The 224,241-nt window shown below is 41.1% G+C and overlaps 1 protein-coding gene and 2 long non-coding RNA genes across 8 annotated transcripts; 2 read left to right on the forward strand and 1 right to left on the reverse strand.

Moving 5' to 3' along the window:
* Positions 1–95,468: 95,468 nt before the first annotated feature.
* Positions 95,469–100,643, reverse strand: LOC309702015. The gene is made up of 4 exons (XR_014275347.1): positions 100,517–100,643; positions 99,649–99,754; positions 98,069–98,138; positions 95,469–95,883 (listed from the first exon to the last, which is right to left on the reverse strand). It is a non-coding gene; the product is annotated as an uncharacterized lncRNA (long non-coding RNA).
* Positions 100,644–100,759: 116 nt separating this feature from the next.
* dnah2 (dynein, axonemal, heavy chain 2) lies at positions 100,760–165,800 on the forward strand. 5 transcript variants are annotated; one of them, XM_082526394.1, is made up of 88 exons: positions 100,760–101,256; positions 101,418–101,491; positions 101,613–101,777; positions 101,959–102,193; positions 102,951–103,061; positions 103,493–103,731; positions 103,955–104,146; positions 105,119–105,276; positions 107,296–107,383; positions 107,856–108,061; positions 108,444–108,573; positions 109,065–109,247; positions 109,368–109,576; positions 112,829–112,975; positions 113,349–113,505; positions 113,703–113,812; positions 113,925–114,054; positions 114,147–114,335; positions 114,455–114,599; positions 114,699–114,891; positions 114,987–115,187; positions 116,855–117,011; positions 117,455–117,629; positions 118,305–118,468; positions 118,561–118,722; positions 118,859–118,962; positions 119,417–119,573; positions 120,674–120,756; positions 121,334–121,514; positions 121,848–121,986; positions 122,293–122,510; positions 122,618–122,710; positions 122,829–122,954; positions 123,292–123,402; positions 123,612–123,806; positions 124,142–124,248; positions 126,079–126,268; positions 126,565–126,745; positions 128,070–128,197; positions 131,132–131,284; positions 133,944–134,069; positions 134,361–134,579; positions 135,831–135,948; positions 137,106–137,242; positions 138,009–138,146; positions 138,293–138,451; positions 138,577–138,729; positions 139,025–139,116; positions 139,189–139,384; positions 139,575–139,799; positions 139,959–140,063; positions 140,839–141,027; positions 141,307–141,392; positions 141,506–141,636; positions 142,467–142,616; positions 142,999–143,166; positions 143,384–143,544; positions 143,736–143,875; positions 144,461–144,593; positions 144,720–144,859; positions 145,150–145,360; positions 145,568–145,684; positions 145,871–146,012; positions 146,263–146,432; positions 146,744–146,860; positions 146,988–147,152; positions 147,297–147,419; positions 147,600–147,748; positions 147,927–147,993; positions 148,482–148,632; positions 148,920–149,068; positions 149,234–149,367; positions 149,873–150,017; positions 150,148–150,347; positions 150,613–150,739; positions 150,917–151,103; positions 151,343–151,491; positions 151,734–151,917; positions 152,025–152,215; positions 152,366–152,557; positions 153,019–153,203; positions 153,825–154,053; positions 154,987–155,138; positions 156,574–156,688; positions 163,752–163,928; positions 164,198–164,272; positions 165,143–165,293; positions 165,478–165,800. In XM_082526394.1, the coding sequence occupies exons 2-88, from the start codon at positions 101,459–101,461 to the stop codon at positions 165,630–165,632; spliced, it is 13,320 nt and encodes a 4,439-aa protein (XP_082382520.1). In that variant the 5' UTR covers positions 100,760–101,256; positions 101,418–101,458; the 3' UTR covers positions 165,633–165,800. The 5 variants fall into 5 exon arrangements, with proteins under 5 accessions (XP_082382520.1, XP_082382519.1, XP_082382521.1 ...); XM_082526393.1 differs by having other exon boundaries at positions 100,760–101,210; XM_082526395.1 differs by having other exon boundaries at positions 100,760–101,210; positions 131,177–131,284.
* Positions 165,801–172,125: 6,325 nt separating this feature from the next.
* LOC309702112 lies at positions 172,126–214,714 on the forward strand. Of its 2 annotated transcripts, XR_014275382.1 has the most exons (4): positions 172,127–172,170; positions 172,560–172,603; positions 199,827–199,874; positions 214,699–214,714. It is a non-coding gene; the product is annotated as an uncharacterized lncRNA (long non-coding RNA). The 2 variants fall into 2 exon arrangements; XR_014275381.1 differs by lacking the exons at positions 199,827–199,874; positions 214,699–214,714 and adding an exon at positions 195,383–196,439 and having other exon boundaries at positions 172,126–172,170.
* Positions 214,715–224,241: the final 9,527 nt, after the last annotated feature.

Consider the following 224,241-nt stretch of genomic DNA (forward strand, 5'->3'; position numbering starts at 1 on the left):
CCTTCTTGCCAAACACACATTGGAGGTCAAGTACCACATTTCTCAGACGCCATTCCACTCAAGGGCTTCTCTTTCTCTTTTTCCTTTGCCTTTCCTCGACTGCTTTTTTATGCCTTCTTTTCTTCTCTATCAGATGCAGACAGTAGGTACTCAATGCTTGGCCTCACACACGTCTGAGCCAGTGGTCATATATATATATATATATACATACTGGAAACACAACCTTCTCTCTTGCACACAAAATCACACAAAGGGCAATAGCAGGCTATCACTCACCCTCAAACACACGCACACACACATGCACACCCAGCCCTACCTCTGTGTCCTTTTTGCCCTGTCTGAAATGTATTGTTTAGGTAAATGAGTCTGTGCACCCAGCGGGGGAATCAGCATGAATAAGAACCTGAATGCATTACCCCATTACTCTTCCCTCTTTCTCACTGTCTCTCTGTCCCTCTCTCTTTCTCTCTCGCTCCTGCTCTTTCTGTCTGTGTGGCCTCTGCCTCACTCAGCACCCACAGTCCTTGAGAGCTCAAATTGACATTGGAGACCTGGTTATTAATATGTGGATAGTGGATGCTTGTGTATGTGTGTAAGGTTTTTGTGTGTGTGTGAGCGCATGCAGCGGAGAATGATAGAGTGCTCTTGTCATTTGTGTGCACTCAATGTTGTGTGATTTGTTTTGAGAGAAAGATGAAGATGTGTTTTGAATGTACATGTGTGCAACTCAGTGGGTGTGTGTGTGTGTGTGTGTGTGTGTGTGTGTGTGTGTGTGTGTGTGTGTGTGTGTGTGTGTGTGTGTGTGTGTGTGCCCCCATGCAGACAGATTCAGGCAGGCTCTCTAATTAGAGAGACAGAGTGGAGCACACTGACTCAGAACAGGAGGAGAGGGATAAAAGAAAGGTTGCTTTTTTTATACCCCTGCTGAAAGCATTACACAGTGTACGTGTATGTGTCCCGCTGCCTGTTAGTGCTCTTATGCACATGGCCTCGTGTGCATCTCTGCGTGGATTTCTACCCACCTGTGCAAAGTTCACCTTCTCACTTTTTCTTTGTTCCCATTTACTTTCACTGCCTCGCTGCCCGTTCATACGAGTACATGGATGCACGTGTGTTTCTGTGCACGTGTTTGTGTGTGCGTCCGCGCGCGCATTCGTCAGGTGTCACCCAGTGAGTCTGATCACCACAGAAAGCTGCCGCCACTGTTGGCATGGTGACTGCTGAAATGCTGTGAGACACTGCTGCCATGGTTTCCAGGCACGCCAAGCAGGGTGGAAAGAACCGGTGCTGCATCTCTACATTCGCTTCCTCTTTCTGTGTGTATGTGCATGCGTTTGAGGGAGTCCCCTTCCCTCATTACTGCCCTCATTGACTTCCATCTCACACGTCTCTTTGTTAGAGATGTGCCCTTAAAATGTGCAGAGAGACATGTTTCCCATCTTTCTGTGTATACTGTACATCTTTAGGCTTTAGGAGGTGCATACACGGCATAAAACTATCTTGGGTTGCAAGGTGTGTGTGTTTGTGGGCTTTTTTTATTGATTGGATCACAAAGCCATATCGTGCTCGGAGCCAGAGTTCTTTTTCGAGCCATATATTGGTTATGTAGCAAGAAATGTGCAACGCAGGAAGTGTTGAGTGCATTTGAGTAGACACAAGCCAAATTCAGTCTTTCTTCCCCCGTTAATACAGATCAATAAAGCTCTCTTTTAAGAAAAAAAAAATGTACTCAGTAACAGACCTAATTGTTTTAGCAAATCCAAAAGAAGTACTCAACCAAACATCCTGCTTATTTCCACGACTCCCACAGAAGTTTTTTTTTCTTTCTGTTTCAATTATTGTGCCACTTGTGGTTTTTACTCTAAACGAACTTGTTGTGTTGCTGTTCTTTCAACATGTACTGGACGTCGCTGTGGCAACAGTCTTGTCTGTGAGCCATGGTGTTTTTATGTTTGTTCATTTTGTCACAAAGAGTCGAGAATTGAAATGACAACTGTGAAACACAAGTGTCAGGGTGGCCACAAACAATAGACATTGTAAAACAAAGGAGCCGCTTGTGCTCGTGGGGTGGTGAGAGCCCCTGCCTGAAGCTATAGCAGCTGGCTTGAGGTTATCTGAGCATGCCCGCTACCCTGGTGCCTGATGAATGTGTGTGCCTCTCACTTTGTTCTTTGTCTCTCGCTCGCTCCCTTGGGTTCTCTTCCCATTTATTGCTCATATAATATGACTTTATACTCTGGCTTTAGCCCCATTCTTTAAATAATCAACTCAGCATGTGTATATTTCAGTTCATGCTGTACACTATTCACTTATAGAGCATCCATAATATTTTGTTATGCCTATTTTCACTCTATATTATTATTCAGGGGACTAGAGGAAGCTTTATAAGATTAAAAGTTCTTTTAAAAGACATTATTTTTCTGATACTGGCCCTTCATTCAAAGCCTCACTTCATCATCATCATCATCATCATCATCATCATACTGAAATAAGCCATTTTAGCCTTTAGTCTTTTTAAGCCCTCCCTGCAGTCACTCCTGCTCTGCCTGGATGAAGGATCCATCAGTAAAGTAAATGGCTGCTTTATACATAGGGAACAACCATTAAGGTACCAATTAGCCAACTTGTATTGTTAGTCGCACTTAAACATGTAAAAGCAGCTCTTGCTATAGTTGGTGTGGCATCATATACATCCAGTCTTAACATAAGTGAAGACCACTTCACTTATGTTAAAATTTCTTTCACATAATTTTATTTACAGATTATGTTTTGATACCTTACCATTGCCCTTTTGTGCTGCGTTAGCATTAGCCTAGCCAAAAGTTTCACACTGGGTGAAACTTTGTGAAGAAACATGTTGCCTGGCGACTGTTGTTGGTGCAAAAAGGAACGCTGTTGCTACAGTTAACTTCTTTAAGAAAGTCAATGTAACTTTTCTTTTCCAATAAAAAGTCTGTTTGGTCAACCTTCAAATCTGCCGAGCACTAAGGTGAGTACAGGATCAAACTTTCTGAGGCAGATGGTGCTTAGAGCACAGCTCTGTCTTTGACCATTTAAGGAAACACCTGCCAATCAATGTCAACAAGGACGACGAGCAGGAAGGGAACTGTTGAAGACTCACAGAAATCTATAGTCTGATCTTTGGGTAGATAGGGATGACTTGCATGTTATATATTCTGAACTCATTATTTTAAGTTTAGTCTGTGTTTAATCATGGCAAGAGTATACTGTAACACTTAATCATAACACCCATACATATAGCACCAAATCACAACAACAGCTGCCTCGAGGCACTTTAGAGTAAAGACCTGCAATAACACAGAGAAAACAGAGAAACCCCCAACAATCATTTAACCCCTTGAACAAGCGACAGTGGGAAGGAAAAACTCTCCTTCAACAGGAAGTAACCTCCGGCAGAACCAGGCTCATTTGCCACAACCACTTGGTGTGAGGGGAAGAAGACTTTCAAGTAATAGTTATTTTCTGTTAACAAGTCATCGAATTAACATTTTTACCACTGTTTTCCATAGTGTGACTATATCATAAGTACACAAAAATGTACTTAAATATTGAACATAATGATTGCTAAAAGTAAATTTCTTTTCCAATTCCAATGCAGATTTTTGCAACCCATTGGCAAGTGAAGCTCACTGACCAAAATTTGCAAAGCCTGGGAGACACAGCTACTTTGTGAAACTGTTCATTTGAGTGGGAATTGTTGAGTGTGAGCGAAGCAATCCTTTATAAAATGTCACTGCGCCCAATCCTGTACAAAATGTTTACGCAAATTACAAACACGCAGGCCGGGATAATCCCCTTCACGTGCTGTTAACTCCTGTGTAATCTGCCCGGCAAGCTGTCTCCTGTTCTAATATATGAACAGGACAATTGTGCTCTGAAGTGTTTCAGAAAGTTTGTGCAAGCTTGTGTGAAACACCAGGGTACACTGAGCTAAGGTTTTCTAGTCCTGTGTCTGGGACAGACATCTGTTTTTAATGTCCTTACCTCCATTTTCATCCTGCCATCCTTTCATAATTCGATTTCCTTTTTTTCCTTTCTTTTTTATATCCGCTGCCTTACATCAATCTCTGTCTGTCGCTCTTCATCTCCCCTTTTTCTTCATTCTTCCAGAACATTTTCCAAGGAAAGGATATCGGGGACCATCTGCTCACAAGATAAGACTTTGATAAGGTTACCTTGACTTGGAAAGCCACCACAGGCTTTTCTGATGTTTCCAGAAGTAATTTTTAACAAACAAAAAGACTAAAGCATAGAATTAACTGTGTGACATCAGCAGATTTGTGAACTTGTGGACTTTGTTTTAAACATGCTTATGTGGATTCAAGGCACATGAACAATAAATAATGCTTTATTTAAGCGACTGCATATTTAAGAAAAATCACTTTTGCACAAGTTGCTCTACAGGATCTTATGTTAGGATGTGTTTGATTTTTCACTCGGAGACAGCAGGACTGCAGGCTTTGCTCTATTTTGGCATAAAACACATTAGTACATAATATTCACTTCATGGACTCAGTAACGGATTTCAGAAAAAGACACAGACAGACAGATCTGAAAACAATCCTTCAGATCAAATGCGACCCTTGTTTAATCCGCTTTCACGCCCCCTTTGATTACCAACAAAGCCTCCTGATCACACACCGAAACCTCTTACCCCTGCAGAAAATCTCCAGATTATTAGATTTTTGGTCTCACACATACAATAGGATTATAAAAATGAGATGTGGTGGACTAGGAAGTAAAGATCACAGATCTTATCTTTTGCAAACTGATAAAAAAGAGAATTGTTGAAACAACTTAATTGTCAGCTAGTTACATGTTTTTAAAAAATTTACTTAAGATCAAACCAAGAGATTTAGGTTACATGCAACACACAATAACTTGTGTGCTTTCACTTAAATAAAAAAATAGCACGTTAGAGGAACAGGTTTTGATTTGAAGCTGGCAGAAACCCCCCAAAAAAACTACAACAGCAAATAGAAATACATTTTATTTTCCCTTTGGCCTTTTACTTCTTGAGATATCAAAATGTATATTGTCTTCAATGTATTGCTGTGTAACATTGTCACTGTGGGCAGCATGCCACGATGGGATTGTAAGTAACTTCACGATTCCCCAATTTTCATCTTTTCAAGGCCGAACTGAAAGTGACAAAACATAAAAATGTCAGGGAAAGTATTTAGAGAGCTGATGACAAAGATAACGGTGTAATCACAATGATGTTGGAGGGGAAGTCAATAGAGACGGCACTGCTGGTGTGAAGGGCAGCAAAACAGAATCTTAATGACACCTTAGACTGTAACTGGCACTGAGGCAAGTCAGACGAGCACTGAACATGACCGTCTCCATGTGATTATTGACAATAGTTTTATTTTTTTGCTTCCCATTCTGCTTCTAGATATTTGACATACTAACAATACCAGCTAAGACAAAAAAAAAGACACGTGACACAAACGAAAATGCATTTTTAAAGCTAAACGATTTTGTTAAGTGGGAAGGTAGTGAAGTGGTTAGCATTGTTGCCTCACAGCCAGAAGCTCCTGAGTTTGAATCTGCCAGTTTTTCATGGAGTTTGCACGTTCGTCCCAACCCTGCATGGGCTCTCCACAGGTAATCTGGCTTCCTCTGAGAGTCCAGAGGCATACATGTTGGGTTAATTGGTGATACTTAATTGGCCATCAGTATGAATGGATGTCTTAGTGTTATGCCTGGCTCAGACCAGCAACATGTCTAAGTCACAACAGCTGAGATAGAGTAGCTCCACTGTAACCCAGAAATGGATAAAAGGGAGAAGATGGATGTATATAGTGTTTTTCCTTTCGCCATAGACTTTCATATCCAATTTTTTCTATATTTTTTTGCCTGTAAAACCCTCATTCTTGCTTTACTAACTATTACCTCGAAACATGTGGTTTCACAACCTGTGAAACACAGGTAAGCTTCGAATTTTATTAGAGCAGCCCTAAAAAATAACCATTAATAGTACTAATAATAGCATATTTTAGGATTATTTTCTGGAATTATCTTCAAATGTTATATTTTCCTAACTTTTCTATTGATGACGGTACAGGATAGAATGAAAACGGGTTTAGTGACCAGTGTCGGTGATGTGTTGATGTTGCAGTGCGCTCACACAGAGGTTTCTCGTCAATAATAAGATTGTCGTTGCTGCGGCAGAAAGAAGATGAAGAGATCATGACATCCATTGCTGTGTCTTATAATGTGTCTGCTTATTTTTATTTGTTTTCTAAATACCCTCAAAAACATTAGCTAATGTAGCTTAAATCATTAGAGATTATTAGCTTAATGTAACCTTCTGATCCACTAGTCTGCTGGTATATCGCGGGTTGTCAGCCAGGAAGCTGATGTGCTTTATTATTTTAGTTTGTTAAAATTTTATTTTCCTGTTCTGGTCGAATTGGGCTTCAGTGTTTGTTTACGGTACATCTCCAGATCCAGGTGAGAGCAAGTCAAAATGATGTTACCTGTCCATGTCCAGCAGCAGTTTGAATATCGCTGTATACTGATACGGGTCAGTTTGTCTTAGATTCACTGTAGCATTTAAATTCACCAAAAATTATAAAGCTGTAGCAGTGTGTCGCCCTGTCGCCACGAAATGTATTCGTCACAAAGTAGTTGTTCGTGTATTTCATGGAGTCTTTGCGTGTGGACATTCTAAACAGAGCATTTTACACGATTCATACCACTCTGAACACGGCTGAACAGGATGGCTGATACTACTTTCATGTGACGGCTACAAATCTGTTCTCCATTCATGAAATTGTGGTACATGATGCTCTGAGTCTAATAAAGGGAGGGTTTGCATGAGTTCAAAAGCTTTAATATAAAGCAGCTCTATTACCAGTTTGCTTTCTGTACAGGTCCTTGAGGTGGCAGGGTGATTTTCCAGTGTCTGTACTGAATAATGCTACTTCAAGCGCTTGATGATTCGGTGGCTTGCCTCTATGTGTTTAAGAGACTGAAATAATGCTGTGTATCTTATCTGCTTTGCCACAAATAATTCTTTAACTTCTTTAATGACTGAGCCTTTGCCTCGGGTTTGATAACTAAAGATTGAAATCTCTGATTATTCACTCTAAATATATTCTCACACACTACAATAGGTCATCCAATTAATTAGGTTGCTTTTGAAGGTGACATTGCAATGTTTATCCAATTAAACTGAGGTTTGCAAATGTAAAACGGGTTGATTACATTTGGAAACAGCATATTCGGTTTATGTTAAGTACAAGGCTCTGCATGAAAGACATAATGATTTTAAGCAGAGTCCACCCAAGAGTTTGAACTCGTGCTGTGAAATATACAATATGAACTTGAACTTCTTTGTTCAGTAGAAAACTTCGAAGGTATTGCTAAATCTTTTGCCGTACCTATCTCCCTCATGGCTGAATGCCCCAGCCAAGGCAGGTTGTAATATCAGTATATAAGAGTGTGAAAAGAAATGCACAAAGGGAGCAAAAGAGATTCTGATGAAACAACAAATGTTTATGGACAGCTGTAAGAAAAGGAAGAAACTGGCAAGCAGATGTCTAACAGCGATACCTCTGAAAGTGTTTGTTGATACTCATTCAAGGTTTGGTAAATGGGATATAAGCTGTAAACTGTGCGGTGGAAATGAATCTTGGTGCGACTTTCCACTGGCGCTATTTAATGAAATCTAAAAGCCTAAATCAATAGTGTGATGGAAGAAGAAGGTTCCGATGAAAAGCTTTCAAACCTTCAACAGTTCGTGAAAGAAACACTCACAAAGAAAACAGGAAACCCAACACCCTCCCTCGGCTTCACATTTGTTCCCCGTGTTATCAACCTTTCTCACTTTCCACCAACACTCATTACCGTGCTGGTCTGTCTAACAGCAGCCAGAGATGAGTTTTTGAGTTGGAAAAAGGCCAAAAACACATCCACTCAACCTGCCCATTTCCTGTTTTTGCTTGGTCTTCCAACAGGATGGAGTGAAGATTTCCTAGGCTCATTTTTTGGACTCCCGTTGCATTGTCACTTCATTCATTCAGTCAATAAATTACTCTCTGGCTGGCCTGTCACTCAGTGTGCAGCTTTTTTTTTTTTTAGTTTGACAACAATAGTTAAAAATGGAAATAGCTATTATATTTAAAGATAATTTATCGGTGGCGTAGCCTTACTAGATATGGTAATGGGCAGATACAAGTAATAATGTAGATAAGGCAACATCAACAACAACAATAATAATAATAATACTGGTGTTTTTTCATTTATGTACACATGTACAACACATGTACAACACAGAAATCTCAAAATGTAAAGGATGGAACAAAAGAATGGAAATGGAAATTATCAACCTACATAGGGCTGAATTCAAAGACACCCCAACAATCAAAGTTAAAAAGATGTTGCAGTAGGCTAGTTCATTTTGCCAAAATTTCATTGCAACTTAAAATGGTACACAGTAGTTGGTATGACCCCCATGAGCATGCCTGACAGCGACACCCTGCTAATGAGATGACAAATGTGTCCTGAGGAATCTCCTCCCAGATCTGGACTATGGCATCACTGAGCTTCTGGAGTGTCAGAGGTGCAACCATCAGATGGACCCAAACCTAATCTCCCAGAGGTGTTCTACTGGATTTAGGTCAGGCGAGCATGGTGGCTAACATGGGGGGGGTTAAATATGGGGACCAGTCCTTCATCCTCCTGGAACTGCGTGCATTATCTTGCCACATGAGGAGGGGCATTGTTGAGGTCCAGGACAAACGCAGGTCTGATAGTAGGTGCAAAGATTTCATCCCGATACCTAATGGCAGCCAGGGTTCTGTTTCCTAGCCTGTAGAGGTCTGTGCATTTCTTTATGGATATCTCCAGACCATCACTTACCTACCCCCAAACCGCAGGGCTCCAGATTTGGTTTTCTATGGCAAATGCCAGTGAGTCTACATGGTGCCAGGTAGTGAGCACAGGGCCCACTAGAGGACGTCAGGCCACCCTCATGAAGTCTGTTTCTGATTGTCAGGGACATTCACACTAGTAGCCTGCTGGAGATCATTTTGTAACTCTGGAGGTGCTCATCCCATTACTCCTTGGACAAAGGAGCATATGCCTCTCCTACTGCTGGGCTAAGAACCTTCTATGGCCCTGTCCAGCTCTCCAGGACTAACTCCCTGTCCCTGGTATCTCCTCCATGTTCTTGAGAGTGCGACGGGAGACACAAACCTTCTGGCAATGGCATGTATTGATGTGTCATACTGGAGGAGCTGGACTACCTGTGTGTAGGGTTCAGGTATCACTTCATGCTACCACTAGTGAGACTGACTCTAGCCAAATGCAAAGCTAGTGAAAAAGAAACCCTGTTGTTAATTTCATTAGTAAAACTCCTCTGCTACTGAACTGACCAGATCAATATCCCTGTTTTAACTGACTTGATGCTGAACTCTGATTGAACCATGGCTTTGTAGCTAGCCATGGTTAGCATAATATAAACCTGTAGCGCATCATTATATAGCAGCTAGTCCAACTTCAGTAACCCTACAAACATCACTGCTGTTTAGTTTTCTATCTTCATTTATGTTGGAAGTGATAGCAGAGCTGTACGTTTTAATTTTTTCAGAAATCCCTCAGTCAGAACATGCTATATCATGTTTAGGTGGAAACTAGCAAGCTAACTCCCAGCTAACTTCTAACGCCGTTAAATTTGATACAGTCATAAAAAACATTTTTGTGGATGCCTGGATGTTAAACTTAATCAGTGCAACAACCAAAACCTACTTAAAGTATGAACACACACTAGTCTCACTTGTTTATGTTTTTCAATTTGTCGGGTGGATATACAGTACTGTATCAGACATTATTTCTTTTTTATTAACAATGTCAGTGTATTAAACACTTTCATTGTGACCCTCTCCTGTTCTGGAAATCCACTAAAGATTTTCACTGATTAGCTGCAAAACCTGCGACTACTGCGTATAATTAATTTTGAGCCGGCAGAAGCTACAGTAGCTTATAAGTATCATTTATAATAATTATAAAGTATAATCACCATCTACCACCCCTGCCTTTTTTTTTTGTATTCCATGTGCAAGGGATTAGCATGATTTTTAGTTAAATTAGAGGCTCCATCGGATGAAGTAAGTACGCCCAATAGCATTTTTATACATTTACTCTTGTCTGATACAAGCAAAAGGGTGAGAATGGCAATGAAGAAGAAGGATAATGATTAATCGCAGAACAATTTGGACATTTACAGGAAACACTTGGATTCAAAGCTTTTTTAAATATTTAATTTAAATATGACAAAGTCAATCACTGACTATGTTTATGTGTTACAATCTCAATTCCAAAAAAGTCAGGACTCTGTGTACTCACAATGGAACACAAGAAACATATCAAATGTTTAAACTGAGACATTTTATTATTTCATGAATAATATTAGCTTATTTATAATTAGATGGCAGCAACACATCTCAGGAAGGCTGGATTGGGGGCAACGAAAGACTGGAAAAGTAAGTGGCGCTAAAAAGAAACAGCTGGAGGAACATTTTGCAACTAATTGGGTTAATTTGCAACAGGCCAGTAATATTAACGGCTATAAAAAGAGCATCTTAGGGAGACAGAGATTCTCAGAAGCAAACATGCGCAGAGGATCACCAATCTGTGCCTACAAATTGTGGAAATAATTTAGAATAATGTCCCTCAGTGTGAAATTGTGAAGATTTCAAATAGCTCATCATCTACAGTACATCGTGAAAAGATTCAGTGAATTTGGAGAAATCTGTTTGTGCAAGGGACAAAAATGAATATTGCATGCCCGTATCGTCAGGCCATCAGGTGGCAATACATTAAAAACATGCAGGATTTTGTCATAGAAATCACTCCATGCGCTCGGGAAGATTTTCAGAAATCACTGTCTGTGAACACAATTCACTGTGGCATCCACAAACGCAGGTGAAAGCTCCACCATGCAAAGAAAAAGCCATATGAACATGATGCAGAAAGGCCAAAGCTCATTTAATGGACTGAAATAAAGTGAAAAAACTGTTCTTTACTCATATAAATCAACATTTCAAATTATTTTAGGGAAACATGGATGCCACATTCTCCGGACTAAAGAAGACTGCATCTCATAGACCAGCATGACGTCGTAGTTGAAGAGTCCAGGTGCAGAACTGTCCTGCCTACAGTCCAGACCTTTCGCCAATTGAAAACATTTTTGCTCATCATGAAAATAAACGTATGACAAAGTCCCTGGACTGTTAAACAGACAAGAACGGGGCAACGTTCCTCCCCCAAAAGGTCCAGCAGCTGGTACTGTGAATAAAATATGTGTTTATAAGATTCACTGCATTCTGTACATAGCGCCCCAACTTTTGGGGAATCGAGGCTATAAATGCTTTTTGTTTTTAAGTTGCTGGACAAACAGAAACAGATGTGTTGCTGATCCCTGATTTGTCTTCCCAGCCACCGGCTGGATCAATACTACGAGAGCACAGGCTTGTTAAGCCAGAGCCAGCCTGCTGATGTAGGTCAGTGACAAAGCATTGTCTCTTATTTAAGAACACCATGTGCTGTGAGGACACCTCACCACTGCACCACTCCTGCATCTGTTGCACTTCTCAGTAACAAGGCGTTGTCTTTATAATGGAAGTATGTGTTTAATGAACTCTGTCTGGATGCTATTTTTACCCCATACACAGTTCTGAATATGCACTGATTTCTAAAGTATATCTCGTTGAAATATCACAGCCTTAATGAAACATCCCCGCTTCTTTTATGTGAAGAGCTCAGGCAATCAGCAGATGAGATTGAGTTCTTCTGCACTGATAGAGATGCAATATCATCATATCAATCTGATGGATTCAATTAGAAATACCCTACTTGCTTTTTCATGTCAAAGCTAAAGACTTGAAGACTTTTTTTTTATTGATTTACATACTTTTTCAATAGATTTCTAACTACGTTTTTAACAGACACATTTCTACACTTTTATTCTCCCACACACAAAAGTCCCTGTCATTAAACTGATTCGGAACAGGAAATCATTATTGGAGCCTCAGCTGAACATAGATCAGCAGCTGATGTTGATCCATCTGTTTCACTGCTGCTCCTTTAAGCAATAAGTACTGGTCTGGGATCAGTGTTAGTGAGTCTGTTTGCATGTATGCATGATGATTACCGTAAATGCAGGATTGTCTGGGACCCGAGCAGGGGCAGGATTACTGCTGACTCACCAGGGAGCTCTTTCTCCTTCATACATGTGTGTGATTGAGTGTGTGCAAGAGAGTGTGTAGTAGTGTGCGTGCAGTTCTCAGCAAGCGCTGATGACGGTGCACATGCCTCCTAATCAGCACGTGTTTAACAAGATCCTGATTGTGTCTACACCTGAGCGTGAACACCTAGTTTGCTCCCTGGAAACTTCAGCAAAAATTACCACACACACACACACATACATATGCAATATGTCCTTCCCTAACTTTTGCAAAACTTTAGCCAAACAACAAGTCTGTCTATTGTGCACAGATACATTCTCATGCAAACAGAGACGCGGCACACAAATATACGAGGCCGAATGGTTTTCTTGCCCCGTTGCCATCGACTGGGAGAAAAGAAGTGCCAGAAAGAGAACACAGAGTTTTAACCAAGCAGCAGAGCAAACAATGGCAGATTAAGAACAAAGCAACGCAACTGCTCCGTGTTTCCTAGAATGTCGTATACAACAAGGTCACCATGTCGAGGCCACATTAACGTCATCCGTATTCAAAATCAGCTCTAAACCCAGTCTTTTGTTTTGGTCCCTTCATGCCTGCACGCACAAATACAAACTCTAAAATACACACAATCATCTTTGACTGGTTGCCAGGTGATGACAGGACAAGGGCATGGTTCACATTTACAAGAAATACCTGTTCAATGTGAGAGACTTTAGTCCCAGAACTAGCCTATTTCTGCACACTTTGGCCTGGTTTGGGAGCTCTCTGACTGCTCTTTGAGCTGCAACAGAACGGAGGTGGATTTGCCTCCCACAAGCCCATCATCTGTGCTTGCCTAGTATGACAGCCGTGCCGTGTATGTGTGTCTGTTTGTGCGCGCGTTGTGTGTCTGTGCACGTTGCTGTGTCTCATGAGCTGCATGGAGCAGGTTTTGATGAGAACAAACTGACATAGTGGCCCAGGAGTCCTGCATTTTTTTTTTCCACTCAAGCATTCTGCCTCTCTGCCTACCTCTTTGTTTGTCTCTCCTCAGGTACTCGCACAAGCAAACATAATGTGAATTGAGTGAGAAAAAAAAAGGCAAAGAAAATTAACACGACCATTAGCTGCCAGAGTTTTGCTGCTGCGTGATTGTTCTCTCTCGATGTGCAACAGTTACTCCAGGTATTCGAAGAGAAAAACTGGAAAGTGTATAATGGTTTTTAAGCAGGATGACATGAAATTAGAGCATGATGAGGTGCAATCTTAAAACCACCTCCTTTATATCTCTCATACATCCCTGGATTTTAGCTGATCGTTCCACTGCATCCCACTGACGCACGAGTGCAGACTGAGATCCGAGGTCAGTACCTCAGGCTCCTTTTCACGCTCCTTGAGCCGTTCCTGACCACGTGGTGCGACGGGGACCTCTGTCCTGCTGGCGGAGGCCGGCATCATGGTGTTTTTGGTCTGCCCCAACGTTTAGGTTGCTCATATATGTCACGGTGGCGCACACTTTTCCCACAAGTACCCTGCGTCGTAACAGGATCAGTGGTTTTGACTTCACCCACCGGTGGTTTTAATGTTGCAGATGATCGGTGTAGACTTTCAAACCGCTGCCAAGAATATGGTTTATACACAACATGCTGGGACAGCCTTAGTGGATGCCCACATACACTACACACAGACACACATTTCACCTGCATATTATACTCTTCCTGCTGCAATGCAAGCTGTCTCTATGGTTGAATGGGTGCATGATTTGAGGCCTGTCTTTGAAGTCCGCTGAGGCAGGGAACGGGAAGTGATGGATTTATGTTTCGTGACATGCTTTACTGGCACAGTGCCCTTCTCAGTCTGCCTGGCTCATCCCGGGTCTGCCCTGCAAATTCTAATCGTATTCATCCAAAGCTGACAACCTTGTATAATTCACCCTTTGCCTTCCTGATTTTGTTTCTCTTAATTCTTTTTTTATTGTTAGTCACTGTTTAAAGCCTTCTTTAAACTTCTCTAAGTCTCCTTGTATGTCTTCATCTCTCTCTCTGTCTCATACCCTTTGCTGCTCATCTGTGTCTCTTCCCCTTAGCTCCTGAGTAAGAAGCTACTTACCCTGTGCTCTCTGGAGGGGAGGCAGCTGTCTAAACAGGACAGCTATGATGCTGGCCTGTGTGCCCCCTGCTCCTTGATATAATCTCCTGGAAAAAACAAACTGTGTTCTTTCTTCAGCATTTCAGATGAAGAGTCTGTTTTTCTGCATAATGGTGTTAAAACACTTGTTGCACAGCCGATCCTTTATCAGTATGTTTAAGCTGTAGTAAGAGTTGTTCACACACTCTAACAGGCCATTTATCATGGTAATGAAAATAAAGCAGATTTAGACTATTTAGCTCTCCTAATTAAAGTGAGAGGACACATTAGTTGAAGCCTGGCTTTATTAATAGGTTGAGCAGGTTGTAGTCAGTCGGTTCAGGGCTCAAAAGTACCCTTCCAGGTTTTTCTGTCATTGTGAGCATTAAGTTCCCCTGGTACACAGCAATACAGCCTCTCTACCCCACCCAAGGAACTGGTGCTCTGAACTGGTGCTCAGCACATGCAATCCTCCCATTTAGTGGGGAAAACCCTAAAATCCAGGTACCAACCTAGATGCCATGACTAAACCCAACCCTGCTTGCTGAATTTTAAAAAGGGCGACATGACAATGACATTCATCTACTCACCAGGAAGCTGGTTCCACGACCTGTGCGGTGTGCTGAGGTGAGCCTCAATCTATCTATGCATATCTTAATGTCCTACACAGGCCCCTTCCCCAGAGGAGAGGTGAAAAATCCCCTACAGCAAGTTCAGACACTACAAGATTGGACTGAATCGTGTTAAATAATCAGGTCCAATCTTATCTTAAAGACCTCAAAGAACCACATCACCCAAATAGAGCACTTCATTCTCAGGCTGCTGAATTATTTGTGGTTCCTAGTGTTTCCAAAAGTAGAACGGGGGGCAGAGCCTTCAGCTTTCATCTCCAGCTCCAAAATTGGAAGACAAGGTCTGATTTTGCCTTATTAGACCCAACATATTGAAATAAGTCAATACCGATGTGTTGAAATCTAAAGTTGGCAGAAAAAAATCTCAGCATTCAGCGTTTTGGGTTTCTTTGACGTGTTGTCCATTGTTTCAGTTAGACCTCGCAGACTTCATCAGGCTGGACAAGTTCACAGCTAGTCTGTTACACAGGCGGCCAAAAAATAATGGATTCCTTCTGAAGGAATATTGCTAGTTTTATTCTTATGAAAGTAACAGGAAATATCCTGTTCAATGAGATTAAGAATTGACAGTTAACCTGAAGCAGCACTCGATTCAAGAAGAACCTCGTGTTCTCATGGGTTCATTTTATTTACAGTTACTTTGTTGATAGACCTGCTTTGAAGTCATCTATTATCAATGAAAAATTTGTGCTACCGACACTACAATGTATCATTTTATTCCATTTATTAAGAAAAAGAATATATAATTTATATGATTTATAAAAAGCTTTATGTTGCCAAATTAAGAAGCTTCTCGAAATTAAGCCTCATCATCTATTCTTCTGAGGCTGATGTGCATTTCATAATATGCTAATGTATAACAAGTATTTTGTGTCAATCAGTGAGACTGTGCAGCCAACCGCCTGAGCCAGAATTTAGAGCAGCAACAGGGCCGATTTAGTGGAAGTACAGCTGTGAGACAATGAGATGCAATCCAAAAAATCCATTTGAAAGTAAAACAGTAATGTATTTAAAAGGCTTGCAAGAACCACAGAAAAGGGGGTTTGCATTAATCCCATGCAGGATTTTACAGCTTTGCGTTTCATATTTTGTTTTCAATAATCAAAAGAATCATAACATTCATGTCACCGAGTATTCTAGCACGAAGGTGTGCTTAAATTTGCCTTATGTAGTACACTCCCACCCCACTGCAGGACGGGCACTTTTTCCACACAAGCCTCAATTTTTGTCACCCTGGAATGGCACTGTGAGGTAACACAGGTGCAAATGCTTAAAGAAAAAAAACACTTTTAAAAGCCATCCTGTTCTTGCCTCATACATCACACCTCACTGCAAAGTTTGAAAGTAGAGCCGACATTAATTGTTCCAAAGGATATGCCCAGAAATTCTGTAACAGAAACAAATTAGAGATGCTTTCATCCATGATCTTCTCTTTTGGTCGCCACCCAAACTGCGCTGCCAGAGGTGACAGTACCACGGGTAAACTGAGAGTTTCCCTATTCAGCCTCAGCTCCGCCTTTAGCTGAATATTCCTGCAAAAGAGTGACCTCATGCTGCAGCTCATTCTCACTTGTGAAAAAAATCCCCAAGGTACTTTTTCTTGTCCGATGCAAACCCCCCACCCCCGTGGTAACCAACCAACCACAATCCACTATGTATCTGCTGCTTCATATTCCCAGCCCTGATTTAAAAAGCCTTACAAATTCAGACTATATCGTGATTAAGCTGCAGTAATGCAGCGCCGAGGTCACAAACTGGACATGCTACGCTCCTCTGCCATGCATTAAAATCACAAACAGAACTGGTGACAAGACGGCCTTGGCAGAGCCCTGTTGCCACTGAGAATGTACTCGACCTACTGCTGAGGACACAGCTTTCCTTCCAGTTACACAAGGACCAGATGGCTTGGAGCGCAGCCCTAGAACTTCATACTTCCTCATCCACAAAATCCAGCCCGTGCTGCGTGGAAGGGTTGATTTAGTAGCGTGTCAGTTAAAACACCCTCTGCCTTAAATATCCAAATGAAACAAAAACTAATTTCAGCTGTTGATCATCTGTTGTCCGGATTTTCCCTCTAACCCCATCATTATCTCACAGACCAAAGAACGGTCTCCGAGACAAAAGGCACCAGTCGAACACATCAAATGTCCGTTTGAGGACCTGAAATTTTATTCTCCTGTCAGACTCTACAGCAGAACTGCCTTCACACACACATACGTATAAAGACACACACTTGCATTGACATGTATACAATTGTGCACACTTGCTTGACACCAGGAAAATGTGTGCCTAACGGCCCGCGGGGGAATCTGGCTGTGATCAAAAATGTATCAAAGGGGAGATGAAACTTGAAAAAGCAAACTTGAAAAGATCTGCTCATTTTGTACCTGATCATAAAAAAATTCTCTGGGTTTTTTGGGGACAATGTGGAGCTGTTGTTCACTAATAGCAGAGACTGGTTGGCATATTTCTCCATTTTTGTTCTTTTGTTTTGTACGCCAAAATGCTGCAATTGTTTAAAAGCCTATTAGCCTGCATTGCAAAGCATTATTAGTCATGCAAGCAGCTGTCAACTCTCTCTCTGCGGGTTCAGCTTGATGGCTGCAGGGTCTATCTTGTATGGGGAAAGCAGGCAGTTGCTGTAACCGCATTAGCTGCTGAACCCAAGCTGTGCTGTCATCTCCCTGTCTGTCTGCACCTCTAAATACAAACACAGGTGAACAAGCACCTTTAAACTCGAGCTAGCCGCACTCTACTGTTCTTACAGATGAACCAGGTTCTGTTCAAACAACAGGGAATGAAATTATGTCTGACTCTGCCCTAGTTTCTGTGCTCAGAAGCCGCTAATGGCTTATTAAACATTGCTTTGCTGACCTCTGCTGACCTGACACTATTCGATGGGATCACCAGGCCTTGTTCACTGCTGTGGAAACAATTATTATCAACCGTGGTAAGGTAAATTGATCCAGATCAGCAAGTGAGGCAAGCATTCCTGGAAGGAAAGGGTTCTTTACTTTCCTCTTTGACTGCAAAATGCTAAACAAAAAGGTAAATCTTCAGCGTCTGCATGCAACAACAGTTCAGCTGCAGCTTGTTTGCCCCCCTGAGATGGTCCTAAGAGCTGTCAGCTCTCCTTAAAATTCATTGCACCAGTAAAATACATATAAATACCTCCTCCCGCTGCTGAAACCGGAATGCTCAATAGAGTTAGACAGATTTCAGACACCACCTCTGTCACTGCATCTGCTTACTTTCTAACTGCCCCCGTTTCCGTGGCTGTCTGGTTGTTGGGGAAAAAGTCGCGTACTCATGTCTGCATTCCCATTAGCATACGCCTGAGCCTTTAAAAAAACACACACACACAGGTGATAACAAATAGATGTATAGCTCTGTATTAACACATGCAGAGCACACACACAGTGAATTATTTATGCGGTGGTGATACTACATTTTTCATCTTGGCTTTTCTCTCGTTTATCCATGCTGTGAAATGCATGTGGTGTATTCTGAAGTAGCAGTATGTGTGCAAGGGATGGATGGGGTGTGTTAACAATGCATGCATTTTTGTCTTGTTAGGTGATCCCTTCATTACATTGATGATTTTGTAAGTGACCGTGCAGGCACGTATTGCAGATGCATGGTTGTGTGCGTGCAGTTGCCTGTCTGTGTTTGTGCACCTCAGTTCAGACAAAGGCCCAGCCAGAGTCCATTGGCTGGGCGGGGAGCGCGTGCAGTGTAGTAATGAGGGCGTCATTAGTTTGGCTGGGAGGCTCCTCTGCTATTAGCTAATGGATTCTCAGCCATCTGCTCTGACAGGCTCCGCTGGTTACTCATTGCCACCTCGATCAGAGTATACTACAGGAGATGTCTTTCCTCTCTCTGTGTGGAGGCTCTATGAGTGGCTGATCCCCTCCTGCTGCGCGGTTCAACTCCTGTCAGTTTCTCTGGCTCACTGTCAAGGAATCGTCTGTCTGTCTCTGCAGTTGCTTTTGTGCCCCTGACAGCATCCGTATGACTTTTTTTACATTTTACCTTTTAACTCTTCAGTTTTCTATTCTACCCCCTTTTTTCTGGTTTTCTTGCCTGAAGATTAAATTCTCATTTCTTAAATCAAAGCAGAAGGTGAAGTAAAAAAGAGCCTTTTCATTCCCCTTAATCATTTGTCTAATTGATGTATTTATCTTCTGTTAAAGCAAATCTCCTGTCCATGCAGCCTCACTCAAGTTATCTCGATAGAGAGCAAGTGCGCTTGAAATATCTTTTATATTAAAGGCTGTGAAGACAGCTGTTTTCAGTTGACCAAGTCACTCAGTATGAAGTGCCTGAATAGTTCTCAAAATCATCACCAAAAAAAGGCGGTGAAAAAACAATTTAAAAGGCAAGATTTCTACCTTTGGAGGGCTGAAACAACAACTTGCTGGAAGAGACAATGTGTGACCTATCTTGTCGGCTTCACTGGGAGCTGACCTCTTTATTCCACTCAGGCTGGAACCAGAAATAGGTTGTGGGTCCATTGCTGGTGGGTCTCCACAGAACGCAAGCTGTAATAGATTTTAAACAGACTGGCTCCCAGGGCAAGAGAATAAAATCGCCACCTTTTGATCCTTTTGGAAAAATATGTATGAAAACCAGGTCTATTTACCTGATGTGTTCCACTTACGCTACTCTGCCATTCTCTCTCCCGCGCTGCTTGTGCTTTCAGTCAGTTGTCAAGTGGCTTTTATGAAAGTTTTTTAAAAGGCCAGAAAATATGAAATGCCAATCAGGTGAATTTGCATCAGATGGACTGCGCTGAATGAAGAAGCTTTTACCAAACTGAATGTCAAACTGAAAAATCTGTTATTAAAGCTCTTGTTTTTATTTTTACCGCTAGAGGGCAAACTCATTATGTCATCAAATGAAGACCTAATGACTTATTTTAGCATAGCAGCAAATCCAGCACTAATAGAACAGCAGAAATGCAAAGAGACTGCAATAGACTAGGTCTATGGCAGCGTAACTACGAGAGGATTCGGGGTCACCTGATCCAGCCTTACCTATATGCTTTATTAAAAAGAAACGCTTTAAGCCTAATCTTGAAAGTAGAAAGGGTGTCTGTCTCCCAAATCCAAATTGGGAGCTGGGTCCACAGAAGAGCTGAAGGCTCTGCCTCCCATTTTACTTCTAAATATCCCAGGAACCAAGCAAACCTGCCGTCTAAGAGCAAACTGCTCTCTCAGGGACTATGGTACTATGACGCCTTTAAGATATGGGGGGTGATTAGTCAAGACCTTATATGTGAGGAGAAAAACTTTAAATTTGATTCTAGATTTAACAGGGAGCCAATTAAGAGAAGCCAAAATGGGAGAAATATAGTTTCTCTCTCTCCAGTCCCTGTCAGGACTCTCACCGCAGCATTTTGGATGTTTCTCCTTGTAACGCTTGGAATCAGCAAAATTTACAAAAATGAGTTAATGTTTTATTCAGTTTGTGTTGACAGAGATCAGAGTAGGGGATTGCTTCCCCATAGAGTCTACAGGACCACAGATTTCACCCCCGTGTGACCAGAATACCAATAACCTAGTAATAACCTAGATGTAACACTCCACAGGTGGGTGCTAGCACAGAAGGAGCACAGAAAGAGTTTTGTTCTCACTTGTTGTCACAAGTCAAGGAGACTCGGGAGCAGCAATATCCAGGACTATGACCAAGATCTTGACCTTGAGAACAATTTGGTTAAAGACCCATTAGGCATGTAAAATTCAGTGAGCTGTAAATGCTATAAATGCTGGCTTCACTTTTAGACCCACAAGGATATCATGTCCATCCATTCACTGCCTATCCCCAAATAAATATTAAACATTCACTTTAGTTCTGGTTTAATTCTTGACCTCATACACTGTATTCCTGGTGTCTTTCATTTTCTTTGTTTTACTTTTGTTATTGGGGTTAACAAAGATAAAACACACTGTGATGATACTGATCACAACCAGTATCTGCCTCCAGTGAGACCACACTAATACATCTTTTCCTCTTTCTTTAAATAGCTAAGCTACGTAAAAATGGTTTGCCAAGCACCATCTTTACTGCGAATACCACGTCTCTGTGTTTGGCAACATTTATATATAATAAGTTTATATAAAGCATTTACCTCATAACACAGGGTGACCAATAAGATTGGATTATGCTTCTATCCCCACAATACCTGATCCAATAATGTTTGACAGTATTTGGACTTAATTCTTTTTAGTGATGCATTGCCCACCTACAGTGAATAGCTAGTGATCACATGACCTCCTATGTTAGAAGCTGTGACTCATCCAGAAAAGGCAAGCCATGAGCTAAACCAATAAGCTAAACCCTTTCACAGTAAAGACGCACATTTGTTGGTTTATTTATTTGTTTTCAACCAAAAATCGAATATCATTTGCACACATAAGCACAGTAATACCTTTACTATCACCTTTTGCCATATCATCATCACCTGTCAGTTGCATTGTACTGTATTATCTCATCTACCTCTTCTAAAAGCTCGCTTCAGCTCTTTCAGCAGAATACAGCCAAACCAGAGTCAAACAATTTTTTTACTCTTTAATAATATGCTTGTTTTGTAAAGCATTAAAAATGGAAAAAATAAAATATACGCTACATGGAAAAAGGTTAAAACGACATCGTGTAGGTGACATGGTTACATGATATGTGTAAATGATGTGTATTCACCGAGCTGAGCAGACTGGCCTCATCAGCTCAGCGCAAGTGTCCGTCTGTTTGACTAATAGTCTCTATTTGTTTTTATCTGCCGGTATTCCCAGTTCCCCCATGATCCTCCCTCTCTTTCTTTCCCTCTTACGCTGTCCATCCATTTCTCATTTACTATGAATATCACAACAGCCATCCCTGAGGGGCCCTTCCAAGAAATTACACATTATCACCCTTCGCTTTGACACAGACGTGTTGGAGCATTTATCACACCTATCAGGATGCATCATCAACATATGATCGCGTCCGCTGTCTCTTGGGGTGGGCGGGGCTGCAGCTCATCCAAAACGCACATACGTGTACACAACACAGGCTGCCAAACATCCAGATGTATCTGTCAACTTTATGACACTCTCTATCACTCACGCACACACGGGCATGTCCTACTGATGCCACAAATCTTTTCTTCCTCGTGGGTTTCTCTTCCTACCGGCTTAGCATGGCTCCCCTGGGCACAGTAGAACCCGATCCTGTTTAATTGAGTGTATCTCATCATTTGCAGCGGGGCCTCCCCTCGCTAATCAGTTTCAAGAGCTTCTTTTCTTACTACCACCTTCTGTGCCTAAGTGTTTGTGTTTTGAATAGATCTGGTGAGTGAAGTCAGGAGGATAAAAGCACCGATACCACTCATCTTTTTGACTCTGAATCTAAGAAAGTGTAAGTGAGAGAAAGAGGAGAATAATTGGCCCACCTTGACGGGCAATAAGTGACTGAACTTGAGATAAAAGTGTTGCTACAGTCAGGAAGAGGTGGAGGGCTTTTATTCCTTTTTAAAGAAAGAAAGTAAACACACAAAACTTTAACAGTTTTATGTTACACCGTTCCTGTGGGACGGGCAGAGAGTTAGCGCCTCTCTGATTACTGTTAAATAGCACGTTCCTGGTGCATCAAGCTATTTTCTGGGGAATATCATTTTTAGATGCAGAGGAACAGGAGATGGACAAATCCCCTTTGCTATTACTAAGGCTGGAAGTTCAAATGCAGCTTGAAATGCTGTTTAGATCATGTTAACCTGCCTCCAGCTGCTGCTGCCTCTGAAAGCCGCTTTGGAACCCACCTCCAGCCCATGTTCTCACTTCGTGACGCATCCAGTGCTGCAGTCAATGATGCCTGCTCTATTTTGTGCTGCTGGGTGTTGTTTCTGGTCTCCCAATTTCATGCTTCCACACATGAGCGTGAAACTATGGCGATGTCCCGAAACAAAGCCGTGTATTATTTGATGATCTACGCTTGGCTTTGTGTGTTTGTTTTGTTTGTACAGTAACATCTATTCTCACCACCTCTCACACCCATTAGTTAGCAGCATGTTCTTCTATATCTCTGGTTTAATGGTGGCTGCCAAACAGTGTCTAGGTGCGTTGCTGCCACCTTCTGATTGTAGCAGTGTACTGAAACTGGTAAAAACAAAAGACGGTATTGAGGGAAATAAATGCAAAAATCACTTGTTTTTTTAGGGGAAAATTTGTCCAAAATCAGTATCATCCATACTGTTGAATCAATTACATTTGGCCTTTGACTATGTTGCTACAAAAAAAAAGGGGTTTTCTTTTAACTTTTAATTAAGTTTCTCACAAAAAGCTGCATTCAGGTGCCGCTATAGCTCTCTTGGCTGAGAGAGGCCTAGGTTTCGTTCTGCCCTGGACCTTTTCCCGTGTGTCATTCGTCCTTGCTATCTTCCTGTCAACTCTTTTCCTATCAATAAAGCCTAAAATGCTACATATATATAAAAAAGAAACACTGAATCAACTGGCTTCTTGTTTTAAACACAAGCTACAACTATTAAGCTAGTTGATCAGTATTAGCTTATTGTTACAGTTAACCTTTATTTAATCACATAAAGACACCCTGGAAGAATTCACATGACATAAAACAGAATAGGAAATAGGAAGCAGACAAATATGATAACCACAGTTTACCTTAAGCTGCCTAGATGATGTCTGCCTGCTCAAGTTCATTAATTTTGCTAGGCTAAATCATTTCCCTCTCTCCCCGTGCCTGCAGCAGTGTGTTTGAAGTCTGACTTTAACACACACTATGTAGCATTATAAATGGACGGTGCCCAGTTAACTTCCCCAGCAGTGCTGTGTCCAACTCTTCTGTGGTGGAAATCCAGTTTTGCAGTCTGTGCCGCTTGGGAGACACAGAGCTGCCAGTAGTGCTTTTTCAATTGTATAATTGAATTTGCAGTTATTCAGCCCTAATAGGCTCAGGGCCCTTCATAGTCATATAGCCATTGTTTTATTTTAAATCCAGTGAAATACATCACCAGTGCTGTTCTTTCTGCCTGTACTACTTACATCTTTTGTCTCTTTCTGCCCCATTATGTCTCTTTTTCACCTCGCGTATATACTGCTTGTGATTTAGCTTTATCACCCCCAACCGGTAGCAGCAAATTGCTACCACACCCTAAACATGGTTCTGCTGGGGGTTTCTTCCTGTTGAAAAGGACGCTTTTCCTTCCCACTGTCACCAAGTGCTCGCTCATAGGGAATTGTCTGATTGTTGCAGTTTCTCTGTATGATTGTCTTTACCTTACAATATAAAGGTGACTGTATATTATATATATATATCTTTATATTGAATTGAATTGAATTTTATTGTGATGTTTTGTCTGTTTGCACTAACAGTGATCAGGTCACACACAGATGCATGCAACTGTGCTGCTGCCATGTTTTAAATGTATCTCGGATAAAATGCACACTGCTGTGGAAAGAATCAACACCGTCAGAAGCAAAGCAGGGACGACAGCGCTAATTGTTGTTGCTCACTGATGCTTTCTAGTGACAATATGTTTGTGATGGTGCGTCACACTGAACCGCACTGTTTGATGTCACCCCAGCTGGCTGCTGGTACTGATTCTAAGTGAGCACATACACTATGGTCTAACTCTCTCTATCCCTCCACGGCCACGATCGCTGTCTCCTCCTCCTCCTCTTCCTCCTCTCTTTCTTTGTAATTGTGTCACTCTCGCACCATCTCCATATGTCATACGTTATAAATAGGAAATGGGGTTCAGAAAGAGGGTAGATGGATAGAAAGGGAGAGAGATAACCTCCTTTTTCACGCGCACCCTCGTGGTTTTTTTGTATACATCTAGCACGCATGCAAAACCAAGTGCTCATTTCTCTAAGCATATTGCGTTTCACCTTCTTAACCCCCACCTCCGTCCCTTCTTATTCCTTCCTTTTATCTTTGAGCCTTTTATAGGTACTCTTTGCCCTTGGTTTGTCATTCCACACTTGAGAAGTGCATGGCTGTATCACATATGCATGATGCTCCCCGTGGTTCCTGCTGTGGTTCTGTATGCTTTCAGCTTTTTCTAGCGTCCCAGTGTGACTCAACCTCACATGTCTATTTGTGTCTTTCTCTGTCTCTGTATTTTACTCACTACATCTTGCTCTTAATAACTCTTCCTTGCTTCCTCAACATGTTGTGTTTTTTTTTCTTTTTGCCTTATTTTCTCTCTCGTTTTCTTTCCACTCCAGATTGTTCACTTCACATTTTCTCTCCTCGCTTCTTTGTCTGTCCCTTTTCTTTGCGCATTTTCACCCCTCCCCTCACTTTCTCCCCACTTCCACCTCCCCCCCGCACCCCCCCACACCCACCCCCCACCTCCTCCTCCCATGCCTGCCATCTCTTCTTTCATTTTCTGACTCAACACCTTGCTCTTTGCATGTCTATTTCTGGTCTCTATCTTCCTCTCCCCATGCCAGCATCACCTCCCCCTGGTTCTCATTATCTGTCTCCCTCTCTTCCTCTCTCTTGTCTCTGTCTCTGCTTAGATTCCTTCTATTCCCGAACCTGTCCCACCCACATGTGCATGTGTGCACGCGTGCACCCACACAGCCGTACACCTGCACGCACACTGATACACAGTTTTAGAGGAATTGCATCCTTAGGCAGGTCATTTTCTTTACCTCTGGAAACATGACAAACATGCTTGTTAAAAGAAGATCTAATGTCACGGCAAGACTTGTCAAGGATTGTCTCCCTTAAACACATTTTGGGGATATCAGTAGTTAGAGCTGCAAACATGATGCATAATAAATGAATTTACGCTCGCTTCTGGTGCTTTTGCCAACTGTAGGTATCACGTGATGCCCTCGCTTCAAATATTATCTACACTAATAACTTGAGACATAAAATAACAAGAACAGAAGGCAACCTGTCAATAACATAAAGCATCTGTTCCAGAAATGTCTTTTTCTCATTTGAACTTTTGTAGCAGATTGCAAAACAATTAATCAGTGATCTGAGAAATGACAATGTCTCATTATAAATCTAACTAAGCCATTAATGTTTTTTCCCTATCTTGCTGCCCTTGATTCTATTGAACCTTTTTTTTTCCTCACTGAATTCGTGTTTTCGTCACTAATGAGTCCAACTCAGTGCAACTCGCAGACAAAGCAGAGCAAATGTTCCTCAGACGAAGAAGGAGGCAAAGAAAACCCCAAAAACATTTTTTTTATATTATTGTAACTGTAACAGATACACTAGTCATCAATGGCGCAATCGCACCGCAACAAACATTTGTGGGAATGTATCTACACTTTTCGACTTTCCCCCTTCTCTCGGTTTGCACCGCTTTGTTTTTGCACGTCGTGCCTCTGCCCTCATTTTCTTTTCTTTTTCATCGCTTGAAGTAGAAGACGCACTCCCCCTGATATCCTCTCATAAAAAGGAACAGATGTTCATTGAAAAGCTACTGTGGAATTATAATTATAATACTTTTTTTTGTCATGCAAACCTTGGTGGCTGTCAAAAAAAGAAAAGGAAAAAATTTGTTTGATAGACTCCACCACCAATCAGCATTTGTATCATGCAGCTAAAGTCACAGATTCCACGTCACCTGTTAAAGGACTCTATTTTGTATTAATCCTCTGCCTCTCCGTGACACTTTTTCACCATGAGCAGATTTTGTCATGTGACATTTTCTGAGATTTTTGTAATTGAATATTTCCTTTTAAATCCATGACAGTGGGGTTTGGACAGCTGCACAGATTGTCTCAGCACGCAGAGGCACAGATGCAGAATCATGCTGCACAGTTACCTAAACAAACAAAGCCGTAGGAAAATGTTACTAGAAGCATGAATAGGAAGGCGTGAAAATGAGCGTAAAGAAAATAAAATTAAAAATAATTTGTGGCAGACACTTTACGCGCGCACACATATTTACCCAGCTGTTGTTGCACACATTCTCCAGATTCTTTCATTGTGTAATCAGCGCAGCTAAAATTACCATCCACTGTTCCTAAATGTCTTTGTTTTTCCCTGTGCGCACTTGGATAGCAGTTTGTTTTTGGCAGCAGACCATAATGTTGTCATTATTATTATCCTCTATTCAGGCAGGACACAGGCACACTGGTTCAGTAGCGCTTCCTTGTCAGGTTTCTAGACTGTGCTGGTAAAGCTTCTGTGAAAATGGATTGATTTGATCCAGGGCACAATACCATAACTGCAGTATGGTTTTTACACTGTGAAAGTTTACCATTCCACACACACACAAACACTGCTGCACATACGAAAAGATGGCGTTCATTTTTACGCTTTCTTAGATGCCTCTACGTGTGCTGAGCAGCCTCAGAGATAACAGGATTTTCAGTCAGTCCGTGCTGTGTGAAACAGCTGTGGTACAGTGGTAGCCCTTACTGAACATTTAGTTGTAGGAAATTAAATAAGCAGGTGCTTATATCAGCTGCAAGGAATTATGACCACAGTTACAACCAAAGCACAAATTAATAATACCTGCCCGCCTTCATGAATCTGATGCAATCAAAATAGCTGCAGCAGTCAGCTGCTTTCAGCAGAATAAGCTCGGAGAAACCCACTATACGCTATCTAACAGCCGTGCAGAGAGACGTAATTAGCATCTAGCTGGTGAATATAGTGGAGCAATTAGCAGATAAAGAGCTAAATATTTCCCCCAGCAGGGTGGCCGCCAAAATACAACTAAATCTGCTGGATGTGTTAACAGGAAACTGTTTGCTAACATTTTTCAATAAAAATGTAATGAAGTGGTCATGGCGTGTGCGAGTGGTCAATAGACAGAGTAAAATGTTAACTGATAGATAGCATCGTCTGTGTAAATATTCACAAACGGTTCGATTCTTCTTAAACAGAAATGTAAGCGTCAAATAATACCAAGTGAAAATGTATCTTATTCAGGATTATTTCCATTTGCAGTACTTTGTATGTGTTTTTATAGCTCTGTTCTTGGATCTTCCTACAATTACCATGCATAATTATATATATAAAACAGGGATTTGGCTGGCACTTAGATCAGCTGATCTGCTGTAATTGCTGCTAAGCTTGGCCTGGTTGCCTGAAGTAATGATACACTTAGGCCCATAAATATTTGGATCTACAATACTGTGCAAAACAGGAGCCACTCCCAGCGTTATAGTTTGCTGGGAAAATTGGAAATTGGAAAATATGCAAACATGCAAATACAGTACTGTGTATGTACAGTGTATTAGGTAAAAACATTTCCCCCCTGTTACCCTTCTTTAAGATTGGCTTTTGGATAGCCACGTGTCTGTTAGGCCGTTTCTGATGAGGCTACAGTGAACAGTAGATGGATTAACTGAAGGCCCAGGTGTCACTCTCAGGTCCTGTATCTGGTTTTGGCTAGATTAATTTTTCTATTGCTTGTGCACAGGACTCTCAGATATTGTTTATCTCCCATAAATAGTGTTTTTAAGGCCTGGCACTTCTTTGTTTATTCTCCACCTGTCCAGTTTCCAAAGATTTTTTGAGATCACACTACGCCCAATTCTGAACATGCCAACGTCAGGCTAAAGGCTCTTTGTGAACCACATTGCTGTGAAAGAAGTATTGTTTTATGCCTGTGTCATGTTTAATGTGTTATGTCTTCTATAAATGGGCATATACAAAAACTGTGTAAAGAAGACAAAAATTCCAGTAAAAAGCTCAAATATTTTTTAAACACTTTTGGCTTAAATCAGGTGGTTTAATAAAAGCATTACAATAATTGTTTGGGCCACATTTAGCTCATTTTTAGCTCTGGTCAGAATTTAATCAAACATGCATAAAGTGGTGTGCTTAAGCTCAAAGTTAATTTCGTTTAAGGCAATATTCTGGGAATCGTGATGGACTGGGATGCAGAACCAGATGAGTGTCTACAATCTTCAACATTCTGGTTATACAGTATGTAGTCAGCATTTTTATGATTAATCTGACAAACCAACATAATTTTAAATACAAGGATTATGTATAATGCTCGGATAAATCCTTTGCAGTCAGTTTCAGCCTAAAATTTAGAACCAATGAGAAATGTTTTTCTTCCCTTGAGCTGCTCGGCCAGGTGGTTTCTGCGGTCATCTTCAGCTGTTGCTTGTTGTGGGTCTTTCTGCCTCCAGGTCGTCTTCAGTAACTGAAAATCAGACTGAAGGAAACTCTGATGTACTCTTGTAAATCATGTGTTACTTTTCCAGTATGCTTTGGGTCATTATCCATTTGCACTGAAGATCTGTCTGATCTGAATCTGTGCAGAGTAGCCCTGTACACTCAGAAACCCTCCTGCTGTTTTATCGGCTTCTAGTGGCCCGCTGGTGGCAGTCGTGCAATAACACTTTCTCCATTATGTTTGACAGATAAAGCTGTATGCTTTGAATCCTCCTATCATTCTGGTACACGTTCATCATGTTTTCATCAGTCCAAAGTATTTTTGAGGTGCTTTTTGTTTTGTTTTCAGAACTGTGCAGGCTGTTTAGATGTTTTGTTCCTGTTCTTGAGTGTAACCAGCGGTTTGCACCTTGTTGTTAACTCTCGGCATCTCTTGATTATAGACTTTGCCAGTGACACATCTACCTCCTCAAGAGTGTTCTTCACTTGGTTAGACGGAACAGTCTTTGTTCTGAGAAAATACTTTTTAATGGTATGATTTAAAAAGTTGGTTAATGGAAAATTTATGGGTAAAACCTCCTCATCTGATAGCTCACATTAAGACATGTCATTCCACTAGACGAGTGTGGAGTAAAGACCTGTGTATCTTGGATAATTTATTTCCAAAAGTCTAACAGACAAGTTGCAGAAAAACAGAGCTAACGGCTAACATATTCACATCAATTTAGATTCAGCATTTAACCTATTGCATGTTTCTGGACTGTGGGAGGAACACAGAGAGAACCCACACCACCATGCATATTTAAAATTTGTTAAGGTAAAAGTATTTTAATGCCACAGGATAGTGTATAACCTCTGCAAAAGACTGCTTTAATACTCACCACAGAAAAAAACAAAACAAAACTAGCAGCAAGTTCTACTGCTCCACTTTTACAAATAAAAGCAAAAGCTGCTGACATTGCTCTGCAGTACACACAGTACTTCTTAAACTTGTCCTGTGCATCCCAGTGCTCGAGAAATGGAGCTGCACTTTAATGTTGCCATGGGAGATAGCGCTCTTTCTGCCTGTTGAGGAGAGCCGCATTCAAAAAGAATAAGTTCACATCTTGACCCACTGCGGGGAAGAAAGAGGTCAGAGCTGCAGTGAGTTAGACAGGAGAACAGGGTTCAAATATGGATTTGGTCACAGGGGTTTATTTGTGAGCGAGCGGTGCTGTGAGGAACGCAGACTGACAGAAGATCCACAGCTCCTCTGAAAAAAATTGAGAGATTTATGGAACGACGGAGAGAGACAGACGGATAGATTGAGACAGAAATGGCATGTTGGCTGAAATTGAAAATGGAGTATCTGCTGCAGTACTTTGAAAGAGCACACACATGCACGCCGTCACACAAACAGGTAGAGAGAGAGTGTGTGTGTGACAGATGTGTCCTGCTGCCCATCAGAGCTATCTGCCCCCTCCTGCTCTTTTTCTCTCTAAAACCGTGTCTCTGTTTAGCCCTCACACATCATTACCTGGAAACCCTGTTGCTTTCTCTTGACTCCTTTCTTTCTTAACAGCCTCTCTTCCTACCTAAACTCATCCCTCCCTACTGGACAGAGTGGAGGAGAGTTGCAGGAGGTTTGTGAGTCATACGCTTGTGTGCCTGACAGCCAGCTAGCTAGCTAGCTCAAGAAATTTTTCATCCTCTACCTCCTGCGTTTCCTTCCCATCCTCCCCTTCTGTCTCTGGTCTGTTGAGGTCCATTGCTGCTCACTGGAGATATCAGGACACACAGAAGAAGGCCAAATGCAACCCCCGCAACATCCCTCCACTCCTCTTCAATTTTCTCCCCTCTGCTCTCATTCCCCATCACCCACACACTCCTTTTGTATACACCTGAACATTTCCCTCTCCCTCTCATTTCTTTTTCATTAAGTCCCTGCCATCCTAAGTTTCCTCTTCGGGCCTTTGCCCAGATTCCTCAGCCAGCGCGGAGCTGGCACATTGTGCCATCCTACTGGGATGCTACTCACGAACGCATATTTTGCCATGGCCAAATATTCACTCCCACACCTACCCATAATCAGACGCACTCATAAGTACCTAAACCTGCTTTTTGTTTGTGTACTTTGCTCGTGTTTCATGTTCGTTTTTGTGTTTTTTGTGTTTTCTGTTGTTTTTATCGGGCATTCATCCTGTCTGCTCCACCTTTGGGACAGCTGCTCTAATCTCTCTGTTCCCTCTTGTTTCAGCTTGACTCTTTGAGCTGCTATCAGATTGGTTGCCATAGCCCATACTTTGGATCTGGCTGCTGTTGATGGTGTTTTCTCACTCTGAGGTATACGTTTTCACCGTGTTTGCTCCCTTTCCTTCTTTTGCTCCTGTAGCCTTGTGCCCACAGCGGCACCACACACACACAGACACACACTAAGTCTCGCATAGATCAATACCTGCTGAATAATAAGCTTCCGTCCACCTAAGAGCATGGATCTGTGCCAAACCCCCACTTCTGTTTAAATTTTAATAGATTCACAGCTACAAACAACTGGGTAATCCAGAATGCTTTAAATGTGAGTCCCCTTTTCTATTCCTTCATTTTTCCACTGTTTTCATCAGCTTTGTTTTAAATTCCTGCTAATTACAAACATTCATTCACATATACTCGTGCCAGTCAACCATGAGTAGCTATGTTCAGTAGTGTCCTATGAATATGGATCACTTCAGTGAATTTTAAATGTCTTATTAATTATACAGAACGGTTAAACAATGGACTTGCTTCTATCCATCCATTTCCTTCCACTTATCCAGTTTTGAGTTTTAGTTTTGGTTTCTTTTTGTGTTTCTTTGCTTTTCTATTAAAATCATACCCAATGTGTGGCTTGGCCCAAATTAGGTAACTACATATGTGTCACGGTTTGCACTGGCAGACCGTGTGGAGGAAGGAGGAGGACCCAAATGCAGACACTTGGAACGAAATTATAATTTAACAAAAGACGAGCTGTTTATTTGTGGCTGGGAAAAGGTACAAAACAAAAGGAAACTAAAGTGGAAAAAATGAAATGCTAAACACAAGCGACAAAGAACAAAACCTTGAACATGAAAAAACCTGGAAACATGACGACCTCACACTGATGAGGTCCCTAATCAGAGAAGTGGAAACACACGAGGAACACAGCTGACACAAATGAACATAATGCCACAAGGGAAGCAAAACTAAACACACTGAACATGAAAATACGAGGCTGTCAAAATAAAACGGGAATCATAACAGACTGGGGAGACGGAATGATACACAAGGAGAGGAACATGGAAAGAGATGAGGGGAACGAGGCACAGACATAACTAAAAATAAATACATAGAGGAAGAGAGACTTACACAGGAACGGAAAACGACACAAAACAAGGGAGCATGGATGAAAATGTAAATAAACAGACCTAAGACATACTATTTATAACAGTAGAACTTACCATTACTCTAATACATCATAAGGAAGCAGACACAAAATAAACTCAAAATGCTGGGTCGCAGACTGCTACATAACACCACTATGACCTTGGCCTGCAGAAAGATCAAACAGGTTACCTGCTACAGCACATGCAGTACTTGAGTCTATATGAGTCTGCACAGAGCAGTCAAATGTGGGCCTTCCACTCTCACAAAGTCACGTGTGCAAACACACACATACTTGTTAATCATCACTCTCAAGCAAGTGAAAACACACAATAGCTACTCTGCGCAGAGATACACAAAGCCATCGGTTTTTAACTCATCGATTCATCGTATTCATCCCCTTTATGCCACTTATTTCTTCCTTGCTTCCCTCTGTTCCATTCCCCCACCTCTAATTGCTCAGTCGATTCCTCTTCCTTCAAATTCATTCCCTTTCCTGGCTTCCATCTCTTATCACAGTGACTTGATATTTATTTCTGTGCTGTTTTTTGGGGTTTTTTTGCCCCGATCACCTGTTTGCCTCCGCCTGTTCCCAGCTGTGTTTGTGCATTGCAGTCCATCCACCGGGATGAGATATCTCTAACAGCTGGGACACAGCCACCAATCTATCTATAAATCAATCACACTGTCACCTGTTGGCACTTCTGTGTATTCATGAGCTTGTGTGTGCGCGCTTGTATTCATGGGCACGCCTTTCATTTGCCTCCATTTTTCCTCAGTATCTTCTTCCCCGTTCTTTTATTCACTTTTGACTCTGCTAGGGTTTGTGGAGTACTAGTCTTTGTATACCATCTGTTTTGTTGTCACGTCTTTCCTTATGTGAACATGCACACAGGTGCAACACTAGACGGATGAGTGTATAGGAATGAATGAAATGTATGTTCGACGTGTGTGATTAAAATATGCCTGTTTGAGTGCTTAACTGCTTCTCCGTTCAGCTACACTTGTTTACACCCTCCCACACCTTTATTTGCCAAAAGGCTCAATCCCAGAAGGCTTGTGACAGTTTTACTTGTCAAACGCGTGTTCTCATTTCCTCATCTCGGCGTCTGTCTGTCTCGTCCCTGTTTGTCACAGACAATTTGAAGTTACTGTGACTCGTCTTACTTCTGCCTCCTCAGTGGAGCAAAGTGGGAAGGCTGGTGGGGGAGGACTAACAAAGTAATAATTATCTAATAATAGCGATCTGATATAACATGCACAAAAAGGTTTATAGTATCTAAGACATTAGAGAGTGATGGTTCGGTCCGGTTCGGTTGGTAAAGTCACATGCTATATTATAGAAAAGTCCAGATAAATACTGTAAATAGTGCTCAAAATGTTAAGCTGAGGAAGGCTTTTGTCTATATTTACCTGATATTCTTTGTTGCATTCTAGTGCAATTGGACAAAACATAGATTTACAAAGTAACGTGCTAAAGTCTAACAAGTGCTCTAACTGTGATGTAACGTGTTTTATCAGGTCAGTTGCTTTTTCAAATAATCATTCAATTACTGGTAAATATTATACTGCTTTTCTCTGTCACTTTCATTGTGACAGAATTATACAATCACCAATTCTCAATGATTCAATCTCCCTCCGACTCCTTAGCAAATAGCAGCGCAGTCGAAACACAGAATCTATATAAAGATGGACATAGTCACTGTGCCATCACTCATTGGTTTCTGGAATATACATTTTGAACCCTCAAATTTGCATTTTGGCTCCTGCCTTGTTGGATTTTTGACTCAGAATATTAATATCTGCTGAGATGATGTAATATTAGAATCTTAAGCAAAGGCCTTGGGGCAGGCTGGGTAACGTGTTCTGTAAAAAGCAGCAGCAGCACAAACATTGTGAGGAAGTCAAGTTCAGAGAATCGAATTAGTAAAGGTGAGAGAAAGGTGAAGGCAAAGAATCCGGGTATGTCCTTAAATTTAAGAATTACGAGATCCAAATGGGTGAGTCATGAAAAAAAGTTACCCACTGTTCATTTGCTATGAAGGAGGAATCTGTCCATAGAAGCCAAAACAATGTTTTGCATTGTTGCTTTCTAATGCACTTTAGCTCCCCAGTTTAACATGTGCAAGACAAACAAACAAACCAGGAAGCTTCTTCGGGTGTGGTGTGATAGTCCTAATTTCTCCACCATTGTGCCACCGTTTTGGAACAAGTCTTAACCGGACATTAGAACTGCAGTCTTTTGCATTTCTGCAACAGCTTCATTTTCAAACCCCAGAGACTGCAGCATGAGTGGAATATATGCAATCCTATGGTTGCATCACTGAGCATGTTGAGGTCAGCGAAAATATTTATTTTGTGGAAGAATTTGCAGTATTTCGTGCCTGTCAGCTGCTGAGGAATTCTACTACATATTTGAAGAAATACTTCCACAACGTCCACAATGCTGGTAGTGAGGCCCAGTGAGGAGAAGAATGAGAGTGAGTACTACAGCTCTGAAACCACAACAGCTTTCTTGAGTGTTTGCAGTTGTATTGTGGAGGATATCCTACCAATATCAATGTTCTGTATAATGTGCTAAAGCCAATATATTAAGCATAAAATGTAGAGTAGGCTAAACAGCATTGGCGCAAGCTAAATGCAAAGAACTGGACCATTAAATGTTCCTACATGGCTTACTGGAAGGCTTGGCTAAGTAAAAAAGTCATTAATGATTATCTATATAAAACTAGACATAATGTAGCCCCTTGGTTACTGACATCCTGTTGTTAAGCTTCAAACTGAGCATGTTCGTTTTCACTATTTTAGCTGTTTGAATTCAGATGTCATGGAAAAGTTGACTGAGAGCCTGATGGATTGTCATGGAACTTGCTGACCACACAGTAAAGCAAATCTTAACATACTTTTGCCTCTATGGTGAGGCCCTATACTCATCACTATAAGCCATATAGAGCAAAGGAGTCAAAGTCTGCTTTCCTATACACTTTCATACAACTGGACCACACCTATGTAGTCGTTAGCAACGTTGACTCATAGCAAGAATGTCTGGGGTTTGAATCCACCATCCATGGATTCTCTCCGGTTCCTCCCACAGCCTAAAGCCATGCAGTTAGTGGGGTTAGAGAATTAGTTTAAAATTAGTCTAAATTGCCCATAGGTGTGAAGGTGAGTGCAAATGGTAGTTTGTCTGTCTGTGTTATCCCTGCGATAGACTGGTGATTTGTCCAGGGTGTATCCTACCTGTTGCCCACCACTCAGCAGCTGGGATTGGTTCCTGCGACACATAGTCCCCTACTGACCATTGCAAAGAAAACAGGTTTAAGGCACCTGATCCATATCCTGTCCATATTTTGCATCCTTAGCCAAAACAATGGTATAGTCATTGTTTATCGAAGGGACGATGACATGATATCATTTTACATTGTTTGAAACTGCTAACAATAACTGTGTTGAGCTATCATTGTGCTACTTTACTAAGTAGTGAAAATTTGAGAGTAAAAAAGATTTTTTTGAAATTTAAAGTGATGAACCAGCATAGCAAGAACATGACTCCAGAGTCTATAGACGTTGTTGACGTAGGGAACCACTACTTGGAGACTTTTGATGGAAATATTTAGGATGAGGGGGAGATTGGGAAGAGGATGATTGTATATCAGCCTGACAGGCAGAATGACAAAATAGCAACGAGTTCTGAACGTGGAACAGAGACTGATTGGCTCAGAGAAGGCAAAATGAAGATTACTGGATCAGAGCGATGATGACAGAATTGAGGATAAGGACAGTTTGACAGCGTGGGAAAGCAGAGGTGACAAAAAAAAGAGTAAAGCAGTATAACAACTCTGCTACACGAGGACAAAAAAACTCCCACAGTCATCAACAGAGATAAAATCTATAGAATGAACACATGACTAACATGAAAGTTTGTCAAAGAGCTTGTATAGGGACCAGAAACTCTTCTGTTCTACGTAGCGGCTAAAGGTTAGAGCCTAGAAGAGATCAAACTGAAGCCGGTTTGGTTTCTGTCTTGTAAATCTGACAAGGTGAAAGCACAAAGACAGGCCAGGATTAATGGTTTAAAACCAAAACAGAGCTTGATCCATTCTCCTGACAGTCTGGCTCACATTAGAAATGGAACAAACTGACAGCCAAACAAATCACCGCCGTGTTTGTGGGTTTTGCATGATTAAATGATGGAGAGTGTATTAAATCAAACTTAGCTTACTTCGCAGACTCACGTACTCCTTCTCAGTACAATAACAATTTCTCCGTGTGAGTGAGCTTTCATTGTTTAAAACGCAAATTAACTTCTTGTCAGCCACATGTGTAATACACCTGTGTTTACTCTAAAAGCGATCCCAGCTTCCCAGTTCAACAGCTGCTCTCATCTTTCCTCTGTGCACGCTTCTTCATATCAGCAACATAAACATTTGTCTTGCATTAAGGAGCAATTTGAAATGTTGCCTTCAGTTCATGACGTTATCACCCGAGAGTTTGCAAGTAAACACCGTAACACTGTTGCCACAGTTGCCTATAATGTAACCCTAACACTAACCCTTCTACTAACCTTTTATCCGCATTAGTTGTTTAGCCAAGATCATGAAGGATTTTCTTTTTCAGCATTGCAGATTGGTCATAAACGGAGTCGCTCATGTTTTCTTGATATTTTTCAGTAAAACAAAAAACAATATTTGTAAATCTTGTCCTTGCTTTTTTCCCTTCAGAGAGATTAGGGTTTTCATTTGATCCCTAAACTCTGTGATACATATAACCTCAGTGTCTGTATCCCCCTCAACCCCTTTATCTTTGGCGTCCTGCTGAATAACTCCCCTTTGACGCGTCTTATTTGGAAAGAACATAAACATCAAATATTTTTCATCTAGTTCCTTTTCTATTATTGTCAATCTTAAATCATCGCCTCCTTTCTGTAGTTAAAAACTTGGAGAAAAGTTAAAAACTTTTTGTGGTTGCTATACACAAAGAATGAAGAGATGGGTTTTTTCCCCCTCTATATTGTCATGCATTTCTTTGTTTCCATGCGTTGTGTCTTTGATTCCAGCGGTGGGTTAGTAGAAGCCTGCACTACTACAGAGGTTTGGTTGTACAACAAAGCCATATAAAAATCTCTTGAACTTCCCAGGTTTTACTTTTCTTTATTTACCTGGTGTTCTATTTTCACATCCTTTAAAATTTCCTTTTCAGTATTACTGCAGGTTTTATTTTTGTGGTGAAATACCACTGTGACACCGATAGTTAACTGTCTTAGGTACTCTGTCCTGTTAAGTGTTGGGAACCTTGAGTGTCCACTCAGTTGGTTCAAATAGGAACTTAAAAAGAGCCTAAAGTACTGAATTACCAGGAGGCTGTAGCATCAATAAAAGACAACAACAGTCAACATTATACAGTAGCAGCCAGATATTTGGATGCACAAAGGCTTCAGTTCCAAAAAGCCAATGCAGAACTATTAAACCTGCATAATTTATAATAGTCAGTAGGGTTCAACTCTTCAGATTGAAGAAAGAAGACTGATTTTAAAGAAGTCTATAAAGAAGTTATATACTGTTTACTTGATTTATGATCTGAAAATGTTAACTCAAGTCATATCACAAGTTTTAAGACAAAAGACAGAGACTGGTTGGTGACTGCCTAAAAACTTCTGCTGGTTAGGGGAATATGTGTAGTCCAGGAACCAGTTGAGTGGAGAGTGGTTCCTGGAGGTCGCTGGCCATTAATGGGTGAAATTCACCGCAAAGAGGGCACTGCACCAAAAACCTTGTGATTGTCATTGCTTTGGTCACTTGTTTTCAAGCATCCACTAACCAATCACCAGGAGATGGTGGATCTTGATAACATGTGACACAAACTAGACCAGTGGTCCCCAACCCCCAGGCCACAGACAGGTACCACTCCATGAGTCATTTGTTACCAGGCCGCAATAGTTGAGGCTTGGGTGTGAAATTTATGGTTTTCAGGGTTTTATGTGTGTTTGTTTTTTATCGTTTTTATTGTTAACTTGGTTTCCCTGGGTCTTTTCCCATGAGTTATGAATAAATCTTCTTTTTTCGGTACCAATACTGGTTTTATTTTGTTGTATTTATCCGTGACACCTTAAAGGCTGATCCGTGAAAATATTGTCAGACATAAACCGGTCCGTGACGCAAAAAAGGTTGGGGACCGCTGAACTAGACAACGTTTGCCTTCAAAGTAAACATTGTGCCTTACCCTGAAAACAACAACAGTCCTCATGTCCAGTTTGCATTACACGTTTCTCAGTGTCACCATCACTTAGCCCATAGAACAAAAAATAATTTCCCCCAGGGATCAATAAAGTATTCTGATTCTGATTCTGATTCTGATAGATGGGTGTGAGCCTACACAGCTATCTGCTAGCAACCAGTCCAGTCCCACAGAGGTTGTCAGCGCAGTACCCCATAACTCTTTCCAAACAATTTCATGTTGTGACTGCTCGCCACATCTGGCAATCACTCACACTGGGTGGGGAATACACACTTTTCTGGTGATTAACAATTGTTCTGTAGCCGTTTGTGACTGTAGACTAACTTGTCTGATTCAGGTTCCAAACACAAAGATGGAGACAGCTAATGAGCTGAATTCAAGGCTCAAAACAAGAGTAGTGATGTGTCTTACTGTTCTTTATCACATTTCTGAGATTGTTGATTGTCTCCCTCTTTTAATAACTTGGCATCATAGAGAGCAACCTGAGTTTGCTCATATCTACCACTAAAAAAGGACAAATTCTCACTCACCACGGTTGTAAGTACACGCAGAATAATATCCAACTTCCCCGCTGCTTATTTGTCCAACAAACTGAACATTGGCACCGAAATTAAAGTTTTTATCAAACATTAGTGAAAGTGTTTCAGGAGTACACTAATTTCCCGCACTATGTGGTCACAAAGAACAAAACCTGGTTTTCTTTTGAAGAGTTGTTGCCAAAGGGCTGGTTCTACTCTGAAAAGTAAGTAACCATCTGGCCCTGTGTACCTGACCTCAGGTGGTGGACACCTGCTGCCAGATTTGACACAAGCCTCCCCATTACAGTTTCGCTTGTATGCATTTGTGTGTCTGTGCAATGTATTTGGCATTGCATACAAAGTAGGAGGCTTTGTAGTCATGCAGACATGTGAAAATCACCATTTGTCATAAAAAAAAGTTGCTTTTGACAACTGTTTTCATCCAGTTAATGCAGTCCATAATGTTCAAGTTAATCAGTAACCCCAAGCTGATTTCATAGTCCTTACCTGTTAAAACGTTTGCTCCGTGTTGAGTTGTGAGTATTCAGTTTTTGTAACCCTTTTCACCCTAGCTTACCCTTTCCCTTTTTTTCTATTTCCAAGTACATCACTCCCCTTTCACTTCCCTTTTGCCCCTCATACTCGTGTCACTTCTCCCCTTATTTTCTCATTCCACTTTACCTCTCTTACTTCATTCTGTCATCCATGCTACTCGCTCATCCTTTCATCTGTCTGTCTCCATTCGGAGCCTTCATCCCTTATCTCTTCGGTCTTTCTCTCTGCTGTCACACTTTTATCCCTTCCCCTCTTATCCTTCCTGTCTCATCTCATCCCGCTTTGCACCTTTCATCCATTTCCCATTCTGTCACTTTAGTTACTTTACTGACTGTTTATCAGAGGCTGTTTTGACTAAACAGTGTACAAAATGTCACTTTCAAAAACCCAGAGCAACAGTTTCTTCAGTCAAAACCACATTGAGTTCCCACTGGTATGATAGCAGCTAATCATTAATATCTGCAGCACATCCAGCCCGTGACACCTCCCTGTTGTTGGGTCAGTTCCCAGTCCTGCTCACTGGACTGCTGAGTGCTGGTAAAATCTCGCTGGTCAAGGCTGTCCTGCAAAGTACCACACAGTCCAGACAGTCATCAAGATTCAGGGTGGTCTGTGTGCATGAAGTGTCTGTGTGGGTCTGTGTGTGTCGGGTCCACCATTCTTAAATTCCTGAAAGAGCCTGCCTTTTTGGAATAAGGACGTCTACGCGAGGACCAGTGTTTTGACTCTAAGGGCCCAATTTTTTAGTAGCAGTGCAATAACCAACACATGCAGAGCCCTCACTGTTTTAATTTCCTGACCTTGGAATTCACTTTGTGTATCTGTGTGATATTTCGGTGCCAGGTGCAGAGCGCACGGTGCACAGGTGGGAGGCTCATTTAAATGAGGCATCGCAAAGCAAGCGGTTGGTATTTAAATGGAAAATATGTCTTGGATTTCTGTGCTGAGAAAAGATGTTGTTATAAAAACTGGATTTGCAGATGCTTACACGAGGTAGGAAATGCACTCGGGGTGCCCATTGTGTTTTGATAAGAGAGACAGGATTGAAATAATACTCTGTCTTTATGGTTTATTATGGAGCTAAATCATTTTTATGGTCAAGGATGGCTCGAACATATTAAAGGAGAAATCCACTGATTTTTTTTCATATGGTGTACAGGTTGGCTTAGTGTATAGAGTACCACTCAGCTTGTGAAGAGTTGTACAATATATGGTTATATTGCTCTAGAGGAGCTCTTCAAAGGCAGAGGAAATAACCCTGATGATTTTCAGGTGGATGCTAAGATAGTTGAAAAAGAAAATCCATGTTTCAAACTGCTGTTGTAGTTAAAACAGTTTCGAGATCTTTACTGGCCCATAGATATACACTGCTGCAACTAGCTGCACAGCAGAGGGGGCAGTCCAAGTTAGCATCGCCTCCATTTGTCCCCAGCCAATAAATATACTTTTCAAAGGATGTGCCTTTCCATTTAATTTATTTATGGTGATTAAGCAAAGTCAGATAGTTCCAAAACTGAATAAGGTAAAAGGGTAGCACTCTTACAAAATGTTCAGGAAATGTTGACAAAGCTCATTTTCATCCTCTGTATTCTCTATATTAACAAACATGCCAAGTAAGCTGTATCAGCATGGACGAAGACCTTTTCCTGAAGTGCAAACTTTGGTTATTCAGCACTGGAATAACATCCATCCATCCATCCATCCATCCATCCATCATCCATCCATCATCCATCCATCATTCATCCATCCATCCATCCATCCATCCATCATCCATCCATCCATCCATCCATCCATCCATCCATCCATAATCCATCATCCATCCATCCATCATCCATCCATCCATCCATCCATCCATCCATCCATCCATCCATCCATCCATCATCCATCCATCATCCATCCATCCATCCATCCATCCATCATCCATCCATCCATCCATCCATCCATCCATCCATCCATAATCCATCATCCATCCATCCATCATCCATCCATCCATCCATCCATCCATCCATCCATCCATCCATCCATCCATCCATCCATCCATCATCCATCCATCATCCATCCATCCATCCATCCATCCATCTTCTTAACAAATTAACCATTCAGCATCACGGGGGGACTAAATGCTACCTAACACAGAGAGACAACCACATACTCACATAAACACCCATGGACAATTTCAAATTAACGTGACAGTCGTGTTTCTGGACTAGAGGAGGACACCAGAACATCTGGCAGAGCGGGAACATGCAAACCCCACATAGGAAAGCCCCAGCTGACCAGCAGATTTGAAGACATGACCTTCGCATTGCTGCAAGACAACAGTGTTGACCATAAATAAAACTTAAAGATTAACCCAAAAAAAGATAATTAAACAGGTTATATTATGAAACTGTCTAAATTTCTAGAGCCGAAGTCGGTGTAAAAACTAAACAAATACTTTTGATGATGAGGAAGAAACTCAAGGCTCAGATAAAGTAAAGACCACTATGTGCCCTGCAGCTGCAGCACTAAGTGGGGAAGAGCTCATCTGCCTAGCACACTGTGGGTTAGAGGTAGGGGCTGCGAGTGCAGGTGTGCTCCTGCAATGACTAGACACCTAACCTAGAATTTACTGATTATCATTGTCTCATTGTCTTTTTTAATGATTGTAATTAGACCATATCTTGTCTTGCTAACATAAAAATTTACATCTTTTACTGTTGAACCTGACTGCGATGATGGAGCACTGAGTAATGAATGGGTGTAACCAGTTTAATTTTTGTGTTTGTTTTGCACATGGCGATCTCTCCTGCAGCTTAGATAGAAGGAAGCCTCAAGGTGAAAATGAGCATCACAGGTTTAGTTGGACTAAGCTGATTTTACTGTGTCAGTGTGCTTGTTCTCTCCTCAGTCTTACTGTAGGTATCACCCTTCTTTGTAGTTAGGCTTGGGACTACTTAAGCTAAGGTTGACTAGTTGCTTGGTGTTAACCAGGAGAAATGTTTTAGCTTAGCTTTGCAAATACTAAAAATCACAATGCCCTTGACTTTTGTGTTGCTAGCAGGGCAGAATCGCAACTTAAAGCTCGAGTGTGTGAATTTCCTGATGTACTACTGCTCAAAGTTTCCAATAAGTCCAATAGAGAGGGCACACAGTCATTGACAAATGTGCAGTTAGCATTCACCCACATAAGCACAGGCTGGCAGTCATAATTCACCTGTCAGCTAATTATACCTTTGGACAGGCTGCCCTCTCTCGCACAGCGCGAGATGCAAGCCATGCAAAGGTGGATGAATACAGGTGTTGGATGCGCATCTGCCTCCATCCAACCACGTGACCCTTCTGAATAACTTCCATCTCAGCTTCACTACAATTAGACTAAAAATGATCCTTGCTGCAAGGTGCTGCAATTAGTCTTGTCAGTGCTGGACGGCTCTGATGAAGGGCTATTAGAGGGCCAAGGAAGATAGAGACATCCCCCCCACCACCACCAGCACACACACACCATCATCACCATCTTCAGCATCCGTTGCCATGGCCCCCAACACCCATCCTTCTTCCTCCAAATCCATCACCATTACCACCAAACTTTCCAAGGCAACTTCTCTGAGCAAGAGTCATTCTAACCTGGCAGCTCTCTCCCTGCCATTATTTATTCCTCTCTCCTCTGCATCTGTCTCATTTCCTGCCACAGATTCATATATATTTCGGGATAAGTGCTCTCCATGAATCTTACACCTGCTTTCGCTATCGCTCGCTCTCTCTCCCTTTTCCAGCTTTCTGTCTTCGATCCCCTCTCTTTCCTTCTGTTCATCCCTACGTCTATTCATCTTCCTTTCTCTAGTCTATGTAAGTGCTCCTCTCTCTCCCCCTCTCTCTCTTTCTTCCGCCCCCCCTCCCCCTCTCAGAGTCATGCTCCCATTTTAATAGCTCAATTTCTCTTATTCTCCCCTTATCTTCTCTAATTTGATGCATTTCACCTGGCTTGAATCATTTTGCCTGTATCCATCCATCTACTCCTTCCACTACTCTCACACCTATTTTAATACTCCAAAGCCTCTATTTGCCTCTGAAAATGAAAATATTGTGTGGTGTCTGTGAACTCTGAATCCCAAAATCCTTATTGTAATAGAAGATTATGGTATGGCATGATCTGGATTGTCTTTCTGTTAGCTCTGTAAAAAAAAAAAGAAGATAGATAGATAGATAGATAGATAGATAGATAGATAGATAGATAGATAGATAGATAGATAGATAGATAGATAGATAGATAGATAGATAGATAGATAGATAGATAGATAGATAGATAGATAGATAGATAGATAGATAGATAGATAGCAAAAAATACAAGTACTGATTTTAGAAGAGGGCGGATCGATACAAATATTGAGATCATCAATATCAACATTGGCATTGGTATCAAATAAAGCAGGATAGAATCGATACTTTGTTTCTGTCCTCTAAGTTCAGTATGTAGCCACTGAAATGTGTTATATTCGGGGGGTTTAACCTTCTGAAGGTTGACTGCCACATCTATTTTATTTATAGCCACCAGCACATTTAGACAATAGAAGCTAACCCAAAGTGCTTTAGAGACAGGCAGAGTTTTTTTTTTTATATTATGTCATTATTGTGGAAAACAAAAAGCACAGCGAGTCATGACCCACTGCTCTCCCCTACATAAACTGCCTGCACAAGTTAATAGTACCTGTATCAGTTTTGGCAATATTAGCCACGTATTTATTTGGTATCAGATCCACACCAAATATCTGTGGTATCCCAATTCTCTAACTAAATTTATAAAAGTGTGTCTTTGTCATTTTACGAATATAATTACTTGCAAACATTTTTAAATATATACTGAAATGTTTGGTAAATGCAAATTTTAGCATTGAATAACTCAGCTGTCAAGTGCATAAATTGAGGTCAATCAAATTATCACACAGTACATCCAGTTATAATAATCGCGGTTCCTTCGGTTGTCAGTTACGGGACAACACCGAGTCATCTTGTAAACACAGCCATGACAGAAAATGTGTGTTAATTGTTGACTTTTCTGACATCTCCTCAGGTTTTCTCTCACATTCTGCCTTTTTCAAAAAACCCTGAGAGTATTTTAATGAAATGCAGTTTTGGGTTTTTACCAGGTCATTCTATAACCCTCTCTTTCTTCATTCAAGCCATGCCCTAATGCATTTGTTAAATCGCTTAGATCGGTATTTATCCTCTTGAAAAGTCATCTTCGGGTTCAACTTTCAAACAGATGACCTCATATTATCTTCAAGAAAACTGCTGCAGTGCAGAATTCATAGTTGAATCAGTGCAATCCTCGCCGTCCCTGAGGCAATGATGAAACCGTAACATTTCTACCACCATTCTCCAGCAAACAAACTCTTGAGGTTCTTTTCTCAAAAAGCAGCGAGCGGTCTGTGCCAAATATGTGAATTGTTACTGTGACAACAGCTCTTTGATTCATCTATCCACAGCAAAGGATTAGACTAGTGCCTGTTTTAAATCTGCCTATTTACTTGCCCTCCAGCGCTGCTGATTGCACCTACTTCAGTATCATCAAATTACTCATCCAGACTTCACACGGACTGTGTGGGATTATCCAAACTCAAATTACCTTACACCTCAATCACCCAGAACCTCTGAGAGATAGGGCTTATGCCAAAACCTTTCTCATGGTGTTCATGCACAGCATTTGTACTGGTGTGATAAGCAATTTCCAGTTTTCAGTGCTTACTGAGTTCCACGTTGTTCGATGTCTTTCAGGAACACTTTAGTGTTGTTCTCCAGTCCAGTTTTGATGGGGCACAGCTGTCTTTGCACTGATCGTGTGAATTACATTAATGTTATATCATTTTATGTTTCATCCAGACACAAAGATACACATGCAGGGATTTCTTTATTTATTTAGTCGGACTTTTGTTGACACACTTCAATATTCTTTATGGACAGTGAAGATTTTCCATGCACTTTGACTCCAACAGGTGTTCTGCAAATCCTGCTCTTGGTTGTATTTGCTGAAGCCAGTCTTTGACAGACTGACAGCGATTTGAAATCTATATCTGACGCAGATGCTTCATCTTACAGTGGAATGATTTTGAAAATTAACTAATAATTTGAATCTTTTTAAACATCCATGACTTTTTTTTTTCCCTGAAGGGCTAAGAGAGCTCTTCAGATCTTTAGAGCATGATGACTGCTCACTCTTTACAGCAGATCAACTTGATGATGTCATAAAAAAAGCAATACTTACCTTGTCCAAGTCTCTGATCTGTATTCTTTTCTATTATAAATTTTAAAAGGTCTACAAAATGCCAGCTAAATGTAGGAAATTTTAAGACAAAATCAAATCTCTGCTTTTTCAAATGTGGGAAAAATCTCAAAATGACATCTGACACACACACAGGGATTATTAACATCATTATGAGGTTTTTTTTGTTTACTTTTTAAAAATCCCAATTCTTTCTCATTTCATATTCATCATCTCCCTGTGAACGGAGTGTTTTGTTTTTTCCGATTGTTTCACCTTGCCTGTGCATAAATTTCAACGAGTTTCAACGATCACAAAAAGTCGTATCTGTGGTTGGATTTTGTGAGACTCACCAATGAATAATTATGAATAATGAATAATGAAGAGTTTTAAAAAGTGCCACATGGCTGGCTAGTGATTAGAAATAAATATTGTAGGGGAAAAAATTGGCAACAAATATTTGTCTCAAATAAACTTAGTTGCAAAAAGTTTATGTGGTTTGAAGTTGCAGGGAAATGATAAATTTGGGGTAACTGTCCAATTTAGCTCTTCTGTTCACTCAGAACTGGTCAGATATTCTTTATGCACAAGTTAGCTCTCAGTCACACAGGCTTAAAGACTGGCTGACAACCCCTCGCAACCGCTGGTCACCATCTGGGAAAAATCTTTATTCCCGAATAAGTTGCAGAGCAAAGAAAGAGGTCTAAACTATTGCATCAAAATCCTCCTTGCAAGGGCTTTGTTTTCTAACAAATTGAAGCAGACACCTGAGGTTCTTAGTAGAGAACACTCCCACTTGTCTGCAACACTGAGACTGGGACTGAGACTTCACCTTCAAAGTAAAACTTTGACCTTTTGAAATGGGTTGTTTGCAGCTGAATGGCACAACTTTAACTTGAAATGACATTTTTGCTAAATGCTAAAACTTAATAAAAACAATGGTGGTTAAACTAGTTTCTGCAGCTGAATCAGTGATGTATAAATCTCATCATAAGCAGCTTTCTGCCAAATTGAACAATTTCCACCCTGAAGGATTCAGAACCAGGCTGCATCTGCTATTAAAATGCAACTTGCAGTTATTTTTAGACAATTGCTGGGCATGAAATGTTTAATAAAGAAGTTTCCTAGTCAAATTATGACCAAAGTAGATGCAGTTCTCCGCTTTCTGGTGCATCACATCATATTTTTTTGAACAGGTTGAGTAGCAGTAGTGTCACTCGTCATTTCTTCAGAGTTTCTCGAGTCCCAAATTTGAGACATTACTGTGGCTCCCTGTTGTGAAGCTCTTACTGGCTGGATCCCTGGAAGCCTACTCAAGTGGATGTTTCTAAAACTTGCCCTGTGGTCAGGGGGGTTAACATCTGCTGGCAGCAGCTGCTTGGTGAAATAATAAACAGCTCTATAACTAGCTGTTTCGCTCACTCCCTCTCTTTGTGTCTTCATCACTGCCCAGACCAATTGTCATCGCAGAGAGCCAAATAGAAAAGAGAACTGAAAAAAATCCTTGCGCCAGCAAGTGGGTCACACCGGCTGTGCTTTCAGGATGAACTTAAGCTACCAGCACCTGACCACTTTGGCTCCCAGCCAGTGTTGGATTGAAATTACTGGTGCAGCCGCCATGAATAGAGCCAAACGTTTGTCAAGGTGAAAGACTATTTTGATTCAGGCCACATAAGGTCTGCGACTATGGTTTGTGTAAGACTGAGGCAAGGTGTTTATTCTGCTGCTACCTTGATATGCTCTTTAGTAAGCTCCTTATTACACTGTATGTCTCTTGTCAAGAACTATTTATTTAGAAGAGTTTCTTTGCTCATAAAAAACTTTTATTTTCTTCGTATGTCTTACAAATCTAGCAATTAAAACTGTTTCCAGGTTGTGTACCAGTGCTGTTTAAAATCTGCCATCCGTGTAGATATGCATGTACCTTAATATTTGGTATGTATTCCTGCAGATATCCTTAAAGCCCCCCTGGTGGGTGAAGTATTCACTTCTCTGTTGCGTTACAGTCTCCGGAGTTGATGAAACTACCTTCCTAATTGAGGTTCTGCCGACTATCCTCTCTTGTCCTCTCGGTGGCACACACTCAATCCTCTGCCTCTCATTTTAATTTCCCACTTTTCCAATTAAGTCCTATTTGGCCTATTTTACTACAGCCATAATTTCTGACTGTCAGTAATTATTATACTGTGATTCATTACGCTGCACTTAGAGGGATGGCCTTGAAAGTTCTCCGGTTCAGTTTGATAAAGTATTGTATTGTGCGCTGCGGTTTCGTGTGACAAAGCACATGAAGATTTTGTACTGTGCGTCACTTAAAGGGATCATGTAATGCTCATTTTCGATATTACTACAGTTAATAGTCTAATAAATATTACATATTTAACAGACTCTTTCAGAGTAGCTTTAAATGATTCACTGTTCAAGATTATTCATATAATGCCTGACCCTGCAGTTCAACTGCTGCCTGAGAAGCTCTTTTATTTGTCAAGCATGCATACGAGTATGCGGGGGGTCAAACAAACTACTGAGTGAATCATTTTCAGTCGATGCAATGAATTTCCAGTAAAGTGCGGCGTTCCTAACATACTACGCAGTCCATATCATTGTACATATCCAGCATGATTTCTTTTTTATCCCACTGAGATGTGATATGTTTCCAAAGTGTTCCTTTATTTTATCTTAATTTTTCTGAGCAGTGTTTTCACTTAAAATTTAAATAAAACCCTTTTTTTCTACAAAACTCTGTTGTCACTCTCCACATTAGGTTCCAGCTCATGATCCAAGTTGCAGGAATATGTCAAAGAAAGCGTGGCGCTGATTAGCTGCAATTATTTTTATTATTTTGATTTTTTTTATCATTTGATAGCGGTGGGAGCAGCAGCTAAACGGCAGGCAGCCGCAGCTGTATGAAATGAGTAAAAATTGGGCAGTGACAACAGTGTCATTTTTTTTTCTCTTCCTTTGCTACAGCGTGATAAAAATACTTGTTATATTTTTCTTTCATCACATCGCCATTGCGCTTTCATGTCCTGAAAACTGCTCGCACAGTACGCAGGGTCTGTAATGCTGGTAATTGTGGTTGTCTGATTTAATTAGGAGAGGCTAATGTTCAGTTAAGCAGTGTCTTTGTTTTCTACACCCCTGTCCTTCTTCTGCTCTCATCCGCCTACTGTATCGCTGTCTCTCTCGTGCATTTCCCCATGGTTACACTCGGTAATGCCCTTGTACCTCCTGTCTGACATTTTATAATCCTCCATCACCCTTTGCCATCCGCCTTTCCATCTCGCCACACAGGAATTACCCTGATTATGATTATAGCTGTGATGATAATGATAACCACTGCAAAATTGCACTCTTTTGCTCACATCCAACACCCAGGAGATTATGATTGAAAGGCTGCCTGCAAAATGTTTCTCCCACCTCATCATTCTGCTCTCTGCAATCTCTCTTTGTTTCTTTCTTCCTTCTTTCTTTCTTGTTGTGTTTTATTTGGGTTTTTTTTTCTTTTCTTAGTTTCCTTCCTCTGTCCACTCACTGCCCACTCCCTTTCCAGCTCACCTTTTGTCTCTCTTCAGTCTTTTTCAATTTTCTGGCAGTCTTTCATCTCTGTTGTTGTGCTCCTTTCAACCTTTTCTGGTCCATCTTACCTCTGCCACTTGTCCCCAGCTCTCTCTCTCCCTCGCTCTCTCTCTTTCAGCCCTTATTTGTTCTCATCTCCCTCTCACTACCCCTCTGCTCTCCTGCCTGCATTTTCTTCTCCCACAAAGGACCAAGATAAATGTGCTTTTTAGCCAGATTGCATTCAGGAAATAATTATAGAGTTGCCTTGCTTCTTGAAAATGTGAAGTAGGCAACATGAAACAGCTCTGTTAGTGCCCTTTGTCTCCTTTAGCTTTATGTTCTTTCTTGTGCTTTTTGTATACATACATATACATATATATATATATATATATATGTATGTATGTACATCAAATTGACAGGCATATGCAATTTACAACATGTTGCAGAATGCGATCAGATGCAGGTTCTCCCCACATTCAAAGGTCTGATATCCACAGAGCCGCAATCAGCCCAAAGCTTTGCAGGTTTAAGGAGGAGAAATCTGTGGAAGACTGAAAACTGCATCGCACTGCCTCCCGCTTCTCTGAGGCGATCTACCTTTTTAACCTCAGTCATAGTGAAAACAAGCAAACACGAATGATGATGGGTTAGATCAAATTAAATTTGTAACAAGGAAGGTGCCTTAAAAATTGAGTCAGAGTAATTAGAGTAATCTTACAATTTGAGCTAAAAGTAATTCTGTCTGACATGTTTGATTTTTCAGCCCTGAACTTTAACAGAAAAATACCACTGATGATAGTATTTTTCAAAATAATTTTAGCTGCAGCCTGCCTGTGTCTACAAAGATACTGCTTTACACTTGTAGCATTACACTTTACATAATATTAACTTTGAATAATTACCCTTCTTTGCTTGCAATGTCACATTCAGCTGTAGCACTTCTCTTAAGTGTTACCATAACGTATTAAACTGAAAGAGAAAAAAAAATTTTCATTCTGAAAACACAAGCAAATAAAGCAAAGTTTTCTTTTATTTTGAAAGGAAAACCATGAATACCCACACACATACAAACACTAGGGGAACACAGGGAGGTAGGGCAGGACTACAGTAACAGAGCTATAACAGGACATGACAGAGAAATACAACGAGTTAAGGACACACAGCTGGGACTAATCGGGAAAACTAGACATGGATCAAAACTAAATACAATGCACACGACAGGAGACTACCAAAATAAAACAGGAGGAACTAAACAAAGGGAACATGAATGATGGAGACTTGGGAACACCGGGGAGGCAGGGTACACTGAAATGAGGAATATCGTAAACACAGCAGTAACTGGAACAGAGATACACTCAGAAGTCCAAAAACACAGAATGCTGGGCCTAAAACAAAGCAAAAAGTAGCAATGTGTCTGTCTTTTTATGCCCTTAAAACAATATTTATTGATAATTTCAATAATACAGGATACATTTAGTTTACCAGATACACACTTGGGTGTCTGAGCAATGACGAGTTTTGTCATTTTCTTTATTATTTTATTGGGCTTATTAGGTAAGTACAGTGACAGCCATGTCTGCACACAGTCTCTGCATTTTCAGATTCTCAAAAATAATTACACAAACTTAGATTGTTTGAAATGTAAGGACGTTTTTTTGGTTGGTTGGTTGGTTGGTTGGTTGGTTGGTTGGTTGGTTGGTTGGTTGGTTTTTGTAATACCCAGTCAGTCACAGGCTGAAGCTCGCTCTGTTGGGTTGTGATCAGCTGGATGATGTCAACCCAACAGAGCAGAATATCCCACGTTTGCAGTATGTTTTGAGTCATTGTCCATTTGAAGCACAACTGGATCAGTTGTTTAGAGTTGATTTGATATATTTCAGTTGCTATTACTACTCCATCTTTATAGAGGGTGAAGCTCATGTGTTGCTTAAAGCTCAGCTCCACGTGTAGTCCTTGTGTGGAGGCTACGGACTACAATATTCTCTCACTCTCTCTCAGTCCACCTGTCTCACTGCTCCTTCCACTCGCTTGTCCCTCCAGACTGGTGATACTGTCAGCTGAAAATCTCAGTATCAGTACTTTATCAGCAGCCCCTTTTATCACTACTTGTAATCTCCAACCTTCTCCTTATCATGTAGCAGTACGATAACGCAGGCATCGCGAAATCAGCACGATTCAATGGAGTATTTACATATAATAGTGTTGTCAAGCAGCATTGGGTATTCAGTTTTATGGCTGATTCACTGAATAATTCGTTTTATTGCATAGCTATTCGGTTTTATCCATAATCACACACTGCACCACTGACTTTATGTGCTATAATTAGTGTACTAATGTTAATTTGTGTTTTTATTTGTTTAATGGCCTATTAGTTAGATTTTAGGTTGCTTTTTTTCTCAGTATCCAAAATTCAGAATGAATGTGTGTTATCCTCTCTGTAGCTCTACTTCCTTGTATTCGAACGCCCAGTATGAACCGAGCGAGATGCAGACATTTGAAATTCCTCACCGCAGGCCTTACCATATTAATTGTACATTTACTGCTGCAATGGTTTTGTTTGTATTTCTTAGTTTACCTTTTTCCAAACCTTAAATGCTTCTCTGTCTGTGCCATCTATTTCACTGCCTGTTTGTCTGTTGCTGTGTCTCAAATTGCATATATGTGTCCTTTTACCGCTTTTACTGTTTGCATAAAAAGGTTCACACTGACAAATACAGTACCAGTATCAGTAGGATTATGCAGTGGTCCAAATACTGAGTGGCACTCTGTTCACTTCTTACTGGCAGTAACTGCCGTCTTGGTTATATGTAGGAGAAGGACTGGAGGCACCAAGCAGGGGGGATATTTTTTGATAAATACAAATGGTGATTCCAATATTTGCAAGATTCCATGTGTTGTAACAGTTTTCCTGTTTTGTCCCAGTGCTGTGTAACTGGCCACGCCTCACATCCCAGTGGCCCGACGGTCTTAATAACCTGTAACACTGACATCGCAAATCATCTTGTAAAGACTCAGTGATGCAGGTGGATGCCTCCCTAGTGACCTTGATAGTTGGCTACCCGACTGTAAGACCACTGTCAGTGTGCGCCTGCAGCACTGTGCTTCAGACAGTGTGGTCAGCAACAGCAGAGCCTCTCTGGGGACCACCCTCTCTCTCTTTATCTTTGGGTATTGCACAGAGACCTGCTACTTTCAGAAGTTTTCTGATGACTCGGCAGTAATAGGATGTGTCAGAGACGTGTTTTTTCCTCAATATCTGCTGTAAGATGTTCAGGATGTTTCTATGGCGCCTGGAGTTTGACTCTCATGTGCAACACTCTCACACCCTCTCCATGACGTGCTAGACAGTCACAGGATTATGATCAGCAAACGATTCCTTCCACCAGAGAACGCCGCAGTAAATCATTCCTACCCGTGGCCATCATACGTCACAATTCCTCCCCAGAACACGTGGACTATTTTCACATGCTACATCGTGTAGATTTTGGACATAGTATCATTTAACTTTGGAGTATTTGTTTTAAGACGTCGCACTTTGAAAGGAGCGCCTTATTTTTACTCGTTTTGAAGAACAGGCATTGCGTTTTTCATATTTATATTTTAATTGAGTTTCTGTAATGAAGCACTTTCCCCCGTGGGATTAATAAAGAAACCTGATTCTGATTCTCATTGTGAAATTCCCATTTCACTGTGCACAGACAGACGTGTTTCATGCTGGTGTTTTTGTCTTTCCTTGATTATCTTGTGTTTCAGTATTCCTGGTTTGATCTTATAATATTAGTACCTCTCCTTTCGTGGTATTTCTCTTTTTCTCTTTTTTTTTTCCTCGAGTTTACCCTTTTTGCATGTCTGCATGTCTTTCATTATTAAAGCTCTTCTTTTCCTGTTTCCTTTGCACATCCCTCTTTTGGTTTTCTGCATTTGTGTCCTCATTTCGATGAAATCATAAAAGCTGCATTTAAATACAGCACCGACTGTTATTTTCACAGAGGCTGAGAGCACCATCCTGTTATTAACTAGATGATAATCATTCTTTGTAAATGTCAGATTGTTTTGCAAGCTGCAGCACGAATATTTTCCATCCTCAAGTGTGTTCTTCTCACTCATTAGGATCTCAACCCATCAAATAGCATTTGCTGTGTTGTTTCGAAACCAGACAAATTGTTGAATAGGTGCTTGGCAAGCTGGACGAAGTTTTGCAGTCCCTCATATGGTAATTTTTTTCTAAACTGTTATAGCTTCTTAATGTATACTGTTTGAAAGTCGTTGATAGTCGTTTGGTTTTGGTAGGTACCGGGACGGCAGCGGTACTGCCTCCTGATTTGTCGTTGTTTGTGTCGAAGCGTAAAGCTGATATAATCTTCTTAGGCTCTTTTCATTTATGCTTATGGCGTGCCATTGATTGGATCTGCTTTACTCTCGTATATGCATACGTTCTTTTTTATCATTCCAGCTACGTGTTAATGTTGTGCAAATAAACTTCAGGCTGTACTTGGCAAGATCTTAATGCAAAAATAAACCTACTTTATCAGCCTAAATCAGAAACAAGGCTGCAGCAGAGAAGAACATCCTTTTCTCTAATTAAAATGCCCCGCTTTCACCCCGACTGCTAAAATGAAATTCTGCTGTCAGGTTTGTTTCCCTGCGTAGGTGGAGATGATTTTTGACTGGTGTACAAAGTAAAACACACAGCCTGAAAGTAATTCCCACGCAGTGACAACTGATCACACTCAGTAAACCTTATTGTACTGTGTACTTTCCTGATTACATGATTCAAGATTTGGGAGGTTTCTAAACTTGAATAATTCACTTATGTCTTGTAGACGTGCAAAGCCGGATATGTCATTTATCTGAAGGGGGTCGTGAATTTTGATAACGTGGATCAAGTTAGAGAAGCAAGGTTGAGATGAGCCTGTCTTTATTGTATGATCTGTAAATATTAGGGGTGCAACAATACTCGTATCGATATTGAACCGTTCGATACAGTGCTTTCGGTTCCGTATGCATATGTATCGAACAATACAAAATTTTTCATTTCTTTTATCAACTTTTCTTCTGACGATGCTGTCTGTGTTGAGCGCTCAGTGGATCTGCGTTCGACTACTCCGCCTAGGCTGCACTGTCGAGCGCAGATCCACTGAGCGCAGGGCAAGCTAGCAAGACAGAAGCTAAGCTCGTTGCAACATGGCAAATTGAGCCTCCCCCACCCGCATTCAGATCTGGCGTTTGGTATATCTTGGTTTTCATGTGAAGCATGACCCTGATGGTAAGCGCGTCATGGACAAAAGTAAAACAGTATGTCGGATGTGCGACGCAATGCTCAATTGGTGGGAACTAGTGCGTTAGCACAGTTAGCTTGTTAACGTGTTAACGCCGTCCAGCCCCACGCACGGGCGATCCGCGGTAACTCGTTAACGGAGATTTGCCGCGTTACGGCGTTAATGTAATTTTAACGAGATTAACGCTGACAGCACTAGTGGGAACACAACGAATATGACTGCACATTTACGCCGACATCAACCTAGTGCAAAGACAAGTGAAATCAGACAAAACAACAAGCACGCATGCTACAAACTTTACAGAGTCATTTAGACAGCGGTTAGCACATGATTCTCCTTATGGGGACTTGATATGTTTAACCCTTTAAGACCTACCATAGAACCAAGTCCGCCAGAGCTTATATTATATTTTTACATGCTGTGGAGCCATTTCTGGGAGCATTTCAAGTTGATATACATCAATACAACCATTATAGCCCAAATTTTAATAATATGTATGCATTTACCATTAAGTGCATAGTAATTACATACATTGCAAAAAAGTGCAATAAACTACAAAAAGTTTGAAAATCGTTTTTGTTTTTTTAACATATATTTCTAGTTAGAGAAATTTAGGAGGCTTATCCCTCAAAACTGTAAATACAAAAAAGTTGCACAAAATAGTTTCCCACCACAGGAAATTTATTTTGAGTGTCTTCATAGTTTTATTTTTGAAATACACCAATTTTTATATACTGCAGGAAAAACGAAAATAAATATTATAGTGCAAATTTGCAAAAAAACAGAATATGCATCAAAATAAACTTTTTTCAGCAATGCAATATGAGTCCTAAGCATCCCAGAAACGACACAGAAAGTCATAAAGTCAAACATAACTTTTAAAGACACAAGTATAGGCTCATAAGGCCCTGATGGTAAAAAACGACATTTCCACAAAATGACGTCTCGAGCAGGTCATGGCGGACATGCCATAGTTTGCGCTGATGGATGTAGGAAGTGTTACAAACAGCTGATCGGATTGGCAAAGCGTGTTTCTGGAATAAGATGTAAGTACAACTCCTCCGGTTTCATATGCAAAAATAATTATTGCGCTAGCTTACGTGGTTGCAGTGCTACCAGGATTTTAAAAAAGCGTGCCCGCTCCAACCGGCTTTAAGGGGTTAATTTGCTGCTGAGAATATAGCCCAGAAGAAGTGTATAGTATAGCTTTTATTTTGGAAAGAGCCATTTCTCTGTAATAACTCTCTTTTCCAAAGATGAGTGATTTCTCGATCAGATAGATTTTTTTTTATTATTTTGTTGTTTCAGCAACATTAAATTTAAAAACTGTACTTTTGAGTTAAAATATATATTTATAATTTTAATAAATGACAAATTAAAAAGGCATGAACATTTTTTTTTGTATCGAAAAAATAATGAACTGTGACACCAAAGTATCGAACCGAACCGTGAATTTTGTGTATCGTTGCACCCCTAGTAAATATGTATAAATTAGAATACTGTTTTATGGTTACTGTCATGTTTTTTACTTTTAGCTTATAGCACATTTAATCAAGAGAAATTGAAAGTGTTTCAAAGATAGATTTACATGCCAGGGCTCCAAAAATACCAGTTTCAAAATGCATGAAAAGCTGAAAGGTATGTTTTGTTGTGTTTTTAATAAGTATTGTGGGAAGTAAAGATCACAGTGATCTAGTGATCATCAAATTGTGTTCAGAATATGCCAAAATGATGACGATTCATCTCATAAATCATGACACTTCTTGGCCTTAGACATGCAGAGGATTGCTGTGATTGAAGAGAAGGAAGGATACCCTGTCTTTTCGTGCGTTTGTTCTCCTTCATGTTGAAAATAACACAGACTTTGCATTAAAACACAGCAACAAAAGGCTCCTCAGCAACTGTCAGTATGTTACGAGCTGGGTCTGAGAATGGTTGTACATGCATGCAGCGGATTATCCATGTTTTCATTGGTAGTTGTAGTTTTGTCGTTGATACATTATTTGGTACATTTATTGCAGTGATGGCCTCACAGACAGGATGATGGATTGGACGATGGACTGCGATTTAATAAGCGGTTGAAGTCGATCGATTGTAATATCTTAACTGACAGATTGATGAATACGGCAGGATGTGTATATGGATGTGTTTATGTGTGTTTGTGTCTCTGCGTGTAGGTGAAGTGAACTCACGTGTGATTTTTGTGCACGTAAAGACCTGCTGGAGAGAGACACATGGCTTAGTGCCCATGAGCTTGGTTTTCCTCCAAGATGCTGTATAACTCAACACTCATATACGCATGAACGTATTTGAAACACGGGCCTGTGTTTTCTTGTCTTTTCCCCCGGTACATGCATGGTGCAGCAGATTCCCCTGACACAACATCAATTCCACGCTGAACATTCAAGTCCAGTCAATCCAGTACATTACCAAAATCAATAGAAGAGGTCCTCATGTGCTCTGCTCTGATGTGTCTTCGCTGCATTTGCTGTTTTCCAGTTTTATGAATCAGGCCCAGTTTGAAACCCCTTTGAAAGCACACAGCATGCGGTGCAGCTAAAAGCCACCCTGTAGAGGAAAGAAAGAGGGCCTCTCAGCACCAAACTCTGCACACTGCTGTCAGTGTGCCACTTTACCACATGCTACCACGAATCAATACCTGTGCATTACTATAGAAACAACATGGATCAACACTCTCTTGATGGCTTTTGTGTACAGTGCATTTCTTTCTTTACCGCATAAATGGCCTTCCATTAATGCTGAAGGCATTCACTCAAACAGTAGAGAATCGCTGAACCGATTCTGAAGACTGCAGACAGTTCCGCTGATTAGGGCGAAATGGACGAATTGCAAAATTAATTAGGTTTTATTCCAGGCAACCTCTGAGAATTTTCAATGAGGAGACCAAGAACCAAGGAAAAGGGACCGAATTAAGCAAGATCGGATCAAACCTTGGGTTAGGTGTAGGCAACAGGTGGGTGATACAAACCACGGCTTTACGAAGCCGTTTTACTGACCCCATGCAAACCTAAAGTGAAACTTTCAAAAATATTATAAAGGGAAGCTGTCGTGCCTCAGACTGTGCTGGGGAAGTTTGTTTTGCACATAATTGCAGTGAATTATGTTGCCGTGACGCTCCGAACATTAAATATTAAGTGTCTCAGACTGTCGTCCTTATGTTGCTTATCTTCACTAAATGAAGCACTTTACATAGATGCCATTTGTCACAGTTATTTGCTGTCAGTTCATATTTAGCCCCCCTGCACAAGGTAGCTCCTGTCTGCACCTCTGTTCAAGCCTCTAATGTCAACAAAGATGAATTTTGAATGAGAGGAAAGACGTATTTCTCATGTATTAATCTTTATGAGATAATCACATTGTTTTTGTTTTCCTTTAATGTTTTTGTCATCCAGCAAACACTCCTGCTGTACACAAGCATGTGGCTTCCAATCTCATTCACAGTAGAGACCTACCTCACAGCAGCAGCAGAGACTACGGAAATGTTTAAGGTGCTGGCTGTCTAGCCCAAAGGCCCAAATATGTGTATATTTTTTCTGTAATCTAAAAGATCCCTGGAAGACCTGCTCGGAAGACAATGGACTCAATTTGCAGTTAATGACTTGTTCGTTTCTTCTGTGAAAAACACGATAAAGACATTTGGATTCAGGCATTCATTAACATTTTGATTAATTACCTCTACTTATCTGCCTTGGTACAGTTAGTTTCTCTCATCTTTTTCAGAGACCCACATGGAAAACAACTAGAAAACCTTACAGCTCGTATCTATGTTTAAGATATACAGAAATGTGAAAAACATAATGCACTCTTACTGCTTCAGTAGGAAACAAGGTGCTCAGTTAAGTCTCAGTTAACATATTAAATGTTAAAGTTCATGGCAATGCAGTTAGAGCGAGACTGAATAAGCATGGCTTGTTTGAAACGTTTCCAGCAGAAAGCTTCTTCTCTTTAGTAGGCTTGATTACTGTAACAGCATCTTTACAGGTCTACCTAAAAAATCAGTCAGACAACTACAGCTCATTCAGAACTCGATGCTCGAGTCCTCACTAAGACCAAAAAAGTGGACCACATCAGTCCAGCTCTGAGGTCTTTACACTGGCTGCCTGTCCGTCAGAGGATAGACTTTAAAGTTCTGATGCTGGCCTATAAAGCTCTGAATGGTTTAGGACCAAAATACATCAGTGACCTCCTGACCCAATATGAACCTTCCAGATCCCTCAGGTCATCTGGATCTGGTTTTTTATCAGTTCCCAGAGTCAGAACCAGACACGGAGAAGCTGCATTCAGCTTTTATGCTCCTTATATCTGGAACAAACTCCCAGAAAGCCTCAGATCAGCTCAAGAAGATTCACCTGTTCTCAGCTGCATTTGAATAAAGCACCAAATCCACACTTTTAAGCTTAAACTTCAAAACTTACATTTTAACTACTGAGTTTATCTGCTGTTCCCTTTTTTTAAAATCATGCTTTTTATTTGTTTTTGTTTTTTAATGTCTCTGTAAAGCACTTTGAATCACCTTCTTATTGAATTGTGCTATATAAATAAACTTGCCTTGCCTAAAAAGAACATGGCAGCACCTCCTAGGTTTGCAAATTTGCAAGTGAACAAATCCCAAGGTTTTCTGTAACAATGTCCTTTGGAGAGATAAGACCACAGTGGAGATGTTTGGCCAAAATACAGTTCCAGAAAACCAAACACAGCACATTAGCACAAACACCTCAAACCAACTGTCAAACCTGGTGATGGAGGGGTGATGATGTGGGCTTGAGTCATTGAGTCGAGCATGAACTCCTCTCTATAAGAAAGCATTCTAGAGTCAAGTGTGAGACCATCAGTCTGACAGCTAAAGTTTTGCCCAGACTGGGTCATGCAACAGTACAATGATCACGAGCGCACCAGAGTTCACAGAATCTACAACATAATGTCTGAAAACGAAAAAGCCAGTGTGTTTCGATGAACCAGAGCTGTCACAAACTAATGTCTGCAAACCTCAATCAACTGAAGCAACTTTGTAAAGAAGAATGGAACAAATACTCCACAACAATGTGTCCGACTCATTAAGTCACAGAAGGGCAATCTACAAGCTACTGAATGATGAGCTGTACTTAGCATTTAAAGGACTGAGCGTATTTAAGACCTGCTGAGTCACTGCCAACTTTAGCCTGTTGAGAGGTAACCTGTAAAACAAGTAAACATAGTGTTGTTTGAGAAAACAAAAAGGGCGGCACTATGAGAATAATTAATGTCATACACTTTATTTATCTCAGATTTGGAAAAATTATATTATAGTAATTTAAAAAGTAAATTAAACACAAACATGCATTAAAAAAGTAGAACGACTGATGAAATAAAATACAATGTGACAATAAAAATCACTCTATAAGATAAAAAATGAATTTGAAATTTAAAAATCAAAGTAAAATAGGAATTTAATTAAAATATATTAAGTAAAAGTGCATTTTTCAAAGTCAACAAAGCAAAAATAGCTCACTAATTATAGCAAAAGCAGCAGTGGCTCAGAATAACAGTGTAATAGTGCAGTGCAGCCTGTGTGTGTGTGTGTTGTAAGAGTGTTGTGTTGAAATAAAATGTTAAAGTTAGACAGCAGATGTGTTTCATTGCAGAGAATTCTTGCATGTATGAAAGGTTTTCTGAATCGGCGTGTTAGCGAATGAGCTCCGCAGCCGGTGCAGAAGGTGGTCAGCATGATCCGTGATGGATAACAGTGAGTTCTGTGACCTCCTCTCCACCACAGCTGCCACAGCTGTGTCTGGTTTGCAACCAATCACAGAGCCAGCGTTCCTGATCGGTTTAGTCACTCTGTCTCTGATGCTGCTCCCCCAGCAGACCACAGGAAAGTACACTGAACTCGCCACAGCTGATTGATAGCAAATCTTCATCATTTTCTGCAGACACTGAAGGATCCCAGCTTCCTTTGCAAACAGAGCCGGCTCATCCTCTTTGTGCAACACAGCCTCCGTATTGGTTTTGGTTCAGCCTGTTTCGATGTGGATGCCCAGGTACTTGAACCCCTTTTTAAACATCCTGCCCCAGCATAGACATATTTCTATAGCACATTTAAAACCAAAGTTCTTTACATTAAAATAAAACAGAATAAACAAATTATTTTAAAACATGGTGGCACACACATTCTCAGTGTTTACATTACACAACGCAACACTGATCAATCTTCCAGAAGTCGGCAGTTTCCAACTTGACAGAAAAAGGTTTGTCTTCAGCCCGGATTTCAAATAATAGCTTGTCTGAGGTCACCCAGGAGGTCATTCCAGAGTTGTAGTGCAAAAACAGCAAAGGGACGAGCTCCTTTTCAACAAGCTTTGACTGTGGGGTCATCGGGAGTGACTGAGAAGCAGACATTAACGATCTAAAGCAGCGGTCCTCAATCCTTTTTGCGCCACGGACCGGTTTATGTCCGACAATATTTTCACAGACCGGCCTTTAAGGTGTCGCGGATAAATACAACAAAATGAAACCAGTACCGGTACCAAAAAAAGAAGACGTATTCATAACAAACAGGAAAAGACCCAGGGAAACCGAGTAAACGATAAAAACGATTTAAAAAAATAACGATAAAACCCTGAAAACCATCAATTTCACACCCGTGCCGTTAACTCTTGCGGCCCGCTGCCAAGCAACTCATGGACCGATACCGGTCCGTGGCCCAGAGGTTGTGGAAGGCTGATCTAAAGGAGCATAGGGACGTTAAAAGCAAGCAGTGGCACATTACACTGGATTCTGTAATGCCAAGAGAGAAAGAGCACTGGAGTAGTGTGATCTCTCTTTTTTTTTTAATGAATTTTAAAAGCTATGATTGACTAACTTCAGTATATGTTTACAGTGGTCCAGTTTAGATGCAAGACCAGACTTTTTTGTTCTGAGCTGGAAGAAACTGCTCTTTAGCACTACATTTGTTTCTCTGTCAAATTAGTGTCAGAGCTTATCACAGTGTTGTTAATCTGTGTTTTAGTGAATGGCATTTTAAAAGCCCGGGTATGCTTCAGCCTCTCAGTTAGTAGTGGAGAGAGAAACAGTATGACCTTCTTTAACTGTAAAATCCAGTTGTTTTGTCTCCAAAATCCACTCATTGAGCCTTCTTATTTTTTCTGAGATTTAAAGGTAAACAAATAAAAAGATGCGTTAGGACAGAGAAGAAGCACACACAAAGAACAGGTTGCTGTAGCCACTCTCTTCCTCCTAAAGCTGATCACCGTCTCTCTGCTCTTTTTCACATTCAGACGCCGATGCTTCTCCCAGAGCACTCCACAATATCATCCACTAGCGCTCTGTACTCCTCCTCCTCCTCCACCTCGTGCACATTACTTATACATCCAACCGCTGCAGAATGGTCAGACTATTTCTGTAGGTGGCATGACCTGGAGTTGTACTGAAGGTCGGAGGTTCGCATGGTGAACAGGAACAAGTATTTGAAACAAACCTCGGTGGGAAATTCCTGTAAGTTTTGTGCTTCTTTTTCAAAAGGAAGATTTTTTTGTTTCCTGAACCTTCGACATAACTAATTTCTTCATTCGTTTTTCCTGACCTGGAACAGTGTTTATGGATCCAGGGCTTCAAGGTTGAACAGTTAATTCTAGTGCTGATTGCATGAGTGACTCTCCAAGTCTGAATTCTGATTTCTTGTAACCTCAGAACAGCGGGGTTGTCGCTTGGTAGCACGATTATTACTGGATTCAGTTTTGTGTTTCAATGAATGTTGACGGCCAGAGAGGGAAACCAGACAAATTCACAGTACGGGAACTTAGTTGTTACTCGTTTCAGACTGTCTGCTTTCTGAACGAATGGACGTCTTCTGCAACCACTTTGAATTTGTTTCATGTAGCCTTTATTTAAATGTAGCTGTTTATCCAGAAGGCCATGAATGAAAAAGAATTAAGCATGCTAAGAGCTAAAAATTAATAGAGACAGGTGTGACTCATCTTAATGCACCTAGCTACTTATTACTGGGTAAAACAGCTTGCTGTTTAGTATTATACATGGCATATGCTGCATTTTTTTCCCTCCTTTTAGCTCCATTAGATGAGCTCTGATGAGAGCCTATTGTTTTACTCCACTCCTCGCATGTCAGCCAATCGGTGAAGCTCTAGGCAGCTCTTGTCCCTCCTTAGTACCAGCTCCCAAGTTTTCAGTCTCTTGCTTCTACAGCTGAACAGAGCAGACGGACTAAAACTTCTGTTATCGGTAAGCTGGAGAAATTAACCTCTAACGAGTTAAAAAAATACGATCTAAACTGATATTTTTCACAAATTATGTATTTGCACTTGTTGTTGTCAAGGGCAGAGCGAAACCGGAAGGTTTACTGAGCTGTGGCTCCACGTAAATGCTGAGCATCCACTCGACGGCGGTAAGCTAAATGTGGCTAATCAGACACGTGTGTCTGTGAAGGTTCTCAGTCATCCAGGTCATCGTAGTCAAAGGAGCTTGCAAAGAAAAGCGTCTGGACTTCTTTAAGTTGCTTGAAGACGTTTCACCTCTCATCCGAGAAGCTTCTTCAGTTCTAAGGTCAAATGGTGGAGAGTCCCAGATATAAACCTAGTGGGAGTATCCCCCCACAGAGGGACAAAAGGACCCCCTGATGATCCTCTAATCGCCTGAGCCAAGGTGTGAAACTGGGTGTGGGTCCCAATCAGCCAGAGTTTCGGGTGTGTTCATTGTGAAACCTGGCCCCACCTTATCATGCGAATTCCTGAGGTCAGATGGCCCAGGATGTGAGTGGGCGTTAAGGCGTCTGGGGAGGGAACTCAAAACTGGATTATAGATGGCAGACAGTTGGTGTGGTAAACCACCGCCTCTGTTCAAAGATGGTCGCTCACAGTGGACATAGATGGCTTCTTTCACTCCTCTTTCAAACCATCTGTCCTCTCTGTCCAAAATGTGAACATTGGCATCCTCGAAAGAGTGTCCTTTATCCTTAAGATGCAGATGGACTGCTGAGTCTTGTCCTGTGGAGGTGGCTCTTCTGTGTTGTGCCATGCGCTTGTGAAGTGGCTGTTTGGTCTCTCCAATGTAGAGGTCTGGGCATTCCTCGCTGCACTGTACAGCATACATCACATTGTTAATGTGGTGTATGCTGTACATGGCAACCTCAACATCGAAGTTTACTGGAAGCCCACACACACAGACCAGTACCTCCTCTTTGACTCCCATCACCCTCTGGAACACAAACTTGGAGTAATTAGGACCCTACACCACCGGGCAGAACATGTTCCCTCTAAGCCTGAAGGAAAAAAGAAGGAACACACACATGTAAAGGAAGCACTCAAAACGTGCGGCTATCCTAAATGGGCGTTCTTAAAGTCAGCAAAGAGGCACAGAAAAGAAGACCAGACATCAGCGAGGGACGATAAGAAGGACAGACGCAACAACATTGTCATCCCCTATGTAGCCGGTGTATCAGAGAAACTCAGGAGAGTTTTCTCCAAGCATGACATCCTGGTGCATTTCAGACCCAGCAACACGCTCAGACAGAAACTGGTTCACCCGAAAGACAAAACGCCAAAACACAGACTTAACAATGTGGTGTATGCTGTACAGTGCAGCGAGGAATGCTCAGACCTCTACATTGGAGAGATCAAACAGCCACTTCACAAGCGCATGGCACAACATAGAAGAGACACCTCCACAGGACAAGACTCAGCAGTCCATCTGCATCTTAAGGATAAAGGACACTCTTTCGAGGATGCCAATGTTCACATTTTGGACAGAGAGGACAGATGGTTTGAAAGAGGAGTGAAAGAAGCCATCTATGTCCACTGTGAGCGACCATCTTTGAACAGAGGCGGTGGTTTACCACACCAACTGTCTGCCATCTATAATCCAGTTTTGAGTTCCCTCCCAAGACGCCTTAACGCCCACTCACATCCTGGGCCATCTGACCTCAGGAATTCACATGATAAGGTGGGGCCAGGTTTCACAATGAACACACCCGAAACTCTGGCTGATTGGGACCCACGCCCAGTTTCCCACCTTGGCTCAGGCGATTAGAGGATCATCAGGGGGTCCTTTTGTCCCTCTGTGGGGAGTTTCTGCCACTAGGTTTATATCTGGGACTCTCCACCATTTGACCTTAGAACTGAAGAAGCTTCTCGGATGAGAGGTGAAACGTCTTCAAGCAACTTAAAGAAGTCCAGACGCTTTTCTTTGCAAGCTCCTTTGACTACGATGACCTGGATGACTGAGAACCTTCACAGACATACTGCTAGTTAGATCATTAACTAAGTCATTAACATGTGAAAAGCTGTAAATGGTTAAAGCAGCTAAAAATAACTTTATGAGAGATAATTGTAAGCAGACTTTATCCTGCTTCCTGTTTAATTTTGATGTCAATCAGTTGTTTTACAATACTCAGTATTGAACACTTGGAGGTAATTTTTAGTGTATTTCCACTTGTACTAGTAGGCCTATGGTACAAGCGGGATTAAGCACGTCTATTTTAATACTCCTATTTGTGGACTGAGTCCTTGTGTTTACGTGTTATTGAAATTGATTATTTGCACTTTGTTCAATTTCCGATAAGCATTTGCATATTATTCCATTTCTTAAAAGGGGTAATATACTTCTTTATTTGTGATTAGATATATATGTACAGTGAGTTTATTTTGATGGATGTAATTAATGTTTACAATGAAAGTGAATTATATGGTGACTATAATTCCTGCATGTTTGCAACCTTGTAGATAATCTTTAATGTTACTGCAGGTTACAAATAATTGAACCTTGATACTGTGAAATTTTGGATATTGATACTTTGACCTTTGAAACTTGATATTTTAATGTTGTACAACATGACTGAACTGATGATGATTGAATTGACGATAGCTGATCTGAATAGTAGTTACTGCACTGTGACACTACTTTAGGTTAATTTGTGAGAGTTATCCTTAAAGGGCACGTGACATATATTTGGCCATTGTTTATAGGTCAGGTTTTTATATGGGACGAATCCAAAGACCAGGTCAGCGATTCCAGAACCCAGAGTGTTCCAGTGTTCACAGGATGGCGAGCCAACCCAAGATCCTAGGAGACGATGTACATATACACGCACACTCATTTGCACATTGATGGACTACAATCCTCTACTGTACAAGTAGTACGGTAGGACAGACAATCACACACACACTCCTTGTCGGACGAATTCTATTGGAATACACCTGTTTGTCACGGGCCCCACCGGTACCATTTGGACTTAAAAAAGACTAATTCTTTTACTTGTGCACAATTTTATTTAATTCTATTTTTTTTTTTGCTACTTTGGGGGAAATTATACTTGACATTCTGTTAAAACCTGTTGTGATACTGTGTTGGTTACAAATTTATTTTACAAGGCTTAACATCACTAAAGTATTTTTAAAAGCCACACAACTGTGTTTGTCTGGTTTCTCTGCCATTCGTGTACCAGAGGTCTAAGAGTCATTCTCAGTCTTCTGACACTAGCCCAAATTACTTATTACTTTGGTAATTATCCATTGGTACTTTATGTAACTCCACGTAAGTGCTACACAGAGTCTGCAAGAAACAACAATGTGGTGGAGAAAGTTGCTCAGCTACCTGACGGAGCGAGTCAGGAACAATCTGCACATCACTGTCCATGTGAACCCAGCGGGGGAGCCTGTCAGGTAGCTTCTGCTTCTTGCTGCAAACTACATCCGATATCAGCTGATGCACCGTATTTTCCTGTCTCCTCTTTTTAGCCTTCCCTCTCTCATCTTCTCTGTGTTGTTTCTTGTTTCACCAAGTTCTGACCTGTATCCCTCAATGAGTGCGTTAACACAGATGAATAACTCTACATGTGCAACGGCAATTAGAGCGGAAAATTTCATCTACTAATGTGTTTGGCTAGGTACTCACTGTGAACATACACCCGCTTTCAAGGCTTCGCCGCCACAGGTTTATGAGAAGGAGCTCTCTGTGATTCACACCGCAGTCCTTCTAGGCTGACGAGGGCACGGTGCTTAATGGCACACCTTCTCTGCAGCAGCTCTATTTGTGGGGGCAATTTAATCATCTAATAAAAACTTTCCTTGAAAGCAAACAACTCAGCTGCAGCCTTATTTATTTACTATGTAGTGCACTGTAAATGGAAAAGTAGTCAAACAAAGTTTTTTACAGACTGTAGGACAGGCAATATCAAAAATAGATGCAAAGTCACGAGACGAAAAGAGGATATAGATGCAGGATATAACAAAATAACGATAAAAAACGATAAAAACCCTGAAAACCATACATTTCACACCTGAGCCTCAACTCTCGTGCCCGGTACCAAATATTTATTTATTTATTTAGGACAGTGCATGTTAATGAACTTAAAGGTTAAAAAAAAAAAATTACATAAATGTAAACATGCCAGATTATAGCCAAAGGCTAATTTCCATCTGTTGTCCTTAAACATAAAAAAATAGACATAATAATTCATAAAAATTCATCATTCATTCATAATAAAACTCCATCACCAAACTTACACATACACACCATTCTGTTCCCAAATAAAACATTAAAACTATACAACTCATACATGTTCGCACACTTGATTTGTCCATAACCAGTTTTTAACCTTTGCCTTAAACAAATTGAGTGTAGAGCATTCTCTAATAAGTTGAGGAAGACTGTTCCACAGATGGCCACCCTTAACAGAGAGGACGTTCTGCCCAAATGCTGTCCGTCTGTGGGAGTATAAACAAGTCTCCTCGGATTGTAGCTCGAGTGGTCCTGTCTGAGCTTTCTTTATGCCTAATGAACTGCTTTAGTGGTGGTGGAGCAAGGGAGTGTAAGACTTTATATATTAAACACACTCTAAGTTTCACTAAGTTATTGAAGTTCAGTAATGACTCACGGACGGCCCGGAGGTTGGGGACCGCTGGCTTAGAGGGAAAAACTGCTCACAAATGCAAACACACACAAACACCTTTTAAAAAAATTTCTCTTTCAAGCTGTGAAAGGGTTGAACAGACTAAGGCACCACATGTCGTTCTAGTGTGTGTGTGTGTGTGTGTGTGTGTGTGTGTGTGTGTGTGTGTGTGTGTGAATTCAATTTGAATAAACCAAGCCATGGTTGCCTTTGTCAGCAGGGATGCACTACATTTATTTGTTTTCCATGTGATTATGTTTTTAAGTTAAAAGGCCTTGAGGTGCATAGCACAACAAAAAGATACACACAACAACATTCAGGAAAACATGACATGACATTTCAGAAATATTTTAAGAGAAAATATTCAGAATTAGGGCTTCAAAACTTTAGACTGTTAGGGCCTGATTCACTAGTCCCGGCACAAGCTGGGTTTTGGTACATAAGTACTGTCTGTATTTACAAAGAGAACGCAGAGGTGTGAACTGTTTTGTATCTGTTTCTGTTCTGTTTCTCAATGTGCAAATTACTGAGAGGAGAGTAATTAAATGTAATAACTCTTTGGACCCAACTTCCTGCTAACTGCTAATGGTTATATAGCTCCACCTCCAGAAACAGATATCTTATTTTTTGTGCTTTGTATTGAAATGAACTGAATGCATCTGTGCTTAGAAAACAGCACAACTTTCGCAATTCACCCATTTGCTCCATTTAATTAATCTGTCCGTTTTCAGATTTGGTCTGAGTTTTGATCACAGTTTAGAAGTTGTTGAATCACGAATGTGGATTTTTGTTTGTGTGCTGTTGCAATGATGGTTAATTCAATTGGTGCATTGATGTAGCTAATGTGGAACTAAACTGAACTAAGCTACGCACGGCTAGGTCCCATGACTGCACATGCAGGTCTTGGCAAGCATACTGAAGAACATTAACTTTTCCATAAAGTGTTGTGTTGTTGTGTTGTCTGTTTTGTTTCCATTTTTCTTGTTTTGATTGTTTTTTTATGTTTTGCACCCCAGGCCACCATGAGCACAGAGTTGCACAGTTTGGTCATTTGGAGCATCCTCGATGTAATTTTGCTCATGTGGACAGCTGCTGTAATAATAATGTAATAAATTCTGATGATGTTAAAATAAAGACTACATTTTAAGCACAGAAGGGTTCTTACATTCCTCAGACACAAGTAATTATTCCCCACAGTACCTTTCAGCTGATGCTCAATATTACCCTGAGGACAGTGGGTCGTGTCTCGCCATGAATCAGCGTGTTAATGCGAGATTGACGCTCGGTGTTGAGCAAATGAGGTCTCGCGAGCTAGGTGACGCTGTAGCAAAGACCCGAGGCTCACTGTAATTGAAAATGACAGGGTGGATGCGGTGGCAGAGATGGGCGGCCGCCTGCACGCACACGGGTGGAACACACGTGCGCACACATTTCCTTTTTCTTCGCTCTCTTACCTTCTGCTGTCACACACATTCACTCCCCTGTCTTTTCTAAATCACTCACACACACTCTCGTGGCCTGGTTGTAATTAGTGGCACAGGGTAGTGGTCACACATAATCCCGCTAATTGGGCTGGCAGGCGCCATTACCCAGAGCTAATCACCATTCTCTGGGTGACAAGGCATCCTGGCCTTCTGACCACTAGCTGCTAGCAGGATCCATATCACATTGCCAGAGCTCAGTGAGCTCTACTAAACCAATTAACCCAACAAACTCACTGACTCACTTTGTAGGTCTCAGGCAGACTTTGCCTTACCTTATTTAGTGACAGCCCATTTGGACTGGCTAATATAGCTTAAGGGCTGTCCTCCTGCAAGGACCCTTGAGCAAGACAATTTACTTCATCGTTATCTGTGCTGAACATAGAGCTATTCACTGGGCTAATGTGGGAATTGTTGCAAAATATAATGAAATTCATAAATGGGGGGTGCTTCCTCCAACTTACAGAGCTAGTCCACTTCACCACCAATGACTAGTTCTGTGAGAGGCCTAAAAGATGCCCTGCTGGTGCCCTAAGGTTTTACCAGCTGGTGGTTCTGGTACTTCTCCTTATCTTTCCTCTGACATGATGAATCCTTTAAGTGCCCTATGAAGTGAATCTGGCCCATCAGAGCCTTGAGGCTTGTCAGCCTGTGAGTGGGGCAGTCCTTGGATGGGAGGGAGAGGACTGCTGTCTGGAATTAAGGCAGTAACATGAACATGCCTGAATGGGAACAGAGAGAGAGGAGGGGTTTTTTTCTAGCTTTCCACACCAGGAGGCTTTCATTTTCGTGCCCATTAAACATGACCCGACTTTAATTGTATTTGCAAGCTCCTCGACCAGACCTCATTTTCAAATTAGGGTTTTGTAATTCTTTCCCACAATGCTTGATTTAGCATTGGCTGGCTGTAATATCAGAGCAGTAGCTTTCCATTTTTATTGTTCGCCTAATTTTGTTTGCACGATTTCATATTTTGTCTGTAGAAAGTACATTTAGGGAAAACCAGGCGTGGTCATTTGGAACGAGTTTTGGAACTTTCCATTTATTATTGCCCACGTTACCATCTCATTTACCTAAATTTGCATGTTTGTTGGACCACAGCACTGGTTAATCTGCAAAAGCAATTATATAAACACGCTGACATTTTAAATACCTTCTCCAGGAACAAAAGGCAGTACACAGCTGTTTCACACCTTAAGGTTCACACTCCCTTGCTTCCTACCAGAGTCCTCAAAGACACAAAAGACTCTTCCTGTGGAGTTGTCTGCTTCCCCCAACTTCCTTACTAGACCCCCAGCATTTGTCTTACTGTATGAGTGTGAGACATGTTAAAATCCAGTGGCACCAAGGTATCATACAATAAAATAATGTGATTAATGCATAAGTAAAAGAAATTCCTATACATGCCCCTTCCTGATTTCTTATGTTTTAACATGTTTGTTACACTTACATGTTTCCAATTTCAAATGTTAACACAGATGTTCAGAGTAAATACAGATTGTAGTTTTTCAAATGATGATTTCATTTAGTTTGGGGAAACAGCTCTCCAACTTTACCTCATGTAGAAAAAGTCATTTCCTTCTAAACCTAATAAGTGGTTTTGTCATCTAGCAAGAACTGCAGTCAAGCATTTGCAATAACTAATAAAAAAAAAGCACTTGGGACAATTGTGTTGGTGACAGCTTTTGTTATAATATCAATAATATTTCTATGAATATGGGATACTGTTACATGTTTGCATAGACTTTTGTGGAATATGGAGACACTCCTGGCATTATATGAGCAAAGTGAGACTCATTTTTTAGGGTTGGTGGAGATGAGTGTGAAGATCCAAACAATCCCTGTCAGTGATGGAGAAGCTTTGATGAAAATATTTGGTAAAAAGTTCACCAGCATGAAGGAAATGAAGTTTCAAACTTTCCTTAGGAGGAGCCCAGCACGCCTGCTTAAAGAATAGTAAGTGTGGCGATGTGGATGCTTGCAGCGACTGCTGTATAGAGGCCATCCTGCTACACATGAAACACATCAGAGTCATAATTGTTATTTTAGTCACGTGTTTGTTTATTATCCTTATTGTTTTATCTGGGACAGTTTGCAGACATCTCAGAGAGAGGAGACACCAGCATCTGAACAGAGACTCAAACCAGCAACCTGCAGCTCCCTGCTTGGCTGCTCCAGTTTTCTCCTCACTCATGTTGCCCACCAGTGATTTCTAGCTGCCCACCCACACAGCAGGCTAGAATATGCGCTGAGCCTCAGCACCCAATACTTGGACATGTTTTCTTTATTAAACAATGAACCAGACCCCAAAAAGTAAACAGCTGTTATTGCTAGGCAACGGGAGCAGCATTTGGAGATGCAGCACCTGACATTCCTGACCATGTGGGCGGAGCATGCATGAAATGGAATGTTTAGTAGAACTGTGCAACACAAGCACTTAGTTCCAGCATGTTTCATTGTATCCAGACACAGCTAGAGACACATCTACAGCAGCATCTCTGTGCAGGACAAACGACAGTTGACGAAGAAACATCGAAAACTTCACTTCACTCCTCTACAAAACGTTGGTTCCTTTGTTTAAAAGGCCAAAATGAATCAAGGGAGATCGAGAAGAGGATCGGCGAGTGCTTCACCTCACAATACAGTACAGCTGATTCATTTTAAATTTCAAATGATACAGGCTGAAAATGTCAAATTAAAAGAAGAGGCAGAAAAATCAAGAGGAGAAGCTAAAAATTCAAAGTTTGAAACTGAAGTAGTATTGCAGGAATTACAGGATGTGGGTCTCAAACTTAAAGGAGAGAAGATAAGAAAACAACAGGCAGAAAACGAGAATGAAAACATGAAGAAAGAACTGTTGCAAGCTCAAAAAGCATTGGAGGAAGAGAAAAGCACAGCACAAGAAGCCAAAAATAAATATCAAACTGCAAAGAAGGAGGCAGGAAATGTGATGCAGGAATTACAGGAGGTGCAGGAAGCTTTTGAAGAGGAAAAAAGCAAAATGCAGTTGGCAACACAAGACGCTGCAAATGTAATGGCTGAAGCTGAAACACTAAGGAAGGAATTACTGCATGTGAAGCAACAACTTGAAGAGGAAAAAAAATGTAAACACGAGACAGAAAATGAGATTGAAAATATGAAGAAAGAATTGTTGGAAGCTCAAAAAGTGTTGGAGGAAGAGAAAATTAAAATACAGGAAGCAAAGAAAGAAATGGAAGATACAAAGAGTTACACTCAAAACATGAAGGAGGAACTGATGAAAGTGCAAGAGGAACTTGCAGAAGGGAAAATTGAGTTGAAGGTATTCAAGAAAGAAACGACGGTGACCAAGAAAGGCTGCAAAGATGAACTTAAAGAAATACAAAAGCACAAAAAGGAAGCTAAAGAGCTCCTCAAACACAAAGGGAAACTGGCCAAACAGCAGCTGAAAGAAACATTTAAAGATGCCGAGGAGCAGCTCAACAAAACCTTAAAAGAGCTGAAGGCAAAAGAAAAGCAAGCCGAGGACAGGAGGGGATTCTGGAGCAGACTGCTGAGAAAGAACTGACCCAGCAGCATCTTCCTCCTTCCCCCTCTCTCAACCTTTCTTTCACAAAAATCCCCCCAAACTTTACTTGGGACGTTTGTTTGTTTTTTAAAAACTCTATTCTGAATGCATGTACTGACATACAAAAATAAAATTGCCATAACTTGACCTCATGTTGCCTGCTTCTTTTCTTGTGTGTCTGTGGATGTAAAACAGTAACACACTTTCTGCTCTGTGTGTTTTTAATTGCAAATAAATGCAATATGTTTTCATTTTAAAATGCAGTGCAAAAAACTTCTGCTTTAAATCTTTCTTTTTTTTTAGCAAAAAGCTTTTTTTTTTGCCTGTTGTGGAAGTTTTCCATTTAAATAAAGCCTGCAGACGAGCGGTGAGCGGTAGCTAACATTCTTTAATCAAAACACACAAAGAACAGACAAGCAAGCTTGATGAAGTCCCTGCATGACCGCGGGACAGACGGTCAGCAGAGTCTCCCTGAGCCTAGCATGGCTCTCAGTTAAATAGGGTTAACAAAACCTGTCCAGGTGGAAGGGATAATAAACTAATGATGACTTGATGAACTAACTAGACTACTTTATTTGCCCATCAATTTTCTTAACCACTTATCCAACCACAGTCAATTAACCCAATCCCAATTATTATATATGGCAAATGGCAGGATCCAAACTGGACAGGTCACCAGTCCATTACAGGGCTAAAGGCTAATTTAGCCATCCTTTAATTATCTCTGCACCGTATTGATTGGGAATTGTGGGGAAGTGATACAGTGATATGTACAGTGGTTCCTCGCTATAACGCAGTTCATTTTTTGCAGCCTCGCTGTTTCGCAGACTTTTTGGGGGGGGTGCAATTTTGCATTTTTGTTTGGGTTTTTTTTTTACAGCGCATTGTGTTCTGCATCCTAATTGGCTGTAGACCAGTCGATGAATCTCATGCCGTGTTTCCTGTACAGTACAGAATGCATTCAGCTTGTCAAATTAACATAAATCTTCGCTAGCAGAAGACGACAAACACAACAGTGTCGATGTCAAAGCACCCAAAAGGCAGAGAAAGATGCTAACCATCACAGAAAAATTGGACTTCTGGACATGCTAAAGGAAGGTAGAAGTTACCGTATTTTTCAGACCATAAAGCTCACCGGATTATAAGGCGCATTAAGTGAAACAAAACAGTCAGATAAGTCAAACTTTACTCAACTCATTCCTCTTTCTTCCTCCACTTCCGTACCATTGATTAATTAATGCTGAATTCTCTTGGAGCTGCTCTATTCCCATGTTCTGGACCCGAAAACGGGGTTTGATTTTTGGTTTCATTCTATAATACTGGACTTATTTTTCTACAAAGGTTTGAACTTTGAGAGTGTTTAAACAAGAGAGAAAAGTGTCAAAATGTTCATACACATCTTAGAAAAGTGAATAAAGTGTGTAGTGAGGGGTTTTACAGCCTTAAAACATCTAAAATAATTGTAAAAACTAAAGTTGGCTACTGATTTCACCTGTCGTGGGTTATTTTTAGAACTCCCGCGATAAACGAGGGAACACTGTACTATCAAACTGATCATATACTGATATTGTCACAATTTGAATCTCTATGAACTGATATCTGCCAACTTGCAGAGTCTAGGCAGGTTTTTGGTTACATTTTTGGTCTTGAACCAATCATGTTTGAAGGTTTATTTTCATTCAGGTAAATGGTCCATGTGGCAAGAAAAAGAACAAATTTGCAGATTTCTAATCTTGAGACCACTCTTATGATGATTTATCATTTTATTTCCTTCATAATGAATAAATACTTGTTACCAGGATGCCCAGAAACACCGGTCATGGTACTCGGGTACAGACTTGCCATGCTTACAGTGTACCCATCTTCTTCCGGCAGGATAAAGTAGCACATCACAAGGTTCAGATCATCTCAGACTGGTTTCCTGAACATGACAATGAGTTCACTGTACTCAAACAGCCTCCACAAAAGAGCACCTTTGTAATGTTGATGTGGATTACATTATAGATGTGAAGCTGACAAATCTTCAGCAACTGTGTGATGTTGTCATTTCAACATCGACCGAGATCTCTGAGGACCCTGTTGACTCTTTGCCATGAAAAATTAAGGCAGTTCTGAAGGCAAAAGCGGGTCACAATGCACATCCCTAATGTAGAGGGTGTACAGCCTCCTGCACTGGGTCTTGCTTTTCAACAGGCTTCTAAAAATCACAATAAATATATTGCAATGAGCAGACAGGAGAGGAAATGACTTGTTTCAGACTGAGCATTATTAGAGGGCTGTAGAAAGGGTAAGAATAAATAAAAACTCTTTTTTTTCGTAACTGTGAATCATGCAAAGTATATATAAGAGTATGATAATTAAAATGTGGAGCCTTTATTGTGAAATTGAAATGTGCCTAATAGGTTCCTTTAACTCTCATCCTTTATATTTATCAGGTTAAAATTTGGTTCATGGCCAAAGTCTTTCAAAGGCCATGATATTCTCATTGCTCAAAGCTGAAAATGTCCATTAGCAAATATTAGAATACGTGAACGTTACACACCAAAAAAACAGACCTACAGTATAAAATCTACTCAGTAAAACGTGTCTAACAAGATGCATTAATTTTCTATAGGTAAGCATTATCCGCATTTACACCTTAAAATCCTAAAAGCAAATTTAGTAACGTTTACATAACATCTGTCAGTACAATGCATAACTAGTTGCGACTTAAGTGAGTAATATACCTCTCGAAATTACTGGTGAGCAGTGATTCACTCTTAACAAAAATCAGTGAGTGACAGTTGCTGGATTCAAGGTCCAGTTTGCCAGGAATTGGACCACCAACTCAGCGCTCCCTTTGTGGCTCATGTGAAGTGAAAGGGTTACAGCTACAGCTCATTAGTGATAATTAGTATCACACTATACAGCGATCTAATGCGGGTACCTTCATTAGCACAGCTACACTCTACACTCATGATGTTCCCACGCACAAACCCACAGGACACCATAATAAAATCATTGTGGTCCATCAGCATTGACTAATATTACTAATTACAATGTTATACTAGTCATCGCTTGATAATAATAAGTGATATATTTGATTTTCTCACTGTTATTGTTGTAGACAAGTGGAAGTCCTCGGCAGGAAAATCATGTAAAGTCTCTAAAAGCCTGGCTTCACTTTTACCAGAAAAACAAGCCTCTGAAGTAAGAAGACTCAACGAACATCAAGCCCCTCGCCCCCAGCACCGCAATACAGCCCATCATCATCCTCCAGCGTGAAGAGTCCACCTGGGCGGAGGCCAAGAGCCAGCTGGGAAAGGAGCAGCAGCACACACAGGATGAAGGGATAGAGAAGGAGACAATTGACACGAGATATGTAGGAATACAGAGCCAAAGAAAACAGGTGACGCACTGGGCCCTGACGATGAGTGGAGTCCGATGAAGAGAAACCATTAGAATTGCTCAATTTTTGTTTATTTTGGCATCTAAAAGGTCATTTCTCTTATTTTCAGGCCAGTTTTTGTGTTTTTTGTTTTCTTTTGCCCTCTTAATTTGCATATATTTGGCCAAACTGTTAAATTGCTGCCATTTTTTTCTGAGAAACAAAAGGAGACACAAAAATGTCAACTGAGTTATTAACTACAAATTGTTTTGCCTTCATTGAACTCCTCTTCACTCAATTTGTTGGTACTGGGAGAAAGCTTCGGGAGTAGAAGGTAAAGTTGAGCTGTGGGATATTAATTCTGTTATCTTCACTGCAAAAAAAAATAGTCTCCCTAAATTCAGAGTTCATTTTAATCCAGTATTTTTCAGCCAAAAAGGAAAATAAATAAAAAGGTACTGTTATAGTTTGAGAATTACTGAGTACTAAATCTATAATTGTCCAACTAGATCTGACACGTTTGCCTCATGTTTTATTTATGCTTGACATCTAATGAGTCTAGAGCATTTTTATTCTTTGCTTCCTCCTTGCTCATGAATTGGAATCACATGTATTTTCATTTGATTACTTTTTTCCTATTTTTTTCACACCAGATGGAAATTTACTGTTGAAGATGTTAAGATTTAAATTCAAATATTCACAATAACATCAGCTCAAGCTTCTTTTTTAATTAGATAAGAAAAGAAAATCTGATTTGCCGAAAACAGTTTTCTCATGGGCTGTAAAGCATAATGAAGTTTGCCCGAGTGCGTGTGAAATGTCTCCCCTCTGACTCGCTGAGCTAAAGTTTCATCTTGATGATCGCAGTCCTGTAACAGTTTCGCTGCTGAAAAAACAGATACGATCGCATAAAACAGAAAGCAGTGGTGTGATTTGGAGGAGATCACAAAGAAGGTCGCAAAACAAGGAAATATTTATGGCTTTATGAGAAAAACCTCCATTAGGAAATTAATCAAACTGGTAGTTAGAAAAGAAAGTAGCACAGGAGAAAATTTTACTCCTGCCTTATCTGTGTGCCCTTCAATTTATTTCGCTGGGGAACTTCATCTGACAAGGACGATATGCTAATGCCTTAAGTTGATGGTGGAACATTCAGTCTGATCATATAAATATAAATATACAAATTCACATCCCTGATATAAATCTCCACATACCAAAGGTGCACTGTTGGATTTAGATCTGGAGACTATTGAGGTTGTTTGAACTCAGTGAAGTCATTGTCATGTTCAAGAAACCAGTTTGTCATGGGCCAGCGGCCCGAGGAAAATGAGATGGACACAAGCGCAGGATCCAAACTGGAAACGAGTCAGTGAGCGAACAAAAGATCATTTTCCCTCTAGAATACAGGGGTACAGCTGTGACTGTGGGGGGGTGGAGGCTGGGCCGGGGGGATACTATGAAGAAACCGGGGCACTGAAATGAGAGGAGAGCACAGTCAGAGTGGTCCAGCGGTAAATCAGCGAGTTCCCAAAGTCAAACCGAATTACCTCACTTGGTTACAGGTGAAGAGAAGCAAGAGGAGACGGGTGGAGCCCAAGGTCCAGGTGAGCTCGAGGCCGAGGCGCGGGGAGGCGGGCAGGTGAGTGACAAACAAATTGGCAATGGTTTACCAGCAGCAGGTGACCAAGGTCCAGGTAAGTGGGATGACTGAGGCGAGAACCCAACTCCAGGAGCCGACTATGAAAACAGGAAAAAAGGTCTTATATGCTGCTGGAATAATTGCCCACAGGTTGCCGGCCAGGGAGGAGCAACCAGTCTCCACCCAGAAGAGGAGGGCTGCTGCTGAATAACTGCAGTGTCCATGACACCGCTTGAGATGGCTTGAGCTTCATGACATGGAAGCAGCTGTCAGACGTTCAGTACACTGCTGTCATAAAGGGATGGACATGGGCAGAAACAACACTCAGGTAGGATGTTGTAGAGTGTCCCTGCTGAATTGATGAATCAATGCGTTCATGATGTTTATGCCAAAGTCTGACCCTACCATCCAAATGTGTCAGCAGATATCGAGAATCCGCAGACCGGACCACATGTTTCCAATCTGGTACTGTCCAATTTTGGTGAGCCCATGGAACTGTAGCCTTTCAAAGAAATAAAAACAATATGGTATACATAAAGTGCTTTACGATGTCTGCTGTTGTGAGCTGGAATCGGAGGTGAAAGCTGAATCAGAGGTATTTTTTGGTAACAATGTCTCCATTAAATCCATCCATTTTTCTTAACCATGCCATTAAGTTATCCAATTCAGGTTCAGTTCAACTGATATGAAAATGTGTTTTCCTGTTCAGTGTGAACAAGAAAAGTTTTGGGAGCACTGAAAGTGCTACAATATATGAAGTCTTCTCTTTTTAACTCCTGTCTATAGTTACATTTATCGATGATGGGCCTTCTTTATGACGGAGGTGATGGTGGGCCCTCACTTGAGGTCCTGGGTGATGGTGGTACCCAGGAAGCGGAATGAATCTACAGTGGTGTCGGTCAGGATGATGTAGGGGGAGTGGGGGCTGTGTGCTTCCTGAGGTCCACAATAATCTCCACTGTCTTCTGTGCATTCAGCACCAGCTGCAACAACCTGCAACAACCATCTGCTTCAACATCCAAGAGTTGTGCATTCAGAGATGTTCTTCTGCATACTTCTGCAGTGGTTGTTTGACTAACTGTTGCCTTCCTATCAGAAGCAGTCAGGTTGTTCACCTCTACTCTCTGAAATTAACAAAGCATTTTCACTTAGAAAACTGCCACTCGCCGGATAGTTTCTCTTTTTCAGACCATCACCTATGTAAACCCTAGAGATGGTCGTGCATCTTCCCCATTCTGATGCTAGGTTTAAACTTCAGCTATTTAGAAATTAAGTAATACTGAAGTATTAGTCAGTCAGCGAATCCTGGTAACTCAGATTTGATGTTTTACTGGTTTCTCCAGTAGAAATAGATTAGCCGAGGCATACATGATAAGAAACACTGTGATTGGGGAAATGACAAATTAATATGCAAGAGAGAAATAAATATATCACATCAACTGTAAGCTGACATAGCCTAATAAAGCATAAAAGCCAGCCAGAAAAATTACAGTGAAGGGCAATCTAAAAGCTAAACTATGAAAAGCAGGGTCGGAGAATAAAACACCCAAAGCACAAAGACATGAAAAGAGGCAAATGTGTCACCTTTTTAGCCACAGTCACAGCTGCCTTTGTTTATCCACTGTGATAGTGATCTTATCATTTTTACACCCTTATGATTTACTCGTTAATATTCAGAGCACACAGCAGCCCGCTGAGCACAACAAGGAGCAAAAAAAGTAAATTATGAGCATATTGTTAAAAAGGGCGTGAGCTGAAAACAGAACAATTAATGTTCTCTGTCCTTTAAAAGTAAATAGAAAGAGGGCAGAAACACGGGGGGAAATTGTTACTTATTACTATACATTCAGTGAGATAGGCCCCATACAGTCTGTGGGCCGGATGCAAGGATTCTCAGAGGTCTGTCATTTCATTCCTGGTTGCTAGTTGCAGACCAAGTTGACCCTCAGGGCACCAGAAAATGTCCCTGCGCTCCCAGTGGGCATGCTCTCTTTTTGCCATCCGTTCAGGTGCAGAAGTTAGACCTTTTCACATGTGCTCACCTTTACAGTTTTCCTCGCCAACCTAAAAGCAGTGAGGGACTAGGACAACCACAGCCTGTTCTCTGACACAATCTCCACTGAGTCAATGCATCTGCACACAAGGTGTCATTAAAGGTTTATTGACTGACATCAACTCCAGTTCAGTGAGCACACTCAAGCAAGACAGATTAAAATTAAACAAATACAGCATCCACTGTTGCTGCCTGGCTTTGTTTTCATTGCTTTTCTTGTTGAGAGTGTGACTTCCTGATGTCAATCAGTATCAGTAAAGCAAACAGGGGCATGGCCTCGCCGACATTAAATGCCAAGAAGTGCACAAATATTCTGTCACTCTGAGTGACGACGAGGCATGAAAAGAGGAGAGGAAGCAAAATATCTTAGTTTTCAGGCTTTAATATTAGGAGTCATCTGTCTTTGTGTGGAGGCATCACTGTTTAGCATGTGTCAGTGAACATGTCTGCCTCGTCGCATTGTTGTCTTTTTGCTGTAGCACAGCTGCAAAATGGAAATTTGCCTCCCTGTTCCCCAGTTGATGCTCTTATAACTCTTATATGCAGATGAGCGATGAAGACTGCAAATTTGCAAAGGCTGTATTATCATAGATTCCTGATATTTTTAAATGAAGGGGACTACAGTTCCCTTCTTCTCGCCTGCCCTTGTAAACACATCCACCTACTTTGTGTTACATTGCTGTCAGATGCAAATACTGCTTTCCTCGGATTCCTTGGATTATAGAACGACTCCATTTCTGCCACCTGTGGCTTCTGGTGGAAGTTTTCTGTTGGCCTCCAGTGCATCTGTAAACCTCACCACATGCTTATATGATTGCACTGAAAGGCATGTGTTGCATTTGATAAGTCCCAGCTTTTTTTGCAGTATAATCGAGGGAAGAGTATCGACTAGAAAGCCTGGAGCAACTCATATACGTCCACTAAAGAGTTTGCTTTGCCTTTTAAAAGCAGCTGATCTTCAACCATCAGCAGGCTGAGAAAGTAATCTACATTAAAAACACGTTGCCTAACATGACAGCACGACCCATATGCGGGCCTACATAATGGAATCCAGATTGTCTTAAACTGTTATCAGCTGAGAAGCGCATTGTGGATGGCTTTTTGTATCTGAAGGGATTTACTTTGACTGAATATCAGATAAGCTATAACTCATGGAAAGTCAGGCAAAGCAAGAAAGAAAGTTTGCAGGAGTTAAGATACCTTGCCTGTTTCCCTAAACTGCTGCAACTCCTCTTTGTGTTTTCCTCTGACTGAACTAAACCCTTTCTAATCTGAACACCTTTCCCTTGGATATCCTTCCCTCGGCTCTCAGCTGCATTTATAGGGAGCAGTTTATTTTAGAAATGTTCTGAATTCAATTAGAGAATCAATTTGACTCATTTCAAAAATCCCCTATAACAAATGGAAATCTGTAATTTCCAATTACTTTCTGTCACTTTCCTAAATTAGGCCTTTAAATAATTATCATATTTAGTGATCACTTGTGAGGAGAAATCCTTTCAGACTGAGTTGATTTGGGATGAGAGAGATGGCGTATGTAGATGTGGTCTGTTTTATATTTCTGTCAGCGGAGTGACTCCACACCACTGTAAGTCCCTCTAAGCGCTGAATCAGAGCGAGACGGCTGCAAAGGTCTACGTATCAAGATGGAAGAGTAAAGAGGCAGGGTAAAGAATAATAGGCGAGACAGCCACCTCACTTTTTTCCCCCATTGCATCACTCTTTTTTAAAATGTTCTTTGTCTCCACAGGACTTCTACTCTGTCCCATTTCTTTTCTCTGGTCAATTTCTTCCCAGTGTGTGCCACTCACAGTTTCTCCTCTTTGGTCTTTTTGACCTTTCTCACTCTTTTTGTGTATCTCTCTCATGCGCTCTTCGGGTCTTTGCCGAGCTTCATCGCTCCCGCCTCATTCGTTGCCACTTCACAGCGTGACATTTAGGGGACAATTGAATTGTGGTAGTTATAGATCGTGACTGCGACATTTTTGAGTGACTTTTTTTTTTCTTGTCGTCTGTTTGTTCTAAGCGACCGATAATCGATAACCCTTCCGGTGTCTTTGTTCACCAATATACCGTCTACCACTGTAAGAGAAGCAGCTGTTATAGCTCTCATTAGCTGCATTTAATCAGAAGATGTTGAAGAGACAATAAAAATATGTTGACCTAAATAAAAGTTAGTTGCTCTTGTTTCATTTTTCTACTACCATAAAGTATTTTTTTATATAAGCATATAATTTTGTTATGTATTCTCCCCAAACCTCTCAGAGCATAGTCATCCAATACAGTGCTGAAACTGAAATTTAATACCACAAAGATTATATGATTATCAGTGTTTTTTGTTGGGTTTTTTAGGTCGGGGAATTTGGGGTTTTGGTTCAAACCAAAAGCCACAAGCCATAAATGTCTTATCCAGAGTGAGAACACTTGGAGCCTAGGACAGAAACCGAGCACCAAATGGCAGAAAAAAAGACTTGGAACTTGCATGTCGAACATAGCAGTATCTATTACTAAAGAGTGTGATATTTCCTTCAGGAATTTTGAAATCTCAATCAAATTTGTCTTTTAGAGATAGCTGACACAACAAAAAAACATTAATGTTGATTTCTTTAGCTGTAGCCCTGCAGGGCCAAGTAATTGTCCCCAAACTAAACCTAATAACTGGTTTTGCCACTGTTGGCAGCAAGAACTGCAGCCAAACATTTGTCATAATTGGTAATGAGTCTTTCACATCACTGTGGAGGAATTTTGGCCAACAAAATTCCTCCACAGTGATGTGGAAGAATTTCAAAATAGTTTTATTGAAAATTGTTGTTTTATGCATGAACAGCCTGTTTGAGGTCATGTCAAAGCATCTTGGTAGGATTTGAGTCCGGATTTTTGTTATTGGGAATCATTCAGAGGTGGACTTTGCTGGTGTGGTTCAAATTATTTTCCTGCCTCATAATCCAAGTTCACTGAGTTTGGGGCACATACTGATGACTGGATGTCCATCAGGATTTCTGGTAGAGAGCAAAAGTTATAGGTCCATCACTTACAGCCAGTTATACAGGTCCTGAAGCAGCAGAGCAGGCCCAGACCATCATATTACCATCAACAGGTTAAGAAATAATCAGGGGGACAAATACTTTTTTAAGCCACTGCATGTGCAAATATGCCTACTCCATAATGGTTCAATCGCTTACTTGCTAAGGAAAGACAAAATGGCATGCATATAAAGAAAATCAGACGTAGTAGAGCTGCAGCTATAGGATTTACTGCGCTAATGCTAGTTAGCTAGCTTGGCTAACAAGCTAGATCTGCGACATCAAATGGGATGCTATTTCCAGCTAGTAATAAACAGACTTAAAACAAATTGCACATATCAGGAAAACTGAATAAGCAAATCCTTATAATATATATATTTACTGATGTAATAAACCAATTGAAAAGTACACAGCAAATCCAGCATGTCCAAATTAACACTGTCGGATTTGATTTCAACACTATTAAAGTGTCTATATGGGTCCACACCAGAGTGTTAATTTAACTCTTTTTGGAGAGTTGGTACGTTAACTCTGATTTAGTGTTAAACACCAAATCTGTTCAGGAGTTGATAATTTAACACTTGGTGTTAAGAGTTTATATATTAACTCTCAAAGAGTATTTTAGTTTAACTACGTAAGAGTTATCTTCTAATTCATTCTAAAAAGCGGGAAATTTACTGTTCTGAACTTCTAGAAATTTCTTTTGGAAATAAACATTTACTAAAAAGACGCAATGGTTTTTGAAAAACATTTATTCTGAACTGTGCACCACAATTTCAAAACATTTTCTGAAAGATGTAACAGTGTACATGTTCTCACTTTCATTAGAATTTTGTTTATCAAAAGGTCTGACATGGTAAATGCAAATAACAGCATTCTCATCACTTATTTCTTCAATACAATATGCATGTCCTTCATTCATCCCTTTGTGGAACTTCAACGCACTTCTGCTCTCCCCCATATTCCATCTTCACAAGCATATCCTGTGCGGAGATTGAATAAAAATTAGTTGACGCTAATTAATGGCACAAATAATCCAGTAAACAATTGCAGCACAGTAAAAAAAAAAAAAAGGAATCCTCTTTGAGCCATTACTTGTGTAAAGTATTTTCCCAAAAGACAAAGACACAGGCAACAGGTAATACTGAACTAAATGTAAAACCTCAACCTTTTTCATTTTTACCTAAACCGTGTGCACAAAACTCTGGAGGGATCTAAATGCTAACGTAGAACCCAGTCAGGACATCTGCTACTGCTGTTTGCTCGTTTTTGTTTTTTTTTTTATGGGCGATCGTTTTCAGGCTTCAAGTAGCACCATTATACCAACATTTCACATTCTAGACATTGTTTTAGGTGTATTTGACCAAAAGTTTGACTGAAAATTCACATGCAAGCTTTTTTCAGTGCTGTGGTATTTGCCCGCAAACAATACCTTTCAGCTAGCTAAAACAGAATATTATGCTATCAGCGAGCAACATGGCTAATGCCTTTCACACAGCTTTGTCTCAACTCCAAAGAGCCACAGAAGTAAAAGCTCATAATAATAATTGAAACAATGTTTGAAAGAATGACTTACCAAGCATGGCAAACAACTCAAATATGTAGAGCAAAATGTTCTGAAACGGCTTCACTTCAGCTTCGATTGGAGCCGTGCTGGGGGCGGAGTCTGTGAATTTACTCTGTTGGTGTCATAGCCCCTGTAGGAGTTCAGAGTTAAGAGGTCAAGAGTTAATGTTTCCATTGTAACACCTCCAGATTTGACAGAGAAACACTCCTTTTTAACACTCGATTTTAACTACTATCATTTTACACCTCAGAGTTACATTAAAAGAATGTGACTCTGCTTAGAGTAAAATTAACTCTACTTTTGCAAGAAGACTATTAACACCAAAACATTTAACACTTTTGAATTTGCTGTGTAGCAGCATGTTCTGTTGAGGTTTTGCACACATATGTCCGCTATTGATGTGATGTTAACTTATCCGCCAACAATCATCGTGGTTACCAGATAGTCCAGTAACCACCACTGGCGTATCACATCCATTATGACGGACAGCTACTGAGGTCAATATGCACATAATGTCATAAAGGAGCTGCTGCCTGGTGGCAACTGGAAAGAATACAGGTTTGTGTGCTATGATTGCTGGGTTTTATCTCTTTTCTCTGTATTCTACGGTCTTTACCTTACAATATAAAGCACCTTAAGGTCATTGTCATTTGGCGCTGTATAAATAAAATAAAACTGAATTCAATTGAGTTGAAGGAGCTGCTCTCTGGTGGCCACTAAGAATGCTGTTTTAAGTACTTTTACTTTGAGTTCAGATGTGAGTGGTCCCTGGAAGTCGATGACAGTCACATGGATTTGCTAAAGTCTCAGTCATGCGGGTCTACAGACCAGTCAGTGACCCCTGGAAAGCACCTGCCACTAGAGAAAAACATGTATTCCCCAACCAGTTGGCAAAAAACTGGTTGCTTGAAAAGAACTGCCTACCACCATCACCTTTCTGAGAAGCTTCAATGTTTTACACACGCCTACTAAGTAGTCTCTTACATAAACACATTTAATCCCCTTTAAAAATATCTATTAATGTCATTTTTATAAGGTAGAGGATTTGTAGCTCTAACTGAAAATGCTTGTTTTATTTAAGGGCCAATGGTAGCTCTGAAATTTGTCAGTTTGGAGAAAGGGGCCTTAATAATACTGATTATGTGATCTCAGATGACTTATGAATGTTTTTGATGTTTGTAATGATCAACTATATCGCATTATGTTTTTTGACTATTTGCTTTGGACATAAGTACGAGAGACTTTGGAAGGACAGGAAAAGATATAGTGGCAGTCAACAAAAGAGAGGCTGAACTGACAGAGCAGTCATTATGTAAGAAGTGAGAAGGAATAGGAGAAATAATGAGAGGGAGGAGGGAAAACAAAAGCAAATTAGTGGAAAACAGAAGGCAAGAAATGGCAAAGAGCCATAGCAGGAGGACTTACAGTAGGGAGACGAAAGAAAGGGTGGAGAAAGGTCCAGAGATGATGAGAGTGCAAATAGTTTAAAAGCTAAAAGCAGAGAATAAAAAGAAAGAAATATTGACACAAACTGAAAAATACATGTATTGTCTCTGACCCAGTATACAAACCAGGGATACAGCAAAGAAGGACTGTTTAACACAAAAGGTTATTGTAGAAGTGTAGTGTGGGGGTGGAGAGTTGTCTAGAGCAGAGACTAATTTCCACTGCACCAATGCTGACGGATGGACTAAAGGAACCTTATTTTACCCCATAAATTTTTTATTCCTAGATCCTCCAAACTATTAGCTGCTCCCCCTTTGTTCCTCTCCTCTGCCTCTCTACCTTTCTTTCACCTTACTTAACCTCCCCTAAGCTCTCTACTGGGACCAAACCTTTAAAATAACCGTGGCTTTGTTCTAAGTCAGCTTTTTCTTAAATTTACTGGAATCAGGCTGGAGCTTCCAGCCTGAATGATTAAACCCTAAACAGTACTAATAAACTACGCTCCATGTACACCACATGTACTGTTGCAGTACTACTGGATAATTGCCTAATTACAGTAGCCTTTAAATTTATGGGGGCAGTTATGATACTGTTTGTGTCTAATGCATTATTTAGCCGACTTCATTTACCTTTGTAAGGAGAAATTTTGTATACTGAATATCCTAAATTCAGTGCTCTGTACTGAGACAGACAATGCCCTCATGTACCCTTGATTTAGTAACAGTGGGCTATCTTTGTCAATGTCTGACATGATTTATAACTTAACTCTATATAGGGAAAGGGAGCCTGAAAAAAAAGAGAGTTTAAGTTATAAATGGTCAAGATATAACCTTAAAACTGTGTAGTATTGATTGGATTCTTTGATCTTAGAAACAATGTCTAATCTGCCAACATAGTTACATGTGAAGCGGTGGGAGTATATAAGTATTACTTCTTCCCACTGCTCTTTGAGCACCAGTTGTACTAGAAGACAATACAGGGAGTGCAGAATTATTAGGCAAATGAGTATTTTGTCCACATCATCCTCTTCATGCATGTTGTCTTACTCCAAGCTGTATAGGCTCGAAAGCTTACTACCAATTAAGCATATTAGGTGATGTGCATCTCTGTAATGAGAAGGGGTGTGGTCTAATGACATCAACACCCTATATCAGGTGTGCATAATTATTAGGCAACGTCCTTTCCTTTGGCAAAATGGGTCAAAAGATGGACTTGACAGGCTCAGAAAAGTCAAAAATAGTGAGATATCTTGCAGAGGGATGCAGCAGTCTCAAAATTGCAAAGCTTCTGAAGCGTGATCATCGAACAATCAAGCGTTTCATTCAAAATAGTCAACAGGGTCGCAAGAAGCGTGTGGAAAAACCAAGGCGCAAAATAACTGCCCATGAACTGAGAAAAGTCAAGCGTGCAGCTGCCAAGATGCCACTTGCCACCAGTTTGGCCATATTTCAGAGCTGCAACATCACTGGAGTGCCCAAAAGCACAAGGTGTGCAATACTCAGAGACATGGCCAAGGTAAGAAAGGCTGAAAGACGACCACCACTGAACAAGACACACAAGCTGAAACGTCAAGACTGGGCCAAGAAATATCTCAAGACTGGTTTTTCTAAGGTTTTATGGACTGATGAAATGAGAGTGAGTCTTGATGGGCCAGATGGATGGGCCCGTGGCTGGATTGGTAAAGGGCAGAGAGCTCCAGTCCGACTCAGACGCCAGCAAGGTGGAGGTGGAGTACTGGTTTGGGCTGGTATCATCAAAGATGAGCTTGTGGGGCCTTTTCGGGTTGAGGATGGAGTCAAGCTCAACTCCCAGTCCTACTGCCAGTTTCTGGAAGACACCTTCTTCAAGCAGTGGTACAGGAAGAAGTCTGCATCCTTCAAGAAAAACATGATTTTCATGCAGGACAGTGCTCCATCACACGCGTCCAAGTACTCCACAGCGTGGCTGGCAAGAAAGGGTATAAAAGAAGAAAAACTAATGACATGGCCTCCTTGTTCACCTGATCTGAACCCCATTGAGAACCTGTGGTCCATCATCAAATGTGAGATTTACATGGAGAGAAAACAGTACACCTCTTTGAACAGTGTCTGGGAGGCTGTGGTTGCTGCTGCACGCAATGTTGATGGTGAACAGATCAAAACACTGACAGAATCCATGGATGGCAGGCTTTTGAGTGTCCTTGCAAAGAAAGGTGGCTATATTGGTCGCTGATTTGTTTTTGTTCTGTTTTTGAATGTCAGAAATGTATATTTGTGAATGTGGAGATGTTATATTGGTTTCACTGGTAAAAATCAATAATTGAAATGGGTATATATTTGTTTTTTGTTAAGTTGCCTAATAATTCTGCACAGTAATAGTCACCTGCACACACAGATATCCCCCTAAAATAGCTAAAACTAAAACAAACTAAAAACTACTTCCAAAAACATTCAGCTTTGATATTAATGAGTTTTTTGGGTTCATTGAGAACATGGTTGTTGTTCAATAATAAAATTATTCCTCAAAAATACAACTTGCCTAATAATTCTGCACTCCCTGTATTTTCCTTTCTGTATATATGCTCTATCTTGTATATGTGTATGCATATGCTAAAATAAATGATCGATCAAGCAAGCAAGGATACAGTCTGAGTTTAGAGCTATGGTAAGCTTAATAGTATATATGCTTTTGGAAAAGGTACATTCCTGTTTAAGACATTGATTTCCCCTAAAAATAAAGATTTTTCATGAAACGGCCTCAGTACAGGGAATGCAGACTAACGAACAGCCATAATACTAAAACCCCTGATGGGTATGTAGCATCTGCAATCTTGGGGAAAAAAAAAAGAAGAAGAAGAAGAAAACACACCAAAAATTGTTTTTCATTAACCTGCTACCTACAATCAAGGGCAGCCTCTGCACCATAAAAAGGGAAATCAGAGCTGAAGTGGCAAAAAGTGCAGTTCCTCTCACAGAAAGCATAAAACATGGATGCTGCTTTACAGACAGAAAAATGAAGCAAATAGGGAAGTGCCTAAAAAGCTGCATTCTATTTGAAGACGGCCAGATGATGATAGCTGTGGCTGCAAAAAATGACTTTGGTCCTATGGCACTTTCCTGCTGAGTTTATGGGCTGAGTCACTCACTTTGGTCATAGTGAATAAAAAATTAAGTCTCTTTTACAAATTTTGGTTATACCGAGTTTCAAATTGTAAGATTAATTGTGGTATAAAACTGCACGCTCAGTGGCTAATGAGTTGTTATTGAGCTTATGGTTTCACAGTCAGACCTACCCCTTCTTGTCAAATTTTTTTTTTCCTTTTCCTTTTTGAACAAAGCAAGCAACCAACCGAGATGGCAACAATGGAAAACTTCATCTTGAGACTTCAGAACAGGACTTGTAAGCTCCAGTCACAGTCTTCTAGGCTTTATCCGCTACTTTGGGTCATTAAACTGAAGCTCTTTATCATGTGTTTGCTGTTGGTGCCTTTTTCTTTTAGACATTTTTAATAAATGGTCTGCCCAATATTTAGGATTACTGCATGTTATAGATCATCCTTGAAGTTTGTGCTTCAGTTCTGAAAGGTGTTTTATTGGTCCTTAGCACAAATCAAACGTACTGTTTGCCACCAGGCAAGGCAGACAACTGCTTGAGGCCACAGGTCAATGAGGAACCCATGTGGTCTGGCAAACTGCAGGAGTGTTTTTTTAGTTACAGTAAGAGAGACCCTACCACCCTCAGGGGGCCCCACATGACTGGTCACTCCGGATGCCAGTTGCGTGCATGATTCAGTTTAAACAAACCCAATAACAACAAGCTACTCAGAGAAACTAAAGAGCAGTTATCATTCTGGGAATGAAAAGGAAAGAAGAAAACAAAGAAGAGGAGAAAAAGCAAGATAGTGGTCAGTGAGGCAGAAAATAGCAGTTAAATATCATTTTAAATAACTACATGCTGCTAGTCTGGCATTAACTGTGTGGGGTGAGACACTTAAATGTTTACTTTACATTAGCTAGCTAACATTAGTTAGCTTAGCTAGCAGAGCAGCCTTGAGTCTCCAGCTCTACTGACTGTGACAGGAGGGACAATCTGATATCCCTGTATTAGTGTTCTTCCTGCATCTCAATAATAATTATTATTATCTCAAATAATAATGTTGGGCCAGGATCAATATTGCAACTGACCAGTAGTTGTCTGAGCATTTATTCAGCATTAACCAAGAAGGTAGCTACCACGTTTAAAAACTAGCAAAAGAGTTTTAAGGTTTGTCTTTTCCCTTTTCCCCCCACATTGCAAAGCTATGACATCAGTTTCAATGTTGGTCTTGGACCAGTGTTATTAAGTAAAAACACTAACACAGAGACATCAGATACACTGTGACATGACTGAATCAAGTGTGCAGTCTTTGGCCCAATATATGTGTCACAGCATTGGACCTGTACTACTATGCAGCTTGCTAATCAAGCTTGCTAGTGTTAGCTGAAAATTAAGCATATGAAATAACGCCTGGCCTCAAAAAACCAACACGGTACCATCGAAAACGCTTAAAGCAGAGCCTAACTAATGGGTGTCATCACAATGGCTACATCCATGTTTTATACTGTGTATTATGCAGACATGTAGTAGTCTATGCAGTGGCTTATTGTGATTCTTGTCCATTACTGAAGCTAGGTGTGTTTGTGTGCATCTTCAAGTACACGTGCAGTATTGTGTTTGAACTCAATAAGCTGCTCTTAAGCCTCCAGATGTGTGCCAACACAGATGACTCCAGCTTCTTCCTCAGCAGGAGGAAGACTTGTAAGAAAGAACACAACAAACACAGACATCTTGTCTTTGTTGTATTTGATTTGAGATAAGCCAACAGTCTTTCATTTTCAAAGGCTTGGAACACACTTAAAGCCCCAAAAGGCAGCCCACTGAAAAGTGGAAGTTAATGTTTCCCTCAAAGACGCCCCATTCAGTTGCACAGTCTCTTTCACAGCCGTTCAAAGATAGCATTCCCATGACTACCTTTATATCTGGTGAATTTCTCAATATGACTGAGACAAGCTTTGTACTCTATGATCCATGTGTTATTTGTTTGGTCTCGTCATTAAAAAAAAAATCATGGAACTGCTAAAATTGTTAGAAGCTTGATGAAGGCGTTCAGGTGGACGACCAGCCTCGGCAAAGTCTGTCCAACTTTTGCATTTTCATCCACTTCCTTCGAGCAACAACAATGAAACCTTCACTTTTCTGTGTGCTGTTGGAGTTTTTCATTTTAGCTCCATGCGAATACTCTCCTCCACTCGTATCAATAAAGTTGAAGTGAAGACAGGTGTGAGGGCGGATGTTTTTTTGTGAAAGCCCGCGTGTGCAATTTCGGTGTTTTCATCACATTTTTCCTGCCATACGCAGAAAAGTTTCAAGGTTTCGCTGAAACATGACGCCAAGGGTTGAGAACAACTGTACACTTTCTGTATTTGATTAAGAAAAACAGTCCCCTTCAGTGTGTGCTCTTGTGATGATCAATACTTGTCTTATCCTTTTTCTTTTTCTGACAGCTGAGGATCTGTTCATGGCGGCTTCGCTAAAGAGAGCAAGAGAGTGTGTGGGTTTGTGGATATCTGTCACTCAGCTTCCGTTGCTTTATTCTATCAGAGCGAATTAGATTCGACAAAGCCGAGTTCAATATTAACGTGATCACAGGAGGATTTTTTTTCTTTTCCCTTCAGCCTGGATTAGAATCTGGTGTTTATCTAGTCTACTTTAGATAATGATGTGGGCCCATGATTTGAGACTTGTATTAACTTAGCAAGTTTGACTAAAGTTTCTCCTTTATAAACATACGTTAAGACCCAACTTCCTCATCCTGTGCATTCACTCTCTCGTCACGTACTTTCTTGCTTGCACTTCTCTTCCTTTACATCTTGTTCGAAGACGCTCTTAACAGCTGATTTCGTAGCTCTAATAAGCTGTTGAAGGTGTTGACGGTGCGCTCCCAGTATCTGAACTGCATGTCCTTGTGCATCATCTTCTTCATTGTTAACAACCTCAGTGTTTTCTTTGTGGAGCTGCCTGCTCTCCACCGCTCTACAAGCTGTGAGTGTCAGCTGTTATCTCATCAATCCCCGTTGCTTCTTCTGTCTTGTTCTACACCATCACTCTATCCATGTGGTTGTCTCTCTTTTTCTCTCTGCTTATGGTTCAGGCTGTCCACCCACGCTCTCCACCGTAGCTGTCTTTTTTAGTTTTTTTGGTTTGACTTTTCAGGCTAAAATGTGTACCAGACACTGACGCAGTGCTAAAGTACTCTGTAGAGGTTTAGTTATTTGTTTTGCGCGTCACTTGTCTAGTTCACTTGGATTGAGGCGCACTTGAAAACACACGATTTTACAAAATACCATCAAAGGGTAACTGTCAGTTACACTTAGTTACATTGTGTTGGCTCATCCGTCCTCACTTTCGTTCTCTGTCTTTGTTGACTCTATTCTCCAGCGCTAGGACTGCTCTGATCTTTGTTGTGTCTCTTGGAGTGGACCCCATGGGCGCGCTGATGGAACTGGCTGAGGCCTTTTGACACGAGCAAGCACTTGAGTCTTTCCTCTGTGGGCCAGTGCCAGGCCTCAGTTGCCAGGAACATGATAGAAGAGGGCGTCAAGAACAGTACAGCACCATCATCTTTGCTCCATCTTCCTGCCTGCCTCTCTGTGATTTGTTTTGCTGCTTAATAGCATTTTTCTTCTTTCACAAGTGTTTTTTTTTTCTTTTTGGCTCAAGTGTCATCTGTGAATATTTGATTGATTTGGTTTGTTCAGATGAATCTTTCACTCCCAGTATCGACCCACTGTTTCCCAGCTCTCTCGTGCTCATCAGCATGATTTGCAGCTATTTATTATACCAGTGGAGACTTGACTGTCACTTTCTGTGGTTTGTTGCTTATCAGACACGCCTTTCTGTAACTAGGGAAATGTCACTGTCATACATCAAGCAATTTGTTTGTTTGGGGAAGTCGATCTTTATTGTCTTTCCTTTGATTCATTTTCATCCCTCCATATTTACCCCCCCCCCCCCCCCCCCCCTTTTGACTTAGATATATAACAGTTGGCCACCAGTAGTACATTTTAGTCTTTTTAGTCCAGTTTGATTTTCACCACATTGAATGCATGATGATCCATTGCCCTTAAAATGGCTGTGGCGTGTGCAAAAGAATATATGTGATATATGGAATATCGAGGACCAGACCTATTCTATCACCGAGCTAGTAAAGCTAGCACCTACAAAAGAAAACATTGCATAGCACAAAACCCACAAAAGAACCATCAGGACATCTGGTGGCCATGTACTTCTGAGACATGCTATGACATTTGAGCATAAAAAACTCTAAAATTACACCAAGTTCCTCTCGCTGTGCACCTAAGGATCCGATCTAATGTATATAGCAAATACAACAAACTGTGGTTTTTGTAATATGTATAAAACAAACTGTATATATTGTGCTAAATGCTAGCCTCAACCATGCAGCAGCACTTTCATTCTATATACCTGCACTTTCTGCATTTTATATTATTCCTGTGCACTTCTAGTTAGATCCTGACTCAACTTCATTGGCTTTGTGCCGATATTTTGCACAGTGACATCTAAGGCAGAGTTTCGGCCACACCAACAGAATTTTCCTTCACCACCCACCATACTTACCTGACTTTTGTCACATTTAAAGCAGATAAGCAGGTTTTTCTTTTATGGGAAACTTGATGCTCGCACTTTGTACTGTAACTGCAGTGTCCTCGGTTCATTTCCTACTAGGCCCCATTGTTGTATGCTTTAGCTCTGTTTTTCCTTTAATAGGGAAAAAGGGCAAGTCTGGACAGACAACAGAGTGTTTATATTGCTCTTAATAGCTATTGCCATGGTGTACTTGCATGCTTGTACCATCTAATTAGTATTTATGTTGGTAGGAGTCGAAGGTTTGGTGGAAAGAGATGGTATTATTTAGTTAAAATGAAGAACCTCTTTTTTTAAAAACTCATTCATCTAGTATGTTTATTAAACCTTGTTTCATCACCCGGAGCGCTTCACTATCGATGCAGAGCAACACACAGTTTTGGTTTATTCTCCAGTTGGAGGTATTGATTGTTAGAGGGTAAATGTATTGCGATGAGATTTATGTCTGATTTCAAATGTAGGCTATATATCATATCAGTGCTTGTATGAAACACCCTTAAAGGTTTTGATGTAGCCTAATAAAGATTCATTAGGGATCATTTTGGCAGAGGGTTTTTGTTTGATATCTATTGCTGTTGTTAATTTAATTCTTCCTTGAAGACGATGCAGAGATGAAAAGACAGAGCAGCGCATGCACTGTTCTGTTTATATCACTGTAATTTAACCACACATAAATAAAGCAAGGTCAACAATTGGTTGACCTCCGTGTCTGTCATAGATTTCTGAGCTAGACAAGCTCAAACATGACACATAAACTTCACATTTTACTTCATCTCTACCACCCAGACCAGCAAATTTGAAATGCCCAGATAACTTTAGGTTATTTGCTCATGCTGTGTTGCATTTGTCAGAACCAAAAAAGACAGCCCATAACCATAACAAAATGTACACAGAAGCATGAATACTTAAACTCAGAATGGTCCTAACAAAAGTATCTCCAGAGCAAAAAGTTTCTACCTGCCCCCTTAAGCGTGTGTAAACCAAAATAAATGAATATGACCCTCATATCATACTTTAAAAACAGCATCTTTCCTTAGAATAAGTTTGCACAGACTGGTTTGAAAAACAGTTCATGATAAAAAACTTTGCAACATGAAGGAAACTATGAGTTATTGCCACACGCAAGATGGAATGCCATGTAAACAGTAGATAAGCTAATGCTGAAACCCAGCGAATGATACAGTGGAGTAGTGATTTTAGTTGTGATGGTGATGACTCAATGGAATTAATGCACGGCTGATGTTTCCTTGTCAGTAATCTGCTCTAAAGCACAAATAAAGGCTTAACTCAAGCAGAAAGGTCATTTCATACCCTGTCAGAGTAAAGGCCAATTAGACTAATGGATAGTGACAATCTCACTCAGATACATGAGACTGAAGCCTTCTTATGGCCTTTGTTGAAATGTCTTTCTCACCACTTCTATATTTACCACTTTAGTCTACACTCTGCTGAAGAACTGTTTCGCTTGCCCTTGGCATGCTGTCTCGCATTTCGAAATCAGTCGCTTAGGATCCTCGTCTTGATGCCTCCCAGGTGAGTGAGAGTCTGCTCAGTCTGCACCTATGTGTGGAGAATCCCAGGGATCCACTGGACTATCTCATAGCAGAGGTCCCTAATAAGGTCTTGTCACAGATGACTGGAACGGACGTCTTCAATGACTTGAATCGAGAGCGGACTTAAAAGCAAGGATCACACAGCACTCACAGTAAAGGTCTGTAATCACAGTTTTGATCAATGAAGCAGGGGTCACACACAAGTAAACAGCAACAACAAAACAACAAAAGGAGCACGCAAAAGGCAGGGTCAAAGTCCCAGATCCAAAAATCAAACACAGACGCTTAGAGGGTACAGGCTGAAAACAGGATGCAGAAACAAAGGGGCAGAAGTAGAACCAAAATCAATTCAACAGATGAGTAATTTCAAAATAAAAGAGGAAGTGATTATTTACAATCAGTTTATTTACGATCCACGGGAGTCATGTGATGCTGTGATAAAGCAGCCCTACTTTAAGAGAGCCTGTGCCACACTGTTTATTCAATATGGGCAAAACGTTACCTGATGCTATAAAGTGTCTTCTCGAGGCAGTTAACAGAGCTCAAATGTGAAAACTAGAATTATGAACAGCACCTTTAACCTCAACCTACGCAATAATAAAGGTGCTACCATTTATTTCAAAGCACGCTGCTTTGCTTCAGATAAATTAAAGTACGTGTTTGGGTTCAGACGTAAAACCCATTTGTTTTTTTGAGGAAGGACACAGCTGCACTTGGAGCTGACAGAGGCCATTTCGTCTCCTTGCAGAAGCTCCTCACGGCCGCAGAGTGCCAGCACCACCAAGTGGCTCCTCGGAGCATTTCATCCTGGAAAATATAGACACAGCGGCACCCTGATCAACAGTGACAGGAACACTTAGTCCTTGCTTTTTTTTTTTGTCTTTTCTTTTTTTTCATTTAATCACTTACACAAATACACACAGGCACTCGTGTCCACTCGTTTCATGTCCAACATTTCTAACCAGCCACTCTCAGATGATTTAAGACTGGGTCCATTCTAGTGGCAGAGCAGATAAAATGCAATTTCTCATTTACAGAACTGCAGTCTGCAGTGTGTTTGCACTTGATCCAGCTGTCAAGATGTGATTAAAGCATTGAGTGTACTGCGCAGTTTTATCTGTAACATGCTAAGAATACCCAACAAGAGCGCGAATGTGGCAAATGATTATTAGTTTGCAGCTCAACACAGTTCAGTTTTATTTAGAAAAGCACCAAATCACAACAACAATCACCTAAAGGAGATTTATATCGTAAGATAAAGACGCTATAGAGAAAACCCTGACAATAAAACAACCCACTTTGAGTAAGCACTGGGCAACAGTGGGAAGGAAAAACTCCCTTGTAACAGGAAGAAACCTCCAACCCAACAGGACTCAGGGAAAGGCAGCCAACTGGTGTGACTGCATGAAAAAATAAAAGTTTTAATTACTTAGGATGTATTTGTTTAATAATTTTAGTATTCTACACGTTTTTGCAATGTACATTTTATTAAAAGAAATGGAATAATAAAAAGAACTGAAGATCCTTCAGATGAAAAGATGTTTTTATGGGGGTTTTTAATAGGTGTGATTTACTTTTGAGTTGCTCAATTTGCAGTGGATTTGCTTTTGCTTGGGTCTCAGTGTGTTGATAAGGGTTGCTTGCTGTTTTTTTCCTGGCAAGTCTTCCTGTGGGTGTGTGAGTGTTGTCAAGGCAGACAACATCGGTAATCTATTTGCGAACGCGTCTCTGAAAACAGCTAACAGAGCGGCACAGACCATCAGTCCTGTTGCTTCTTTAACATTTTTTTTTCATTATTCTTAAAAAAGCAAAAAATAAATCACTGTGCAATTTCAGAAGATCCAGATTAGACAGCGCGACAGCAAAATTTCCACTTTAAGTGGGGGTTATGATGACAGATTGTCAACTGAAACTGTGTTTGCGGGTCTTTTTTTTTCGTCTCCTGTGGAGCTGAAGAAAATGGCCAAAGGCTTAGCGGTGATGTCATGCAGTTTTCAAAAGTCCTTTCGCTGCATTTGTCAAACTTAGAGGTGATGTCATTCAGTTTGGAAGAGTCCTTTCACTGCATCTGTGAAACTCAGGAAGCACTACGGTGCCAGGCCCACACACACAAACATGCACAGTACACACATGCCAGCAACATCATCCTCTCAGCCTATATTTTTCAAGGCTACTGCTACTGCTTTTATGTCCTCATTCATTCTTTCCCAACATATAATTATCAATTTATGCCGCTTCTTCAGTTTCTCCCTGAAGTGTTTGTGTCAATAATATCGAAACAGCTGCTCTTTGGAGAATGAGCCTTGAATAAAACAAACAATTTTGGGTGGAAAAAGTCACGATGAAAGCTACATTTACAAGTAAATCTTTTGTTTTTTTACATTTTTAACATTAGCTACCTGATCAGTGTTTTATTACCAAATTCAGGCTGCTAATCAGTGTTTGTTATTCACATAAATAGAGTTATTCTTTAATACGATCTCCTCCTTGTATACTGTTCTGTGGGATTTTGATCTGCTGTGATTTCTTCTCCATTCAGCCAAACAAACAGCTGCCTGTCTTTGTACTGAATCACTGGTCTGTTATTAAAGGTATATTTATCCATCACTCTGCGTGGCTGCACAGATAGAAACTCATTGTTCCCATCATTCTCACTCACACACACACAGAGTGATGGATCTCTGGCTTCATTATCACTGGACCTCTCTTTACAGTGGGGAGAGAGAGTGCAGGGTGCCGTCAGCCCGGGTCAAGGGGCTGGAAAAGATTCTCACTATAAAGGGAGAGAGAGAGAGTGTGTGTGTGTGTGTGTGTGTGTGTGTGTGTGTGTGTGTGTGTGTGTGTGTGTGTGTGTGTGTGTGTGTGTGTGTGTTGACCGAGCAGGGGTTGGTCAGGGGAGTATGCGTTTAAATTCATGGGTCAGATTTTTTCCTGGCTACGCAAGTACAAGAAAGCATACATTCAGATGTGTGTTTGTTTGAGTTGCACCTACCTGTGTATACTTTTGAGTCCCTGTTCAGCGGAGCGCACCTCAACCCTCTGCGGCTGAACAAAGCCAGTGTCTGTGAACAAATCGCAGAGTAATAAGCAAAGTAAACCTTCCAAGGCCTGCTCACTTTCCTAAAAAGGCCCTGAGCTCATTGTACTACATGCGCATCGCTCTGCATGTATGTGTGCTGTCTTCACTGAAATACTGAATTGTTATCAAGGTTGCTGCTACCCAGTTGAGCTTCTCTATTAAACTGACCAATTGTAAGCTAGAAAACTCTTTTTTTCCCGTTATCATTTTTAAATTTCTTCATATCTGTGCTGCTCTGCACTCACGTCTTTTCTCATTTTTCAAACTAATGCTGTATATTTTCTGGCCTTATCTGATGTAAACAGCCCATCATAGACTCCGTGTCCTATTTATCCTCCCATCCCTCACTTCTCCAGCCCTCCTTGTCCTGGCAGCCTGTCATTAGATCTGAGCTCACAGACTCATGGCTTTAATTGTGGCCTGCCTCTCTGCGTCTCTGGCAATTTTCTAGCTGGGTTCTACACAAGGGTGTAGTGTGTGTGCGTGTTTAGTGTTCATATGACACATCCACTGTAGGTTCGGTCTGTATGGCAGGCATAGGGGCTTTCATCTGCCTAATCCACACGTATGCATTTGTTTCCATCTGTCAGCGACTCCCTACAACCTCAGTGAAGGCTGGACATTTATCCAGGGTTGGGCTGGCAGACATAATTGACCAGGGAAACAGGATCAGCTCTGTTACTGGTCATTTTTTATATATATGAGGCACAGAGGGATGCTTTCATTTGTTAATGGCTCGGGTTTAATATTACCTAGACACACCAGGGTCTGAAATTGTAAATGCATTAAGAATTTGAAGTTTTTTGAGTAGCACATTTCTATTCTGAGCAAGCCCCGAGTGGAAGTTAAGCAATTATCTGATGGTTAATACTGCAGCTCTTACATGTGTAAAATTTAGTGCATGTTGTAGCAGAAACTAGAAATAGCCCAGTAGTTATATTAAAATGCTGGCAGGCTAACCTGTGATGTCTACTGTTAGATTCTAGCACATAGGTAGGTGCTTGGGGGATTCTGGCCATGCCAAAAGTTCTAAGTAAGTTGCAGTTTCACATAAAGGGTAAAGTCAAGGGCAAGGAGAGTATTTACAAGCCTGATTGATTTGAGAACAAAAGTATTCAGCACACAACCAGCTGTGGTGCCCCTGAAGGGTAGCAGTATGAGTCATTTGTCCCCTGTATTGCCCAAAGTAAGTACAAGTTTGTATAACTGAAGAGCGTGAGCACATGGTTATTTCCTGGAAGAGGCGGTATTTACCAATGCAGACATGACAAATTCACAAAACTATCTGCATAAAAGCTTAATTCATTCATTTCTGGTCTGCACTAATTACATCTCTCCGTGACTTCATAGGCTCATGTTCGGATAGAAATGTGACAAATACCCAGGTTAGCACACGTGCAAACGATTCAGTTAATCAAGTTGAAGTAATTAATTTTATACAAAGAGGTCTTTTTCCCAAACTGAAGGAGGCAGTGACTGAAGGAGAAACTAACCTATTCAAACAAATGAATTCTAATGACGCTTCAGAGACAAGATGTTTGGAGTTGTTCATTCGGGTGAGAGACGAAGAGAAAGCCCAGACTTCCCCACTGGAAAGGACTGAAAGGGAGGAAAATAAAAACAAGAGAAGGGACCCTGAAGAAAGTAAGCTGGGAGGATGAATAATCCTGTAATGAGAGGAGTCTGAGTTCAAGGTTGTATTCAGATTTAAGGATTGTCGCCCTCAAAGACCAAACACAGGCTTCCTTTGCCTCATATCAGACAAAGCTTATTGTGACTGTGCACATACAGTCCATTGTTCAGTGGTGAAAGGTGTATGGGGCACATTCGACAGTATGTAGAATTTAAATGAAGTCAGGCTTATTCCAAATTTGAACTATTGTTCTTTACTGTGGACTTCATTAAGGTCTAAGTAAGTTTCAAATCTAAGAGAAAAAAATGAGTGTTTAACAATATACAAATACTAAACATTCTGCAGCTAATATGCCTTACATAAAGTGACGTTATTGTTAGAAATCTTTTTCACTTTTAAATCGTATATAATCTTCTTAATCTCACTATCGCTACAACATCAGTACACCTTCACCCATGTAAATTTTGTCACTTTTTTACTCTCTTATATTACACTACACAAGTTTTTAGTATGAGCAGATCACTTGGACTTTGTTCCTAAAAACAGAAATATTCTGTTAATCCGTGGAAAAGGTTTGTTTATTCATTTACTGGCTCATTCATTCATACTGGTTCATACTGGTTTGTCAATAAATTATGCATTCCAGAAATTTAACAGAATACCTAAGGCGAAACAATAAATAAATAAAATCTCATCTTCGGTCATTGAGTAGTTTATCTTTTACTTACTTCATTTATTCTTAAGGAGAAAATACAGTCAAAGTCCAGTATGTACATCTTCCTTCTCTGAACTTTTATTTTACAAAATCATGTTGTTGGTCGGATTTGACGCCATATTTTCCACCAACGAGGTAGAAAAACACATATTAGTAATTAAACGATTCAAGGTTTTATTTCATTTAGGCACAGAATTAATATGATTACCAACACCTGTGTGCACGTTTACTATATATAAACAATAAAGCTCTTGAATCTTGAATATATGAAAGCGCCCATGTGCACTGGCAATACGCTTCTGATCATACAGGATGTAGAAAAAATTACAAATTTTACAATTACAAAATAAATCTTCCAACAACCCCAGAAAAACGCATTTGTAGTTGTATATACTGTGGAAGGAAAAAACAAAAACAGTATTGCCAACAATATCGCTCACGTGTCTGCCGCGCTCAGCCCCAGTCCACGTGGGTTCCCCTGGCAACCAAAGGTTTCCAAGGTGACGAGCACACACATGGTTCACTGTAAAGGGACAGGAAGGACCAGATAGACGAACATTTGTGTAATTACCGATTTAAGTTCGGTCACAATGACCTCACGGAAATGTTTTGGTGTGTTTTTTTTACCGGGTTACAGCTGTCATGTCGGAGGGTTTAAATAGAAAGGTGAAGTAAATATTTTTGCTGCCGAAGACTTCTCTCCAAAGGTAACGACGTCGCTAAAACTTTACCAACTGCCTAAACTAGTATGTGGTAAGCTAGTCTGTAACACTCATGCTACAGTAACTTAATCATAATGGTTTACTAAACTATATACATGTGTGTGTGCGTGTGTGTGTGTTTTAAACTTGATGCTTCAATTCACTGCTGCACTGTAGCCTGTGTCGTATATTCGTGTCCTTAATCTTTCACAGCCATAGAGAAAGAACAGAAAGCTTGACGGAAAAAAGAAGAAATGGAAGAGGAATACTCTAAGGCTATTCGTCAGGTGACTGTGATTTAGAAATTCAACTTTTTCTTCCACCTTAACGAGTTGTGGCAATTATTAATCAACTTTTCCTCCCCACTCCTCTACACATACTCATCCTTTCATCTCACTATCATCTAAGTTGTTCATCGACTGTGTGGCTATTTCTGGTGTAACCGAAGAATCATGGACAGAGGAGAATGAGAAAGCTGTGGATCAGTTCATTGAAGACGCCTCTATCACAACCATGGTAGTCTACCTGGACACCAAGGTTGGACTTCGGGTGGAGTACTCGATGCCCTTACTGGTACAACACTCTTTCCTCTCAGCATTGTGTATGGTGATTTATTTCAGTTGATTTTACTGGTCTTGTAATGTTTGAGGGGAAAATATAAAAGTGCCTAATGTTTTGTTTGTTAATTCTGTCGCCCCCTTTTCCTTCTTTTTCTGTCTCTTTCACTACTGCATCTGAATATTTATCTTCATAGGGAGAGGTGGTAGGGCAGTTGTCCTATTTTGTCCGTGTGCCAGAAGCCATAATCACACTAGAAACGTTTGATACAGCCATACAGTTTGGCACAGTGCGAGGCAACCCCATCCAGAGGCTGCTTCAAGACATGACCTGTTTGCACGCCCCCCCAGTTGCCATTAGTGCCTACAGGGAGCAGAGCATCAAGGACAGCTATACCAAACACATGCACTTATATCTCGCCAGCCTTACAGGTGGGTAAATTTTTTTTTTTTTAAAAAGAAACAGGCATTTCACTCTTTCAACACTTAGTCTCACATTATACGGTTTATTTGACTTCTTTCAAGTTATTTAGCTTTGCTTTTCGCACTATGATTTGTCATTGAGACTCTTTAGGGCTCATTAAAGAAGAGTCTACACAGGCAGTTTTGTCAACTTCCTTTGAAGTATTTTTCCTCATCTTACTTAACAGAAGTAGTTCTGCTTCTACAAATATGTCCCCCCCACCCCTGCTTGTTTATGCTTCCAATCTGCAAATCCTTAATATAGGCAGTGAAAATCACACGTATCTTTTACTTCCGACTTTTTGCTGCTTTCCAGTTTGACTTTAGGCTTACATAGTATAATGTACGTTTGTACCAGTGCCTTGTACTCTTGATGATAAATACGGAAGGCAAGCTTAGCTTTTCTTGGATATGTCTCCCAATATTCCTGCAAAATCATTCAAGCTCAACCCCACTGGCTGGTGAGCATTGTTAAACAGAAGTGATTCAATCAAGCTCCCCTGTGACTGTGAATTGTCTATTTATAGTATGCATACAGTATTTCTTTAAATGGAGGGAAAGGTATTTTATGGGCCTCTGCGTGCAGATTGTGCTGTGTAACAGGACTATAGGTAGGAAGGATGAAAAGAATGGAACTTGTCAGATGACTTCAGTTGATGCCGTGAGTAGTTGATGGTCACATATGAGCATTACACATGTGGTGTAATTTTATTTTCTTTTTGAACAGATGATGTACATAGGAAGTTTGGGAACACTGTTCTCTACATCCCAATGGAAGGCCTGCAGTGCAGTGCTGAGGAGGCCAGCAAGGACAGGAAGCTGATACAGAGAATGGAAAGTAAGCTAGCGGCGCTATTTGTATGCATCTGCATGCAGCTGACAAGGGTTGCTTTTGGTTTCCATGTGTCTCTGAAGGGTATGGGTTAAAAGGCTCACACTTACAAATGTCTGTTCTCTGACTTTATACTGAAGACAACATTGAAACTGCACCATGAGCTTTCTGTCTCAGGCTCTCCAGTGATTTTATTTCATTCAAGGTCCATCTTACAAAATTTGCACCTGTTCATGTTTTTGGCTGCTTCTTTCTATTTCCATCATCTATGTTCAGAACTCTGTTGCATTCTCATATCCATGACATTTCTGTAGTCATGCTTAGTAGTTATAGCATAACACCACTAGTTTATGTCTACTTATTATGTGTCTTTTCTATATTGTTTGTTCCTACCTTAATTTCCTGTGTCCTCCATTCACATGTTCTACATGTTTTAGTTGTAATGATCCACTGGACTGATCAAATCAAGGAGCTACTAAATGCGCAAGACATTGTGAACATGAGAGACAGCTGTGGTCCACTGCGGGAGATATCCTTCTGGAAGACTCGCTCTACCCAGCTGTTGAACATCAGCCGGCAGCTACAGAAGCCAGGGGTCAAGCACATCCAGAACATCCTCCAGGTTGCAAAGTCTCTGTATGTACAGCGCTTCTGTCAGCTGGCCCATGAAATACAGGTAAATCTGCGCAAAGTCAGCTTATAATAAAGATTTAATCCAAATAATGTCAACATTTTATTTACAAAACAAATAGCATCATAAGCACAAAGTGTTGTGCTTCGTATGTTGCAGTCTAGCTGGAAGGCCTCAATATGTGAACGTGAAAACTTTGGTGAATGTGACTGAAATAATAGTAGTAATCATTCATTTCACCTTGACTTTGTGTGTGTGTTCTGCCCAGGATTGTTCTCTTCAGGCCCAGTCAAATCTGACCTTCTTGTCCATATTGAAGGAGCCTTGCGAAGAGCTTGAGCAGCTTAAACCAAGTCAAATTGCTTCCAAGTTTAAACACATTGTCAGTCTCATTCGAATCATCTGGATCAACTCCCCCCACTACAATACCAGTGAGAGGATCGTCAACTTCTTCCGCCAGGTACCTGAAATGTTAAACTCTCGCTAGATTTCAACATTAGACTTAAACCAGTGTCCTTTTCATGATACAGTTCATTTTATGGATTTTATTTTGACAGGTCAGTGCTCATTAACATAACACTTTCGGCTAATTTTTATCTATTATCTCTGGCTTGTACTGTGTAATATCCTAAATATCAAAATGAAAAACAGTGTTTATATAAAAGCTCTGGTACTTTCATTGTAGATTTGGTGGATTGTATCTAACTTGTCATACACTGTATATCAAATGTGGAGTGCTCATACTGGTTGTTTTTCATCATAGCTACAATAGAAGCTATATAAACTATATCAGCTTTATTTAAATAAACCTAAAACTGAAGTCCATCTGTGGGCCAAGAGAATCACTTGAAAGGCAGCTGACTGTGTTATACATTGTTCTGTTATTTACTTATCACATATTTTCATTTTGTGATAAAATGTTTTTCTAGGAGCACCTTTTTAAGCTGTATTATTTTCTGTTGTTGTGCCTTCTTTTTCTCACATGCTGGTGCTCATCATCATCACCATCATCATCATCAGAGAGACCATGAGCACCCGTTTTGAATATGTAGACATCAGAGTTCTGATATCTAGCAAGTCAATGGACCAAATAAAATATCTGATCATTTTCATTGCACGACTTATTTTTACATTTAAAATGACAGCTCCACAAGCAGAGGGATAAATTATAATAATTATAAAATTATTATGTTTTGAGTTAGCATGCTTGCATTACTTTTTTTTTTTTTTTTTTGCTCAGATTCACTTTGTCTGGTTAATATAATTCATATAATTTGTAAATCTTGAAGGCTGCAGGGTAATGACCTGTGACTGGGGTAATTTAACAAGTAGCACACGGGCGATGCTTTCTTTGTTCTCCTTATAATAAGTTAATAAGAGCAAGAAAAAGCTCAGCTGCCAAATACTTAAACTATATGTCCCTGTGTTGCAGATGACTAATGAGATCATCCGTCTGTGCTCTCAAAGGATCTGTCTGGACAGGATTTTTGAAGGCTACGTGTTATCTAGCAAACAAATCCTCAGCGACTGCATGCAGTGTTGCCTGATCTGGAAGGAAGTTTACCTCCGTGCCTCAAAAATTCATCACAAGTAGGAGAAATTTTACATGCATAGAAATACAAAACAGAGTTTTCTTGATTGTTTTAAATTCCTAAATATGTTGTATATAGTTAGTCTGAACTTGAACCTAAATTCATATTTAGGTTCATATTTACTTAAATAAGTTCAGCCATGTTGGTTACAGTGATCATCACCTCAGATCTTCTTGTATTTTGTTCTCAACCTTGAAATAAAAGCTGAATTCCAAAAAGCTGGAGGAACATTTTGTAGTTAATTAGGTTAACGGATAACAGTCAGTCAGTAAAGTGATTGAGTATCTTAGAGAGGCAGTTTGGTGGTCAGAGGTTCATTCATTCATTCATTCATTCATTCATTCATTTATTTGTTCATTTTCAGGCACAACAAATACCTATATTGAACATAAAATACACAAAGAACAAAAAAACTATCAAATGTGAAACAGTTTCAGAATAATGTTTCTCCAGGTCAAACTGCAAAGACTTGGAATATCTTGCCAACTACATAATATAATCAAAAGATTCAGAGGATGTGGAAAAAAACTCTGTGCACAAAGGACAAGGCTAAAAATCAATATTAAGCCTGTGTCTTTGGGCACTTGGGGATCTGCATTAAAGAAAACAAACAAACAAAAAAACAGCAACATGCATGTTTCTGTCATGAAAATCACTACATAGAATCAGGAATGCTTCCAGAAATGACTGCATGTAAACACAGTTAACCATGCCATCCACAAGTGCAGATTAAAGCTCTACCGTGCAAAGAAGAAGCCACATGTGAACATGATGCAGAAATGCCATCTTCTCTGGGCCAAAGCTCATTTAAGATGGACTGAGGCAAAGTGGAAAACTGTTCTGTGGTCAGACGAATCCAAATTTAAAATTCTTTTTGGAAAGACACCACATCCCCTGCACTAAAGAGGAGAGAGGTATCATCTGGTTATCAGTGCTCAGTTCAAAAGCCTGATGGTGCGTGGTGCCTATGGAATTGGTAGCTTGCACATCTGGAAAGGCACCATCAGTGCTGAAAGGAATACACAAGTTTTAGAGCAGCATACATGCTCCCATCCAGATGGTGTCTTTGTCAGGGAAGGCCTCGCATATTTCAGTAAGACAAACCACATCCTGCATCTATTACAACATCGTGGCTTCGCAGTAGAAGTTCAGACCTTTCACCAACCAAAACGTTTGGCGCATCTTGAAAGAAAAATATGACAAAGAAGAACAAAGAAGATGTAGAGCAGCTAGAATCCTCTATCGGACATGAATGTCCAGCAGCTGTTCTCCTCAGTTCACAGATGCTTACAGACTGTTGTTAAAAGAAGAGGGGAGCTACACAGTGGCAAACATGACCCCATCCGAACTTTTTAGACACGTGTTGCTATCAAATTCAAAATGAATGTTGTTCTTTAAATGAAACACATTCTCAGTTTAAACATCTGTTATTCTGTTCTATTGTGATTAAAATGTAGATTTTTGAGATGTACAAGACCTTGAATACTGTTTTATTTACATTTTACACAGTTTCCAGACTTTTTCCATGAGTCCGTGAGTCGTTTGGTACCGAGCCGCAAGAGTTGAGGCTCAGGTGTGAAGTTTATGGTTTTCAGGGTTGTTATCGTTTTTTAGCACTATTTTTTTAATGTTTTTATCATTTACTCAGATTCCCTGGTTATTTTCCTGTGTGTTATGAATAAATCTTCTTTTTTTTGGTACCAGTACTGGTTTTATGTTGTTGTATTCATCTACGACACCTTAAAGGCCGGACCGTGGTGCAAAAAATGTTGGGGACCACTGATATATACAGTGTACTTTTTCTTTTTAAAGATTTCACAATTGATAAACTTCACTCGTCCTATTTATAACCTCTAAAGATATATTATAAAATGAAAAACCATTTCATTTTTAGTGTTGCCCACCAACCTCCAGTCATCCAAGCCCATTTTCTGCCTTTTTTTCTGTTTCTCTTTGCTCTCTTTGCTCCGTTGTTCTAGCCTTTTCCTTTATCTTTATCCTTTTTCATTCACATCAGGTATTCCCGAAAAGGCTGGGTCCTGGACAAAACAACGTTTATCGTGGTGATTGAGTCGTATGTTCAGAGGCTCAGAGACCTAATTGAGGTAAATATTTTCTCTCGGTAGCACAGAACAAGTAACACTGCATACTGAATCACAATTATCAGGTTAACCATCATGAGCAAAGGAACAATACTAAAAAGACATGTTTCAAAAAAAGAAAGGAAAAAATGGCACCCACCTTGTGCTATCCTACTCTTTCAGTAGCTCTTCTGTAGACAGAACTCTTCTATAAAAGCAGCTTGGGCTCCTGTAAAATGGAGACTAATGACAAAACACCCAGAACAAAAACTGAAAAGAAATTTTGTTTCTATTTAAATACAATTTCTTAAACAGTATTATAGTGACAGTTTGTTCATTTGTGTGAGTAAGGTGGCCTTTATTGTTGACAACTTTATAGGTAGTCTTATGAGTCAGCAGGTGATCACCTCCAATATAATTTCAGAAAATCCCTTGTGTGGGATAGATATATATGTTGTTTGATATGAGATTATTAGCTTCTCTTGTCTGCTCACAGATATGTGACTGCCAGCATCAGTTTGCCCGCTGGGAGGATGGTCAGCAGAGGGCTCTGCCATGCTTAGGTGGTTGCAAGGGACCAGGGTTTACTGGCACCCTCCTGAAGAATGAAAGCGACTTCCATCGCAGCCTGGAAAAACTACGCTCTGTTGACAAGGGCATACTTGATGTCAAGGATACCACATGGTGCAATGAATTCAACAGGTTAAGCTTTGTTTGTTTTAAAATAATCAAATGAATGTGGAATATAATAGTTTGAAAGGGTTTTTTCATGTTTATAAAATATAATTGTTGTTTGTGGGGAGCCACGGGCAGTTAAATAAAGGGAGCACCAGAACCTATGCAACCCAAATGAGTGGTTTGGCAGAAGGTGAACAAATATAAAAGCTGTTTTTCTGATCTTACCTCTGGATGCTCATTATGTTAATACATCCCTACACGATTTTAACTTCTCCTCTACATTAATGCGTCTCTGCGGATATCAGTGTTAGTATGCGTGTCTACACTTCTGTTAGCATGCTTTTGCTAAATTCATTAAGTATTTTGGCTTGTAGACATGTTTTGGTGTGTGTATGCATGTGTACAGGTTTTGTGCGTTTGTAAAAGATCTGGAGATGAAGATTCAGGGCCTGATTGGTTCAGTGTTTACGACAGGGAACACAGTTGAGGAAGGAATTCGGCTCCTTGACGTCTTTACGCCTTTGTTCGCTCGCAAGGTACGCTTTCACAAAGACATTCACAGAAACAGTTACACAAGTTTTATCATTGGCTAAATTTGTATTAAACAATGTAACACATTTTCATTTGTTTTTAATTAAATGTTACAGGTTAATATCTGGTCCTGCGTTGCTAATTCTAATAAATCAACCCAGTATCATGGCAAAACCCTGCTGTGACTGCAACTTCTGCACATGTGTCCAAAGACACGATGGAGCAGCGTATTACACACTTTGCCATGATAACGGGGTGAATAAATTGCTGTGCTCAAGTTTGTGTGTTTGTTAGAGTAAAAGCGGTTGCACACATGGGTGAATAGTTTGCTTTTGTTGTACTAGAGACCTTCAGATTTGTTCCAATTACAGATTTCATTCAGTGCAATGATCAATCAAATGCTATTTTTCTGTTTTCATTACAGCTAAACTTTTCTCTTTGCCCTATTTTTTTCTGTTACCATCATAACATGTATCTTTGAATTCTTCCATCACAGTCCATTAAGCGCACTGTAGAAGAGAAGCTGGAGGAAACCTTCAATATCTTTTACAAAGAGCTTAAAATCGGAAACAAAGAGCTGAACCAGACCTCAATGTTTTACCCTGATCATATGCCCCGGAAAGCAGGCCAGGTCTACTGGGTGATGGCCCAAAGACATCAGTTAGAGAGATTCATGGAGGTGAGGCGTTTAGACAACAAGAAAGACCTTTGATTTTTAGTACACAATTATTGCTTTCTGCAATCACTAACCAACCTTACTTCCATCTCCTCTACTCTGTTTGCTTTCCTTTGCCTCCAGGTGCTTCAGAAGGCCCACTTAATACTGGATTCTCAGACCTGCAAGGAGTTACTTACCACCTGTGGTCAAACTATGCAAATTCTGGATGAGATTGTGAGGAAGAACTTCAGTGAATGGACTCAGAAGTTGGATGTGCAGTATCTCAAACGCCTGGAGCAGCCACTCATGGTGCGCTGCAAGGACAAGAAGCTGGACATCAACTTTGACAAGTGGGTCAAACAACACGAGCACACATGACTTAAACACAAGAGGTACAAAGCTTACATGCTAAACTCTGTGTAATAAACCTAGATGCACTATAACTGATGGTAAATACAGGGAGTGCAGAATTATTAGGCAAGTTGTATTTTTGAGGAATAATTTTATTATTGAACAACAACCATGTTCTCAATGAACCCAAAAAAACTCATTAATATCAAAGCTGAATGTTTTTGGAAGTAGTTTTTAGTTTGTTTTTAGTTTTAGCTATTTTAGGGGGATATCTGTGTGTGCAGGTGACTATTACTGTGCATAGTTATTAGGCAACTTAACAAAAAACAAACATATACCCATTTCAATTATTGATTTTTACCAGTGAAACCAATATAACATCTCCACATTCACAAATATACATTTCTGACATTCAAAAACAAAACAAAAACAAAACAGCGGCCAATATAGCCACCTTTCTTTGCAAGGACACTCAAAAGCCTGCCATCCATGGATTCTGTCAGTGTTTGGATCTGTTCACCATCAACATTGCGTGCAGCAGCAACCACAGCCTCCCAGACACTGTTCAGAGAGGTGTACTGTTTTCCCTCCTTGTAAATCTCACATTTGATGATGGACCACAGGTTCTCAATGGGGTTCAGATCAGGTGAACAAGGAGGCCATGTCATTAGTTTTTCTTCTTTTATACCCTTTCTTGCCAGCCACGCTGTGGAGTACTTGGACGCGTGTGATGGAGCATCGTCCTGCATGAAAATCATGTTTTTCTTGAAGGATGCAGACTTCTTCCTGTACCACTGCTTGAAGAAGGTGTCTTCCAGAAACTGGCAGTAGGACTGGGAGTTGAGCTTGACTCCATCCTCAACCCGAAAAGGCCCCACAAGCTCATCTTTGATGATACCAGCCCAAACCAGTACTCCACCTCCACCTTGCTGGCGTCTGAGTCGGACTGGAGCTCTCTGCCCTTTACCAATCCAGCCATGGGCCCATCCATCTGGCCCATCAAGACTCACTCTCATTTCATCAGTCCATAAAACCTTAGAAAAACCAGTCTTGAGATATTTCTTGGCCCAGTCTTGACGTTTCAGCTTGTGTGTCTTGTTCAGTGGTGGTCGTCTTTCAGCCTTTCTTACCTTGGCCATGTCTCTGAGTATTGCACACCTTGTGCTTTTGGGCACTCCAGTGATGTTGCAGCTCTGAAATATGGCCAAACTGGTGGCAAGTGGCATCTTGGCAGCTGCACGCTTGACTTTTCTCAGTTCATGGGCAGTTATTTTGCGCCTTGGTTTTTCCACACGCTTCTTGCGACCCTGTTGACTGTTTTGAATGAAACGCTTGATTGTTCGATGATCACGCTTCAGAAGCTTTGCAATTTTGAGACTGCTGCATCCCTCTGCAAGATATCTCACTATTTTTGACTTTTCTGAGCCTGTCAAGTCCTTCTTTTGACCCATTTTGCCAAAGGAAAGGACGTTGCCTAATAATTATGCACACCTGATATAGGGTGTTGATGTCATTAGACCACACCCCTTCTCATTACAGAGATGCACATCACCTAATATGCTTAATTGGTAGTAAGCTTTCGAGCCTATACAGCTTGGAGTAAGACAACATGCATGAAGAGGATGATGTGGACAAAATACTCATTTGCCTAATAATTCTGCACTCCCTGTACACTTTACTGTTAGGTGAATACACAAATGTGCTCTTACACAATAGATTCATGCAAAGACCAAACATTTGGGCATGAATACAAACACACAAATGTGTACATGTGCCGTTTTTATATAAATGTAGGGGAGACCGGGGATAGTTGTAACATTTTTGACATTTCTGTCTGTAACTCGGAGCTCTTTTAAGGTAGTGGATTCAAAATGTAATGCAAAGTATTTACATGTCTCGGCTATTAAATAGTGCAGCTATTTTCTCTGCAGCACAATTACGCATTTCTATGGTATGGTCTCAAACACAAAGAGTGAAATGTTAAAATTAACCCCATAGTCTGGGTTAGTTGTAACATATCCTGGGGTAAAATGTAACACAATGAAATAAGGATACTAACAAAACATTAACATGTAATCTTTGTTTATTCAACACATGAATGCACTTACATCCATTTATGTAGCTGTGTGTGTGTGTGACAGAATGCAGAAATCTAGCTTTTGAACATATTCCAACCCCCCAAAAAAGACAAATTATGGAATTTTCTGCAACTGAATATTTCATTAATTTTGGTTGGTCTTCCTTGAGTTTGGCCTCATTGGCTCAGTGGGCATTATAACCTACAACTCTTGCACCAATTTTGAACATAACAATGAAGCTGAAAAAATGTAGTTGTTCACCAGCATCGCAATTCCATTACTTTTTATCCTGGCTTACCTTGGTGTGGTTTGCAAAGTGCTTCAGAAAGATGAGGAAATCTGTTTCTTGCATCCATCCTGACTTATTTCCACTACCAATACTTCCTACTGGTCCATCTCTGACACAGAGGTCTACATAATGTATGTGTGGGAACACAAACAGTGGAGGAATTGTGTTGCCGATGGCATTAACCACATATACAAAAGCGACCAGTGAACCTCTCTCTGCTGATGTCGTTGCCCCAACTTGTTTAATATAAGTTAAAGTAATAGTGTGGTAAGTTGTAACATCTGCATTATTGTTACAACTAACCCAGACTGTTGCTGTTACAACTGACCCAGACTCCTATAGCCATGAACTAGCTAACATTACAGCCAACGGCTAAAACATTAGCACTAAAGACCTACACAGAATATATCCCCATAGACATACAAATAACATAATTTAAGTTTGATGAGTTTAACTGCAAAGCAGATAATGCTATTAGAAATTGAAATAAAGTAGAAAAACTTACTTTTTGGCGTACAAATTACTTTTTTTCGTGTTAAATTGTCTGTGTTTGACAAAATGTGCTGATTTTTCACATGTGATAGCAGAACTGAATTGGGCATGCACAGGATGAGTCACATCATTTGAAACTTAGCCCTGATTGGAGAAATTGGAAGTGTTACAACTGACCCACGTTACAACTATCCCCGGTCTCCCCTACTGCAGAAGTTATACTTGAAATGTTTCCAACAAGATAGCTGTTTACTGGAGGCAGTGTACTTAATGTTTTAGCTTAAAACAGTCATTAAAGTGTATAATTTCCCAGGGGTCTCCAGAGATTTACGTACAACTTTACATTTTAATGTACTTACTCTGTATTGTTATTTTGTATCTTTTTTGTCTAGCGACCTGTTGAATCTGTTCTCTGAGATCCAGTGCTGGGATCGACTAAAGTTTGAGATCCCCCAGAGTGTATCTGACATTTACCAGGACAGAGATGACCTCAGAGGCCTGAGGCAGCAAGTACTGCTGCTGGTCCGCGAGTATAACAGGTCTGACTTGGAACACTCGCTTGCAGCATTACACAGCATCACCATTCATCTGGAGAGCTTGACCAGTTTTTGTGTTGTGAACACGTCTTGTGAATTAACATCCTTGTAATTGTGAGCACTATAAGAAGATTATTAATCAGTGAGCTAAAGAAAATCACTTAAATTAAAGGTCCTGTGTGCTTACACTTTTATACAAAATGAAACGCGTGACACCAATACTGATCAACACTTGTAAGACTTTAAAATGGATTCATAATTTCGCACATTTACACACCTACAAGCACAGAGAAAGATGTACATGCTGTATTTGATAATCCTGCCTGTTCAGATATTATTCAGTCAGTAGAAAAACATATTTATCTGTGGGTCCCAGGATCACAGAAATGCTCTCTCCTGAGGAGTTGGGTCTTTTTCGGGAGAGAATACGTTTCATTGATAAGAAGATCCAGCCGGGTCTGACCAAACTCCTGTGGTTGTCTAAAGGAGCTTCTAACATCTTCATCCGTGACTGTCTCCTGCATGTTGACAAGGTTGTAAGATTGCAGTTCACCACTTACAGATATTTTTCTTTTGAGCCTCAGACTGGTGACAACAGTAACTAAACTAGCAACAATCACATTTTCCTTATCTGTAGCGTATTTTTTTGAACCTGTAATAAACCTCTGTGGATGAGTCTTACTTAGCAGCTTCACTTGTCTTCTTCCCTCTACTGTCCTCTTACTTTCAGCTCCATGTGATAATTGATAATTACAAAGTGTCCAGTCAGTCCATCTTCAAACACTGTCATCAGATTAGTGAAGCACTTCTGGTTAAACTGGATGGAAAAACTGTGTACAGGTAAGAACTGATTTAACAACTCATTTTCATTACATTACAAGTCTGTCTAATAAATACATAAAATAAATTCAATGTAAAGTATTATTTATTTAATTCAATTATTTTCATTTAGGAATCTGGAGTTTGAGGATGACCAGAAGGCTCACCTGCAGAACATTCTCCAAATACTTCGCTCAGCACACCAGGATATTGTCAATATCATGACCCGGATCTATGACATCTTGGCAGATGATGGACCTGAGGTATGTCCTCTGTTCATCTGCCATAATAATAATAATAATATTAGTTTCTATTGCAGTATTTTGTATGTTAAAATTGTGAAATGGTTTTTAAGGTCCAGGAGCACTGGGTGAACTACATAGAGAGGGTGGATCATATGATAGAAGAAGCTTTCAACAGTAACATCAAAAACTCCTTGAAGAAGCTATCCAGAGCGATCAACGGTGACAGCAAGACTACACCCAGCCCCCTGTTTAAAGTCCTCGTTACCCTCCACAGTGCAGCTCCACAAATGGCTCCAAAGGTACTAGATACCTGTTTTAATCCGGTTCAGTCATTGATATTGATTTGTTGACATTGTGAAGGGACATGTCCATATATGTTAACAGTTTAAAACATGAGTATGTGGGTCTCTTTTAACAGGTAGCGTTTTCCCCAACTCTCAGAAAGCTTGCTCAGGTTGTGAATGTTATGCCTCAGCTCATCAGTCTCATCTCAGAATTTAAACGACTCCAAGAACTTCTCTCCAACCAAGAGTCCCAGAAGGATCCCATACACATCATTATAGGTCAGAACATTTTTTTAAAACATAAAAATACAGTATGAACATATATGTCACCATGTCTGTAATTCTATCCTTTAACTCTGATGCTGTTTGATCCACCAGGGCAAGATGAGGGGATAAAAAAGATTCAGGCTGCAATTGCCTCAGGGATGACAGCCAATGCCAGCCAATTGCAATCTCATTTAAAAAACTGGGACAAATACAGGGACATCTGGGAGATGAATAAGGATTCCATTATACAACGCTACCAGAGACTTAACCTACCACTGTCTTCTTTTGATGCAGATATACAAAGGTACTGTGAAATATAATCTAAATATTTAACGTTGTTCTCTTGAGTCGTCCACAAAGTTTTTTTTCTGCAATATTTTATCACGTCTTGACTTCCAGGTACTCAGAGAAGGCCAGCAGTGTTCAACAAGAAGAGACGGTGCTTAACATCCAGTTTGTCATGCTGGACTGTTCACCGCTCAAGTCTTCCTTGGTGCAGCACTGTAATGAGTGGCAAACCAAGTTCACTCAGCTTCTCAGTGACATGGCCAGCATGCGCCTAAAAGAACTTCATGCCTCCCTGGAAGACAGTGCCAGCAGGTGGGAAATCAGTGAAATAACCTTATCGTACAGGGGGGTTTATGTCGCTGACTCTGGGACCTAGTAGATGAATTATATTCACTAGATTTCTTGTGAATATAATTAATCAAGAGTTAATGTTTGAGGACTCATTTCCTAGAAATTCCGTATGTTTTAAGGTCAATATTTAATGTTGTTTGAAGTGAAGAAGTCTTATAAAAGTTTACCAAAAATATCATTCTACTGAGAAAAAGACATCAGTTATATAAGTGTTATCAAAGAGGAGTTTGTGTGAGCTGTGCGCTATCCAGTACATGCTTTGATCATGAATTACGAATTGAATGTCAGCGCTTGTTTGCCTGAAGCCCTTAACAGCAACATCTACAGGTCAGCCCACGCAGTGCAGGCTGCTTTGCCCACACACACTTGCAATCTTGTGCACTTTTAGCAGAAAAATGTAATTGTATGCTACACTTAACCGGCATTTGATACAATCTTTTCCAAACTTAGCTTCGGAGCAGTCGGCAGCGCTAAGTGTATTTAATTAAGCAGAGACCTTGTGAAAGAATTGAAAATAATTTATCGAAGCACAGAGGTTGGGAAGTAACATGCAATTACAATCACATAACAAGCAGTTATTTTAGATGTTTGGATGCTGGGTAAAATATAAATAGAGCAAAATACAATGATTTTATTCACATTAAAACACAGAAAACAAGTTAATGTTTAAACTGAAAAAATATTCGCTTGTTTATAATTTAATGGCAGTAACACATCTGGGACACAGACTGTGTTGTAGCCCATCTTCTGTGAATAACAATCCATTTACAGCTATAAACTAAGTAGACCAGCTGCTGGACTAAGTAGACGAATGCTGTCCAATAGTATTGTAGCTGTTCAACAGTCGGTCTTCTTTATGTTTTTCGTTTGATGATGCATCAAATGTTTTCAATTGGTGAAAGGTCTGGACTGCAGACAGGCCACTTCTAAAACCAGACTCTTCTACTGTGAAGACATGCAGTTGTATTAGATGCAGTATACTGCTTAACATTGCTTTGCTGAAATAACCACTAGATGCATTTTTCTTTTGCCCATGTTCATTTCTGAGAAACTGTCTCTCTAAGATGCTCATTTTACACCCAGTAATGTCAGTGAGCTGCTGCCAATGAATCTAATTAGTTGCAAGATGTTCCTTTTGTTGCCTTATCCCATCTCAGTTTAAACATTTTATATGTTTTATCTGTTTTTAATGTATTAATGAGTATACAGTGTGGGTTTATGATAGCACAACATACACAACGTTCATGCTAGTGGGGTACAGTTATGCAAAACATCACATATGTCATTAATTTATTCTTAATAGGCTACCAAACTGTAGCCTAACGAGACTTTTAGTGGGTCTTATAGTCTGTTGTATTTGGGTTTTCAGGAGTGACATGACATTTCATCTGTCTCTTCTGTCCTCTGAACACTTGCAGTCTTAGTGGGCACTTAATTGACTGTTGACTTTTTACAAATCCTGCAAGTGTGACTATATCGTGCATATTAGGGCATGTTTTAGGGTACAGAACATGAAGATGAAGGGACGATCCAGTTAACATTGCCGAAATGAATGTTAATGAATGAATATAATAAAAAGCAAATCTGACTTTGTGTTGTATTTGTTTGTATGTACTATGTGTGCTTAGGCTGAAAAAATCTCCCCAGACGCTGACGGAGCTCAGTGAGAGCCAAAAGCTCTTGGAGACTCTCCAGAGCAATTTGGCCAAGACCGAAGCTCAGATTCCTGTCATCCATGAACAGTTTGCTATCCTCGGCAAATATGAAGTCCCAGTGGAACAAGATGTAGGTGCCTTGTTCATCCCTAAACAAACTGAAAAAGCACATGTTTTTGTGTATGTATTATATACAATCACATTGGATTTTCACATTGTCTTTGTATCGCTGTAAAGTCTATCCAGTTATCTCTCTCAGTTATTCCAAGAGTACTGCTGGTGTTGCTTATGAGCGACATGCCAAATAAAATGTCTTTCATATTGTTTTGATATTGACAGTAATTGTGCAGTTACACAGAGGGTGAAGTTTATCATTCATTGGCCTCAGATAGTATCAAAATATAGTTTACCAATCAAAACATATCTTTTCTAATCAAGGCCAAATTTATTTTGTATACCTTGAAGGTTTCTGAGTGTCTGCACACATATACACACTGTTGGAACATGTCATGAAGAAATGCATTCCCTCTAATCATGATTCAGTTCTGCTGACTGTGTTCGGTTTCTCTGCAGGTGCAGGAAATGCGTGATGTGCTGAATGAGGAGTGGGTGTGGTTCCAGCAGGTGTTGATCGACAGTGACATCATGCTGCAGAAACAAAAGGAAAAGTTTAAGAACAGCCTCCTCCTCTCGTACGAGGAGTTGAAGAAGAAGGTTGAGGCCACTGTGGAGGAGTTCAGTGCCACAGGTCACAGTCCCTCTCTCTATCTCCCTCATTTGCTCTTTCACATATTCAGATACTTTGTTTTCAAGTTTGTCATGATTTTGTGATTGCGCACCTTTCACTTGTTCTGTTTCTTTTTTTCTCATTAACGATCTAAATTAAGCCTCTTTTGGAACAATACCCAGTTTCTAATCTTTTCTTGACCCTGTATCTCTATGCTTTGTTACTCATAATACTTCATCTTTATAATGCACCTCACCTTTTCCACCTCTTCTGCCTTTTCCTGCTGCTTTTATGTCCAATATTATCTTTTTTTTCCTATTTAGAAGGTTTTACTTTTGTTTCACGTCCTATTTTCATTACTTCCACTCAAAGTCTTTGTGTGTTCAGTGGTTGGTGAATAGACTAATAGACCAATATTAAATCCTTTGTAAGCGCTCTAAAAAAGTGATAAAAGAAATGTTTCCACAGTTAGATAATATAAACAGAAATATTACATAAGACATACTACTTAGGACAACTTGGTAGAAACAGTATGACTTAATCTTTGCTCTTATTTTTTCAAGGCTTAGGTCAGTCTTAGTGTGTTTGGACAATGTTTGTTTCTTCATGTTTTTTTTCCAGTGCTAAACAGATGATTAATGTTTATGTGCCTTCATGAGTGCATACCTCACTACGTTTTTACATTTGCATATCCAGGTCCATTTAACAGTGCACTGAGCACTGACTTGGCCTTAAAACAAATAGCAGAGCATCGTAGCCAACTGGAGACTCTGAAACAGGAAGAAAGCACCATCCTCGATGGGCTGAGATTCTTCAAAATAGAACAAGCCCCCTCCAAAAGCATACGGACTCTGGAGAAGGTGTGGACCAGCACTAGGCTCAGAATGTTAACATAGCATTGGTGCAACACGGTAACATTTGATGACAATAAATTGTGCTTTGTGGTTTGTAGGACTTGGACCAACTGCAGCAGGTCTGGGATATCACAGAGGAATGGAACGGCAACTGGAATATCTGGAAGGCTGGCCAGTTTGGTACACTGCAGACAGAGAGCTTGGAGACTGCCGCACAGGACATGTTTAAAAAACTCCATAAACTCCAGAGAGATCTGAAGGTCAGTACTTCATTGAAGACAGTCTAGTGACTGCTAAATTTACAAAATTTGTTGCCAAATCACAAAATGCAGTACCTAACAATACTTGACATTTTCATCACACAGCTGTGAGGATGTGATCTCTGTCTGATTGCAGGATAAACAGTGGGATATTGTAGATTTCTCCAAGAACAAGATTGACCAGTTTAGGCAGGTCATCCCACTCATTGCTGATCTGAGGAACCCAGCCATAAGAGACAGGTACTGACTGAAAACAGGCTCTCTGTTGTCATTTCAGTATATGTTGGATGTGTTAAAATGAATGAAGCATCTGTGTGCCTAATGGGGTTGGTTTACAACTACAAATGAGCATCATTAAAAGATTAGAGAATTAAGACTGTGAGCAGTTTATTGCTTGTAGCTAAGTTGCTAGTGTCTCAAATCAAGAACTGCCACAAAGTGTTAGCTGACACTCCCCCTCTTTTACACTTTGTTTCTTTCTCTTCTTACAAACAGAAGATTTTCCTAGCTTTGTTTTTTAGATACAACAGACATGAGTTACATTACTGCATCACTATTACCACACTGTTTACACACTAAAAATTCACGAGTGCTTTTGAAATAAAGACCTGTGTGTTCTTGCAATTAGCCTTGCATATTTCTTCATCTGAGAAAAGTGGGACAAGAATAACTTAACTTAAAATGCGTCTTTCAGGCACTGGAAGCAGATCTCTGAGGAGCTGCAGTATTCTTTTGACCCAACCAGTGTTGAATTCACCCTGGAAAAGATCATATCTCTCGGCTTCAACATGTATGCTGGAAACATCTGCGAGATCTCTGGAGCCGCCACCAAGGAACTCTCCATAGAACAGGTGTTTTTTAATAAATATAGACAGGTGCTCAGTGGGAACTTTTGTGGCACTGTGAGTGAAAACGAGCCTGAAGGGAGCAATTGCTTGATGTGGTTTAGTCAGTATTACCCTATCAGAATCTGAAATTTAAATTCTCCATTAGGTTTCAGAAAGTGTTTCCTTCCAGGGGTTTTAAGAAGGAAATGTACTTTTTGTATTACTGATAAAATCTTTTCCCTTAATAGACATACAACACCAGAAAATTCAGAGTAAAATGAAGAAAAACTTAAGTCCAAAAAGTATCTGCCAAAAGAGATCTATGTGTGGGTCACACAATTCATCCAGCCATCCATTTTCTAGGTTATGGAGCCAGCACTCTAAGCCAAGACCTCCCTCTCGTCAGCCTCCTCCTTCGGCTCATTCGGGTGGGAGATTATATCTCCAGGCCTTCCGAAGTCAGCCTAGAGATTTAATCGCTCTAGCGAATGCGATGCCCAAACCACCTCAGTCGGTTATAGTAGCAGTAACAGAGTCGCAGCTATAATCTGAGTCCTTCCCAAATAGAAGAACTACTCACTTTATTGACAAGGGAGATCTCAGCCACCCTCTGGAGGGAGCTCATTTCTGCTGCTTGTATTTCCAACCTCGTTCTTTAATCCCTACCAAGAGCTCGTGGCTATGGGTGAGGGTAGGAACATAGATCGAACACACTCTTTCACACTCTTCACTACAACAGACTGCTACAGCATCCGCATTACAGCAAAAACAGCACCAATCTATCACTTTCCCCTCTCCACTCTCCAATCACTTATTCATAATACCTCCACTCAGGGCAGCACCTTGTCCCTGACCTGGCCTGGGCACTCCACTGTATCCCAGCTGAAACCAGCTCACACTCGGAGGTGCTAATTCTTATTCCCGCCACCTCAGACCCAGTGATAGGGAAAAGAATCTCTTGTAAGAGGTCACAAAAGAGCGATTGGAAAAGAAATTTTGTCATTATGCAAATGTAAAAGTTCTCCATCCCCAGTGAATTCATACACTAAAACTCAAAGCTAAGGTGAATTGTGCTCTGTTATTAATCGGGTCATATGACTGTCTTTTTATGTGTGACATTGAAGGGTCTGAAGGGTATCACCAAGACGTGGAAGGAAATGACCCTGGACATAGCACCTTACAAAGACGAAGGCCACTATCGACTGAGGTGAGAAAGTGAGCCTTGAAGGCACGGTTTAGAGAAGAAAAGAAAAAGACGTTTTCCATCAAACCTCAGTATTCATCATACCTTTATGTATTTGCATCACGGTCAGTTCAGTACAGCTCAGCACTGTCATGAGGTTAGGTTTTCATACTCTACACGCCTGTGTTACGTCTCTATATACTATAGAGCGTATATCCAATGGATCTGAGAGTAATGTGATTGTTTAAGAAGTTAGAATGAGCAGATGTGTCAGCGGGAATGTTTAAGCCATCCGCTGCATACAAACTGAGTCAGACCTCAGATCCAGTTTAATCAGCAGGCCTGAGCCATTGCTGCTGATTTTACCGTGCCGCTGATCCACACTGAACATGATGAAAGCAGGCAGAGGGGAAGATACACAGTGACACTAATTCAGCAGACTCTGTGCACGGTTAATGCAGAACAGGGCACCACAGCTGTGCAACAGTTTCACTGAAACATTGTTGCTGCGTGTAAACTAACAGAGTGAAGTAATATTAGTCTTACAATCCAATTTTAAGCAGTCGTCAGTGGTCATGGTTACCCTCCTCTTGTCTCCCAGGAGCACAGAAGAGGTTTTCCAGGCACTGGAGGACAACCAAGTTATTTTGTCCACAATGAAGGCATCTCGGTTTGTCAAAGCCTTTGAACAGGAGGTGGACCGCTGGGAGCGTCAGCTCTCCCATGTGCTGGAAGTCACTGACATGATCCTTAATGTGCAACGGCACTGGATTTATTTGGAGGTACAAGCAACCCAGGCAGAGTACTTCTAAAATATATATTTGGTTATTTTATTGTGTTTGAATACTAGTTATTTGACTTATACATGTATTATTTTTATGAATTATTTTGCGCATGCAACGGATGGAAGTTTCTTGTATTGATAACAATTTAGTTGCATGTTGTCATTCCTTTTCAGTCTTTATCCATCGCTGTCTTGTTTTGTTTTCTCATTTCAGTTTTCTTGCTGCTCCCTTTGAGCATTTCATTTTCTTTTCTTTTTCAGGATAGAATTGAGCTTTGTCTGTTCCTTAGTGTCTGTAACTATATATTTAAATGCTCTTTTATTCACCCAGAACATTTTCCAAGGAAAGGACATCCGGGAGCAGTTGCCTCATGAGTGCAAAGAATTTGAAGACATAAGTTCTAGTTGGAAAACCATTATGGGTTGTCTCCACAAGGATAAAAATGCCTTGCAGGGAACACACAAGCCTGGTATGACATGTTACTTTAAAGAATGTGCTCTTATTAAAACTGTAGCACACAGTGTCTTCAGGCCCTAAAAATCCCTTAACAACTCTATAAGAATATTTCATGAGTTCAGAGCCCAAATGTAAGTTTGAAACTTTTAAAAAAAAGTCCTTAACTTTTAAATATTTAACATAATATGTAACATCTAAAATATCAGTATAGAAGAGGTTAGCTAAACAAGGATTTGGATTGAGCAAAAAGAATTCCAAGTCATCTAATTTGTAAAATAAAAATGTGTTTTAAGTCTATGATCTACGCTGTGCCTTGCAGGTTTGCCAGAGAAGCTGTCACAGATGGGTTTTGAGCTGGAGGAAATCCTTAAAGCCTTGGACACATACCTGGAGACCAAAAGGCAGATCTTCCCGAGGTTCTATTTCCTGTCCAATGATGACGTTCTGGAGATCTTGGGACAATCACAGAATCCACAAGCCATGCAGCCTCACCTGAAGAAGTGTTTTGACAACATTAAGAGCCTGTCCACTGAAAAGGCAGGGACAATCATACTCTGTGATCAGTGCTACACATTTACTGTGTACTGGAAACACTCTGCTTTGTCCTAAATAACTGGATTTCCTTCAAAATGTGTGTTTTCTAGACAAAGCTTAAAACACTAGCTGCTGGGATGTTCTCTGCTGATGGGGAGTTTGTTTCTTTATATGAAAAAGTGGAACTGAACAAACCTGTGGAGGTACAGCACTAACAATGATCCAAATTATAATATGACAGGGGTGTTGTGGTGATAAATGCAGTGGAGAAGATCATGATACTGAATGTGAGCACCAGTTTATTTGCATGTGTGCATGCAGGAGTGGCTGTGCGAGCTGGAGCATAGCATGCGCCTTACACTAAAGGAGTCCCTGAAGGACTGCCTTGTAGACTTGAAGAGGATATCAGGACCAAGAGACAAATGGGTCCGAGCTTGGCCAGGACAGGTATGTCTGGTTTTGGCTTTCCTGCCCTGCCTTTTCTTCTTCTCTTATCTGATTTTCTCATTCACTGGCACTGATGCAGTTACTGCTCCTGCACATCCTGTTGATAATGTAGAAATCCCAGTGGCTTAAATAAAACTTATTTCTTTCCAGTTTAAAAGAGATTTACTCATCTTGTGTATTTGGTTAAGTAATAAGCTACTTTACTCTTCTTATATATTATTTGTATCAAATTTATGGCATTGGCCTTTTAGTTTATAAAGTTAATAAGTCATTACATTTGCAACCAATTTTAATATTAAAGTAAGATTAAAACAAGGATTATTTCTTCCTGTTTTAGATGATAATCACAGCTAGTCAGATCCAGTGGACTGCTGATGTCACAAGAGCTCTCATTAACTGCAAAGAGAGAGCTGACAAAGCCCCCCTGAAGTCCATGAAGAAGAAACAGGTTTGACTGACTTTTTGCCACTTCACTAAACTTCTGAAAGTGTGTAAATACCATATTCTTTTTTGTTGGTGTCACACTATTTTATATCCACAAAAACATGTGGGTATTTAAACATGTGCGGTTATAGTGCATAGCTGTCATGTTGACAATAAAAAATGACCACGCATCAAATAAATTTGTCAAATTTTTGGCACAACTGTCTTTCTCAGGTCTCCATGCTTCAGTGCTATTCAGGGATCATTCGTGGTAACTTGCCCAAAGTCCTGCGTTTGAAGATCGTAGCTCTGGTGACAGTAGAGGTTCATGCTCGGGATGTTATTGATAAGCTGGCCAAGGCAGGTTGCTACGATGTCAGTGCCTTTGAGTGGGTCTCTCAGCTGCGGCTTTACTGGGAAAAAGACCAGGTAAGCTGACCGCAAGACACTGATAGAACAGGTGAGTTGATAAATTGCTTTTATCAGTGGATTGTGGTGGTTAAAGGAACATTTATGCAGGTGGTATAAGTAACATTTAGTAAAGATGGGATTAAATTAGCATCTTGTTTGTTAAAAGTTAAAAAACAGTACTTAGTCTGAGCTAGCCTGCTGTGCTATGTTGGTATATACAGCTTCTCATATCGAATAGACAAATGAAAGTACTAGCTAATCACTTTCATTAGATTAATGTAAGCTTAGTAATTTAGTACAAAATATTTAAACTCTTTTAGTTTCAGTTTTGTTTTGTTTTGTTTTTACCCCAGGGGAATGCAATGAATTGTATAATCCGACAGACCAACACAGAGTTCAACTATGGATATGAGTACCTGGGCAACTCGGGACGGCTCGTCATTACTCCGCTTACCGACAGGTGACCTCATATTACTCAGTTAATGCACACACAGACATCCAGAGTGTAATGATTTTCACCTTGGGCATCTTTTTGGTCCTAGAAAAAAACCTACTGTAGCACGCACTGGCACTAAAGTGTTTGTCAAAAAGTGTGCTGGAGTCAAATTTTCACTTCTTCAAATATTTGTTTTTTGTTTAGCATTACATTTTCCATTTTTTATTTGGCTAATATTTGTAAAAAATATGGTAGATAGCAATTCAACTTGGATGCCTTGAAAATGATAACTAGTGCTCGCAGCACAGTTCCCTGACCCTTGCTGAGCATCAGGTACAGTGGCTGTGTAAAAGTTTTCTGTTTTCTACATTCAATGATCAGATCTATGATATGCCGAGGTTGTGTTCTCCCACTACAGGTACACATCTTTCCATCTGTTCTTTTCATTGGCTGACAGAGGGATGCACATAAACGAGTTCTTGGATAGTCACTAGACTTTGTGTGAAAAATAAAACGGAAGACATTCTGTCTGTCAAGATGGTCTCTGAGTGCTATTTTTGCATGTAAATGTAGACAAAACCACAGCACAGCTATGTGGTGCATTTCGGTCATATGTCCTTACAAGTCCTTAAGTACAGATTATACAAGACAGTCACAAAATTTTACAGGTTATCAAGACAAAAATTAAATTTCGCTTAAAGATGGCTGTAGTTTGACTACTAAGACTGATGATTACTACAAAGCAAAAGTTATCAGAATCCCAGTAGCCCATAATATACTTCTATAATAGTTATGTATTTTTAGCTCTTCCTATAATAAATCTTTGTCTGTACAAAATATATAGCTACACCAGCTTAACTGGTGTTGTTTCAAACATGTGTCTGTATGTGTTTATGTCATAATGGCATATTGGATAACCTTATAGATATACTATGCTGCCAAAAGTGATCCCTCATTTACCGTCACATATACACATCCCATTCTTAATCCACAGAGTTTAATATGACGTCAGCCACCCTTCACAGCTGTAACAGTTTCAGCTTTTTTGATAATTTCTGACAATTCTTCTAGAAGCGCATTGTGAGGTCAAACACTGATGTTGGACGAGTAGGCCTGGCTCACAGCTTTTGCTCTAATTAATTCCAAAGGTTTTCTGTCAGGTTGAGGTCAGGACTCTGTGCAGGCCAGTCAGGTTCTTCCACACCACACTCACTCAGCCGTGTCTTTATGGACTTTGCTTTATGCACTGGTGTGCAGTCATGGCTGACCAGGAAGGGGCCGTCCCCAAACTGTTCCCACAAATTTCGAGCATGAACTTGTCCAAAATGTTGGTGCTGAAGCATTAAGAGTTTCTTTCACTGCAACTAAGTGACTGAATTGGCTGCACTCCACTCTTTCACCAATCTTTATAGAAACCGTCTGTATGCCTAGTTACTTGATTTTATACACCTGTGGCCATTAAAGTGATTGGAACACATGAATTCAATGATTTGGATGGGTTAGTGAATAATTTTGACAATATAGTGTACATATTAAGTAAGAAACACCATGATTCTATTTCGTATGGAAGCTTGTTTTTGCCACTGGAAAAAAAATGGCCTGGCAGACGTAACCTGAGATTTTGAATTATTATCTCACAATTTCAACTTTATGTAGCTCAAATTTTGACTCACTGACCAAATTTCTTGAAATTTTGACTTCTGAGTGACTTTTTTTGAAAGCTTTTTTTTTTTTATCTTGTGTGTGTTACAAAAATATTACTACTATGTTGCACAATAGTTCCAGTATGTGTTTAATACTTGTATTACCACATTTTTATTTGTCTGTAAAATAAATGTCAGTGTTTTACTTCAGGTGTTACATGACTCTGACCACAGCACTTCATCTCCACCGTGGAGGCTCTCCTAAAGGCCCAGCTGGTACTGGAAAGACAGAGACAGTAAAGGACTTAGGAAAAGCTCTAGGCATGTATGTCATCGTAGTCAACTGCTCTGAAGGACTGGACTACAAGTCCATGGGACGCATGTACTCTGGCCTGGCTCAGGTAGGAAGTAGTAGAGATGATGATATCAGGTGACCACAATAACTGTAAAAATTGGTATATTAATGCTTTTCATGCCTTGAGTAATTACCAGCTGTGATGCTGTATGTAGTACATGACTGTATGAAAAATATCTAGCTGAAACCTTTTTGGCTTCAGTAAATTCTGAATAGCGTTTTCTTTTTGTGGTAATGACCCTTAGGCAGGCCAAAGGTTTTGCATGTCAGCTAAGGAAAAAACATAATCTACATAATCTGATTTCAAATTTGTGTGTATTTCATTATGTCCACCTCAAATAGACAGGAGCATGGGGATGCTTTGATGAGTTCAACCGTATCAACATTGAAGTGCTGTCGGTGGTGGCCCAGCAGATCCTGTCCATCCTGTCTGCTCTCACAGCTCTGCAGTCCAAGTTCTATTTTGAGGGACAACACATCCGTCTGGTCTCGTCATGTGGCATCTTTATCACCATGAATCCCGGTAGGTCAACAAAATTGTGCAATTGTCACCATATGTTTATAAGATAAGATAAGATAACCTTTATTAGTCCCACGCGTTGGAAATTTGTTGGGTTAAGGCTGCCGACCTTCACCAGCGCCATCTTACCCTTCCGACCATACATACATTACAACATCACATGGGGAAGACAAGTCAGAGAGGTATAACAATGGAAAATGCACAACATGAGGAAAGACGAAGAGAAAAAATAACTCCCCCCAGACTGAGCTCCAACAGGGAGATCAGTTTAAGAACAGAAAAAAAACACCTCAGCACATGAATCAGCACATCTCACAACGTAGAAGACATAAGCTTCGAAGGTGTTTGGAGGGTGAGTGTAGGTCTGTGTCAGTGTACATGCATATGTGTGAGTGTGTGTTCCGTGTTCAGCCGAGAGAAAGTGTCCCTTCACCCGGTTAGGCAAAAGTCAACAGTCTTCGGTCGACGCGGGTGGCCTTGAATGAGGAGGGAGAAAGTCACAACACAGTCTTGTTATCTAAAGGAGAATTGTTATTCCTGTCAGCTTTTGCCTTGAGCATCCAGCTGATGCCAGGGGGGCCGCATGAGATGAAGATGGTAGCTGTTTTGGTTAGTGCGAACAAACTGCATCCAATTTTACAGTTGGTCTAATGTCCGTCACTGGTCACCAGGTCTCTCAATTCCCGTTGTTCCGCTCCAAGATGTTATCCATATAGCAGAGCCATGAGCTTCTCCAAGATCTTATCCATACTGTGTTCAAAAAACACAGTCTGAGCACTCACAGCCCTGCCCATCGTCTATCATGTCGGCCAGCCTTGTGGGATTTTGAACAGCTGTAGCCGCTTCTTGTTCTTCGATAAGCCAGGTCCGAGCCAGCTCCAATCAGCCAGAACTCTGTTATCGTGGTTCCGAATTGGTAGAAGTCGTTCAATGTCCTCCATCGAGAGTGTCCCCAGACACGCGACGCAACCGACCACCGAGTATCCAGCAGCAAACCTCTCCTCAGGACAATCAGGCTCTCCCAGGCCCAGGAGTTGTCAGTTTCATTAAGGGACCAGTTGATCAAATCCATAATTCTTCTTTAGGTTTTTAGAGAACAAATCTGGGAGACTCTCTTAGTGTTAGAGAATAAGCGAGACTATACAAAAGACATGAGAAGCCAAACAGGAAAGATAAGGGAGAGGGAGAAAGTTTGACCGCCTCCGTCAAGAGCCAAGAGAAGAACATTAACCTATAGAGCAAGAGTTGACAGAAGAGGGGACCTGTACATGAAGATCTGTTTTATCCAAATCTAATCTATTTTCTCGCTTTCTTTTCTTTTCCTGAGGTTATGCTGGTCGTACTGAGCTTCCTGACAACCTGAAGTCCATGTTCAGACCTATATCAATGGTGGTGCCTGACTCTACTCTAATTGCTGAGATCCTGCTCTTTGGTGAGGGCTTCAACGACTGCAAGGTACTAACACTGTATGGAAACTGTATCCCAGCACTGTTCTGGGAAGGTAACAGAAGGCATTAATGCTACAAGCAAAATAACGGCAAGCAATATTAGCATTTAAGATTGAAGTGCACTCTTTGCTAAAAGCATTCGATTTGTTGCTCTATTGGTCTAACACAAATATGTTGCTTTGGTTTTAGTGCAACAAAACTGTAATATATTCTGCAGGAATGATGCTGCAAGCAAGTGTTTGAATGGTAATGTCGTAGTCTTGGTTACTGCTTAAAAGAGTTGGAGTTTATCGTGGAGCATGAAGAGATTACATTACAGTATGTAACTGTTGGGATAAACTGAGATTTATGAGGTGCAAGAACAAAGTAGGTCAAAGACAGTATTGCAGGTAGTTTTCATCTATCTATGTATCTACTTCAGGATTGCAGGGGGGCTGGAACCTATCATAGCTATCATAGGATGAAAAGGCAGTACACCTACATACAACACAGGTTGGCAGTATACCTTAATACAGAGAAACATTCACACTTATGGCCAATTTGAAATAACCAGTTAATTAATTATGTATGTTTTCAGACTGTGGGAGAGAGCCACAGTAGCTAGAAAGAACCCATACAAACTCCACACAGAAAGGCCAGAGCTGTGAAGTGGATTTGAACCCAAGACCTTCTTGCAACGATTGTACCATCATGCTGCTAAGATGCCATAGGGACTATGTTTTTTCTGTACCAGAAAGCAGTTCCAGTGAAAAATGGCACTATTTTGAATTATTGTTACTAGTATGCCTTAAATTTACTCTGATTTAATTTTCCCAGGGGGCCACATGAGAAACTGGAACTGTTGTGGAGACCTACACTAATAAGCTGAACTCAGTTCTGCTCATTATTAATTTCATGTCTTTATAAAGTGCTACTGATAAGAGGATATGTTACGTTTGGAAATGTTAAATGCACAGTAAAAACGCCAACGTTTTATCACAATTTAATCAAAACTCCATAAAACACATGTGGATGTTTTTAAAAATCTAAAAAACTGTTAACTCGGGCGCTGGTTTAGCTCCGTGGGATGAGCAGGCGATCACATGCCGCACAGCTGAGAGCAGCTTTGAGTCCGACCCGTGGCACCAGGTCTTCCCCTCTCTCACTTTCCTGTTAGTCTTCACTGTTCCTAAAAAAAAAAAAACATTAAAAAAGACAATTAACTTTATACAAAATGCTACTGTTATGTTGGTTAGAGTGTAATTACTTCATCTGCTATGATATTAGCAATGAAAGCAGCTATAGTGCTTTCATTGAGTGCTTGGGTGCCAGCTCCTCCATTATCTTAAACTCTTCAAATATCCCATATATAACGATGAGTAACAGAGCAATCTGTAAACTAAAGCAGGTGAAAAGGAATAAACTGCATGATATATACTTCTTTATGTTTGAATACTAATTTTACATTGACCTCACATGTGTCTGTCAGGGACATCTAAGAGACTGGATGTGGACCACAGGCTGTACAGTGCCAGGTCTGATCTACAGTAACATATAAACAAGTGTAATTATCATGTTTCATTTTTGCCTTATTCTTTAATTTCTTATTGTATACACAAAACTAAAATGCTGTAAGAGTCCTGATGATACACCAGATTGGATTTTTTTTTCTTGCTTTTTTTGTTGACAAACCTCACTTAAGCCTCTTAGTCTAACTTCTCTGCAGGTTTTATCTGCATACCTCAGGTGTCAGCCTAAGAAATGCTATCTGTGCGGTGGTTTTACCCTTTACACAGTTCTGAATGCAAACAATAATTTCTGTATCGTGTTAAACTATCACAGCTTAAACGAAGAGCTGAACCAATCAGCAGAAGAGATATTTTTACACAGATAAAGATCTTTATTACTAGTGTTGCCTTACCTTATCAAGTTCATCACATTCTACACAGCCACTCAGTTATTCAAAGATACGGCATGTGGAGGAGGTGGGGGGGGGTTAAAAACCCACGTAGCTCCAAAATGATGCCTCACATTTTAGTGGTACCTGTTAGTGTATTAGTGTTTTTTTATTTGCATCTACCTAAAGTGAAGCCTTCTTTGCTGTGACTTTGCTGAACACATGTGATCTCCCTCTGGTAAAAGATGAGCGCTCTCTGACCTTGTGTGAGCATTGGAGAGAGTGGAGGGGCATTGACTCCAGGTGTCTGTGTTTGAGGGTTAATACGCAGGCTCTTGCACTCCATAGTCAGGGATGTGTTTAAACATATTGTAATGTTGCCTCGTACACACACACGCACACACACTCTTCGCGCTTTCTAGGTTAAATTTTTCTTTTTCAGCGCTGAATCCTGTTGGGAGCTGCAACTAACCAAAGGTCTAGACAATTAAGGATATCGACCAAGAAACAAGGGCAACAAAAACACACTTGTAATGAAACAGCACAGCTTCTCAGTGCTGCTAAATTTAGAAGTGCATGTTGTTGTTCTGTGTTTGTGCAAGCTGGAGAGTCATACATACATAAAGGATACCAACTTGGGCAGGTCTTGGTTCCTGTTATCAAAAATATTTTCATATAATACAAGTAATAATAAGTATGCAAATGAAGCATTAGTGAAGCTTAAGTAAATGAAAGTGGTAATTGTGCATGAGCTGTGAATACGCACATCCAGTACAGTACACACAGACACAAAAAGGGTTTCCACAGCTACAGCTTTGGAACGTTTTAAATGGACATTTTATTTTATTAACCTTGTTTTCTTGCAGCGTGAAGATTACATACCCATTAATGTGTTGTCCCACAGAAGAAGCTGCTGGTGTGGTTAAATACACGATCTGCATTTTGTGGATTGTCTCATTTCTGTCACACTGTAATTTTAATCCTGTGTACCCTTCTTCCCTTTTCCTCCTTTTTTCTGTGTGTCTTTATGCTAATTTTAATTTCCCTCTGATGTTGTCCTTGTAGGTCCTTGCTAAGAAAGTGTTCACTCTGTACTCTCTGGCAGTGCAGCAGCTGTCCAAACAGGACCACTATGATTTTGGCCTTCGTGCTCTCACCTCTCTGCTTCGCTTTGCTGGAAAGAAGCGGCGCTCTTGCCCAAATGTTCCTGATGAAGAAGTATGTATCTCTCTCGCTGTCTCTCTCTCTCTCTCTCTCTCTCACACACACACACACACACACACACACACACACACACACACACACACACACACACACACACACACGTGGTTTAAAGGAAGTTGAAAATAATAGAAATATAAATATTGGAACTTTTATCTTTTAGGAACTCTTAGGCATCTACAGCCATACACACTACAGAAACTAAATTATATTGTTCACAAAATAAGAGATAAAGAAAAACAAATATTTGATTTATTTACACTGCTTGTTTTTAGTTTAAAAATGTGTCAAGTTTTTCCAAAAACACTGAAAAGGCTTGTTTTCTGTGTTCATATGAGCGCAAAACTATACACCGCGTTCCAAATTATTATGCAAATGATATTTTTCTCTGTTTTTCCTAAACAGTCGATTCAAATGACAGTCGGCATAATTTTCGAGTCATCGACCAATAGAGTATAATTCAAACGTTAGTGAACAAAACTCCCAATGAAATCAGTATGTTTTTCAGAAATAAAACACTTAAAATGCACTATTCCAAATTATTACGCACATAGAGTTTCAAAAGATTTTATAGGATGTAGAGAATTGAAAATGGTCATTTGTAGAATTTGCAGCATTAGTAGATCAATTTCATTGAAATCAAAAGCTGTTTCAATCAAAAACATCTTAACAGGTCAAGTTACATATTAACATAGGACCTGTTTTTGATAGCAGTTTTACAATTCTTGCATCCATGGAACTTGTAAGTTTTTGGAAAGTTTCTACTTGAATATCTTTGCAGGATGTCAGAATAGCCTCCCAGAGCTGCTGTTTGGAGGTGAACTGCCTTCCACCCTCATTTTGTTTTGCTTGAGGATGCTCCAAAGGTTCGCAATAGGATTGAAGTCAGGGAAGAATGGGGACCACACCATGAGTTCCTCTCCTTTTACACGGATAGCAGCCAATGATGCAGACGTGTTCCTTGCAGCATGAGATGGTGCATTATCTTGCATGAAGACGGTTGTGTTGCAGAAGGCACGGTTCTTCTCTTTCTACCATGGAAGAATGTGGTCAGTCAGAAACTCCACATACTTTGCAGAGGTCATTTTCACACCTTCAGGGAGCCTAAAGGGGCCGACCAGCTCTCTCCCCGTGATTCAGGCTCAAAACATGACTCCACCACCTCCTTGCTGACGACGCAGCTTTGTTGGGACATGGTGGCCGTCCACCAACCATCCACCACTCCATCCGTCTGGACCATCCAGGGCTGCACGGCACTCATCAGTGAACAAGACTGTTTGAAAATTAGTCGTCATGTAGTTCTGGGCCCACTGCAGCCGTTTCTGCTTGTGAGCACTGGTTAGGGGTGGCCGAATAGAAGGTTTATGCACAACAGCAAGTCTCTGGAGGATCCTACACCTTGATGTTCGCAGGGCTCCAGAGGCACCAGCAGCTTCAAATATGTGTTTGCTGCTTTGTAATGGCCTTTTAGCAGCTGCTCTCTTAATCTGATGTATTTGTCTGGCAGAAACCTTCATCATTGTGCCTTTATCCGCACGAACCCATGTGTGCTCTGACTCAGCCACAAATCTCGTAACATTATGGCGATCATGCTTAAATTTTCATGAAATATCCAAGGTTTTCATTACGTGTCCAAGCCATTCAACTATTTCACACTTTTCAGCAGGAGGGAGATCATTTTCCTTCCTATATTGCTTGAAAATAGTGGTCTGCTTAATAATGTGGAACATCCTTCTTTAGTAGTTTTTCCTTTGATCAGGCTCACCTGGCAAACTAATGATCATAGGTGCCCGAGATTGTTTTCAGTGATACAAAGAGTCCTGACACAATTCCATCCATGGGCTTAATTGAAAAACAACTTATTTAATCTTTATGACACTTAAACACAATTTGCATAATAGTTTGGAACGCTGTGTATGTGTTTGCTGTGACTGGAAATCAGTGGCGTGCAGTGAGTTTTAAAGGAAGGCGAACAAAGACCCCGTAAAATTCTACATACAGTGTCAAAAATAAAAATATTTATTCTTGAGAAAAACGTTCCCCATAAGTGTTGTTATTGATCAGTATTACTGGTGCAGATGTTTAAGGTTGAGCTTGTTTTAAACACTTGATATTCTGTTTACTCTGCAGTAGTGCATCATTAAAAAACAGTCACAGCTGAATTAAAAGCCTTGAGCATCATATCATATGGCATAGTTAACTGTATGTATCTACAGGATGATGAAATATTAATAAAAACTGAAGGTGGTATATTAGCAAAACACCTATTTAAACTTTATCCATTTGGTCAACTAAGTGATTTTTCAGATATGTTAATCTGAGTGTTGGTGAACCTCATCGTGTCCATTTATCCACGGCATAAATGGCAGAAGTCCCCCTCTCCATCATTAAAGGTTTCATTCTTAATGTGCTAAACGAGTTATTAAAAGTTTCTTACAGCACACGAGATGTTTACAAAGAGAAAACTCGTCTGTCACAACCACAATTGAGAGTGCTAACTTACTTGCTAATGCTAACTGTGTTTCTACACAAAGTGCAGTTCATAACTGATCTCAGATCAGTAAAAACAGAGCCAGCAGCAGTGAATAAAGATCTAAAAAATAAGCTGACCATTGGGAAATCATGAGTAAGTCTCTTCCTGTATCTGTATTCTTAGGTGCTGCTGATGGCTATGAAGGATATGAACATTGCTAAGCTGACCTCTGCTGACCTGCCATTGTTCAGTGGAATCATTCAAGACTTGTTCCCTGCCGTAGAAACACCTGTAATAGACTATGGCAAAGTAAGTTAATCTAAATCAGCAGTCAAGATAAGCACGGATTTGATATACAACTGGTAAAAAATGGAAACATTGCAGGAATGTCTTTGTGTCCCTGTGTGCACAAAGCCAAACAAATAATATAATATCTCTTTTGGTCAGTGTTCTTGTGCAATAAGATGTCAGAAATAAGTTTAAAAAATGTGACCCTATGATCTTTCATAATGTATCACTTTTTTCTGATATGTGCAGTCTCACTTAGTGCATCACTGATCACTGACTCCTTGTCTATCTTTGGTCTCTTTATTTTCACAGTTGAAGGAAGCTGTGGAGGAGGAGCTTAATCGGAGTGGTTTGCAGGTGACACCCTTTACCGTGACCAAAGTCATCCAACTTTATGAGACCAAAAACTCTCGACACTCCTCCATGCTGGTGGGCAAGACAGGCAGTGCTAAGAGTGTTACCTGGAGGACCCTACAGAATGCCATGACTGCTCTGCATCAAAAAGGAGAGCCAGGCTTTCAGCAGGTCCAGGTTAGTTAGGATAGACAAGAAAGCATTTCTTTTTTCTTTTTTTTTTAATTGTAATACTGCTTGCTTTTTTAATCAGAAAGAATGTTTTGTTGCCGGACTTTGAAGTTTGTATTCTTAATGGTAAAATTCTTCAACTACTGTCACAGGATTCTTTTTTTCTTTTTTCATGCAGTTACAGAACAGGCAGTAAGCATCGCAGTGATTAGATCTAAACAGGCAAACATGAATTAAAGGGACTGAAACTGGCTGCTTGCTTCAGTTTGATTAAATGAGGTCAAAGCTTGTGTCCATTGTAGGTTTTTGTCCCAGACAGACTGAACCCTCCCACTTCTTCCACATTAGACACTGAAGCATCATTTCAGCAGAGCTCTTCTCAGTGAAGTAATTGGAAGTCACATACGTCTCTAAGTGTGTGACCTTTTGCTCCTCCAAGCCTATCACTGAGAGGAAAACTCACAGTATGAACTCCCTCTGTAATAGAGAACAACCACACCTCAGATCATGGAGACTCACTTTCCACCACCACCGGCACTTTTTTAATATTTATCATAATGTGGCTGAAATCCAATTCTTACTAAAACTTTTGTTATGCTCGAGAGCTGACAAAGTGTCATATTAATATCTAAATGGTTCAATATTTCCCAGATTCAAATGTTCCATTAAGTTACCAACAAAAAAAGTCAAGAGTAAAGAGCAAAACATAAACAAAATTAGAACGCTGTCGCCTCATTTACATCAGTGTGTATTTCATCTTATGACTGATCTGTATTTAACTACATTCACTTATCTAGGGTTTTTTACAGCCTATAAATGATACATGAGATCCTCATCTGGCAAACTCTGCTACATGTTCTGCAAACAATGTAGCAGGACTTTGATCTGCTGAAGAAAGAACAATTTTAAAATGAGCTCAGACTTTTTTTCTTTTCTGTTCTGTAAAAAAAAGTTTTCATATTGTCATATATCAGACAATAACCATGTCAAATCCAATATATCCAAGCACTGAATGATTAGAGATTGGCTACTCTTCACAAACCTTCTGACTTATGAGCCTTTTTCTGTTGGTGTCTGTACACAGAGTGAAAATCCAATAGTAAAAATGTAAAAACAAAAATGTATTTATGCAACTGATGAACATTGGTTTGGCCAAATTCATCTAACTAAAGCCTTGCATTTCTTTACAAGCTACTCTCCATGATTTTAAAACAGAGCAGATGACTCCATTTTTACCGTTCATGTCTCATTTGGCAGGACTATCCTCTGAATCCCAAAGCCCTCAGTTTAGGAGAGCTGTATGGCGAGAATGATCTCTCTACTAACGAGTGGACTGATGGAGTGCTGTCATCCCTCATGAGATCAGCGTGCGCAGGTGCGAACCCCAGAAAAACACACTGTATGGATGATTCTTCCCCATAGCCTGTTCTACCTTCTAAACTGACTGAAATTGAATGTCACAGGGAAGTTTTTTATATGCTCAGTTTTTTTTTAAGTCATGATGAAAACAAAATAAGTTCTTTGTTCCACGTGTGCATACTGCCACTTTGGAGCTTCACTAAGTACTGAGAAGCTACAGCATGCTGTGCAGCTTTATCTGCATAATCTTACATTGGGTGAGCTCATTTACAAACATTTATTGGCTTCACTTGTTACAATAGTCAAAATTTTAAATGAGATCCAGCACTAAAGAAGAATGATTCCTTTTTTTGGAGCTGTTAGAGAAATAATTAATCGATCTTGTTCATGACAATGTGTCACGTTTAGCTAACGGGCTCAGGCGCAGACCAGAAATCCTTGTAGAGAAGACAGTTTGTTGATACAGACAATACCAGGTGATTCTATATACAACGTGCTGGAAGGGGGGTCCAGGGCTCCGGGGTACGTGAGGGAAAGGAAGGGGATCAGACGCGCTCCAAAGAATCACTCTCCTCTCTCCACAACTGGGTTACACAAACCCACACACTCGTCCATGGGATGACAGGCAGGCAGGGAAAGGTCTGGGAAAGATATGAAACTTTAGTTAGAGGCGAACAGACAGAAAGAACTCACAGATTCTGATTCTCAAACTACTGAGCGACTGATGCTGATAGCTCGACGATCCAGCGACGAGTAGCACAGTGCTGCCATCTTAAGTAGGACTCGCAATTACGCAGATAGGCAGCAGGTGTGGAGATGGCAGATGCGTGGGCCAGGGGCAGGAGCCCATAATGAGCACCGCCGCGGCAAGGGAGAGAGAGAGCAAAAACAACAAAAACACATGTTGCCTAAGACGGGATCCGCTGGTGAGGCACAGGGACCATGACACAATGGTTTCAAAATGTATATTACATAGTATTGATTTTAGAGTTTCTTGCCATCAGTGTAAGTGTGAAGCCAGTTTACAAAGGAGAGATCTAAAGATTGAAAGGCAGTGCTTCTATTTTTATGAACTATTAAACAATACATCGACTTCTTACTGTCTTCTTGTTGTGAGTGTGAATGTTGCTATTACACACGTCTCTGTCACAATATCTTCTTTCCTCACTTAAGATGAGAAACCAGATGAGAAGTGGATTGTGTTTGACGGGCCAGTTGACACACTTTGGATTGAGAGTATGAACTCAGTAATGGATGACAACAAAGTGCTCACGCTCATCAACGGAGAGAGAATCTCTATGCCTGAGCAGGTGAGAACAGATCATGAAACAGCACTTTTCATTATTTGACCTTTGACTTTTTCTAATATCATTTATGGTCGCGCCGTCCTCTTCAAGTGCTCCAGTGTGCTGGTGAGAAGGCCAAGTTTTGAATCAGTTTCTGCAAGGAAAGCAGCAAAAATGCAGCGGCTAAAATAGTTTTGTTCAGCCAGACTGTTTTAGATTCTGTTCAGTAAATCCAGAAAAACAAAAGCTCAAACACATGATAAGATTAGTTTTATAAGACAAATAAGCTGCATTCAAGTGGCTTAATCCTTGTTATCCGGCTCACATATGAAATGGAAGAAAATTTCAGCTTATCATCACCCAGAATCGTCTGTGCTTTATTTGATTAACTGAGGGAGGGAGCTGAATCACACATGCTGACAATAAAGCTGTGCACACGCTGGAAGAGATTCACTTGTCCACATAGCTTTGAAGCTGACAGCTGGCTGCTTGCAAACATTTCAAGCTTCGGTTGCCTAGGTGACCCTAGGTGTGTTTACTGCTGGGTTATATGTCAAACAGCGATTGTCACTCTCAGTGGTAGTCAATTTAGTCGGTTGACTGGAAGTTGGGAAAAGTTTATCTCAGGTCATGTTTTCTTCCTGTTGCCAGCAGTTATTTAACCTGCTGAGTCGCAGATCTCATTCAATTACTATGGACTAATTACTGGTTGCCACATTGCTGCCAGTTGCTTCCTGTATTTATGCAGCTTTAGTGAATATGTATAAAAACTACAATTCATTTGTTGCAGGTGTCTCTTCTATTTGAGGTGGAGAATCTAGCAGTGGCTTCTCCAGCTACAGTGTCCCGCTGTGGAATGGTCTACAATGATTATACTGATCTGGGATGGAAACCCTTTGTGCAGTCCTGGCTGAACAAGCGACACAAAGTACAATACAGTCACTCATAATAACTCTCATTAGGACATGCATTTCAGTTAAGAGTATGTATAGTTAACGAGTATGATTAGTAATGTTTTCTTTTTTCTGGCACCGTTCTCTTTACTTCCATGTGTCACTCTATGTCACTTCACAGGCTGAAGTGAACCATTTGAAGCCCTTGTTCGAGAAGTACATAGAGAGCACGATCAACTATAAGAAGAGCAACTGCAAGGAGCTGATCCCCATCGCCGAACTTAATGGCGTCACCTCTCTCTGCCGCCTCTATGACTCCCTGGCTACATCGAGCAGTGGGGTATAATAAGCAGAGTGCAAATGTAGATTGTAATCCCATCCATGGGTAATTGCACCACAACAGTGATGAATTGTCGATCTCTAATAGGTGTAACTAAATGCATTTTTCCTTTGCTCTATCTTCAGGTGAATCCTTCAGACACAGATAGCCTGGGTAGGATGGTGGAACTGTGGTTCATCTTCAGCCTTATCTGGTCCATATGTGCCTCTGTCGACGAGGATGGACGCAAGAGGATGGACAACTTCCTACGGGAGATGGAGGGAACATTCCCTGCCAAGGTCTTCCAGAGAACATTTTTGTTTACACACTAATGGCATATGAAATGAGTTAACTTCTATTCTATAACCTCATTACATTCCCCAATAAAGGTAGGGAATTAACCAGTGTCAAGTGTACTTATTTTGTAATTGTAAATAAACTATTTTTTTTACAAAATTTTAACAAGTAGACCAACACTGTAACCTGTTTTTTCCCCAATTATCACTCAAACCTTTCAATTCTATGAATTTGTTGAGTAGATGGTTGCACGCCTGCAAGCCTGTGTCAAGTGTTAAGGTATATGAATTCTTGCAGGACACAGTTTATGAGTACTACGTGGACCCAAAGAACAAATGCTGGGCTTCATTTGAAGATAAATTGCCAAAAGGCTGGCGCTACAATGCTTCGTAAGTAATCAGATGTTATTATGTGACCTGGATCTATGACATATTTATGTATCTCCCTGTCTTTTCCCTCAGAGCTCCATTCTATAAGATTATGGTTCCAACTGTGGACACCGTTCGCTATAACTTACTGGTTAAGGCTCTGGTGTTGAAACACTACCCTGTGCTGCTCACTGGGCCAGTGGGCACTGGTAAAACTTCAGTGACTCAGAGTATTCTGCAGGGCTTAGATAACAAATGGAAAACCCTTACCATCAACATGTCTTCACAGGTCAGTTCATTGTATAGTCTGTGTTTAGCTGTGTATGCCATGTGTGTGCTGATGTTTATCTCTGTGCTTTAATTAGGCCTAATTAGTGCCTACTTGTTCTGGTTACAGTTATAAGCTGGTAGATGCTTTGAAGAAATATTTTAAAGATTTATGATTATTCACGTCGTTTCATCTTTCGTTTGCTGTCCAGACCACCTCTAACAACATCCAGGACATTATAGAGAGTCGCATAGAAAAGAGAACCAAAGGCGTGTATGTGCCAGCAGGTGGGAAACACCTGCTATGTTTCCTAGATGACCTCAACATGCCGGCTCATGACCTCTTTGGCTCCCAGCCACCCCTGGAGCTTCTGCGCCTATGGATTGACTATGGCTTCTGGTATGATCGCAAGAAACAGACCCTAAAGGTTGTCAAGGTGAGAAACTGAGTTTTAATGAAGGCATGAGTGAGGCGTGTTATAATTGGAGAGATAGTTTTGCTGCTTTCTAAGGGCCTTGGTTTAAACTGTGTGACAATGTGAAATGTTTTCTGTTTTATATGCAGAGGACACTACACTTTTTCTGTTGTGTTTCAGGACATGTTCTTGCTAGCATCAATGGGGCCCCCTGGTGGTGGGAGGACTCACATTACGCCGCGTTTTCAGAGTCGATTCAACCTCATTAATATGACTTTCCCTAATGTAAGTGTTGCTCTCTTTATGTCTTCCTGTCTTTTCTTCCTATAATTAAGCAGCGTGATATTTTAGCAGGCAGTTATGTTTTACTTTCTCTGTGTAATGCCTTCTTCATTTACACAGGCACATTTTTGCATTTCTTCAGTGTTGACTGTGGTTTTGCTCCTGTTGGTGTTTTCTGTTTGTTAGTGCTTTTTTCATGGCACCCTACAGGAATGACCCTGATTGTAATTATAGCCACGATGACAAATGCTGTAAAATTGCGTTCTCTTTCACATTTCTAACACCCTCAAGTTTACAATTGTGTTCTAGCCTGCCTGTGCGCTGCCCTGCTAATTTACCTCCTACCATCTCCCCCTCCCTCTTTGTTCCCTTATGTGTTTGTTATTCTTATTTTGTAGTTTTGGGCATGTTTATAATTTCCCTGTTTTATTGTTCACTCCCTTCTTCGCTCCCTTCTAATCACCGTCTCTTTTTAGTATTTTCATTTATCAGCTAGCATCAGTTATCTGACTCCAATCTCAACCCTGTTTTCTGTTGCCTTAGAAGAGCTAAATTAAATTTGCTTTAAAAATTGCTGGAGCCATGCTGCATTCAGGATCTAAACACTTGAAATTTTAGTTGCTTTGCCTGGTTTATGTGTGAATTGGGCAGCATGAAATTAGATTTTAAGAAATTATCTTGCTGTTGTAACCACTACACCTGCATTATCCTGGTATGCTACTGACATGTCTGCATGTTGTGTTTTGGGAATATTGTTGCCTTTCCTCTCTGCATGCAGGCCTCCCAGATCAAGTGCATCTACAGTGCCATGATCAACCAAAAGCTCCAGGAGTTTAAGGAGGAGCTGAAGCCCATTGGAAAGCTTCTCACTCAGGCAACCTTAGAGCTGTATAATGGCGTCACTGCCTTTTTTCTTCCCACTCCAGCCAAGATACATTACCTCTTCAACCTCAGGGACATCTCCAAGGTACATTTGTGTACATCAGTATGAACTTCTGTTGCACAGCACATAAATAATACAACCAAAGACTGCTTAAAATGCATTTTCCATAAAACACTAACTAAACTTCACCTTGGTAAGAATAACACATATCTACTTGGTCACACATTTTCTTGCCTAAAATCACTTTTAGGTAACAGTCTTCATGAGTTCATTCAGATTTTAATGAAAACTCTGAATTATTTAGTACCTTTGAAATTAAAATGCTCTGTGATATATCTTTCCCCCCCTGTTTATCTCTTGTAGGTGTTTCAAGGTTTACTAAGAGCTCATCCAGACTTCCATGATACCAAAACCAACATTACTAGACTGTGGATCCATGAATGTTTCAGGTGATCACAGTATTTGAATGCCTTTCTGCAGTGCTTTATAAATTAAAATGCATGGGTACTTTTGTCATGTATACAGAGAATAATATCTGGATGATGTGATTTGTCAATTTCAGGGTTTTCTCAGATCGGCTTGTAAACCACAGTGATATGGATACCTTTATTTCTCTCCTAGAGGAAAAACTGGGTTCACTCTTTGACCTCACCTTCCACAGCATCTGCCCGAACAAGCAACTGCCAATATTTGGTACTTAATTATTTGCATTCTGTGCATAAACATTGTTGTGATATTTTGATACCACGGTTAGCATTTACAGGATATTGTTTTATACAGGAAAACTGTTACTCAATAAGGCCCATCTACTAGTTGTTTTTCTCTTTCTCTGTGACCCAAGAATTAATGTGTAAGACTCACAAGCTGGTACCCCAAGGTCGAAAACACCACAGAGATGAGACCACTTCCTTACTCCCATCCTCCCTTTTTCTTTATCTCCTGGAAAAGGCTCGTTAAAGGCTAGGTGGTTTGTTTCAGAATTCACTGATGAAAGAACTCTGTATTCTATGTCTAGGAGTGTATTTTGCTGGGATGATCATAAATTATAGCTGAACTGATAAACTACACAAGGGATACTTTGCTCAGAAGGCAGGAAGACGTTTCCTTATTTAGTCTGTACCGGTTTGAACTGGGAAAGCTGACACACGAACCTTTTTTTCTCTATATAAACTGCTGTGTACCAAATAAACCTTTGAGTTGATTCTGGGAAAGCAATCTGAACAGTTTCTGTATCACTTTGTTCTCCTAACTGCTCCCGATATCGTAACTAACCCAGCTGAATGGCATACCTGAGTGTTACTTTGAATAATTAGGAGTCTTAAAAGGAAAGGACAAAACTCTGCTTATCGCTCACGCCACGGAGGAAACCCGGGACGGCAATTTCCTTCAAACATTGTTTCTCCAATATGTGTAAAAATACTCCCACAGATGAGTTCATGGGTTGATGGCTAATTTCTAAGTCCATTACCAGCCCAGAATATGTGAAACTGTTTAAATGTGTTTATTGTTGTTCTGTGGGGTAGGTGATTTCATGAGTGAGTCGTCTGTCTATGAGGACCTGCATGACATGAAGAGTCTCAAGAAGTTCATGGAAACACAGCAAGAGGACTACAATCTGACACCTGGCGTGGTGCCTACAAACCTGGTGCTCTTCAGAGATGCCATCGAACACAGTACATCTGAAACGCAACACACACAACCACGCACATTTGCATGCATGTTTAAAACAGGGCAATACACCTGATGCATCAACCCACAGTGTCAGTTCCACCCACAAGTCATTGTACTGTTAAAGGTTTCTCACTTTTAACAATCAGATCTATCTTGAAACTGCTTTGAAAAACAGAGAAAAAGAGCAAAACTAAAAGCTGAGAGACTAAGGACCTATCAGCACGCTCAATACTGTCAGCATGCTATTTTGTGGCATGGTATTTAAGTCAGTAGCAGTGCACTATTGTCTAACTCACACTAATTTTAGTTTGTATATTGTATTTCCTCCTGGGATTTCCGGGCACGGTGAAGCTGATGTGTTATATCTTTCTGCTCCCTTTGCAGTTACTCGGATCATTCGAGTGATCAGTCAGCTCAGGGGCAACATGCTGGTGGTAGGTGTCGGGGGCTCAGGTCGGCGAAGCCTGTCTAAGATAGCTGCCTTCATATGTCAGTACCAGGTATTCCAAGTGGAAGTCACCAAGCAGTACCGCAAACTGGAGTTTAGAGAGGGTGAGGTCCGCCACACAACCGTTACATTCGCAGACTTTTGAGAAACTGCAATTTGTCTACTACCTTCCAGTTAAAATGAAAAAAGCTAAAACTAAACATGCCAATTTAGTAATATTAGGAAATTCGTGGATGTCAGCATTGCATAAGTTGAATATTTTTACTAGTACAGTGAGGGATTTTAAGTGTGCGTGTGTCTGTGTGTGTGTGTGGCTTCTAGACATCAAGAAGCTGTACCGTTTGGCGGGTGTGGACAACAAGCCCACAGTCTTTCTGTTCAATGACACCCAGATTGTTGACGAATCCTTCCTAGAGGATATCAATAACATCCTGAGTTCAGGAGAGGTGCCTAACCTATATAAGCCAGACGAGTTTGTAGAGGTGTGTATAGCTTTCATCTGGCCAGTATGTCTTTCTATCTCTAGGGCATATCATTTAATTTCCATACCATATTTATTCATTCTATGAAGCCAACAGGTAGCATATGGGTAAATGAAATCGGTTTTCACAAAGCGTAGATTCAAAATGCTCATATCCTCATGCAGTGTGTAACGCTGTCTCTTTGCCTGTAGGTATGCAATGCTCTTTCAGAGTCTGCCAGGAAAGACAATGTGGCTGAGACTCCTGACTCATTGTTCAGCTACCTGATCGAGCGAGTCAGGAACAACCTGCACATTGTGCTCTGTTTGAGTCCAGTGGGAGAGCCATTCAGGTAGAGTCTATTTATGTAATGTATCCTGACTGACAAGAAGTTCCTGCCCCCTTTTTGGGGGTTTTTTCTCCAGATTTTTTTAAACTACTGAATAAATGTGGGACTGGAGGAAGAAAGGGATGAAAGTGTTTTTTGCTGTGCTACAGTATTTAAACTGAGAAATCCACTTTGTGACTCCAAGTAAAATGAACACAATAAACCCTCTATGATATCATTTTAGTCATGGTGATTTGTAAATAAATACATTTAAATCAACTGGCAGCCTTTTACAGAGCGATTAGTCCCTACACCACTCTGCAAAGTTGCAGTTAGAACAGTGGGTCATCTAAGATAAACAAGGTCAAGTTATTTGAGTGATTCTAGAGCAAGGACTCGTGCTGAGACAAACGGCCAGCTGTCTGTACACACAAACATGTAGTGAGCAAATAGATGAACACACATTTTCTTTTGTTGATAAAAACAGCTCTTCACTGACAAGCATTAAGGGAAGAGCTTGTTATGAGTGGTAGGCCTTTTAACCCTTGTTGCGATTAGCGGTGCAGTGTAGCAGTCGCACAATGTTGAGAAGTGGCTGTTTGCCTACAGGAACCGCATCCTCCAGTACCCAGCTCTTGTTAACTGCACCACTATAGACTGGTTCTGTGAATGGCCCAAAGATGCCCTCCTGGAGGTTGCTGAGAGGTACTTGGACGGAATGGAGCTGGGCTCAGTGGAAGGGGTGAGGCATGCACACACAAAGAGACATATGTGCACTTTTACCTTTGAGCATTTAAGCACAGAGGGGAGAAGATATTCCATGATTTGTCTCAAGGTAACATTTCTACGTTTCTGTGTGACATTTTAGATCCAGACAAAGGTTGCCAGTATCTTTGTGACCACACACCAGTCAGTAGCACAAGTCTCCCAAAGAATGAAACTGGAGCTGAGGAGACAAAATTATGTGACACCAACAAACTACCTGGAGCTGGTGTCTGGATACAAGAAGTAAGCAGCTTTTTACCTTTGAATTCCTCCTTTGCTTGTCTCCACTTTTCCTACCACATTGAAATGCTTCATAAGTGTTTTACGCTCACTTGGATAGCAATGAAGATACACTGCACTGTTGTAGGTTATGAGTTTGAGGGTATTTACAGTTGCAGTCTGTCTGACTCTTCTCTACTGCGCTTCCTTGGTGGTTAAATAGCTCTGCTTGCCCGTTCCATTCCCTAAATGCGCATCTCTGTTAAAATCAGCTTGTCGGGCTTCTGTTTGCGAATGTGTTTGTGCCGATCCAGACTGCTGGCGGAGAAACGCGGTGAGTTGGGAGAGCAGGTGAGCAAGCTGCGTAACGGCCTTCTGAAAATCAGTGAAACGAGGGAGAAAGTGGAGGCCATGTCTCTAGAGCTCGAGGAGGCCAAAAAGCAGGTTGCCGAGTTCCAGAAACAGTGTGATGAATATTTGTCCGTCATTGTGCAACAAAAGAAAGAAGCCGACAGCCAACAGAAGGTATGTGCTACAGTACATGAACATAACTCACTGCAGAGATTGAAGTAATATTTGCGTGGGTTACTTCCACGAGTCACCTAAAGATCCTTTTGAATTAAAACTGAAAACTGATTTTTTTGAAATGTTATGTGGTAGATTGTTACTGAAAAAACGGAATAAATAATAACAGTTGAACTCACATTCACTCACATGTGTGCTTGCATTCAGACGGTGAGTGATGAAAATGAGAAAATCGGGGCAGAAGAGTTGCAGTGTAAAGCCATGGCTGAGAATGCACAGAGAGACCTGGACGAGGCCCTGCCTGCCCTGGAAGAAGCCATGAAGGTATGTTTGTCCCGCTGACTGCTCTCATGGAATAACATGTATGCGCTTACTTTGTTCATTATATTGTCTGGTTTGGTGAGTAATTTGCTACGAGTACCACTCGGCATGTGTTTTATGTCTTATTTGTATTGGATTTTCACACGACTGAGCCTTCTAACAACCACACATTGATGTTTTTGCACATAGGCTCTGGAGTCTCTGAATAAGAAGGACATGACAGAGATCAAATCATACGGCCGTCCTCCTGCACTGGTGGAGACAGTGATGCATGCTGTTATGACCCTTCTGGAGAAAGAGCCAACCTGGGCAGAAGCCAAGAGACAGCTGGGTGAGCGACAGCAGCAGTGCAGAAATTAATTGAAGAGAGAGTTTGGCAAAAGAACAGAAATAACAGGCAAAACTGTAGTGTAGTGAAAATGAGTACAGCACAATCAGAGAATTACAGTCCACAGTTACAATCAGCTTTTTTGAGGAAAAAGGGTGATTGTAGATGTTATATTAGGGGTTAAATGTACTCATTCTTTTTCATCTTTAATACAGCAATTGATTGTTAACTGAATGTCATGTGTCTCTGGCAGGTGAGGGAAACTTCATCAAAACATTGGTTCATTTTGACAAAGATAATATATCAGACCGTGTTTTGAAGAAGATTGGCCTGTACTGCAAGCAAGTGGACTTCCAGCCAGAGATCATCGGCAAAGTATCGCTGGCTGCCAAGTCACTCTGTATGTGGGTCAGAGCCATGGAGGTAAGAGGTCGCTACACACGGTCACACACACTTTTAAACATACTTACAAATAACAATAGTCACCGTGGACCTGCTAGCATATGGTAAGTGGTAGTTGGTTATAGTTAAACATGGCGATATATAACGGATTGTAGATAAACAAAAGACACTGTCATCCACAGTGCAGGTTAAGCACACTACAGCAAAAGAAGAAAGCACATGCCCAAGAAAGTAGAATATGAGAACAGTAACAAAAAAGAAGCTTCGTTACATATGATGAGAAAAAGTCTGGGGCAAAACTAAATCCATGAATGTTTATATGGTTTTTCCAGGTGTACGGTCGTGTCTACAGGGTAGTAGAACCAAAGCGTGCCCAGCTGAATGCTGCCATGGCCCAGCTAGCAGAGAAGCAGGCCGCGCTGGCCGAGGCTCAAAACAAACTACGAGCGGTATGAAGAACCAGTACATCATGGAACCACCAGACAGATATAAGCGTTTGATTGATGAGAGCTCAGTTTGCAAAAGAGCATAATGGCGTTCCATTATTATAATCGATCTGCATGTGTTTGTGAGCAGTTGGGGGGAAAATTGGAGCAGCTGAAAAAGCAGCACAGTGAAAAGCTGGCCATGAAGGAGAGTTTGAGGAAGAAATCAGATGAGATGGAGGTGAAACTGGACCGTGCTGGCAAACTGGTGACTGGACTTGCTGGAGAGAGGGTCCGCTGGGAGGAGAGAGTTGTTGTACGCCCCCCCCCCCCACACACACACACACATACCCACTCACCTGTCTAAACTTAAAATACTACTTAAAATATGGCAAAGAACAACACTTAACATAAAAACCCACATGCATCTTTATGTAATCCAAATCTGTGTGTTTTTCAGGGCCTTGAAGAAAATATGGGGTATCTGGTGGGAGACTGTTTGCTGGCAGCTTCTTTTCTCTCATACATGGGCCCCTTCCTTTCCAACTATAGAGAGGAGTTGCTTCAAATCTGGATGAAGGAGGTCAGGCAGCCAAACACACTGTTAAAGCACCCAGTAAATCCTACTGTGCAGTAAACTTCTAGTGAACGTCTAAGAAAAAAATGCCCTCTTAAAATTGAATGACCCATGTATACTGTACTCTTTTATTTTTCTTGTTTTTTATTTCTTCTCTCTCTCTGTATCTGCTTACACTCTTTTCAGGTAAGGGGCTTAGGGATCGCATGTACACCAGGATTCAGTTTTGCAGTTTTTATGTCCAAACCCACAGTGGTGAGAGACTGGAACATCCAGGGCCTGCCCACTGATGCTTTTTCTACTGAGAACGGAATTATAGTCACCCGTGGAAACCGGTCAGTGCATCATTCGGTATCTTATTATAAGTTTTATTATTATTAGTTTTGGGGAATCTCATTTTATTCGTTTTTTTTTTCTGGATTTAGAGTTGTGCATGTATGTTTTACAGTTTACAAACCATGTGTGAAGGTGTAAATACAACTTCTTATATCTTTCTCTGCTCTTTTTGTCAAGATGGCCACTGATGGTGGACCCTCAAGGCCAAGCTTTGAAGTGGATTAAAAAGATGGAACTATCAAGGGTAAGAACTGGGTTCTTTCTTTCCCACCAAGTGCTGGGTGGGAACATTACATCCTCAAATATAACTCAAAATACATTACTAAACTTTGTTTGACTGCCCATAAAGGTTTAGTAGATACATTTTCATTAACTCTAGCTGTCCTCTCTCTTCTTTCTTTTTTTATTGCCGTGCCTGGTAGCAATGCCTTATTTGAGCTGACCTTTTACTTTTCTGAGACTATCACAACTCATCTCAAATTCACTGCACCAACATACTCATGATCCCCCTCAAGTAATTACTGAACCTATGAAGACTGCCTGCCAGTACTTTTTACAAAGCAAATAAGATGAACTTCACTGACATTTAAAAATCTCAACTCAGATGAGTTTATAAATATAAAGAAATACATTTTTAATGATTATGAATGAGGAATTATTTCTGAGGCTGTTGGTATGTTTTTGTGTTTGACAGGCTGTGTTGTTGTTGTCTCTTATCTGCCAAACTCGCAGGGTCTCAAAGTAATCGATTTTCAAATGCCAGACTACCTGCGGGTGCTGGAGAATGCCATCCAGTTTGGGAATCCTGTTTTGCTGCAGAATGTCCAGGAGGAATTGGACCCCTCTCTCAACCCAATTCTCAACAAGTCCCTGACATGCATAGGTGTGATGCAAATGCATGCACACGCACACATAGGCAAAGTCACACTTTAAAATAGCAGCTGGTGAAATAAATTTTTACCTGTTTGAGTGGTTTCAAATCCAGGTGGAGACTTTTCTGTCTGGAGTTGCATGTTCTCCCTGTGTCTGCAAGGGTACTTCCACCCATAGTCTAAAGACCGTTCATTTATAATTCTAAATGAATGTGAGTGTGCCTCTAGGACAGGTGGAGGACACTGGATAGATGGATGGATATGAATTCATTATGTTTATGCGTCTACGTGTTTGCAGGCGGCAGGTTGCTGTTGAAGCTGGGTGATAAGGAGGTGGAGTACAGTGCTGAGTTCCGCTTCTATATCACCACCAAGCTGTCTAACCCCCACTACACCCCAGAGATTTCTGCAATGACCACTATAGTAAACTTTGCTGTTAAGGAGCAGGTGAGCATGCATGTCTGTGAAACCATATGTGTCCTCTGTATGTTCTGGCTACTTAATAACTCCATATAACTCCTAATTTTTGTCTATATGCAGTTTCAGGTATTAGATGCCGTCTTAATTTACCTGTCACTGGGATTTTTGTGTATTTTGCATGCATGCACACAGGGTTTAGAAGCCCAGCTACTGGGAATTGTGGTGCGTAAAGAGCGTCCAGAGCTGGAAGAGCAGAAAGACTCTTTGGTGATTAGCATTGCCTCTGGCAAGAAGAGCCTGCAGGACCTGGAGGATGAGATTCTCAGGTTTCAAACATTGACCTTTGTCCTTCTTCATCAATATTTTCCTCACATAATGGACAATGTTCAGTTTAGATCCAGTCTTTTATTACCACCAGCTGTACCAGTAATAGTAATTATAACATGTTTGTTAAAGTAGCCATGCCTACTGTACCTCCATAAGAACCAGGGATTATATAAAGGAACGGAAAAAGTGTCAACTTCCATTATTCTCTTATTAGTACTTCAGGCAAAAAGTACTTTGAGAAAGAGCAACTGATTAAGACCCTACCCAGCATTAAATATCTGTATACAGTGTATATATATTAATATCTTAAAGAGCACAAGTTGTGCATATCACCTTGTTATGGTGATCACTCATGTTTTCAGCCATGCAGTTCTCGAAAGCTCGAAAGGAAATTCTTTCCAAGGAATGAGATGGTTTTCTACCCATGAATGAGAGCAGGTTTTTGTATTTGGGCTGGGGGGTTGTTTTATTTTTATTGTTGTATGTTTATGTCTGTTCTACCAGACTGCTGAATGAGTCAACTGGCTCGCTGCTGGACGATGTGCAGCTGGTAAACACCCTGCAGGCATCCAAAGTGACAGCCACTGAAGTTTCAAAACAGCTGGAAAGCAGTGAACAGACCGAGCTCAAGATCGACTCTGCAAGAGAGGTCAGGTCTCAGGAGAGCGGCAGAGGGGATTGTCCTCCTTTGCTTGGTCTTACAGTAAATGTAGCATTTCTTTATTATTGCATGCTGTTTGGAAATGATAATAAAGTCTTTAATATTTTTGTGTTGACAGGCCTACCGTCCATGTGCTGAGCGAGCCTCTATTCTCTTCTTCATTCTAAGTGACATGGGCCGCATTGACCCCATGTACCAGTTCTCATTGGATGCCTACATTAACCTGTTTAACCTGAGCATAGAAAAGAGCAAGCGCAGCCAGAAGCTGGAGGAGAGGATCACCAACCTCAATGATTATCACACATACGCAGTGTACAAGTAAGCATTGTTTTGAAATCACGTCTGCTTCTGTGTGTTACATGATGTATACGATGCATAAATAAACAGTTCTACTTGATAAAAGAGCGAGCTGATGTAGTGATATGCTGCACACTGGGCATGTAATATGTATCTGAACTTGCTGTGGAAAGATCTGTACACCTGTAAGATTTTGATATAATTAATCAGAAACGTACACTTCATCATTTGCTACTGCTGCTGTATCCTGGTGAGTCTTCCTAACGCGTGGTTTTGTGTTGGGCAGGTACACGTGTCGTGGTCTGTTTGAGGCTCACAAGCTGCTCTTCAGCTTCCAGATGTGTGCCAAAATTCTGGAGGTGGCCGGAAAACTCAACATGGATCAGTATAACTTCTTGCTTCGAGGTGGAATTGTAAGAAAAACAGAACAGACACATTGTTGATGGTAAAAGCTTTCCTCACCAGTAGATTTGCTAATATCCCTCAAAAAGACCTGTAGGGTGTATGAGTGTGTTTAGTATATGCTATATATCCTATATTGATGAGATAATTAGACTACTGACTGATGATTGACTGATTGATGCTTGTAGGTTCTTGATAAGAAGGGGCAGATGGATAACCCATTTACCAGCTGGTTGGCAGACTCCAGCTGGGACAACATCACACAGTTGGATAAGCTGCCCGGCTTCCGTGGCATCGTGTCCTCCTTTGAACAATCCTCTCGAGACTGGAACGTTTGGTTCACCAGCTCTGAGCCAGAGAATGCTCCACTTCCAGGTCTGAATGTGCTATAGAGGGTACATTTGTGTTCTTATGGAGGAAAGTCTTCTCACTGTGAGCAAACTGACTGAGCGTGCTCTCCTGAGAGGCCGGGTGAACTGATGTGCAAGAAAGTCAGCTTTTTCTTACTGCTGTGCAACAGTTTTAATTACTTGACTATTTGTTTTTCTTCTTGTCTTTATGCATCACTCCTAATAAATTGTATAATTACAGATTTACATTTTTTCCCCCTTTAGGTGATTGGGAGAGTAAGTGTAATGAGTTCCAGAAAATGCTGATAGTGCGTGCTATGCGTCCCGACCGTGTCTCTTTCTGCATTACCTCCTTCATCATTAAACACCTCGGCTCTCGCTTTGTGGAACCACCTGTACTCGACATGAAATCAGTGAGTTTCAGGTCTTTTTAAACTAATTCCTGATATTTTTCCAAGTATCATGATTAAAGGTTTGGATTCTTGTTAATATAATCTTTCTAGTTGCAATTGAATTTTTGCTTGAAGTGTCAAAATCTCCAAAAATCCCATTGCAGAGTTACTGTTAGGTGTCAAGTAAGTTGCCTTTTTTTTTAAAATCGTCTCACTCTCTTCCAGCTTTTTTGATGAATGTGCCATCTTTGTCTTCTCCTTAGGTTGTGGAGGAATCAACTAGCTGTACTCCTCTGATCTTTGTTCTGTCTCCCGGGGTGGACCCTACAGGCGCTCTGCTGCAGCTAGCTGAGGCTTCTGGGATGAGCAACCACTTCCAGGCTCTGTCTCTGGGCCAGGGACAGGCTCCCATTGCCAAGAGCATGATAGAGGAGGGCATTAAGAACGGTGCTAGACCAGTTGCTATGTTTGTTTGTTTGCTTTTTAACGATCACCGTGTCTGATTACTCAAATAGGAATCTACACGTAGAACTAAACTGAACTGACTCTTTCAGGTCATTGGGTGTTCCTGGCCAACTGTCACCTCTCTCTGTCATGGATGCCTGAGCTGGACAAGCTGATTAAGCAGCTACAGCTGCAGAAGCCCCACCCAGACTTCAGGCTCTGGCTCAGCTCTTCACCACACCCTGATTTTCCCATTACCATCCTGCAGGCTGGCATCAAGATGACCACTGAACCACCGAAGGTACACACTCACAGACACAGCTTTGTGTCGCTACAGTCATACAATATATACATTCTTGTATGTGTGAGTTTTACTTGTCACTACATACACGCTACACGTAACTGAAACTATAAGCTCTAAACTCTTAACACTTCCCGTTCTCATTCTCAGGGTGTTAAAGCCAACATGAAGCGTCTTTACCAGCTGGTGACAGAAGCTCAATTCAACAGCTGCAATAAACCCGCGTTCTACAGGAAGCTCCTCTTCTCCCTCTGCTTTTTCCACAGCATCCTTCTGGAAAGGAAGAAGTTTCTACAGATGGGCTGGAACATTGTGTATGGCTTTAATGATTCTGACTTTGAGGTGAGAGATTCATTTGATACAGGAAAAAAACTGTGACAGCTATTGGAAAGGACAGAAAAACAAATGTTTAGTGCAGTAATAATGTTTGTGTTTACATCTGCTGATTGATGTAGTGAAGATCACATGGTTTTGTATGTAAAGAAAAAGATTGATTGATTAGGATAAATGTACGTGTGTCTTTATTAAAGACAACACATTAATTTAGAGTAATTAATAATAAGTATGCAGGTAGTTGATTTTATTTTCCTAACAACACGATGCTCTCCTGTGTCAGAGAACAATAATGTAGTAAACAAAAGTACAACAAAATGCAAATCACAAGAACTTAGTTCAGGTGTGTGAGACTGATTCATTAACATTTCTTTTTTCTTTCTGCTCCAGAGAGTTTTGCACTTGTCCTTGATGTGTTGTGTCAGATTTCAAACCCAGTCTGTTAAGCTCTTTGTCTTAATACTTCCCAGGTGAGTGAGAAACTACTCAGTCTGTACCTGAATGATTATGAGGAGATTCCCTGGGATGCACTCAAGTACCTCATTGCTGGGGTCAACTATGGAGGTCACGTCACCGATGACTGGGACAGACGTCTTCTGACCACATACATCAATGACTACTTCTGTGACGCTGTCATAAACCAGCCATTCTTCAAGTAAGATATTATTCAGTGTGCTAATGCAAGTATACTAGTAACTGCTTCAAACCAGTGCACTGTGCTAATAATTTAAATATGTTTTGGTAAACAAAAGCACTTTTGCAGAAGTACCGATGCCTAAACATTTCCCATATTTGATGCAAACTGTTGCTTCAAACTGAGACTTTCTGAAGCACCTTTTTGCTCACAGAGTGCTAGCACCACCAAGAGGACAGCAAGGTCATCACTTCTTAAGAAAAGCAGATACACCGAGTGCTGTCAAGATCTCTTACTCTGTTTATTTACTGGCTTCACAAATCGTGTGTTTCTATCATTTCTACCCAAAGACTCAGATTTCCCCTTAGATAAATATCAAGTGAAATCTTTGAGGCTTAGAATACAAACCTTCAGTGCTCCATTCACGCAGGAGTAGTTGTAGAACGATTGTTTGCTAATGTGTTGAGGCAATCTGAAGCACAGGAAATTACTACCACTTCATGTTGCTGCTCCCAACAGAACACTTAATCTTATCATATGTATTATGATGATGTTGTCTTTTTTGCACTGTTATTATGCTGATGGGCATTTTATATAATATATATATATATATATAATTATTAACCCCTTTTTCTCTGTCAGGTTATCAACTTTAACCAACTATTACATCCCCCGTGACGGTTCCCAGGCTTTATACAAGGAATATATCGACAGGATGCCATCCACAGAGCATCCAGAACTATTTGGCCAGCACCCTAATGCTGACATTGCAAGCCAGATCGCTGAGACTAAGACAGTGTTTGACACCCTGCTCTCCCTGCAGCCCCAGGTTACCAGCAAGACTGCTGCTGGGGGTAGTAGAGAAGATAAGGTGAGGGTGAAACAAGTTGGGAGGAGAGAACAGGGATGAAACTACAAAATGTAATAATGTGCATATTGAATAAAGTTGTTTTGTTTTGTTTTTGTTTTGTTTTTTAACGCTGGGCTTAACAGTTAATCAGTGTACTGGGCCGTATAGCCTGAATGGCATCATCTCTCTTTAAAAGTATGTGTAGTAGAACGTGGGAAATGTAATGTTCTTTTTTCCAGTTAATGGTTAGTAATTGCTTGAAAAAGGCTGTCTGCGTGACTCCAGACAGCCATATTTGACAGATTTCTTCCCAGCAATGCTTAGACATCCATATAGTTACATAACACTGGCTAACAGTCATCAGTGTAATAAGATACAGATCTGGGAATCTGTGCTTTATGGCTTATGCTTCACCCTGAAGTTTAAGGAAAGGACTCAGAAGGTTTGTATTCTATAAAACTGAAACTGTGTGTTATTAGGACATTATACTGTTTATTTGGGTTTTGTTGTTTTTAATAAATTAAATTTAAAAAAAACTGTTCTGTTAGTTATTAGCAGAGTGCTGTTGTGGTGCAAGATCAAGATCAGAGCATTTATCACAACTTTAAATTGCTTCTAACACAAGTCCCACATGCTGGTCCCACTTAGCTGCTGCTTTTGAATGTTGATGGATCTGATTATATCTAATCACCCGTGCATGGATTTGCTTTCAGATATAGCTCTGTTTATTATTTCTGCTTTGTTTAAAGTCAAGTTAAAGGCACATTATCTCTTAGGATCCTTCTTGGAGGTATTGGCAGTTTGTCTCTGTGCTTTAAATGCTGTAGTTTTATAGTAGTGTGAACAGTCTAATTGGTAAAATCTCATTATCACCACTTTTATATTGGTTCTCCTGGAGTGTGTATTTTACTACTGGGAATGAACCTGTTATATCTGCTTTATTTGTGTTTCTAGGTATTAGAGCTGTTGACAGATGTTCGTGTAAAGATCCCAAAATACATTGAATGCGAGGGCACGAGAACCCTCTTGTTGGACAACCCTTCACCTCTTAATGTGGTCTTGCTGCAAGAGATCCAGAGATACAACTCTCTGCTGAGCACCATTAAGTATGAACTCTGTGTGTGTGTGTGTGTGTGTGTGTGTGTGTGTGTGTGTGTGTGTGTGTGTGTGTGTGTGTGTGTCTGTTTTATTGTACCTTGATGTGTAAATCTACAGTTTCAAATGAGTTAAATGTAGGTGTCATATGCCATCAGGTAGAAAAACAAATCTGAGGCTAAAATTGTGCAGTTTCACAGCTGAATAATTGCACTTTATTTTCACTGAATAATTCAGACCCTGCTAACAAAAGTGCTTTTTCTCACGTGTTTGATTTTTTTGATTTTCACTCCTTCCAATTAGCCTCTGTACCAGTTTGAAGACAATAACAGAAATTAAAAAAGCAGAAATTCATATTTATGGTTGGGTCAGCTATTCATATTTTTTTAAGTTATATAACAATGCTATTTATTTCTATTTTTAACTTAATGTTGTGGCTCAGGAGCTAAGGCGTACTAATCCTAAATTCCTGATGCATGCATCAGTGTGAGTCAGTCTATGTGGAACAGTTAAGCAGTGGGAAGTAGTAAAGCACATAGAATGAAGTGCAATATAAATGTGGTTGAGTACAAAAGTGCTGTATAGGTATCAGTCCATTTACCAGTGTTATTAAAGACAAATCAATAACAGAAAGTTGTGCACTTGATAGAATAACTTAAGTATAACATGGTGTGGTCTTGTCGCAGAGCGCTAATAATCCTAGATGTGTTTTAGGCAGTGCTGGGGCCGTTATTCCAAAGAAAAGTCATGTATTACACATTACTCGTTACTTGTCTTAAAAGTAACATAAAGTACATTACGTGATTACTCACCAGAAAAAGTAATTAATTACGTTACTCATTACATTGCTTTGTCATTATGAGACGATGCATTTCAGATCAATTTACAGAATAATTACCAGTTAACAAAATAAACCTTAGATGACAGTTACATGTACCCGCACAAATCCTAATGAGGACTCAGGGGCATCTTTCTTTTAGTGTTTGCATATAAACACGAAGCCAACAACACAAAGCAAAGTTGAAAACCAGCCAAAGACAACTTAAAGTGATTCTACTGTAGACAGATAGAAATGGATGCTACAACGCTGCAAGCCTGACTTCTTATCACTCCTTTTGTTACCTGCTAAAGTTCAGGCTCTGCGTGCTGAGTTGGGTTCAGCATGCGCTCAGCTTTAACATCAGTCTAGGTTCTTGGCTAGCTTTGTGTTAGCATGCTGTCACTGCAGCTTTCCCAGCTGAAGCTGCGTTAGTATTACAGCGCGGTTGTTTCTGTCCTAGACGCAGTTTGGATTTCACCATCCTGCTCTTGTGCTTATGTGCAAGACGAAGAGTAATTTCAAAAGGCTCAATGCTAGTTACTGCTAAACACCTATCAATCAAATGTTTTACACATTTTGTCACAGTTGACACAGTTTTACTGTAACTGTGTATGTTTGTGTTTTAGATCATCTCTGGTGGAACTGGAGAAAGGGATCAAAGGCTTAGTAGTGATGTCACCCAGCTTGGAGGAGATCTTCAACTGTATCCATGATGCCCGTGTACCATCGCTGTGGGAGAAGGTGCAAACACACACGTGCACACAGTTTATTACAGCTACCAGTGCAGGATAGTTATGATCCTTTACTGATCCTTCTTGGGTCTGTCTCCTTATGCAGATGTATTCTTCTGTATATGTCTCTGCTAGCTCAACAAGAACACTGTAGATTATCAAATGCACTTTTCTTCAACTGTGGGTCCGTTTTTTGGGGGTTGTAGAAATGCAAAGACCTGTTATGAGATTAGACTTCTAGGCTAGAAGTTCATTGAGGTTACAAAAACATTAACCCAAATATGCTCCACTGTGCATTCACTGGTTATCTTTTCTCAGCTGCATGAGGCCGCTTCTCACTGTTTAAAAATAAATCGATGCACTCACACGTCCTATGTGTGAAGCACACGTTCTAAGTCATGACAGATGTGAAACTGCATGTGGTACTTTCTGATTATCTTACTTCATAAAGTTGACAGACAGACTACAACGAGGATGGACTGCTAAGATCAATAGTGCTGAGAAAGCTACTTATTGGAAAATTGGGCGCACATGAAAAGCCAAAGAAGATTTTGCTGAATCAGAACTGAAGTAAAACTGAAAAGGAGTAACAGAATGCGTGATTAAAGGCATACTGTGAAGAGAAATGTAACTTTTCTTTGGTTTGGCCGTGCTGTACTGTATAATCAAGCACTGACCAAGCATTTCTGAATAAGGGTCGCAGATAATGTTTCAATACTGACAGAGCGCTGTGTTTATTTTTCCATTACATATTCTGATTTAATCTGCATTTTAAGCCTTCCTCTCCCTGAGATAGTTACCACAGATTCCTTTGGTGTGTTGCTGCTTGACAGAGGCCCTTCAGATGTCTGCTCTGCACTCATATCACATATTGATCCCTGTGATTGTGATCCGATCAGCACGGATCTAATCTGCTTTGAGCCACTGAAACAGCTGCATGCCTGACTCTGTGCTCACTCACTGGTCTGTTATTAAATGTGTATTTATCCATCACCCTGCCTGGCTACGCAGACATACATTTATTGTCTGGTCTGTCCACACACACACACACACACACACACACACACACACACACACACACACACACACACACAGATGGGCTCAGTGTGGCTCTGGCTGTATTCCAGCTGTGATTCTGTCCAAATGCTCCATTCTGGCTTCATTATCACTGGACTCTTTACAGTGGGGAGAGAACACAGGGTGCTGTCAGCCCAGGTCAAGAGGCTGGAAAGGCTTCTGACTACAAGGGAGTGTCGGTGTGTGTGTTTAGAGTGTGTTTGTGTGTGTCCACTGACAAGGGTCAGTAAGGGCAGTTCATGTTTATATTCAAGTGTCTGACTTAGAGCTGTGGATGAAAAGCATGTATGTATGCATGTATGTGTTTTTGCTCATGGGTGTATTTGTGAGAGGCTGTTAGTCAGGTGGAGCATACCTCGGGCTTCAGCAGCCAAACAAAGCCAGTGTCTGTGAACTAATCGTAGTGTAATAAGCAAAGTAAACCTTCCAAGGCCTGCTCCACTTTCCTAAAAAGACCCTGAGCTCATTGTGCTCTAGCCAGGAGCTTAATACAGCTCAATATACCGTATGTGTCTGTGCGAGTGTGTGTATCTATTTCCTTTTATAGGAGTATTGGATAGCTATTAGAGTTGTTGCCTCCAGCTGAACGCCTCTGTTCTGCTGATCACTTGTAAACCTGACGACTCTCCTTATATTTCTTCCCATTCCAGGCTTTTTATTCATCTCTTGGTCTTTTCACTTCAGTTGTGGCTTACTCTTTTTCCTCCTGCTCTCATTTTGTGCACTAGTTCAGTCATTGTCCACCTCCATTCTTCATCGTCTGTATCTCATTCCTGTTTATATGTTGGAAGTATTACCTCCATTCTGCTCTCTTTCTTTCTCGTCACGCTTCATCTGATCCAGGCAGCAACTACAGCCCCTCAAAGAGTGTCCTGCTTATTTATCCCTCCGTCCCTCCATCCCTCTCTTCTCCGCCCCTCCTTGGCATAGCAGCCTGTCATTAGTTCTGAGCTCTCAGACTCATGGCTTTAATTTTGGCCTGCCTGCCTCTCTGTCTCCGGCCATTTTGTATCTGGTTTCCTCACAAGCCTTTGCCTGTATTTGTGTGCGTATGTGCGACGACCATATAATGAATGTGTGTGCGCCTAAGAGACATCTTAAATTAATCATTAAATTGTATATTGTCAATAAAGGCTTGGTGGCTTTCCAGACATGAAGCCTACATTTTGAAAGCATTTAGCTCGTCTGTGAACGTGAGGGCCAACGGGAAACATATATCAATAAGATTGATGCTTATCAGTGTTGCTAAGATGGTATTGTACAGTGAAATTATTACACCCATCTTCAACCTAGGCATCTGTTTGGTCTTTTTACTCTATGACAGCCCTTCTTGGCAGATATGGCGGCTTTAACGTCAGTGACAATGCTGAAAGGTTTAATAGCTAGTTCCTCTGAAATGGAGAATTACTAAGTCATGCTGATATTTATTGTTTTGGAAAGTTACTAGGCACGAGCCATTTCCCAGCTATATCTTTACTGTTACAGCTAACACACGTGTTTTGATTATTTTCACTCTCTGAAATTATAGAGAACTGTGACGGAGTCTGTCACACTAACCCATTGTTGTAATTGTTGCTTTTGAGTAAAAGGTTTTTAAATCAGTGAGTAGACTGACAGAAAAAGTGGTTCGCGAGCATTTATTCTTTGGATCTGAGGCATTAATTTATACGTGACACGCCTTTCATTATACAGATATTTTTGTTTGTAAAGCTGTGTTTGGTATTTCACATTGTGTTTGATGTTACTGCAGATAAGATGACTGATAAGCTACTGAAAAAAACAGATATGAGGGGATATGACTAATGCAGGAACAGTTCGTCTGTTCTGCTTTTCCTTATTTTCTGTCGTATATAAAATTGTGGATGCTCACATTAAACAAAATCATAGTTTCAAATATTAAGGCCATGATGTCTTTAAAATGATTCCTTCAAAGATGGTGACCAGGTTTGGTTGCACTTGAGGTTTGATTGCAGAAAAATGGATATAGCTCTTTTTATTGTTATTGTTATAGTTTATTTTTTTAGTTTAATCATTAATCAACAAATTGATTGGTTACAGTATGATGAAATCAACGCCCCTGAGTTATACTAATTGTTAGAATCATCGAAGCGCAGGTGGGGTTTGTGGCAGAAATCGTCCACTCCAGCTTGGTAATCAACCAAAGGCCTTGTGCAGAGTTTACATTCATTTGAAAGCCTGACTTGTCCACCCTAGCTGGAAAACTGGAAAACCAGTTGTTATCTATCGTCCGCCTTACTCAGACTTTCTGAATTCTCAGACTTTTTCTGTGATTTAGAGCTCAGCTCAGATAAAATAATTATTGTGGGTGAGTAACTTTAACATCCATGTAGACTCTGAAAACCCTCTTTTGTCTAATGATTTCCCAGTAACGTTACAATAATCGACTACACAGCAGTGGCAAATGGATTTCATCACAGTAGATGTCTTTCTGAAAGCGCTGTAACTAAGTTTAAGTATATAATTCATCCATTGTTATCTTCCTCAACGCCTTGCGCCAAGACGGTGCAGAGCAGCTTAACACTACTGATGTTGATCATCTTGTTAATATCTCTACTTCTTCACTGTGTACAACTCTAGATAATGTAGCTCCTCTAAGTACATGACTCACTGGTATAACTCTCAAATGTGTACCTTAAAGCAGATAACTCATAAGCTGAAGAGGAAATGGTGTCTCTCTAATTTAGAAAATCATTATTTAGCCTGGAAAGCCAATTTGATGCTCTATTAAAAAAAGCTCTCTGTAAAGCTGGAACATCTTACTACTCGTCACCGACTGAAGAAAATAAGAACAACCCCAGGTTTCTCTTCAGCTCTGTAGCCAGGCTGATAAGAAGTCAGAGCTCTGTTGAGCCAACAATTCCTTCAACATTAACTAGTAATGACTTTATGAATTTCTTCACAAATAAAATTTGAATTAATTAATTAATGAATGCTTCAATCTTAAATATGATCAACCTATCTCTAATAATCGGCTATGTACCACAGGCCTTCAAGCTAGCTATAGTTAAACCTTTACTCAAAAAGCCATCTCTAGACCCAGCAGTCTTAGCTAATTATAGGCCAATCTCCAACCTTCCTTTCATATCAAAAATCCTTGAAAGGGTAGTTGTCAAACAGCTAACTGATCATCTGCAGAGGAATGGTTTATTTGAAGAGTTTCAGTCAGGTTTCAGAGCTCATCACAGCACAGAAACAGCTTTAGTGAAGGTTACAAATGATCTTCTTATGGCCTCTGACAGTGGACTCATCTCTGTGCTTGTCCTGCTAGACCTCAGTGCAGCGTTCGATACTGTCGACCATAATATCCTATTAGAGAATCAGAATCAGAATGGGTTTATTGCCAGATGTTGAGGTTTACAACATTAGGAAATTGCTGCGGTGCTTCAGTGCAGACAATAAGAATTAAAGTGCTATGTAGAAAGAAAGATATGTGCATGAGATATACATGAGATATATACATGAGAATAAGAATTATGAGTGCTACGTAGAAAGATATATACATGAGTGCAGGTGGTGATCAGTGCCAAACATGAAATGATGCAGTGACACAGCGTAGGGTCATGTGTTAGTGGTGGGAACAGTCATATGGTTATTGTTCATGTGTCCAACAGCAGAGGGGAAGAAACTGTTCTTATGGCGAGAGGTTCTGGTGCGAATGGACCGGAGCCTCCTGCCTGAGGGGAGCAGGTCAAACAGACTGTGTCCAGGGTGAGAAGGGTCAGCTGAGATCCGGGCTGCACGCCGCAGTGTCCTGGAGGTGTACAGGTCCTGCAGAGATGGGAGTCTGCAGCCAATCACCTTCTCAGCAGAGCGCACAACACGCTGCAGTCTCTGTTTGTCCCTGATAGTGGCTCCAGCGTACCACACGGTGATGGAGGAGGTGAGGATGGACTCGATGATTGCAGTGTAGAATTGCATCATCGTCCGTGTTGGCAGGTTGAATTTCTTCAGCTGCCTCAGGAAGTACATCCTCTGCTGGGCTTTCTTGATGACGGAGGTGATGGTGGTCCCCACTTCAGATCCTGGGTGATGGTGGTACCCAGGAAGCGGAATGAGTCCACAGAGGTGATGGGGGTGTCAGTCAGGATGATGGTGGGGAGTGGGGCTTTGTGCTTCCTGAAGTCCACAATAATCTCCACTGTCTTCTGGGCATTCAGCACCAGGTTGTTGTGGCTGCACCAGGACCCAAACGTTCAACCTCCTCCTGTAGGCAGACTCATCCCCGTCCGAGATGAGCCCAATGACGGTGGTGTCGTCTGCGAACTTGATTAGCTTGACAGACTGGTGGGTGGAGGTGCAGCAGTTGGTGTACAGGGAGAAGAGCAGAGGAGAAAGAACACAGCCCTGAGGGGAGCCGGTGCTGATGGTCCGGGAGTCCGAGACATTCTTTCCCAGCCTCACGTGCTGCTTCCTGTCCGTCAGGAAGTCAGTGATCCACCGGCAGATGGGATCAGGCACATTCATCTGGGAAAGCTTGCCTCGGAGATGGTCTGGAAGGATGGTGTTGAAGGCAGAGCTGAAGTCCACAAACAGGATCCTGGCGTAGGTTCCTGGGGAGTCCAGATGCTGCAGGATGAAGTGTAGAGCCATGTTGATGGCGTCGTCTACAGACCTGTTGGCTCTATATGCAAACTGCAGGGGGTCCAGGAGGGGGGCCGTGAGGGTCTTGAGATGGGAGAGAACTAGGCGCTCAAATGACTTCATGACCACAGATGTCAGAGCCACGGGTCTGTAGTCATTTAGTCCAGTGATCCTAGGTTTCTAGGATCCTAGGATCCTAGGATCCTAGAGCGATTAGAACATGCTGTAGGTATTACAGGTACTGCACTGCAGTGGTTTGTATCATATCTATCTAATAGACTCCAGTTTGTACATGTAAATGGAGAGTCCTCTTCACACACTGAGGTTAATTATGGAGTTCCACAGGGTTCAGTGCTAGGACCAATTCTGTTTACATTATACATGCTTCTCTTGGGCATTATCATCAAAAGACATAGCATAAATTTTCACTGCTATGCAGATGACACCCAGCTCTATCTGTCCATGAAGCCAGATAACACACACCAATTAGTTAAACTGCAGGAATGTCTTAAAGACATAAAGACCTGGATGACTTGAAATTTTCTGCTTCTAAATGCAGATTAAACTGAGGTTATTGTACTCGGCCCTGAAAAGCTTAGAAACACGATGTCTAGCCAGATGCTTACCGTGGATGGCATTAGCTTGGCCTCCAGTAACACTGTGGGTTGGAGTTAATGGAGTTAGTGGCTGCAACTACTTGTAGTCGGTCTCCAAATGCAAAGAAATCAAAATCAAACCAATCACCATGCAACCACTAATTCCTACTTCTGAGGAGGTGGCGCTCTTGTTCCATAATAGAGCCGTTTCAGGCATACAGCTCTAGCTGTGAACACAGGAGGCCCAGCCACCCGTGGCTTTGTGAGGGGCAGCCAGTCTAAAGGAGGGTTGAGGGAGATAAAACAGCTTGTTTCAGACAGAGGATGAACCGAGGGGCTGCAGTGTAAGAGAAACAGTGATTATTTAGAATTGTGAATCATGCAAAGTGATTAATAAGAAATATGTGGAGTTGAAAATGAGAACAGGTCATTGTTACTTACTTTTTATGTATTCGATAATAAAACCAATTATCACAATCACTTTTATGCTTTGGTCAGTTATTTTTAGATCCCAGCGAGTCTTTATGTATTATCAAATCAGTCAAAGCAAGTAAAGGTTTTCCTGTTGAGATTTGAAGATGCCAGCATGCTGAGACATCCTTGTACATTTCCTCTCAATTCTCACTCACCAGTTCAGTTTCGTGTGCTAATGAGACCTACAGGCCATCAGTGCTCAGTGTGACTGCACTGAACAGAACTTGTTCCTGTTTTGAGTAGCTGCCAACAGCTGGAAGCATGAAATGGTTGTAGATTTTCCACGTCTCACTCATCGTCTCTCACACCCACCCTCTCCTCTAGGCATACCCCTCACTGAAACCCCTGGCAGCGTGGACTAGGGATCTTTGCCAGCGAGTCGATCAGTTTGCACGCTGGGCACAGACGACCCAGCCCCCCAACTTGTTCTGGCTGTCCGGTTTCACCTTTCCCAACGGTTTCCTCACTGCTGTTCTGCAGTCATCAGCTCGACAACGCAACGTGAGCATTCACACAACCACATGCGCACAGGAGACGGTTATGTAATCCCGCTCACTTTGTGATTGATGGCCATATATTTTTGAGTGTCTCAGCTTATTTTAACAGACTGTTTTGTGAGCTGAACCCAGTGAATCGTGATTCCAAAACTGAAGATTAAACAGCGAAGATTAAATTTCACACCACATAAAATACACATAATATAGACACCCTACTTTGCTTGCTGCGCAGTGTTTATTTGATGAAAACTACTCTATTGTGTGTCCCTGCAGATATCAGTAGACATGCTGTCCTGGGAGTTTATAGTGTCCACTGTAGATGACAGCAAGCTCCTTTACCCACCAAAGGTGAGACACATTGTATTTCTTAAAATTGTATAGAAAATGACACTAATCTGCCGCCGGGCTACTTTTTCTGATCCATTAGCTTTCAGCTGTCATTACAGCTTTACATCACATCTTTCATCTTCACTCAGACACTGGCTGTGTTTTTCCCAGAACAATCTATTTTCATTCAAAGCAGCATCTCTATTTTCATCCCTCAAATACACTCACGTGTAGATGTTTGGGTGTTTTTATAGATCATGTAAAATGTTTTGATTGGTCATATTTTCTTACATTGTAATTATTTAATTTCTATCCCTGATCTCTTTTCTCTCTCTTTGATTTTTCAGTGCCAGTCTGCACTTCTATCATTTCTTAACTTGATGTTTTCCCTCATTTTTTTTTTAGCTTTGACTCTTTTTCCTTCTGTCCAAATGATTTTTTTCTCCCGTTTCTCCCCCGCCTCCCCTTTCTGTTCTCCTCCTTCACACCCTCCTTTTTCCTATCCTCTCTGTACCACTCTTGTGTTCCCATGTTCTCTCTCTCATGACCTACTGCTTCCCATTCACCTCCTTTCTGAGCCACCCTTGTTTTATTCTTATTCTTCTTTCTCTGCCTCTACTCTAGCTTCTCCGTAACCCCCGCCACCCAAACACCACCACCTCTTGCCATCCATCTTTCTTTCTGCAGCTCTCCTCTTCCCTCTTCTTTCCTCTCCTCATTTCATTATCTAATTCCTTGGCAGAGCTGTTAGTCATGTTTTCTTTAATGCAAGAAGTCACCTCCAAGCGAGTGTTTATATCACTCCCCCTCCCCTTTACCTATTTATAATCCATGTTTTTTCCACGTTTTCCTGCTCATGGCCTTCCATACCTGTCTCTTTGGCCCCTCCAGGACGGAGTCTTCGTCAGAGGTTTGTATTTAGAGGGAGCGGGTTGGGACAAGAACAACTCCTGTTTGGTGGAAGCTAAACCCATGCAGATGGTCTGTCCTATACCCACCATCCACTTCAAACCAGTGGAAAACCGCAAGAAGATGGCCAAGAGTGAGTGAAATTCCTTACTTCGTTTCACAAACTTTTTTTTATGTTCCACTTTATTTATTTTCATGTGGTTTTTTGTCACCTGTATTATTATGTTCATCCATAAATCACTTAGTTTGGATTCTTGTTTTTGTTCTCTGTCCTGCTTTGTGGTTTCACTGACTCAGTTGTGTGTCTCTGTGTGAAGGTACGTACCTGTGTCCGTGTTACTACTACCCGGTGCGTGCTGGTGGGGCAGGCCGAGCGTCTTTTGTTGTGGGCGTTGAACTTAAATCTGGAGCTGTGACTCCAGAGCACTGGATCAAGAGAGGAACTGCTCTTCTCATGAGCCTGGACAACTGAAGGCTTTAACAATCACGCACACACTGACTGTAAAACGTTGTTTCTGTGCAAGGTTCAGGTATTCATTGTGTAGTAGTTCTTATTTAATTATTTTATCATCTGTTTTTGTGACTGAAATGATTTCAAATGTGAGTTCTACAGTAAAGTGAATTCTATATAAAGTAGGATTTTACACCTGAGCTCGACTCGTTCTTTGACTCTTTGAAGCAGGTCAGACACATTTCTGGAAGCTCTCCTTCTCTTATTTCTTTTTTTTACCTTTTTCTTCTCTCTGCTCTTAAAATGACCGACTGTGCACTCCTCTCCACAGACCTCCATCAGTCTTTCCATGCTGACCCCCTCTTACCCTGCTGAAACACACACATTAACACACCACCGTCTACATACACATGCACAGGAAATCTCCGACTGTGAGGTATCGGCGCTTACTGGAAACCTACTTCTTTGTAGCATCTGGATCAAGTGACTGTTGGGTCACGTAAGCGTTTGACTGTGTGCTCAGTGGATTCCTTGGTAACATGATGAGCTATTACATCTATTTTATGCGTTTTTAAAAAGTAGACAGGTCTGGTCTATAAGTGCATGAGCAGAATAGCATGATTGGAAGGAATAGTGGCTGTTTTTATTCAGCTGTATATCCAAAATTGGCAAAAAAAAAAAGGTAAAGAAGCCCTTTTGACCCCTCAGCCATAAAAGGCTAATGGGCTATTGTTACCCCGCCATGGCCAGAGTGGCTATCCTCCACCTGAAGCTCAAAGTGACCTGATGACCCCACGTTTGGAAGGTCTTACTGTATAGTATGTTTATCACAATATAGAGGCTGTGAAACACCAGACACCACGACAATGTGGGCCTGCTGAAGCAGTCTTGAATAAAGTAATGGTTCAGAGTTTGTTCTGAACATTGTGCAGGTCCGATCCTCCTTTGTCTTTTCTGCTAAAGGAGGTTTGAACAGTTATTAAGTGGAAGATTTGACCCCATTCCTCCACATACCCCGCAAATTTATTTTAATGGTTAGTGCAGATTAGAATGGTTTGTGTTATTGGCTTAAGCGGGCTGTGTATATGTGAATGTAGTACTAAATGCTTCACATATTTTCCACTGCATATTTCCAGTGTTTATGAGGAGGTCATAATATATTCCTTCTTGGTTTTTTCACACTTAGTGCTCTAACAGTCATGAAAATATGAAGCAATTGCGTTCGTTTTACAACCTTTAGACTAAAATAATGTTGATAGAAATGTGCAAGAAATTAAATTTGTCTTGTTTTTGCATGCACGTATGCAGAAACGTGTCCAGGGTGTAAAAAAAATAAAAAGCAAGAAAACAATGCAGTTACTCAAGGTGAGGCAGAGGACATTTTTATGCTAATATGCATGTCTCCCGAGCTTGGAAAAACAAGGGGAGGAGAGGGGGGGCAGTGGGTGAAGGAGAAATGAACCCATTCAAACAAATGAATTCTAATGAAGCTTCACAGACAAGACGTTTGGAGTCAGTCAGCGCTGTGAGAGGGAGAGAGAGGGAGAAGCCCCGGACTTCCCCACTGGAAAAGGACTCGGCCCAAACTCCTGAAAGGGAGGGCGAGAAAAACAAGAGAAGGGACCCAGGAGAAAGTAAGCTGGGAGGAAGAATGATTCCAGTAATGAGAGAGGGGGAACCAGTGAGGGGGCGGGGGGAAGCTGAGTTCAAGGTTGTATTCAGAATTAAGGACTGTCCCCCTCAAAGACCAACACAGACTTCCTCGAGGTTTAAGAGCCTCTTTATCAGACCTAGGTCTGTGTGTGTGTGTGTGTGTGTGTGTGTGTGTGTGTGTGCGTGCGCGCATTGGTGGTCTCTAGTTGGGTGGGAGATGGAGGGGTGAGCACATGGAATTCAAATTCAAATTGGCTGATTCTCCATCCTGATTGTAACAAATATCAGGCTTGGGAGGTGGGTTTTTCTTTTTGTTTTTTGGATGAGAGCTTAAGCTGAAGTAAACTTGAATGTTGATGGGCTGTGGAGTTGTTTTAGAAACACTGTACAAGTGGTACTAATTAACCCTCCTCACTGACGCGATGTGCGCAGACAGGGATTCAGATTATATTGCTCATCTTCCTCGCGAGACCTGGTGACACTGCATCACCACAGTGGATTTTAGAGGCAATGTTCTTGGAAGGGAGTATTGATTAAGAAGACACCTTTTCCATCTGCCCATCCCCTTAAATTGAAAACACTTTGAAGAAATGTTGGGAGCATTTATTCAGCGCGGGTGAAAACAGGATCCAGGATCCACCTTTTTGTGAACTCTTTTTAGACGACAAGGAAGGGAAGTGTTTAATCACACGTCTCGCTCTTGAACACAGACTGTTGCTTGTCTGCGTTTGGAGAAGCCCTGACAACAGCTCAAGAACTCCTGAGAGCCAACCCGATCTCAGTTGGCTTTATTTGACTTCGCCTTGAGCTCATTTGATTTCCCGGCATGCTTGCGCGCAACTTTTCCGTTTCTTGGGAAGTGTAAGGCACCTGACAAGATTACAACTACGAGTGGCTCTTTGGGCCCCATTCGGTTCCAGCAACTCTTCACCCAGCTGAGAGCTGGACTCTTGAACCAAATGCTTACGAGAGGAGAGGGGAGGAGGGGGGCGGGAACTTGCGGCTCGGTTGTTCGCGATCGAATAGTAGTTAATAGTGGAATTTGGGCAAGTTGTACAGTGTGTTTGCCAGTGACTATGGAGGCGGGGCAGTTAATGTCCAAGACTCTTCCACTGAAAATAAACCTGCATGAGGGAAGAGAGAGAAGGAGAGAGAAAGGGAGCGGAGGGAGGGAGGAGGAAGGGAAAGAGCCTTTCAGCGGGGACAGAAGGGAAAGAGTCTCCGTTTCAATGGAATAAAAACTGCGCAATTTCTTTACGCACTCCCTGCTCGGATCACTCGCACCGTTGCTGTCCATGAGACGGATATCAGCAGCGCTTTCTGGATGATTGTTGGCGGGGGGGAGTCCGTTCCCCATCGCAACCCCCCCCCCCCCCCCCCCCCCCCGCTGTCTTTGAGGCTTTTTTTTAAGGCTTCACCAGCTTGCGATTTTTTTCTTAACCCGATGGTGTTCAGATGAAGGAAAAAGAAACGCGATATGACTGTGAAGATGCAACATCACTGATGAGTGTGTTCGTCATGCCTTGCCCATGGGCGAACGCATCCACATTTTCTGTGCCGGAGGGGGGCGGGGAGGGGGATCTGCGATCTCTGCGTGCGCAGTGCTTCCCCGTGTCATAATTTGCGCCTAAACGCGTTATTACGGACGTTGAATGGAAAGGCTTAGTATTTTATTTTTCGTCAGTGGGGGAGATGAGAGGGCTTTTAGAGGTCTGCGTCATCCCGTGGCCGTGGAAGGAGATGGGCTACTTTGCAGATTTTCCACTGTTTTCACAGCCAGAGTCAGCGCGGCACCTCCCCAGCACGTTTTGGATCACACACAGAAGGTAAGCTCTCCGTACCTCTGTCAGGCATGCTGGCCTTATACCTAATTGTAGGGGGGTGAGACTCCATTGAAAACAACCTGAACTACAATGTCCTCTTTCGTTAACCTTGTAAAAAAAAATGTGAGCTGCTTCTAGAAAATGAGTCCAGCAAACTGAAAATGTTGCACAGCAGAAAGGCGGAATTTCTGTGGGGTCTGTAGTAGCCTCACGTGTCCTTCTTTTTTTTTTTAACCATAAGGACACAATTTGATGGTATTATGTAATTGCTTGTAGAGCAATAGGCTGCACCGCTCCAAGTTTGCAGTGATAAAGGTGGAGAAGTTTCGATGTTGTTGCTGATTTGTTGCGTTTTTTCCCCTTTTTTATGTTGCAGACAGCTGCGTTAGAAAAAAAAAAGAAAGACCCAATTTCATATACAAACTAAAGTTGGTGATGTCATGTTTTCTACGGTAAGGAAGGCAGAGTTTACAGGAAGGTACGTCTGGAGTTGGTGATGTCGCAATCGCCGTGTGCCGATTTCCGTTAACACATTTGCAAATGTAAGGAAAAAGACCACGGAGCGTGTCCGTGGGTGTGAAATGCAGCGCGTCACTGGGATGTGTTTTGGACATTAGTACGGGAGAGGGGGGGCTGATAAGAGCCAGCTGAATGAAATGGGGGGGGGCTCGTTGGTGTCGGCAGAAGGAGTGTCGCATTTTCTTTCTGAGATGTCATGTGGTGAAGTTGTGGCGGGTTCTTTACCAGGAAGAGCGTTTGAATTTTCTTCCCCTTGGATTTTTTTTGTCTCCACCCCTCTCCCTGTTGTTCCTCTAGCACTTTGGGTACTCCGCCACTGGAGGGCAACCCAGGACAGAGCTTCACCTTCGAGTAGGTTACTTTTATGTCCGTATGGAAATGAATATATTTGCGTGACAGGACCTCAGCTATGACTGTTTGCATACAGCGAGGCGAACAAAGGTCACCCAGGGATCTGCTGTTGTCTGTAATGAAGCCTCCTGAAGCAGGCAGGCTCGGCTGTGTTAAACCAACCGAACATGTTTATCATTGTTGTTGTTATTTTGTTTAAATATGGGGACTCGGTTCAGTTTAAGTTAACTTCCAGATTGGTGTCTTGTTACACTATTTAGCCTCAATAACTGTAGATGTTGATGCTAGCTTGGATGCGAACAACTCTGACGTAAAGACTAAAAACAGTCTAAAAATAGTTCATTTTATTTTTTTTAAGGAAAAAAATATTCTTTTTTTCTCCTAAAACCATATTTTAAAAAATGTTGTAAAAATGTTTTTTCCCCCACAACTAACATCAGCCCCTTTTTCTCCTTGGAAACCCGCATGGGAAATAATGTCTCTATTTGTATGATGCTACACTTTTACGACTTTAAATCCCATGATGCACTGAGTTTTCACTGTTCTTTTTCACGCCAAGGTTATTGTAGTTAACTAAAAGTAAACTAAAATTTAAAACTCAATATGAGTCTAAACTTTTATGTCTGTGAGACTGTGAGTCACTGCTTACCATAAATACAATAATAATTAAAAAAGACTAAACCTATTGTCCAAACAATAAATTAAACTGAAAAAAAGAAAACCCACTTTGAGAACTAACTGAAACTAAACTGAATTAAACACAAAAATTAAAAAGAAAATGAAATAAAAACTAATAAGAAAATACAAAAATATAATAACTCTGTTTCATTCACTATGTGCTTACACCCCACTCTGCATTTAATCATCAGTTATTATTATTTTTTGCTCTTTTCCTCAGCGTGTCTTTGTCCCGTCTTCCTCCCTTCACTGCCAATCAGATGTCTGGCTGCCCCTGAGCTCGGTTCTGCTGGAGGTTTCTTCCTGTTAAAAGGGTTTTTCCTTCCCACTGTTGCCAAGTGCTTGCTCATAGGGGATCGTCTGATTGCTCGGGCTTTCTCTGTTTTATTGTGAGTCTTTACCTTACAATATAAAACACAGTGTTGTTTTGTTTCTATTGAATTGAATTTAAATTAGGTTTAAATATTAACTCCCACAATGCAATGCATTAGAGAGGGTATTAGAGGTGGGAATCACCACACACCCCCGGATGCAATTTTTAACATTTTACAATATCCCAAGTATTGCAAATCATATATTGTGATTTATCCCCTTTTAAACAGCAAATGATATCCTCAGAGTTAAACTTGGTCAGTCGATTTGTTTTTATTCAAGGAGTTACGTCACTTTAAAACCTGCTATAAATGTTGCCATACGTCTGCTATCGGTCTGCCATTGAATTGGATCAAGTTTGCAATTACATGGAGTCTGTTTCTGATAATTGACTGTGATAAATCATTGAAAATCACATATCTGTCGACATCTACATGGACAAAAATTCATATTTAACAATTACATTTGTGCTCTGCAACCTTCCTGTTCTGTAGGAATATAACCAGAATACAACCAACTGGCAGTCAGCTGAGTCTCCTCATGTTGGCAGTCTGTCCTCATTAATATATCAGCGCACACTTATTTATGAAACATTCGACAGCCTTTCTGAGCGTGACTGCAGTCAGTCCAAGTCATACTGTGACTGTTTGTAGAAAGGTCACCTCTGCATTAGTTTTGCAATCCAAAGTGGATGTGAGTGAGTCTTCCTCCAAATCTGGGCAACCATTTACCAATTTAGTAACCACAAGTTGCAATCAGTTTCATCATCTGTCACTTTCTGTATGGACTTTGCTGTTCCAAGCTATTTTTTGGACAAATTGGTGAAATGTAAGAGCGTGTTTTTACCTCTAGATGGTGCCACACTTTCAGTCCAGGTCTTACTATTTATGGGCTTTAATAACATCTGCTAATTTCCCTGACTTTAGTGTTGGAAAGGCAGATAGGCCTCTCTGAATCACTGTGTTAAAATGCTGCTGTGTAGATGTCTGTCACTAACTGATCTATGTATACCTCTCCTGTTCACAGGGACAAAGTGAGGAGCATGGCTAAGCCTTGTCGCGACCTGTTTAAAGAGCCGCCGGCGCCCGACTGAGGCCATGAGTTTGGCTGGCTACACTGCAGGCAAGAATGAGCAAGTGCATCAGCCCCACAGCATGGAAATGGTAAACACGCCTTAGTGATGAAGGATGCTCATAGACACCTAATAGTTTTATGCATGGTTATTGCAATTAAGAGCAGTTTCTAAAACACTGCTGCCACATGCAGTTTTTGATTATTCCAAACTTCCAAAAATATTTTAATAGTCACTTTTATAGACTAAAAAGACTCTAATATTCACCCAGTATTTGTTCATAGTATCTGACTTATAACCCGCTTTAAAATTATTCTGCACTATGTTCTATCAAACTATCAACAGCACTAACATTGATTGGTATCTGAGAAGGCTCTTAACAGAAATACTGCTCTGATCTATACTAGTATCAAATTTTTTGAGTAATTGGACAGATTCTCATCAGATCCATTGATTTTATCGGCATGTTTTCTCCTGCAGGGAGGCAGTCTGCACCTGGCCTCTGCAAGTGTCCACCTGCTCAGGTAAGACCTTTCACCTTTTACCCAGAGCCTGAACTACCAGCGCTAGCTCTACCTGCCAGCTCCGCAGTGACAAATGGGATGTGCATGAGTAAACCGTTTAGCCATGATGGAAACCTCTCTGTGTTCTGTTTGTCTGTCTTCCACTAGAGATTTTACGTTGTAGTCGGCTATTGTTTTGCATGTGTATTACTTACATAGGCTGAACCAGAGGCTAAGTGACCTTGAATACGCTTTAACTTCCATACATTTAAAGGTTTTCTTCTCTGTTCTGCCCTGCTGTTCGCCTGCATTTACGAGGCGTGTACCAGGCAGAGAAAAAAATGTAGTTCTGCTATTTTACTGATATAAATCTTTCTCTGTTTGCCGTTCTCACCACTGTCATGGTTGGGGCCCAGGCTAGAGCCATGCACACGTAAGCTTCTCTGTTTTACAGATGTAACACCATTATTTAGGTGTACACGCACCTAACCCTGCACCAGTTCTGTTTCATTTTCACACTTGAAACACTCTCTAGCATACCTCTCAAACACCCCCACTCATCTAGGGACAAATGCACACATGCTCGCCAAGCCTCACACACCTGCAGTGTTTTTTGTGATTCGGCCAGCTCTGCTTTATTGCATGCATTTATAGCTGGCAATGAATCTGATCCATTAGAAACATGAATTCACTACACATTACACGCAGCCTTGCTTAAGGCCGTTATTCTCGCACACGCACGTGCACGTACATGCTGAGCAAAGTATAGCTGCAAGAGCCTCGGAGAAGGAAGCGAGACAGGAAGGTTTGTAGTTCAAATAAGAAACAGCATCGCAGCGTCAAACCCAGAGTGGTGTCAAGAAGGTTAGTCAAACTGCAGAGATTACTAACCAAGGAAATGCAGAGATTACTGCTGTATAAGAATCAAACCATGAATGGATCAACCTGTGTGAATTAAGCAGATTGTGGTTTGCGACAGGTAGCTGACACCGCATGTGCAGAACCAGAGAAGCAGTCAAATATAACATCTAGACGATCAGAAGATGTTTTTTTAGTAGTTTTTGTTTTCAGTGTCGTCACTTAGGACTTGATAGTCGGGGAGATTGTGCTGCTGTATACCTGTGCAGATTCACGTGTACTTAGTTGGAAATGTGTGACATGTGCAAAAGTGATGAATATTGTGGTGCTGATGTAGAGCCAGCTCTGTTTTACTGCTTTATTTTAACAGGTTTAGCATCTCCAGCAGACGTTTTTTCAGTTCCAAGATAACCATGGCTGCCAGACTCTGGGACTCTTGCACTTGCCCCTTGCGTAGATAATAACGTCGGTGGTTTGAATTTTGGGCCCAGCAGTTATGTGGTGCAGTACTGGAGTTAGAGTTTTGGCACCGGCACCCTGCCGCTGTAAAAAAGGTGAAAGCCTCGCAGTCGTCTTTTTATTTGCTGTATTGTTTTTGGTACGTTTGGTCACCTTCCTGAGGATGACCGTGTATCAGATGCAGTTGTACTATCTTGTGAAATTCCATCCATAGTGACTGCAGGTCTATCTGATACGCTTGTGTTGGTGTTGTTCCTGTATCAACATAATAAGGCTTGTCCAGGATTAACGTTAGACCTGACCAATCACATTGTTATGATGTCATAGGTTTTTTGGGGGATAAAAACCTGCTGATGTCCACTCAGGAAAAAACCCAAACAGGGAGTGTTTAGGGTCGGGGTTAGGATGTGATTGTGGTGAGGGTTACGGTTATGGGGTTAGGTTTACGGTTTGCTGCGTGGTGTCACAGCGTTTCCACGTTGCAAAAGTGTGACGGCACTGCACTGTGATTGGTCACTTGCAGTGTTGAACCAACATTAGTTTTGTTGATCCAGGAACAACACTAACAGGATGATATGAGATCGAGCGTGAGTGCACGACAGCCTGGTATTTCTGATTATTTTATTATAACATTCTTTCTTTACGTCCTTCCAGTTTATGCGTCTTTTTTCACGCCAAGTTGTTTGACTGTTATACAAGCCCCAGAGGAACAGGCTGGGTGCTGTATGTGGAGTAAGGCTGAAAGCGTACTGTGGCCCAGGCCCAGTTTCGGCGTGACTGACAGCCTTTTGTGTGAATCCCCCCCTCTTAGTGTTGGTTTGAGTCCAAGAGAGCCACCTCCAAATAGCAATAATAAATCTAACGCTATGATGATGTCACCACGCTTGACTTATAGAGCTTGGCAGCACCCTCTCCACTTTTTGGCCCATTGTAAGTGAAACAATTCCACATGGAGCACCTGGGACCAGTTTTGCCAGATGGTTTATTTGGACAGGGATCTAGTTTAAGACCTGGTAGATGAGTGGCACATGTTCGGCTGCAACCCCACAGAGAGAGTGCACCATAAAAGCGCAGCCCTGCAGACGCTGATGGAGTGGAATAAGCCACAAATTTAATTTGAACAGGAATGACGGCTCAGATATGTACACATTAGAAAAAAGAAATGCTTATAAAGTGAGGTGAATAACAGACATTTCAGTTGGATAGGCTTGGAAAAATGCTGCTTTTACTACTCAGCTCCATCCTTTATGCAGCAGGTGACTGTCTGATACTGGGTTTAGGGTAGGCCTATCAAAGGCTCGTGTCCACAGGCCTGTAATGTATTTTCTTCCACCTGCATTCATCACTTTCACTTTTCTCTCACCAACCAATCAAAATGAAAAAAAAAAAAAAAGAGGCGGTTGGCCTTTGATATGCGTTTACTGTCCTTTTGGAGTATCACCGCTGTAAATAATTGAAAATACTCTGACGAAGAAGGCTTTTGTAACCTAGCAACAATAAGCGGTTTGAATTTAAGGTCATGGGCACAAAAAGAAAATGCTGTCTGTGGACACAGACGCTGGGATTTGGCATCTTTTCACCACCATCGTACTCCTCCGCTTCTTTCTTTTAAACACAAGCAAACACGTGCAATCCACATATGAGTGGCCCAGCACAGACATGTTAAATTAAACATGTTTAATTTAACTTCAACTGGGATGAAACTGAAACGAAACGATGCTTCTGGTTCAAGGGAGAGCAGACTGTGAGGCAGGATATAGAGGAAGAGAGGTGGTGAGAGCTGAGTCAGGATGCCCGGGGGTAGGACAACAGGAAGCAGTGGGTGAGGAGGAGGAGGACAGGAAGTAAAGGGAGGGGGAGAGACTCCTCTTCATCGTCGTTGTTCTCATCCTCCTCCTCCTCCTGTCATCATCAGCAGTGTCATTGAGGGAGGAGTGGTGTAGGGAAGAACCGTAGAGGTGGAGCTGACATCATCCACTTCCTGGAGGTCTACGAGGGCGTTTTGCTGCTGCATAAAGCACATTAAACACACACGTTTACAGCATCAAAGCTGTTTAATGCTTTTAAATAACAGCTGGCAGAGAGAGAGGGAAAAATCGTATTTCTTTTACTACAAGAGACTGAAGGGGAAAAGAACGAACGGAGAGAAATCTCACAGTGGAAGTCGAGATAAAGATGTGATGAAACCAAGTGTTCCTCTGCCTGCTGGGTTATATAACGCTCATGTGAAAAGAGGGCACTGGGTTTGTGTGTGTGTGAACTCTTTTTTAGGCTGTGTTGTTATTTGTGTTTGTGTGTGTAGAGGGTGACAGAGCCAAAAGATGCCTCTCCTTCACTGCCAGGCTTGTTGTTTTGGCCCGCATTTCGCAACCGTCACAATTCTCCGGTGGTAGGCTCCATATTTGCGTGTCTGCGTTACTACACGTTTAATAGGCCAGCTACTTAAATACTTGAACGTCTGTTGGTGTTTGTGTTAATGTGTGCACCTGCGTCTGATCCCCCGCAGTGTTTTTTCTTTTAGGCAGTTAGGGGTGGTTAGACGGTGCAAGATTAGTGTGAGGTTGTGGTAATTTAAGCAAATGGAGGCAATATGGGGAGGGTTGCACTAGTTTTTTAAAAAGAATTACGTGGGGTAGGTGCTGCAATACAACAGCTGCACACAAACAAAGCTACAAATGAGGAGAGCTGCTGAGGAAAGTAACTAGATGTGTGATTATTAGACAGTTTTGTGCTTATGTGTGGTTTGATTACCTTCAACTTTACTTTTTCTGCAACTGACCAGTGTAATATCAATAAAAATACAAGACATTATACAGTTACAGTTACAAAATGCCTTAAAATTCATGTTTTAAAACTGGGGAAAGTCTGCCCTGGGCCACTCCAGCTCAAAGTTTTCTGTTCAACCGTCTCTGAGTTATGCACAGTTAAAACATAGCTATGAGTGCTATAGATTTCTAGCTACATGTATCCATATTTGCTGCTCAATATAAAATTTCACTTTCGGGCCTTTTTTTCACACAAATCTGAGGTGATGTTTGAACATGAATATTTCAAAAACTAATTAAGATAAAAGCCTGTAGTTTTCTTGGTCTTTCTTACTTTCAAAACAAATTAGGATCTGTAATTTGTTATTATAAATCATAATTGACCTCCAAAACACACATCTGAGGCCTCAGTTATAAAGGGCTTGAGACTGGTTGGCAACCCCTGGTTGCTAAGTAAAAATGAGTATTCCCAGAGTGGTTCTGGCAGGTAAAACCTGTCGATTGCTTTCATTGCTAGCAGATTTCCAAAAATGCCCATAATTTGCAAGAAAAGCGTGACTACAAACACAACTGCTCTACAAATGGTAGAAAAACTGTGAAAAGTGCGACACAAACAGCTTTCATGTTACAGGTAGCGTGTATTTCTTGCTGGTTTGTGTTTTACCTTTTTGAGATTTACCACCAGTGGCTAGTAGGGAGTCATTCACCAGTCTCTAGGCCTGCATGACTGGAGCTTTAGTGGTTGTTTTCACAACAATTGCCATTACCTCCAGCATCCTCTCTCCATCCGCTTGGGAAACACACATTTTATCCTCATGACCAGTGTTTGCCAGATGATCAGTGACTGCTCTCTAGGCCTGTGTGATTGCAGCCTGAAAGACCAATAACTACACAGACAGTAGCAGGCGCTCTCTCGGGGTGCTGCAGGACGTTTGACAAAATGCAAATGAGGGACGTTAAATCTAATATTGTAACCGAGGGAGAGACGGCGTCATAGCATAAACAACAATACTGATTTATTTCTAATATCGTAACCTTGCGTGTGCTTTATTTGTTTCCTTGCCCTTGAGTTCAACGTTGAAGACTTCTGAAAGAGAAATGTTTGGTAGAAGAACACTGCACGGACAAGACAAGTATCATCGACTAGCTTATTTCATTTCAGTATTTTGAAGTTAGCTTGATTTGTCAGAGGTGCTAATTAATTTTCCCAAGTGGCAACAAATAAAAAACTGGGGCTATTTTGTAGGACGATGCAGATAAGCTTATAAAGACATAAAATTAATAGTAGGCAGAATTAAATTCAGTTTCATTTATACAGCGAAACATCACATGTCTTCATATGAATTGAGCTGCACCACTAAGCTGAAGTGATTTCAGCATATCGGTGCTACCACAGTCCCAGTTTACCTCCTTGGGAAAATCAATTGCTTATCTGTGCTCTAGAGCATACTTGTCGGATCCTTTTATGAAGTGCAATTTGTTGTTATTGGCGAAATCATAATGGCTGCAGTCACACAAAGTTCACTGGCAGACAGTCGCCTTTAAAAGTGTACATGACCAATAAACACCTGCACTCATGTTGATGCTGAATATGGTGTTTTTTTTATATCACTCTCTGTTGGACATCTTGAACTTGGCTTGTCTCCCACTATAATAAACCTTGATAGCTGAGCCACACGCAACGTGAGAACTTTAATTGGATTTTTAGCATCTGATCATTTGTTGTGTTGTCTAGGGGGGGGGGGGGAAAGGACACATTTGTCTGTTTGTGAGGACTTGAGGAAAAACTTGGCTGTAGCTTTTGTTGCTGCCTTGAAAAACTCAGGGCAGAATATGGAGACGGTCTCTGCCTAAAAAAGCCCAAAGACATGTGGCTAAAACGCTTACACAAGCTTTAGTAGATGGTGGCTGTGCATTCCTGTTGAAGAAAAAGTGTAAATCTCATCAAATCCTAGCTTCTTCTGACTCTCCCAAACCAAATCCCTTTCTCGAACAAATCCACTGCCAACCCCCTTCAAAGTGGGGGAGAAATCACTGCAGCTATAAGCTTTCTTGTGTTGTGCTCTCTCACCCTCAGACCCTCCCTTCCCACCGTCGTCTCCCCATCTTTCTCACCCAGCTCCTGTTTTGGCTTTCTGCCTCTCAGGTTTCTCCCCACCCCCAGCTCCACTATCTACCCCCCCACCCCACCCCTCTGTGGCCCCCCTTTGACCCCCTGTTACCCCACATATACCCCCCCTCACCCTCCCTTTCCCCAGGGCAAGCCCACAGCTCCCAGTCCTTTGTGCCTTCTCTTCCCTTCCCTTCCCTTCCCCTCCCTCCATCCTCCACCTCTGTCTCCCCCTGCCTTTGTGTGCGAGAGGCCAGCAAAGGGAGAGAGTGAGGGTGTAGAGGAGGAGAGACGGAGCGACAGGAGCTAGGATGGAGAGGGATCCTATAGACGAGATGTGAAGCTGGAGCTTGAAGCCGTTTGTTTATACATGTTCTGTCTTGACTTTTGGGTTTACACCGAGAAAGGTGGTGCGTCCACCTTTACCCTGCAGAAATTTTCAGTCTTTGATCTCTTTCTACATTATAATGTGATATGTGACAAAAAGACATAAAAAACAAAATACTCACACCATCTCTGCCCAGAAGGCGTGGCCTAAATATATATACCGTCAGTTCTCTCTCTCCTTTTCCATTTAGGCACTTTATTGAGTTCTTGCACAGCTGTAAACACAATCGCTGTAGTTAAATGAGTGAAACGGAGGAAAATAGCCTGTTTATGGATGGAGAGTACAAGAAAAACTCTGGCTCTCATGTCACTAGTTCAGATAACTGGATTGACTTAAAATGTGAGTGTATGTGGTCAGTCGAAACACACAGCTGAAATATCCTCTGTGGTTAGAGCTTTACAGGTTCTAGTAATTTTTGCTAGTTTGGTTAGGACTTACAATAATATACATCGGTCACTGTGGGATGGACACAGGACCTCTGGGGTTGTCCTGTGGTATCTGGCACCTGCAGATTGAGAGCGGATCTCTTCAGATCCTGTGGGTTGCGGAGCGGGAGTCTGTGGATACGGTTCGTTCCAGTGCATTCCACGGATGCTTGATTGGATGTGGATCCAGATTGTTTCGGAGTTCAGGTCCATGCGCTGGCCTCTTTGACTTGTTCCTCAAGTTGTTTCTGAGCAGTTTTTGCTATTTGGCTGGCACATCCTCTTGCTGGGAGACGCCACTGCTTTTTGGTAATTTCAGTTGGTCTCCAACATTTAAGCGAGTGGATCAGGTCCAACTGAAACCCCAAATGATTGCAAAGGTTTCCTGGGAGAGCAGTACACTGCAACGTGATGATCAATGTTGGTCGCTTCACTTTTAACTGGTTCCAGTGCGTATATATTATGTCCAAGTCAACAGGGGGCGACATGTAGCAGTTGTAACACAGACAGTATGAGAATCCAGCATACTGTAAAATCAGACTGCAGACAGTGTAGCGCATACACAGGTTTTTATTATCTGCCGTAAACAAAAACAATGCTAGATTTTAAGTCAGTCAGTATTCTTGAAAATCTTTCGAAGTGCTTGTATGTGTGCCCGTACATATTCATGAACGAGAAACTTTGTCATTAGAAACTTACTCATGAGTAACTGAAGTCGTAGTTGACTTGCCTAAGCTTTTAAGAGCTGCATTTAAAATCACGTGTCACCCTCACAAACATAAACAGAACAGAAAAAGACACAGGTCGCCAAACTTAGATACTGGGAATAGGTCATTACGCAGCTAAGAGGGCGTGTTTGTCTATTTATGTTAACCAGACAAGATAGCCAGACACCAAAGGCGGCATTCACCTACTGACCTACCAAAATGACTCGCCAGAGCTGCTAGAAGCTTTGGTGAGTCATTAAAAAATCTGCAGAAAGAGGAACACGTAAACTCGTGTGAAAGTGAAACCTATTAGGCTTGCGTGTACAGAGCAAGTGAGCGATGGCAGCCCGTGACTGTTGAGATGAATGTATTAATAGGTTTGCCTCAGCGCGTGCACATGCATTATACATTTACCATCCGAAGACCCACAGCACTGCGCATGCATTTTTAAAACGCAGGAAACAGAAAGGTGCGTCACACTAGGTGCGTTTGTGCGTGCTTATCTGCGTGCGGATGCATGTGTGAAACCCACTTGCTCAGAGTGCACGCTCAGAGGAGACCATGTTCCTGGAAAGCTGGTTGCCACCCCTGTTATCGCAGCTAACTCGATTAGCGGAGCTTCTGCCGCCAAGCATTCCTCTCAGAGCGCAGCGACGAGCGCGCACCCACAGCTGAGGAGCCCCCTTCGCTAGATTTAATTAAATCCGCCAAAATAATATACACCCAGTTCCCAGCTAATGCAGCATCATAAATGTGGCACTTACTGTTGCGCAAATATGGCTCTATCAGCGATGTGTAATATTCGAAACATCAGCATGAGACACATAACAGAAAAGCTCCGTTTACCATTGTTTTAGTGACTGATAGAAACATAAAAACATGCCTTTAGTCTTCAGGAAAGTGTTCTGCATTGGATCTTTAAATTCCCTGCAGCTTCCACGATGGCATCCTAATACGTACTTAGCTGAACTGTTTATGGAAAACAGCACTTTGCTACTGTCGTACCAATTAACCGCAGCTAAGCAGGAATGTCAGATAGGGAGCCAGCCTTTCATGAGAGGTCCTGACCTTTCACGCTAATCACTGATCACTTAGATAAACACTCGTTACCGTAAGATGCCATTATTGCCTCTCCCGAAGCCTTCCTATGGACAGTAGTAATAATTATGCCCCCGGGTAATTGGCTGACTAATTGCTGTTGGTGGGATACATACATTGCCTGGCGTCAAACCCAAGAGGAAGCTGTGCTATTACTTTTAATTACCTGCTGTTAGGTTTGACAACTGACCCCGAGTGCTGTTTTTTGGCGCTGATGGGCGAGTTTTGGCTTGTGGGAGGGGAAGGGATACTGGGTATCAACCTCCGCTCCAGTGTGGTCACTGCAACAAAGGCCCAGATGGATCGCTTCTGTCCTCACACACACACATGCTCTTGAATACACACATGCACACACACTGTGGGATGAGCAGACACACTTTCCTTGTTGTCCTCTGTGCTCTGGCTTTTTAGGCAGCAGACCCATTCATCATGTGCCTGTCTGTAGAGGAGCTGCTATTCATCGTCTCTCCTCCCTCTTATTCTTCAGGAGCCGGCCTGTCTCATACTCTGTCTCTCTACCTTTCTCACTACTTGGCTCTTTGTATTTTGCCCCCCCCCCCTCCACCCCATCTCTCTCCTCCTCTTTTTATATCTTTGATTCCCTCCCTCTCTCCCTCCCTCTCTCACACCCTCACACACACCCTCGCCAAGAGAACAAAGGGGACCTAGCCACTTACCTTGTCTGCTTCTGCTTGCGTGCATGTGTGATGCTGAGGGCTCAACCCACAGCGCCGGTTTCCTCCACTGACACAGAAATCACTAGAACAGTTTTTGGCCTTTTATGGGTCACAGAGAGCGACAAAGCCTGGACGCCCACCTGCTACATAGCGCATTAGTTGCCTTCAAGCTTATCAGTACTGGATGCCATACTGTTGATGTGTAAGGAAGATTATATACACAAACAGTAAAAACATTATCAGTGACTTGAGGTGGTCACACATTTTATTAGAACAAGTAATCTTAACAATATTTACTATATTTATTTATTTGTGTCTATGTTGATGGATATCCTTGTGTTTTGAAACCTAGTTAACTTTTTCCCTTTCTTTTTTAAAGCGAGAGCCTTGGCAGAGATGTGTTTTCAGTGTTGATTGATTGCTGAGTCAAGATAATGTAGAGGAAGAGCCCATTCTTTCTTAAAATTACTAGATTTGGCATTGGTGTTGGCGTTGTTGGTGGAGGCACTCTGAGCTCCCTTCTAGTTCCATGTGACGTATACCTTCTTTAAAATAATGCGTTGGTGCTCTGGTGCAGAGCTGGCTGACAGCTTTGAGAAATGAACCTTCTGTTGGATTATGTAGCAAAAGATGGGATGTTTTGAATTCATTCACTGAATTCATTGGAGAATTTCTTCTAGAAGTCCTTTCCAAAGTCACAGACAAGATTAATGACATCTTTGGCCCCAACAAATTTGTGGTTTTGGAATGGGGTCTAGACAGGGAACTGACACTGCCATTGGGGCGACAGGTGGGGTACACCCAGGTAAGGTTGCCATTCTGTCACAGGGCTAACAGAGAGACAGACAACCATTCACACGTACATTTACAACTGTGGGCAATTTAGAATCACTATTTAACCTAACCCCAATAACAGAAAGGTCCGGGCCAGACGATGGAGTCAAACCCAGGACCTTCTTTTTGTGACGGTTAGACCTTAACCAAGTCCTTGTAAAATATCTTACAACATGGTGACCAGAGACCACGGAAAGCGAATGATATTTGGCAACTTGGAGCGACTAGGGGTGAAATAACTGCTGGCAATGTGAAGTGAATGAGACCTGTGATAACCTTTCAGACTGAAGAGACTACCAGTGAGTGAAGAATATCGTTGATTGACACATGACCTGGTGGTAAATACACTAGAGGCTCACCTATGCAGCCAGAATGTCTCCTAGCGACCAGCTGGCAGCCCGAAAGTGCATCACTTCCACTATGTACAGGGCTCAGGACCACTCTTTTTAAACCCCACGCCCACTCATGGTGCATTCTTTGTATTGTGATCAACCCTGATGCATTCTGTACCATTCTCTGTGGCACATAAACGCAATAATCTTCAGTGTTCAGCGACCTTCTGCGGGGTCATCACCTGTGCCGAGCTCACAAACCATATCATATCTTTTCCTCATCCACCTCCGCCTGCTCCCTGCACGATAAATTCATTACACCAAATGCTAAACTTTAAAGCCCTCCATAAACTACCTTTTAGACTGTCCTCCCACCCGTCCCTGTGCTTTACGATGCTCTCCAACAACTTTTAGGACTACGTTAACCAGTTTTTTTTTAGCTATGTACGCAGTGGTACGCTATCATCATACAAATTATTTGTAGCAGTTTTAGACAGCTCATTTTTACCAATTTTGGCATCATAATTGAAAATGCGTGTGCTGTTTTAGAGGGTAAACGATGCAGTTTTATTGTTTCATTTGGAAGAATTTTTGAATTCAGCAGGTCTGAATGAGTAGCGTTTGGTAAATCGCTGTGGTGTGAAGTGCATGTTTGCATGTTTTAGCCACAGGCGTGCATTAATCTGGAAAAAAACTGGCATGTCAACTGGCCATGAAGTTTCCACACTTTGCATATTAATGATATATATGTGCGAAATGAGCTTTAACTCTTGCACTTTGTGTGTATGAGTATTATTTTTTATACATTTTATAGAATTTTGTGGTCTGCTCAGGGGCCATGTGTGTAAATTAGCATTTTTGCTAACTGTTAGCATGCACTGTCCCTGTGAAACAAAGAAAACTGTGAGGATAGTTTTGTTTCATTTAAGAATACAGACGAAAAAGTAGAGAGGTTAGTGTGGTGTTTCTTCTCTGTGTGAATTTACGGAGTGGTCTGTGTAGGATCTCGCCCTGTTCATACTCACTGTGTGCCTCTGTGTTTCAAACAGCTGGGCACATCAATTTTACAGATGTGGAGACGGTGCTGAGTTAGCTTGTCTGCTGTGTGCCTTTTGTTTATATTCTTAATGCTTTCAGACTCATTGTTTTGCCCGAGTCAACTTTTTACGGTATGTACATTGTGTACAAACTTACAGGCCACATACAGCGCTAAGGCCAGGGTTGTGTTGCCATGGTGAAGATGAAATCCAAAATGCAGAGTTGTAAGGAAGCCTGCAATTGGCTTAGGAGCCATACATGGGATTGTGAGCCGGCCAATGGGATACAGGCTGAGCTAGGGCTGTTGCTAAGGGGAGTAGCTTGTAACAGAGTCAGCTGGGTGTTTTCTCTCTCTCTCACACAGTCTGTTTCTTGCTCACTCACTCTATCTCTCCTGCTGCTAGCTCTGCCTTTGCCCTCATTGACTCCTTTCCCCCCTCCTCCTCGCCTCCCCATCGCTCTCTCCCAGCAGTTTTTTTTGCACTTGTATATGTGCAGAAGGGGAAGGAGCACATGTTGGAAATTTTACTGAATATTTTATGCAGCTTGTTGTTTGTTAGAGCCGTCGAAATCCTATACATGAAGCAGTGTGTGTGCACGTGTTCGCGTATGGCAGTGCTCACTTGAATCTGTGAAAGTTTGTATGTGTTTTTCTTGTTTGTTTTTTTGTGTATGTTTTCCGAGTGCATGCATCTGCCTGGGTTGTTCTCTGGAAGATTTTCCTTCCCTGTTTTTTTTCCCTTCCGTTCCAGCACAGCGTCATTCACCAAGTTTTGATATCTTTGTTGTCTTGTGGTTGCGTGATGAGATAGCATGTTTTTTTGTGTTTATTATCTAAGTGTTCATGTTGTGGATCTCTCCGGGGACTTGTGGCCCAGTAGCTTGGTGGGTGGGGGCGGGTTTGAATGCCAGCCAAGTAGTATCGGGTACATACCTGGTGTCACATAGGGCTGAACCTCACCCACTACCACCATCTTCACCCTTTCTTTACTCCATATGGAACTACAAAGTGATAACCACTGTTAACTTCACTTTATAAATTCTTTATAAGTCCTTTTATATGGAAGGACTAAGGGTGTGATCCAGTCATAAGCAACATGATGTAATTTAACTTACCTGTTTCATGCTGATAACTCCCATAATTCATAGCTCTATGTGCTTTGGTTGTTGCGATACCAGCCTTACAGTCAAGGTGTAAGTTCACAGTCTTTGTAGGTTTCTCTGGTTTTGTAGCTTTCAGAGCAACCTGAACCTTGTACATACATGCATAAGTAAGATATGTCCTTTAATGTGGCTTTGTACTTTACAGAAATGTCTCTGATCAGTGTCACAGACTCCAAATTGCAAAGCTGGAGTTTTGTGATATTTAGCATTATAAATGAAAGCGATCTACCTCAATCGAGTTACAGCCTCTTTAGCTGGAAAATAAAGCCAGCGTGCGAGGACAGTGTTAGAATGCTGAACATTCATGGGGTCTCTAAATCATTTCCCTGTTCTTGTCACCTACATTTATTAAAGTTTGAATAATGAGGGCCATTGCTGCTTTATCTGACAGGTGCACCTCTCAAATGCGTTTGAGCTGTGCCGCAATTTATAAACAATTTAAATGCAGTGGTCTAATAAATAATATGCTTTGCTGTAAAGTCAGTTGCAACTGGTTGAGGGTAAATTTCAATACTTCCAAGCAAAGTTCAATAATTACTTCCTCTGTTTATCCTACACATGCTTTACTTAGGCAGTATTTTCAGAAGCCAGATGACATAAACAAATAGGTTAAACTGCAGGGACTTAAAGTCACAAAGTTCTGGATGATCTCTAATTTCCTGCCTCTAAATTCAGATAAAGCTGAATTCGGTCCTTAAAATCTTAGAAACAGGTGCCTCGCCAGTTACTTTGTTCTCCAGGAATGCTGTGAGGAATCTTTGAGTAGTTTTTGACTAGGATACGTCCTTTATATTGAACAAACCTTGATGCCTCTTGCAGTTGGATTTCCCCACATCCAAAATGCAGCAATATTGTTGCCTGTTACTTTGTGGTTTCGGTGAACTCAGCTGTGAACTTTGAGCTAATTTACTCATGCAAAGTGTGAACCTCCACAACCCTGATGACTTCATTTATCTCCAGGACCGATTGTGCGTTAATGACAAGCACGGACAGGGAGTAGGACGACTATTGCGTGTTGGTCTACTTATGAAACTGTTGGTCAGCATCAGCAACAAAGTCACCATCATTATTTATTTATTACAGAGTTGCTGCATGAGTTATCAGCTAACCCTTTTTATATAGAGAGCGTTTTATTCGTGCATGCAGGTCTCCCACTAGCGTTTAATATCTAGATCATAGATACTGGACTGATTCATGGCGTACGTGGGGATGGTGAATGAACCGTGCCAAGAGGCTAAGCTCTACAAAGAATGCCTTTTTTGTTTTTGGACAAGCGGAGTTATACAGCACGTCATCCCGCAAGTTGACAGAAGCAGAAACAAAGACTCTGCTCTCCCTACATTATTTGTGTCTCTCCCCTCCTCCTGTTTCCTTCGTCCTCACATTTCCTCCCTCCACGCTTCCTGCTTCCTGATTCTCATCCTCTCTTTGTTCATATTTCTCACTGGCAGGCACATTCTTCACCTTCTGCTGTCATTTCGAGCCTCTTTTTCCCCTTGTGCGTGTGTCTGTGCGTGTTTAATGGATCAACGTGCCTACTGATGCCAGGGGAATCACTGACCTGACGCTTCCTACTTATGAATCAAACTCCCCTAATAGAGCATGGCTGCCTTTGCAATGACATAACACACGCATTCACACACACCATGGCCATCCCATAGCCCCCAAGCATTCATTCATAATAATCTTCTCAATCAGTTATTCAGAGCCAGAGATGGAGAGAGATGAGTGGGAAATTGGGAGAGGAAGGGAGACGGTGGACCGCACTTCATGTGAAAACAAAGCAATTACAGGCATTATTAGTAGTGTTAGCTGTGTGTGCGTGTGTGTGTGTGTGTGTAAAGAGGAGATCAAAAGCAGGAGCCCCATCTGGCTCTTAGCTCTCCCACTGGTTCCATTTGGGTTATCACCACGGTCCTCATATTGATACTGTGCGAGTATGTGTGTGTCTCTTTTGTGTATGAACACAGCATAAACGTAACAGGTTTGTTCAAATGGTAACCAAATGCTCGCAATAACAAAAAGTGACCATTCGTAGACGCTTTAGTAAACAGGAGTGACTCTTGAAGAGCACATGCACACATGCACGTGCTCCACCTGAACAGTCGGAACGACGGAAAACATTAGACACATGTGCACGGGCACAGACTGAGAAAGTTTCCTAGTGTGCACTTGTGCAGTCAGGGAGACTGAAAAAGAAGCAAGGAGTCAGTCGGTGTGTAGAAGTTTAAAAATAGCAGTAGCACACACACACACACACATTGAGCTTGCAGCTCAGAAATAGAAGAAGCAAAAAGCATCTGGCTGAGCTCAGTCTTTTTTTCCCTCTTTCCCTCACTGCAGCCTCCGTCTGAAAAAAAATCTAAACGAAAAGAGACAGCACAGAAGAAATGGCAAAGAAGAGGTAAGTGAAAATGGACCGAGAGCAGAACGAGTGTTAAGATCAAAGCATTCAAGTATCTGTGGAAGTGTCAGACAGTCTAAGTTTGCATCTCCGCATTTCAGCGAGCATGTGTTTCAGTCATGGTCGCTTGTGTGCGTTTGTGCACATTCGGTGTCTCGCCTGCGTGTTCCCATGCACGTTCTGACTCTTCGGCTCTGCACACGTCTGAAAGATGGATTTTCAGTAATCTCTCTCTCTCTCTCGGCTTCACAGGCAAGATTTTGAGAGAAGCAGAAAAACAAGATTCAAATAGAAGGAGGAGGGGGGAAAAGGAACAGCGAGTAAAAGACAGTGTGAGGGTAGAGCAGGTGTCATGGTGAATTTACAGAACACACTGTTACTGCCAGTATTTATCTGTGTACACAGAAATTCTCTTTGCTACTCCTGTGTGTTGCAGTGACAGTTTATTATCTCTCTGATCACTGCTGACTGCCCCTCCACAGAGACCCACAGAGAGAGAGAGAGACCGGTGGAGGATGAAGAAGTAGAAATTTAATGTCAGACATGAAAAACATGGAGGGAGGAGAACAATGAAAGCGAAAGATCACACTTTCCATCTTCACTCTTTTTCCTTCCCTTGCTCTCTGTCTCTTTGTCTCTCTGCTACAGAGTTATTTTTGTCTCTGGCTTTCTGTGAAAATGCCAAGCTACCCTCTGCAACATTGCAGTAGATGGCAAATTCACTTCTCTCTCCTGTATTAGTCTCAGGATGGGAAAGACTTTTGAATTCAAGCGCAGATAAGACTCTGCCTCTGCCTTGATGACTGCTGAATCTGTAATTATAGCAGGCTGTGCATGAATTAGATAAAAAAAAGAAGTAAATACAGATGTGCAGGTCAAATTTCTGTGGCATCTGAGTCACTAGTTTGTGATATTTAGAGAAAGGAGAGTTTCAAGGGCCGCAGTTTTCCTTATTTACACTGCAGCTCACATTTGTTCAAATGTATTCTGTGGGAACAGAAAGCATTATACAAGACTTTGAAAGATAAAACGATGAAGCTGTCATGATATATCATCATGTGTGGCTCTACTGCATGCTGGCTACACTGTACAAGTCCCTCAATGTTGATGACGTTAAGTGGTCTACATTGTCCCCATTAGCATATGCTATAGTCTGCAGTGCAGTAACAGACACTGTTCAATCGCACAAATACACAGATATGCAGTATATATAATAAAAAATTAAGTTTAGCTTCATTTTCAGAGGACGTTTGTGCCCCTTCTGCACACAACTTGTGACAAAAGCCTGGCAGGGTCCAACCCTGGATTTAAAACAGCTGTAAGAACAGTTATGGAGCAGGCAAGGTGCTGCGCGATGACCCTTTTAGATAAAATGCTTAAGATCTGCCCTTTTTTATTTGTAAAATAGTGACATTTTGAAGCTGTAGAACAACTGTTTTTACATGCAGGTTTTGTAACACTCAGCTCTTCATGTCGTTGCAGCGCCGCACACTGTTCTGCTTTAGGTTTAAAATTTGGAACCAAATCAATTCCCTTTTTTATGGCTGTTCCTTATTTCCACCCTCAGTGTTGTACATGCCTCAGGCTGTACAGGTGCACTTCAGAGCTCTTCAGTGTCCATGGTTCATATCAACACTTGAAGGCAGCGGTGATCATACACAATACGAGTGTGTGCTGAGCAGCGTTATGTCAGTTTGTTTCTTGTAATAACAGCCACAGATGTACGCGCAGTTATTAGAGGAAGCTCTGGACATGTAAGATGGATCACAGGGCTTGACATTAGCTTTTCGTGATAATTAGTCATTGATCTTCTCTGACATGTAATAACGACGACTGAGATATTTCTGCACAGCTGGCGTACAGGTATATGTGATAAATTAGAGGTATAGAAACTAGAAATAGCCACAACTATGAATGTCTCTACATCAGATTTGGGTCATTGTAATTAGGCTTGTTTCCAAAAACCTGAGATTTTTAAGATGTAAGTGTAACTTTTCATCCTAATCATGAACCTACACTTTTAAGCATCTGAACCCAGTTCTGCTTAAAAATGATGCAGTCTGAGAGCCAGATGTCTTCCCTGTGCTAATGGCTTTATTTGAGAGTTTTTCAGTTCCAGTGAGCAGCAGAAAACATGGAAGCAGGAAACTGTTTGGAGAGTGCAGCATAATCAAAATGATTGCAAAGATATGCAGTTAACTAGCAGTCTCGTTGCCTTTGAATTGGTGACGTGGATCATGTCTGTGACCACTCGTCTGACTTGTACTTCATGTTTTTGGTGCCCACTCTGCGTGCACATGCTTCCCGTCATTTCAAAACATGAATCTCTGTCTGACTTTCTATTCTCTCCAAGAGTTTGTGTTGTATTATCTTCAACTGCTTTATAAAAAAATACACCAGCTATCAGTTTATGTTTGAATAGGGTCAAGTTACATGCAATCTTTTTGTAATAACAATGTTTAACTATGGTAAATCAGCAAAAATTGTAAATCCGTTGCCATCTACATACACAGAAGTTCACTTAATCTTTATATTTTGAGAATCCAGCCATAAGTTCATCTGATCTGAAACGGTAAATGGCCTGTATTTATATAGCGCTTTACTAGTCCCTAAGGACCCCAAAGCGCTTTACACATCCAGTCATCCACCCATTCACGCACTGGTGATGGCAAGCTACATTGTAGCCACAGCCACCCTGGGGCGCACTGACAGAGGCGAGGCTGCCGGACACTGGCGCCACCGGGCCCTCTGACCACCACCAATAGGCAACGGGTGAAGTGTCTTGCCCAAGGACACAACGACCGAGACTGTCCAAGTCCAAGGTTGCCGGCTCAAATCGGCAACCTTCCGATTACAAGGCGAACTCCCAACTCTTGAGCCACGATCGCCCCAAATATAGGAAGTTTCTCCACAAATAGTGACGTAGTTGCAACAGGACAGTGTTTTTACAGAAAAATGACATAGGAGGTCATCAGCCTTGCTTTTAGTGTTACCAGTTAGTCAAGTCCCCGATTGCAGTTAAATGCATCACAGACTAGTTGGGCTTATTGGAGTTGACTGACTCATATTAACTGCAACATGATGGCAATTATAAATTACACAGCAAATCAGTCTGAGTCGGACTGTGACAGGTTGGAGGCCGTTTGTCTTCCATTGGGGAACCTGTGCAATCTCCTTGTGATTGAGAGTGTTCGCCCAGAACAGCTGGTCACCACAGCGACTTGCAGTTGGTCCCAGAAAACAACGCAATTCACGAAGAGTTTTCCATCCTGGTTTTACTTCAGTACGACTGAACCATTTACCTCGACAAACCCGTCAAGCCGAGTTATTACCATTGCACTTCCTCCACACATAGACGGTTACAGTCAGCCGTTGAGCTGTTGATGAGATTTTGTTCTCTCTTTGACTCATGTAATGCGATGCAGCTCTAACATTAGTTCAGTGGAGTCTGAAAGAAAAGCGCTAACACTGACATGTTTGAACTGCTGGTGATTTCTAGTCTGCAGAATACACACCCTGCCTATTGAGACCTTGTTTAATTTATAGTTTTAATTTGTTTCATGACTTCCTTAACTTATCAGGTGGGCCAAGTAAATAAGAATATAATAAATCTTGCATTATAATCTGTACATTTTCAAACTATATAGTTCTGTTTATCTGAATGAAGATGAGAAACAGCAGCAGACTTGTGTGAATGATGCTTATCTGTGGGAAAAATGAGCTCTTCTTGCCGTTTCCTCCTTTGTCTTTTTTTCTACTCTGCTTTTTCAGTCTCTCCATCTCTCTTCCTGTCACTGGGATTTGACCTCTCATCTAGTGACCTCATCAATATGGAGTCCATTTGGGGGAAGGGTGGGGTCAGGAGTGTGTGCGCCTCTGCGTTTATACGAGGGTGACCCCGATGGGGCCCCTGGCATAGTTCAATTAAGAGGAGGGAAGACGAGCAGGGGAAAGGCGGTAGGGGCCCCCGTCGGCCGCCATCTTAGGTTTCCGTGTATTGACTCCCTTGGCTGTCCCGGGGTGCGTCTCTCTCCTGTCTGTTCACCTCACGACAGTCGTGCAGGTGGACAAGACAATCACCGCTTCTCATCTTTCTTACGCCCGCTATATAAATTTCTGCCTGTCTGAGTGTCTGCTATCCCTCCGCCCCCCTTTACATCCTCCGTCATCCTCATCCCTATAGTCTGTCTATCCTTCCTGGTTTTTCCTTCCCCTGGTCAGGTGAGACTTCGCTGAGGGGAGAAGGAAGAGGAGGAGTATTAGCTTCACTGTCTGGAGCCAGTGGTAATCTTATATCTCAACAGAGACAGACAGGAAAAAGAAGGGCCGGTGGTAACTTGAGCTTTACTGATTGTATATTCAACACAGAGGTCATTTTTTATAGACACTGGATACGAGGATGCATTTGCTGCACAGACACACACAGGGAACACATTTATATGTATACACATTGGAAAAACATATTTCTTGCCCACCATTAGTGATGTAACCCCCATGCAACAGTGCTGTGGCAATAGTCCTTTTCCCCTGATTGGCTTGTCCAGGCAGCTGGAAAATGGAGTCTAGTCAGCTTCGTGCCCTTGAGCAGTTACATGCTCTGACACACATACGTACAGTACATGTAATCAACAAAGAGCGATGAGCTGGAGGATAACAGAACGCAGTGGAGAAGAAAAAGAAATGCACAGATTCAGAGCCATGGTGGAAACAAAGCATAAAGGAGGAGAACAGGCATGTTTCAAATCATGGCTTTGTTGTTTGCCATGATTATTAAAACTCTTCTCTGTCGCTTAATTAAGTGAAACTGTTGTTTCTCTTGTGAGTTGCTTGCATGCATTCACGCTGCTTTAATTCATTAAAACATGTCAGGTTGAGAGATTCAGAGGAGAAAAAGGAAGAAAAAACTGTTTAAAAGAAATTATATAGAAATAAAATAGAAAGAGGTGCTCAGCTGTAATCTAAAACGAGAGACCGAAGGGAGGTTTTATTGGGTTTTAATCAGTCAAAGCAAGCGATGGTGAAACAGCGTTCATTAGTAAGTGGCTCTGGGCTCAGTGCTTCAGTTGCTTTCAAGTTGCTTTCTACTGAAGTCTGAGCTCTCTCAGCCTCTGCTGCAGCTGCTGAGCTGATCTCAGTCAGACAGTTTGCTGGCTTTGATTCAGAGACTTTTGCTTTTTAGCTTTTTCATTTATGTGTAGTGTTGGTGTCAAGTTTGGAAAACTTGGCCCAGTTTCCTCAAAGTCCCCAAAGCCTGGCCTTTCAGTTGGTTTGACTAGTTCTTCTATTGAACACACTGGCCTATTTTTCTACGCACAGGAAGTGTTTAGAGCTGTAAGGTATCCAGTTACTGCACACACATGATCACAGAAATGATTTCTTTAGAAGTCATCAGCTACTGTATAAAAACACACACTGCATAACCATGTGCTCTCATTAAAGATCATTATCAGATGTTTTCAGACCAATACTGATATCTGATATGCCAATAAATAAATACATAAATGGCCTTCCCAAATATTCATTATGTGTATTTGTGTCCTTGCTTGCACTCTGCATAACGCTGCTTGGATCAGCTGGTTTTGTTTGTGATGTGTCAATAAGGAAGTTGCAGAGTGCCATGTGGTGGACATGCTATGCAATGTCAACACACTGAATAGTTTTTCCGTGACAGCTCTGCGTCATTTCTTGGCAGTTATAAATTCCAGGACATAATAATATAGACCGTAGGCTTATTTAAACGTAGGCTTAAGTTTATCGGCTTTGTCGTATCACGTCCTGTTGTATTGAGCTACGTGCCATTCTACTTTTTAAAGTAATTTGTGTTGTGTTTGAGAGAGCATTAAGTTTGCACTAATGATATCAGCTGAGCAACTGATATCAACATGTCTTCCAGTTGCTTTTTCCATGTGTTTGAGTTGTATTTATATGCATCGCCCTACGTCATGGTTAACATTAACTGAGGGTTAATAGTATGAGCTAACTAACTTAACAGTTTTACATTGTTGGTAAAAAAAAAGCATTGTTTTAAGAAAACAACTCCCGCATTGGTTAGACCCAAGGAATTGGGAGGATGGTCAAAAATGTTAATGCAAGTTGTCTGTTTTTGGACCTGACTAGTACCCAGGTAGCTTTAGTACCTAAGATCACAAGACTTCTAAAAGGGACACGGATCATGTTCATCGAAGACACTCGTGACGGCCTTTGTGCCGTATCCGCAGACATTTTTTAGAGCACTTCTCTATTGTTGCTAGACAATAACTGGTTGGTTATTGACAGCCAGGATCAGTTCTTCTGCCAATACAGTCCTACCCCATCTCGATTTTGATTTGGTGGCGGAAGAGAAGTGACCTTGACGAGTGCAGCAGTGTTCCAAAACCTGAAGCATTTTCATCTGAAAGCATTGTGAGTGCGAAGAAGAAAAATAAAATGAGCCAAGGACTTTGAGAGCTGTCAATCCAGAGCATTTTCAGAATTGAAATAGAAAACAGACTGCTGCTGGCGGGTCACATGACCGAGGCCAGAACATTCCTGGTGTACATCTCTGTGAAGCCTGCTTTTTGGTGCAAAAAGGCAACGTTTGAGACCGTGGGATGAAAGCATGCTGGTCCTGAATAATTCTCCTTGTGTGATGAGTGGGACTTCAAATATTACATTTTAGTATGCTATCAGGACCAATGAAATATTTCGATTTTTGATGGTTCATAATCCATAACTGCATGTTGCAGTGAGGACTTTTGCTTGGAGTCACTATTAAACATTGTTTTGATTACAGCACCGAGCAAGAGTCTTGAGCCAACCTGTAATTTTTTTGTTTTTTACTAAGAAAATAGGAAATAGATACAATATGTAAGACAAAATAGAGTTTGTGTAATTCTAACTAGCCTGAAGGTCGATATTTAGTATGACCACCTTTATTCTTCCATGAGAGTCTGATCTGTCTGTGGAAAGATTTGTAACTTCTTCATGTAGTCTTCAGGAGTATTCTCCAGGCTTCTTGAAGCACATTCAAAGCTTTTCTTTGGATGTTGGCTGGATTGTGTTGTGTTCTCTGTCGGGATGTTGTGATGGTACATTTCTATGTTCATAATTCCATCAATTTTGACAAGATCGCCAACGACTCTCACTGAAAAGCACCCCAGAACCTCGGCAGAGCCTCCACTGCTTTTTTTACATGGCTGTAGACATTTACTGTTGTACTTCTCTCCTGACCTCATCTGAACATATTTATAATTACATAAACCATCAAACGTCCAGTTTGGATTCATCACTTATCTTCAGTTCTGCAGCCAAAGCCTGCAGAACTATTGCTCAAGTCCTCTTTAAAAAAATACAAGTGTGACCCCTTGGAAGCAAGTAAAGATACAGTAAAGACAGAGAGGCACCTCAAGAATGCTGTACAGTACATTGCTAACAAATCCACATAGGGGGTGCTCTTTTGACTTCACTGAACAGTGCCTAACTTGGTGACCAGTCGTCCTCATAATTCAAAGCTGTGGATGTAATATAGTCTGTTATATTTACTCTGGTATTTGTCTTGTCAGTTCCAGTCTCCAGTTCTACCACAGATGGGCTTGTAGCTTTACAGCCACAGCACAGTGTCAGGGTGAATGAGTCCTCAGGCAGGCAGAGGGGACCAGATGTGTCAAGTGGTTGGGCTTGGGGCACAAAAGGCCCCCCGGGGCAACGTTGAAGAGCCTTGAGGAGGACTGGACTTGGGATCTCTCCATCACCACCCCTCACACCCCTTCCCTCTCTGGCTGGGGCTTTTCCTGGGCAGCGTGGCACAGTGTGTGGCCTGGCCCCGGGCCAGAGCCACTAGCCTGCCAGCCTCCCTCCCCTGAGACCAAAGACAAAGCTGGGACATGGCCAGGCACTCCACGCTCTCCGTTTATCTCTCCATCATTCCCCTTTCTCTTGCCAGACTCTTTCTTTTTCTTCTCAATCATTAGAGGTCATTTTGTCTCTCCTTTTTTTCTCTTCTTTTCTTTCCTGTTTTGTCTCTCCCTTTTTTGTCATATCAGCCCCTTTTTTTTTTTACCTGAATACACATTTTTTTCTGTTCCTTTTGTTCTATGCCGTGTTTTTCCTCTCCGTTGTTTATGTCAATCTCTCTGCACTCTTCCTAATCACTTCTTGCTCAGGGTTTCACACAGATCATTTCACACATACTTGCATATCTCAAGTCATTGTTGTTACACCTGCACATATGTTTGAACCGGCGGGCAAGACTAAACACACACAGGTGCACAGGTATCAAAACCTCCAGGTAAACTCTCACACTATCCCCACACAACAATTTTTTACACACAGTCTTCCTGAAGCCCTCTCACACACGTCTCCCACATAAACAGCCATATAGCAGAACTCCACAGATCCCATTTCCACACCCACACATACACCTCCTCCCTCTCTCCCTCTCTGTGGTGTGCGTGTTAGTTTCCCTATCATCCTGTCGCCTTGTGTGGCCTCCACATCAAACCAGCTGCTTTATCCAATAAAGGCTAGTGCTAGCTAACCAGCTAGCATGCATCATTCTTAGAGAGAGTGTGTGTGTGTGTGTGTGCCCACTCCACCCTCCTCAACCACCCACGGTGCTGCCACCAACAGCTCTGGTTTACTCTGTTACTTTAAAAAGATTAGTGATTTATTGGTTTTTCTTTCACTCTTACTTCATTAAAGTCATTTCATCATTCAGGTTTGATGTGTGTTCTGTTACTGCTGCTCTGACTTCGTCTGTCTCCCTTGTCCCAGAACAGAGAACCTCTTTTACTTCTTTTATATTTATTATTCTGTCTTCCTGTGTTTTCCAGTCTAATAACTTACTAACTTAATCCTCTGCCATCTCATAATGAGTCTGAACCACAACCTCACACAAGAAGGAAGAGCACCCACACACATGGAGGTGTCAAACTTTTTACTTGTTATAGATTGTAGTTATGTTCTTTTTAACCCTATAAAGCATGTTGGCTCAGTGGTTGTTGCTGTTAGCCTATAACAATAGTGGAACCTCAGCTCAAGCCTTTTTGACTCTCATGTGTGGACTCACATTCTTCCTGTATTGTGCAGTTTTTCACAAAGAGCTGCTAAGTTAACACTGCCTGTGTTTGCACAGGACAGTCTGGCAAAAAGAGATTCATGAGAGTTTGATGTCTGGTTAAATAACAGCTAATAAAAAATACATTAAAAAAACCCTGCATGACTGGCTGCATGGGTTAATATGTTCACACAGTGATGCTGGAAAATATGACAGCGTGCCCTTAGAATTTGGCAAATGTCAACATTTACATCACACCTGTCCATGCAAATTTTGTAACCATGAACTTTGCACTCATCTGCCTGGTGATGGCAAATTTCAGACTTTGGTTGTACAGTCTGCACTTTGGACGGCCAAATGGATCCATTTGAGCAATGATCACTTTTTATATGGACAGCTTTCAATGTGGCTATGTGCAACAGGTACTAGCTTCCGTTAGTGTAGCTTCTGAGCAGAAGCAGCCTATATTAAAGTAATGAAAAAAAAATCTAGTCCATGAACTGAAACCAAAGAATAAAAGTATGAAGCCCAAGCTGCTGTTGATAAGCCCACATTCCTCCCGTGAACTTTTGTGGCTCTTCGGCCTGAACTTATTCTCATCTCAAACACAAATTCTCTCAAAGACAATCAACAATCATGCCCCGCTTTTGTTCCTCTTAAGAAAAACTACCTACCGCAGTGTACCTCCAGATAGCGTTTCTAGAAGTCTTTGCTAATGACTAAGAATGAATTGATTTCTTAGAAATCCTTTTTGGAAATAAATGATTCTCCGAACACTTCTCCAGTGCTTCTTTGGGAAACCAGTAAAGCAGTTTTAAGGGGTATAATCATTTCATATTGCTCCCATTAAAATAAAAAAGATATTGAACAGGAAGACAAATTAGAAACCAAAATTAAAGAATTAGAAAATTCATTGCTCACTTTTCAATCTGAGAAAGTACTTTGTGAAATAAGAAAATATAAAATGAAAGATAATGACCTAATTAATGGAAAGACAAAATTCCTCATTGAGCGACTCAAAAGTAATAAATTCCAGTACAATAATAAGTCGAGCAAATACTTCTCAAACCTAATCAAACAGAATAAAGAAAAAACAACAAGGACTCAGCAGGAAAACAGTTCCACGGTTCGGCAGATATAAACTCATGGACTTTCATAAAAAACTGCACTCTTCAGACCTCAAGCCAAATAATGACGATATTCATGAACTCCTCAACATCATAATCCGTCCACATTTAACACAAGATCAAGTCGACATCTTAGAGAAACCATTATCTCCTGATGAGGCACAAGCCCAACAACAAAGCCCCTGAACCTCATGGCGTCCCTGCTGAGTGCTACAAACATTTCTGATCATTTCTTTCTCCACTTTTCGTAAGAATTATCTTGGATATTAAAACAACCTCTATAATCCCACCAAGTCTGAACACAGCAATGATCATCCTACTCATGAAACCAGTCCAGTCAAGAGTCTACCCTTCTAGCTTATTATCGTTGCTTTCTCTCGTAAATACGGACAATAAAATTAAAAGCAAAGCTTTAGCGCCCAGGCTAGATATGGTCGTCCCAACTCTTTCAATTTAATGCAGCTATCAATCAACAAATTTAACACCTTAATTATATGATTAGATGCAGAATAAGTATTTGACTGAGTTAACTGGAAATTTCTTTTGCAACATATCCTAATCTCAGGTTCGGAAAATCATTTATCAACTAGATTAAGGCATTCTAAGCTACACCCACAGCCATAGTAGGTGTAGCATATTACGGCCAATGGGTTGAGTACGTCAAGCTTCACTCCCCACATTGGTACGAGACGAGGATGTCCTCTGTCTCCATGTCTGTGCACTGTTCATTGAACCACTAGCAGCTGCAATTAGACAGAAGGAAAAGATCAGAGGCATTAAGAAAACTACTACAGAACATAAAACTGTTCTTTATGCAGATGATGTATTGTTGTTATTGCAAGACCCACAATCTTCCCTTCCAGAATTATTTACAGTCATTAATTCTTTTTCAAAGTTTCCAACTACTATGTGAATTGTTTAAAGTCTACAATCTCACGGCTCTGTATAGATAAGTGGCAGCCCTGGTATCGCCTTATTATCTTCACTCCCAAGTTCTCAGAGTTATTTAGCCTTAATTTCGCTCCACCACTCTTAAAGGTTCAAGATGATTTAAATAGATGGTCTAAAGTCCCTATATTACTTATAGAAAGTATAGCAATGATCAAAATGTTAGTTCTACCAAAAATGAATTATTTTTTTCCATTATTTCCAATTTCCCCAAATATGGTTTAATGGTAACTCCACTGTATCAGAATTCTATTGGAAAAATAAAAACCCTCATATAAAGCTTATAACATTACAAAAATCCAAATCCCAAGGGGGATTAGAATCTCCTAACTTTGAGTTATATCATTTAGCTAATCAGTTTAAATACTTTATTGAATGGCTTAAGTTCTCCCTGTCATGAACCGAAGTTCCGTGCGCAAGCTGGACCCAGAAGCAGAACACACACACCAGGGTAGGAGGGAATAAAGAAAGCAAATTTATTATAACTAAAGGTGTCCCGTGAGGGTAGCCAAAAAAACAACGTATGGAACCAGAAGAAACCGAGGGACTGGGGAGGTGAACTACGCAGGGAACGCCGAGAGCGGGGCTGTGAGAAGCTGCAAAACAAAAAGAGAAACAGATTACTGGGGTGCGGAAAAAAGGCAGCATACGAGGGAAGGTGGAGTATACGTCTTACGGAGGTAGCCGGGCTGAGTGAACCAGAGGGGGGGGGCTCCAAAAGGGTCGAGACGGCGAGGCTGATAGTGCTTCCGAATCTCAGGCGGACAGGTGGACAGGCAGGTGGCTCGCAAAAACGCCGAGTTGTGATCTGAGTACACAGGGTAAAACAGAGTCCGTTCCAATGGACAATTTGTCATAAGGGTTTTTTTCCCGCAGGTGTACGTTACCGCTGAGAGGCGACTACGGACTGGTGTGGAGCAGCAGGTAGGGCAGGATTAAATAGTCCACCTGGTGATCGCCTGGGATGGGATGCAGGTGTGGGGTTAGCAGCCACGCCCGTGGGCGTGGGCATCCCAACAGCACCCCGGACGCCGGGCCGCAGACCATGACACTCCCAACATGAAACTGCCTGGTCAGGTACCAAACAAGAACTTGGCAAAGATTTGCATTTGCTAGACCTACCAGTTATCACCCAGTAGGGCTGCTCGATTATGGCAAAAATGATAATAACGATTATTTTCACTGAAATTGAGATCACAATTATTTGACGATATTTATTTAACCCTTTAAGACCTACTATAGAACCAAGTCCACCAGAGCTTATATTATTTTTTTACATGCTGTAGTGCCATTTGTGGGAGCATTTCAAGTTGCTATACATCAATACAACTGTTATAGCCCATATTTTAATAATATGTATGCATTAAGTCCATAGTAATTACATAAATTGCAAAAAAGTGCAATAAACTACAAAAAAAATTGAAAATCGCTTTTGTTTTGTTTACATATATTTCTACTTGGAGAAATTTAAGAGGTTTATCCCTCAAAACCTTAAATACAATAAAGTTGCAAAAAATAGTTTCCCACCACAGGAAATTTATTTTGAGTGTCTTCATAGTTTTATTTTGGAGATACAGCAATTTTTATATACTGCAGGAAAAACAAAAAACAATCCTATGATGCAAATTTGCAAAGAAAACAGCATGTGCATCATTTCACTGTGGGAAGTGTTACGAACAGCTGATAGGAACGGCAAAGCGTGTTTCTGGAATATTATGTTTTTGTTCCTGCAAGCGCTTTTTATGCAATTTTTGCAAAGCTATATGTGGAACGAAACCGTGACCGAGGACAAGCTGATGGCATCAGATGTAAGTACAACTCCTCCGGTTTCATATGCAAAACAAATTATTGCGCTAGCTTACACGGTTCAGGTTCTACAGGGATTTAACAATAGTTACGCAAAACGGAGCGTGCTGCTCTGACCGGCTTTAAAGGGTTAACAATGACTTTAAAAAAATAATATAAAATAGTGTGCAACACCACTGAAGTTTTTTTTTTTTAAACTCTTTTCAACCAACGGCAGTCACTCTCCAAATAACTTCTGCTTAGCTTTCCGAGCTTCCCTCGGGTCCTCTTAATCAGCGGTCTCCAACCTTTTTTGAGCCACGGACCAGTTTATGCCCGACAATATTTTCACGGACCGGCCTTTAAGGTGTCGCGGATAAATGAGGGAGGGGCTAATAATCGGCTCAGTCATTTTTAATGATCGTTGAAAGCCCAGATCGTAATCGTGATTAAAATTCGATTAATTGAGCAGCCCTATCACCCAGTCTGTTAAAAAACACCAATCTGGAATAACCCCGACTTTATATTCAATTATAGCTTGTTCAGTTCAGCTATCTGGAAAGAAAAAGGAATTACTCTTCCCAGTCATTTATTTCATGATATCTCCTTTGTCAGTTTTCAATATTTATAAATAAATATAAATAAAATCAATTATACTTTCTAAACTTTACATTACTCCTATTAAATGTAATTATTCAATTCCAATAGAACAGAGGTGTTGAACTCCAGACCTCGAGGACCGGTGCCCTGCAGGTTTTAGATATCACCCTGGGTCAACACATCTGAATCAGATGATTAGTTCATTACCAGGCTTCTGGAGACATGTTGTGGAGGTAATTTAGCCATTTAAACCACCTGTGTTTGATCAAGGACACATCTAAAACCCATAGGACACCGGCCCTCGAGACACCTGTGCAATAGAACATCTCTTAAAACTTACAGCACCTCAGATAACATCTCCAATAAAACAAACACACTAAACAGCTGTCTTACTTGCTCCCACTGTCTTCAAAGCTGTGCATCCTAGGTGACTTGTCATCTATTCAGGTCCCAATGACGGTATTCTCCTTGCAGCCCTAACTATTGCCAAGAAGGTCATACAGGAAACGGGAAGGTCAAACAGGAAATAAAAAAATAGTATAAACATTGTGCAATGGAAAAACCTTCTAACAGATCATATATCCCTGGAAAAAATGTCTGCATCACTACATATGAAAACTTACTATAATAATCAATAAACTAACTACTGAATTTGCTTGATTTCTAATACTTTAAACATCATGTCCACATATTGTAATTACTGCTATTTAAACTGACATTTATATACGTATAGTATTCTTAGCCCTCTATTAATCCACAGCAGAGACCCTAACTCAAGGGCATGCTGACCCATTGTGCATTGATATTAACTGTTTGTGTGTGTGTGTGTGTGTGTGTGTGTGTGTGTGTGTGTGTGTGTGTGTGTGTGTGTGTGTGTGTACAGGGGAGGTAATCTTTTTAGTTCCAAGAATTGTTTGAAGTTTCTCCTTGGTTTGCTCTAAACTTTAACATCAAACAGTTAGGTCAACCTTCCTGCCTTCATCTTTGTACTCTTCTCCTCCTCTCAGTATCCCCCCTCCACCTTCTCTCTCTCTCTGATCTGGTGAAAGTAACATTGGAGTGTCCTGCAGATAAAGAATGAGAATGTCAGGTTAAACTAACCGACATCCCTAACGTACAAACTAAGACACATCATAGGCAAGGGGCAGCATGTTGTGCTGTTCAATGAAATGGGACAAAGACTTTACGAAGCTGCATGCATTCAAATCAGTGTGTGTGTGTGTGTGTGTGTGTGTGTGTGTGTGTGTGTGTGTGTGTGTGTGTGTGTGTGTGTGTGCGTGCGCGCGCGCAGCTGGTACAGCCAGTTGTTTCATCATCACTCTGTTTCCATGTTTGACACACTGGGCTATTTTTACCCCACAGTCCAGCCGTAGCCCGTTAGATGACTCACGAGTACTTGTGCAGCTAGCTTGCTCGTGCACACTGAAGTTGAGGATTTCCACTGAGATGCACGTGCTGTTGAAAAAACTCACAGATTTACTTTACCTCTGTTGCTATGGTGTCTGTTTGCATAGACTGTATGTGTGTGTGTTTGCGTGTTTGTGTGCATGTGTCATGTGCCTCTTGGGCAGACAATGAACAGCTGCATGTGGCTTGTGTTTGTGTATCTGACAGCAGCTGGCCCCTCTCTCTCTCTCCTGTCTGGACTCATTGTGAGCCCTCCTCCTCGTTCTCTGGCTAACAGAGCAATGACCATTTATTTGACGCACACACAACGCCACATTCACATATGATGCTTATTTGTTTCTTGGTGTAAGAGGAACCAGATGCAATGCATCACATGCGCATGCTTTTGATACTTAAAGTGGTGTGTGCCTTTTTGTATCATGTGTGTCTGCAAAAGTCCTTCTATGTCCTTTGTTCTTGGGTGTTTCAGTGTACACGTTTGTGTTCTTGTGAGCGTGCCATATGTCATCACGCTGTAGAAGATCAGGAGTAAACTTTTGTGCGTGTAGCCCACGTCTCCTGGTTACGGTGCTCTTTGCTTTGTCTTAATTTCCACTCTTTTTTGTTGTTTTGGCATGCTGACTCAGCTTATCTGAAGAATTAATAGGGTGTGTATTGGAGATCCGGCAAAGTTTAATAGGGTCTGTGTGCTTTCTGGGCTCAGATTCATGGCCCAGTGAGCCAACAGTCTCTGAATGCTGTGTGTGTGTGTCTTCTGTGATAGCGTTTTAACGAGTCATTACAGCATATGTGTTGGCAGGGGTATGCTAGCAAAGTATTTACTGTATATGGGCCCTATAGGTGAACCGAATGGGGTGTACATGCTTGTGTGTTTGTGTGTACCCATGTATACAATGATGTATTGACCTTGTCTCTCATTGCCAGTTCCCAGAAGGTTGATGAATAAATAAAGGCGTGACGCCTTCCCAGTGAGCCTGTGTCTGCTGCTGGCAAGACAAAATGACACACCACACACACACACAAACACAGACGTGCACAAAGCTCCCTGCCACTATGTTTGCAAGCCCATGTTTGCACAGTGGAATAATGTTGGTCCTCTGCAACACTCTGACCCAGTGTCCTACCTTCTCTGTGCCTCTGCATTCATGGCCATTTCTTGGATGTGTGAGTTTGCTTGGCAAACTGCCCAAGTTCTCACCCTCTCCTGGTGGCCTCTTTGTTTTATAGCCTGCTTGGTCAGGTTTCCAAATTGCATCCAAGGCTTCTGGTATAGATTTTACTTTGGAATTTAGCATTCAGGAAAGTCATAGCTTGTATTAGAAACACTGCAGATATTACCTGTAAGCTTGTGTGCTGCAGATAAAAAAAAAAAGATCACTAAACACCCATTAGCTGGGATATCTTCTAAAGAATAAAGACCTCGCTTGGCTTACTAATGTTTAATGTTTGTAAGTGGACCCTCAAGAAAACACTGTATAACAATGTTTTGTGTGGAAGCAGTGTAAGTTCAGTTCAACTTTCAATTCACATTTATGTATTTCACATTTAGTCAAATCAAGGCTCTATATTGTAAGGTAAAGGTCCTACAATAATACACAGAAAATCCCAAGAATCAGACAAGCCACTATAAACTAGCACTTGGCAAGAGTGGGAAGGAAAAACTCCCTGTTAACAGGAAGGAAGCTCTGGTAAAAGCAGTTTTAAACAAAAATTATTATTTTTTGCATATGAAACCGGAGGAGTTGTACTTACATCTCATGCTATCAGCTTGTCCTAGGTCACGGTTTCCTTCCACATAAAGCTTTGCAAAAATTGCATAAAAACCACTTGCCGCAACAAAAACATAATATTCCAGAAACACACTTTGCCGATCCGATCAGCTGTTTGTAACACTACGTTGGAATAGACATCAGCGCAAACTATCGCATGTTCGCCTTACCTGCCCAAAACCGGAAGTGGCGTCATTTTCAGAAAGTTAGTTTTTTACCTTCAGGGCCTTATAAACCTATACTGGTGTTTTTAAAAGTTATGTTTGACTTTATGGCTTTCTGTGTCGTTTCTGGGATGCTTAGAACTCCAATTGAGCTGCTGGAAATAGTTTATTTTGATGTATATGCTGGGGTTTTTTTGCAAATTTGCATTATAGTATTTATTTTTGTTTTTCCTGCAGTATATAAAAATTGGTGTATTTCAAAAATAAAACTATGAAGACACTCAAAATAAATTTCCTGTGGTGGGAAACTATTTTGTGCAACTTTTTGGTATTGTATTTGAGGGATATCCTTCTTAAATTTCTCTAACTAGAAACAAAAAATATTTTTTTTGAAGTTTATTGCACTTTTTTGCAATTTATGTAATTACTATCCACTTAATGCGTACATATTGTTAAAATTTGGGCTATAATGGTTGTATTGATGTATAGCAACTTGAAATACTCCCAAAAATGGCACTACAGCATGTAAAATATAAAGATAAGCTCTGGCGGACTTGGTGTTATGGTAGGTCTTAAAGGGTTAAGTACCCTCACAAGTAAGCCTGCAGTCTGAGAGTGAAAGGCTCTATTAGCTACTGTCTGTAGCTAATGATCATCTGCACAAGATAAAACCAAAACACATGTTTTGGTCTCATATTTGGGGAAAAGGAAAATAGAACCTCATCATGGTAAAATATGGTGGTAGTGTCATTGCATCTGGGAACCGAATCTCAAGGGACAGTGGGCTTTTCAGACACTCTTTCACTATAAGTAATGTGTCCCACAAAGACGCTTTGGCCCTGTTGTTGGCCATGTGTTATGGGTTATGCGTGTTATTGACAAAGTCTGATGTTTTTGTCCGGTTGAGTTCCCTTTAACTAGATTTAGAATGACATTTTGGGTCATAATTAAGGGTTAACACAATTTTCAAACACCAGGGTAACTAGTGAGTTTGATGTGCTCAGACTGTCATGCACAGACACAAGAAAACACACACATACAGAGCGGTAGGGGTGGTCGGTATGAACTCAGACCACTGCTGAGGTCACAAGGTTTAGTTTGGGGTCAAAAGTTAGGCCTGACTGTCAGGCTACTACACGTGCTCATAGCAGGTGTCCTAGCAACCAGGCAGAGGGAGGGCGAGGTTACGAATACACAATGGAAGAAATGTGTTTAAGCAGTAAGGGACCGACAAAAATATTCTCTCCCACAAATGTAGCACATGCTGCACCATATTGAACACAGTCGTGGGATTTTTCTTTTCGGCTCGATTTACTGCTGTTGCGTCATTTGGTCATCTCCACCCACTCCATTTCCCTGCATTGCATCTTCTAATTAGTAGCTCAAACAAAAACTATTCATTCGCAAAACAGCTTCGCACATGCACTCACCAAAACATACCTTTTGTACGCTCAGCAATTAAATCTTAATGGCATATTTGGCTGTCACTATTCCCCTGAAACAGTTAAGAATCAAGCACACTTGCAGGGTTTCAGCTGAACTCGTGTTTATAATTCAATGAATAATCTGTGCACACATGTTACACAAGGTAAACCATGTTTATTCTTCCTACTGTAGCTTTCATTTGCGGCCACATCTTACGAGAGTCTGGTTGGTGTTTATTTTTGGGGGTTTTTGCTAAAAAAAAAATGAGCCTAAGTAACCGTGTTACTGAGTGTAAGTGTTATTGACTTCCCCTTCAGGGGTTTGGCCCTGTGACTAACTTGTGTATGACATTGGTTCAGTTGGTTTTTCTGGGGAATGATAGACTTCCTTTCTGAACTAGCCATACCTACTGTAAAGTGGATGCCAACAGGGATAATTGACTACAGGAAGCCAGAGTGTTTAGATAGGCTCAAGTTTCAGGATGCAATTATCCACGTTTTGTTTTGTTTTTTTGTGTTTTTTTTCTGTGTGCTCTTTGACACCCTTGCAAAATTTGCTCATCAGTCATGCACCAACCACGGAAATCACTTTGGCATCGCTCCACCTCTGCTCTGTCTGTGTGTTTCTTTTTGGGATCGTGTTGTTGCATTTAACTCTTTTACGTACAGTAAATGAAGTTGCCCATTTAATCTGAAGAGCAGTTCCTTTTCACATCTACTTGGTGCTCGTAAACTTGTTATCTTTACCTTCGGCATAACTTATTCAACTGGAGGCACCTTAGTATTTGTAATTTCTGTTGAAAATGTGGTTCTTGACTTAATTATGTTTTGGGTTTTTGTGGTTTTCTACCTATTCATTTTCAGTCATGTACAATCCATGTAGACACTGCTTTAGCTCTCATTAACACCACTATAACTCATAGTAATGGCCATCATGAAACCAAGTAAGCTGAGGCGTTATTGGACATCATAAATCATGAGGGTGGAAGGTTACACTTGTCTGTATTTATAACATCTTTTCAGAATGGCTTTGAGTCCTAACTGTGACACATACAACCTTAGTTACATTTCCACACACAATATACCAGAAAAGCTTTACACTGACTTTTCTCCTGGCTTACTTGGAAGTTACAAAAAGGGTTAAAAGTGTTTTAAATGGTTATCTACATTTTTATTTACACATCTCTGCTTTAAGTGTATGTTTCCTTTGCCACTCGGGGGGAACTTGCGTATGCTATTCATGAAGGTACTTTTTTGTTTGTTTGTTTTTTCCATTTTAAAGTGTGCATATATAGTTCAAAGAAAGTGGATATCTTTGATGTGGGCTTACTGGTGTAATCGCAGTGAGTTATAAATTCCTTCCTACCCTGTCTCCGTCCCTGTCAGATACTCTTCACACGCATATGAGTTGTCCCTTTTGAGGTCAGGGCTGCACACATCAAAGCGAAGCACACTTTCAAATGTGCACTTCACTCTATATGTGTTGTTTTCGGTGTTCACGTCATGTTCGAGAAAAAAAAGCACCTCATAGTAATTCCTTAAATGTCACTTTGCCAGTCTAATTTTATTATTCAACAAACCTACCTGGTTCAAGTTGAAATTGATTATTGTCACAATCAATGGATATAGATAAAAAAGCCTTAAATGCACAAGTTAGAGTGACATTGTGTAAATTGTGCCAAAAAAGTAACTTGCAATTATTTTATTTCTTTGTACATGGAGGACGTTAGAGCTAAACAGAAACAGAGATACAGAGAGATAGACCAAAGGCGGCAGATAAGAGAATTTGTAGGTGTGTCTGTAGTGTGAAGGCAAATTTTAATTTGTATCTGCACCTTCAGAATCAAGATATACCGGATCATACCTGTGTTTTAACATCCCACAAGGGATGTTCGAGCCTTATCTCATGAACTAAAGTCAGGGCTCTTACAAATGAAAATATGCATAAAAATGCTTAATTATACCTGATATTGTCACAGTTACATATTTACATAAAATTAGACAATAAGACACAATATATTGTGACCCTCCCATCACCTGAGAGTGGACAATGGCTATATACTAACAATATGGGAGTTTACTTAAAAATCAAACGTTACCTCTGATAAACAGTTTGATGATGTTCTCATATCATTAGAGTTTCGTGTCCAACAATGTTAGATCCACTTCAAAGAAAATTTCATCAACTCTGGCTAAGAGCAGCTAACAGCAGCAAAGACAGCAGCTGTTACCAACCGAAAAGTTCAGGATATCCTCAACAAAACACCTCAGTATCACTGTGTAACCAGAGAGAAGTGAGCTTCACTGACTCATCGAATGACATTGGAGTCCTTTCACGAAGTTTTAGAGCGTTCTCCGGAGTAAACAGACGTGGACACATTGAAAGCTGAGGTAAATAGTGGACTGACAGCCTGCACTCAGTACAAATGAATGGCACCCAGAGTTGCTTGTCCTACAGTGGCCACCGTAGCTAGGATTATGCGCTCTACTTGGGAGGAATAAGAAAACAGAATTCAGTTGACTGCAATCTGCAATTTACTGAGATCTAGTGTTAAGAGTTTGAAGACTTTAACTACAGTAAAACTAAGGAAAACAGTGCTTTGAAGCCACGGCACGACTAAAATTAACCACCTTTGACCATGTGCAATAACCTGTCTCGTTGTCTTTGAAATGGTTCCTTCGAAGACAGGGATCAGGTCTTTGTCCGCTCACTTTCAGTTAGCATCTTCAAATGGACTTTGGTGCATCAAGAAAGTAGTAACATGGAGACACTCAGTATCAGTATGCTATCTAATTGGGATTGAATGGTGGCCAAGTTGGCAATTACACGCAATGTGTTTGTGATAATATGGCAATTAACTGTGATAAAATGGCAAAATAATAAATGTGTTGCCATCTAGTTATACAGAAATTCACATTAGCTACTCACATTAAGAAAGAAGCCAGAACATTAAAACTTTAAACCACAAATTTGGAAATCCTTTCATAAAAAGTGGTGTAGTTCCTGCAAGATGGCAATTTAGGTCCAAATTCACATAGACACTAGTAGGGCTGTTCGATATAACGATATAAAAACGTCTATCGTTTCATTTTACGCTATCGTTTGTTTCGTGGTGTCGCAAAGTAAACTGTTTACGTCAATATTTTTTCACCGTTCTGATGGTCACTGTAGTGGCTATATTAATTTCTTAACGTTCTCTATTTCTCTTATATTTAATATAACCACACTACGGACGGACAAGCGCCTGTTTTTATGCGTTGTCGTTAGCAACAACGACGGTAAAACCATCGCGTGTCCGCTTGTTTATTTTCCACATAAGCCTTTCAGAATAAAGCTCAAGATCCTGTTGAAACTTTTCAAAACAAACTGAATCACATGAAAGAGTATGCAGAGTATTTACGGATGAGAAGCAAAGAAGAGCCGTCAGGTGCTAAAAAGTAAACCTTAGACTCAAACGTTAGAACAGGCTTTTCCCCGCAGCACGCCGTGTAATAAATACTCACAAAGAAAACGGCGGCCGTTACAACTTATGTCTAAAAATGTATAGTTTCATGCATCTGTTAAAACACTCGACTCCAGCTACATGACGCGCAGCTGGAAACACTTCACGCAAGTCGAGCTGCCCGAGATTCACAGAATTTACAGAAAATGTAAATTTTTTGTGATTTATATCGTTATCAGGAGGATAGATGTCTTATATCGGGATATGAGATTGTGGTCATATCGCACAGCCCTAGACACTAGGAAACCTTGCCAAGGTTAAACTCTTGTTATACATTGGAAAATAATCACAATACAACCAATTGATTCAAGTCCAGTATTGCAGAGTTATTTGCAAACCTTCGCCTGTCTATCTATCTGAGTGATTACAGTCAGGTTGAGTTAGGCTCTGAGTGTTTCGAGACAGGTTGCCTCCCACATGGTGAACAGTCATGTTGCACAAAGATTGAAAGTGGTCACCCAGAGGTTGAGGTTTTTCTGCTTCTAGTTATTGCTACAACTTGTTGCAGTCGATCTCTAACAGCAAAAAATCAACAAAATGTCAATGCAGCCACCGCACAACCACATTTTTCTTCGTGGTCAAGACGTTGCTGTTGTAATTTTACTGTAATGTGGCTGAGCCATTACTTAATTACCTAAATTAGTTAAGCAATAATATGTGAGAATACTTTCTAAAACTGCATCCCTGTGGCCTAATCCCTACATGCAAACATACTGTAGCTAGAGAGTCAATGTGGCAAAGAGAGCTATACATGTAGATTTATCCACCATTTAAATACTCTGTTACTACGTTATGTTAATGCGATAATTTCAAATCATTAATTGGGCAGGAAAGGTGTAGAAGCAGGTGTGTAAGAGAAAGATTATTTCAGTCTGACGGCAGTCTAAAGAGACAGCAGATTGGACAGACAGATGATAGCATATGGATGAAGAAAGATAGAAAACTAATTAAAAAAAGGAGAGTTAGGTTGGGTGTTGGTTCCTCTAGGAGTAATGGTCCCAGGTGTGTGAGATGAGGGGAAACAGGAAGGATGAGGGAAGGCGAAGGAATCTAGGTCCCCATATGCTCTATGAAGTCTGTCTTTCCTTCGCTCTCTTTCATCCCCTTTCATTTCAGGCTTTGCACAGACTCAGTGAGACATGCTGATCTTAGATCGCCTTTATTCCATTTGTGCATCTTCCTCGCCGTTCTGCCTCTCAGCATCTTTACTAGCTCTTATAGTGCACTGCAGGTTAAGTGAGGTGACACTGAAACTGAGTGGGTGGTGGTTTGGCGATGGAGTGACTGCGTGGCTGTTTGCATTTGTTTTTGTGTGGATTTCAGTAAGCTCTGATGATTTGTCCTCGCAGTCTAAGGTGTGTTTGGTGAGGATTCTATTCGCTGTTCTCTTTGTGGATATGGATTTCAGCATTTGTTTCTCACATTCTCTTGTTTTTTCCCTATTTAACTTGTCTGGTTGCTGAACTGGTTCCTTGCAGGTTTCTACTTTGTTGCACAGATTTGCGTGTACGGCGCAAGGCCACGTATCCCCACCGGTGTTTCCTTCCTTGACCACAGCGCAGAAACATGCCACGGATTGAAATGACAAGTCGTCTAAAAATAGCCACTAAACTCACTCACCCTTCCCTTAAAGCAGCCCCACTCTGGCCGGATGATCACCTCCCCAATCACTGATCTCTCCACCCTAGCATGAAATGCAGGCTGCTCCCACTGTACATTCCACCCAGAGGAATGAGCCAACTCCCTTGTAAATTAGAGAGAGGGGGATTGTCATTGTTTTCTGCCAAACAAAAGCAGCAAGCAAACCGGAGCAGAACAGCTTCTAACCACTGGTTAGTTTGGCTTAGCAGCCAAGGGGGGCGGCTGCTGCGTCACAAGGTTGGAGTGCCTCAAGGATTCGTCGCAGGGCCCTTTATCGCTTTCTTTTTTTTCCTGCCATCTCAATTCTCTATTATTGTGGGCATGTAAGTGTGCCCATGTGCAGGCCCTCAGGCTGTTGTCAGGCAGATCATGGGAAATGTCGGGAGCTAGCCTGGCTGTGTGCATTTACCTACGTATCTCTGTTCCCTAAAGAAGAAAAAGAAAGAAAGCAGAAGGAAAGAAGTGAGACTAGGGAATCAGGAGCAGGCTTACAACAGAGGAATGGAGTGAATTCCTTGACGTGTATAAAACATGTCCGTAGGGGGAATTACAAGCACAGCAAGATTCACAGACTTCCAACTTCTTAAAACAACACTCACTGTCCCACACCCCCAACCCCCTCCTTCGCCATTCTCAGCCTGCACTCCACTACCACCCCCTCCACCCGTGCTCCTTGCCCCTGGAGTAGTTAAAGGCAAGGGATAATCTGTGGAGGAATTCCAAAAGGCAGGAATCCAGGGATTATCCAAAGGAAGAAAATGGTAGATGATGGAATTATTTAGGGTTTACCTGAAATCATTGCTCGGGTTTTGTGCTTTTGAGATGGAAATTGGTAAAGGCTTGACTGATTTTTATTTTGAAAATTAAATGCATTTAGAGCTTTGGCTGTGTTAAAGTCAGCGTTTGTGGGGTTTTAAGAGTTTCCTAATGCAGACAGTAGGCAGATTAATTTAAGGAGAGTTAAAATCATTGTTTGTTGCTGCTGGATTTTTTTAAACACTAATGATAGAGGTAATAAAACTGTGGGACATTCTTACTAGTTTCATTGTTTCTTTAAAAAACGACTTTCTTCCAACTTATTTAAGTCTCCAGGTTACCTAGTCTGACACATTATTAGTATTAAATAGTTGCACAATATAAATAATCTGATATTCTGTGTGGGCTCGTTTTCTTCTGTTGCTCCATTTTTCTCTGAGCCACCAGTGGACTGGCAGCAAACACAAAGGAATTGTGGGAATTGTTATTGAATTTAAGGCTAATTGCACTGATATGATAACAATTTGGTTTTGACGTACCATGGCTTCGCAAAATAACACTGTTTTCAAAGCCATCACGCGAGTGCTATTTATGCAAAATAATTTATCGCACATACAGTTTTTTTTTCATTGCATGTCGCTGTAGAGCTCTACAGGACCAATTGAATTAACTGAGAAGTGTTTTAATAAACTGGAAATTGTATAATGAGTTAGTTTTTGACATGCTAGTCCTACCATGGCAAATTTGTTGCCTTCACCCTTTATTTCAGTGCAGATCTTTGGGGTTTGGAAACTGTGGAAAGTGAAACTCAGGCTGTATCTGTTCAAAGCTCTCTGTGGTGCAGTGAAATAACTAATGCTTCCTATTACTTTATTTGACCTCCAGAATTTGGCAGAGAAAAATCGTCCTTGTGTTCCTTATGTGGCTACAGCCTCAGGCTACGGTAAATATAGGCTGGCAGCAGAATAGTGTTGTGTTACATTATCTGTGTATGGCTGTTATTGTAAACAGGCTACATCTTTGGGGCTTAGCTCCTCCTGTCCTACTTAGCTGGTCGATAAACAGGCTTTAGCTTTAATTATGTGATGTCTGATATTGCACGTTCTTACATCATACTGGTGTCTTGTTTATGTGTTTTGTCTGGCCCTGTGTTATTCTGTGCATGTGCGTGTTTGTCCATCACTATTTTTCCGAGCCTCTGCCTGTGGATGCAGTTTGAATATCTGAGGATATAATAACCGTGGGTGTATGTCTGGCAAGTGTAATTGCTGCCACTCTGCACGGCTGGTCAATAGACTAGTACTGTGTTTGTGTGTGTGTGTGTTTTCATATTTACATGGAGAATTACATCAGATCCTTTTTTTAAATATCTAAATGTCAGTACATATTTTCTGCTATAGTTTCATCTATGTAGTTTTAGTTGAGACATATGATTGTGTGTATGTGTTTTCGTTAATATACATTCAGCACCAACTTTAGGTACAGCGGTAAAATATTATCCACTCATTTCAATTCATTTCAGTTTTATTTATATAGCATCAAATCTCAATAAAAGTCACGTCAGGCACTTTGTAAAGTAAAGACCTAAAATTATATAGAAAAGAACCCACAACAGTCCCATCCCAAGACCCCATGTGAGGAGGCAGTTGGCGACAGTGGGAAGGAAAAACTCCCTTTTAATAGGAAGAAACCTCCTGCTAATGCAGTTCTGTACACCGACACTAGTTACTTTAACGGTAAACAAAATTTGATGACCTTTTTGACAAAATCAACTGAAAATTCGATTTGAAAAGCTTCATAAAGGTGAGTCAGTTGCATTAGATTTGAGAGGCATGGCTAATAAAACGTGTTTTTCTCGCACTACTGAAGTATGTTTAAGTGTTACATTTGTTGCATTGTGTTCAATGGCATTATAATAGGCAAATAAATTAATCAGCTTGGAGTTCAATATTTTTTTTAGTTAAAAATACTATAAAACTTTAGAAGTCTCTGCCAGGATTATTTCAGGAATATGACAGAAAAAAAGTCAAGGAAACAGCGTCTGTGATTGGCCAATCTCCCAATCAAAGTCTTCTTCATTAATTCAAACTGATCCGACTTTCCTTTGGAGGATTATCTGATGATGAGTCAACCCGCCATTTTCAGTTTAAGAGTTTACACTTTCAAAGCCGAGGCTGTGATCAGGTGCATGGATTTTGGGGGACAGGAATGTAACTTTACTCTAAGATGCTGAGGTTTCTGGGAGAGAGCATTCAACACAAACAACCTTGACTGCAACACGTGCCAGCACGCTTCATGAAAATAGTATTTTTATTTCTTTGTCCACCACCTGCCCCAGTTTCCAACTTCCTTGACAATTTGGCCGCTTCCCAGAAGTGTAAAAGTGTGCTCTTCTGACACAGTGGAGGAGAACCAGGATGTATCACAGAGATAAAAGTTCAAGGGGATAGAGCGATACTTCTCCTGAATAATCTGCTCAAAGCAGGAATTGGGTGCAAATATTTGATGCAAAATATTAAGATAAGTGCAAAGTTCAGTATCTACTTACTTTATGTCAAATGGGTGTAACATGCAGTGGAAGTGTTGGTCTGTGTGAAGTGGCTTTTTACTCAGCTCTACTATGTCTGATTTCTATTGGCCAGTGCTGCTGTGGAAATGTGTGAATTATTTGTAATCTCTGTGGTATGCTTGCTTTTCAGGTACAGGCATTTGGCCACCCACTTAGTCCATACACATCCAGAGTGTTCTCAACAGTGGCAGGTAAGATGAACAAGCTTATGCGTGTGTGTGCGTGTGTGTATTTTTACTCTAATAGATTATCGATGCACTGCTGGGTTGGTTGGCTGCAGCAGACAGTGGAAATGGGCCTGGCCTCCCCTGAGGAAACGAGATAGCTCACACAGGCACACTACACACAGTAGCTACAGACACAGGCACAGTGTGACTTGCGAGGGAAAAAAAAGCTCTCACGCGCAAGACTTTAAAGCACATTTTGCACACTCACACACACTTACGAACAATTAGACACACCACACACCTGCTGGGTTTTCAGATGAAGCTGAGCTCCATACTGGCTCTAACCGAAGATAAAAGGGGGAGAAGAAGAAAGACAGGCAGGAGAGGAGGGACTAGAGAGAGGGATGGGAAGGTTGAGGAGAAGAGAGGAGGCGGGTAGGGAGCTATAAGACAAAGACAGAAAGCAGATAAAGCAGGAAGAGGAGGGGCATGGATGAAGAGTGATGGCCAACTCTTCCACCTCTCCTCCCTTCTTCCGTCTCACTCTCCTTTGTGAACAGATGGATAGAGGTATCAGATTGTAATGAGAGCCAAAACAGGAAAAAAGGGCTAGAAAGACACATATGTACGCTACACACACACACACACATGACTGAACACAACACTTTTAACTATGCTGACAGATGCAGTACTTTGCATCCCGTGTAGTTTACTGGCTCTACGTTGTCCACAGCCATAATATTTACATGCATTCAGGTCAGATGGGTTCTGCAATACAGTGAGTTCACTGTATACAAAAATGTTACAAATCTGAGCAGTGCCTAGTGATGATGTTTCTCCTAGATAGACACACAGGGAAGAAGCTAGAGGCTCCAGGCGTGTGATGCATCAGACGAACAGAGGAAAGAAAGAGATGAGGCGAGATGAGCCCTGTACATTCTTACATGCAGAGTTATGAGGGTATGGTGAAGAATCCAAAAGTCACAAGTGTCAGTGAGTTCAACAGCAGGATGTGTTGAGCAATTTATACGCCAAGCAACTTCAGGAATGCTGCTTTATTCAATATTAACACACATTTAAGGGGAACACTAGTGGTCTATAATCACTTCAGTCATCAGTTAACAGTTTAAACATTAACAATCCTACGAGTCTTTGTGCTGTCAGGTGCAAAACTGTACTCCGTCTCCAACTATGTTTATATCTAACTGTCAATTTAAGGTTTGCAAACTTTTAAACATTCAAACGAAGTGAACTCTCAATAGGATGTTTTCCATCAGTTTTTTGGAAATTGCTGTCGAAGTTGAGCATCCACTAAAAAGCTGGGAAGTGTCTTTCGGCAGCCGATTGGGGTTAGGTTTCCTTGGAGGATTTTTCACTACTCCCAAGCTTTTCCATAACTTTTTTGAAAGAAGTGCCAAAAATGGCCTTTAAAAGCACTTACCGACGGCCTTGCCGAGAGCTGGATTTGAAGATTAATGTCTCTCTCATGTGTGTCGGCTAAATGGCCGCAGGCAGCAGCTGCTTAGCTTAGCACAAAGCCTGTAAACAGACATCCTGAAGCCTTGTCATCGCTGTGCTTTTGGATGTCATCCAGTTTAGTTTTCAGGAAGCTACTGTTACAGGGAAAGGAAAAGTGTGGCACATAACCCTTTGGAAAACCACAACTTGTCAGTTGCACTCTTCTTCTGATCTAACTCTTGGCAAGGAAGCAGGTCTTTCTTAAAGAGCAGTATTGTAGTCGTACAAAAAGAGACGTACATGCGTCTTCGCAGAGAAGGGTCGTTTTAGCTCTGTGTGTGTGTGTGTGTGTGTGTGTGTGTGTGTGTGTGTGTGTGTGTGTGCGTTGACGCTTATTGTGGTGCCTTTGCATCTACTCACAGGGTAAATCAGTTGCTTTTCTTAGTGACTGCTAAACGCACTGGTAATCCTTCCAGTTGAACTTGTTGTGGCAAAGAATCAACAGCAGAAGAAGAGTGCAACACATTTCAGGGAAACAAAGAGGGAGGGGGTGCAGGGAGAGGCAAAGCCTAAACTAGTATTAAATGAACACAGCTGTGCCTCGTTAAACATTAATTGGCAATTAATCAGACCCCACCCCCCCATCCCCAGTTGATTATATCTTTATATCTTTAAAAAAAAAGGGAGAGAGAGAGAGAATAAAGTAAATTATTCACCAGCATCAGGAAAATCTGTTCCATCACAACCTCTCCGTCTCCCTCCCTGCTTCTTCTCTCCTCCATCTTCTTGCCCGTCTCCTCCCTCTCTGTGCTTCTTTCATTTCATTAATATAGTTTTATGCCTTTATCTGCGCTTCCTTCCCCTCATCCGTCTATAGTTTATCCAAAGATGGAAAACGAGGGAGCGAAAGAGAGATGTCATAGAACGGAGGAAGTGCCAGAGGGGGCGAAGGATGGAAGACGGGGAGGAAGGAGAGGCCCCCAAATGAAGGATTACAACAGGGAGAGCGGGACTGTTAGTTAACTGCGTGTGCGGATACATCCTCACTTGTTGATTTCTTGGTCTTGAGGTTATAAAACCTTGCCGAGTGAATAGAGTAGCCATAGCATAGCCAACATCTGGCAGCAGTGAACAGACGCAGCAGAGTTTTAGCTGATTACATTGTAGCTCCTCCCCCTTCTGCTGTGTTGATACAGCTAGAGCCAGAATTTGCTGTCCTGACCTAGAAATTTTACTTCTGTTATTCATCTGACAGCAAAGAAAACATGCATGCTGGTTATTTTGCAGTAGCCATTGATGGCTTCTGTCCTTTAATCTGCCGCTTCTGAATGTTTCAGCTTCATGTCCGAATGCACACCCTGCTCACTTTCATGTATTCCCGCGTGGACCGACCCAGTAACTTTAACCCAGCACATGATGGATGATGTTACAGTGACGACCAGGAGACTCATGTCTCTACTGTGTGACCTCTTAAAGACACGGTTTAGGAAGGCAACACATGCATTTGTGCATGGAGGAAGATAGTGTTAACTTTATTGATTATTTACAGCAGGGGTGTCAAACATAAGGCTCGGGGGCCAGATTCGGCCCAGCAAAGACTCCAAACTGGCCCACTGGACGGCTTTGGAAAGTGCGATTGATGGCCTAAATTTTGGACTTTGGACTGTTTTCATGTTTTGACCCAAAACCCAAAGAGTTGCGCTGAGATATTTCTCTCATTTCCTTTTACTTACCACAATAGAAAAACTGTGCAAAGACTGAAATTTGCACTGTAAAGGTATAGTTGCACATCTTCACTCTGACAGGGGAATTGGTCCAGGTGACTAAAGATCAAAGTGGGTCATAGGTCTGATTTTGATGATTTATAGTAAACAGAAACAGGACTCTGACAGTTGAGCTGTTTTTTAAAACCTGCAGTTCCATGATTACTGTTACTAAACTAAAGTGTGTGAATGCATTCCTGTAATTACATATCGCATGTGGCAGAGTAAGTTTGTGGACAGAACGACATCAATTCATCAAACTGACGAGGCGTCCGTGCCTGAAAAGTGCAAAACTTCTGACCCCTAACCTGCATGAGTCAGGAAGGACAGGTTTTGAGATGCTGAATCGACAAAAACTTGAAACACGAAACCAGCCGGTGTTTGATATTCATCCACTTTGGAGACAGAAAAAAGAAAAAGCTGAAATTTTGGTCTGAGGCAGAGAGAAAACGTGTATTTTCAAATGCTCCCAGGCAGATGTACTCTCAGAGCAACCTGCGAACGATGTTGAGGTTCATATGCAGCATATGTGGCCGCAGGCACTTTCTGTTCCTACTGTAAAGTGTTTGAAGGCGAACTGTGCGCACCGTGTGCGTGCAGTAAACCCAGTCTGTCCTGCAGATCCAGTGCGTCAGGCTGTTCTGCCCAGTGCTACAAGCTTATATAACAGTACTGATTACAGCAGCAAGAATAACCTGCCTTGCACTCACTGACACACTTTTTTTCCCCCGCCTCCCCTCGATCTGTCGCTATCTCCTCATCCCAGCTCACACTTGTTTCCTCTCTCCCACAACTAGGCTATTTCCATCTCACTCAATTAAATGATCTCTCAAACATGCTCTCTCTGTTTCCCTCTGTGTCTTTTCATTATCTGACGCTGCTTCCTTTCTCTTTGCTCTCTTTATTGGTGTCACTTTGGCTACATCCCAAAATTCACGGCTATTATTCACCCTTTCTCCACTCATACCTCTATTTCTCGCTTCTTTGCAGTCTTCTCTAACGGTTGCCGTCTATCTGCCCTCAGAATCTCAGTCTCTTTCTCTCGCGCTTTCACTCCGTCTGGGCTTCGGCTCAATAATTACAAATGCTATGAATATTGGCTAGAGGCCAAATCAGCACAGCAATCAATACAGTGAGAGAATTATGTAACGTGGCACCCAACTGACTGGTCGTCTCTCCTTGTTCCTTGCTCGGTAGTTTCCTCTTTTGCTCCCTACCCTCTGCCATTGTCTCACCTTGTTTACTTCCCTTTATTTGCTTTTGCCCTCATTTAACCAACTGCATTGTCAGTCGTATTTATCAGCAGGTTCAGTTTTAGGCTGAAACTGAACCTGTGCAGGCTTACGCTGTTGTCACATCTGAATAACTGCCAAGAATCAAAGTCTAAATATGATTTTTTAAAATATAATTAGATCTTTAACCTGGTGGGTGTGTGAGATGGAAAATAAAGTTTTTAGAAACAACACAAGGGGACGCACTCTGGAGTTTAGTCTGTGTAAAGGCTCATTTGTTTGTGATCACTGCCTAATTACAGTGTAGCTTGAAGCCAGGGAGAGCATTAGAAGTGAGGCATGGGCAGGTAGAAACTACACTAAGCAGTCTGTCAATTGTCCTGCTTGCTAGGGTAAAACTGTAAAAGTGCTTGTGCGCCTTCAAGTCGACTCCCAGGTTTTCTGGTTAAATAGACTCACAACAACATTTTATCTACTTGATCAAATGAATTATCTCACATCTTTGTTTGACTTCCTCATTGGGCTGTTGCCAAGCTCCTTTGCTTAGCCATTGAGAGTAGAACTGCAGCAGACTGCAGATGTGCCTGCACTCGGTTATTCTGGGAAGCGTGCAGTTTGACTCCTCTGTGAGCTAGTAGCCTACACCAGATCCCTTTTGTATTAGAGCGCTATTTATGTATCTCGTATAAAAGCGTTCACTCGTCTAACTGCACATACTTGCGTGACGTCCCATTCCAAATCCATAGGGTTTATTATGATGTTGGCACGCCCTTTGCAGCTATAAGAGCTTCAAATCTTCTAAATGGTAAATGGCCTGTATTTGTATAGCGCTTTTATTAGTCCCGCCTAGGGACCCCAAAGCGCTTTACACACCCAGTCATCCACCCATTCACACACTGGTGGAGGCAAGCTATAGTTGTAGCCACAGCTGCCCTGGGGCAGACTGACAGAAGCGAGGCTGCCATATCGCGCCATCGGCCCTTCTGGCCATCACCAGTAGGCGAAGTGTCTTGCCCAAGGACACAACGACCGAGACTGTCCGAGCCGGGGCTCGAACCAGCAACCTTCCAATTACAAGGCGAACTCCCAACTCTTGAGCTAGGAAGGCTTTTACAGGGTTTAGGAGTTTGTTTATAGGAATTTTTGACCGTTCTTCCAGAAACACATTCGTGAGGTCTGACACTGATCTTATAATAAGTAGGCCTGGCTCGCAATCTTTGGTTTAATTAATTACAAAGGTGTGCTGTCAGGTTGAGATCAGGACTCTGTGCGGGCCAGTCAAGTTCTTCCACACCAAAACTCTCTCATCCGTGTCTTTATGGACCTTGCGTTATGCACTGGTGCGCAGTCATGTTGGAACAGGAAAGGGCCGTCCCCAAGCTTTTCCCAGAAAGTTGGGAGCATGAAATTGTCCAAAATGACTTGGATAATGAAGTTTAACCATTAAGAGTTCCTTTCACTGGAACTAAGGAGCTGAATCTAAACCCTGAAAAACAACCCCACACAAACTTTACACTTGGCACGGTGCAGTTAAACAAGTACCGTTCACCTGGGAACCGCCAAACGCAGACTCGTATATCGGGTTGCCAGACAGAAAAATGTGATTAATTTCTCCAGAGAATACGCCAACATGCTTTTGTACCACTGGATCCAACACTTTGGGTTGACCTTGGTGATGTAAGGCTTGGATGCAGCTGTTCGTCCATGGAATCCCATTCCATGAAGCTTTCTACGCACAGTTCTTGACCTAATCTGAAGGTCACATGAAGTTTAGAGGTCTGTAGCGATTGATTCTGCAGAAAGTTGGTAATCTCTGCTGACCACGTGCCTCACCTCACCCAGCCTACCAATTTGGTGTCATTCCACTTTGTTATAATACCACTAACAGCTGATTGTGAAATAGTTAGTAGCGAGGAAATTTTACAAATGTGCACAGGTGGCATCCTATCACAGCGACCCAGTTTTTCACAAATGTTTGCTTTTGATTTTATGCACCTGTGGCCATGAAAGTGATCGGAACACCTGAATTCAATGATTTGGAAGGATGACTGAATACTTTTGGTAACATAGTGTATCTTTGTCTCACGTACTCCTCCGAGGTTACCGAATTATGCCGCTTGCTTTTACGTTTGAACTGACACCTGTAAGTAATGTGTACGAAAACTTGTATAATCATTTGCTTTTCCATCATGCAGATGATGAAGAACCTTTTTTAATGCAAATAACGACAAAACTGTAACTTTATTGTGACGGAAGTGTTATAGCAGTGCGTTACGTTACTGCATCACAGCCGAGTGCAATGAAACTGAAGTAAGTCGCTACTTTGGTAGCCAGCACTGATCAGAAGTCATAATCACCAATAATGCATTTTAATTTTCCACTGCAAATATATTAAATATGTATGGATCTACACGCTGTGCATCTATAACAGTGATGCAGCAGCCGTTTAAGTTGTCCTGTTCAACTTTGTACTCAAATGCTTGTTATTGGAAAGAGAATATTGAGACAGAAGCACTGAGGGCTCAGTGTTTCTGTCTCAATATTCTCTGTTACCTCACTATTCTGGTCATGCAGCGTGGAGCTGTGTGTCATGGTGCCCCTACATTTTTGTTGCGGGTGGGGGGTTGGGGTCTATAGGAGTCAGGCAGTGCAATAGTAGTGCCAATCTTTCCTCCAGTCTGTGCCCTGGTCAGAGAGCAGTGGCTCCATGCTGTACTTTCCATACCGTCACCCTGTAACCGCCAACCCCCCCTCCTGTCTCTCTCTCTGCCGGCTTTCCGACTGTACTTTTTCTCTATGCTCTGGAATTCCATCTTCCTGCACGTGGACAGCACTTAAAAGGGCATTTTGTGTGTTTATGTGTGTCTAAACGTGAGCTTTAGGAAACAACTCTGTGAGGAAGAGGAAGCATGGAGTATGTATTTTTGTGTGCAACATGTCAGCAAGTGGACACTACTGTCTCTACCCCTGAACTTAGTTTCTGTGCCTGCTGTACATGCAGCACATTTTGTAGCCACTCATTTAATAAAGTGGTCCAAAGCTGTGAACAAAGTGTTACTTGTTAGAAAACATTTAAAAGATCATTTTGAATAGCGTTCCTTGTTCATTAGCCAGCCTTGCACGCTCAGTATCAATCTGAAAAGCTCTTCATTAGTTACACAAATGTCTTGTGATGTCCTCAAGATAACAAAAACACTAGCAAAGCAGTGGAAGGAAAGAAAGTAGTGGAAAACATAAAGGCTGACATTCAGTCTCATTGGGGGTCCCATATATATGTGTGTATGTGTGCCTATATATAGGTGTTTTTACTGTTACGTGTATCAGTAAAACGTTGAGCAGATGAGGTTCCAGTTAAACCTAGATATCAAACATACGTAAACAAATTAGCCACACTGTCCAGTCTCAACTTTGTTTAGTAGTTGCACACATGCAGACTTATGCTGTGAAGGGTCGTTACAGCTTTATGATGTGATCTGATTTGCCTTAACTGTTGGCAAAACCAGAGCAGGTTGCAAGTGAGCCAAGTCTGACCATTTTCTCCATGCTGGATCAGTGACTCAGATTCATTGCGGTTAAAAACTATGAAGAATTAGGCCAAGTCGTCATAAAATGGGAATTATTCTTTAGGTTCAAATTTTGCACAAAAAACACCCCCAAAAGTTTAGAAGGTGGAAACTGATTAATTTAATTCAAAATAAATCCCAAAGTCTGTAAACGCAGGTCGGGTTGTTTCTTAATCTGGACATTATTGTTCTCACTAAGCCTTGTGTTGGTCTCTGTTCCCCACTGCGCAAAGTGACGTCACAGTGACATCTTTAATAAGTCATTTTTGGACGTACAATTTTGGTCCACTGAATGGGTTGCTTTGTAACGCCAGATGACGTTGTTTTTTAGTGTCTACTGAATGTCTAGTGTTGACATGAGTAGGTCCTCCGTGTACACGGTATTTATAATCCAAACGCGTCGTTGTAGACGTCCTTTCATTGTCCAACTTCAACGTATTTTAGACGTCATGCTATAGACGCTGTAGTACCATACTTCCAGAGAGTGGAGGACATGTTTTCTGTACAGAAACAGTCATGAGTGAAGGAATGCAGGAAGGCAGAGTGATCAGCAGACACCTCCAAGATGGCGCCGGGCTCCTGACGCTAAAACAAAACTGAGCAGCTGCTCGGTGGCTTTGGAGCAGAAATGTTCCCAGTGTCTTACAGGCAGTTTGCAAAATGTGGGCATCGACAAAGACCGTAGAGCAGATAGTCGAGTTCAAACATTCATACTTGCACAACCCGTGCATCGCAACTTCTCTCAGTCCAGCTACCGATCACAGCCAAATTCGCTTTCTCTTACAAAGCTCTTCACAATAAAACACTATACTCGTAAAAATAAACCATATATAATGCAAATGCTTTTTTAATCTTGTTAAACACATTGTACGTCTTTGAAAAGGAATTCCAAATGTTTTCTAAATACTTTAACCATTATTATTTTACATTTCAGCATGGATTTCAATGTTTTTATTATCTCAACACATTTTAAGAAATGACTTTTTTAACCTGGTTACAAACAAATAAGCTGATTCGTTGAAATAAATAAACCAATTAAGGAAAAACAGGAAAATGTGAAATAACAAAAAAAAAACCCACATGTACTGAATAAAGTAGGCTAACGCATAATAAATCATGTTTGCTTATAAATAATCCTTATTCATATGTATTGTGTTGATAACGACAATGTTGCTATTCATCATATATCTATTATATATATTAAATTACATTTATTAATCATGTAAATGTGATGATGCAAAGTTCAAATGTTGAACGTCAGTCACATTGACGTCCAGGTTGGGTCATGGTCAAGAATTGGCCGAGGACCGATGGACCCAATATAGACACGATCTGCACGTCTATCCGACGTCCAATGTTTAAGTGGGTCATCACCGGCTTCTCACATCTGTTGGTCGTGAAGATTTTTGGTGTTAATCGATTCACATCTGCATGGCAGCAGCATCAGAGTTTTATAAACCACCGCCAGTTTTCTACATCTGTATTGATTA

The sequence above is a fragment of the Aulonocara stuartgranti genome (assembly GCF_965226115.1).
Source record: "Aulonocara stuartgranti genome assembly, chromosome: 3".
In the NCBI taxonomy this organism is placed as follows: Eukaryota; Metazoa; Chordata; class Actinopteri; order Cichliformes; family Cichlidae; genus Aulonocara; species Aulonocara stuartgranti.

What these genes read in the sequence shown, in the direction of transcription:
- dnah2 (XM_082526394.1), top strand. Translation starts at nt 101,459, where the DNA reads ATGGAAGAGGAATACTCTAAGGCTATTCGTCAG. An exon ending in AGCTGGCCCATGAAATACAG is followed by an intron (nt 103,732 to 103,954) that starts GTAAATCTGCGC and finishes TGTTCTGCCCAG; the next exon opens with GATTGTTCTCTTCAGGCCCA. An exon ending in TTTGATGCAGATATACAAAG is followed by an intron (nt 114,892 to 114,986) that starts GTACTGTGAAAT and finishes CTTGACTTCCAG; the next exon opens with GTACTCAGAGAAGGCCAGCA.